At 38.6% G+C, this 241275-nt stretch overlaps 3 protein-coding genes and 1 pseudogene across 3 annotated transcripts; 2 read left to right on the forward strand and 2 right to left on the reverse strand.

The window, feature by feature from the left end:
- The first annotated feature begins 17598 nt into the window (after window positions 1–17598).
- Window positions 17599–19919, forward strand: LOC129727916 (uncharacterized). Its single transcript, XM_055686197.1, has 2 exons — window positions 17599–18253; window positions 18980–19919. The coding sequence occupies exons 1-2, from the start codon at window positions 17610–17612 to the stop codon at window positions 19881–19883; spliced, it is 1548 nt and encodes a 515-aa protein (XP_055542172.1). The 5' UTR covers window positions 17599–17609; the 3' UTR covers window positions 19884–19919.
- Window positions 19920–61989: 42070 nt separating this feature from the next.
- Window positions 61990–64727, reverse strand: LOC129732456 (uncharacterized). The gene is made up of 3 exons (XM_055693350.1): window positions 64479–64727; window positions 62287–62595; window positions 61990–62172 (listed from the first exon to the last, which is right to left on the reverse strand). The coding sequence occupies exons 1-3, from the start codon at window positions 64628–64630 to the stop codon at window positions 62007–62009; spliced, it is 627 nt and encodes a 208-aa protein (XP_055549325.1). The 5' UTR covers window positions 64631–64727; the 3' UTR covers window positions 61990–62006.
- A 29958-nt stretch (window positions 64728–94685) lies between these two features.
- On the reverse strand, window positions 94686–211822 carry LOC129729431 (vascular endothelial growth factor receptor 1). The gene is made up of 22 exons (XM_055687990.1): window positions 211121–211822; window positions 180955–181056; window positions 141805–141829; window positions 135889–136085; window positions 135094–135235; window positions 134700–134862; window positions 134126–134322; window positions 133442–133467; window positions 133320–133332; window positions 133029–133203; window positions 127501–127667; window positions 126910–126938; window positions 125594–125715; window positions 125452–125518; window positions 125215–125380; window positions 124534–124688; window positions 124259–124422; window positions 124031–124098; window positions 111102–111264; window positions 109468–109573; window positions 104342–104447; window positions 94686–95382 (listed from the first exon to the last, which is right to left on the reverse strand). The coding sequence occupies exons 2-22, from the start codon at window positions 181006–181008 to the stop codon at window positions 95105–95107; spliced, it is 2583 nt and encodes an 860-aa protein (XP_055543965.1). The 5' UTR covers window positions 181009–181056; window positions 211121–211822; the 3' UTR covers window positions 94686–95104.
- A 16244-nt stretch (window positions 211823–228066) lies between these two features.
- LOC129730706 (uncharacterized) lies at window positions 228067–239077 on the forward strand (annotated as a pseudogene).
- The last annotated feature ends 2198 nt before the right edge of the window (window positions 239078–241275 follow it).

A 241275-nucleotide genomic window follows, 5' to 3' on the forward strand; every position in this document is an offset into this window, starting at 1 on the left:
ATGAAGATAATTAACTTTGGATTATAGCGCAAAACGAGAAAATATTTACTCTTTAAATAATCATTTGTGTTCTTCAAATTTCAGTTGTTCAATTTAATATCCGATGAAATGTTTGTTTATCATCTGATGAAGCTCTTATATAGGCCAAATGATGCATTCCCAATTTACTAGGTCCATAACTCTGCCGACCGTGCTTGGGAAAGCGCGGTATAACGACCAATCAGAGGTCGAATTTTGTGTTTTGACAAGGCTTAAGAGTTTTCAATAGTACAATAGTTCGAATGATAAAATTGCAATTTCATGCATTTGGTAGGAATCTTTACTGGAGGAAGTGTTGGCAAATGCATCTACCGCTAATACCACCGCTATCATACGAAAGCGCGTCGTTTCATGTGGGAAATATCAACAACGAAAAATGACGCGCGGCTAAGCATAACCCGAACTGTTTCGCCGTGCTGCTCCCATTTACCTTTACATCGGCCTCAGGGAAGTACCGGCTGCATCTGCATCTACCGCTGAGGCTGTCACTATACTGCTATTGGTACCAAAAGCTATTAACTCTTCAAATAAGTGTTTTATTTGTTCTCAAAAGAACAATTGCTCAATTCAAAATCGGATTTACGCAATCGCATCTCTGTAATATTACCGACAAAATTATTCTTCTGAACAAACTGATACAACTTTCCCATTAGGCCTCTGCCATAATAGACGCGAAAAGCGACGCGAACCGATTCGCTCGGCTGTAGGTTAATGTACAGCCATCAGTAGAGCTGTACATTAACCTACGGCCGAGCGAATCGGTTCGCGCCGCTTCTCGCGTCTACTATGGCAGAGGCCTTAGAGAAAGTTGCTGGCTGATGTATTCACTTCATACAAGCCTGCTGCTGATGCTTCCCGCTACCACACTGAAACAGCATTTTAGTGAAGGGAGTGTCGTTGCATCAGCTGACCCTGCTACTATCGATGCTGATATACCCGCTGCAACAGCTACGCTATGCATAGCCATGCCACAGTTGTGGCCGCTATACGCTGGCCCAACTGCTGAGCACCTGCAACGCTATCCGTAGCCATGCCACAGTTGTGGCCGCCATTGGTATCCGCTGTGCCTGCATCTGCTGGCCCTGCTGCTATCGATGGTGAGATCCGCTGAAACTGCTACGCTTATTCGCAGCCATGCCACAGTTGTGGCCGCTATCCGCTATCGATGGTACCCACTGCTCGCTCCCGCTGCTGCTAAGGGAGGACTGCTGTCGTCGCTGTTCAGAACTACTATGAGCGGCTTCGACTAAAACAGGCTCTTATATAGGGATGAAAATAGGAATGAATTATTTTACGTACGTGGTGGAATGATATAACTTGAAAAATATGTGTGACTTCATTCTGGTTCAGAGCGATCATTTGATAAGCTCCACCTCTTTTTTCAGTTTCTAAAGTTTTTCCTCAGTTTCGTAGCACGGATGCACAAAAATGATTTCTTGTGAACATTCTGTCGAGCCGGACCGATAGCACTCTCTTTGAAGCAACAAAATAACATGTTTTGTGTCGTGTTGTGCAGCTTGGTTGAAGAAAATGTTCCCGTCCCCATGTCGCAAGTAAGCAGATTATTGCGTTCAATAGACAGTAGATAGTGTATCCAGCGAATAAACACCGATGGTGCTCTCACACACGCAACGGTTTTAACCCGTATCTTATTGCGGTTTGTAACATCAAGCGATTTCGTTTGCTCGCTGTTGCGTGTTGCATCATGTTGCAATTTGGCAGCTGGGAGACGACGAAATTCTGTTAATGCTGATTGATTGAATCGACGATTAGCTCAGCATAGTCGAACTAACTGCTTTTGTGAATGCGTACTAACAGGGCAGTTTATTATTCAATGTCGGTTATGCTGATCGCAGCCTTTGCGCTGCCCCTACAGTGAGGGGTTTACTAAATAAAGTGAAAATTAGACAACTACAACAGAATTTGATTGCATCCCGCACAGAATGTCTGCTTGTGTTGATGCCAGAAAATTATTAACCTTCAATTATTTTTTTATTTGCCTTGAAAAAAGCATGTTGCGGTTCAAAATCGGTTGCTAATTACAACCTTTGAGCTGCCCTAACATTGGGGGAATTAAGATACACGGACAACATGCACTGTGGAAGCTATTTCACATTCAGTAAATTAGACGGGTGCGACAAATTTAAATTGTTAGGATGCAACACAGAATGCTTGCTTGCGTTGACAAAAATTATTAACTTTCAATGACTTGTTTATTTGCCTTCAAAAAGGCATTTTGATTTCCAAAATTTGATTTCCTGATGGCAATCTTCATGCTGCCCCAACACGGGGGGAATAATGGCTGTCTGGCGACACACGCTGAGAAAAACCGCGCTGCTCCTGAGACGTGGTGACCAACCACAGGGCTAGTGCTGCTGCTAAGGAAGAACGACTGCTGTTGTCGCTGTACACACGCTGAGAAAAACCGCGCTGCTCCTGAGACGTGGTGACCAACCACAGGGCTAGTGCTGCTGCTATGGAAGGACGACTGCTGTTGTCGCTGTCTAGAACTATTATGAGCGGCTCCGGCTGAAACAGGCTCTAATATAGGCCAAATAGCATGTTTTCAATTGCAAGGTATATGATCCTGTCGACCGTGCTTGGGAAGCAAGCATATAACGACCAATCAGAGGTCGAATTTTTCGTTTTGACAAGGCTTGACTATTTTCAATAGTACAATAGTGTGAATAATAAAATTACGATTATCTTATTTTGGGAAGAATCTTAGAAGATTTTCCAATCTATTGCTGCAAGAACGAAGGAAATCCATCGAATACTAACCGATTTATTAGCATTTGAAATATATTTTTCACTTTTTTCGGTTTTAGATTTTCATTTCACATCCCTATGTAGCCGAACTTCCTGAGAGAAGTATTCTACTTCAAAAAGCTCAAACCGTTTTGTTCATTTCATTGGTTTTCCGACAGCATAAATGCTTAATTTAGCAACAAACAAGTCAGGTGACAGCGAGAGTGTCGTCGAAAAGCAAGCGAAATGAATAATAATAATAATAATAAAGTGTTATTTTTCAACATATATTTGAGTGCAAGTTACAAACGTCATAACTTGCACACAAACTTTGATCAAAGATATTTTTTTTTGTCTCGGTGTTATTTATTTTTTGCCACCCCCTTTGCTAAACTTTGATAAATTTTTATCAGCCTTATTGTATTTCTCTTATGCGCTCAAGTTTGATTTCAGAACACTGTGCCAAGCGCATAACCTAAGCTTATCCAACGAACATATAAAACTAGCTTACAGAAGATTTGACAATTATTTAGGGCTTAGTAGTCATCTTAAAAATGCTCTTCATTTACATTGTTTTAAGAACAATGATTCTATGTATCAAACATATTTTCATGCAATATATTCTTTGCATATAAGTGAAAAAATTTTACTTCTATTTTTACTGAACAATGCTTCTAAAATTCATTTTCGCAAAAATCTGTTACCTGCGTATACAAATATCGGCATAAATGTTTGTTCAAAATTTCATTTTCACAGATAAATCTGTGCGTGGCATCCCTGACAGGTAGTTTGTTTACTCACAGAAAGATCCAAGCGAAGCAACAATTTATTAAGTGAAAAAGCGTAAATTTTCCTAACGAAATCAGTCGTGAAACGAGTTTACACTTCGAGTGAAGTGTAAAACAAACGGAACTGTCAAAATATAACGCTCAGAAAAGTCACGCTCACTTCGCTTAAAACCTTTTACGCTACTCTACAGGCTTTACGCTACTTTTATTCTACTGTTAGGCGTTGTATACAAATTACGTAACGCATGAAGGGGGGGGAGGGGGTTTGAATCAGCGTTACTTATTGTTACGTAGGGGGGAGGGGGGGTAGTAGAGACAGTTACGTAACTGTGATGTTTGCTCGAAATTGAAAATTTTGGAGGGGGGCCAGGCTGATCAGCGTTACGTAATTTTAGGGGAGGGAGTCATGTCGAACGTTACTTATCGTTACATAGGGGGAGGGGGTCTGAAATCAAGATTTTTAGCGTTACGTAATTTGTGTATGACGCCTTATGAACCTGAAGAAGCAGATGTGAAATGTGTACCTGGTTTAGAAAGAATGCACATTAACAAGTAGAATGACACTCATCAGAAAGGTATGATGTTCCAGTGTAAATATTGGACATCACTTACTTTACTTACTTCACTTTTACGGCGACAGACCGAGTACCGTAAACTGGGGTGACTTTGATCACCGGGGTGACTTTGATCACCGGGGTGACTTTGATCCAGCGTTGGTAAACGAGCGAGAAGCAAAACATATCCACTCCTTTCTGCTCGAGACTGAGATGTGTGCTACGCTTCTCCAGTCGTTCGCACACACACTTTCGAGAAACTCTTTATTATCCATGCATTTGCCAGAGCAGCAGCCAGCATACAGCCGCTCGCGAATTCTCTTTTGCTTTTTTACTCACGCCAAATACGCGAGTACTCGAATAAGAGTACTTGACTAGGAGTGCTTGAAAAAATGTGCCCGAAAACGAAAATGCTTCGTTCACCGACTCACGCATGCGGCTTGTCCATCGCTAAACTGATGCCAAGCAGTTTTGCATCGTGCACCGACGAGCGAAAGTGGGGTGATAAATCTATATAGAATCGCATGCTTGAACGTGTATGATATTCGACCACCTACTCGCAGTGATGCCACAATTTCAACTGTATTTCGAATCACAGAAAATCACCTTGGTGGTATTTCAATCTGTATAAATATCTGCATATGTACTGGACATATCTCTTGAAATAAAAACACAATTATGCACACGTTTATGCGTAACATATAAATATAATGAAACCTCCAATACGCTCAATAGCATTTGAGTTCTTTTTCGATTTTCAACTATATCGAAAAGTTTGTTTCGCGATCCACGAAAATCAAAAAAAAAAAAAAATCTGTATAGTTCTGTACTATTTCCAGAAAATCTGTAATCTGTATATACAGATATCTGTATAAAAAATACGCAAAAATCTGTATAAGTACTGAAAAATCTGTATATGTGGCATCCCTGCCTACCCATCGAAATATTTTTTTCGCCACTCCGCTTTGTCGTACCTTGTCACTCCGTATCGTCATAATGCGTCTTGACGGTTGTGCTCGCGAGAAAGGGAGGTACACGCGAGTGGGAAAGTACGCGAGCGAGAGTGTGTGTCGGCCTATGAGAAAACTCGCAAGCATCAACGCTCGGTAGTGTGAAATGAAAAAAGGAAAAGAGAATGAGAAACAGTACGACAGGAGTATCTCTAGTGTGAGATTTCGGTAGCGGCGAGAACGCCACTTGGAGTATCGCATGCTTTTTGCGAGCGAGTTTAACAACGCTGCTTTGATCACTGTATCTCTTTTTTGAAAATCTGGTAAAAAAGCGCTCGTAGTGCTTGGGACTTGTCGTGATCTACACTGAATGCGTGGATATATGTTTGCATTGCTACTACTCATGCATTTCCTGCTATTTCAAGAATGTTTTTCATGCTAAAATATTAATTGAAAATAAAGTGTATTTTTGGCGATTTTTGTTGCATACAAACAATCGGTTCAAGCAGATTCAAAACAACAAGTTGCAATACGTAAAGTTTTTTTTATTTTGTTCCCAGATTAGTTTGAAGATGAACAAATATTATAACAATACATTTTATTGTTATTTTTGCAAGTTTTTCCTCAAAGGCAATGTTGAGTCCAAATATTCTCCACAGCGTATTACATATTTCTTTTTAACAAAAACCCAAGACGTGACATGCAACATGCAACATGCAAATTTGGCCAATTTCATAAGTCATATTCCTCGTGGACTAGTTTTTGATGATTTTAGACCACCTTCTCTCTCAGTGGATAACAATTCATATATATTCTAAAAGTTTTGTATGAATCTTGTACATTCGCCATTATAAACTGTTCACGTAGAATGTGAATAGCCCCCAAATTGCTCACCATATCTATGAGCTCGTTTAAGTCGTTTGAGGCTGTTCAATTTAGTGAAAGTAGCAAAGTGTTACACCAAATTCATCAAAATAATGAAGTGATCAAAGTCACCCCGGAATGATTAGTGTAAAATTTTTAGAGCATATTTAAAAACAGCAAAAATGTTGTTAAACTTTTGAAGTAATGACTGAATCTTTTTCAATGCATGCCAGTACTTATTTTAAAAATATCGAATAATATTGTTTTCAGTATATTCTGAAAATATTTGAGATACAATCAAAAAAGTGATCAAAGTCACCCCAGTTTACGGTATCGATCCAATGCCGAATCCAGGATACGTTGCCATGTCACTCAGTCTTGGGCTGTTATCCTCCAATCAGCAATCCTATGAAAAACCTGCCAAAGAAAACCACTGCCGAAGCCGTTCGGAACGTTCTTTCTAAACACCAAACACGGTCAGAGAGAAATGTGATTCTGTATATATAAGCTCTCTCTCTTCCTTATGCCGGTATATTTTGTTTTGTATATGCATGCTATTGAAAAGGGCGTCGAAACAAGAAGCCGTGTGCAAGAGCTTTGTACAGTTCCAACTGAATTGCAGAACAATTTTTGCAAAAAGTTCACGGTAGACCATTTTGAAAGCGCAAATCTTCCAGTTTCGGCTATGTACAAAATAGCTAATTTCTTTATTCCACCAACTCACCTCGTTTTGACCTGGGAGCGCTCTAACTGCTGTCAAAACCCATCTTTATTCGCTCGATTTTGACCCAGTTTTGACCTGCCGTGCTGCCCGAAGCGCACTGTTAAATTTGTCAGCTTCAACCCACCACCGCACGTGCTATGTTCGTAAACAATTATCTGGCATCTCTTTCTTACTTGCGTCTTAAATGGCGATGACGTTTTATTATTCCTCGGCAGTTTTGCCCACACACAGTGGAATAAAGAAATTCGTTATAAGGCAATCCACGAGACAGTTGCGATCATCTGATTTCTGTTTGTTTTCAACTTTTGACAGCTTCAGGTATGTACGAACGATCGCAATGCGGATGCAATGCGGATCGAAAAGCGTGAACAGCATACGTTATCTAATCGGTGGCTCTAGTATTGCGAGCGGCAATCCTTTACACCGCAATAAAATATCACTTAAGATTTAACCCTTTCCCGCTCATGGACTCTAGAGCACCAAGAATTATAATCATCATATCTTGACATAGAATAGTTTGTTGTGCTTACGATTGTTCCATAAACTTTTATATGCTGCCTCAGAGCATCACTGGGCATTTTCTTCAAAATACTACAGTTGACAGTAATTTTAGTTAGTCTACAAAGTGTTCAGCTTGAATTGTCTCGTGAAGCTATAAATTTTAATGTTGAACCTTGTGAGCAGGAGAGGGTTAATTTGCGACATTAGAAGATTTCGTGTTCGGCTGTGTTTTGGTTTTGCAACTTAAAAAATAAAAATAACAAACGTACAAGCAACGAAACGTCACCCGTGGATTACCTTACTCCCTGCAAACCTCAACAACAATTTTGTGAAATGGGAGATCGGCCAATGCAATGGACAAAAAAGGGCCTCCGTTCTCTTTGTCTGAATCATGGTTCAAGTCCAGTGGTTTTGCTATCAATCGAGATGTGTACCAAAACAAAACTTTTTACAAACACTATGCCGTTGAAAGGTATGTGTTTTGGCAAGATAAAGTATCAAAAGATTGCTTAGCCTTTGCAATCGAACTTCTGGAAGTCGTGCCCCAAAGCGGTCAAGTTTCACTTTTTTGACCAATGAAACAAAATAAAATTTTCTGAATCGAAGACATTTTTTGATGCCAAATGTCTTTTTCAGCTGATAGACTCTCCCAGAAAGTCAATATGTTTTTTGAGACAACATCAGAACTCGAAGTTACATGCATTTTTGAGACATTTGGTTTAAAAAAAGTTCAATTTTGACAATTTCATGACTTTTGGATCGGTAAAAAAGTTAAACTTTGAGCGCTGCACATCCCGAAGTCCAATTGAACGAACAAAATCCCCAATTTCACCCGATACGGGAAAAGTTACCAATTTCCTAAAATGTATTTATTCTAAACCTGTTCATATTCAATTTGCTTCATTAAAAATTAAATCATATTGTGTTGTGTTCATTAACTGTGATACAAAGTAAACTACCCGGACGAACACATACGATTCGCATACTCAGGATTCTCTGCGTGCTAGTAAGGGTAAGTTATCCGTTATCGCCAGATCGCGATGAACATCAATACATAGGTTTCAGAGAGCGGAATAGGGGGAATAGGGGCGTAAAAGCGCACGTAGAGCAATAGGCAATCATGAGTTTGCAGATCCCTTTCAGCTGGTCTCGAGGTACGATGTGGTTCAACAAGCCAGTCGTCGTAGTTGCGAGTCTCGACTCGGGAGAGACTGTTAGTGTCAGTAGGATCGTAGCGCTAGCCCCGCAATTGTCCTGTATACTTAACAGTTGGCTACGAAGTCTGTGTATAATAAACAGAAGGTCGAGTTCCGAATCGGAATGTAGCACCAAGGCTTTGCTTTGCTTTGAATTTGCATAAATTCAGTGCGTTTAGAACTGTCCTACAGTTCAGACGTGTTTTCGGTTGCTTGTGGACTGGTCTTTGACTGCCTATAGCTTCAAAGCTTGTGTTTTGTCAGTGCGCCTTTTACAGACTACCTGAAAGATATTTCACATCAGTCTTTATCAAGATTACCTATTTTTGAATATAGCATTTGCTTTTAACTTTCTTCGTATCACCTGAAATGACAAGGCGAAAACAGAAGCCGAGCATCACTACGAAGAGAAAGAGAGAGCATTCTCTCTCGGACAATTCGAGTGTCTGCAGCGAAAACCTTTTTGATATTTTGCCTGAGCAAGAAGCCGGTGAAATGGAAGATAATGAAACTATACAAAATGTCAATTCTATTAAAAAGGAGAAAGTTCCACCTATTGTGGTAACTATTTCTTCTGAAGTTAATATTTTCAAGAAGCAACTTTCAACGGTTGTTTCTGACGTTGAAGTTACCTATCAAATTGGCCGTAGAAGCGACCAAAAATACCTTTATTGTGGAAACTCTCACAAAAAGGAAACATGTCCTGTGAAAGAGAGAAAAAAATTTCGGTGCGCCAATTGTAACGGCAACCATATGTCAAATTTTTACGAATGCCCTGTCCGTTCAGCCATTGTTAAGGCAAGACAGGGTAAACAAAATTCAATTTCCCAACCGAAACAAACTTCAAAACCAAATTCTCGAAGCCTACCAGTGGTACCGCCCAATTTTTCTACTCCTTTGCATACCCGTTTAACGTATGTACAGGTAACAGGTAGTTCGAACATTATTCCGCCTAATGTAGGTAGTTCGAAAATGACCGTTAATAAAACAAAAACAGCTAATATTACCACTGAAAATATTTTTTCTAATGTTAACTGGTTGGGGCCTATTGCGGCAGGTAAACTTTCTTTCCTGCAACAAGCAATGTTCGATTCCAGCAATTCAAATGGGAACAAATTTTACACTTAAAATTTACCAATGATGGTGGATAAATCAATCAAAATTTTAAATTGGAATGCTCCCTCATTGAAAGCCAATGAGAATGTGCTTTTTAATCTTTTAACAGTAAATAAGGTGCACATTGCAATTATTACTGAAACATTTTTGAAACCTAACATTAAATTAAAATATAATCCCAATTACGTGGTTCAGGGATATGATATAATTCAGAGCTCCGGCTGTGGAGTTGCCATTGTAATCCATCGCCGAATCAAACATCGTGCTCTTCTCCATCTTGAGACGAAAGTTATTGAAACTTTGGGAATTGAAGTTCTAACTAAACTTGAGATTTTATTTATTGCTGCAGCATATTTACCATTCCAATGCACACGCGAGCACAAAAATTATTTTAAAAGTGATTTACAATTTCAGTAATGAGCTGGATTTGAAAAACGAAGTGAATATTGATTCCGCTTTGGAAGCATTAAAATGTGCAATTATTGATGCCAGGAATTATTCTGTTCCAAAGGCTCAAGTGAAATTTGTTTCACCAATAATTGACGAAAATTTTCAACTTCTAATTCGTTTAAAAGAGACGTCAATATCAACGCTCTCGTGTCCCTGATTTTAAAACTATTTATAAAGATTTGCAAAAAGTGCATCAAATATACGAGATGTTTATATCCTCTCATTAACAGGAATTCTAAACTTCGCTTAAAGAATAAACTTTCGATTTACAAACAAATTTTTAGACCAACAATGCTTTATGCTGTACCGATCTGGTCAAGTTGCTGTTCAACAAGGAAGAAAACGCTCCAAAGGATTCAGAATAAAATTCTGAAAATGATTTTGAAACGTCCTCCTTGGTTTGGTACACTTGAATTACATAGACTTACTGGTGTTGAACCATTAGAAGCTATGTCAAATAAAATTATTAACATTTTTCGACAAAAATCGTTGCAATCCTCAATTGCTACGATAAGCTCTCTTTATAGCCAATAAGTTAGCAATTAAGTTAGTTGTAAGTTTACTTCTCTTTTTTGACAAGTAGGTTTAAATCCCTACGAATGATAAGTCCTAATTGCGAAAGCAAACAAATCCTAACAATTAAAATTACAAACAGTGTTGAGAAGTCACCATTTGTGATTGGACATTCATAACTACTTAAGCTACTAACAACCCCCCCTCAATTAAAAAAAAGAGTTTGCATAAAACAATTTTATATATTTTAATATTCAATATATCAATAAAATCGTATCTTTACTGTACACATATGGAATAGGTTTGTGTTCTTCGAATTGAAATGAGACTCTCGGCCTTGGATAAACAATTCAAAAGTACATATTACCAAAAAGGAGTAAATCATAAGTCTCCGCAAAAACATGGCTGGCGAGCTAATAGTCTATCGTAATATGAAGGTCTATAATTCAGAGAATTATTAATAAGAAAAAGTTTGTTTCGAACTTACCATTTGCGATCACTCTTGAATGCAACAATGCATTTAATGTAACCGTCTCATGTAGTTCTACATTAAACTCGTGATCGTGGCTTTGCACACAAACCTTTCTGATCATTAAATTATTAGTTATAGAGAACAAGAATCGGTTTTAGGTATTGTTTGTTTAGGATATTAAGAAATAAACAGAAAAATCACTTTTCAATAATTTCTCGATGTGACATTATGGTTGCTCTCTTAAAAAGTATTGCAACTGTAAAGGATATGTGATAATTTGAGCTATTTGATTTCGCTCTTCCAGCATTCGATCACAGAAATTTTCTCGAAACACTTTTTAGCGATTGATTAATTTTATTTGTAGACTATCAGCAAATCGCTAGGCAACTAGAATTTTGGATTTTTCTGAGGCTCTCTCACTACACAACAAACACGCTTAGAAAGCAATTAGAGCATTTATATTAGTGAAACTGTATTAGAATTGACTAGGCACTAACCGTTGATGCAACTGTCAACATCAAAACGAGCGAGCTATATAAGTCTGCACTGCCGTTATTCGTTTTGGATTGATAGTTGCCTTAACGGTGAGTGCCTTGTCATTTCTCCAGTATACAGTTTCTGTAATGTACATGTAAGCTCTCTTCCTGCTCTTTATGCCAGTAGAACAGTTTCACAAAAAATGTCCAAGTTTTAATTTTTATTTTCATTTGGCTTAAACTTTGCATATACGATAATAATTTTGTCTTCCCGAAAAAAATACACTCTAAAAAAATATTTAGTCTTTGAAAAAAAAAGTTAAAAATCAATTATCTGAAAAACCCATTCGTTGTTTTGCTTTCGTCTCGATTAGACGCAAATTGTTTATGTCCGTTTGAGTTCGCAAAATAACAATACACGAGTTATCGTACGGGTGTTTTTTTGTCGATTAGTTCTTGTGTTGCGCGATAACAATAGCCTGTTGTATATCGGCAGAAACATCTGCACACTGGTAGGGGCAGGCTACCCCGCCAGTGATCTGATACGCAGCTGATATATCAGCAAGAATAATTCTCCCGCACCGCTGTTACCCCGCTAGCAGCACGGACCACCATACGATCGAGCGAGTGGAAGTCAACTACAAGTGGCATCTACAAGGTCGCGTGTAATATACGGCCACTGTGTCACAACACGAAGCTGGATCGTTATTGTTTGTTCTGCGGAGACACTCGATTAATCCAACTATCAGCCGTGAGGTCGTGACTTAGACGTTCGGTGAAGTATTACCTTTAAAATTTTTACTATTATTATCAATATTATTACTATGTTATAATATTATTATTGATATTATTATTATTGTTATTATTATTATTATTACTACAATTATTATTATTATTATTATTACTATTGTTATTAGTATTAGTATTACTGTCTTTTTTTTATTTGATCCATTGTAGATTAAAAAATTGTTTTTAAAATTTAATATCAACTATTTGAAACTGCTGCAACAAGGCACGCTGTAGCAAGTGCGGAGGCAATCATGCTGAGAACGCTTGCAGTGGGGATACTGAAAAGTGTCTTTATTGCGAGGGAACTCGGCATGACCTTCCGGCATGACCTTCCGGCATGTCCTGCGTACAAACAGCGCCAGGAAAAAATTAAGCGTTCCCTTAAGGAACGATCAAAGCGCTCTTTTGCAGAAATGCTTAAGAGGGCTGAGCAACCCTCGACAGGAAACATCTTTTCCTTCCTGCCAACTGATGAGGGTACATCTGACGATCTCGTCGAAGGGTGTTCCTATGCCTTGCCAGAGGGATCTAGGAAGAGGAGAATACTCAACTCTCCTAATCTTTCTCGCAAAGGTCGTAAGATAACCCCTAGCGGAATGACCAATAAGACAACACAAAAAGGAAGCGGTGAAGAAAAACCGAAGCAAGTACCCCCCGGTTTTATTTTCAAATCAAACCAGGAGTACCCACCGCTTCCTGGGGCACCAAAAACCCCTCGTGCACCCATTTCTCGATCAGAAGACATAAAAGAAACAGGGTTCATAAAATTCTCTGATATTGTGGACTGGATATTTAAAACATTCAACATACCATATCCCCTTCAAAACATTCTTCTTGCCCTTCTCCCTACAGTGAAAACCTTTTTGAAGCAACTCACAGCAACTTGGCCCCTCATTTCAGCTATCGTATCTTTCGATGACTAATACGTCGAAGAGGTTAGGAATTTTGTCACTGTGTTACAGTGGAACTGCAGAAGTATCATCCCCAAATTTGATTTATTTTCACATTTGATAAACACATAAAATTGTGATGCGTTCGCGCTCTGTGAAACTTTTCTCAATTCAAATGACCAACTTAATTTCCACGATTTTAACATCATTCGTCGAGATCGAGACTCACACGGTGGAGGAGTACTTTTAGGGATCAAAAAGTGCTATTCTTTTTTCAGAATCGACCTCCCCTCGATCTCGAATATTGAAGTTGTTGCCATTCAAACGAATATGAATGGAAAAGACCTTTGCCTTGTTTCGTTATATATTCCCCCATCCGCGCGGATTGAACAAAAGCAACACCTTGATATAGCAGAATTGCTTCCCGCACCTTTTTTTAATTTTGGGAGATTTTAACTCTCACTGTTCACTATGGGGGTCGCTGTACGACGACAACCGATCTTCTTTAATTTGTAACTTGATCGACGACTTCAATATGACACTTTTGAATACTGGGGAAGCGACACGTGTACCTAATCCTCCAGCACGTGAAAGCGTGCTTGACCTATCCCTCTGCTCAACATCACTAGCGTTAGATTGCCAGTGGAAAGTAATCAACGATCCCCACGGTAGTGATCATCTTCCAATCGTTATATCAATTGCTAATGGTTCAACTCCCCCGAACCCAATCAATATTTCCTACGACCTTACACGTAATATTGATTGGAAGCGTTATGAGTCTTTTATAGCGGAATCTATCGAGACCCACGAGGAACTTCCTCCGGAGGAAGAAAACGCGTTCTTAGCTGGCTTGATAATCGACGCCGCGACTCAAGCTCAGACGAAACCAATACCCGGGGTATGGATTAGACAGCGCCCTCCCAACAAATGGTGGGACAAAGAGTGCTCTGAGCTGTACGCGCGAAGGTCCGCGGCGTATGAGTACTACCGGGAGTACGGCACTGTCAACCTACTTCGAAAGTACGAGGCACTGGGCAGGCAGATGAAGAGCTTAGTAAAGGCGAAAAAACGCGGGTACTGGCGGCGGTTCGTAAACGCGTTGTCGAGGGAAACAGCGATGAGCACTCTTTGGGATACCGCCAGGCGCATGCGGAACCGTGACGTTTCGAATGAGAGTGAGGAGTATTCAGATCACTGGATACTCGGTTTTGCCAAAAAGGTCTGTCCGGACTCTGTACCGGAACAGAAAACCTTTCGCGACGCGTTTTTAGTAACTACGGAAGAGCCCCCATTTTCGATGTTGGAATTTTCAATGGCTCTCCTGTCGTGCAACAAAAAGGCTCCAGGGTTAGATAGAATAAAATTCAACCTGTTGAAGAATCTACCCGACTCTGCAAAAAGACGCTTGTTGAATTTGTTCAACAAGCACGCTTCAATGCACGCTAAGGCGCTAAGGCAACTTGCAGACGATAGCGTTGTATCCATTACTGGTAGCGAGGCTAGCGATCTGCAAGGACCATTGCAAGATACCTTAGACAATTTGTCTGAATGGGCTCTTAAGCTGGGTATCGAATTCTCTCCGGAGAAAACTGAGTTGGTCGTTTTTTCTAGGAAGCATAACCCAGCTCAGCTGCAGCTCCTACTAACGGGTAAAACGATCTCTCAGGTTTTAGTCGCTAAATATCTCGGGGTCTGGTTCGACTCTAAATGCACCTGGGCTTGTCATATTAGGTATCTGACACAAAAATGCCAACAGAGGATTAATTTTCTTCGTACGATTACCGGAACTTGGTGGGGTGCTCACCCAGGAGATCTTCTAAGGTTATACCAAACAACGATATTGTCAGTTCTTGAGTACGGCTGTTTCTGCTTTCGCTCCGCTGCGAACACGCACATTATAAAATTAGAGAGAATACAATATCGTTGTTTGCGTATTGCCTTGGGTTGCATGCAGTCGACCCATACGATGAGTCTTGAGTTGTTAGCGGGGATTCTTCCGTTGAAACATCGTTTTTGGAATCTCTCTTACCGGTTGCTAATTCGATGCACAGTTATGAACCCATTAGTAATTGAAAATTTCGAGAGGTTGGTCGACGTTCAATCTCAATCCAGATTTGTGACTTTATATTTTGACTATATGGCTCGAGATATTAATCCTCTTCATACGATTCCTCAAATGTCGCACTTTTAGCTACTTCTAATAATGCTATATTCTTCGACACCACCATGAAACAAGACATTTCTGGTATCCCGGATCAATTGCGACCCCAAGAGATCCCTAAGATTTTTTCCAATAAGTTTAAACATGTAGTTATGATAAAAGATTTTACACTGACGGATCTAATCTAGATGAGTCCACTGGCTTCGGTGTTTTCCACGAAAATTTTACCGCCTCCTACAAACTCGATGCTCCTGCTTCCGTGTACGTCGCAGAACTTGCTGCTATTCAGTACTCTCTTGGAATCATTCGAAACCCCACCCATAGACCACTACTTCATCTTCACAGATAGTCTCAGTGCCATTGAGGCTCTGCGATCGATGAAGCCTGTGAAGCACACCCCGTATTTCCTGGGGAAAATACGGCGGTTTTTAAGTGCTTTAACAAATAAAAATTACCGGGTTACCTTAGCGTGGGTCCCTTCTCATTGCTCGATTCCGGGTAATGAAAAGGCTGACTCTTTAGCTAAGGTGGATGCTATTGATGGCGATATTTATGAAAGACCAATTGCTTATGATGAATTTTATAGCATTTTGCGTCAGAGAACACTCAACAGTTGGCAATCATCATGGAACTCAGATGAACTGGGACGGTGGCTACATTCCATTTTTCCTAAGGTATCGACGAAAGCATGGTTCAAGGGGTTGGATGTCGGTCGGGACTTCATTCGCGTGATGTCCAGACTAATGTCCAATCACTACACGTTAAACACGCATCTCTTTCGTATAGGCCTTGTAGACAGTAATCACTGCGTTTGTGGCGATAGCTACCATGACATCGAGCATGTTGTTTGGTCGTGTGCCGAATTCTGTGATGTTAGGTCCGAGCTTATGGATTCCCTCCGGGCCCGAGGAAAACAACCGAACGTTCCCGTTAGAGACATTCTGGGAAGCGGTGATCTTCAGTACATGACACAACAGTACTGTTATTTGAAAAAAAATGACATTAAAATTTAATATTTTTTTGTCTATTTGTCAGAATACCCGTATACGACGCTGGAGACACGAGCACGAAGAGCCTAAATCTATGTTTATAAAACAAAAAAGAACACCAGTCGAAACACAAATAGATCTTAATTAGTTTTAAGCAAGAATTGTATCTCCCCTCCTCTCCTTAAGTCCCCACAAGCTCGTAGTCTGCCGCGAGAATAAAAAAAAGGCCTCCCTCTTTTCCCTGCTAACGTAGAATTAATACGAATTGTACTTGGCTCAGTAAAACAGAAAATGTATCGTGCCGTGTCAAATAAACTAATTTAAAAAAAAAACAAAATTATCTGAAAAAGCTCATTATTTTGAAATCTAATATTTTTTCATTAAAACTACAAATAATTACTTAAACAATGCAACCGGTCCGATCATGGAGCAATCAAGAAAAAAAAGTTATGATATTTAAAAAAAAAAATTTATCAATTTATTTTCGAGGAACATTTTTTTTTGGAGGACAAAACTGTTATCTACAACTTTGCCGAAGACACTATGCCAATCTTTCAAACCATTCTGGCTGTAGTAATGTTTTTAATTTCCAATAGATCACTCTATGGGAAATTAAAAATATTTTTACAGTCAAAGCGGTTTGTTTGATTGGCATAGTTTCTTCGGCAAAGTTGTAAATAATGAATTTGTCCTTCCATGAAAAATGTACCCTGTGAAAAAAAAATTTTTTTTGTAATCACCAATACCTTCCAAAAATAGCATTTTTCAATAGATTCTCAAAAATGAGTCGTGTTCCAAAAAATTGAACCAATAGCACAAAATGGCATCTTTTGCCCATAGAAACGTCTTTGCAAAGTTTCAGCCAAATAAAAAATTGTCGATTAAATTGGTTGTCTGTTTTTTTGTGGAATTGCACAGTATTTAATGTTTTGTTTATAGATGCTCAGTTCTGTTCAAAATTAACTGCACAAAAATTTTAGCAAAGAGTTTTTACGGTTGACCATTTTGAAGGCGAAAATCTTCCGGTTTCGACAGTGTATAATTTCCTAAATAATGACTCAAACCTAGTAGTTTAGCTATCAATCATGATGTATACCAGCTGAAATATATAAATATATTGATCTTTATTCAACCAGAACGAATTGAGTAAATATTTGTCAAAAAAAAAACACGTGTAGTTCAGCTAATCATAAATCAAGACATTAATTAGATCCTCTGGTTCTAACACCTAATAGTGCTAGCGATAAAATTAAAGAAACGGTCGAACAAGGACTTAAAATTCCAATTAGTCAAAATTAGTACCTAGTTTTGGTTTTCGGTTCGGTTGTACCCCGACCAATTCACAGTAGGCCAACAATCTGTTGCAGTGACTACTGACAGTCAGTCGCTATGTCGTCCCGGCGTATCAGTTTATTGAAATTAATTGATCTGGCAATCGGCTTTCCCATTCCTGGCTCTGTAAGCTTTAATTTGCTGCACAAAGTTTTATACTTGCTGGCTCTTCGAGATGGCTTAGTGTCTGCCGAAACGGATGAAATCGAGCTAACCACTTCAGGCGGTATCGTTGATTCAGGAACGAAACAGCAGGACATGACACAGGATAATGTTAGCCGTACGCGGTTGACGGTGCAGCGTATCATCAATGGGGCTAGTGACCAACATACGCTCAAGATTACGGGTTCAAGGATTGTCATTGCCAATATGAAGGAATTTCCGTCGGCTGTAATCCACGACGCCGAAAAGATTGAATCACGCATCAGTGCAATGTCCTCCGTGGTTACCGAATTGGAAGAAAAAGTACAGGAAATGTCGCATCAAAAGCTGGATGGCGAATGTGCCAAAACTCTAGAGCAACTTCAGAAACGTATCGAAATTTTGGAGGGTTTGATCGAACAGCAAACTTCAAAAGTCACCATTGATGAAGCGCTACAAACAGAAGAGCCACTTTCATCCTCTGCGGCAGCGGACATTTCCGATGATGGGAATAATGTATCAAATAACCTTCATGATGCTGCGGAATGGAGGGTAATGACGTGAGTTTTGTTCAATCAAATTCTTTTAATTTGAAGCCCATGTCATGCTTTTCAAATGTATTTTAAATTTCCATTGTACTTAAACTACCACAACAAACGATGGATTTAGTTTCAAAATGTTTCATTGTTTATTTTTCTAGGCATTAAACCAATACCGATGCATACTTAATTATATAACATTATTAATTAACATTTATATTCACATAGTTGATGCATTTGATAACAATTCTAAATATTTCATATATGATTGTTGTTCACACGTGGCCCAGACCGATCGAACCAAATCATTCAACGTAAATATCTGCCAATGTTCAACAAACAATTCATTATCTACCTATCAGCCTATTCGTTTTCATGTTTCGGAAAATGAAACAACCGCCAAGAAATATATGCACATATTCAAGTGCGTGCGTCAATGTTTGGTCAGTTACTGTGTAGCGTAGGTTTTACATATTGGTGCTGCAACTCTTCAATATTCAAATAATCAAATTTCAGCCAGACAGGGCCGCGTTAAGATAAAATAAATTATGTTTCAATAGGTTTAACATAGGGTTTTGAATCAGCGTTTAGTCAAGTAATATTGTTTCGCGAAAATACTATAACAACTGTTCGGGGAAAACGAAATAAATCGGGCATAAGTATGAAATTATGATGATTCAAAAATAACGTTGAGCTGAAGCATTGTGAAAAAGCTTTCTGATTTGCATTTTACAATTGTTTTTACAGGTCAGCAGTTACGTGTGGAGAGGATTTCGCAGAAAAACTGACGAAAATAATAGATTATCTCCAGGAAATTCAACAGAAGCATGCCCATCTGGAAGAGGACTACCAACATTTCAAGGACCAGCAGAAACACTGGCAGTACGCAGAGCATTTCCACGAATCAGAAAACTCAGATTCGCACTTTCATCGTGCATCCCAAGTAGATCCAGATTCCAAAATTATAGAGCAATTGAGGAATCATTTACAGTTGGTAGAGGATGCCGCAAATTCCCGGTTCACGCGGTTGGAAAATTTAATAAACCGTTTGTTCCAGGAGAAGGTTAACGATGTTGACATTGAATCACGTGTGAGACAGTCCGTACAATTGGCGACGAGGACCTCGAGCATCCACGCTGCCACAGATGGCTTTGGAGTGGATATGATTTCACAAACAAATCCGATTGTGGAAAACCAACTACGACAGCTGTCGGAGATGCTACAAGCTTCACAGAATGAAATTGCCGCTCTTCGTGACGCATTAGACACAAAAGTGAACATCGACTGTTTACTTCCGGTTACGGGCGCTATCAATGATCAACTGCGGGAGGTGAAGCTGGAAGTGAAATCCCTTGGCACTCTGGCTAAAGCTGAAAACAACCGCGCGGCTGGCACGAAAGTGAACACGATTCAGAATGTTTGCTGTATATCTTGTGATCGACCGGTAAAAATGGATACTTGCACTGATACAGTTCCCGTGCCACCACCAGCTCAGGGTGCTTCTCGTATAATAAAACCTAGTCTGCGATACCGTCTGGAAGAAATTCGACGAGGTTTCAAACAGCAGCAAGGGAGTTCAGTTGGTAATTTGGAGCACATCGAAAAGATATACCGAAAACTAGCAGATGGAAAACTAAATTCAATTAAATGAGTCGTTAGTATATTGTATATTTGATGTAACCATGATTAGAGAGCAATAACAATATTTATGTATACTGTTAGAAAAAAAAATTTAAAAACGATATGTGTTATCGCGTTTTTTTTTTTTTTTTAGGTTTAAATTAGTTTATTTGACACGGCACGATACATTTTCTGTTTTACTGAGCCAAGTACAATTCGTATTAATTCTACGTTAGCAGGGAAAAGAGGGAGGCCTTTTCTTTATTCTCGCGGCCGACTACGAGCTAGTGGGGATTTAAGGTGAGAGGAGGGGAGATACAATTTTGACTTAAAACTATTTTGGAACTTTGTTTTTCAACTTTTAGAGCAATTGTATTCTTGTTTGTTGTGGGTTCAAAATATTTGTGTAAGCATAGATGCGGGCTCTTCGTTTCCGTGTCTTCAGCATAGCATATTTGTATCCTTAATCTGACAAATAGACAAAGAAAATTTTAAATTTTAATGTCAGCGTTTTTCAGAAAGCAGTATAGCTGTGTCATGTACTGGAGATCACCGCTTCCCAGAATGTCTCTAACGGGTACGTTCGGTTGTTTTCCTCGGGCCCGAAGGGAATCTATAAGCTCGGACCTAACACCACAGTATTCGGTACACGACCAAACAACATGCTCGATGTCATGGTAGCCATCGCCACAAACGCAGTGATTACTGTCTACAAGCCCTATACGAAAGAGATGCGTGTTTAACGTGTAGTGATTGGACATAAGTCTGGACATCACGCGAATGAAGTCCCGACCTACATCCAACCCCTTGAACCATGCTTTCGTCGATACCTTAGGAAAAATGGAATGTAGCCACCGTCCCAGTTCATCTGAGTTCCATGATGATTGCCAACTGTTGAGTGTTCTCTGACGCAAAATGCTATAAAATTCATCATAAGCAATTGGTCTTACATAAATATCGCCATCAATAGCACCCACCTTAGCTAAAGCGTCAGCCTTTTCATTGCCCGGAATGGAACAATGAGAAGGGACCCACGCTAAGGTAACCCGGTAATTTTTATCTGTTAAAGCACTTAAAAACCGCCGTATTTTCCCCAGGAAATACGGGGTGTGCTTCACAGGCTTCATCGATCGCAGAGCCTCAATGGCACTGAGACTATCTGTGAAGATGAAGTAGTGGTCTGTGGGTAGGGTTTCGATGATTCCAAGAGAGTACTGAATAGCAGCAAGTTCTGCGACGTACACGGAAGCAGGAGCATCGAGTTTGTAGGAGGCGGTAAAATTTTCGTGGAAAACACCGAAGCCAGTGGACTCATCTAGATTAGATCCGTCAGTGTAAAACCTTTTATCATAACTAACATGTTTAAACTTATTCGAAAAAATCTTAGGGATCTCTTGGGGTCGCAATTGATCCGGGATACCAGAAATGTCTTGTTTCATGGTGGTGTCGAAGAATATAGCATTATTAGAAGTATCTAGAAGTGCGACATTGGAGGAATCGTATGAAGAAGGATTAATATCTTGAGCCATATAGTCAAAATATAAAGTCATAAATCTGGATTGAGATTGAAGGTCGACCAACCTCTCGAAATTTTCAATTACTAATGGGTTCATAACTGTGCATCGAATTAGCAACCGGTAAGAGAGATTCCAAAAACGATGTTTCAACGGAAGAATACCCGCTAACACTTCAAGACTCATCGTATGGGTCGACTGCATGCAACCCAAGGCAATACGCAAACAACGATATTGTATTCTCTCTAATTTTATAATGTGCGTGTTCGCGGCGGAGCGAAAGCAGAAACAGCCGTACTCAAGAACTGACAATATCGTTGTTTGGTAAAGCCTTAGAAGGTCTCCTGGGTGGGCTCCCCACCAGGTTCCGGTAATCGTACGAAGAAAATTAATCCTCTGTTGGCATTTTCGTGTCAGATACCTAATATGACAAGCCCAGGTGCATTTAGAGTCGAACCAGACCCCGAGATATTTAGCGACTAAAACCTGAGAGATCGTTTTACCCGTTAGTAGGAGCTGCAGCTGAGCTGGGTTATGCTTCCTAGAAAAAACGACCAACTCAGTTTTCTCCGGAGAGAATTCGATACCCAGCTTAAGAGCCCATTCAGACAAATTGTCTAAGGTATCTTGCAATGGTCCTTGCAGATCGCTAGCCTCGCTACCAGTAATGGATACAACGCTATCGTCTGCAAGTTGCCTTAGCGTGCATGAATTTGCAAGACATTCATCGATGTCATTGACGTAAAAATTATATAAGAGAGGACTTAAACATGAGCCCTGGGGAAGGCCCATGTAACTAATTCGGGAAGTTGTCGAATCGCCATGTGAGAAATACATATGCTTTTCTGACAACAAATTGAGCAAAAAGTTATTCAGATTTAGTGAAAGTCCCTGCGAATGAAGTTTCGCGCTTAAAACTTCTACAGAGACAGAGTCAAAAGCCCCCTTAATATCCAAGAACGCAGAAGCCATTTGCTCTTTTCGAGCAAATGCGAGTTGAATTTCAGTAGAAAGCAACGCTAGGCAATCGTTCGTCCCTTTGCCCCGGCGAAAGCCAAATTGAGTATCTGAAAGTAAACCGTTTGTTTCGACCCATTTGTCTAACCGTAAGAGGATCATTTTCTCCATTAATTTCCGGAGGCAAGAGAGCATCGCAATCGGCCTATATGAATTGTGATCAGAGGCAGGTTTCCCGGGTTTCCGAATAGCAATGACTTTTACCTCCCTCCAGTCATGCGGAACAATATTTAGCTCAAGAAACTTGTTGAACAAGTCCAACAAGCGTCTTTTTGCAGAGTCGGGTAGATTCTTCAACAGGTTGAATTTTATTCTATCTAACCCTGGAGCCTTATTGTTGCACGACAGGAGAGCCATTGAAAATTCCAACATCGAAAATGGAGGCTCTTCCGTAGTTACTATAAACGCGTCGCGAAAGGTTTTCTGTTCCGGTACAGAATCCGGACAGACCTTTTTGGCAAAATCGAGTATCCAGCGATCTGAATACTCCTCACTCTCATTCGAAACGTCACGGTTCCGCATGCGCCTGGCGGTATCCCAAAGAGTGCTCATCGCTGTTTCCCTCGACAACGCGTTGACGAACCGCCGCCAGTACCCGCGTTTTTTCGCCTTTACTAAGCTCTTCATCTGCCTGCCCAGTGCCTCGTACTTTCGTAGTAGGTTGACAGTGCCGTACTCCCGGTAGTCCTTATACGCCGCGGACCTTCGCGCGTACAGCTCAGAGCACTCTTTGTCCCACCATTTGTTGGGAGGGCGTTGTCTAATCGTTACCCCGGGTATCGGTTTCGTCTGAGCTTGCGTCGCGGCGTCGATTACCAAGCCAGCTAAGAACGCGTATTCTTCCTCCGGAGGAAGTTCCTCGTGAGACTCGAGATTTTCCGCTATGAAAGTCTCATAACGCTTCCAATCAATATTACGTGTGAGGTCGTATGACATATTGATTGGATTCGCGGGAGTTGAACCATTAGCAATTGAAATAACGATTGGAAGATGATCACTACCGTGAGGATCATTGATTACTTTCCACTGGCAATCTAACGCTAGTGATGTCGAGCAAAGGGATAGGTCTAGCACGCTTTCACGTGCTGGAGGATTAGGTACACGTGTCGCTTCCCCAGTATTCAAAAGTGTCATATTGAAGTCGTCGATCAAGTTACAAATTAAAGAAGATCGGACGTCGTCGTATTGCGATCCCCATTGCAGACAGTGGGAGTTAAAATCTCCCAAAATCAAAAAAGGTGCGGGAAGCAATTCTGCTATGTCAGAAAGTTGCCTCTGTTCAATCCGCACGGATGGAGGAATATATATCGAAGCAATGCAAAGGTCTTTTCCATTCATATTTGTTTGAATGGCAACGACTTCAATGTTCGAGATCCGAGGGAGGTTGATTCTAAAAAAGGAGTAGCACTTTCTGACCCCTAAAAGTACCCCTCCACCATGTGAGTCTCGGTCTCGACGGATTATGTTAAAATCGTGGAAATTGGGTTGATTATTTGAATTTAGGAAAGTTTCACAAAGCGCAAAAGCGTCACAATTATAAGTGTTTATTAAATGAGAAAATAAATCGAGTTTGGGGGTGATACTTCTGCAATTCCACTGTAATATAGTGATAAAACTCCTAACCTCTTTCACCGTCTTAGTCATCGAAAGATATGATAGCTGAAATGAGGGGCCAAGTTGCTGCTAGTTGTTTCAAAAATGTTTTCACTGTAGGGAGAAGGGCAAGAAGAATGTTTCTAAGGGGATCTGTTATGTTGAATGTTTTGAATATCCAGTCCACAATATCAGAGAAATTTATAAACCCTGTTTCTTTTTTATCCTCTGATCGAGAAATGGGTGCACGAGGGGTTTTTGGTGTCCCAGGAAGCGGTGGGTACTCCTGGTTAGATTTGAAATTAAAACCGGGAGGTACTTGCTTCGGTTTTGCTTCACCGCTTCTTTTTTGCGTAGGTATATTGGTCATTCCGCTAGGGGTTATCTTACGACCTTTGCGAGAAAGATTAGAAGAGTTTACTATTCTCCTCTTCCTAGATCCTTCTGGCATGGCATAAGAACACCCTTCGACGGGATCGTCAAATGTACCCTCATCGGTTGGCAAAAAGGAAAAGATGTTTCCTGTCGAGGGTGGCTCAGCCCTCTTCAGCATTTCTGCAAAAGAGCGCTTTGATCGTTCCTTAAGGGAACGCTTTATTTTCTCCTCGCGCTGTTTGTACGCGGGACATGCCGAAAGGTCATGCCGAGTTCCCTCGCAGTAAAGACACTTTTCAGTATCCTCACTGCAAGTGGTCTCAGCATGATTGCCTCCGCACTTGCTGCAGCGTGCCTTGTTGCAACAGTAGGTGGCTGTGTGACCTAACTGCTTGCAGTTATGGCAGTGCATGACCCGCGGTACAAACAGGCGTACAGGTAGACGAACCTTATGCAAAAGGATGTAGTTCGGCAGTGCAGATCCGGCAAATGTTACCCGAAAGGAATCCGAAGGAAAGAATTTCTTCTTTCCTTCATCGATGGACACTGAATGCAATTGCTTGACATCCAATATCTTTACATCTTGCATCATTGGGTTCTTGAAACAGCCAACCCCATGACGCAAAATGTCATCGACAGTGAGATTCCCTTCGGTCACAACACCGTCGATCTCTACATCCTTGGCAGGGATGTACACGCGATACTCTCTCGTGAAGAGCTCGCAGCAAGCAATTGCGTTTGCTTGCTTCAAGCTATTCACGACAACTCGCAGTTTGTTCGGCCTCACCTTGGTGATTTCGGTTACGTCCGAAAACCGTTCTGTCAGGTCCTTGCCAATGCGCAAAACATTCAATGGTTTCTTTATGGGCCGGAAGTAAACAGCGTACGGGCCCTTAAATTCATCCGGGTAAGCTTTTATACGAACGTTAGCTAACACGTTCGGATTTGGTGGACTAGGTGCAGGGGATGGCAGTGGAGATGGAAGCGGGGAGCTGCGGGGTGATATTTCAATCACATCTCCATTCGTTTCAACTTCTAGGAACAATTCCACCTGCATGTTGTCCATATCGTTCATGTTTGCGGGAGCAATATGCTCTACCGCACACTAACGGTAAACAACCGTGTATAAATGGGGTACCAAGTTGAAGTGATTAAATGAAAAAACAATTTGTCCAAGTAAGATGAATTAAAATTTAAAAAAAGTCACTCGTATAAATGGGCAAAGAATAAATGAATAAAAATTATAAAAACAGAATACTTCACCGAATATCCAGGTCGGTTTTATTTTTCATCTGCCGTGTCCTACACGCAACCTTGTGGATGTCAGAGGATGATCACTATCCAGTAGCTGATCCGTACTGCTAGCGGGGTATCCAGATCCCGGCGGTGAGGAGAGGGGATTTGCTTCTGCTGCTATCGGTGTCAGCAGCTGCTTCTCGGTGCTGGTAGCGGGGTATCCAGCACCCGCCGCTGCGGGGAAGTTGAACTGCTTCTAATGTGCAGGCTATTGTCACCACAGCACAAAACGAACCGAAAAAAACACCGTACAGTATTTCGTGTGGTTTATTGTTAAGTGCGAGTCGTAGCTGACTGAAAAAACAACGTCTATTCGCCACGAAAGCAGAAACGGCACTCGTGTTATCGCGTTTGCGTTGCAATGATTTACATGACGCATTTTGCGCCAACTCGACTGAGGGGCTGGCAGCACCCGCACAGAATTCAATGAAACTTTGTGGGTGTACAGGCTTTACTATCCAAGCAACTTTTCATCCGGACAATTTCCTAGAAGTCTTCGATTGACAACTTTTGTTTTTCCCGTACGTTCATGAGACGCACGGGAGTTCAGAAACGTAAAAAATACTAAACATGACAAAGTTTTTGTGATTTTTCCAGAAGAGTGCCCACTTTAATTTGTTCAGAAAACTTTTTCGAAAAAATTTTACTTACCTACTTCCTTATTGTTCCGTGTCTGCCGGTCTAGCAGAACAAAGCGATGAAGTGAAGTTTCTCCACTGCCGACGGTGACCTGCCATGGCTTACAATAAAATCTGAGATGAACGATTTTTTTTTCAAAATTGCATTTTATTCTCTATTCTTTCATTTTTTAAATTTGGGTAAACCATTGATGATAACATCAAGAAGAAAAACCAAAGAATGGGTGAACTTCTCTCTCGCAATTGTGCAATCCCTTATTGAGCCCTCTCGGCCCTTCAGGAGAATGAATCATACATTCAATTCAATCACCGTTATCAGCAATCAAATTCCATCTCTCATACGGCCGTTTTAATGGAAAGAATCTATTGTGCTTTGTTTAGGTTCTTATTGAATCATTCAAGTAAGATATGCATATATTTTCTAGCCAACTTTCAAAAGTGAATGTGACCGCCATTCATTTAATCATTTGTCTATTTATTTTTATTTTTTTGTCTATAAGCGCATGCAGGAAATTTGACATTTTTTTTATATCATCTTTTTTCAGAGTAGGAGATTCACGGTCAAGTTTACCATTGCATGTGTTTCTTACGTAATTACATGTAAAGTACACGATGAAATTGTCTAATTCAAAGTGAAATCAGCTGCATTTACCAAAAATGCAAATTTAGTTTTTAAATACAAAAATAGTCTATATTTTTCTGGACTCCTTGGTGTATTTTTACCAAAAGTCACCTACCAGTATTTTTCGGACATCTTGCGTCTGTAAATTGTAACAAAAATTAATTGACATATTAATTTAAACTATTTAAAACTATTTAAAAACTTTTTTCGTTAAAATGACATAACTCAAGATTAGCTCATATTACCTTGGGATGATAAGTGTTTCTTACGTAAAATTTTCCGAAGAACACGATGAAGCATTCAAATTTAGGATAAAAGTGGCTACATTTGCCAAAAACTGCGTATATAATAGCCAAATTCAAAAGCAATCTCTATCAATCTGGCAACACACGGCCAATACTTATATTTCTCTGGATTACCTGATTTATTTTCTTTTTAAATCATCTATCAATATTCCATAACCTTCCTATTGCACAGTGGTCTAAACTCGAAAAATCGTGATCGTTCTAGATTTGACTGTGAAATGTTGATATCATGTACCCAGTGTCTTCAGCAAGTTTATTCCATATAACAAGGCCTTTCTTTTGGCGTTTTCGGTTTTTTGATCAATCCCCCTAGTAGTTAGATAAAAAAAATATTTTTTTCTAATTTTCAAAATACCCGATTGCTTTCTTCAGCAAAGTTGTAGAGAAATCTATTAGAAAAAGAATTGCTTAACACTGTAATCTTCTATCTGTACGTCTGATATGACGAAATAGAGTTTTACGAGGAACAGTCCTCAAAATTAGTTTTTTGTCCATAACTTTTTTTGTAATCGTCGAAACAGTTAAAGATGTTCTAAGATTTCGTTCATTCTGCTAAACCTCGCATTTTTGTAGAATATATTGGTTTGATATTTTCATTTGTTCTAAAGATATTTCTAGTTTTTTGCTGAAAATAGCCATATTTTGAGTCCATATTTCTCCGAAGGTTGCAGATAGTAGCAAACCAGACTGTATGCATTTGAAAGTTTGTCAAAAGAACTGAATTACTTATAAGAGTTCAACTGTTTCCAGTTGTATCCAACCGAGTACTAAATGAAAGGAAAACACCTCTCAAAATGAGTTCTTTGTCCATAATTTTTCCTGTAATCGTCGCCGAGGAGGCGAGTTTGACATGACTCATGATTCTACGCATGTCGCGGTGTTTAACAAAACAGTACTCATCGCCCAACTTAGTAATGAGTCAATATAACGCGTAACATTACTTGAACTCGTCATGGTACGAGTGTGCGCGATCATGCTCTAAGCAGGATTTTATTAGAAAGAGATGTTTTCACCCAGATAGTACTGGTGTGGTTTGTGGAATTTGAAGTATATGGTGCATTGATGCTAGTCGAAGTCGAAATCTTATGATTTAATTTTTTCGATTTTTTTAGCCTTTTGTATACTATAGAAGTTTTTGTATACTATGTCCCAATTTTGACTAGTTCGGCATTTTGTTAACAAACTTAAATTATATATATTTTGGTCAATATGCATATCTGCATTAATAAAACTATTGGGGCTTTGTATGCATGAAACTTTTCCAATTTTTCTATTTGATAGACAACATTTGCATCGACAACTAATAGAGAATCGGCGTGAAATATCGTATTCCTGAGCGTCTGCGTCGGTAGGCGTGAATTGAGCGGTCGTGCATAATGCTTCGGTGTAAACGCGTTTTCAGTCCGGGAGAGTTTTGCTCTTATAAATGGTTCCGAAATGTAGTGAGCCAACTCTACGATATGTCAGTTCAAATCGTCCACATAGTGTAGTATAACATTTTGCGTTTCACTAGGATATACCACACACAGCTGTGCATGGCCATAAAACTCTATTGTTTATTTTTGCTTTAAATCGGTCTTAAATCAGGAAACAGCTTTTTAATAACAGTAAAACAGTATACAAGAAACGTCGTTAGTCGACCTGTTAAGCTCAAAGCCAGATATTCGGGTGACCGAATATCTAGAGACTTTGCGTCGATACCTTTCATGAGGCCTTATTTTCTACAGATTGATTATAACCGTGTTATAATTTTCGGTATAAAGAGGATCACTTCACAAAGAAGTGATTCGAGTGGCGAGGCGTCAACGTGGACTCAACTCTCGTAGCTTTCGTAACATTGTGTAGTCAGCTAAGATAAACTAACGATACGTTTCGTTAGTTGCATAATGACTTCATTAACAGATGTCCAAATATTTGAGTCTGTCCTAATCAAGTCATAAGTCCGATATCCTCACGTGCGCTTTATTTTCGCGGTGTTACATCATCAAACAGAATGAGTTTGGATCGCGTTATGATTTCCGTAAAAAATATAATGAACTCGCACGCGCGATATTTGTTATTATGAACCCGGTACTCGAAATCAGCGCATCGTTTACCAAAACGAAATCTGCTGCAAACCTTACCCTTTTCTCCAACATCCCAGTGATTTCTCGTGGAAGTGCAGAGGTGTTCTCGGCTTCCAATAAGCGAGTATCACGTCAACATATTCCTATACACACTCCCTCTTAGACCTGCATTCGGATGCGGTCGGCGCTGGTATTGCCTAATATGAAGATTAAGGTCACCAGTTTTTACACATTGAAGATGAATGTTGGTCCCAAGCATCATCCGTTGGTTCTCTGTGTAATTACAGATCTGGCAATAACGGAGTAGCAACCGCGGGCGGTCAATCATGCTCATGCTCATGCTCATGCTCATGCTCATGCTCATAACTTTTTCTGTAATCGTCGAAACAATTCAAGATGTTTTAAGATTTTGTTCATTCTGCTAAACCTCGCATTTTTGTAGAATATATTGGTTTGATATTTTCATTTGTTGTAAAGATATTTCTAGTTTTTTGCTGAAAATAGCCATATTTCGAGTCCATATTTCTTTTTTTGAAGGTCTGTCGAATATTAAAGGGAGAAGTGTACCTCAAATAAAAATTAGATAGTAAGGACGGGAGGTTTTGGTATTGTTGCTGGAGTTGAGCGTCGTCGCTGCGATCCCGGTGAGTCAAGCTTAATGCGGATAGTGTGTGCACATACTGCGACGAGTGCAAATAGTAGCCTTGGGAATTAGAAATTATAGAAATTAGGAATTAGAACTGTCGATGTCTTATATTTTCTTTGCTTAAGTTGATAAGTCCCTGGGTTCCTATTCTCGGAGTGGTTCCAAGGTATCGGTTAAATTTAGACGCGTGCTGAATCCCTGTGATTCAAAGGGGTAGTTTCATTCTCGTAACCTTATAAGCAAACGCAATCTACTTTCCTACCAGGTGCTCCCCTCATTTGATATATGTTCAAAAGACTCACTTTATGTTCAAAAGACTCACTGTAAAAGCACTCCAGTGAGCTCTGTTGTGTAGTTATTGTACGTAATGTCCTTTCGTGTGCGAAAGCTCACCTCAATTTATTATCTCTCAAGAGAGATATTTTAACTTACACCACGGAGTTTTTTTGCAAGTTCCTCAAATACACACGATTCACTGCTCTCCTCAAGCACGCGCTTCGATTTGCTCACCAGTGTGAGAGCTTTTTTTGCAGCAGTTTCTCTGAGGAGAAAAGACAAGCCTGGCTATAAGCTTTGTAGAAAATTTGCAGCAATGATCTTTTTCGCGGAAAGGGTTTTAAAATTAAGTATCGTAAACTGGAGTGACTTTGATCACTTTTTTGATTGTAACTTAAATATTTTCAGAATATACTGGAAAAATAACGTTTGATATTTTGAAAATAAGTACTGGCATGCATTGAGAAAAATTCAGTCACTACTTCAAAAGTTTAGCAACAATTTTGCTGTTTTGCTCCGAAAATTTTACACCAACCATCATTCCGGGGTGACTTTGATCACTTCATTATTTTGATGAGTTTGGAGTAACAGTTTGCTACTTCCACTAAATTAAATAGCCTAAAACGACTTAAACGAGTTTATAAATATGAAAAGCAATTTGGGGGCCATTCACATTCTACGTAAACAGTTTAAAATTTTTAGACTGGCGGGATTTTTAGGCGTTTTTTTTTTCAGCACCCGAAGTGGCTCCTGAATGGCTGCAATATAGGTCGAATCGTTTCAATCGCAATTGTTCACAGTTTTCTTTGTGATTAACGGTATTTCTTATATTCGTAAGACAGCTAGACAATCAAAGTTTTCGTTTCCATCATTGAAATTGTCGATATTGATCAAAATGCAGGAGTTTGAGGCCTGTTTTCTTCGACTGATTAAAATAGGCGCTATAAAATGAAAAATGCGACGTTTTACTATTTGGCATTCCTCTCCTCTGTAAATCTAACATGCTATTAAATGAGCCATTGCGTAACAGAGTGGTCTAAAGTCCATTTTTTTCGAAAATGAGTTTTTTGCATGAACCGCATCTACTCAAGAAGCTGAAATTGGGAGATTAAAAAAAATTCGAAAAATCGAACTTTAAAACTGATTTATATCGTGTTGAAATTTCCTCCGAAACAGAATGGCCATTCTGTTTCGGAACAGAGTGGTCTATGTACATAAATCGGTGTAATACTAACATGTAACATGTAACATGTAGCATATTACATGTGATAAGTAACATGTCACTTGTTCTGTACATGTCACACGTAATATGTAACATGTTACACGTAACGTAACACGAAAAATGTAACATGTAAAATATTATGTAACATGTAACATGTTGTGTTACATGTAATGTTACACGTATATGTATCATATAACAAGTGACACTAGCCATTTTATTAAAGTTACCATCATTTTCATTGTCATTTACCAGGTTTGTGAACATAGACCACTCTGTTCCGAAACGATTTGAGGATTCCAGTGAAAAAATATATGAAGTCAGAGTGGTCTATGTACATTGGTGAGATAAAATCACCGATTTCGCAAAGATCGGTGTATCCCAATGTTAAACCACTTCATAACCTTTATATTATATTTTGTTTGAAAGAATCCGTTGAACAGAATTTTATTCAGAGATTTTTCGAAAATTGCTTCTCGATGGCACATAGACCACTCTGTTCCGCAACGGCTCAAATATGGGTCAATTTTTTTGACATAAAGGTATAAAATGAATTGAAAGTCTGAAAATAATAATAAAATCTCTCAGATTTTAATATTATTTGAGGCGGGGTTTGCCAAATAAAAAGTTACTCCGGAATGTACTGCAAGTACCGTGAAATGGGGTGAAATTGATTTTTTTTTATTCTCGCTTATTTACCGTCGGTCTAGTTCCGCCACTGTTATTGTGCCAAACACCGACGACCGGGGAGGCAACTCCACCCAGGACCCTAACTCACGACCCGTTGATTAACGGACCGGCGCCAACGGTTTTACTTCCTCATGCGATGGGAGGCGTGATCCCAGAGATTTTTCGCCTCAGAAAATCTCCCGGTGTCATCTAGGATTGAATCTAGGCCAGTTGGGTTGGTTGTGAGTGGATCACGCCACCTCACAACCATCGACACCTATGTCGGCGGTGAGATTCAAGCCCAGGCGTCAGGCGTGGTTAGCAGAGATGTTACCAACCACGCTAAGCCCCCGCTTGGGGTGAAATTGATCAGTGGGGTGAAATTGATCACCTGAAAATTCGTGATAAAAAATACTAATCAAGAGATATTGCTCACTAGGCAATGTTAACGTGTCCTTAAACGCAACTTTTGCATGATTCACATACCTGTCAAAGTTAACCCTTGCATGCCCGGTGCAATTTTTCATATTTTCGAAAAATTCTCCTAACTCAGTCAAAACTCAATCAAATTTGATCATACAAGTTTCCAAATAACAAAAAAAAGTATTTAATTTACTTAAAGTAATCTTAGTTGAGGGTTAATTACGTTAAATTTGGAGAAGTGAGTGAAGTTTGATAAAAGCTCAAAAAATGTAATTTTCAACAATGATCATTCCATACCATTAAAGAAATACTGATGAATTCGCAAAAAACCACAAAGATTTTAATTTCAGAGCTAGATTTTGAGCTTTTACAACAAACCGAATTGAAATCGGTCCAACGACGATTAAATAAGAGCAAATTTAGCAACAAGCAGCTCGTGAACCAAAATAAACAAATTTTAACCTGAAATATCGTTATTTTCGTTTCCAAGCTAGCTGTAAATGATATTTTTCAGTACAGAAATCATCATTTATCTTTAGCATATCGTAAAAAAGCACATTGCCAAAAGAATGTATGGATTTCAATGGTGATCAATTTCACCCCAATTTATCTCATACCTTATAGAATTATCGAATTTATTTCATAAAGAAGACGATAGAAATTTCACCAATAGCCATAGAAGTTTACTGGAGCACATACCAGTACTTGTTTTAAAATTATACTATTTCGGGGAAAATGTACATGAAGCTAGTTTATTTGAAATTGTTATAAAAATTGATCAATTTCACCCCGTTTCATGGTACTGACAGCGAAAAAGGTAGTAAACAAACTGATATACTTACGTTTGTATGTCATCTCACATATTTTGAGTATTTCGTCTCAGTGCATAAGAGGCTCCATAAGCCGCTTAAAATAGGTTCCTCACCATCGATTGTATTTGGTAATTCTAGGCTTTTATGAAGAAACTGAAAGTCGTCATTTCGGATTTTAAAATTATGTCGAGCCTATTCCCGGTCTTTGGGCCTCATCCCGATTCTGGAAATACTCAGATTTGGTGGTATTTGGCCATTTTTATCTTCGTTCGGAGAACTGGAAGTAACTATTTTAGATTTTAAGATAGTGTCTGGGGTCAGATACTGGCATCTGGGCTAGGGTTTGCAATATTCCCGAAAAAAGATTTCCCGGGAAACGGGAATGAAAAATCTCATTTCCCGGGAATTCCCGGGAACCGGGAAAGGAAAAAATCCTTAGCAAAAATGAGATTTCAAATAAAGTTTATTAATAAAAAGTTTCAAACAATCGTTTACAATTTAATTATCAATTGAAGATCAAAATTTATTCAAGTTCACTCCAGAAATTCATGAACAATCGTCTATCAATCGCCTCAGTTCCGCTGACAATTTTTCGTTAGGCCCAAATAATGTAGTTCCCTTCTGTAAAACTTTGCTTAAGATCGCTGAATCACCGCTGGTGTCTGATTTCTAAAATACTTCTAAATCCCCGATTCCAGCTCTTGCTACATTCCATTAGAAACTGAAGAGTCCAATACTTTTAGTTTGTTGAAGATAAAGCTGAGTGTATGGCAGCCAGATTTTAGAGCATTTGAATGCCTTCGTAATTAATGTGAAATTGCGGCCACGACCCAAGTTACACTGACTGAGTTTTATTAATTTTTTGTTTCTGGTCGCATTGATTTACGGGTTTCAATTTTTTTTTATCAATTTACAGGTTTCAAATTTTTTTGTCAATAAACAAAGAAAAAACCAAGCAACTATCCGCTTAGTAGTAAACTCACTAACAAAAAAAGACATGAGACGAAGAAAATATTCAGGAAGTAGAATACTTCTCTCAGGAAGTTCGGCTACATAGGGATGTGAAATGAAAATCTAAAACCGAAAAAAGTGAAAAATATGTCCAATTTCAAATGCTGATAAATCGGTTAGTATTAGATGGATTTCCTTCGTTCTTGCAGCAATAGATTGGAAAATCTTCTAAGATTCTTCCCAAATGAAGATAATTGCAATTTTATTATTCACACTATTGTACTATTGAAAATAGTCAAGCCTTGTCAAAACGAAAAATTCGACCTCTGATTGGTCGTTATATGATTGCTTCCCAAGCACGGTCGACAGAATCATATACCTTGCAATTGAAAACATGCTATTTGGCCTATATAAGAGCCTGTTTCAGTCGAAGCCGCTCGTAATAGTTCTAGACAGCGAAAACAGCAGTCGTCCTGCCTTAGTAGCAGCACTAGCCCTGTGGTTGGTCACCACGTCTCAGGAGCAACGCGGTTCTTCTCAGCGTATGTCGCCAGACTGCCATTATTCCCCCCGTGTTGGGGCAGCATGAAGATTGCCATCAGGAAATCCAATTTTAAACATCAAAATGCCTTCTCAAGGCAAATAAACAAGTCATTGAAAGTTAATAATTTTTGACAACGCAAGCAAACATTCTGTGTTGGATCCTAGCAATTTAAATCTGTCGCGCCCGTCTAATTCATACAGTGCATGTTGTCCGTGCATCTTAATTCCCTCACTGTTAGGGCAGCTCAAAGGTTGCGATCAGCAACCGATTTTGAACCGCAAAATGCCTTTTTCAAGGCAACTAAACAAGTAATTGAAGGTTAATAATTTTCTGGCTTCAACACAAGCGAACATTCTGTGCGGGATGCAATCAAATTCTGTTGTAGTTGTCTAATTTTTACTTTATTTAGTAAACCCCCCACTGTAGGAACAGCGCAAAGGCTGCGATCAGCATAACCGACTTTGAATAACAAACTACCCTGTTAGAACGCATTCACAAAACTGCTTTTTTCGACTATGCAGAGCTAATATAAAATCGATTCAATCAATCAGCAGGAACAGAATTTTGTCGTCTCGCACCTGCCAAGTTGCAACATGATGCAACACCCAACAGCGAGCAAACGAAATCGCTTGATGTTATAAGCCGCAATACGGTTAGGGGTTGAATCGTTGCGTGTGTGAGAGCACCATAGGTGTTTATTCGCTGGATACAAAAATCAAATGCGAATTGTGGAATAATTCGTCTAAAGAACATTAGAAAATGGTACAACTGAAAAGAAAGGCGTGGCCTATTTCGTAGCACCCTTCGGCTATAAAAGAGTTTTTTTGAGAAAACTAGCTACATTCATCAGTCGGATGGTGAGCTGGATGGACCGTCCACAACGTTGACAGCAGTAGCAGCAGATATCAGCACTCAGCAGTAACAAAAGATAGCAGCGGGTTGCGCCTGTGGCTGCCTTCAAATTAAACAAATCACGTGCCCTGTGGTTGGTCACCACGTCCAGGCCTCTGTCAGGCTGAACGCCAACGCAAGCGATCGGGCGAGATTTTTGCGGTACATCAGCCAGCACTTTCTCTAATGGAAAAGTTGAATCATTTTGTTCAGAAGAATATTACTGTCGGTAATATTACACAGATGCGATTGCATCATATCCGATATGGAATTGAACAATTGTTCTTTTGAGGACAAATAAAACACTTAATTTGAAGAGTTAATAGCTTTGAGTGCCAGTAGCAGTATGGTAACAGCCTCAGCGGTAGGTGCAGCCGGTACTTCCATGAGGCCGATGTTATAAGGAAGTAAATGGAAGCGGCATGGCGAAACAGTTCGGGTGTTCTTAGACGTGCGTCATTTTTTGTTGTTGATATTATTCCCCACATGAAACGACGCGCTTTCTTACGATAGCGGCGGTATTAGCGGTAGATGCATTTGCCAACACTTACTCCAGTAAAGCCATGTCTAATTTTCATATGAAAACACCTTTCTATTGTGTTGGCCGTGCGCATTAGGCCAGGCTAAACGCGAAAAGCGGCGCGAACCGATTCGCCGGCCGTAGGTTAATGTACAGCCGTAAGTAGAGCTGTGTAAAAGTATTCTACTTCAACCTTGCGGTCGTGGCTTTGCACACAACCCTCCTGTGATTTTTTCATTTATCGTTTACTGAATAAGACAGCATATATTTTTGACAAATAAATTAAGCAAATTATTTGATATTACACGGCAGGCAAATATTGATCGTCGTTTCAAGCAAATATTTGCTGATCTATAATGCACACTATAAAGCTGCTCTACACTTCTACGACGTAAGTTTCGTATTTTGATACGATGTTTAGTTTTATTGCAATATTGCATGGAAAATTTTGCGAGGAGCTCGGGAATCCCGGGATCCCGGGGACAATATTCCTATTCACGGGATCCGAGAATCCCGGAAAAAGGCAATTCCCGGGAAATCGTTCCCGGGATTGCAAACCCTAATCTGGGCATTAATCCGGTTCTGAAAATACCAGGATTCAGGAAGCCGGGATCGGAATATCATCCCGGTACCGGGAATACCCATATTAAAAGTATCTGGCCCTTTAAGACTGTTTTTCAGAAATCGGAAGTCACCATCTTGGATTCACTTTCTGGGCTCTGGCATCTTCTCGACCCCGGAAATGTCCATATTTAGCCATTTAAGGCTCTATTCCAGAAACCAGAAATCGCTATCCTTATTTTAAAATGACTTCGAAGCAAATATTCGGTTTCTGAGCATCTTCGTGTTTCTAATACTATCTACATTGGATGGTATTAGGCTCTTTGTCTGTATTCCAGTGTAACCCAAAGTCTCCATTTTGAATTTCAAAATGGCGTCTGTGGTCGATTTTGGTCCTCAGGACAGCATCCCGGGCCAGAAAAATACCCATATTGGATTGTATTCGGCTATTGTAGGCTGTTTTTCAGAATCCGGAAATCGCCATAGTAGATTTCAAAAATTTTGCAATGGCAATTTATGGGCATCATCGTGGTTTCAAAAAATTTTTTTGGTGGAATTTGGTCATTTTGCAGGTTTCCAGTAGCCCGAAAACGCCTTCTTGAATTTCCAAAACGCACCTCTGGTCGATTTCCAGTCTCTGAGCGTCACTGGAAGTTGGATTTCGTAACATCCGAAGTATATTCCAGGCTTCTGAGCATTATCTCGATGCCGAAAATTTGATGATATTCACTTTTTTGAGTTGATGACTTTGCCTTTGAGCTGCTTTTCAGAAATTAGCGGCCGCAATCTTGGATTTTGAAATGGTATTTGGAGTTGATTTCCGGCCTTAGGGAATCATCCCGATTCGGGAAACATTCGTGTTAGGTGGTATTTGGCAATTTTTGGCTTCATCTTGGTTCTGAAAATTACCATATTGAATGGTATTTGACCATTCTGTAGTCAAATACACCTCAGAAACGAAGTAAACAATTCAAAAAAGATCAACTCCTTTACGAAATTTTGTATTTATACATAAAACATCAGAAGAAGAGTTCGCATTGTTATACTTCGTAGGACAGTAAGTGGCTCGGCTCCACTGCTACACTTGCAAAGATAGACTTACTTTCGAACAAACGCAAAGAAAGTTACAGAGCTATCACTTCTCTTTGCGCTTGTTAGAAAATAATTGAGATAATCATTTACGATACTCTCTCCGCTAGCAGCGCCAGCTAGCGAGCAGTACAGTCTCTCTACAATTATGGCTCAGTCAACGTGTTGTCTGAATGTTCAAAAATAGATATAAAATCGGAAAAGTTATCAACTACGAATGTTTTACTATCTATCTCTGTGTTCTGATGTTTACTTTCGATCAACAATTAGTTTTACTGCAGTTGGTGCATGTAAATCGGTTGGGAAGAGAAATATCACTTACCTAGCAAAAGACACAATTATGGGTCACTTTTGGCATTCAAAATCATTTAATCTATAAAATCGTCAAAATACAAAGCGTAAGCTATTTTATTGTTGTAAAAGCTTGATAATAAGTTACTTTTTATTCAATCTTGATGCATTATCATGTAAAAGTAATAAAAATAGCCAAAATATGGACTGACCCACAATTGTGTACCGCAAAATGTAACATTACTACAATTATGGGTCACTTCACCTATTGCACCGAGCAGAATTATAGTTTTTAGTGACATTTTCAACTTCAAATCATTTTAATCGTATAAATAACTGTGGAGGCACTGTTTATCAATCAATCAACGCGGTTTCTGTCCAAACGCTTTCAATCTTGAACAATTTACCGTTTCATGCCTACGAAATATGACTGAAGGGTCTTAAATCGATGCAGTGACTGAAATCAGCATTTGATGCTGGGCTTGAAAGCAACATTTGATCGCGTCGGAAAACTAAGAGCAGGTTTTGAACTCGTACAATGCTTAGGGTTCTATTTGGACGACAGAACGCTATATGTTAGGTTCGGATCACAGCAATTTGCAATATTTGCATGTTTTTTGAATTTATCTATGTTCCGCAAGGTAGAAGTTTAAGGCCACTGCTTTTTGGGTTGTATATAAATGACGCGTCGTTAGTACCAGAAACTTACCTTTTGTTTTTTTGCGGACGATGTTAAGCTGTTAAAGAATAACGGAAAACCGCAGACTGGACGACATTTTCCACGAGTGGTGTTCTAACAACTTACTGACAGTTGGTAACCAAAAATGTTGTGTGATATTTTTCACTAGAAAAAATGACCCTATACTAGACATCAATAGCATATTTGGATGCCGCGCTAATACTTAGACCGCGCTATAATTAAATTATATCAAAGGCGAATCGCCAACACGGATTTATATTCGAAACAGCATCGAAGTTTCGTGACCCACTGTGCTGTGACTTCTTCGTGATGCTTTCTCTGGTGCGATCTCTTCTTGAAACTGATTCTGTAGTGCAGGGATACCAAATGTGCAGATTTGTCTGCAAAACGCAGATAATAATAATAATAATAATAATAATAATAATAATAATAATAATAATAATAATCAAATTTTGAGCAAAGATGTGGTATGCAAAACGAATTTGGATATAATCTGACTGTTCCTGGGTACTTTATTCGAGTTTCAACGGAATAGTTGTGTGTTTTGGTTCATGTCAAACACTGGCCATTTTTAGCAACTAGATTCGGATCAACGTTGCACGGTGTCAAAATTTCGATTATTATCGAATTTTCATGTACCTGTGTTATCTATCAAGGATCGGAAAGTTAAAAAATATTTCATCGCCGATTTTTTGAAAAACTTGGAATTTATTTTTTTTTGCCCAAATCTACAAAAAACAACCCACTAACTTCACTAATGTCAGTCATATTAATATAGGCAGTAACCAAGGCATTTGAGGGTAGTGCAGTGTCATTTAATTTCAAAAATTTAACAATGAAGTCAGTCATTTTACCACAGACAAACAGACGTACCACTCCATACAAAGTTCTAAAAAAATGTGGTTCCGATTAATTTGTGCGACACTTACTGGACATATTCCAAAAATGATAAACTTTCAGCCTTTCTGCTGTTTCTGGCAGCACGGCACGCGACGGTCTACTGAGTTCAAAGGTAAAAGGGCTGATGTGCACCTCCGCTGCGGCGGGAATATTCCGTGTAATTAAAACTCATTTGAATTGACCGTTATTTTGATCCATGAATATAAATTTCAAGGTACCTCTGTTTGTCTGTGATTTAACCATAGAAAATCACAGCAACCAATGCATTTGAGGATAGTGCAATGTCACTTCATTTCAAAAACTTTATGAATAAACCATGAAGCTTGACCACGAGGAGATTAAAATTTGGTTTGCGCCTTGTCCTTCGAAAAAACCAAATCTACGAAGAGAATAGGCGAGCAGTGGAAGAAAATGCTCTTTTCTCACTTTCTGCCTATAAATAACGAAAATTATAAAAAGTTTCCTAGTGTTTTGTGCGGAAGTTGTTATTTGGGGCTGTACTGAAAGTCCAAAGTTAAGTGGAATGTGATCTAATTATTGTCAAATTACTTATTGCTGACGCACCTTTTCGAACATGGTCTGAAGCATCGAGATATGCATGTCCACGACTACAATAAAGATACTTAAATATAAATAACTTTGAATTTTTCAAAGGAAAAATGCTTTCTAATGAATTTATTTACCTAATCCGACCAAGATTGAATATTAAGGAAATTTTCTCTACGAAAACATAAAGACAAACTTGTTCTCTGGATTCCCGTACGTTTTTCCTGCATTCCCACAAAAATTGTTACATTTTAGTTTTTTTTTTTGCGCTGAACGTCTTTTAAATAAATAAATTCAATTTTTCAAAAAAATCGCCGATGAAATATTTTTTAAGTTTCCGATCCTTGATTTTTATCCAGTTGGCAACATTTCTGCGAAAAAAAATTAGAGGTACATGAAAATTCGATAATAATCGAAATTTGGACACCGTGCTATCCCGATGCCGAAAATTTGATGATATTCACTTTTTAGAGTTGATTATATAGCAGCTCAAAGTGCTTCCCAGAAACCAGAAGTCACCATCTTGGATTTTAAAATGGTATTTGCCGTTGACTTCCGGCCTTAGGGCATCATCCTGATTCGGGAAACACTCATGTAAGGTGGTACAGTCGTCGTTCGCTAACTGCAACATGTTTACATTGCAGTTATTAAATGCCGTTTGATAACTGCAACACTTGACACATGCCAAAATTTAAAGGGGGGTCCGTCACTACCATTTTTGTTTTCAATGATGTCGAAATGTATTTTTTTTATGAAGTACATAGTAGCAAAAAATAGCAGAAAACTGAAATAGGTAAGCTTTTTGATTAATCAATTTGATAGTCATATTTCCGCATCATAATTTATTGCGTTTTAGTAACTACTTTACATAACCAATATGTAGGCGAAGATAAGGTTCATCACTACAGAAGACTATTTTACAAGACGATTCGGATCTTAATTCATGAATGAAATTTTGACAGAAAGCTCGGAACCGCTGACATAACGCAAGTAAAATCAACATCAATGTCAGCAGGATCCGTGACGTGATAGCTAGCCAAAGAATGCACAAGGATTTTTTTTTCTCTTATAATAACTACGGAAAGTGAACCACATAACATGGTGATTTGGCTTCATTGATTAATAGTGGAGATCTATAATCTCCCATCTAGAATGAAGAGACAACAAGTAAACGGAATCGAAAAAAATCGAGAAAATGAAAAGTCCTTTTGAAATGTTTCTAGAGATTCAACAATTTTTATTCTCGAATGCATTTAGAATCCCCCCGCGAGATTTGTCACTTCAATGTCAAATATGACAGTTAAAAGACTTGCAGTTATCGAACGACGACTGTATTTGGCAATTTTTGGCTTCATCTTGATTCTGAAAATTACCATACTAAATGGTATTCGGCCATTCTGCAGTCGAATACACCTCAGAAACGAAAAAAAAAAACAATATATGTAATTTACGGAATTTTGTAATTATATATAAAATATTAAAAGAAGAGTTCGCTTTGTTATACTTTGTAGGACAATAAGTGGCTCAGCTCCACTGCTACAACTGCAAAGATAGACTTACTTTCGATACTTTCCAACAAACGCAAAGAGAAATTACTAATCTAGTCTAGTCTAGTTTACACTAACACAGCCAGTACTTGAAAAGATCCTGGAAAATGATATCCACCATTTTTTTTAAAAATGATTTCCATACATTTTTCTTGTCAACGGCCAGGCCTACTGTGTTGGGCAATATAATACAATATAACCAAAGAACGAGGACAATCTGTACCAACCGATCCGTACCTATGTAATAAGTACCGTAAACTGGGGTGACTTTGATCACCGGGGTAACTTTGATCACTGTACCTCTTTTCTAAAAATGTGGTAAAAAGCGCTCGTAGTGCTTAAGATTTGTCGTTATCTTCACTGATTGTGTGGATATATGTCTGAATTTCTACTATTCATGCATTTCCTGCTATTTAAAGAGTGTTTTTCATGCTAAAATATTTATTGAAAATAAAGTGTATTTTTGGTGATTTTTGTTGCATACAAACAATCGGTTCAAGCAGGTTCAAAACAACAAGTTGCAATACGTAAAGTTTTTTAATTTTGTTCCCAGATTAGTTCTTAAGATGAACAAATATTATAACAATGCATTTCATTGTTATTTTTGCAAGTTTTTTTCTAGAAGGCAATGTTGAGTCCCAATCATCTCCACAGCGTATTACATATTTTTTCTTAACAAAAACCAAAGACGTGAGGTAACATGCAAATTTGGACAATTGCATAAGTCATATTTCACGTGGACTGGTTTTTGATGATTTTAGACCACCTTCCCTCTCAGTGGATAATCATTCATATATATTTTAAAAATTTTGTATGAATCTGGGACATTCGCAACATAAACTGTTCACGTAGAATGTGAATGGCCCCCAAATTGCTCACCATATCTATGAGCTCGTTTAAGTCGTTTTAGGCTGTTTAGTTTAGTGAAAATAGCAAAGCGTTACTCCAAATTCATCAAAATAATGAAGTGATCAAAGTCACCCCGGAATTGATTGGTGTAAAATTTTTGGAGCATCTTTAAAAACAGCAAAATTGTTGCTAAACTTTTGAAGTAATGACTGAATCTTTCTCAATGCATGCCAGTACTTATTTTAAAAATATCAAACAATATTGTTTTTAGTATATTCTGAAAATATTTAAGATACGATAAAAAAAGTGATCAAAGTCACCCCAGTTTACGGTAATATAATTCGTTGGGAGTGACAAAGCTAAAAAGGTACACTCCTTTGTTGACCAATTTCCTGGGATGGAACATAGGTATTTCCTCCTTATGTTCAAGTTTTTAAACCAAGGATGTAGCGCCTTTACTCGCTTCAACTGTTACAGTTGGAACTTGAGTACTAACTCTAGTCCTAGCATTTTAGCTCATGGTTATAGCGCCATTACTCGCTCTCTGAAAGTAATATGAATTAGGAACCGCGCTATAATTAAATTATATCAAAGGCGAATCGCCAACACGGATTTATATTCGAAACAGCATCGAAGTTTCGTGACCCACTGTGCTGTGACTTCTTCGTGATGCTTTCTCTGGTGCGATCTCTTCTTGAAACTGATTCTGTAGTGCAGGGATACCAAATGTGCAGATTTGTCTGCAAAACGCAGATAATAATAATAATAATAATAATAATAATAATAATAATAATAATAATAATAATCAAATTTTGAGCAAAGATGTGGTATGCAAAACGAATTTGGATATAATCTGACTGTTCCTGGGTACTTTATTCGAGTTTCAACGGAATAGTTGTGTGTTTTGGTTCATGTCAAACACTGGCCATTTTTAGCAACTAGATTCGGATCAACGTTGCACGGTGTCAAAATTTCGATTATTATCGAATTTTCATGTACCTGTGTTATCTATCAAGGATCGGAAAGTTAAAAAATATTTCATCGCCGATTTTTTGAAAAACTTGGAATTTATTTTTTTTTTGCCCAAATCTACAAAAAACAACCCACTAACTTCACTAATGTCAGTCATATTAATATAGGCAGTAACCAAGGCATTTGAGGGTAGTGCAGTGTCATTTAATTTCAAAAATTTAACAATGAAGTCAGTCATTTTACCACAGACAAACAGACGTACCACTCCATACAAAGTTCTAAAAAAATGTGGTTCCGATTAATTTGTGCGACACTTACTGGACATATTCCAAAAATGATAAACTTTCAGCCTTTCTGCTGTTTCTGGCAGCACGGCACGCGACGGTCTACTGAGTTCAAAGGTAAAAGGGCTGATGTGCACCTCCGCTGCGGCGGGAATATTCCGTGTAATTAAAACTCATTTGAATTGACCGTTATTTTGATCCATGAATATAAATTTCAAGGTACCTCTGTTTGTCTGTGATTTAACCATAGAAAATCACAGCAACCAATGCATTTGAGGATAGTGCAATGTCACTTCATTTCAAAAACTTTATGAATAAACCATGAAGCTTGACCACGAGGAGATTAAAATTTGGTTTGCGCCTTGTCCTTCGAAAAAACCAAATCTACGAAGAGAATAGGCGAGCAGTGGAAGAAAATGCTCTTTTCTCACTTTCTGCCTATAAATAACGAAAATTATAAAAAGTTTCCTAGTGTTTTGTGCGGAAGTTGTTATTTGGGGCTGTACTGAAAGTCCAAAGTTAAGTGGAATGTGATCTAATTATTGTCAAATTACTTATTGCTGACGCACCTTTTCGAACATGGTCTGAAGCATCGAGATATGCATGTCCACGACTACAATAAAGATACTTAAATATAAATAACTTTGAATTTTTCAAAGGAAAAATGCTTTCTAATGAATTTATTTACCTAATCCGACCAAGATTGAATATTAAGGAAATTTTCTCTACGAAAACATAAAGACAAACTTGTTCTCTGGATTCCCGTACGTTTTTCCTGCATTCCCACAAAAATTGTTACATTTTAGTTTTTTTTTTGCGCTGAACGTCTTTTAAATAAATAAATTCAATTTTTCAAAAAAATCGCCGATGAAATATTTTTTAAGTTTCCGATCCTTGATTTTTATCCAGTTGGCAACATTTCTGCGAAAAAAAATTAGAGGTACATGAAAATTCGATAATAATCGAAATTTGGACACCGTGCTATCCCGATGCCGAAAATTTGATGATATTCACTTTTTAGAGTTGATTATATAGCAGCTCAAAGTGCTTCCCAGAAACCAGAAGTCACCATCTTGGATTTTAAAATGGTATTTGCCGTTGACTTCCGGCCTTAGGGCATCATCCTGATTCGGGAAACACTCATGTAAGGTGGTACAGTCGTCGTTCGCTAACTGCAACATGTTTACATTGCAGTTATTAAATGCCGTTTGATAACTGCAACACTTGACACATGCCAAAATTTAAAGGGGGGTCCGTCACTACCATTTTTGTTTTCAATGATGTCGAAATGTATTTTTTTTATGAAGTACATAGTAGCAAAAAATAGCAGAAAACTGAAATAGGTAAGCTTTTTGATTAATCAATTTGATAGTCATATTTCCGCATCATAATTTATTGCGTTTTAGTAACTACTTTACATAACCAATATGTAGGCGAAGATAAGGTTCATCACTACAGAAGACTATTTTACAAGACGATTCGGATCTTAATTCATGAATGAAATTTTGACAGAAAGCTCGGAACCGCTGACATAACGCAAGTAAAATCAACATCAATGTCAGCAGGATCCGTGACGTGATAGCTAGCCAAAGAATGCACAAGGATTTTTTTTTCTCTTATAATAACTACGGAAAGTGAACCACATAACATGGTGATTTGGCTTCATTGATTAATAGTGGAGATCTATAATCTCCCATCTAGAATGAAGAGACAACAAGTAAACGGAATCGAAAAAAATCGAGAAAATGAAAAGTCCTTTTGAAATGTTTCTAGAGATTCAACAATTTTTATTCTCGAATGCATTTAGAATCCCCCCGCGAGATTTGTCACTTCAATGTCAAATATGACAGTTAAAAGACTTGCAGTTATCGAACGACGACTGTATTTGGCAATTTTTGGCTTCATCTTGATTCTGAAAATTACCATACTAAATGGTATTCGGCCATTCTGCAGTCGAATACACCTCAGAAACGAAAAAAAAAACAATATATGTAATTTACGGAATTTTGTAATTATATATAAAATATTAAAAGAAGAGTTCGCTTTGTTATACTTTGTAGGACAATAAGTGGCTCAGCTCCACTGCTACAACTGCAAAGATAGACTTACTTTCGATACTTTCCAACAAACGCAAAGAGAAATTACTAATCTAGTCTAGTCTAGTTTACACTAACACAGCCAGTACTTGAAAAGATCCTGGAAAATGATATCCACCATTTTTTTTAAAAATGATTTCCATACATTTTTCTTGTCAACGGCCAGGCCTACTGTGTTGGGCAATATAATACAATATAACCAAAGAACGAGGACAATCTGTACCAACCGATCCGTACCTATGTAATAAGTACCGTAAACTGGGGTGACTTTGATCACCGGGGTAACTTTGATCACTGTACCTCTTTTCTAAAAATGTGGTAAAAAGCGCTCGTAGTGCTTAAGATTTGTCGTTATCTTCACTGATTGTGTGGATATATGTCTGAATTTCTACTATTCATGCATTTCCTGCTATTTAAAGAGTGTTTTTCATGCTAAAATATTTATTGAAAATAAAGTGTATTTTTGGTGATTTTTGTTGCATACAAACAATCGGTTCAAGCAGGTTCAAAACAACAAGTTGCAATACGTAAAGTTTTTTAATTTTGTTCCCAGATTAGTTCTTAAGATGAACAAATATTATAACAATGCATTTCATTGTTATTTTTGCAAGTTTTTTTCTAGAAGGCAATGTTGAGTCCCAATCATCTCCACAGCGTATTACATATTTTTTCTTAACAAAAACCAAAGACGTGAGGTAACATGCAAATTTGGACAATTGCATAAGTCATATTTCACGTGGACTGGTTTTTGATGATTTTAGACCACCTTCCCTCTCAGTGGATAATCATTCATATATATTTTAAAAATTTTGTATGAATCTGGGACATTCGCAACATAAACTGTTCACGTAGAATGTGAATGGCCCCCAAATTGCTCACCATATCTATGAGCTCGTTTAAGTCGTTTTAGGCTGTTTAGTTTAGTGAAAATAGCAAAGCGTTACTCCAAATTCATCAAAATAATGAAGTGATCAAAGTCACCCCGGAATTGATTGGTGTAAAATTTTTGGAGCATCTTTAAAAACAGCAAAATTGTTGCTAAACTTTTGAAGTAATGACTGAATCTTTCTCAATGCATGCCAGTACTTATTTTAAAAATATCAAACAATATTGTTTTTAGTATATTCTGAAAATATTTAAGATACGATAAAAAAAGTGATCAAAGTCACCCCAGTTTACGGTAATATAATTCGTTGGGAGTGACAAAGCTAAAAAGGTACACTCCTTTGTTGACCAATTTCCTGGGATGGAACATAGGTATTTCCTCCTTATGTTCAAGTTTTTAAACCAAGGATGTAGCGCCTTTACTCGCTTCAACTGTTACAGTTGGAACTTGAGTACTAACTCTAGTCCTAGCATTTTAGCTCATGGTTATAGCGCCATTACTCGCTCTCTGAAAGTAATATGAATTAGGAAATAAATTTGAGTTCCATATATACTAAGAATTTGACTATATCCCCTGTTTCTTGAGCAAAATTAAAAGCTCCCCTGTGAAACTTCGCGTGCACCAACATGAGTCAACCCTCGCTTGTGAACGATCACTTGGAACGAACTCACCATCCAGGATTCCGTTCTTGTCGACGTTCACTCTTGACGGACCCAAACTGCCACCAAAAATGCTTTGACCTTGAACGCCCGCAGCTTCCTTTTTGATTTACAAATTTTTCACTGTTGTCACTGTTAATTTTTTCGTTGCGGCTTTTGTTCCAAAACAACTCGACTCCGATCCAGAAACACTACCAAACTAGTGGGGCTCTGATGCTACCATGAACGCCTGTTTATACTATTTCGCTGAAGGTTTGAAGGACGTTATGCCAGATCGATCTGGGATGGCATTTTTTCTATTCCTGAATTATTTAAATGACAACACCTCAAGGCCGTAACTATAAAACACCATTGTACTACTGGTAATTTAGAAAATGTATCACAAGGAATAAAATTTCCAAATTTTTGTAGTAAAATTAAAACCACGTCAAAAAATTTCGAAAAAACGCAAAGAGGAGTTACAGAGCTATAACTTCTCTTTGCGCTTGTTAGAAAATAATTGAGATAATTATTTACGATACTCTCTTCGCTAGCAGCGCCAGCTAACAAGCAGTGTATCGATCAATCAACGTGGTTTCTGTCCAAACGCTATCAATATTGAACAACTTACCATTACATGCACACAAAATATGACCGAAGGGTCTCAAATCGATGCAGTGACTGAAATTAGCATTTAATGCTGGACTTGAAAGCAACATTTGATCGCGTCGGAAAACTAGTAGCAGTTTTTGAACTCGTACAATGCTTAAGGTTCTATTTGGACGATAGAACGCTATACGTTAGGTTTGGATCACAGCAATCTACAATATCTGCATGTTTTTCGAATTTATCGATGTTCCGCAAGGTAGTAGTTTAATACCACTGCTTTTCGAGTTGTATATAAATGACGCGTCGTTAGTACCAGAAACTTACCTTTTTCTTGCGGACGATGTTAAGCTGTTGAAGAATAACGGAATACCGCAGGCTGTGTCGAATTATAGCGACTGGACGACATTTTCCACGAGTGGTGTTCTAACAACTTACTGACAGTTGGTATCCAAAAATGTAGTGCGATATCTTTCACTAGAAAAAATGACCCGATACTGTACAATAATAGCATATTTGGATTTTTTTTTCCTGTATGGACTTCCTCACTGCGACTAGAATCGTAGATCTATTGTGAGATATGCCCGGGTGTCTGCTGTATCCCGCACTTCTATTATTAGCAATACCGCTATTGAGGAGTGGCATGCTTTTTTATTATTGTTTATCAGTGCTTGTGTGTAATGTGATACTCCTTTCATACGCTTACTGTTCTACTATACCGATGCTCGTTCTTCCTACCAAATATCAGCAATTATAATTCCTTGGAGAAGTTTCGTTGTGCGTCCTTCTGGCCAGTTTTATTAATAAGAGGGACTTATGTTTTTGTTAAGAGGAAGTCACGCAAAGGTGTTATAGATTTCAGCGTGAAGGAAGGGTAATTGGTGGGGAGCCTGGAAATGGACCCAGTTCAGTTTTGACATCGAATGGCCTGATTCTACTAAGATTCGAACCCACAACCATTTGCTTGACAAAGCGGACTCTGTAACCTTGCGGCTACGCAGCATATTTGGATACCGCGCAATCGCTTAGACCGCGCTATAATGAAATTATATCAAAGGTAATTCGACAACACGGATTTATCTTCGAAATAGCATCGAAGTTTCGTGACCCACTGTGTCTTCTTCGTTGAGCTTTCTCTGGTGCGATATATTCTTGAAAATAATTCTTTAGTGTGGTGTCCTTAGGGCATCTTCAGCGGTGGTCTATTTTTGAAACAACTTTATACTAGATTTACACATGGGCGCAACTAAGAAAAATTTCTAGGGGGGGGGCTAGTTTTCATGTATGTCATTTTAAAAAAGAGAAAAAAGAGTTTGAATATGCTTTTTTAATGACGCTTAAAATAGTATCGTAAAAGCAGAAAAAATCACTTCGGGATAGAATCTCCGAAGATGTACTGAATATCTTGAACACATCGTCAACGCCAAGTTCTTTCAGCAACAATGATTCGATATTGAGGAGAGCTAGATTTGGTAAACGGCTGGGCAGTGCTTTTTAACAATTCACCCGTACTAGTTAGAATAAAATAGACCCCACTGTGGTTCAAGGCATAATGCCCTATTCCTACTTCCACGTGGTACCGACTGGGATACGAGCAACCAAGGAAAAACCGGTGAACCGGTGGGGTAGTTGTTCTCCTTAGAGAGCAGGTTGTCTGCGCGTCTACCCCACAGGCTAGGGGCGGCTCAAACAGCGACTAATCCGGACCGGACGGTTGAACTATTAAATGCGGTGTCTCGCCGGCTACATCCATGGCGGCAGCTCCGTTGCAAGACTAGGCATCGCAGCCCTAGTAAGGCAGCATACTGAAATAAACATACTACGGAGAATCAAGAATTCAAAACGAACCGGAACAATCGGCAATGACCCAGCCGACGAAATAAGGACGACGATTAGAAGCTCAGAACATGTAACAGTAGATCGCTTAATGACCCGGATGTCGACCGGATTCTGCTGGATCAGCTAGAACCCCGCCACTTCGACATCGTTGCGCTCCAGGAGCTTTGCCTGAAAGGAGAGAAGGTACGGTGGATTTGTGGCCGCAAGGCATAGTACCACCAAAGCGGCAGGCAATCGGCGACAGGTTGTGTTTGTTGAGAATTAAAGGCCGGTTCCACAACTACACTATTCCCAATGTGCACTGCCCTCACGAAGGAAGACCTGATACAGGGAAAGAAGCGTTCTACGCACAGCTGGAGAAACTCTACGATAGCTGCTCGCGTAGAGATATCAAGATCGTCGTTGGGGACATGAACGGAAGGATAGACTTATATAAGCCGGTTATCGGCTCGCACAGCCTGCTATGCACCAATTTCGCAGCTTCCCGCGGATTAGCAGTCCAAAGTCTCTTCTTACCTCGACCAACGTACAGCAAAACAAATTGACCACGTTCTCAACGACGGCCCGTTCTTCTCAGACATTACAAACGTACGCACCAATCACGGTGATGATCGGACATGACCACTTCGATACAAAAAACTACAAAACCCTGATAACCGGTAGTCCTCTACGAAAGTCCTTTTGATATTTTCGAACAGAAGGTGCCTATCGGCAAACAGAAGGTGACTATCTACGGTGGAGCACAAGCGGACGACGGATAATGGCTACAGCGCATGAACCATGAGCTACAAGCGCTGCTTGGAGAGAACCCCATTGCACACCTGGCGAAAGACATTAGGTTGCGGTGGGCCAGTCACATCGTAAGAATGCCGGACGACAACCATGTGAAATCACTTCTCTTCAGCAACCCTACCGGCACAAGAAATTAAGGGGCGCAGCGTGCATGATGGCTCGACCAGATCGAAAGAGACTTGCGAATGATGAGACGTCTGGGGAACTGGTGAAACACAGCCCAAAACCGAGTAAACTGGCGACTACTTGATACAGCACGAGTTACTACAGCTCTCGTCTGACTGGTAAGGTGAGTAAGAGAGCAAGGGTTGAGAATCGATCCTGGGTGCAGAACTAGTCCTTAGCCAATGAATGACGACATCTCAATTTGTGTGGATTTTGATGCTCTGATAAGTAGTATGGAATGTATATATATTGAATACAATCATTCTCTGGGAAATTCTAGGGGGGGCTAAACACGTTCCAGGGGGGGCTTCAGCCCCCCGTAGCCCCCCGTAGTTGCGCCCATGGATTTACACCAGCGAAACCTGAATAGAACCAGCTTATATAGATCAACTTTTTGATCTCCGCACCGGTGTTGTATATTTTGTTGTTTTAAACCGCTGGCATCTGTCACACTGTCAACAATTCAATACCCCATGCTATCAGTTAATGAGACTTGTTATAATAAAAAGCACTCAATATTTAACAAACGGAAATTCGATAATTTCTACGCACATTAAACGATTACTTTGGCAAGACACTCTACATCCACAAGACTTTATGGATCTGACCACTGGCGTAGCGTGGTGGGGGCGGCGGGGGCGGTCCGCCCCGGGTGTCACCCTCTAAGGGGTCCATCAACCTTTATCCTTGAGATTTACTATCAATTAGGTGGAGGTCGCGGTGAAACCCTCGAAAATTATATAAATTTGCTTTCAAGAGTATAATCTCAACCAATTTTTCAAAAATAGGTAGATTTAGTGCAATTGAAAACAAACGTGCTAACTCTCACAAATTTTTGATAACAAAATGATTTCATTGCAACCTGGTGAAGGTGACACCCAGGAGCAGAGGGGTGACACCCAAATTTGCCGCCCCGGGTATCACCCGGTCACGCTATGCCACTGGATCTGATGGTTTGACCCGAGCGTCAGTGACATTTCTCAGGATGGATTGGTATGATCGAAGAATTTCTGCTACAAGTAGGGCTTCGGAAGATAGCGAAAAATATTTAATCGCGTAGATGTTCATCTTCCGTTTTCGTCTCATCAATCTTTCAAAATCTTGCAGTTCTTCAAACTTGGGTTGGGTTTTGAGGATATTGGGTGGCATTGCGCAGCTCTATTCGAACGCTTTTCGCTATTTTCGAGTAGGTCACATACTGCCAGTTATGCTTGAAGCTTAAAAGGAGCTGTCATTGTCATTTGTTCTGCGGCTCATCCAACCCGCAAAGTCGAAAAATCACGTAAAACGAAATGCGCAATGTCACCCCAGCATTTTGAACGTTTTCAGTCAGTGTCTTCGAGGAACATTTTTCTGGCCTCTCAAGGTCTCCTCTAGTCCCACTACAATTAAGGTGATTAACAAATAGCCAACATATTTGTCATACTGGTGGCTGATGGTTGCAAACTGTAACTAACTTGTAATATCTCCGGCTTCTCAGGGCGGACAGAAGGTCAATCCGAGGAGGAACAAAAGCACGTGGACAAAAGATTACCTTTTCAGGGCTACGGGGCTTTTAAACAAAAGAATATTATTTTAAATGAATACTAATTTTATTACAATCTTTATACATTACGATTTGCAAAAGGGGAAAAGGAAAAAGGAAAAGTAAACCGTGTACCTGATGGTCACAGTTGGGGTGCATCACCCTACACCTCGTCTAGCGTGGGTGGATCCGGCGGGCTTCACTTAATGCCACCTCGTGGCTGAATCCGCGATTCTGCTGCAGATGCAATTACTCGTAGATGGCGTTGATTAGGAAGATCATCGGACGATTAACAGCCGTCGGGCTCGATATCGAAGAGGGCGTCACGGGTGCGTTCTCGACGACAATCATCCAGGGGAAGGTGGGGTCTCCGGGTCGATGCCGCTGGCAATCGTACGTGCTACATGCAGTTGTCCGCGGGTAGTCCAACACTCCGCTTCAGCGCGGTCCCTGGTCCTACCAATCACTTTATCGAGCGAGCCGCCCGAAGTCCAAACTCCTCTGCTGCACTATCACTGGTCCTGTCTTGCACTTTATCGAGCGAGCCGCCCGAAGTCTAAAACTCCTCTGCACTTTTTCGTCACCTTTTTATAATTAATAAAAAAATCACTTTATATTATACGACTACTAAGTTGGATGTCTGTTACCAGAAAGAAGAACCTCTATGGGTTTTCCAGCGTATTTATACGCTAGCAATTTTCCCGACGGGAACTGCTGACTCATCTGGCAGATGACAGTTACGTCAAATGTGCCGGGTTGCAGGCTGTCCGATGTTTACGGTTACTGTCGGAGTGGTTGGGAAGTGGTTTTAGGAGTGGGATTTTGGTATGTCTTTAAATCAACTTCAATCGTATACTTAATTATAGATTTTTGAACGATAATTTTTTGAAACAGTATTTACATTCAAATTTATAGACTTATAAGAAAAATAAAATTAAAGAAAAGTAATTTAAGTGCATTGTGATCTACAACGGAGGTTACAATTTTCCCCGGGCCGGGGTAAAAAAAATAGCGACTTCTATTTTTTTTTGCATTAAGCTGTGGGCCTACTTCTCCACGAATTACGACTCAATATGTGGTAGTGACTTTTCCTTTCGCTGGAGCTCTTCTACATCATATTTGCTGATCTCGGAGAGTGAGACTCATCACAGATTCTACATGGTTTTGAAAAAAAATTGGGGTTCATGGGCCTACTTCTTCCGAAGTTCTGACGCAATATAAGGCAATGATTTTTCCTGCAAGAGGACCTCTTTTCCCTTATATTAGGCAGATCTTGAGGAGTGAGACTCGCCATTAGGATACATTTTCGCTATTATAAGCTCTATGGGCCTGCTTCTTCCGAAGTTCCGACGGAATATAAGGCAATGATTTTTCCCTAGGCGGAGCTCTTTTCCCTTATATTAGGCAGATCTTGAGGAGTGAGACTCGCCATATTTTTGTAATTGGTTTGAATGGGCCTACTTCTTCCAGAATTGTGGCGAAATATAAGGCGATGATTGTATCCACTGAAGGAGCTCTTTCACTTCATATTAGACACATTTCTGGTAGTGAGACTCGCCATTGGGAAGCTAATCCGCCACAAGCTCTCATGGGCCTGCTTCTTCCAGAGATTTGACGATATGTAAAGCAGTGATTTTTCCTCAAGAGGAGCTCTTATGCTACACATTAGACTGATCTTTGGGAGTGAGACTCGCCACAATTGCTTAAACATGGATATAATAATTCTTTTAAAATCGAACTCATGAATCGGGCTATCAGGGTTCGTCAGAAAAAACGTCATTTTACAACACCGCAACTACCGATAAACTAACAACGAACAATGATTTACAGTCAACCCTTGTTGACTAAATTTATTTATGTTTATTAATGGGGAAGATAGAATTTTATTTTAACTCCTTCTTGTCCTTGTCACAATCGCGAGATATTTTCTCATTCATCCATCTTCATTCACTGGTACCGGTCCATTCACTTCTCCTCATTCATACCTTTTCCGTCGAGATTGTACGTAATTGTGATTCTAGGTTACCTCTTTATGAAATATTTAAATAAACCTCTGGTTTCTTTATAAGACATTCTTAAATTTTTGCTCGAGACTTTTTATTCAAGAATATCGAAAATACTTTCGCCGCATTTAGAGCGCGTTCACAAAGTATATCGAAAATATAATTCAACCGTGAAATCGGGCTCCGTTCAGATACTGGTTTGACGACTCTCTCGACCAACCTAAACGTCAAACTTCATGACACCATCTCAGTTATGTTTGATTATTTACATTGTTTGATGTGCACGATGTGGTTGCAGGTAAGTGTAAAATTAGTTAATTTTTGATATTGTTTTTCGTTTTAGGGTTTTCAGCAGTTGGCGGTTGTTAATGAATGTTTTCCTCTAGTTAATATACCCGTTTCAGCCGGGTTTCACGTGAGTCGCGGGCCAGATACCAACGTTTTTCCCGGACAAATCCTCTAGTTCGTAGGACGACGAACCAATTTTCCTTTTTATTTTACATGGAATGTACTGCCGCCCAAGCTTGGAATTGTAACCCTCTGCCGCGTTGGAGGCTTTCATATTCTTACGGTATACTAGTTGCCCAGGTGCAAAAGATTTTGCTGCTCGATTATGCCGGAGGTTATATTTGCCCCGGTTTATTTCGTAAGATTTAACCAGGTTCTTCCGTACTATGTCGTATGTTTTTCCCAGCAGTTGTTTACGTTTCTCCTCCCTATCATTTTTTGTGGGTGTTTCGTCGTGTCTAGCAAGGCGATGATCGGTTCCTTGTTCCGACAGCTCGTGCCCGTGAATGATAAAGTAAGGTGAAAACCCGGTCGAAGAATGAATACTAGTGTTGAGCATTAATTCGATTTCGGGGATTTTACTGTCCCAAACGCGTTGGTCTTCCTTAACATAGGATCGGATAGCCGTGTTTATAGTGCGATTTACCCGCTCTACAGGATTCGCCTGTGAGTGATAACGGGAGTATAGCCAGTGTTTGATTCCGAAACTATCAATAAGGTCTTTAAAATGCTTCGAAGTGAAAGTGCTACCGTTATCAGAAATAATCACTTCTGGAACAGAGTTTCTATAAAACCATTGATCTTTCAGAATTGAGCACATCGCTGAGCTGTCTAGTTTTCTCACAGGGTGAATCATGACCCATTTTGAAAAATAATCGGCTATGACTAGTAAGTATTGATTGCCTTTCCGACTGCGGGGGAGTGGCCCAATAAAGTCTATGGATATAATTTGCCACGGACCGACAGCGGAGCGCATTTTACCCATTTCCGGTGTTACTGGCACGAACGGGGGTTTGATTTCTTTACAGGTCTGACAATTTTGTATGTACGCGCGGACATCGGCGGTCATCTTGGGCCAGTAATATCGTTTGCGTATCTTGTACATCGCGAAGGTGTGGAACTAGTTTCCATTCGAACCGGCTGTCGTAAGGCTGGTCTTTGGCAGTAACAAACTTATATAAACTACCGTTCTCCACCTTAAAATCGACATACTCATCAGGTTTGTTTAAAACTTTATGCTTCATGGAGTTGTACCACGAGTCAGCGGTTGTGTCTTGGACCGAAGCAATGCTTCGTGACAGGGCATCGGGAACAACGTTGTCTTTTCCTTTCCTGTGTACCACTGTCATGTCGTATTGCTGTAGGTCCAAGCTCCATCTGCTACATCGTGACCCAACCTTCCACTTCGAGCTTAGTATATGCGTCAGCGCGGAGGAATCCGTTACCAAGGTGAAGTGGTATCCCTCTACGTATCCGCGAAATGCGTCTATAGAGAGTAATGCGGCTAATGCTTCTTTCTCCGCAGCGTGGTAATTGCGCTGTGGTGTGGTAAGTTTGTGCGAGTAGTATGCTATAACTTTTTCTCCTTCCTCTTGCTGTTGTGTTAGGACACCAGCAACAGCAACGTCGCTAGCATCCGTTTGAATGATAATTTTTTTTGAAAATCAGGGCTACCCAGTATTGGAGCTGATATTAGCAGTTCTTTAATGGCACAAAATGATTCTTCTGCTTCATTTGTCCATTTGATAGATTTAGTTGCGGACTTCAAAAGTTCTGTCAAGGGCGCGGTTATACCGCTGAAATTAGATATGAACCTTCGATAATAGTTGGCCATTCCCAAAAATCTGCGAAGTTTTGTGACGGTGGAGGGTCTTTCATACTCCACAATGGGTTTAATTTTGTCGGGATTTGTTCGAAGTCCGGCCGTGCTTAGAAGGTATCCTAGAAAAGGAACTTCTGAGACACCAAACTTAGATTTTTCTAAATTAATGCATAATTTTGCTTCATTTAGTCGGCGGGCTACTTCTTGCAGAAGCTGAACGTGATGTTCAAATGTCTCCGTGACCACGATTATGTCATCAAGGTACACGAAGACATATGGTTCCAACATCCCGTGTCCCAGAACCTTATCCATGAGCCGAGCTAAGGTGGCGGGGCTGTTAACCAGTCCGAAAGGCATTAGTGTGTACTGAAACAGCCCGTTTCCTTGAACGCTAAAGGCGGTATATTTTCGAGAGGATTTCTCAAGAGGCACCTGCAGGAAGGCTTCAGAAAGGTCAATCGTTGATAAATATTTGGCTTTAGGAAGTTGGCTTAGAATTCTACAAGGGTGTGGCAAGGGATAAGCATCGCGCACGGTGCGTTCGTTAATTTTTCGTGCGTCTAAACACAAGCGCACTTTGTTTGGCTTTATTACGGGCACGCAGTTGAGTGACCACTCGGAGTGGCTTCGCTCGATTATTCCTGCGTTTAACAACCGTTTTAACTCGTCAGCTACTAAAGACTGCGTCTTAGGGGACATCACATAAGGGAATTGTCGGACCCCTGGGCGTGCGGGGAGAAAAAGCTGTTTTACCTGATTCATCGTTTGTTGCTCTGTAGATGATAAAGCTACAGGTTGTATTTGTGTGTCATTAACAGTTTCGTCGGCTGTGTTAAATAAAGCACAGTCTTGAATCGTGGGTTGAATATGAAATTTCTCCCAGAAATCCATGCCACATAATACGCTTACTGTTAAATTAGGAACTACTAAGGTCGGAATTATTTTAATATTGTTATTAAAAGAAAAAGGTAAGTCTATTAGGCCAAGAATGTTTAACCGTTCCCCGTTAGCTGTGCGTAGCACGATTGGTTTTTGGAGAGACTTCAATCTTTTAGCGCTAAATCTGGAAAAACTGAGTTATTGATTAGGGTCAAGTTACTACCGCTATCTAGTAGAGCTTGAATTTTCCGCCCATACAACTTGACAGTAATAAAGGGTCGGTTATCACCCGAATTAGGATAGGAAATAGATAAAACGATGGGATCTTTATCATAGATATCTTCAGTTGCTGGTTCAAAAAGGGCGGGCACATCCGTCGTCTTCTTATACGCATTTATTGAGGAAAATTCAGCGAGCGGCGGTTTTCGCTCGCTGACAACGCGTTTTTTATACAGTAGGGGCAGTTGTTGGTGGGGTAGCCACGGAAACCGCAATTTTCGCAAATTACACCTCTTGGCATCCTACAATTATTCAACTGGTGACCATATTTGCCACAGTTAAAGCACTGATTGTATGAGGGTGGGCGATGAGAATCGATAAGGGTTTCTAAGGTAATCGGGACACGACTTTGACCCGACGCGGAATAGGTTGGTTGATTGTTCTGGAAGATGATTTTGGACTGCTTCTGTGAGGAGCCAGAAGAATTTCTTGACTGATTTCTCTGACTGCTTTGTTGAGTTTCCGAGGTTGCTTTATCCGATTGCTGAGTGGCGGGCACCTGTTTGCTCTTCTTTGTAGTCGCATTTTCGACCACGTGTACCGCTTTCTCGTCGTCAAAAACCTTGGAGTAAGCAGGGTACAGCAGCGCGTCAACTTTCTTAGCCGCTGAAACTAAACTTGCCAAATCAATGATATTGACAAAAGCTAGCTGCTTTTTATATTCCAACCTCATGTTCTGCTCTAAGATTTTGAGCTTTTCATATTCACTTAATTGTGCACTCATGGTGCGGAAAAGTTTTTCCATCTCATGATAAAACTCATGGAAAGGTTCATTCCTATTTTGATTCCGTCTGTAGATTTTCTTTTTAATTAAGGCATCTAAGTCGGGATGCATGAAAGTGCGTTTGAGTTCCCAAACTAAGTGCTGCCAATGGTCATATACCATTTTAAAGCGGCACCGGAAAAGAGATGAACGGCCGACTCAAACAGTTCAACCTCACTCGTTTGTTCTGCTAAAGCTAAAGCTTGTAGAAATTCAAGGAACTCGTTTAATTTGAGACCTTGGTCCTCGCCGTCATATTTCTTGATCGACCATTTAGAGACCGGTAGGCTTCTACGAAAATGGTTCGATGTTGGTAACGCAAACAATGAAGATGGTGTCGGGTTAGGTAGAGGGTTGAAACTGCTTTGAGGAAGGGCACCTATCGGGTGTTGGTAAAATGTGCTCAAATTTGGTAGACCATTTATTCCTCTGGTTGTCGGAACAAACCCAGGATAGTGGTTCGAGTACCAGGGTTACTGAACTTGTGGTGTGTTAACTGAAGAATAGTTATGAAAGCAGTTCGTACTGCTTGGAATTGGTGCTGTTTGGGATGTAATAGAACAGGTTGTCTGACTTTTTTGCTGGGAGGCTGGAATGGGATTATGGTGACACGTGACAGAAATTAGGTTGGGGTTGTTCCCTTTCACTAGGTTATTTGACCATTGCTGGTTTGCATACTGTTGGTAATTGAGGCTGGAGTTTAGAATTGTTTGAGTGCTGCTATCTCGACTGCAAGCTTTTTCTGCGATTTGTTGTTCAAGTTCCCTAATTCGTTCTTGCATCGACTGAATCAAATTTAAAACACTTGGAGGTAAACTATTTCCCTCGCTTTGATTCTCGAAATCTTTTTTCGCTGAATCGCCATCCAGAATTGAATCTTCATCTGTTGTTTCACCGTCACTTCCTCCCACATTATCTTTTTTATCTGTCAGGGTTTCCCTAGATTCTGGATAGAAGTATAGTTCTAGATTTTCCACGCAATTAACAAGTAAAGAATTTAACTTTTCAGTACTGTTTGGATCTTGTGTGTTCTTGAGTAACTGATAAAATTTATGACCTAAATGCAACAGTCTTGATTTGCATTTGGCCTTCACAAATTTGTCGCCACCAACAACGAGGCTTAAGACTTCAGCTAATTTTTGGCCGCCTATTTCGATTTCCTGCTCCAAGACTACTTCTAACTGCGCGATAAAAACTTTATTCTCTGCTCTTTCCCATTTCAGGTGCTCTCTCAAGCTCCGACGCCTTCTAGAAAATGAAGGATCGTCACTAATAACGATTTGTCTTATTGTTAGTTCGAACAATAATTCATCTTCCAGTAAATGATCCCCGGACATATCATGGTACCACCCTAGAATCACATCTGTCGACGGGTTATCATTTCCCGTTGCTTCACTCATTTTAAAATTATTTCTATGATGTAATGTGAACGAAATTAAATAAATTCTTTATAATAACGATTACGCTAAACACTGGATACTAAATCAAAATCACTGTTTCGTTGATAGTTATCGGTAATATGGGGGAAAATGTAGCATATTTATAATTCTCATCATCCGAAATGATAATTCGATTCACTTTTATCAAATTTATAGAAGGATATATCACACTTATAATTTGAAAAATATTGAATATAGGAATTAGGGTCGCTAATTGCGATTCCTCCTGGAGCTACGAGAAAAAGGGTTCCAACTTTTGATTAAAAATTTGGAAACCTTTTTGTTCTCTTTTATTTTACGTTGGGCGCCAATTGTAACTAACTTGTAATATCTCCGGCTTCTCAGGGCGGACAGAAGGTCAATCCGAGGAGGAACAAAAGCACGTGGACAAAAGATTACCTTTGAAACCCTTATCGATTCTCATCGCCCACCCTCTTACAATCAGTGCTTTAACTGTGGCAAATATGGTCACCAGTTGAATAATTGTAGGATGCCAAGAGGTGTAATTTGCGAAAATTGCGGTTTCCGTGGCTACCCCACCAACAACTGCCCCTACTGTATAAAAAACGCGTTGTCAGCGAGCGAAAACCGCCGCTCGCTGAATTTTCCTCAATAAATGCGTATAAGAAGACGACGGATGTGCCCGCCCTTTTTGAACCAGCAACTGAAGATATCTATGATAAAGATCCCATCGTTTTATCTATTTCCTATCCTAATTCGGGTGATAACCGACCCTTTATTACTGTCAAGTTGTATGGGCGGAAAATTCAAGCTCTACTAGATAGCGGTAGTAACTTGACCCTAATCAATAACTCAGTTTTTCCAGATTTAGCGCTAAAAGATTGAAGTCTCTCCAAAAAACCAATCGTGCTACGCACAGCTAACGGGGAACGAATGATCTATTTCTTGTTCCAAAAAGTGGCAAAAATAGATCAAACGTATACCAGTTTCAATTTTTTTCAATTTAGATCTGGTATAAAACAAAATTCACACCACCGGTGAGACAGTGAGTTTGAGTTTGTTCCAAAAAAATAGAACACGCAAAAGTTGGAGTGTGCGTAACCAAATCATTTATGAGCGTAATTAGCGCATTTACTGATTAAAATTGGAACCAGTACAACGCATGTGCGTTGGGCATAACGCATTTGATGCTCTAGCGTATTTTGAATGTATTGCGTAGCTCCAAACCACTACACTTATAAAGCATCAGCCGATGTTCAGAAGGTTGGCATCGTTAAAACAGTGCAACCAGCAATCAATACTGATAAGTTGGGTACTGACTCCATTGAAGAAATTATTATCTGATCGATTCACTTTCATGAATCAGGTCATTTAAAAACATCATTCAATCATTAACAATAAACAAAAACATGAGATTAGTCCAAAACATTTTGCATTTAATTATGACTCTGGTTTCATTCACATGCATTCGGTTCTGCGTTACTGGCACCAGCGTCAATAACTTCCGCGGCAACAAGGCTCGCCATTGGCTGTTTCGGTCGCTGACGATTTTTAGGGATGCACGAGCCGTTGATACGCACCGGCTCGCGAAAGTAAAGAACGGTTTTTTGAGCGCCTCGAAACTGATCGTTCGCCCGAAGTCGAAGTTTACCGGGACATTACGCTTTTTGTGTATATGATACATATTCTGATTTTGATCTCTGTCAATGTATTCCTTGTACAACTTTTGCGTTATGCGTATCACGCATTGGTTGTGCGAAATCAGAGCAAATTCTGTGCGAATTGAAAGGACACATTGGATGATTAAAGCTTGAACTTTTGCGTGAACAAATCAACGATTTGGACCACCGCTGAAGATGCCCTTACAACGTAAACTGGATTGCAAGAATAGAATCCGTGAAGCGAAAATTTGTACGCTACGCTTTACGTTTTCTTTCGTGGCGAGATCCATAACAGTTACCGGCATATCCTGACCACTGCCAAGATATTGAAAAAATCGTTTAAATAATAATTCCTTGTTTTTGGTGTGAATCCCCTGTATTATTTATTGACATGACTTATCCCCACACATTCGGTACAAACAGTCGACTTTTCCGAGTAGTAGTAGGACGTATCGTTGTAGTAGTAGTAGTGGTAGTAGTAACCGGCTGTTTATTTTTCCATGCACCATCATTGTCCGCCCTGTTCCAGTAATTCCAATAACCATTTTGCATGTAATTCCTTCTGCAAGTTTAAAAACAAATGTCAACAGCAACAATTTTTAGTACTGTGGCTCAAACAACATATTTGAGTCTTGTTTTTTTCTATGTTTGAAAAAATATTCAAAAAAGAACTAACCTTCTGCTGCTGTCTGGGAAGCCATTGTGTGGAAATCGGCTCCCAGAAGGGTAGAAAAAATTATCATAGCGATAATCTGCCGGATAATCCATCCATGCTGATTGACGTGAATAAACGGGATAATATTGATATCCTGCATCCCCATACCCGTATCCAACTGGAACCGATTTTTGTGCATTATATTTCCAACCATAATCCCAACCAGCGGATTTGGTGCCCGGAAGCCCATTGAACTGTTGACCTATCCCGGTTTTAAACGGTACATCATAATAACGACGGGCAGCTGACTGCGGCCAATAGTTGCTTTGCCTCCAATTGCATTCATGAAAAGAAAGAGAAACAACAAACATTTCATTAGCGGTTTTAATCATCCATGCACAGGTAAATTCATTGTTGAACGCTTGCCCCTTATATTTAATAATAGGTAGATATATAAAAAGACGTTGAGATCCAACATTGAGAAAAAATGTTATAATTTAAGCCAGTTTTCATAAAAAGCTATCTCAGGATTCTTGAGTTTATCTTGTAATAACATTAATGACTAACTAGCACCTACCAAATCTTCTTCAAAAGCAGAAAGGTTTTCTCTTACTCTCATATAGGATTACACGAAGCAGCTACTCTGCAAAACAAGCCTTTTTACTATCATCACCTTGAAAATGTCTTTCTAATGTATGTCTTTCATATGGAAGTCCGATACATTTTTGAAAGTCGCCCATTGATTACATTTTCGCAGTTCCGTTTTCAGGTTATATATAAAAAAGAGAAATAGTATACATATATAGAGAAAAAGAAAAAAATTTAAACTTCGGGCCAAATTGAGGAACAAAACACAATAGGTAGCCGAATCAAGTATGGTCTTTACTTCTAAAAAAAATCATTGATTTCTAACAGAACGCTGCCATCCACAGATCCCGTTGATATGATATCCGTCGATATATCAAACGCACTCAGAGGCATCAATCAAAACCAATCAAAACTAATTTTGATTCGACTTCAAAGGTGTTTTCAATCACACAAGCTACAACAAATCTTTTTAATCCTATGTTTATATAGGTAGGTATATGAATTCCGCGAACAGTTCAAATACCCGGTAGCTTACAATAGAAAGCGATTGAAATGTGATATTCAGAATATTTGTTTTCAATAAAAATCACGGCAACGTTTCACTATTTTATTGCTCTGGGTTTATAAAGGCTAAATGGCTTGTGTCGCAACATAATTTAGAGCGAGAAAAGTGTTGTGGGAGGTTATAAACTTATTGAAAAATTGAACGTGTGTTTTTCAGTATTAGACACAATTAATTATCAACAACAACATTGTTAGAACATGCTTCAATAAGAAACATAATTTTCTTAACGTGACTTTTTTCCGTTTTCTTCCTCTCTTAGTAACCAACCTGGAACACGAGAGTAATTGGGACTAACCTGAATAAATTTAACCTGAAGCATGTCTAGCGCAGTATGTAAGCACAAACTAGAGCACCACATTCTGGCTGATTGGAAATTGAGTTCATTTCAATTAGCACTTACTTTCATGCCGTGTCCAGTAGTAGGGGTACTGGGGGTAAGCCCGGCCCCCTAAGGAAAATGATTCTTTAGTAGCACTTGATGGCGAATATTGTTATATTTCTTTCACAGAATCATTGCCCAGATTGGATCATATTGACCACACCGGAGCATATTTCAAATACCACCGGGAAAGCCGTCAGTTTTGTGACTTGATTCAGTACATTTGACACCTCTAATAACCCTTGGATTCATTCATAAATCACAGAAGAGCTTGAGTGCATGGTTCTAAGTCGATTAATTAATTTATTTATCAGCGAGACATCGGTAATAGCTGAGAAATATGTGTCAGTAACATCCAACTAGCCTCAGACCATGTCGGGCTTACCCCACTCACTCATTTTTGATTCATTTTCGTGTACCCAGGCTTTGGCATGGTGGTGTGGATAATGTTTCGATTTCATTGACTTGGTTCTGCGTATTTATATCAAATACCACCAACACTGTCCGATGAGATTCCTCGACCCACATACCGTGTGTACAACCATTGATAAAAGGATAATGCAAATCACAGGGACACGAGAAACTAACGTAAAATGTACACATCACTTAACAGTTGCACTTGCTAGCAACAGTTCTAATAATTAATAAGTTTGAAAAAATATAAAAAAATTATATATTTACCAGTCCCAACTATTTGCATAAAAATTGCTTTGAGGATATCCGTAGAAATTGAGACCATTTGCAGCTTCTGACGACTGTATGCAATCCACAATCTCCAATATTAGTAAGACTACACTGGAATACGATGCAAAAATTGCTTTTGATAGCCGCATTTTTATTCGTAGAACTAAGATAAATGATTTAGCAAACTAAAGCTTTCACTTTTCAGAAGTTCAGAAGTTGTACCGAAACAAACACGCAACTGTTGTGTTAAAGGTTTTCGTTAATACTGTCTGAAGAAGAGAGATCTGTAGGTAGAATTCCCGATTGGTGCTAAAAGTGTTAGCACCAAAACCCTTTCACTGGACCATTTGATACATTTATCTTTTACCTTGTTTTGTCTTTCGTTTGTCACTTCTCTATTTCAGATTCAATCAACAAAAGTTTAGGAATTCAGATCCCATAATACGATGTAGAATTTTTATTGTCTTCATTACACTAGTCCACATGTAACGAATCAGTTTTTTTGTGTGCAACACTTTGTCTAATAAAGTTAATTTTAATAAAAATAGAAAATGAGAGAATTTTTATATAATTTTGAAAACCGGTGTTATGAGTGACCAGAATACAGTATGTCTCCATCTCCATCAATAATATTAAACAATTAGCACCTACCACGCTACGTACCGGTCGTGAGGGGATATGATGTAAAATCAGTTACGATCATAACAAAATAAAATTCTATCCTACTTCTTGAAATCATAATTTTCCCAGTGAATAAAATTTCAATTCTTCTCATTTTTTTGGCAATATTTTTTTTCTGATTTTTTTTTTAACTTGATTGTTTTACCCGATATTCCCCCACAACAGTGTAAAAAACATACTTCTACGTCGAACTTGGAAAACTGTAAATCACTCAGCTATTCAAGGTTTGTCGTCTCATAAATGTTATGACTAATAAACTGATTAAAGCAAGTATCATGCCGATTAAATTCTATACTTCCTCAAACAAGCAAATATTTTTTTCCATATGATAAATATGGTCATTCCATATCCGATCACATACTTTATGTTTATATTATTACTAAAATTTACTTACTTACTCCATTTGTAACTTACTTATGTACTTACTCACTCACTTACGCACTTAAGGGATAGTATCCACCAGAAAAAAAAACTTTGGTATTTTTTTTGACGTAGGACTACGTCTTTGTTTTCTATATTAGATTACACTTTTCAGTCAGATTTCAAACGATTATAGCAAGCGAACGACTTAATGCATCTTAGTCATTTATATGTCGGTGGATAGATAAAATGTGTAACAATTGTTTGATATAGTGTTCAACATTGTTGCTTTACTGCTTAATGGTGGAAAAAGGTGAAAAGTTCCAAGGTCAAGCTTTCCCATACATTTCCCTCGTTATTGGCTTGCTTCCCGAGCACAGATAACAATAACATGGACGAAATAAATTCCACTGCCTACATATTTTGACTCAACAAAGTGTTTTGGTTTGTTTGTCTTTGTCTAAGCTGCGTGGCCACGCCCTAATGGCAAAAATCTACTCTGAACTCGATACAAAAGATTGCGTGTAGAAAATTCAGCTTCAGTTTAGTTTGTTAAAATAAATTTTTACCGAACAACTTTTATGCTCCAAAATCACATTTTTCGTTTATTTTGGCGATGGACGTTTTTTATTTTTAATTTCGAGGCTTTGCAAACTAGTATAAGTTACCTATCATCGATATCGTGTTTCAAATTTGAAGTATAGAGATCGATGCATCTAGTTTACAGCGTCTTTACAACACGTGTTTACTCGAAATTTTCATTCGTTCAGTCGATCAGCCGCACTAATATATATCATACAAACCCGCATTTGATACAAAAAAACATATGCGATAATTTTCACACATTGATATACAATTTGTGGTTTACTGGGAAGGTGTACAGTGACCACAAAAGTAGTAAAAGAAGAAGTAAAAAAAGTAGTAAAGCACTTGGTACCCTTGAAACATACCAGCATAGAATAGTCCAATGCATGAGAATGTTTTCAACGCAATACAACTTATTTATAAATAACTCAGCTCCGACAACCTTCTGTCACGCTGCTAGAGTGCGTATTCTCAATATAGTAACGAGTCCTTCAATGCTGTAGTGTGATCAATTGCTCCAAAAACGATTTCTAGCGGTAGGACTATAGTTGACATTTTGGCTGATGTAGCCGTTACTACCTTCAACGAAGGCTTGTCGGGTCTGTATGCCGTTCACGATGCTGTCTGGTTAACCGTTGGACCGAGCATGTACGAGTTTTGCGTGGGATCGGACGCCAACCGCGTCAATATCGCTGAGCATCGCATGTCCGATATCGCGAAAGAGCCTAGCCTTACATTAGACAAAAAGGGAAAAAGAGGCAAATAAGGTCTAGGAAGGACAACTTTACGGCGCAGGGATAGCTGACTGATGGTGAAAAAAATATTAGGGGCTTTATTGTTGCGATTGTTAAGATTTATAGCAATTTGGAACTTTAAACGCGTTTCTCACAAAACCATGTTTTCAAAATCGTCGAGCAGTAGAACTGAAAAAGTGTACATCCGATTGACTTGAAATTTTAACTGCAGCTTCTTCATTAGATTATATAGTGGAGTACATACGAGTTTAGCGATTGATTAACAACACCCAAAATTGTAAACAATTGAAGTTGAACAGCATGTTGGAGAGCGCATCCCCCTGCTTCAGTCCATGCAACGTTACGAACGTGGCTGATGTCTCGCCGGCTATCCGCACGCACGATTTCGATCCCTCCAGCGTCATACGACTCAGCTTAATTAGTTTCGTAGGAAAACCGTGTTCCAGCATGATCTGTCACAGCTCGTTTCTTTTCACTGAGTCGTATGCCGCCCTGAAATCCACAAACAGATGGTGAGTCGGTAAGTTGTACTCCCGGAACTTATCGAGGATCGCAAGGTTGAAGATTTGATCCGTCGTAGAACGCCCTTGTCGAAAACCAGCCTGGTATTCGACAACAAAGGATTCCGTTAACGGTCTCAATCTGGAGAACAGGATACGGGGGAGCACTTTATATGTGGAGTTGAGCAACGTTATGCCTCGATAGTTGCCACAATCCAATCGATGACCCTTCTTATAGATAGAGCATATAAGGCTTTTCAACCAGTTGTTCGGCATTTGTTCATCCGCCCAGATCCTTAGTATTATCTGGTGGATCGCATAGTACAGCCGATCACTTCCCGCTTTTAAAAGTTCGGCCGGGATACTGTCCTTCCCAGCGGGCTCGCCATTTTTCAGCTCACTAATCGCCTTTTCCACCTCCTCCTGTGATGGTGGCTCCACAGCTTGTTCGTCACTCATAATCGTCATCCTGTTCCTGCTCTGCTCATCCGGCTCCTCACCGTTCAATAGCGCCTGAAAATGCTCCTTACACCTGACTACAACCGTCGGTTAATCAGTAAGCAGGTTGCCGTCCTTGTCATTACACATGACCGGCACAGGAAAATTCCTGCTTCTGACTCTGTTGACAGTTTATAGAATCTCCGCACGTCGTTTTGAGCATAGCTGTCCTCTGTGCTGGCGAGCACCTGCTCCTCGTACTCGTACTTCTTCCGACAGAGAGTTCTATTTTCGGCAGCCCTTATCCCCCTGTACCTCTCTCTGTTCTGACGCGTAGCCGCAGTGAGCATGCGGCTCCTGGCACGGTTCTTCTCATCTGTCGCACTCTGGCACTCGGCATCGTACCAACCATTAGGCTGTCTCCCACGCGTCGTACCTACCACCTCTCTCGTATTCGTTTCGATGGCGCCGTGGATACAGCTCCACAGCCCATTTATGTCTTCCACTCCTTCCTCCTGCTGTTCTGCGATCCGTTGATCCAGCTCTCTGGAGTATTCTGCTGCCACGCCATCAGCTTTCAAACACTGAATGTTGAAACGCGTCGTCCTCTCTGTGCGAGATTTCAGCACGTTCGACAACCGTGCGCGGATCTTACAAACGACGAGATAATGGTCAGAGCCAATGTTTGGTCCCCGAAAAGTCCTAACATCAGTAACATCCGAAAAGTGCCGACCGTCAATCAGTACGTGATCGATCTGGGAGCAGGCTTCTCCATTTGGATGCCTCCAGGTGTGTTTCCGAAAATGCAAACGTGGAAAATAGGAGCTACATATGGCCATTCCCCTGGCCGCGGCAAAGTTTATCAGCCTCAGGCCGTTTTCATTGGTTGACGAGTGGAGGCTATGCCTTCCAATAACCGGACGAAAGAATTCCTCCCTCCCAACCTTTGCGTTTGCGTCTCCGATGACGACTTTTACGTCGTGTTTTGGGCACTCGTCATAGATTCGCTCAAGCTTGTCATAGAACTCATCTTTGATTTGTCATTTGTCGGTGCGTAGGTGTTGATTAAACTGTAGTTGAAGAATTTGCCCCTAATCCTCAACACGCATATACGGTCGTCTACGGGCCTCCACCGGATGACTCTTGTTCTCTGATTTCCCAGCACTACAAAACTGACGCCCGTCCCGCTGCTTTGTCACCACTGTAGTAGATGTGGTACTTGAAATGAATTCCCTTTCTCCGGAATTTGGCCACCGAACCTCCTGAATCGCTGCGATTTCGATTCCCTGCCGTTCTCGAGTAAGCAAGCCACCCCGCGCCGGTTTATTGAGAGATCGGACGGAAGATAATGAAAAAAAAATTGTTTTGGTTGTAGGTGGAGTTGGGCACGACTTCTACTCACTCCGGAAGAACTTTAAAAAAGCGGTTCACGGCAATCGTTGCATAGCCGCCATTTTGTAAAAAAATAAAAATAAAATAATAATAACAATAAAAAAACTAAATATGAACAACCCTAGCTTGTCTCGAGGTACTACGCTGGCTTAACAAGCCAGTCGTCGTATGTTCGAATCCCGGCTTGGGAGAGACAGTAATATCAATAGGATCGTAGCGCTAGCCCCACAATTGTTCTGTATACTATTAGTTGGCTGCAAAGTCTGTGTCCAAATTCAGAAAGGTCAAGCTTCGATACCGAAATGTTAGTACCTAATCTTGGTTTCTAACCAAGTAAATATAATACAGACATGATGTGAGTTTGAAATGATTGCTAACAGTCATTTTTGTAGTGGACACCTTTCCTACGGTGAACCAATCGCAAATTAACTCAATTCCTCTTAAGGCCCAGATACACACGCGGCGTAATGACACCTTCTCCATACAAAATATAAGGCGCGACCGCCACCACCGGGTCACCAACCCCGGTAGAACTGCTGGTCACATACTGACAGGGGGCGCTCGTCCTTCCTCGGAAGGGAGTTTCTTGGAATCGACACCGACGGAAGCGTTCTTAGTAACGCAGAGTTCATTCCAAGTCCCGATAGTGCCCGGGACCTTAAACAATGGCACTACTATGGTTTTTCTGCGACATAAAGGGGTTGGTCGTTGGCCTTGCAGGCCCGCACCGTTGAAAAACAACAGCAACAAACGCAATAACGTTAATTACGGATTGAAACAATCGGCTAGACCCTAGGCAACGAAAACGGACTAACGATTGGATACTTGGAACATGGAATTGCCGGTCTCGCAACTTTTTGGGAAGTACCCGTGTGCATTCCGAAGAATTGAAGACCCGCAAGTTCAAGCGCTGCAGGAGGTATGCTGGAAAGGGACAATTGTGTGTACGTACATGGATGGTTATACCTCCTACCAGAGTTTTGGAAGCACCAAGCTCATGTGGGAACAGCTTTTATAGTGATGGGCGAGATGCAGAAGATCGGGGTGGCCGATCAGTCTTAGAATGGGTAGAATGGGCAGGTTGAGGATTAACGACCGTTTTTTTCAACATTAGTATTATTAACGTGCATAGCCCACACCTCGAAGGTACTGATGACGACAAAGACAAATTTTAAACGCAGTTGGAGAGTAAATACGACCGCTGCCCAAAACATGATGTCAAGATCATCATCAGGAACTACAACGCTCAGGTTGGCCAGGAGGAAGAGGAGTATAGACCGGTGATTGGACGTTTTAATGCACACCAACTGACAAAAGAAAATGGTCTCAAACTAATCGACTTTGCTACCTCCAAGAACATGGCCATACCTTCTTCCAGCATAGCCTCCGCCAGGAATTTACCTGGAGAGTACCAGGCGTCATCGCTCGAAGCTGCGCTGCCTGAAGAGGGTGAGCCTGAGGAAGCCTCTCTAGATGCTCGCTGCAACCCTGTTGAAACACCTATCAGCAGTGCTGTCAAGGAAGTCCTGGGACACGTGCAACCGAATCGACGTAACGAGTGGGTTGACGAAGAATGCCGGCAGATATTGGACGAGAAGACCGCAGCGCCATCAACAATGCTGCGTAGGGCCAACCGTGAGAAAGTGGCGCGATATAAACTGAAACGGAGGCAGCAAGTCCAAGTCTTCAAGGAAAAAAGCGCCGCCAGGAAGAGGAGGAATGCTAACATGAAACATGAAAATTCTACTAAAAACTCAACGCATCCTGCAAAGGCTGGAAAGGATCGTGAGGTGATCGAAAGGTGGAAACTACGATAAACACCTGAACGGTAATTTGTATTGTGCCGTGTCAAATAAATGTTGTGTGAACAAAAAAACACCACGCAAGCAGGAGATTACAATAGGAGCGAATGAGACGTGGTCGGTGCAACGAACGACGAAGATGTGCCACCCTCAACAATTAATGAAGTTAAGGATGCTGCTTAATAACAACAAATCTGTCGGAAAGGACGACATCGGAGCGGAACTTATAAAAATGGGCCCCGACAAATTGGCCAGCTCGCTGCATCGGCTGATCATCGAGATCCGGGGGACAGAACAGCTACCGGAGGAGTGGAAAGAAGAGGTTATCTGCCCCATCTACAAAAAGGGCGATCACAGTTCTTAATGCCACCTACAAAGTGTTCTCCCAGGTGATCCTCCAACGCCTGTCACCATTAGTCAGCAGACTTATAGGAAGCTACCAAGGACGGTCAACGACTGATCAAATCTTTACACTGCGGCAGATCCTCCAAAAATACCGCTAGTCTAAATTCCCTGCACACCATCTTTTCGTCGATTTTAAAGCCGCATACGACACAATAAACCAACAAGAACTATAGAAAATCCCTGACGAAGCTGACAACACTGATAAGCACGCAAAAGTTCAAGCTCACATCAACCGATGTGTCCTCTCAAAACGCACATTGAATGCTCTGGCTTTGCACAACAAATGTGTCAAAAGGATAACGCAACAGTTGCGTAATGAATACATTGACAGAGATCGAAACAAGAACATGTATAATATACACAAAATCGTGATGTTTCGGTAGACTCCGGTTTTGGGCAAACGATCAGTTTTGGGGCGCTCAAAAAACCGCTGGTTACTTTCGCGAGTCGGTGCGTATCAAAAGCTCGTGCATCCCTAATCACCGTCAGCAACCGAAGCAGCCAATAGCGAACCTTGTTGCAACAGAATTCACTGATGCTTTTGCCAGTAACGTGGAACCGAATGCATATGAATAAAACCAGGTCGTCGTTGAATGCAAAATGTTTTAAAAGAATCCAATGTATTTTTAATTGTTATTGATTCGATTTGAATGGAGTTCATATTTGCATTAGCCTAGTCAGTCAAAAATCATCAGTATTGATTACTGCTTGCACTGCTTTAACGATAGCAGCATTCTGAAAAATATTACCAATACCAGGACGAGCCATCACGGCAATACTCGCACGGGTTAATACTTCAAAAGTGTTTTAATTTTGAGCCGTCCAATACACTGAACATTCGCTAGAGCACAAAATGCGTTACAAACAACACACATTCGTTGTACTGGTTCCGAAACAGTACAAAAACTGCTCTAAAAAAACGCAATATGGATGTGGTTACGCACAGTCCAACTTTTGCGTGAGACTACGATGAAGAATGTGAAATGTTGTGTGAAGATTTCGGGTGGAACGTCAGACTTCCTTGAGTTCCACAGGGGGCTTTGACAAGGTATTGGTTTTTCCTGCCTAATGTTTACGTCGCGCTGAAGAGTGTTATAAGACGGGCAGGGTTTAACATGTGGGGCTCGATTTTCAATAGATCAGGTCAATTTATTTGCTTTGCGAATGACGTCGGTAGAAAATTTAAGACGGTAGCAGACCAGTATACCCGGCTGAAATGTGAAGCAGATAGGATCGGATTAACGATTAACGATCTAAAACCAAATATATCCTTGTGGGCGGGTGCGAGCACGGCAGTACACGACTAAGCAATACGGTAACAATCGACGGGGATGAGCTCGAGGTAGTCGACGAGGTTGTGTATCTCGGCTCTCTCGTAACTGAGAGCAACGATACTCGCCGAGAGATTAGGTGGCGTATTATCGGCGGAAGTCGTGCCTACTATGGGCTTCATAAAAAACTGCGGTCCCAAAACCTGAGTCTCAACACCAAAAGTATTCTGTACAAAACGTTATTAGTGTCATGTGACAACCTGAGCACCCCTAGTTAATACAATCAATACAACCCAAAATAGCCATCAGCTAAACGCATAACACAGAAATGCTAAATAGTGTTATTACAACCATATGCGACAATTGTCGCGCAAGAATACCACACACCGATAGACAATTACTTTTTTGCCTCTTTCTCTACCACCCGTACGCAACCGTACCAGTGCATAGACTCAATAGCCGAAATATGACCTGACGCAGCATTCTAGACCCTTTGCATATAGCCACACAGTCCAGAGGTCTCGCTCATACTTACTATTAGGATAGGTTTAAGCAAAAATGTACAAATCATATATAAGGAAGAAATTTACTGAATACAAATCAATTGGTATGATAGCAACTGTCTCACTAAGTTCTTTCAGCCTGAACCTGTAGTCTTCTACCCTAGTTCGGTTACTGAATAGAAAGAAATAGCCTCCTCCATCCGATGTTCTAAAAGGACATCTTACATGGCATACCGTGACAGGTTATCTACAATCAGAAATAGCCTTCTCCATCCGATGTTCTAAAAGGACATCTTACATGGCATACCGTGACAGGTTATCTACAATCAGCAGACCCTGAAAGTTAAAATTTAAAACGCGATTCTAAACCACCCGCGATCCGCGAATATAAATTGTTTCGTTCATGTAGAAAAGATGATAACAAGTGTATGCATATGTGCTCAGTGAAGAAGAAATAACAACGCAGTAAAAGTGGTTATTAATTATGATACCAAGTGCACGAAAATAAACATTCAGCTAAAAGTGATGGAAGAAAATTGGGACAACGCTGACTCACCAGCCTACATCCCCAAAACAGAAAACAAACGAATAATTCGCAAGACGCCAGCCAAATTAACAAAGGCGCGGAAAAAACAGTTTTATGAAGAAGAACGCCAACGTTGGGCAAAACTAAACCAAAATTCTAAAGTGAAAGTGAAATCATGGGGTGGTTCGGAAGCGACCAAACAGAAAACAATTTTTATAGTGCCCATGACACTATACAAACAGTGGCGATAGGCGCGATCGCAATAGTAGTGCTAATCTATGGAATTGTACGAATTTTAAACAACCACCATAAGAATCAAGCAGAGCGAGTGGCCAACATGGCAGTGCGTTTCAGTAGTAACAACATCGCTTAAAATAGCAAAACCGCGTACACGGAAAAAACTAAGTGACAATGACCTTCTACGCAGTAGAAGTGTGGGTCGTAGATGCCCAAGCAGGTGAAATCATAACACGATATTACAGATTAGAATACGACGAGAACGATAGTGAAGAGTGAAAATGACGGCGAAAACGTCACTAGTGAAAACAATCAAAAGGCTAGAGCATGCAAGGTCAACAAACATTCCGATAATAATTGAGACCAAGCAGCGAAGTATAGAACAGTTAATAGACACGCTACTAGCCGAAAAAACAATAACAGTGTTGAAAAACTATACAAACTCGCGCGCAGTAAAAGTCGCGTGCGCAGTAAATTCCATTGAAGCCCTGGCTCAGACGATCAAAGTCAGAAATACGGACATATCAGAGTGGAGTGAAAAACTACTAAAAAGTAAAAATGGATACATTTTAATGTCCACAACAAAAGGAGTAATATCGCATCGGGACGCCGTAAAACATAAGATAGGAGGAGAAATCCTAGGATTCGTCGCGAACTCATCGAGTTAATCGTCGTGACAGCAACAAGCAGCGCAACAGATAGCAGTGGAGAGCAGTACGCAGCACACCGCTGCTAACAGCGACAGCAGGAAGCAGTAACTGGTGCACACCAGCAACAATAATAGTAACAACTGCAGAAACAATAACCACAAACAGTAGCAGAAACGGAATGGATTACCAGCCTGTTAAATGAAAGGTAAAACACGTAGTACAAATAAGAAAAACTATTGAATGGAAGATCAAATAGAGACCAAAATAATAATACTAAAAAACTTGCTAGTAAACTTTAAGAAAAACCCTAATAGAAAATTTTTACGAAATACTATATCGGACAAGCAGGAATTATTAAAAACAACCTACAACGAAATAATAAACATTCTAGCAATATTCGAAGAGCAGTTATCATCGACACAGCTCATATATTACACAAAACTAACAAGGTCATTATATGACGAAATTAATATAATAATTATACAAAAATTAACATACTCCCCAGAAAGAAAGACTAAATTTAAAGCGCTGGTTAACACAGTAATATTTTGTAACCGCGTAAAACTATTACACAATTCTAAAATGACTAGCGTAATAGAGATAATAAAAATCATATCGTCACTGGTACCATCATACGATGGTAAACCAGAAAAATTACCTAATGTACTAGCAGCACTTGGTGCTTGCAAAGCATTAGTCACCAACGAAAATAAAGACGCTGCCATCCAGACCATTTTGTCAAAACTGGAAGGCAAAGCGCGAGCTGCAGCAACAGACGCTCCAGCTGACATTGATGATTTAATTAATAAATTATAACCCCCCTCCGCAGTCGTGCCATTCCAGCCAGCGACCAGCAGCCGTCCCAGGCCTGCGTGTGGGCGTGGAGAAGGGGTCTTCCAAATATCTAACGCAGGCAAGTATGATTCTATTTCACACTTGACAAGATCTGATCTGCCTATCGCTTCCAGCATTTCCTCGTTACCGCCTACCATATCTCATCCACTATCTGTTACGACCGAGCTAAGACGTCCTTTGGTCAATGTACGAAACGAACGAAAGTTACGCATCTTTTACCAAAATGTTCGTGGACTCCGGACAAAAATCGACACTTTTTTTCTTGCTGCTTCCGACTCTGAGTACGATGTTATCGTTCTCACTGAAACATGGCTGGACGATTGCATTTTATCGCCGCAGCTTTTTGGCAGTTCATTCACTGTATTTCGAATGGATCGCAGTAGGGTGAATAGTCGAAAATCGCGTGGTGGTGGAGTCTTGATTGCCGTTTCCTCCAGGCACTGCTGCTGCATAGACCCAGCACCGATTAGTAACACGCTTGAGCAACTGTGGGTAAAAATCCAACTGGATAGGTCATCCGTAAGCATTGGAGTGTTGTATCTGCCCCCTGATCGTCGAAATGATCTTGATGCTATTCAGAAACATGCTGACTCAATTGGATCCGTTCTATCCCGTCTGAATCCCCTCGACATTGCTGTTCTTTTTGGGGATTATAACCACCGAGAGCTACATTGGGTACCTTCGGAAAGCAGTGGCCTTGTTGTTGATACAAGTAGATCACGTTTAACCGCAGCTGGAAGTGGTCTGTACGACGCATTCTGTTTCAACGGTTTGACGCAAACAAATCCAGTCAAAAACGCTCGTGCTAGAACTCTCGACCTAGTGCTGGTGAACGAGCCAGCGCTTCAAAACCTTTCTGTGATGGAGGCCGACGATCCTATGGTGAGAATTGACCCGGATCATCCCGCTCTGGATGTGACTGTGACGGAAGTAGTGCCTATTGCACTTGAATTAGCTCCACAACATCGGGGATTAAATTTTAAGCATGTTGATTACGATGTGTTGAACGAAGCGTTATCAGCAATTGACTGGCAATTCATCGATTCGCAAGAGGATCTGACGGACATTGTCGACATGTTTACCGCAACGATTCGAACAGTAATTGAAGCTCATGTTCCACTGCAACGACCGCCGATGAAACCTGCTTGGGCTAATCGACATCTCCGTGAGCTGAAGCGCCGTAGACAAGCTGCTCAACGAAACTATCAAACAAATCGCACGTTTCTAGCAAAGCAACGGTTTAAACTCGCAAGCAACACATACAAATTTTACAATCAATTCCTGTACTCTCATTACATTGAGTGAACTCAAAAAAGCTTACGTCGACATCCAAAAAAGTTCTGGTCTTTTGTTCGGTCTAAACGAAAGGAAAATGGATTACCAGCTTCCATGTTCCTCGGTGATTTGTCTGCTGGCACAGCTTATACTAAATGCGAATTATTTGCTGAGCATTTTAAAGCCGCTTTTTCGTCTTCAGTTGCTACGCCAGATCAGATTGATGCTGCAATACGCGATACTACGCAGGAGAGTTTCGATTGTGGAGTTTTCCAAGTGACAGAAGCGCACGTTTTGAGTGCAATTCGAGAGCTAAAACATTCCACTTGTCCTGGGCCAGACGGGATCCCACCATCATTGTTGAAAAACTGCTCTAACAACCTTGTGGCGCCTCTTGTAAAGATGTTTAATCTTTCTCTGCAGCAAGGATTGTTTCCTACTAGTTGGAAAAATTCATTGCTCACACCGATACACAAAAAAGGGGACAAGTGCAACATAGCTAATTACCGAGGAATTACATCATTATGTGCTTGTTCCAAAGTTTTCGAAATAGTCGTCAGATCAGTGCTGTTTTCATCGTGCAAAAACTATATTTCTAGTGACCAACATGGTTTTTATCCTAAGAGATCCGTCACAACCAATCTGTCGCAGTTCTCTTCGTTGTGTTCGCGCTCAATGGACGCGGGAATGCAAGTGGATGCTGTGTACACGGACTTCAAGGCTGCGTTCGATCGTGTTAATCATGACATCTTTCTACGAAAGCTGGATAAACTGGGGCTCTCCGCTATGCTCGTGAAATGGTTTCGTTCGTACCTGACCGGCAGAGTTGTATGTGTCAGTCTTGGGTCGTCACATTCCGAGCCATTTACAACGTCTTCTGGAGTGCCGCAAGGGAGCAACCTGGGTCCACTTTTATTCTCACTGTTTATTAACGAGGTTGCTACAATTTTACCGCGAGGTACACGACTCCTTTTCGCAGACGATGTAAAAATCTTTCGGATTATAGCCTGTCTCGAAGACTGTTTGGAACTACAAAAGTTGCTTGATGCCTTCAGTGATTGGAGCAACCGTAATCTTCTTACCCTGTGTGTAGAAAAATGTCATGTGATTACCTTCAGCAGAAAGCTTCAATCAATTAGCTTTCCATACAGCTTGTCTGGGCAAGCTCTTCAGCGAGTAAGCCAAGTTAAAGATCTTGGCGTAATTTTGGATAGTCAGCTTACATTCCGGGCACACTACGAAGATGTCATTTTAAGAGCCAACAAGCAACTAGGATTTATTTTTAGAATTGCCGATGGATTCCGCGATCCGCTGTGCATGAAAGCTTTGTACTGCGCCCTGGTAAGATCGATGCTCGAATCAGCGGTTGTCGCTTGGTGTCCGTTCAACAAGGTCTGGATCGATCGCATGGAAGCTGTTCAGAAAAAAATCGTGCGTATGGCACCAAGGCATCTTCCTTGGCATGACGCTACGAGGTTGCCCCCCTATGAGCACCGCTGCATGTTATTGGGGATGGAGACGTTGGAGAGAAGAAGATCTAACGCACAAATTATCTTTGTTGCGAAGGTCCTGAATAATGAAATCGATTCACCCGCTATTCTCGCAGAATTAAATCTCTACGCTCCAGAAAGGAATCTGCGGAGACGTCAGCTTTTGAACTTGGAGGCAAGGTATAGTCGGTACGGCCAGCATGATGCAATTAGGTTTATGTCTACGAGGTTCAACGAGGTTGCAGAACTGTTCGACTTCAACGAACCCATCAACACTTTTTTACGTCGCCTGCGGATTCGCTAATTATTTATTGTTAATCGTCTCTAGTTGTTAATTTTATTCATTAAGACAAAAATTGTCAGATGGAATTTGTAAATATAACACAACATAACACAAAACTAAAGTGCAGTCCAACCACCTCCCCAAATACCATAGTATCAAAGCACTATTAAGCACTATGAAGCAGAAGGAAAGTTTTAGCAAATTCACCGACGAGATCGAACAATTAACTCTCGAATTAGAAAAAACATACATTTATGAAAAGGTCCCGCTAGACACTGCATCCAAGCTAGCGACAAGTGCAGGAATTAAAGCACTTATTAACGGTACTTAAAGAGCAGAGACTAACGCAGGCAGGACAATTTGATACTCTGACCAAAGCCATAGAAAAAGCTTCGGAGAACGAAGCCGAAGTACAGTCTGCGAATGTACTAACTTATAACCATTACAGCAATAATAGACCATTCAGAGGCAGAGGTTATCAGCAAAACCACTATCAAAATCGATAGCAAAACCGCGAAAATTTCCAGAATAGGAATAACTGGAATAATTTCAATAACGGAAATAGATTCAACAATTACAGACGTGGTAACCCTCGTTACCAAAACAATAACCCCCAGAGAGGAAATCAAAGACCTCAATTATACAGACCAAACGTTTACTATATGGCTCCGGAAAACCAACTGGCCCCCCAACAGGAGCCAGTTGGGGGAGAACCAATGGCCCAAGCTGCATATCGGCCACAACATCAAGAACCACAACAAGTTCAATTAGCCAACATGCAAAGAAATTGAACGAAATCTATAATATAAACACCTCATTGACAAATTTTGTAACCCTATTAATAAAAAATTCAAACTCCAAATTTACTTTTCTAGTAGATTCGGGAGCGGAAATATCAGTTTTAAAACCTATCAAACTACATACAGTAGGTACAATAGACCAAAGCAATACATGTGCAATAACAGGAATCCACCAGCAATCCATAGACACACTCGGAAGTATCGACATACCTTTGATACTTCAAGATAACTGTTTAATAAACCATCAATTCCACATCATTCCAACAGACGTACCAATCCCAACGGATGGAATACTCGGACGAGATTTTCTAGTTAAATTTCGTTGCATACTAGATTATGACACATGGACATTATCAAGCTTTATAAATTCCCAACTAATAGAAATTCCCATACAAGAAAAATTAAACGGTGAAATATTAATACCACCACGTTGTGAAGTTTTTAGACAAATTCGGATAGAAAAACCTTACCAAGATTACGTAATCCTCTCCAAAGAAATTCAACCAGGAGTGTTTTGCGCAAATTCAATTATTAATGCAGTAAATCCTATAATCAAATTAATTAATACAACAAATTTCACAATAAAAATTAGAGAACATTTAGCAGACAGTATATTACCACTAGAAAATTACAACATCTTTTCCTTCGACAAACAAACCAACCAAAACAGAAAAACACAATGCATATCAGAACTGAATTTAAACGACACACCAAGCTATATTAAAGACAAACTCGAAGACCTATGCTCAAAATACGACGATATATTTGCATTACAGACTGACATGCTGACATGTAATAACTTCTACAAACAAAAAATCAACTTAAACGACCAATCTCCAGTATACATAAAAAACTACAGAACCCCAGAGATACACAGAACAGAAATAGACAAACAAGTGACGAAAATGCTAAACGAAGGCATTATCCAACCATCTATATCCCCATACAATTCACCCGTCTTACTTGTTCCAAAAAAGACTACGAATAACGACAAAAAATGGCGTTTAGTAGTAGACTTCAGACAGCTCAATAAGAAAGTTATTGCAGACAAGTTTCCTTTACCCAGAATAGACGACATACTTGACCAAATGGGTAGAGCTAAATATTTTTCCACGCTTGACCTAATGTCAGGATTCCACCAAATTGAACTAGACGAAAAATCCAAACAATTTACAGCATTCTCAACCAACTCTGGACACTACGAATTTAATAGACTACCTTTCGGACTAAATATATCTCCCAACAGTTTTCAACGCATGATGACGATAGCCCTTAGCGGACTACCACCAGAATGTGCTTTCCTTTACATTGACGACATCATTGTAATCGGATGTTCGATTCAACACCATTTGACCAATTTAGAACATGTTTTTCGCAAATTAAGAGGATATAATTTGAAACTTAACCCGGCAAAATGCAAATGTTTCTGTGCAAACGTGACATACTTAGGACATGACATATCAGCGGAAGGCATACAACCCGACAAATCAAAATCTTCAGCAATCCAAACCTATCCCCGACCACAAAATGCAGACGACGTTAGAAGATTCGTCGCATTTTGCAATTATTATAGGAGATTCATACCCTATTTCTCAGATAAAGCAGCACCCCTTAACGCACTTTTAGTCAAAAAGGCAGTATTCAACTGGACAAAAGAATGTCAAAATGCATTTGAGACATTAAAACACGAACTTTTAAGTCCAAGAATACTACAATTTCCTGATTTTAAAAAACCGTTCATTATTAGCACAGACGCCTCAAAAATAGCATGTGGCGCTGTACTAGAACAGCCCAAGTAACAAAACTGGTTTTATCAAAGTTTTATAGCGCTGTTTTGGCAGTATTGCGCGCTATAATACTTCAATAAAAACAATATTGTTACTAGGGAGGAACATGATGGCATCAGATTACCTATAGCATATGCCAGTAAGAAATTTACTAAAGGAGAAAGTAACAAGTCAACGATAGAGCAAGAGCTCACTGCCATACACTGGGCAATTTCTCATTTTAGACCATATCTCTATGGACGGAAATTCATTGTAAAAACAGACCATAACCCCTTGGTACACCTTTTTTCAATGAAAAATCCAACGTCTAAATTAACAAGAATGCGACTAGATTTAGAAGAATTCAACTTCAATATTGAATACGTAAAAGGAAGAGAAAACGTAGGGCCCGACGCTCTTTCACGTGTTGCAATTGACTCTGATACTCTAAAAACTATGTCAATTCTTCCAATGCAGACGCGGTCCAAAACACAACAAAATAATAAAGCAACAAAAAGCGAATCTACAGCCAATAAGATTGATCACCTTAAAGCCTACGATTCAATTGACAACAACGAAGCTTTCAATTTACCAAAAATAACATTCGAACTTATCGACAATTATATGAGCATATCAGTAAAAACGAAAAACCTGAAAGGAATCATTGCTCTAGCGCAAGTATTCCAACACAAAGGTACAATCTTTTTTAAAGAATGCATGCAACTAGTGAACGATATGGCCAAAACAACAAAAATAAAGAAAATTGCGATCAGTGAAAAGGATCCAATATTTAGTTACGTTTCCCGGGAACAATTTAAAGCAGCATGTAATGAGAATTTAAATGACGTCATAATTATTATCTACACACCAGCAACGGTTTTGAAAAAGGCTGATGAAATAAATCAATTGATAAAGGGGCCGTCCACATACCACGTGGACAGCTTTGGGGGGGGGGGGGGGGTTTAAGCAAATGTCCACGCTTGTCCACGGTATGGGGGGGGGGGGGGGTAATGATAGTGTCCACGTGGACACCTTTTTTCCTAACCTTTCAAAAAAAAAATTGTGATCTATAATAAGAATTGTACAGATTTTCTTTTTGATTAACAGACCTAACTCTGGGAATTCGAATGTAGCTCTGTTGAAGCTTCAAACACTCGCGCTATGTTTCATACAACATGCTCTGCCGACATGATATCATTTACATTTCGTTCCGCATTATCTCTTAATGAGTAGAAAAAAATTGTCTTTCACTCGGAACGTTGATTCATCCTTTCCTTGCCGTGGTACCGTCAGTTTAGAACGAACTGCCAGAACTAGAGTTTCAAAACAGCAATGAGTAAACAAATTCAAGTAGATTGCGCATTTCTTGGCCCCTTCTAATTGATATCAACTACATGATAATGATTAACCGATGCGATTCATTGCGGCAAACAGCAAGTCTATTATTTCTTTTCTGCTGTGAGGTCAGCTGAGGTCGACAAGCAAGTTTATTTGATGTAATTCACCAACAATTATAGGCTATTTCGCTCATTGTCAGAGTATACTTATATTTGCACAGACTTTCTCAAAATGTGTGCTGATTTTTGCAGACTTTTGCTTGCGCGAGCAAAATTTTTCCAATCATGGATAGATTTTTTTGCAGGTTTCGAGCGGGTTTTTCTTTGTTTTTTTTTTTCAGCAGTTACTGACATTTTTTAAAAACATCTGGGATCTCTGGTATTAGTAACAATTATTAAGACGAATATTTTTAAAACTCGGCTTCAACTGTCACGAATAGCAGCGAGCAGTTAGTATTTACTACCTGTACTGATTCAAAACAGATGCTGTTCGCAATCGATAATGCGAAATGCATGAGCATTTCTTTTGTAAATCAAATCATTGACCTTCTCCATTCATTCTTTGAAATGTATCCCATAATTCAAATCAATATAATGTATGGTGTAAGGCTGATGCTTTACTGAGTGTCGAGTGGCGCAAAGGAAAGCGTTTTCATATATAAGCGTTTACATATATACATATATATATTATTCATCACGTGTTCAAACACGAAAAACCGGCGACCAATCAGCGTTGTTAGTGAATTGGCAAACTACTACTTTCCTTTAACAGAAAAAAAAAACCTTTTGTTGGTGGCATTGCGCCGTTGATTCAGGCCACTGCCATGCTAAATGCCAACGCGAGCGATCGGGTGAGATTCTTGCCGTAGGTAAATAAACAGCCGTAAATAGAGTTGTTCATCAACCTACGGCAAAAATCTCGCCCTGGCAGAGGCCTAAATCAACGGCGCAATGCCACCAACAAAAGGTTTTTTTTTGTGTTAGAGGAAAGTAGCAGTTTGCCGATTCAAAAACAACGCTGATTGGTCGCCGGTTTTTTCTCTGATTGTTTTCTGTCAATCTGTCGATTCACAAACAACGCTGATTGGTCGCTGGTTTTTCAATAAATAAAGAATAAGAAGAAAATCAATTGTTTAAAAGGAATTGCTCTACGTAGAATCAATTCATTCAAAGTTCAAACCTTGTATCTTATACGACGGAACAAGTGTTTCAGATTATTCGCGTCTTTTTCTTCCTGCTTAAACGATCCATGCTACAATCAATTGTCTTTTTCGATAGCTTAAAAAAATTTTCGCGGTTATTTTTTTTCAATGGTGCTTGCGTATTGTGATTTAAAGTGATTGATAAGGACAAAGTGTCGTACAATGATTTGTATGAAGCTTACAAACGCTGCTTCGGCTCGGAGTTCAGTGGAAAAAAATTCAGGATGACGTTAATGTTTTGTGGAAAAAGTTAAAAAATGACAGTAAAAATTTTCCGAAAAATGTAGAAGAGAAAGTCAAAGAGTTGAAAAAATCTGCGACGGTTAAAAAAGCAGGCCTCATGTCATATTTCACCAAGGTAATTATAATTATATTGTGTATTGTGAATTATGTTCAATTCAGACTACAGCGTATATGACGTAATATTGGCCTTCTTGAGAGCGTCAGACAAAGCTAAGGATTTCAGTGCTTTCTGTGATTCTGGAGAGCCTACAAGGTTTCAATAAAGCTGGAACTCATTACAGGCCCCTGTCAAGCCACCATCAAAGGAACCAAAGCAGTCATCAACGTCGACAGCTGAAGAACATCAACAACCTGTTGGTGGGATTGAGCATGAACCTGGAGAAGAACGAGAACATGTAGAGAGCCAATCATTGCCATCAAGTAAATACTGATATATTGCTTGTAGTTTTTAAATAAAAACGAAAAACATTCCAGCCTCAGAAAACAAAACTTTGAAACGAAAAACCTCTTCAAACAGCGAAGATTCCAGCGACGAAGACGATGGGGTGCAACCTGCACCAGGCCAAGAAAAGCTAAAGAAGGAAATTGCCGTTTGTGAATCCGAGCTAAACACTGCTTACCTAGCCCGTGATTCAGGACTTTCAGATTTGTCAGTTCATTGCCGCATTACCAAACTTAAGAATGATTTGGAATCCAAGAGGAAACAATTGAAAAGGAAACAAATCAAGGCAAAGTTGGAGAGAAAATATCGGGCAAACCGGAAAAGCGCTCTGAAGGAGATCTTAGCCAAGGATCCCGAATTGGCCTCATCTCTCAAAGTAAGTGTAATTGAAAAATTGAATCTAATTGACCTATAGAAAACTGGGATTTGAATGTTTTAGATCCGTCAACAACCTGGTAAACCTCGAATAGAGCTCGACCAACTGGAACTCTTGTCTACCATCGTCCAAATCGCCATAGCTGGTGGAGCAGCTGATGAACGACGGCGCTCTGAAAAAATCCGCACTTGTAAGACGCTCGATGAGCTACACGATGAACTGGATATACAGGGTTTTAAACTATCCAGAAGCGCCACATATCTTCGCATGTTACCACACGATGCTCGCAATTCCGAGGGGAAACGACATGTGAAAACGGTACCGGTGAGATTGTGCAAGCCAGAAAATTCACAGCATAAAATTCACGAAGACGGAAAGTTCTGCACTGCAACCATCAGGTAACTTTTCAATATACATTTAAAAATTTGATTCGTGACGATAATCAATTAAACTTTCATTGAACTTGTGGTAGGCAATCACAATTCCAAAGACACGAGAGAAGTGATTTCAGATATAAGAACAGCTATGCATGATTCTACTTAATAATTTGCGTTTACACTGAATTCATGAGAATGAATTTGTTTTGAAAGTTTAAGACATTTCTAATCTTAAGTTCTAAATAAAAAATCATTCGTTTTCATAAGTTTTGTGTAAATGCAACAGTCACATTTTCATAGTAACATCGGTGGTTTTATTTAGAATTCATAGTATTCTACAAATCTAAATCATAGACTACAGAACCTCTATAAAATCAAACATGTTGGAAATAATATTTTCTTCTCAGATCCGTAGAAACACTGGCATCAATTTTGGGAAATTCCCAGGTTGCTATTGTATCTCAGGACGATAAGGCACGAGTTCCTATCGGGATAACCGCTGTCAACAAACAGGCTCCGTTTCTGATGAGCGTTGAGTACAAAATTACCTTGCCAGACAACGACTGGGTTGTCGCTGCAAGGCATAAGCTGATACCGAGTGTTTATGCTGGAATTATGATTGCAAATGACAAGATTGATGGAAATCCTGCGTCCGTGTCATACTCCGGGCCAACGTTCGTTGCAATCCGGTCGGGAAAGCATTCGACATCAAACGCTTTAACACACGCACATGATTTCGATATACTGCTTGATACGCCTGAATTTGATGTGATTTTAAAAAGTAAATCATAATTTTCATTAGTTTTCTTTAAAATTTAAAAATATCAAATATTTTAGATAACGGTGATGTCAAACCTGTTATTATTTTATCAGTCGATGGCGGGCCAGACGAAAATCCCCGTTACCCAAAAGTAATAAACCACGCAATCCAGCATTTCCAGCGGTACAACCTTGATGCTTTCTACATTTTTACAAATGCACCTGGTCGAAGCGCTTATAACCGCGTAGAAAGGAGAATGGCCCCACTGAGCCGCGAGCTCTCAGGGGTGGTTCTGCCTCACGAGCATTTCGGAAGCCATCTTGATGCACATGGTAGAACAATCGACGAGGATTTGGAGATCGAAAACTTCAAATTTGCAGGAGAGGTATTGGCCGAAATATGGAGTGAATTGACAATCGACAATTATCCTGTGATTGCTGAATATTTCGGAACAGGATCCGAAAAATCGGTTGAAGCACCATCTTTAGAATGGTACGCCTCACATGTGAGAGAAAGCCAATACTTTCTCCAGATAAGCGAGCATTAATGTTTTATTATAGTTTACAAATCATTGAATTTTTTCCAGCACCATTCCCAATGCGCCGAACACCCACTGGACTAACCATTCCGGAACCAGAGGAGGTGTGTGATGAAGACACCTTTCCTCCTTTTTTACTACGGAACGCGATAAACATGAAACCAAAGGCTGCAACATACCCTGATCCTCCCCCATACGATCTCTACTGCCCATCGATTAATGATCGGTTGACGGGTATGAATGATTGTTTCATTTTCATTTTTTCAAAAAAAAAAATTATCTGTAAATTCAACAAATCTAAAATAGTAGGAGGGTGGTATTCAAGACACGACCGCATGACGTTGACTACCGTATTCTTTTATTCCATTGAAGCAAATAGTAGAGGGAATTGCAACGCTTCTTTTACAAAACTTCTGTAACAAAATTTCGAGGCACTCAAAGGTACCAGCTGCCGATTATTCTCGTTTACTGGTAGTCCGCCCAGAATTCCAGCCATTTTAGTATTTTGCAGTAGCTATTTATTACTAACAGCCACCAGCATAACAGGTGAAACCGGCAGGAGATGACCGGTACTATTTTGTTTTTTCTCCGTTTAGCTGCTAACACCTAGCGTCCGTATGTAACCGGTACGACTTAGTAATGAAACTGATGGGGTGAAATGTTCGAACGATACGTTTTATACCAAGGCTTCGTCAGATAATTAGAAAGAAGGAGGGGCTACATAGATGAGGGAATGGTAGAGACAAATGTTTCTTGAAAGCTGCGCCGGCCGCTGTCGTAATATTAACACCAACACAAACATGCATTTTTGCAAGGTTTTTTCCGCTAGCAGCAGCATTTGGTAAAACAGAAAATTCAATTAGCCGCTTCTGTATCAAAATTTCGAGGCATCAAAAGGTGCCAGTTGCCGATTATAGTTTCCTGGTTAGTCCGTCCAGAATTCCAGCCATTTAAGTGTTTTGCAGTAGCCATTTACTACTAAAGCCACCAGCATCACGGGTGAAACCGGCACGAGATGACCGGTACTATTTTGTATTTCCTTCTTTCAGCTGCTATCACCTAGCGTCCGCATGTCACTGGTGCGGTTTTGGAATCAGAATGATGGGGCGCCGGCCGCTGTCGTAAAATTAACACCAACAAAAAGATGCATATTTGCAAGGTTTTTTTCCGCTAGCAGCAGCATAAACAGCGGAAACAGAAAGTGACAACAACAATAACAACAAAGTCAGATCGATTGTATCCGTTAGTGTCGACTCTGCTTGGGAAGAGAGGTAGTGATTGGCTGCGGGGTATGATTTAGACAATCGATATTAATTACCAAGTTTTCAATAGTGTATCTCAAACAATAGTTTGTTTTTGTTACATAAATTTAACCGTAAAAGAATTTCTGATCGATTGATGCCGAAACCTCTAAAATCTGATTATAGATGACTGCAAAATAAGCGCTCAAAACCTGACCACTTTTCTCTGGTTTTCCCTGGTTGAATTACTAGATTTTCAAATTCAGGGGCCTAACTTCGATATAGACGTTAGTCAACGTCAAAAAATTTATCTCCCCTCAGGACGACTTTGTGCGGAATGTGGGTTGTATTTTGCATCGAAATCGAATGCAGCTCGTCACAAGAAAGAAAACCACGGTGTTCGTCTTTCTAAAAAAACTCGTCCCTCGAAGATTCTAAGAACGACAATTGATGAAATTTTATGTTGTGTTGACGTCAACGGTCAGACTGAGGTCTTATGGCTGGACAAGGATACTGTGGAAGACATTGAACTGGCGAAAGAAAGCGATGTTGATCCCGTCTTTCCTGTGGTCGGGGATATTTCACACTGGGTACGATCACCATGGACAGAAGATTGAGTACTGTCAAACGTTCTTTAATTTATCTTCTATTTTGTGTTTTTTTTATTATTTTTAGTATAGTGATAATATCTATTTATTGAACTAAAGTTAATGTTTATGTTCTCATACGCTAAATAAACATCAGCAACGAACGTTTTTCCATTTTAATGCTTCTTCGAAAAAAAATGTCCACGTGGACAAATTGACGGGGGGGGGGTTTCGGTCAATGTCCACGGTTGTCCACGAGGGGGAGGGGGGGGGTCTAAAATGACGAGTTTTCTGTCCACGTGGTATGTGGACGGCCCCAAAAGAAAACCACGATACCCTTTTAGGAGGACACGTAGGTATAAACAAACTACTACAAAAATTGAGAAGAAACTATTACTGGTCTAATATGGAAGACAGTATTTCTAAATATGTGAAAAATTGCATACCATGCAAACAAAATAAACACAAGATTAAAACAAAAGAAGTTTTTGAAAACACTTCTACACCAATAAGAGCCTTTGAACTTGTTTCAATGGACACCATCGGTCCACTAACAAGATCAACAAAAGGAAATCGTTACGCATTAACAGTCCAATGTGATTTAACGAAATATGTAATAACGGTACCAATAGTAGATAAACAAGCTACTACTTTAGCAAAAGCACTAGTAGAAAACCTTATCTTAATATATGGATGCCCTAAGATAGTTAAATCCGATATGGGTACTGAATATAGAAATGAAATATTTCAACAAATATGTAGTATTCTCTCCATAAACCAAAAATTCTCCACAGCATACCACCCAGAAACCATAGGATCCCTCGAACGAAGTCATCGTTGTTTAAACGAATATCTCAGACAGTTCGTCAATGAACAACATGATGACTGGGATTCGTGGATACCATTTTTTACATTTTTCTACAACACTACGCCACATACTGAACATACTTTCACACCATTTGAACTTGTCTTTGGTACACAAGCAAATTACCCAACACAATTAAGAGAAACCATTACTATAGAACCAATTTATAACTACGATTCATATAAGAAAGAATTAAAATTCAAATTACAACTAGCAGCTCATAAAGCAAAAGCTTTACTAGAAAAATCAAAAATAAACAGAGTATGTAAACAAGCAGAAGACTCAAAACCAATTAATGTTCACATAGGAGACAAAGTATGGTTGAAAAAGGAAAACCGTAGAAAACTAGATTCAGTATATTCAGGACCATTTATCATTATTCAGATACAACACCCAAATGTAACAATACAAAACGCAATATCAAAAGAAACCCAAACAGTACATAAAAACAGAATTGTCAAATGATAATTGTAATACACTATCATATAATTAAACATAGTTTATAAGATCACAGGCAAACTGAAAAAAAAATCCTATTACGAGATAACTGGACTCAGGCAACAATTGAACAATTCCATTCCATTTCATTACATTACATTATTCTTCTAAAAAAAGGGAGGTGTCATGTGACAACTTGAGCACCCCTAGTTAATACAATCAATACAACCCAAAATAGCCATCAGCTAAACGCATAACACAGAAATGCTAAATAGTGTTATTACAACCATATGCGACAATTGTCGCGCAAGAATACCACACACCGATAGACAATTACTTTTTTGCCTCTTTCTCTACCACCCGTACGCAACCGTACCAGTGCATAGACTCAATAGCCGAAATATGACCTGACGCAGCATTCTAGACCCTTTGCATATAGCCACACAGTCCAGAGGTCTCGCTCATACTTACTATTAGGATAGGTTTAAGCAAAAATGTACAAATCATATATAAGGAAGAAATTTACTGAATACAAATCAATTGGTATGATAGCAACTGTCTCACTAAGTTCTTTTAGCCTGAACCGGTAGTCTTCTACCCTAGTTCGGTTACTGAATAGAAAGAAATAGCCTTCTCCATCCGATGTTCTAAAAGGACATCTTACATTAGACCGGTCGTTCTTCACGGGCATGAGACGGGGACAATGCTCGAGAAGAACTGGCGAGTGCTCGGAGTTTTTGAACGTCGGGTGCTAAAACCATCTTTGGCGGTGTGCAGGAGAATAGGATGAACCGCAAGCTTGCGCGCTTCTTCGGCGAACCCAGTATTTAGAAAGTGGCTAAAACTGTAAGGATACGTTGGGTAGGCCATGTAGCTAGAACGCCGAATAGCTACCTTGCAAAATTGATGCTCGTTTCAAATCCGAGAGGAACAAAAGGACGAAGAGCGCAAAGAGCGAAATGGGTGGAGCACGATTTGCAGAGCACCGGGTGCCCACGGAATTGTGAGCAGGCAGCCGTAGACCCAGTGAATTGGAGGAGTTATGCAGGCCATGTTTTAGGACACGGCCATTTAAGTTTGTAAGTAAGGGTCCCGTCGGGATGCGGTATATTTTTCCAAATCTGTATCATATTTCCAGTTCGCTTATTTTTCGTTCTCTCTACTTCACATACTGTCTGCTTAATGAACTGTAAGTAAGGGATTTTAAGAAGTATCTTAGAAAACCTTAGTTGTACCGTTCATAAAAAAAATTTCACTGAAAGAAAAGAAATTTTTTATCGAACTGCATACCGCGCTTTATGAGCGAATGAAATATGTACGCAGATGATTGGTGATTAAGTAGTTATTTTATTATATTTTATATTGTTTCATATGCCATTTTTTAAAGTTTTCTGATAAATTATTCCTCAATTATTTTGGCTTTCTCCCAGAAAGGTATAGCAATCACTTGCAAAACCGAAAGTATAAAAGTGCTCCAAAGGGCCGAATGGCATATATCACTCGACTCAGCTTGACGAGCTGAGCATTTTCTGTATGTGTGTGTGTGTGTGTGTGTGTATGTGTGTCTGTGTGTCTGTATGTGTGTGTGTGTGTGTATGTGCAGATTTTTATACTCACTCACTTTTCCCAGAGATGGCTGGAACGATTTTTATGAAATTAATTGCAAATGGAAGGTCACATTGTCCCATAAGACCCTATAAAATTTCATTGTAATCGGATTTTTAATTTAGGGGTTATGTATCAAAATGTAAAAATCATGAAACATCATTATCTCGAAAACAACACAACCGATTTGAACAAAAGTGAAGACAAATGAACGGGCTACCTGAAATACCCTTTACTTTTGAATTTCATAAAGATTGAACTTGTGGTTCAAAAGTTATGATAGGAAACGTGTTTTGAAGACTACTTAATCTCACTCATGTTTCTCAGAGATGGCTGAACCGATTTTCATAAAATCAGTGTCAAATGGAAGGTCTAGTTACCCCATAAGACCCCATTGATTTGTTTTGCAATCAGACTATTACTTTGCCTGTTGTGTTTAAAAATGTGAAATCCCGCTATGAAAAGGAACACATACCGAAGACTACTTGAACCCACTCACTTTTCTCAGAGATGGCTGACCCGATTTCCACAAAATTAGTGTCAATTAAAACTAATAAGTCTAGCTGCCTCGTAACACCCTATTGAATTTTACTGTAATCGGACTGTAACTTCGTCTGTAAAGTACCAAAATGTGATAATCACGAAACTTCATTATCTCAGAAACTGCACAACCGATTTGATCAATATTATTATCAGATGAGCGGGCTAGTTAAGGGTTAACTGATGAATTATGATTGAACACGTGGTTTCAAAGTTTGGCTGCCGTATACGCTCCCATTTCATTTGATTATAATTGAACTTAAGCCACCGTTATGTATTAAATTGTTAATTAAATAACGAAAGTCTATTATTTCAAAGATTACATGACTTATTTGAACATAGTGTCATACGAACGAGTCATCTCTCAAAATTACAAATAACAAACTTCATAACAATTTGATATGTGGCTCAAAAGTTATGGAAAGAAAAGAAATTCAAAGACCATTTAAAACTATACCTGCTTTGATTGATATATGTGGTCTCAACATAATTTAAATGTGGTTTTGTACTATTTGAACGTTCCAAATTCATTGATTCCTTGCGATGTGTTTAAAGTCTACAAATGCACGACGAAACGGACATAGGATATGATCAAAAGTCAAAGAAGTCAAAAGACAAATCGTTTGAAATGATTGGTTTTATCGAAATGACATGAACATCCTTGACTTTTGGCTTCTGTACATCGCCCTAATTCTGAATATATTCATATTGGGTGGTATTCGGTCATTTTCAGCAAATTTTCTGGCATCAATCTGACACCGGAAATACCTATATTGGGAGGTATTTAGTTATTTTGGTTGTTTTCCAGAAACTAACAGTGGTCGTCTTCAAATTCAAATGGTGTCAAGGGTCAATGTTTGGTTTCTATGCATCATCTCGATTACGGAAATATCCATGTTGAGTATTATTTGGTCATTTTCGACTGTTTCCTATCAGTTGCCATTAAGCGATTCAAAATAGTGCCTGAGGTCAATTGTTAGCTCATTGCATCATTCTGGTTCCAGAGATACTCATATTGGATGGTACTTGGTTATTTTAGGCTGTTTTTCACAAACCGGAAGTCGCCATCTTGGATTTCAAAATGGTATTTAAGATAATTTCTGGCCCCTGAGCGTCGTTCTGGTTGAAGAAACACCCATATTGGGTGTAATTCGATCATTTTCCGCTGTTTCCCAGGAACCGGAAGTCGCCAACCTAGAATCCAAAATGGGGTCTGTGGACGATTTCAGCTGCTGTGTATCATTCTAGATCCGGAGATACTCATGTTAAACGGAAATCGGCCATTTTTGGATGTTTTCCAGAAACCACAAGTTGCCATCCTACAATTTATAATGGTGTCTGAAGTCGATTTATGGCTCCAGTGCATCATTACGATTCCGAAAATACCCATATTGGGTGGTATTTGGTCGTTCGCCGCTGTTTTTCCGAAACCAGAAGTTGCCATTTTGGATTTCATAATGGCATTTGGAGACAATTTCTAAATTTTTAATGTCACACTGCTAGAGAAACACTCATATTGGGTGGTATTTTGTCATTTTCAGCTGTTTTTCCGAAGCCGGAAGTCGCCATCTTACAATCCAAAATGTTGCGTGTGGTCGATTATGGAACATATTTGTTACCACTAAAAACATTCTCCTACCAAATATGGTTGCATTTTGTTGGTTAGCTCTCGAGATGTACAGAAATTTGTGTTTCATTTGTATTTCCAAAAGAATGAGGGGTGTCAAAACATTTTGTACATATTTGTTACCACTTAAAACATTTTCCTGCCAAGTTTGGTTACATTTAGCTACATACAAATTTTCACGTCGATCGGTTCGGTAGTTTTCGAGCCTATATGGATCTGACAGACAGACCGGACTGCATTTTTATATGTATAGATTACAACATCAATGTTTTAGAACCTAAAGAGTGAATATACATTTATTGTATCGAATGTCGAGCGTTCATGTAAATCTATTTTTTGCAAATGAAAGTATGAACGAGAAGGCTGGGTCTGACCGCTAGGTGGATTAATTTAGGTTTTTATACGGCTAAAAGCAGACTTTCGAATACACCAACTCTTTTATCATTTTCGCCTGGTGAAATAATGTGCCAGAGCGATCAAATTAGCTGATGAAAATATCGCAATCGTTCGCTGGGGAAAACTGTTTGGTGCTCAATGTCCTACTGTGCTGTTTTGCAGTATTAATCCTAGGTTCGCTATTATATATTTGCTCTTTTTGAACGGAGGTAGGAAGAATCGATCAGAGTAACATCTGATAACAATTTGTGTCGATCGGACGGATAGGCTCTGCTCACAAGTGTGTAGTGTCATTTTTTACTCTGCCAGCTACTGTGCTAACCATGATGCAATGTAATCTGGTTTTGTAATTTCGCGTTGACGACGTTTTTGATATTTGTTTAGTTTTTACAAGCGAACAAGAAAGAAGGAAATATTTTTGCTCATCACGCACATTTTGATAACTACATATGTAAGTTCGCGTAGATGCGAACAGCCTTCAAAAATCTCTTTTAACACCGTCAACGCGAAACGCTATAATATCAATCTTTACTAGTAGCCAAGCTATGCCAACTGCATTATTTAGGGAAAGCAAAAGAGATCCTACAACACCCGAGAGCAATTTCATTCTATAAAGGATTCGTTCGGAACCACAATTAGGTTTTGAATTTTTACTTCGTCGAGAACTGAGTAGCTAAAATCTGTGCTCGTGCTCACTCAATCGGAGATGTGTAAGTTATCGTTTTTTCTGTGCACCATGAATCACAGTGCTCTTTTTTGCATTGCGTTTGTAAAAGTTCGTAGTTGTGAAAATGGCTACCTTTGACTTTTTTAATCTTAAGAGCTGTATCAAATCAAACACAACTATAAATTGCATGCATATGCAACACGTGTTTACTGCCTACTGGTATCAAAAGAAATATTTTATGTCTACACATTTCAACGAAGAGGAGTATTCAGAAGCCTGGCTAAAAGATTTGCAAATGTTTGGATTCCCATGAAACTGATGGTGGCATTCGGATAGTTGCATTGGATTACATACAATTTAGAACATATCTTATTTTTTAAGCATCCTTCTGAGATGCTTTTGATTTATTTGCAACAATATTTTCAAATTGTTGTACACCTAAAGCACTTTAAGTCACAGAAATTGTTTCACGATTAAATAAAAGTCGGAGGTCAAACACTTACCAGCTATAAATACTTCTGATCTCAAGGTACAAATTCGCCGTCTCCGGTCGTCCAAAAGTGAACTTAGTCTACCAATATATACAACTACCGAAGTCACCCAAGCTCATCAATTTCAAGATAAACTCTGATTTATTTCGAATCGGCCTAGGGGAGGAGTACCAGTTATGGCAATACCTAAAAAATGTACCAGTTATGGCATGAACCAGTTATGGCCTATGGAGTTTAAATGGAGTATTGCCATAACTGGTACCATTGCGCTTATGCGATATAGCCTTAACTGGTGCACTTGCCATAACTGGCTCACCTTACTTATTATTAATTAGCGCTTGTCGGATTTGCTCGGATGTAGGTGGGAACACATATGTTGGTTCAATCTCGTTGAAGTCGATATAAATTCTGTGATGTGGCTGCAATGATTTGCTAATTTGATGGAATGATGGACGGTTTTCCGGTTCGGCCTGCCAGCAACGCAGCATTATTTGATACAATTCGGTGGTGCAGATCTCGGGCCGTTCAAGCCGGTTGCCATTATGCAGGAAGGCCAACAATTCGTGATTGCTGACCGTTGGGTATGGGTATCCACCTACAGGGTTAAATAGAAATAATTATGTTCTCAGTAATATCACTAGCTAATTATTTAGAACAAGAGGGTGATAACAGTGAGCGTTGCGAACAATTCTTTCAACTATTAGAAACCTTAAAACATTGCTTTTGAAAAGTTAGATTAAAATTGTTGATTGATAGCCATTGTTGTTTTTCCGTTCGTGGTAGCTATACCTGTAGCATAACGCTGTTGGTGAAGCACCACTGTATGTGCATCCAAGTGAGCTTGAAACTGATTTTGCATTCATTGCCAGGTTACGTAGGAACACCACCAAAGGTACAGTGCAACAACCCAGCCCTTTTATGTTTGCTTGCTATAATCAAATTTAGCACCATTTGGGTTTGGGTTTAGATCCTGCGTCGGGTCGGTCTGGAGTCCGGAACTAAAGTAAAATTGACCATGATAAACGAAATGAAATGTTCAACTGCAAAGCTAGAATCAATTCAATTTCGAGTGCGATATTATTACAGAATATTGGTGAATGCGGGGCAATCATGACGCTATCGATTTGGCATTAAGAGGTATCGATTCGATTTTCATCAATCGCAGAGATTTTGAGGAATAATTCAACAGACTATACTATACACTAGCATATTCTCAAAATTCATCCTTGTTGTAATCCTAGGATCCTAACTAGGCTTATGACTTTCGAAAACAGTTTAACATGTCTGTGAAAAGAATATAAATCCTGCTAGTCAAATCCACTTCACTTCCGTCAAATTATCCCCAGTATACAGCATGCATACGTGGCATAGCATAACATAGCATAGGTTGACTGCCCGTGGTTGCACTCCGTGATTGGTCGAACCAACAAAATTCCGAAATGAACCAGATGATTGGTGCTAGGGACGAGCATTACATTCTCATTGTGCAATTTTACCCCAGTATACAGCATGCATACGAGGAACAAAACCATCCTACGTTCGATTCCAAAACCCTCTTGGAATTATATTAATAGGAGAACTGCTTCATTATTCATAAGCTATTCACGATATTCACGAAGAATGCACGGATTAAACAGCAAATTTTCACGAAATCATTGAACAAATAAACAAAATACGCTTACGTGCTCTTATGAAGTCGTTCAGTATTGTATGTTTAGTAAACTTAGCTGGATTTATCCTGAATTTTAAAATATAAACTATTTTTCTCAACGCTTCCATATCCATCTCAAAACTTAAATTACTGCTCAATTATTCATCTCACGACGTCCCTATATTCATCACACTGTTAATCATGAATGAATCACATTATCGCTTTGTTAGTATCAAACACGCTAGTGTTGTATTCATTATTCTCACTAAACTCAAAAAAACAGTAGTGGCGTACTAGTTGTAGCATCAATCGATTATGATATATGGAGCTAGTAGGGTTATAACATGTGCATCCACTTGGTTACTACGTTGATCGCGCTGTGTACGTTGAATATTTGAAAACTCAGCTTGAAAAATAGGTTCAATGGGTTAACGCTGATGCTCATCTATTTTCTTTTTCCTTGCATCTTATAGCATTTATTCTCAGCTTTCTAATGCTGGTCTCAGACTGAAAATCGGTAGCTGCGAACACGGTCAAAATTGTATTTTTCCGATATAATCCAAGATGGCGGCCTGAATTCCTTTTTTGACGTAGAATTACGTCTTTCGGCAACATATACAGGGGACCAGTTTCATTACAGGGATCCAATTTCAAAAACCAAAAACATCGGCAGCGTCACAAAAATTGTCCATTTTCAACCGTTTTAAGCTCAGTCAGTTTCCAACCGATTTTCGTCATTATTGCAGTAATCGATTGGAAAATCAACCAAGCACCCGTCCAAAGTTGTAATCTGATTGTTCGAACGATTGTACTATTGAAAATTGTCAAGCCTTGTCGAAACGCAAATGTCGACCTTTGATTGGTCGCACAATGCTTCTTTCCCTAACAAGGTCGACAGAATATACCTAGTTGACTAAGAATGTGCGCTTTGTGTTTTATGTTTAATTCATTCCATGATTGTGCCGATACCACACGGACGTTGGTTGCTGATCGTGAAGAAGAAAGAAAAGCCCTGTTTCAATCTTTGTCAGGGCGGATATCGCGCGCTATCTGGACCATGAAGCGTTTATGCGATAATTGAATGAAATTTGCAACTGCAGCAACCAGTCTTTTTCAAAGCTGCTAAATATATTTGGAAGAGCATAATGAATGGTTATTACTAAATTGCAACTTTGATTGCAGTTTGATGCTGCTGCAATTGCGCAGCAGTGTGATGTATATTACGATTCATTAACACTGTGCATCACAAGCGGTATATGCGAAACAAATCCGTAAATGTCAATTTAATAAGTTTTCATCATTACAAACCAGTCACTTCTCACAGCATCTCGATCATACTCATGGTTCATAACAATTTACAGAAGGGGCATCTTTGCCGATTGAGAATTCCGGCCTTTCTCTGGTTAAACTCCGTCTTCTTTCAGTATCATGAAATACAAACAATCTTCATATTCATATACTTGACCATGGATTCCGACGATACCTTCGGAAAATTAAAATTCTTTCTGCTTTGTTTATTTTAAACAATCAACAAGGCTGAAATTATTAACTGTTACTGCACAGTTCAATTGTCTGGTAAATACAACAAATATCAAACATTTATGAATTGATTATACGTTTTTTTTATGTTTCTTTCAACAGAGTCGACTTGAGCACATGATTAGTGCGTTTTCGACGTAGAGTTATGTCTTACGGCAACATATATAGGGGTACAAACTGTAAAACCGAAAGCATCGAGAGCGTCACGAATGTTGCCCACTTTCAAAGGTTCTGAACTCAGCTTATTTTTAAAGCAAAAATAATATACGAAACAAATACGGAAAAATATATCGCTTCACACCATTAAAATGATTAACCCTAATCGAGTGTATTTCCAAAGCTATTGCAAAAAAATATTGACATAAGACAGGCTGTCGTAATTCTACGTTAACCTTGCGGTCGTTTCGTATAAACAACCTGTTCCACTTTTTTAATAGGGGGGATGTTTTGTGATGAATTAATCATTTACTAATATTTTATTGTGTGTTTTGCCACAAACGGTGACATATCAACACTATTACAAATATTTTAGGCTTTATTTCATTAAAAGATTGTATTTTCTTGCACAGTTAAGTGAATATAATTGTAGGAAAATTGTAAAACTACTTGTCAAGGAGAAAAAAGGAATTTAAAATTAAACCCTAATCTAATCTTACACCTATTTAACTGACTATGAAGTGAGCTAATCGTTGTAATTGAGGATTGCAACGATTTTTGTTGGAACTTATTGATAATTTGGTTTGACATATTTTCTAATGTTTCCACATTAGTAAGCCTGTGTAGTAGGGTGTCCCAAAAAAATCGATGTTGAAAAAGTCAAGGTGCTCAGCCCTAAATTGAAAGATAATGTTATTTACAGCATTTTTGTAGAACATTTCGACTTTCTGAAAAATTGTTTTCAGGTTGCCCAAACGTGAATTATGAAAAAATGACTTTTTTAAGCTAAAAACCCACTCTTTTGCACCTTTTTCAATTCTGTTCGATTCCTGAATTTTCCATATATTTTTTTATTTTTGTGGGGTTGTTTTTGAATATTTTGCATGGTTTGGTTCAGCATTTCATTCAGTTTTATGACTCCCAGAGCCTACTAAACATCCCAAAAAAATATAATTTTTCTAAAAATTTTTAGATAAAACCCTACAAAACACAAATAAAAATAATTGTGATCAAGAACTGAAATTTTCATTGCGAAGCGGGCTTTACGACGAAAGTTTACATGCAAAAAAAAACTTGATATCTTATCGGGGAGCTGAGATATTGGCATTTTTATATGTAATGGAAAACTATGCATTTTAACAAATATTTTGATTAACTGTTTTATTTTGGGAGATAAAAAACAACAATGTTTAGAAAACAAATGCATTTTCAGATGGCTGATAACTTAGTAGAAGGTTTAAAAATTCGGAAAAATTTGTGAAAAAAGTTAGAACGGAAATTGTGATTTTTAGTGCCTTCTATTTGAAAACTCAATGGTGCTCGTAATATATAAGAGATAGAAACATGATGTCTTCGGTAAAATTTCTTGTTTTAATATAACCTAAAACTTTGTCGAAGACACCGTGCGTCTATCTTATTTTGATTAAAAAGTAAATTTTTTATCTCACTCATAGGTGGATTGATCACCCATCTTTCTACATTAAAAGATGCATTTTTAAATATCCTGAAACTCCTCCGAGCATACCTTCTGGCTATAATCATCATTTGAATCACTATTTAGGAAATTATACGCACAAACGGTAAACAAAAATACGATGGAGATATTGAGCTTTAGTGGCATTCTTGACAAAATGCATAGTTTTCCATCACATGTAAAAACGCCAATATCTCAGCCCCCCGATAAGATATCAAGGATCTTTTTTCATGTAAATTTTCGTCTTGAATCCCGCTTTGCAGAAAAAATGTCAGTTCTTGAACAAAAATTTTTTTTATGTGTTTTGAAGGGTTTTATCTGAAAATTACAAGAAAAATTCACTTTTTTGTGATGTTCAATGAGCTCTGTGAGTTAAATAATTGAATGCGATGCTGAACCAAACCATGCAAAATATTCAAAAACAATCCTACGAAAATAAAAAAATATATGGAAAAATTTAGGAATCGAACAGAGTTGAAAAAAGTGCAAAAGAGTGGGTTTGTAGCTGAAAAAAGTCATTTTTTCATAAATCACGTTTGGGCAACCTGAAAACAATTTTTTAGAAAGTCGAAATGTTCTACAAAAATGCTATAAATAACATTATCTTTCAATTTAGGGCTGAGCACCTTCTGCAACATCGCTTTTTTTTGGGACAGCCTACTATGTAGTTAATTCGTGCTAAACCAGCTAAACCAGCGAGCGCTTTAATATCATTTTCTGAAGTTTGTTCTGAATCCTTTGAAACATCTTCTTTCTGGTTGTACAACAAATTGTCCAGATGGAGACTGCATATAACATTGCTGGTCTAAATATTTGTTTGTAAATTAACAGTTTATTCTTGAGACAAAGTCTAGAATTTCTGTTGATGAGAGGTTACAAACATTTTATATATTATTGCACATTGTTTGGATATTCTCAATGTGCTCCTTGAAGGTAAGATTTTTGTCATAAAATAGTCCTAAATATTCAACTTGGTCAGACGAATTTAGGATTGGCGGCCTAAATTCTGATTACTTCAAATAAAAGCCTTTTCAAAATGCTACTTGTAGTACTTTACATAACGCATTTTCGAGATATAGCTCAAATGATACACCAAGAATTGCTAAAATTTCAACTTTCCTGAAAAAGGTTTCGCCCCTTGGTGACCAAGGGGTCAACAAATTAGATCAAACAAAAATGGCATTATCATTTTTTCTCTATTTCTAATAACTATGTGCATTTATATCAAATTTAAAAGACCTTGTGCACCTAGTGGCCTTGTTTCAGCGAGAATTGCTCATTGTAAAAATAACGCTGCATTAATACATGAAAATTTCACACTAGTAGTAGTTGCGAAAATTCTCATAACTCTTAGCTTCAAGCATTTATAGTTCTGAAAAGAACCGATTTTATAATCTTAAGCTCGAAATGCGTGCTACAGAACGCTCATGATTGCACCCTCGGTAACATTGAATATTTTGCTTGGCCGCGCATAATAAAATTTGCTCTCCGCGGAGCCCTTCAGTAGCTGTGTCAGCAAAATATCCTGCAGCGTACGATGGTAACTAATGCTGCTGTATGCAAAATAAAGGTAAGGTGTTCCGCAGTGCCTGGAATCTGCAGCTTTCGTTTCCTAATGTCGCGTACCTCTAACAGCTATACTCCACTCGCTATTGTGTGACAAACTAGACTAAAGCTGAATTTTCTACACGCAGTCTTTTGAATCGAGTTCAGCGTAGATTTTTGCCATGAGGCCGTGGCCACTCAGTTTCGAGAAAGACAAACGGAACAAAATACTTTGTTGAGTCAGAATATGTAGGCAGTGAAATTTATTCCGCCCATGCTATCGTTATCCGTGCTCGGGAAGCAAGGGAATAGCAAGGAAAATGTATGGGAAAGCTTGACCTTGGAACTTTTCACCTTTTTTCACCATTAAGCAGTAAAGCAACAAATGTCTAACACATTATATCAAACAATTGTCACACATTTTATCTATCCACCGACATATAAATGACTAAGATGCATTAAATCGTTCACTTGCTATAATTATTTGAAGTCTGATGCAACATTTGCCAGTTTCATTTTCAATTTCAGAAAATGTAATCTAGTATATAAAAAAAAAACAAAAACATTGAATGACAGTTCGACCATGTACCAACTGTCACTTAACTATTCTCGAGCAGTGTTTTGTTCTTCATTCATAAATCGAAGGATAACGATAAACATTTTTCTATTTTTTTGAAAAACACGTTTTTCTCAACAAATTGCAATCTCTCAGCTGCTACATAAACATGAACAAATACTTAATTGTAGTCTAGAATGCTAATAGTCCTACGAATTTCGTTCAACGGCAGGACTCAAAAGGTTCGTCTTCTCGAAAAATGTGGTTATGCAATGCAAAATAAACATTTGAAAGTCGTGCCTCAGAGCGTTTAAAGTTAAACTTTCCGACCAATGAAAAAATTTGTCTTAGCTTTCATTTTAGTATAGCCGCTTGCGCCATATTTAAATAAAACTTTTTCTTGATTTTTATGTTAAATGCGATAATTTCATATGCTTTTCTTGTTTAGGCTCTGGTGGTTTTGAAAATTTTAATAACATAATTTGAAGTTATTGAAATACTTCGCTTACTTTGGGGTTCAATCACTCCATCCACACTTCAGCTCAAAAATTACTGATCTGCCGTGAGATGACAAAGTGACGTAAGTGCCACTTTCTCGAATATGAGTTTTTCATGCCAATTTGTTCATTATTCGAAGACCTATCTTTCGGTATCTTCCTTTTCGTTGTTACTTATTCGTACGTTGCATAAAATCAAAAAAACAAAGTAACGTTGGCACACATTTCCATACAAAAGTGACGAAGAATTCTTTCGTTTTTGGGCCGTACTGAAAAACTGATCACTTGGATCTACGTCACAATGTCATCTCACGGCGATGGTGTGTAGTAATCAATGGTTCTACGTGCTATAATGACGGATGCTACATGCTATAAGATAAGGAAGATTAGGTCCAAAATCTTTTTTGAGAGAGTGGCACCAGTTCAATGTCAGTTTAAACTGTGTGTCTGCTCAATTTTGTTCTTCAAATCAAGGGACACTTTACGAGCGCTCGTATGAATCGAAAAATTCGAATGTTATATTGAAAATATAAAAGAAAAACAAACAGGTCATGTAATAATTGTTTAAATAGTTCAAATCAGAGAAAATCAGCAGTAAATAATCACTGTACTGTATCACATTAGCGCTTGGGAAGCTTTAAAGCTTGAAGAAGCTCAAGTTTGTCCTTCTGCATCTCATCAACTTTCAGCTGTTCTCTCATCTCTTTTCTCTGTTATATATCCTCGCGTTTCGGCGGTAACTACCACTGGTGTAAGGTGAAATAAAAACTTACCTATAATATCAAAATGTAAGAATAACGGTAAAAAAAGCGAAGCAAAGCCTTGGTGCTACATTCCGATTCGGAACTTGACCTTCTGTTTTATTATACACAGACTTCGCAGCCAACTGTTAAGTGTACAGGACAATTGCAGGGCTAGCACTACGATCCTACTGACACTAACAGTCTCTCCCGAGCCGGGACTCTAACCTACGACGACTGGCTTGTTTGGCCAGCATCGTACCTCGAGACCAGTTGGGAGGGCTAAGAATAACGGTAACTGGACTGCATTGTGTGAACCAGAGTCAGATTTACACACGAAAGTAGTTCGCGCACCACAGTTTGTTTATATCTGCTGAGTTAAAACCTAACCTCAAATGTTAGATGGAGCACTACCACTATTACTGGAACAGGGGTACTAAAATTGTTCCTATAGTGGAGTTTCAATTTATTCAGTATTTTGATGATTGTGATTTTTTCGATTGATTATGGTAAGAAAAATAGTTAAGAACAGTTCTACGAAGACTGTTGCCACAGAAATCGTGTTTACATTGATATTTCAAGCTACGAAATTTCACTGTTGCGTTACAAATTTCGTAAGAAACTTGCTGTTTATTTTTACTCTTGAATGAATCAATAAATACGAAGTGTTTAAATAAGATTTCGAACCAATATAGTTTACCAAATCGTAGACATATTTCCACAGAATCAATAAAAATTATCTGATAATATATTATTATGCCGGAAAATGCCTTAATAACGCTAAATGCTGGTATACCACTATTACTGGTACACCCACTATTACTGGCTCGTCTACCCTATCATTTCGGATATTTATGATATCATGACATTAATCAGATCCTGTTCATAATGTGTCAGAGTTAAATTACAAATCAAGTCAAACATGGCCAATTTTTGGGTTTTTAATATTTAAAATCTAATTAGTTGAAATGATTTTATGGTGCTTTGTTCAGTTTGGTTGTACATCGACTGTATGAAATTAATCTTTAGGTTAAAAGCAAATGATTGAAATGCAATACTAATACACTACAGTTTAAATGCTTTTTCCTCTTTTATTCTATCCTTTTTTTATCACTTTTCAGTTTACGCTTGAGTCAGAGATATTATTCCGCTTTTACTTGAACTTTCTTAAGTACTTAGAGGAACTGAAGAAACCTACAAATAGGAGTGAAACTACTTATCTGCGTTATGTGTATAGTGAAAAATGATAGTTAAAAGAAAAAAATATATTTCATGAGTAGTGCCTCATTTACATTCTATCAACAGCTTTAGTAAAAAATAATTGAATTATGAAATACTAGCCTTCCTAGTATTTTCAAGTTTTCATGAGAGTAGAAACAACAATTAATCGACATACCGAGAGTTCCAATTTCCCACAGCACGATACCAAACGCCCACACGTCACTTTTGCTGGAGTACAAATTATCGCGCATCGCTTCAATAGATAGCCACCGCAAAGGAACCTGTATAAAGAGAAGCATATGTTGGAGACACAATAGAGAAAGTAGTTAGAGATCACATTATTACTAACTGTAATCTAATCTACTAAAACATAGAGGAAATAAAAAAAAACAATGAACAGAGGAATCTTTTTTCAATTGAAAATAATTCGTTTCAAAACTAGGTACTTGTATACTCACATTATTACTAACTGTAATCTAATCTACTAAAACATAGAGGAAATGAAAAAAAACAATGAACAGAGGAATCTTTTTTCAATTGAAAATAATTCGTTTCAAAACTTGGTACTTGTATATTATTTCAATGCATCCTGAATCCATAACACGTCATACTTCACTGGAGTGGTTATATATCTTTCACAATTTACTGATATGTAATGAAGGTTTTCGAAAATTTGTACATCATGCGCGGGCTGACAAATATAATGTTAAAACCGAACTTTCGTTAACTTTACATTTGTCAGCTTGAATTGTCTGCTCAATAAAAGTTTACATTTGAAGTGGTTGCTGCAGGCTGTAGAGGCGCTCGAATATCCAACGCCTGTAGGAATCATACAAAGAAATTTAAAATGTTTAAAAAAAAATGGCAGCAAACAGGAATGTTTACTATTGTGCCAGTATATACACTTAAAAAATTTCACCGAATCTCGGCATTGTTTGTGCCTCGGCAACCATCTCGGCTGAATCTCTTTAGCCGAGAATCTCGGAAAACCAATATTTGACAGATATCATTTTATGCCGAGAATCGCGGTACACAGTTGCCTGTGCTCTCGGCAAATCTTGCCGAGAGCAGCAAACCAGTTAAACGACCTTTTAGTTATATAAGCTGAATGTTTGGCACAGTGAAGAGCCGTTTTTTTAGTGGAATCTAATCGTAGAGAATAGTTTCGCTGCGCATTCGGTAGTTTTCTTTCAAAAGATAAATTATAACTCGATGAGTTTTAGTAAGTAAAGAAAATTATTCATACTAAATCTTAAATACTTATCTTTATCTTGCTCGCCAGTAGGGCATTAAGCAAAACATACACGCAAAAGTTGGAATGTGTGTAACCAGATCATTTGTGAGCGAAATTAGCGCATTTACTAAAGCGAATTTCTTTATTCCACCAGCGCACCTCGTTTTGACCAGGAAGCGTACTAACTGCTGTCAAAACCCTTCTTTATTCGCTCGATTTTGACCCAGTTTTGACCTGCCGTGCTGCCCGAAGCGCACTGTAAAATTTGTCAGCTTCAACCCACCACCGCACGTGCTAAGTTCGTAAACAATCATCTGGCATCTCTTTCTTACTTGCGTCTTAAATGGCGATGACGTTTCATTATTCCTCGGCAGTTTTGCCCGCATACAGTGGAATAAATAAAGTCGCTATAATTAAGTTTGGAACCAGTACCAATAATGTGTGCTGGGCATAACGCATTTGATGCTCTAGCGTATTTTGAATGTATTCAGCACCTCCAAATCACTACACTTCAAAAGTTTCAACCGGTGTTGGTATCGTCATGATGATTTGTACTGGTATTTGTATCGTTCTTCAGGAGGCTGCTATCGTTGAAGCAGTGCAACCAACAACAAACACTGATAACTTTGGTCATGAATGAATAAATGAAAATATCAACTGACTGTTTCCCTTCCGTGAATCCGGTCATTTAAAAACATCATCGAATTACAATAACAAACAAAAAGAGATTGAGTTTGTTCAAAACATTTTAAATTTAACTACGACTCTGATTTCATTCATATGCATTCGGTTCCACAACTGATGCGTTATGCATTTCACACATTTTTTGTGCGAAATCAGAGCAATTATTGTGCGTTTTGAAGGGACACATTGGATGATTAAAGCTTGAACTTTTGCGTGTATTGTCTAAAACTACGTCTAATGAATACCTATCCTCAAAACAAATACAATTTGTATTCACACAATTTGAAACTACACTTTTTGAGTTCCAGCCAATTCCCATCAATCTGTTCTACATTTTGTCGGCTACCGGATTGTAAACACTTGTAATTTGCACAAATTTCAGCTGTATTGCCGCAACACGGCTACGAGTAAAATTTGTGCCGAGATACCAGTAATGTTTTTGCTGACCTCGACATCAACAGTGTTTAACAATAAATTCGGCAAAAAATAGAGACGAGATTCGTCAAGCTTAGTTTTTTGGACGAAGTCTCGGCAAAATGATCTGACGACTGTCGGCAACCGGCATTTTTTTGCTGAAATATCGGTTGAATCCAAAGTTGCCGAGTGAACTCGGATGTTTTTCTGCCGAGCTCGAGATCCAGTTTTAAGTGTGTATAAAGATATAACGACGTGGACCATACTACAAATGGATCACGAGAAAACACATACAGTAGTATGATTGCCAAAGGAAGAGAAAAAGGCTTTTCGCGTTAAAAATTTCGCAGATAGAAGTTTAAAAAAAATGGGGACTTCCGACAATACCCACTAAAAATATCCGTTCATAATAATACATTATCTATGCGTTTGCTTATGAAGATGAGTGACATTTCCCGTACACACACTTTCAAACGTGTATAGACCATTTTACGAACTGGGTAGGATACACGGTATTTGCTACTGTTGATGCTGCTTTTACTTGCGTTATGCCAGCAGTTCCATATTTTCTGTTAAAATTATATACATAAATTAAATTCTGAAACGTCTCGTAGAATGGTTTACAGCAGGCTTTGTTTTGCTCATCTTCATCTTAAAGAGGAAACAGTTTTCTCCCCTCTAGTAAAGGAGTAAAGGAGAAGCTAACGAAAACTACTCCCTCTCAAACTGAGATAGCAAACAAATGTTTACCCCTAACACGCGATGATAAAGAGTGAAAAGGAACTCTGCAACAGAAATACTCTACGCCTAAATGTGGATAATTACTCACTCTGTGTGAGTCTAGTTTTCCAAGGGGTTTGGCAGGTAGAGAAGGAAATTTGAGCAAAAATCAAGAGAACGGAAGAAGCCTGGTCTACAGCCATGCAGTCGTTTCTGTTTCGCTCGACCTATGAATCGTCGTATAGTCGTTGCAGAATCACTCGGCTGATTCCTAGTGATGTCATTATTTTACAACCATAGTAGCCACACATATTGTGTTGTCTTGGCTATGAAAGAGGTGGTTCTCAAAAATACTGCAGATATTTAATTTGTTCTCAATATTTTATGTGCATGATTAATTTTACGCACAGTACAATGGAGTTTTGATGTTTTGTGAATAAATTGACATAGATTTACGACTAGAAAACAATCAAAACTATAAGAAAATACTAGTGTAGCGTATGGCGAGACATTTTATATTGAATCAAAAACTATATTATATTAAAAAAATACAAAATTCGCTGGAAAATCCTTGTCAGACGAGTGACTCTTCACTTCCGATTTTTTCTCTGCATGGACAATATCTCGGTGTTCCGATGATTCCACTTCTTGTCGATAACGTGCGTGGTTGTACGTATGTGTTGTGCGTGGTAGACGTATGAACGTGTGGATGATCTGGTTGGATGACTTTATGCGGTGAATGGTTTTAGAAAGGAGCGACACGTCTGTGCAAGCACTGCAATGTTGTTGTAATAACTTATTTTAATTCATGTTTTCAGCCACAGAAAGGAGCACAACAACAACAGTCTCATAAATGTTTATCACTTTTTGGGAAACACAATTTAACGGACACTTTCCATATGTTTTTCGAATCTATTTTTATATTTTTTACGTTTTCTACGTTAAAATTCAAACAGTTCAGCTATGGAAGGCAGTCAACCGAGATCATTTTTACATGCCCTAATACTTCTTCATGTAATTGTTCGTTGTTTATAATTGTTTCTGTTCCATGTAAGTGCCCGAAAGTAGCCAACCAGTGATTTAAAGTAGTGAATGTAGGAATGAAGTAGGAAAATGAATTAACGGAAAATAGGATAGTAGAAACTTTAAGAAATATAGTTTAGCAAATGGAACCATATTTACTATCTTAATGAAATTTTGAAAAAAGCATGACTTGCTCTATAACACACTTCAACAATTTTTTTGCCTTGGCTCCTATATATGATTTTTTATGTATTTTGACGCAAAAACAAATTTCCCCGAGTTTGAACACATTTCACCTTAATCGGAATCGGAATTTTCGATGTTATTTTGGCGCGAAGTTGTTTTGGAGCCACATATCAAAATTCTAAAAGTTTGTCCACATATTAGCATTTTTTTACCCATCTTTCAAAAAACAGGGCTTGAATCGGACAAAACCTAAGCTCAAAACGGTGATTATACGATAACTGTTTTGGCATTGTTTTAGGAAATAAAGGGGAGGATCATGTGGAGACAAATGCTTATTGTAACTTTGAGTATCGCCTACACTCTTGATATTACATTAAACAAATTTTCAATAAGTTGATCTAACGTCTAGATAGACCTATATTGATATTGTAGAGGAATTGGGGCAAAATTGACATTTTGCTGACATTTAACGTGGATCAGACACGTACCAATCGAATCCTGAGACTTTTTCACTCAATATAAGATAGATTTTAACTACCACTTTTAGATATCAGCGCATTACCATTGATGTTTATATATAATCGATATTATTTCGCTTTGTGAATATCCTACAACCATGCCAAAACCGTTTTCTTATAATCACCGTTTTGAGCTCAGTTTTTGTTCGATTTAAGGTTTGTTTTTTAAAGATGGGTAAGAAAATGCTAATATGTGGACAAACTCTTAGAATTTTGATATTTTGCTTTAAAACAAAATGGCGTCGAAAAAACATCGAAAATTTCCGTTTTCTTAAAATTCAAAATGGCGTCACTGTTGCCCCTTAAAGTGAAATGTGTTCAAACTCGGGTAAATTTGTTTTAGCTTCAAAATACATGAAAAAATCATACATAGAAGGCAAGGTAGAAGAAAAAGTAATTTTTGTTGCACTGTGTAATCGATAAAAATAGAAAAAGACAAATCAAATAACATAAAACGAAAAAGAAATTCCTCTGTCTCATTATACATATTACAAAGTATTTAATAGTAATAATAATTTATACCTTTTTGTTCCTGGTATTAACGTATATTCCATTTCTGGACAATCCAAAATCGGATATTTTCAACGTTTTCCTTTCATCAATTAGTATATTCCTAGCAGCGAGATCTCTGAAAGTGTAATAATATTTGAGTGTTAGTATGTTACCTTAAAAATAATAATTCCTAATTAAGGAAAATTATAAAGCATATTGTCGTTCTTAATATTGGCAGTCTATGGTATTATATTTTGATCCAATGGTCACTACTCGATGAGTAGGTACTATTTTCGGCTCCGTGGATTTAAAATTACGCAATATACATTCACTCGCACTAAAGTTAGATAGAGTTCGGGCCCGCTGACATTACAGCCATTATTAGCATGGCATAAGCAGAATAACATTAATTCTATAGATTAAACTATTCACAGTTTTTAAGATTTGAGTGCGTCCCATTAAAAAGAAGGCTTCAATGTTTGCTTGCCCGTTATCAATATGTTTGCCCAAAATATTTGTTAAAAACCAAGAATGAAGCAAATATTTGCTACGTCTAATGTCGTGCTTTGCTAATAAGTTCTCTACAGAGCGAATGTTTACTTAAATTTTCATTTCTTCAAACTGAAATTTAATATGAGCAAACTACAGCAAAAGGATTTCAATGTGCCACTGCATATCAAATGTTTTGATTTTTTGTTATGAGACTAGTCTTTGTGGTTTTTAGTAAACATGGCATCTCAAAGAAATGCGTTGGTCTTATCATTACACATGAAAAAGCTGTGCACTGGAGGGCAATCACCTTTTTTAACATTTGATCATACAGACTTAGATGGCAAGCCTTCAAAGGAGAATCTGGTATTGATTACGCGCAACGAGAAAAAAAATCACTCAACAATCCACCAGTAAAATATTGACCAGTATTTTTTTGAGATTTGCAAGGCATAATATTCATCGACTACTTTGAACATGGTAAAACGATAATAAAACAATATGATTGCACATTATTGGATCGATTGAAATCGAAGTGAATCATGGCTGAGATAAATGTGCTCTTTCACTAAGATAACGCTTCCGCTCATTCTGTCCGCGATACGACCGAAACCATCTATCTAGTTGAAAATTTGATTTTTCTCCGATACCATATGTTATACCTATCGTTGGAAAAGTGTGCACTATAAAGCATATGAGGTGTTATAAAGATCACAACTAGGTACAATGTAAGGTATAATGTACGAAATGAGAGATGAATCGATTGTTGCTAGTCGAAAAAATCGGTTTCCAACTGATTCGATAATAAACTGAAAGAATTGGGCTACGAACTGGTTGCCCACTCTCAGCATTCGCGGGATTTAATTACATGGGGCTATTTTCTGATTCTCCCGTTGGCATGTGGCTCTCTGGTCAATGATTCCACTTGGATTTTTAGCGACTTGAGGCGTAGCGTTACATAAAAATGTTAAAAGACCGTTACAATAAGTGAATTACTCTAGGGAGACTATGTCTTGTACTAGAAGCTGATAAGCTGTCTCTCTTGTGCTAATTCTAAGTGAAGCATACTTTACGGAACCAATAATAAAACCAATTGGAAAGCGAGATAATTCTGCGAAAAATTGTCACGATCGATTAATGTGGAACTATTTATAGATTTTTCCTGTGCTACTTACCGATGAGTGATCTGTTTCTCCTCCAGGTGCTGCATTCCACAAGCAATTTGACGGGCAAAATCATGCAACTCGTTATGGTCTAAAACGTATTGAATCGAAGTTGATTCGTCTTTTACTTTCTCGCTCCCACCCTCAGTGCTACTACTAAGTGTCGTGTACACTGCTGTGAATAGAAAAGAGTTTCTTTTTTTTTTCTCTCAGTCGCGTTAATTATACAGTGAAGTGTGACAAATTAAAGCCAGAAAATCATGGGATGATGATGAGGGAAACATTTAGCCCCATATACACAGAGCACACGGAACATGACTGACTCAATGATATGAGCTTGAAGGTATATGAAAAAGTTTTCTTAAAAAATTATAGCTTTTTAAGCCTTCCTGTGAATTTTGGTGCCACTAGTGAATGCAGAAAAATGCAGGAGTGCGTCAAACACTCGTTGGGTTCTCAACTCATTGAAGTCTCTGAAAAAGTTATCTTTGCTATACAAAATGGTTAAAAAGCTTAAGCTGCTTATAATGCTCCTAATACTCCTAACGAGACAGTTTTGTAACTATAGTTTTTGTTTGGTTGAAGGCATTTTAAAAATTGAACTTCTTCAACTACTTTGAAATAAAACTGTCATCAGTGTTTGTAAAATCAAGTATTTATGTACTAATCGTATTCTCAAATGCCATGTTTCTATATTTTCACTGCATCTGTACGGCACATAACGGAATAAAAGCTATCGGGAAAATGGTTGTAAAGCAAAAATTGTTTCTTTTTCTAGTAAAAAAAAACACAAAATCACTTCAACCAAAATCTTTAAAATAACATTACAGTTCTATTTATTTTTATCATAAACAAAAAAGTAACAAAGCTTGATTGTAAACAAATACGCGAAGGTTAAACTCTGAATTTTGCGATGGGCCAAGAAAATTTTGGATTTCTTGCGAAAACAGCAGTGTGAGCAACTTAACAGTTTCTTCGCGATGATACAAACTAAAAATAGTAAGCTATCGATTCCAGTGCAGCGTCTGCTAGACCGCTCAACGTTGTCTACACACAATGGCTACTCAAATGGAAAAAAGCATTTTGTTCCACGGTAGCCGGTCGTTATAGTGACAGTTATGCAAAGCGAAAAGACAACTTTCGGTATGCATAGGGGAACTGCTCCATTATTCATCTCAGCCCGTATATTCATCTCATTCAACATGTAAACACAAATGAAAACAGGAAAAAACGTATATTTTCTCCTTAAGAGCCAGTTCGCGAAGACCGCAACTAGGTCTTGTTTCGAGGTTTTCCGATTGGACTGAAACTTTTAGGGTTTGTTTATCTATATAATAGAGCAATGTTTTGCATATTATCAGATTTTTTGAAAAGGGGTAAGTGGGGTAAAATAACCCGCCAAAAAATAATGTCAAAAAACTGCTAAAAACGTAAAATTGCTATAACTTTGAGTAAACTGAACCGATTTTCATGAAAATTGGCATGTTTGTTTTACTCTATAAAAGAAACAAAAAGAGGGCTATTGAAAGTTGCTGTCGAGAATATATGCTGAGAAATTCGCATTTTTCTAAAAATAAAAGGTGATTTTCACAGCTGTTTTTCTCTCACCAACAGATCTAGGATTAAAATCCAAACAATACGTTTTGTAGTGCAACTTAAGAGCTTTTATTTGATATATAAAGAAAATGCGCCGTTATAAAGATGCGTGAGAAAATCCAATTTTTCTATAATATGTTTTGACCATTATTTTGTACGCATTATGCGAGAAGCGTTACTCCGCTATAGTTTTGAGTTTTGTTGAAATTTGGCATGCTATGTTGAGTCCGACCCTGGACCAATATCAATAGTTACTAGAGCATCGTTTTCTTAGAAACCTAATATAATATTTAATCAGAATTAAACAAAATTTGATCATTCGTTATCAGTTGCTTGAAGAGCTAACACTCGTTAGTTTCTTGTTCTCCGAAATTCATGATTCGAGATCAAATACTTAGAACATGCTAATTATACTATATAAAATCTAAGGGAAGACAAACGAGGTACAACTGAATTCGCAGTGGATTATCACTTATCAGATTATTTCTTAATAAGTGAAACTGCAAACGTGAAAAAAATGCGAAATACCGCAAAGTGTCAAGCTAAAGAGAATATCATGTCTGATTGAGTAAGTGAAAGTTTTGAGAATTTCTTAGTGCAGTTTTAAAGAAAACAACAACTGCCGCATCTACAACGGCTGAAACTGAACTGTATTGATTGTTTGCGTAGTTTTCAATCAGGTGAGTGAATTTTCAAATAATCAATTAGGGGCCATCCACATACCACGTGGACAGATTTTTAACGATTTTGATCCCCCCCTCCCCCTCCGTGGACAACTGCCCATATAAATACTAAAAAATTTGTATGAACCGTGGACATTAGCTAACCCCCCCCCCAAGCTGTCCACGTGGTATGTGAATCTTTTTTCCACCAACTTACAGTAAAAATGGCTACAAAATGCTCACTGGAATCGATTTCTTCTTGTGGTAAGCATCAGGGCCGGTGTAACACTATTTTCCCGAGTGGGTAGTAGGTTCCTGGGTGACAAAGGCATAGCCAGAAAGGTTGGGGGGACGGGGGGGGGGGGAGGGGAAGATAGTTGGGATTGATAAATTTCCCATGGAAGGTAATTACACAGACAAACAGACTCGATGACGATTTCATCGACCAGGTGCTACATTCCGTATCGGAACTCGATACCACTTACCCCTTTTCAAAAAATCTGATAATATGCAAAACATTGCTCTATTATATAGATAAACAAACCCTGAAAGTTTCAGCCAAATCGGAGAACCTCGATACAACCTCCCTTGTAATGGTGGTTGCGGTTCTCGCGAATTGGCTCTTAAACCAATCTGCTAATTCATGGAATGGATTCTTCTTAGTTCACTTTAGATTCCTCATAAAGTATAATCCTCAAAAACTCACTTAAAAACACTAAATTTGATATTATAGTCGGGCATCTGCACTCGAAAACTCATTTAATTCAATCACCTACCTCAGAAAACAAAATCCGCGCATTGGTCTATACGGCTACAACGAGACTCGTTCAGCAGCCAACCAAAGTTTTTCTCATCACTAACGGACCACTTTTTATTTTAATCACTAAACTAAATCACTCACTACACTAAGAATACTTTAATCTTTGAAATGTTCACCTCAAATTTCCAAAAAACAAGCTTGATTAGTAAAAATATATGAGATGAATTTCTACAATTCCTAAAATTCAACTGTATGTAATCTCATCTGTTTTCACTGCGTTGAAGAAAATCAAGAGTTGCCAAATCAGTTTCTGTTAATACGGAAAAATCATACAGAAAATGTTGAATTATTACGACATAATTGACATAAACCTACAGCACTGTAGTGGTTACCTAGGTTACCTATTTTTCACGTAAACAACTGCAGCAGATATCTAGGTAACTACTACGATGGGCTGCGGCTACGTTCATTCATTAAAATGTGATTCATTCATGATTAACAGTGTGATGAATATGGGGGCATCGTGAGATTAACAATTGAGCAGTGATTCAAGTTTTGAGATGGATATGGAAGCGTTGTGAAAAATGGTTTGTTTAACAAAATTCAGGATAAATCTAGCTAATTCTACTAAATATACAATGCTTAACGATTCCATAAGAGTACGTAAGCATATTTAGCTAATTTGTTCAATGATTTCGTGAAAATTTGTTGTTTAATCCGTGCATTCTTCGTTAATATCGGCTTAATGAGATGAATAATGGAGCAGTTCCCCTATATTGTTTGTTCACGGAGGGCTCACACATCAGTTATTAATTTATTAACTCTTGACAAGGAATTCACGAAAAATCTGTCTGCTTAATGTAAAAATTAATTGCACTAAATCGCATACATCCTGTTCATCCATCAAAAACATGCTTGAATTATATCCAAATCTGACCAGCTTTTGTTACAGTCGTATAAATTCGTTCTTTGTTGTCTGAGTGATTGTTTTTTTTTTTCGCGCAGTGCAGAAATTTCAACTTATTCACTGGTTTTGGTACCAGTTGTGATGGTGTTTCATTTAATTGTAGCACTTTCATCCACACCGTAGACTCTAAATCGATATTCAATTAGCGCTACTGAGAACAAGAAGCGTTCTGTACCTGGATTGGATCCCATAAGTAAAATAAAGCACTCTATCCCGTTCGTTTTGTGATCCGTCACCAATCACAACAAAAGTGAAATAAGATAAGAAACGGAGGTAAATTAGGGTAAAGATCTACTATTCTAATCAGTCGAAGAAAACTGTAGCCATTTTCAAGGTACTAAAGAGAGTCTCAATGTCCAAGCAGCCCAATATGATGGAAATTTCTCTCTCTCTGCTGCAGCTAGTTTAATTCTATTTCTATAAGGTGCATTTTTATAATAGAACACGAACATTCACAGATGATAGAACGAAACGAAAGAAGACCGAAAGACATGTTTGAATTAGTGCACCCAATTTTTGTACACACATTTCACTATAAATTTAACGATTTACCGATTGGCTTTTCAAAACTAGCAGTTCTAGCGACGCTAACAATTTGGCCAAGCAGTTCAAATACGGATTACAAATTAGAAACACTAATTAGCAATTCAGTGGAATGGCATCAACAAGCGTAATTTACATAATATGCATATTTTCGGCATGAGATGATGTCCATATTCAGGAAGCATAGTGTTTTCGGCGAAGGGAATATATCATGGCAGTTTCTACCGACAATCCAATTCTAGGCAAGACAACGGTAACAATTTGCTATCAAATCCATATACAGTTATCTTAAACCACTGCTTAGAGAGTAGAATGTATTACTTACACAGATACTGTTACAGGATTGATAGTTCTTATAACAACTTAAAAGATAAATGATGCTGTGAAAATATTTTCACTGAATAGAACAGACCCTGAAAACTGGCTTTTTATTATTATAGACTGTTCCGAAAATTATAAATACACGCAAATCTTTTTCTTATTACTTTAGAAGCAATAGCGCAAAATTACCTTTTAGGTAACAGATCCATTACCTCAAAAGCAATAAAATTCTTCCCCAGTCAAGTAACAACACATACTGTCATATATTTAGCACGTGTTATGAGAGTACGGCTATCTAATAATGGTCGTTTCAACCACATGCAACGTTTTTTTCTGTCGAAAAATGCTCCCTCTCCACCTCATGTCAAAAAAAATCACACACCGTCGCATAAGTTGCACATGTTACAAGTTTTATCAATCTCCAATTCATCCGGTGGGCGTGTATTAGTTCGCTCGTTGTATGCATACGGAGCAGCGAAAAAATATGACAAGAGCTGCCAAGCAACATTTTCCCCGTCATAGAGTATGCAAACGTTGATGATTTCAAAGACTTTAAATGCGCCTTAAAATGACATCACGATCTGTAAACTGCGTTAGAGAAAAATAAAAACATTCGCTTTCTTGCAAGCTATTTACAGCACATAATCATTGGTTCATGAAAACTCATTTGGACCTGTTTGAATATACAAAACTCGTGCCCATCCATAACAATATTCGCAACTTCGGCAACTCTGGTCAGACAGTATTACATATTTCCATTTCAAGTAAACACTGGGGGACGAAACGAAAGTGTTTCTAATTGGACATTTGAGGTTGACGGTTGAGATTCTGATTGTGTGTGGATGAAGGGAGACAAAAATGAACCAGATTGTTGCATCAATACAAATGCAGCGAGTGAAGTCTTGCCAACACATGCATTTCGGTGCTTGGCTGTATGTTCTCCTGCAGAAACACATACAAGCGTGTGATCGTCATAATTTTTATTACTTTCTGTTTGTTACTTTTTGTGTATAATGCGCAGTCATAAGACACAAAAAGTAATAAGAAATTGCCCAAAAGTAATAAAATATTCCCCGTTTGCGTTGGGTGTGCATCTTCTTTCTTGTATAAAACAAAAAATACAGGATTTTTCGGGTCATTTTATTCTGAAATATAGATAATAAGTGTTTTCTTTCCAGTTTCAATTCAAGTTGGGATTATTTTTCGTAGGATACGCGAGTTCTCTAACTTTTCTCTTAACACTACTCATAAGCTTTTGCACAGTGTGTTCTCCGACCATTTTTATCACTTTAAGCCAATTTTTTTCAAATTTTTCAACATTGTCCGCTGGTTTAACATATTTCCTCAGCTTTGCCTTGGTCAAAGCCCAAAAAGTTTCAATAGGGCGAATTTCAGGGCAGTTTGGAGGATTCATCTCCTTTGGGACACATGTGACATTATTTGTTTTATACCACCCTAGTGCACCCTTAGAGTAATGGCAGGAAGCAAGATCGGGCCAAAAGATTGGAGGATTGTTATGCTGCTTAACCATGGGTAACAACCTTTTCTGCAAACACTCTTTTACGTGAATTTTACCATTCATTGTGTCATTCGTAATGAATGGACGAGATATTTTCCCACATTCACAAATGGCCTGCCAAACCACTACCTTCTTGCCGAATTTTTCGGTGTAAATGGCTTTCACTGGTCCAGGGACATCCTTTCCCTCCGGTGATGTATAAAATTGCGGTCCTGGCAGAGTCTTATAGTCCAGTTTTATGTAGGTTTCGTCATCCATGATAACACACCCCATTTTTTTGGTCAGAAGTTTGTCATAAAGCTTCCGAGCTCTCGGTTTCACAGATTCAGCTTGTTTTGGATTTCGTTTTGGCTGCTTCTGCTTCCGACGGGTCTGCAGACCCATTCTTCCCTTGGCACGCATAACGTTACTCGCCGAGGTTCCAAGCTTTCTCGCCACATCTCGTACTGATACTGAAGGATGCCGCTTGTAGTATTCCTTAACCTTTTTGTCCATTGTGGGATCAACAGGCCCGGGTTTTCTACCACGTCTTGGGGCATCAGTAAATGTGCACTCTTCGCAATACTTCCGCAATGCGGTTTGAACTGCTCCGACACTTATACCTTCTTCTCTGGCTAATTTTTTTATAGAAAGACCACTCACGGTGCCCAATTTGTGCACAATTCGCTTTCTTTGCTCGGGAGAAAGGCCACGCATTTTCAAAATTTCGCACTAAATGTTAGAAAAAATGACAGTATCTGTTTCTTTTGGATGTAAACAACAGGACGCAGCCAACGTTTGGTTGAATACTGCACGCTATTTGAAATGACGGTTGATCGTAAGTGTATTTATAATTATCGGAACGGTCTATATTCTAGACGCTCTAGATATGTTCTTGAGTAATAAAGCCGATAAAAGAAATAAAGCCGATGGTGTTGATCCGTTAGCCAACGGGTAGTTAGTAGAGATGCACCGTCTACTACTATATACGGCCTTCGGTTGAAAACCGAATAATCGTTTTCTCATTATTGTGATGAACTTTCGGCTGAACACATTATAGATCGTATATGAGAACAAAATAACAAAATGTTTATTGTTCAAAGTTCAAATTGTTATTTTCACTTATTTAACTGTTCGTATGGGAAAAATAATTGAAAATTATTCAAATTATTGCACACGAAATAATTAATTTTGCACTAATTGCGTGCTAAACCATGGCGCACCTATTTGTGTTGTTATTTGAGTTGTCTATTAAAAATAACTGTTTTCGAGGATTCCGGGAACAATTCCGGGATTGTTATAATGCACTGAAGCCACAATTTCGACCTCAGACAACATCTTGAATTGTAAGATGGCGACTTCCGGGGTCTGGAAAACAGCCGAAAATGACCAAATAACACCCAATATGAGTGTTTCTTCAACCAGATTGACGCTCAGAGGCCAAAAATTGTCTCCTAATGCCATTTTGAAATCCAAGATGGCGACTTCTGGTTTCTGAAAAACAGCAGCAAATGACCAAATATCACCCAATATGGGTATTTCCGGGATTGTTATGATGCACTGAAGCCACAAATCGACCTCAGACAACATTTTGAATTGTAAGGTGGCGACTTTTTGTTTCTGAAAAACAGCGGCAAATGACCAAATACCACCCAATATGAGTATCACCGTATCCATAATGATGCAAGAAGCTATAAATTGACCTTAGACAACAGTTTGAATTAAAAAATGGCAACTTCTGGGAAACAACCGAAAAAAACCGAATACTACTACATATGGATATGTCCGTAATCGAAATGATGTATAGAAGCCAAGCATTGACCCTGGACACCATATTGAATTAGAAGATGACCACTTTCAGTTTCTGGAAAACAACGAAAATAACTGAATACCACCCAATATGGGTATTTCTGGAATAGAGGTGATGTTCTAAAGGCAAAAGTCGAGGATGTTGTCATTACGATAAAACCAATCATTTTTAAACGATATAATCGAATCGCAAGGAATCAATGAATTTGTAATGTTTAAAATTATTAAATTAAACACGAAAATAGGCGGGACGAAGTTTGCCGGGTCAGCTAGTCAAATATATTTTCGTAACGCAAAATTTGAAATTATTGCTCGTAAAAAATCCTCGAAAACAGTTATTTTTAATAGATAACTCAAATAACAACACAAATAGGTGCGCCATGGTTTAGCACGCAATTAGTGCAAAATTAATTATTTCGTGTGCAATAATTTGAATAATTTTCCCGGATAACAATGCCGAAAAAGAGCTTCGTAGCCGCAAGGTTACAGAGTCCGCTTTGATAAGCGAGTGGTCGTGGGTTCGAATCTTAGTAGAATCAGGCCATTTGGTTGTCAAAGGACTTTAACATGGGTTCATTCTCAGGCTCTCTACTACATACCCTTCCTTCAAGCTGAATTCTATAGTACCCTTGCTGACTTTCCTCCTAACAAAAAAGTCCCTCTTATAATAAAACTGTTCTGAGTAACGTATAATAGTTCTCTTCAGGGAATTGTAATTATGACGCGGTCTTGGCTGGAGGAACGAGGTTTCGGTACGACTCCTTCCTCTTGACAAAAAAATATAAGTCCTACTTATAATAAACCTGACCAAAAGTGTAGCATTGAGTGCCTCTTCAGGGAATTGTGATTGTGACGCGGTGTTGGTAGGAGGAACGAGGTTCAATAAGACTCCTTCCTCTTGACAAAATAAGTCCTTTTTATAATAAAACTGATTTCAGAAATATTTACCCTCTACAGGGAATTGTAATTGGCGATATTGGCACGAGGAACGAGGTTTCGATAAGACTCCTTCCTCTTGACATAATAAGTCCCTCTTAGAATAAACCTGGCCAGAGAGTTAGGTGTAGCCTCAGTTCAGGCAATTGTAATTTGGCGATATTGGTAGGATAGAAAAGAGGCTCGGTATAGTAGAGCAATAAGCTTGAAATGTAAGGGTAAACTCTCACACACAAGCACGGATATAAATATCAGAGAGATCAAAATGTCTCTGGTCGCAGTGATGAGTCCACACAGAGAAAAAAAAACAATCCCGGAAATACCCATATTAGGTGGTATTTAGTCATTTGCCGCTGTTTTTCAGAAACCAGAAGTCGCCATCTTGGATTTCAAAATGGCATTAGGAGACAATTTTCGGCCTCTGAGCGTCAATCTGGTTGAAGAAACACTCATATTGAGTGGTATTTGGTAATTTTCGGCTGTTGGGTGGTATTTGGTCATTTGCCGCTGTTTTTCAGAAACCAGAAGTCGCCATCTTGGATTTCAAAATGGCATTAGGAGACAATTTTTGGCCTCTGAGCGTCAATCTGGTTGAAGAAACACTCATATTGGGTTGTATTTGGTCATTTTCGGTTGTTTTCCAGACACCGGAAGTCGCCATCTTACAATTAAAAATGTTGTCTAAGGTCGATTTGTGGCTTCAGTGCATCATAACAATCCCGGAAATACCCATATTGGGTGGTATTTAGTCATTTGCTGCTATTTTTCAGAAACCGGAAGTCGCCATCTTGGATTTCAAAATGGCATTAGGAGACAATTTTTGGCCTCTGAGCGTCAATCTGGTTGAAGAAACACTCATATTGGGTGTTATTTGGTCATTTTCGGCTGTTTTCCAAACCCCGGAGGTCGCCATCTTACAATTCGAAATGTTGTCGAGGTCGATTTGTGGCTTCAGTGCATAATAACAATTCCGGAAATACCACAATTTCGGTTGGGTAATTTGCCGCTATTTTTGAGAAACGGGAAGTCGCCATCTTGGATTTCGAAATGGTATTTGGAGACATGCCAGAAGAAGGAATGGTGTCGAAACATTATTGACATGTTTTTTTTTTTTCTTCACATAATTATTGACATGTTTGTTACACCTAAAAACATACACCTGCCAAATTTGGTTCTCGAGCTGTGCGAAATTCGTGTTTCATTTGTATGGGACCTTGTAGAAGAGGGAGGGGTGTCAAACCATTATGGTTATATTTGTTACCCCTAAAATCATCCACCTACCAAATTTTGTTCTATTTACTTGGTTAGTTCTCGAGATGTGCAGAAATATGTGTTTCATTTGTATGGGACCCCTCCCTTACAGAAGCGAGAAGGGTGTCTAATCAACATGGACATATTTGCTATTCCTAAAAACATCCACATGCCAAATTTGGTTCTATTTACTTGGTTAGTTCTCGAGATGTGCAGAAATTTGTGTTTCATTTGTATGAGACCCCTCCCTTCCAGAGAAGGGAAGGGTGTCGAACCAAGATGGACATATTTGTTACCCCTAAAAACATCTACTTGCCAAATTTGGTTCCATTTGTTTGGTTAGTTTTCGAGATGTGCAAAAATTTGTGTTTCATTTGTATGGGACCCCTCCCTTCCGGAAGAGGGAAGAGTGCCGAATCAACATGGACATATTTTTTACTCCTAAAAACATCCACATGCCAAATTTGGTTCCATTTGCTTGGTTAGTTTTCGAGATGTGCAGAAATTTGTGTTTCATTTGTATGGGACCCCTTCCTTGCAGAAGAGGGAGGGGTCTCGAATTATCTTAGTCACCTTTCCCGGCCCCTAAAACCCCTATATACAAAATTTCACGCCGATCGGTTCGGTAGTTTCCAAGCCTATATGAATCAGACAGACAGACAGACAGAGCTGCATTTTTATATGTTTAGAAGATAGAAGATTGTTTTTGCAAAGCAGTCAGCGCATATAATTCTATGATCAAAATGCATGTAAAATAATCGAGAATTGATTATGTGACTAAATTTTATTATATTGATAGATTGTAACTGCTCTCGCAGGTAGTTAAATATAAAATATACTTGTCAAGCAATAAAATTAACTTAAATAAAACTGAAACCCAAACTTGCACCTATCTTATTGACTATAAAGTCAGCTAACCGTTGTAAGATTGCAACGATCTTTTTCGAACTTATTGATACAGGGCGCGGCAGGGAAAAAATGCAAAAGTGTTTGAACTTCAATACTGAGTTTGTTAATGTAACTAATGATTTATTTCTGTTGAAAGTGTATTCGTTACGTTTTATTCAAGTGCTGCATCAGTCATTGATAAACCTATTTTTGTATTGTAGGGGAATTGGGGCAAAACTGACATTTTGCTGACATTCTACGTAGATCAGACACCTACCATTCGATTTCTGAGACTTTTTTACTCAAGATAAGATATAATTTGACTACCACTTTAAGATATTAGCGAAACACCATTAATGTTCAGAATTAATCGATATTATTTTGCTTTGTGAAATACACTAAAACTATGCTAAAACCGGTTTCGTAGAATCACCGTTTTGAGCTCAGTTTTTGTCCGATTCAAGATCTGTTTTTTCAAAAGATGGGTAAAAAGATGCTAATATGTGGACAAACTCTTAGAATTTTGATATTTGGTCTTAAAACAAAGTGGCGTCGAAAAACCATCAAAAATTTCCAGTTTCTCAAAAATTCAAAATGGCGCCATTGTTGCCCCTTAAGTTGAAATATGTTCAAACTCCGGGAAATTTATTTTCGCATCAAACTTCATCAAAAAATCATACATGGAAGCCAAGGCAAAAAAATTGTTGCACTGTGTTATCAAATAAGGGTTCACTTAACAGAGTTGAGCGCGAGTAATGTGGACCAAATTGTTTGCTTGGATTGCTGGTCTAAATATTCGTTCGTAAATTAACAGTTATCTTTGAGACAAAGTCTAGAATTTCTGTTGATAAGAGGATATCATATATGCTCCTAACCTACGACTTATAAGTTTTTTCATAAACATGATACACTGGAGCGAATGATGAATATGATACACTAAATGTAAATCAGAACGAAAAACGAAGCTTGGCGAGTATGAACTATTGGGATTACTCTTCTTAACGATTATAGCAAGCGTTCGAATACATACGAAACAACAGATATCAAAATATTTGATCCACTTTAATAAGTTTCTTACGTGTGTAATTTTTGACTATTTTTTACTGGTTAAATCCTTGCAGCATTCCAAATAAGTTATTTTCGTTGGTATTGAAGAATGGCGAAATTTTACGATCCATATTTGGGATTACACCACCAAAATCCGCTATGTTTGAAATATTGGAAGCATTGAAGTGAGTGTGGGTAATATACTATCCAATAATAGTTATTATATGACAAAGGCCAGATCATGCCACATGCCGGGTTATTTCGTAATTTTCGTTTGATATTTCAAATGTCAACATAAATGCACAAAAAGAAGCAAAAAACGACAGCTTTTCCGATATGGGTCATATTTATTCTCCGTAATTTTTTTCTAAATTATTTTTTCGGTATAGCTTTCTGGTGAAAATACAACCAAATGTTGAATTATAGGGGTTTGTGTCAGGTAACTTTCGATATATTGATTTCTTCATAAATATCATACACCAAACAATCACAATGAGAGAAAAAATTAAACTTGGCGGGTATGAACTATGTATATTAGTCTTTTTTATGATTATGGCACACATACGAATACATACGAAACGTGGAACACTTCATAACTACTATTCTTACAACAATTACAAGAATGTATGAGCAATTTTTTTAAGAGTTTTCTGCTGTACTCACTTTCCGTTATCGACGGCTTGAGAATTGTATCTGGTTGAGTGATGTATGATGTATCCGAGTTGGAACTCCTAATGAAAGGATAAAAAAATCAAAACATTTTTATCTGCTTATTTTTGTTTCACGTACGTTGTAACCTAACAGAGTAAACATTCTACTTTCAATCCAAAATTACAAACATACAGTCTTTTTTTTCCAGATCAAATCAAAACAAATCTACAATAAACTCACGATGCATGAAAAATATCCATGTACTTGGTAATTGGTCCAAAAACCGAATTGCTGGACTGGTTCGACGTAGAACGTTGTAAACTGAGGGTCTCTGATATATTCATAGCCTCCTGACGGGCAACTCTAGCTAAATGTTTTGAGCGAATCTTTCTCAAATATTCCAACTGACAATAAAAGAAAAAAAATTCTAATAAAAACACAAGGTCGGCTGATTATTTTCTGGCATCGGTTTACACTGTTTAATCGTAGCAATTAACTGTATACAAGTCACATACCAAATCACCACAACCAATGTATTCCATAATCATTGTCAGCGGTTCCTTGATGGTACAACAACCGAGTAGAGTAACAATATTGGGATGGCGTCCAACCCGTTTCAGCATAGCTATTTCATCTAGAAATTCATCAAACTCATCTGCCGTGGGGCACTCTGAAATGTCACATTGTAGATAACATGTTCGTATATGTCACTGTGAATGCTACAAAGAAATTCTAGTAATTTGTTTCAAAGTTTTTCGAAATGGATAAATTCAAATATTGAAATAAACTATAACTACAGGAAACCGTCTACAGCTGCACATTATTATCATTATATTTATTCACGACTGCCAATACATCATTGGACCTCGCGAGTAAAGTAATGAGCGTGTTCAAATTAACACTGGCATTGAGCGATAACATCCGAGCTCTGACTTCGCTAGACATTCGATGGTTCGCGCATTAGGGATTTAATTTAGACTACTGCCTGATCCGTTGTTGAGCTTGTCAAACAAGCATTGTCTTGGAAGACAACGAAATGTCTTCCATGGTGCTTGGAAATACAGATTAATCCTAATTTCAATGACACTGAGAGAGAATGTCAATTTAGTACCCGGAAGTCATAATGCACCAGAATGATTTTGGACAATCTTCAGCTTTGAAACTTTTTCTCTTGGCGACAGATAAACTATACTCACTCTTAAGTTGCTTCACAGCTACTATCAACGTTGCGTTGCAACCAGGCAGTTTACTTGCACTGGCCATAAAAACCCGCCCAAAAGCACCCTTGCCAATTTCTCTTCCGATACGAAGACATGAATGGGGCACTTCCAGCATATCAGCGTCACCTCTGGCACGAGCTTCCTGTTTAAAATTTTCATAGTTAACATAATTGAAACAAAAACACAACAATCGTAAAGTGATTGTGTTTTTACCAAAATTTCTAAATCTGTGTAGAGTCGATTCTCCTCCATTTGCATTGGTTGGTGATGGCGATCAATGCTAATCAACACACAATTCAAAATCATGAAAAAACGAAAAATTAGCATTACATTAGATTTTCCTGCAGCAACTTACCCCGTAGTTACATATACTTCGCGCCAATTCTGGGTTAACCGTCGCTTTCTAGAGTGAATTTTGTAGCCAATCCAACTAAATGCTGCTCCTAAACATATCACAGACAGGACCAGAAATAAATACTGCAGCGAAGAATGAATAACAATAGCATGATTCAATGCAAATTATTTCCAAAAATCGCCAACCAAGACGATTGTTCATTTTATAAAACGGACATGTTTATTTGACAATCAAAATATATTTCCGACTTTTCGAAGAAAAATCGTCAAATTTAATAGAGCAAATTTTTTTTTCTTTTGTGTAACACTTTGGAAAAATGGGAAATTGATCCTAATGAAGATTAAAATTGATAAATAAATAAGCTTGATGAACGCCCGATTTGAAAGGTAAAACTAAGATATAGCAGAGCCTGGCACTAGGAAAACAAACTATCTAGGTTTCATTGTGAATATAAATATAATTAAAGACAATCCTTCAAATAATATTTACCCCCGAAGTATCAGCGTAAAAGCGAAATAAAAGCATATGAACCAGATCAATTACAATCATTGTTTAATATATCAAACGTTGATTGATTCGGAAGTAATACTTTTTATCACATACTAAGTACCTGATCGTGTCCGAAATTCAATGTAAAAATTTTTTCGTGTGTTTGCATTTATTGCATTCACCGTATTATAGCTTATTACTTTTATACCTTTTAATCGGAAAAAAACCAATAATGCTCCCCACTCCTTATACATTGCATGAATTTTATTACAAATCATAACACGCCTCCATCCATAGCAGCCTTGTATTTTCGAATTAGGCGTTTCGGTCAGTGGGTCCACGAGTGGTAAAACAACCGAACAATGTTTAAATTCGAAAATTAGAGAAGATTCTCTATTGAATATTGACTATATGACCTTTTCAAGCAATTCCAATATATTATACGGCATATATTAAAAAAAAAATTTTTTTTTTCATCGTCAGAACATATTTAGAGCAATAAAAAATCGTGGCAAATAATTCAGTGAGAGAAAAATGTTCCTCAACTGGCTTCAAAATTAAACTTATTGTCCCTCATCTATATAGGAATCAAACGAATATTAAATACCTAATTGAAATGAAACAGGAATCTATTTTCTTTTAAGAAACTCATGAAACCCTCCCTCACCACTTTAACGTTAATGTGGTTCAGAGACGCCCTCAATAACTATTTTTATAGAATGACAATCGGCCGTTTAAATAAATCCAGTCCGTTTTATAAAATAAACAGTCCTAAGGCAATAGCTTAAGTCTGGTCTACATAAAACATAGTTGAAGACTATACGTACCTGTGAAACTATAGTTTTCGGAATAACAACTGAAATGACCAAAACATATTAAAGAAATCGTGAACAAAATTATTAAAAAACTGTTAATAGCTGATTACTATCACTAGTTTTCATAGGTGAATCAATTTGTTTTGCGCACTTGGTTGGGCTGAATAAGAATAGTTAAAACCTCATTACTCACAGTAAATCAATATATCAATAAATCACTAAATCAAAAAATCCATCAATCAATAAATTAATAAATCAATCAAATTATCAATTAATCAATAAATCAATTATTCAACCAATCAATAAATTGATAAAACAATAAAACAATAAACCAATACATCAATCCAAAAATCAATTATTTATTTATTTAATTAATCAATTAACCAATAGAACGGCAGTAATTCAGTGATTCCATGAATTTATAATTTTGATTTAAACAACGTATTAATCTATCAAATTTTCAAAAAAAAATCGAGCTGCAGATTCTATCAATTATTGAATACAACAATAGTACCGAATATATATCTTGTTCAATGTTCTTTTGCTTGTGACGAATTCTTGACCAACAGCATGCAAAAAAAAATTCAAATGTTCGTGTCTTACCACTTAATAGAGGAGCATCCTTCTCGCATCCGTTCACATCCACAGCGGTTGAACGTAACGTTATCGTTGTGCCGAATGTTTCAAACATAGCCAAATCGATTGATGCACGTGATTCGTTCCATTTAACTTCCTGCTCCATCAGGTTGAGCATTTTTGGTCCATATAGCCTGAGCGTGCGGAACAACGAAATGAGACAATGTATTATTTATCAAACGATTGTTCAATAGAAACAAAAGGATAACCACAATCGAAACAGGGATGCACCTCATGAAAATTAGAACTAAACTTGAGACAGATGCATCATTCGAAGTGGTGACTCGAAGTCGGCCATTTGTGCCTTTGACACCGTTTCACCTTAAAGTAGCCGAGTAAGCAAATCCGTGCCAAATGACTTATTGTCCAATTTCGACCATTTTTGATTTTAATGAAACTGGTATTCAATTTACCTTTTTCATATTTTATTGAAACCTGACGTTTTTCAGAAGCTTTTGGCACAAATTTCAGGCTGATGAAATTATATGAGACAATTTATTTCTTGAAAGTTACGTTCGAAGGCCTTTTTTATTATCAAGCAACAATCATAATACTGTTAAGGCGGCATCCATAAATTACGTAACGCTTATAGCGGGAAGGGGGAGAATCCATGAGCGTTACGATTTGTTACATAGGGAAGGGGGAGGTAAGATCAACGTTACGTAACAACAAATCTCTGGAGAGACTCTCCAAAAACGAGCATTTTGAATAAGCAAATTCTTTTACAGCGTTACGTTATTTTATTGGGGGGTTGGTGTTGGCTTTACGTTTCGTTACATATGGGGGGTGGGGGTCCAACAATTTTTTTCCGTTTCGTAATTTATGGATGGTTTACCCACGAGCACAAACTGGAAAAAATGAATGATTTTGGTCTAGCTAAGAGCACCAACATTCACAGGAACGGTTTGAAAGGGATAATTTTTTATTTTTCCAATTTAAGCTCCAGGAGTTTTATTTTCCGGTTTTGTCGACATGTTCTCAACACAAGTTTGCCTAAAAGCTCAAATTGTAGCAAAGCTGTCTGCCACCACTGATAGTACCAAAACAGTACCGGACCAGTAGCGAGAGACTTCTTAGGGATGGTAAGGTCCGGACACTGGGCCGTCGACTCCTCGCAAATGCTCCATGTAGCCGGAAGCATAGCTGACGGAGCAAGTAGTACCGCCAATGCACTAACCAGCTCATTGAGACCGATGGCAGTAAAGTCCCAAATATGGCAACTGCTAGTACCTAAAGGAAACGGATATGAGTTGGGTTCTGACAATGTACCCTTAACAAAGTCGTGTGACAACGGCTTAAAATGGCGCGAAAGTACCCGGTGCAGGGATCTCCTTCTCGTAAAATCTGGCAGGTCTTCCAGTACGTTCCGCATTGCCTAGTGGGAATCAGGCAGAAGTAGGATCAAATGTTTGTTCTTGACTTACGCCTGTTGGGAGCGACATAATTACCCATAAGGCCCTATGGCGGCCTACTCTAGACATGACCGCACTATTTCGGCATAGAATACCATGGTACCATATAGGCGATTACTTCAGTATGGATAATAGCTGGAAAAGATGAGGATATAAACTTCTTGAACAAAAAAACCAGCGACAGGCGCGGAGGGACTACCAGCAATCTTCGCAGAAAAAAGTGGCACCTCAACCGGGTCAAGGTCCGCGGGCCGTCATGCAGAAATGCTTAGATGACTGTCTCTTCCCAGATGGGTGGAAACGACAGAGGCTGGTCATGCTACCAAAGGCCGGGAAACCACCAGGTGACGGAGGTCATTGTGGTAAATAAATGCAAATCGGAGTATGCGGCGAACAATAACTCCATGGATGCACTATAACCTTAAAGCGGTCTTTGAAACTCCTAAGAGTGATGGTCGACTATAAGCTCAGCTTCAAGGGCCATGAGGACTGCGCTTGCAAGAGAGCTTCAACGGCCATCACAGCATTATCACGCATGATGAATAATAGCTCAGCGGTATACGGCAACAAGCGCGAATTACCTGCAAGCGGGAATACATCCATACTCAAGTATGAAGCACCAGTTTGGTCTCAGGCGCTACAGAGGTAAACTGGAAAGCACCTAGAGGCTCATGTGCCTGAGAGTTGTGAGCGCGTATCGCACGATGTCATGCGAAGTAGTATACGTTCTGGCTGGCATGGTGCTCTTAAGCATCATCGTCAAAAAAGACGCTAAATGCTTCGATAGACGTGACATAAATGGTATACGGAACATCGAACGAACATCCTCGATGGTCAGGTGGCAGAGGGATTGGTCCAACTCTACCAAGGTCACCACCCCGAAAAATTAGGTTGGTAGAATGTGCGTGGACGAGGCCATCTGGAGAACGGTCAGCACGACTGCTTCCCGGATAGTTCAAGCACTACAAGTCACCGACTACAAGGACCACAAGGCATCGACGGGTGACCATCGAAGAGCCGGAGTAGGCTAACTTCTTGTAGGAGACAAGGTAGTAGTAGGAGGAGAGTAGTAGGAGACAAGGTAGGTAGTAACCAAATCTAAAAAGAGAATCCATCAAGCACAGATGCCAATTCCCTGAAGTAATTCCTAACGGTAGCTTCAGGAAGCATACATTATTAGGGCTGGAGACTGGGGGTTTTTAGTGGGTCGGGATTCTCAGATGTCTGTTAGCAGATTTCGCACCACTTTTAAGGAAAGGTGTTTACGGGAAACCTTTGGGTTACCGTAGTAAGAAAAAGCTACCAAAATAGCAACAAGTATCAGCGACAGGAAGGTGGTAAAAGGCCGGTGAGATCCTGGTGATCCTTGGGCTCCGAAAAGATGCTTGAAATAAGGGCGCTACTTACAAGACGGTAGCCCAGAAGGTTCTAGGAGAGGGGGTGCACTTACCTTATCTCAGAGGTGACCCTCCAGCCTAGAAACCAGGTGAACATCACCAAGGGGTACGATATTGCATCAGCCCTCAAGCATTAATGCGGAGTGGAAGTGATCACTTAGGCGAAACGCCCTTGTAAGGGCCCAGCAGAGACTCAATTCCATCGGTAGCTGAAAACCTTGCCCTGAAGATAGCCAAACTGAATGGTTGGTTGTTAGTATTTCTTCTGAGCATACTACAGCAGGCGGACGTTTGCGTCAGGTGTTTTGAAGGAGGGCACAAAGCCCGCATCGCTAAGGAGCTCGACAGAGGTCAGTTGTGTAGGCCATAAAACAAACGACTGCGAGAAGCCACCTAAGTGCTTGGTATGTACTGGAAAACGGAACGCCAAACACTTTACGGTCAAAGTGCACAGCCGGCAAGTCGGCCGCGAAAACACAGGCGTAAGGGTGAAACAACAACTGAACATAAACCACTGCTACGCAGCACAGCAGCTGCTGTTTTAAGCAGCTTCTGATTCGTTGTCAGACATCCCCATCATAAGGGACCCCTACTGCATCCCTCTCTAAAACGGTAACTGGGTTGCGGGTAAGTCCAGTATGGCAGCCATATGAACGACGCGCAGGTTGCATCATCCGCAATAAAGGATGCGCGGTGGCCAAGGTGAATGGAGTGGGCCTAACGACATTGGCGGTTGCGGCTGGTTTCAAGGCTCGGGCTGTTGAGTGGGGAAGTCGATGCACAAACCAGAGAAGTCAGATCTTGTTGGAAGCTTTGGCAGAGCTCTAGCAAGATCTGGCCAACTTTGGGACCAAATATGTATAATAATAATGAAATAGCAGATGGTGCAGAGTCGATCATTGATCTGACGTTTTCCAGACCAGAACAGATCTTAAACTAGAGGGTAGGCGATGACTACACCAATAGCAATCACCAATTTTCCTTTATGGTTAAAATCACAATGTGAGGCGGCAGGCACGAGTAGAGCCAACACTTCGACCGTCGGCAGGTGAAAGACATCGTGCTTTGATGCCGGAGTGTTCGAAAAGGCAAAGAAAAAAATCACGAGCGAGGCAGTTGGCTCCGCTCGAGTGATGACCAATTATTTGCCACACTATCACGGGTGTGTGGCACCTTCATACCTAAAACTCGCCAGCCTAGGATTGGAAAGCCAGCGGACCTCCGCGGTACGTGCCTCCGTGCAAGACGAGAGATGCAATCCGCGATAAAGGTGAGCAAAAAAACCTGTTTCGATAGGCTATGCGCGTGTGCCAATTAAGTCCTAAAGCTATATCATTTGAACAATATGCGTTTTCTGAGCAATACGCAAAAACCAAAAAACTGCTCGAAATTTTTTAAATGTCAGTTCGGCCATTTACGGTATATGGGCGAACTGTCATTTAGAGCTTTTCAAGCTGTTTTTTATTCTTTATTTAAAAATCAAAGGACAACGATAAACATTTTTTTAAATTCATTTTTTCTAAGCCCAAAGTAACACCTTCTATTCCCGTTCATTTTCGCATTCTCGCAAACTACATACATTGCCCGCTTCACTAAACTTAAAATGTAAGTCATATGACAAAAATGAAATTAGTTTGTAAAGTATTCGAAATTGCCTGGGTGACTGTCTCTTCCCGGAGAGGCGGAAGCGACAGAGACTTCGCAATTTCTAAAAATAATCCTTTTCTTCCTAAAAATGAAAATGAATTGCTGTCCATAGGAAAAACCATCACTCGAGATCGGATCAACGGATTTGTATGATATTTTTGGTGTTTTTTTTTTTGTTTAGTTTCAAGGCAGGTAAGCATGCTATAAAATAACGATAATTAACTGGTAAAGCTGAAAAATCTTCAAAAGCGAAGCTGACGAAAATAGGTTTGATAACTTTGATTTCGATTTACTCTGAAATGCACAATGACACACCAAAAAAGTTATTGGAAACAATAGATAGATCGATACCAGATTTGCATAGTTATTTAAGTATATTTGATGGTGCAACGATTTGGTTAGCGGGTTAGGCCAACAAATGATTTTGACTGCTAAAAAATATTACTTGGATTTCATTATTCAAAGTGAATTTGATCAACTATTGCATTACTGAAAATCTATGGATTTACAAATGTTAGATCTGTAACTATAATGTTGCTGAGTATCAATTCGATTGTGCAATTGCATCAGACTCACGTTTTAATTCCGTGTAATCCGATATTCCTCACACACTTGCTGTTTTTTTTTTTTTTTTGGGATTTTAACCGATTGCTGGTCATTTCGCCCCATAATGGGTCTCGCAGTAGCAAAGCACAATCAAACAAAGCCAGAGCACAAAGCTGGGGGATTGTATAATGCATGGAATGAGTTGTGTCGTTTCCTGAATCAAAAATTTAAATAAAAGTTATTTTTGTTCTTCAAAGTCCTTCGAAACAAATCGGAGTGAATTTATCACCTATGCAATCTATGCATTGTATGGAAAACATGCGATTATTTTGTATAGGAGTTAACTTTGGCAGGTACGAAAATTTCGCGAAGGTTATATTTAAGGACACGTAAAAATTTTCTAATATGGAGCCCTCAGTATCTTTTCATGAATGCTTTTTCTCACGATCAATTCCACCCCACTCTTAGGTACCTTAGAAGTATTATTACTCACACTAATTTAACGATTCGAACGTCCAAATTCTGGCTGGCTGCAGCTGGTCCGGGCCACTGATTTATATTCCACATAATTACCAAAGTTTGGTCCGTCAGTTGCGATAACACGCTAAAGTTGGCAAAATTGTTAACATACTGACAGGGACAATCGTCTTCGATGCAATCTGTTGGATCTTGGTTTGCCGCGAGGTATTTGTAAAAGTAATGCTAATTAAAAATTTTTGATTACAGATTAATATCAGAAACGGATTTGTTTAAAAAGCAGACGCTTCCATTTCCCATAACATACCTCGGATTGGACTCTGTAAAAAGAACGAAGAATGTTAAAAAAAACCGTTAGGAATTATGATAACTACTGCTTATTAGGAACAATGACTTCATTGTGCATTTATTTCATTTGTTGACATTTACCTTTGTTGCATTGCTCGGCAGGAAAACTGAAACAAATAATAATGAATTAGTATCTAAAAAAGCGATTCTGTGTTTGACAGAAACAAAATTGAAACATTTCCCTTAAATGACACCAAAACAACTGCTGTTAAACATATGTAATCAAAACCAATGTAATTATTACAGTTTGCAATCCAGAAGTTGTGAAAGCAAAAAATTACTGCAATATTTTCTCTATTGGTTGAAAAGTAAATAAAAAAGTAAAAAACGAGATAAAAATAGTAGAAGAAGCTAAACCACAAAACGAGCAAACGTGCAATGCTGGAAAACAAATCTGCACCGGAAATGGTTGATCGGATACCGGTAAACCTGCAGAAACGAGTAACTGAGCACAGTAGTTATGGCACAGAAAACAGACGTTCATCTTATTTTCAAAAGATGTGTAAAAACATGCAACCGTAGTTTAACCGTGAGTGGTAATGCTTCCGTTATGTAGCGCTCGCGTCAATAACAAACCAAGCACTAATATCGATAAAATATCGATACGGCAATAGTCATGCAGTTCAACTGGGGCACCACGAGACAGTTGTCGTTAGTGTATTAACGTATTTTGATTCAAATTTATACATACGATTTTCAATTTTTTTTTATATGAACATGAATGTCTGTTCTCTGTGGTTATGGTATTTAAAATCAGCAACATACCTCGGTTTGGGATGGCATCCGTAAAGCAACGCCTACTATCATAAAGACGCGCGTGAACCAAAAAAATTGTTTTTTCTCCTGGAAAATCCGTTACGTTGAAAAAGTAACTTCCGGTAGACGTTGCAGGTAGCACTATTGACTTTTTGCTACTGTCCATTCCACCCCAAACCAAATCCTCATTTCGACCACGACGGACGCTGTATAAAAAAAAAACAAAAACAAAGTCAATATTAGCCAATAATAGCGATAGTTATCACCTTCTTACTAATTCAAATTTTCTGCCATAAATAAAGTACCCTGAAGAAAGCTAAAAGTGTAACCGTGAAATTCTGCTGAATTTATTTGTGCGAGTATGCATTGACCACTTAAATATAAAATTATTTTTTAAGCTATTCAATAGTTACGTGAGCGTTTAATCAAAAGCATCATATGCAATGTTATTTGGATAATGCATATCATTTAGTTCAATGAGTGAGTTTTAATTTTTGAGACAAATTCCACCCTTTAAAGACAAACAACAACGTCATATCGACCCAACAGTGATAGTTAAGTGTAGCAATATACTGATACTAACGTTATTAGCACGTGATCCAGTTCGACATCTTCCGGCAACTCGGAATCGACGAAATCCCCTACGGCCCAGTTGACCACTAGTTGATTGTCCGAAATATATGCTTCAGTAGTGATGTTGGGTAGACTTCGTTCGTAGTGGCAAGAGCAAACCTGTTCAACGCACTCTGAAAGACAGCAATTGAAAGCGAAGTTTATTAATTGCAATATTTAGCAGTCAGTTTTTCTTCGAAAAAATTGTATGTATTTCCGCAGATTGATCTATTTTAATTACATTTTGTAGCACGAAAACTTGAATTTTATAGATAACGGCCAATCAAACCCTTGAGAAAGGTTTCTGTCCAAGGATTTCTAACCAAAGGGTTCGATGTTTCATATTATAATTGGAGGCTACTTACCGGGCACCTGGTAAATTTCATTGAGAGATTTTAGGTAGTCTAATGGTTTAACTACTACCTGGTACGTACAAAGTGCCAAGATAACGCACTCGTGCTTATGCAGAACGTGTGGATCCCGCGGCAGAAGTACTGATGTCTGCTCCTGTAGAATAAAAATATTAGACTTAATAAAATTCGATCGGTGTCGTTGACAAGTATTTTATTCAAGCGAGTATAAAAGTTATTTTTAAATTGCCGAGTATTAACAAAACAGACTGGACATTGTTCGAGCAACTAAATATCTTCAAAATCTAAGTATCACACCAGAATATATTGATCGCTTTTGTAGTAACGGAACGTCCAAACTTTTGATCTGCAATTATGAAACACTTATAAGATGCAGACTATTTAAATAAACGCATACTAGCCTAATAGAAAGTGCGTATCTACACTAACGAGGATAACTGGTATATAATAATACAAATTACCCCCGATTTTCACCCGATTGTCAGTCAGTGCTAAATCGTAGACAAACTTAAAGCGCAGTTTATCAAACTGAGGCAAAGAACTTCGCAGTTATAACAATGTCAACGCCACGTTTCCTGGTAAATTTCAAATTATTTGTTCTGTAAGACGGAAAACCAACACTAACATGCCGAAATACCGTGCAAAAATGCTCTACCAAATTCATATTGAAAAAAGAAACGCAAAGAACTTTGCATACCAAAGCATTATCCCACACCAATTAATGTCCATCAATCATTACCATAAAGCTGATATTCAATCAATGAATTTAACAACCATTAATTAACTTACCGTTTCTGTGACGATCGGTGCACATTTGATGTCTCGTTTGTTTGCGAAGGGTGTATTCTCGATGGAGCAATTCGGAGTGGCCACATGATGAACCGACACGTGGTAGAGGGTATTTTCCTCCAATGTCGTCTCCCATGAAATGTTAAGCTGGAGTAAGTCGGAATTGCTATCATATCGAACAGTACTGATTTGTAGCTCTGTGAAATAAAAGTACTTTAGGTTTACAATATAATATTATACCAGTTTCAACATCGAAAACTATGCTAGGAGCCATGCTGTAAAATGAACTGCTGTATGCACATACGTTTAATTCCGTTGGTTTCACGTATAAAAAAACGCATATACAGTGCCTCCACAGTTATGGATCAGCTACAATTATGGGTCACTTTCACGCAAATACGTCTATTCTCACGAAACTGAACAATTTTCATAACATACATTTTGCGGTACACAATTGTGGATCAGTCCATATTTTTGCTATTTTTATTACTTTTACATGATTATACGACAAGATTGAATAAAGTAACTTTTTTTTTGAAGTAGAATACTTCTCTCAGGAAGTTCGGCTACATAGGGATGTGAAATGAAAATCTAAAACCGAAAAAAGTGAAAAATATGTCCAATTTCAAATGCTAATAAATCGGTTAGTATTCGATGGATTTCCTTCGTTCTTGCAGCAATAGATTGGAAAATCTTCTAAGATTCTTCCCAGAATAAGATAATTGTAATTTTATTATTCACACTATTGTACTATTGAAAATAGTCAAGCCTTATCAAAACGAAAAATTCGACCTCTGATTGATCGTTATATGCTTGCTTCCCAAGCACGGTTGACAGGATCATATACCTTGCAATTGAAAACATGCTATTTGGCCTATATAAGAGCCTGTTTCAGCCGGAGCCGCTCATAATAGTTCTAGACAGCGACAACAGCAGTCGTCCTTCCTTAGCAGCAGCACTAGCCCTGTGGTTGGCACCACGTCTCAGGAGCAGCGCGGTTTCTCTCAGCGTGTATCGCCAGACAGCCATTATTCCCCCCGTGTTGGGGCAGCATGATGATTGCCATCAGGAAATCCAATTTCGGAAATCAAAATGCCTTTTTTAAGACAAATAAACAAGTCATTGAAAGTTAATAATTTTTGTCAACGCAAGCAAGCATTCTGTGTTGCATCCTAGCAATTCAAATTTGTCGCACCCGTCTAATTTACTGAATGTGAAATAGCTTCCACAGTGCATGTTGTCCGTGTATCTTAATTCCCCCAATGTTAGGGCAGCTCAAAGGTTGTAATTAGCAACCGATTTTGAACCGCAACATGCTTTTTTCAAGGCAAATAAAGAAAAATTGAAGGTTAATAATTTTCTGGCATCAACACAAGCAGACATTCTGTGCGGGATGCAATCAAATTCTGTTGTAGTTGTCTAATTTTTACTTTCACTTTATTTAGTAAACCCCCCACTGTAGGGGCAGCGCAAAGGCTGCGATCAGCATAACCGACATTGAATAAATAACTGCCCTGTTAGTACGCATTCACAAAAGCAGTTAGTTCGACTATGCAGAGCTAATATGAAGTCGATTCAATCAATCAGCATAAACAGAATTTCGTCGTCTCCCAGCTGCCAAGTTGCAACATGATGCAACACGCAACAGCGAGCAAACGAAATCGCTTGATGTTACAAACCGCAATAAGATACGGGTTAAAACCGTTGCGTGTGTGAGAGCACCATCGGTGTTAATTCGCTGGATACACTATCTACTGTTTTCTGAACGCAATAATCTGCTTACATGCGACACGGAGACGGGAACATTTTCTTAAACCAAGCTGCACAACACGACACAAAACATGTTATTTTGTTGCTTGAATGAGAGTGCTATCGGTCCGGCTCGACAAGAAATCATTTTTGTGCATCCGTGCTACGAAACTGAGGAAAAACTTTAGAAACTGAAAAAAGAGGTGGAGCTTATCAAATGATCGCTCTGAGCCGGAATGAAGTCACACATATTTTTCAAGTTATATCATTCCACCACGTACGAAAAATAATTCATTCCTATTTTCATCCCTATATAAGAGCCTGTTTTAGTCGAAGCCGCTCATAATAGTTCTGAACAGCGACGACAGCAGTCCTCCCTTAGCAGCAGCGGGAGCGAGCAGTGGGTACCATCGATAGCGGATAGCGGCCACAACTGTGGCATGGCTGCGGATAAGCGTAGCAGTTTCAGCGGATCTTACCATCGATAGCAGCTGGGCCAACAGATGCAGGTACAGCGGATACCAATGGCGACCACAACTGTGGCATGGCTACGGATAGCGTTGCAGTTGCTCAGCAGTTGGGCCAGCGTATAGCGGCCACAACTGTGGCATGGCTATGCATAGCGTAGCTGTTGCAGCGGGTATATCAGCATCGATAGTAGCAGGGTCAGCTGATGCAACGACACTCCCTTCACTAAAATACTGTTTCAGTGTGGTAGCGGGAAGCATCAGCAGCAGGCTTGCATGAAGTGAATACATCAGCCAGCAACTTTCTCTAATGCCTATGCCATAGTAGACGCGAAAAGCGGCGCGAACCGATTCGCTCGGCCGTAGGTTAATGTACAGCTCTACTGATGGCTGTACATTAACCTACAGCCGAGCGAATCGGTTCGCGTCTATTATGGCAGAGGCCTAATGGGAAAGTTGTATCAATGTGTTCAGAAGAATATTATTGTCGGTAATATTACAGAGATGCGATTGCGTAAATCCGATTTTGAATTGAGCAATTGTTCTTTTGAGAACAAATAAAACACTTATTTGAAGAGTTAATAGCTTTTGGTACCAATAGCAGTATAGTGACAGCCTCAGCGGTAGATGCAGATGCAGCCGGTACTTCCCTGAGGCCGATGTAAAGGTAAATGGGAGCAGCATGGCGAAACAGTTCGGGTTATGCTTAGACGCGCGTCATTTTTCGTTGTTGATATTCCCCACATGAAACGACGCGCTTTCGTATGATAGCGGCGGTATTAGCGGTAGATGCATTTGCCAACACTTCCTCCAGTGTAGCCGTGTCTAGTTTTCAATGTGAAAACACCTTTCTCATTGTGTTGACCGTGCGCCTTAGTCCTCACTATCAAGGTAACACAGAGATGTAAGATAAACACTACATCCTATGATAAATTGAACAATTGTCCTTATAAGGACAACAAATGAATTAATGAAGATTTAATTTTGAATTAGAATACAGTCAGGTTTTTTCTACGCGGTTTTTTTACGAGGTTTTTTTACGCGGATTTTTGAATTAACGCGGTTTTTTTTTACGCGGATTTTTGAATTCACGCGGTTTTTTTACGCGGATTTTTGAATTAACGCGATTTTTTTTTACGCGATACCGCGCTAATTCAAAAAAATTTTCACGAATTTCCGAATTAACGTGGGTTTGGAACCAGAAACGTTTAAGTGTTTATGTAGTAAAAGACTTAGTCCAAAAAATTCTCTCCGCCCACCGAAAGATCCGGAATGACCGTCAAAGAGGACAATTAAATACTGTATTAAACACTGGTTCTAGAGTGTCTCGGGCTTTTTTCTAAAGCCCTTTTAGCTGGACTACTTTACGCGGATTTTTAAAAAAACGTGTTTTTTTACGCGGATTTTTGAATTAACGCGGTTTTTTTTACGCGGATTTTTGAATAAGCGCGTTTTTTTTACGCGGATTTTCGAATTAACGCGGTTTTTTTACGAGGTACGTATCCGCCGCGTAAAAAAACCTGACTGTACTTCTCTCTGGAAGTTCGGCTACATAGGGATGTGAAATGAAAATCTAAGACTGAAAAAAGTGAGAAAAATTTCAAATGCTAATAAATCGGTTAGTTTTCGATGGATTTCCTTCGTTTTTGCAGCAATCGATTAAAAAATCTTCTAAGATTCCTACCAAATGCATGAAATTGCAATTTTATCATTCGAACTATTGTACTATTGAAAACTCTTAAGCCTTGTCAAAACACAAAATTCGACCTCTGATTGGTCGTTATACCGCGCTTTCCCAAGCACGTTCGGCAGAGTTATGGACCTAGTAAATTGGGAATGCATCATTTGGCCTATATAAGAGCTTCATCAGATAATAAACAAACATTTCATCGGATATTAAATTGAACAACTGAAATTTGAAGAACACAAACGATCATTTGAAGAGTTAATATTTTCTCGTTTTGCGCTATAATCCAAAGTTAATTATCTTCATCTACATGCATACTCTGATTATTATTACGTGTTTGCGTCGCTTAGTGTTTGGCTACGATCATGCAGAACGCAAATAACGGCGCGATGCGATTCGGCAAGAGGAAATCTGTGAAAATGTATAGCTCTACTTCGCCTTAAAAAGAGCTGTACATTTCACCACGCTAAGGCGAATCGCATCGCGCCGGCATTCGCGTTCTGCATAACCGTAGCCTTTGTTCCGTTCCCGTTTAATGATGTCGTCTTAAATGTGCATATTACAATGCGGCAGCACTTCAACTTCTCATTTGCACAAAATTCAAAAATATTCAATGAACTTCATTCAAAATATCAGACAAGAAGAAATTACAATACTGCCAATGAACGGTCAACGTTTATTTACTATAAAAAATGACTGACACGCAAGCAGCCGGGTTATCTTTCTTGTAAAAGTATTCTACTTCAACCTTGCGGTCGTGGCTTTGCATACAACCTTCTTGTGATTTTTTTTCTTCACAAATCATTTATTTGACACGGCACGAATTCAATGTTTAACGGCGCCAATTTTATCGGATGACTTAAAATCTATAAGCAAATTTTTTATCCTCGCTGCCGACTACGAGCTGAAATTAAGTCTATCTTAAAACTAGCATGTATTATTCAATCAGTGTTTTGTAGTTGGATGGTCGTCTGATGATCATCGAATGAATATGCAGCATGTATGGATTTGTTCTGCTAAGCCACGATGTCATGAGCTGGGACAGGGGCTTGTAATCCTCGGGTTCTGAGGGTATTGTGCGGGGTCTAGTTGCTGGTTTTGGTTCGTTGTTGTTGTTCGCTGGTGTTCAAGTTTCCATATGGTGTGTGCCGCTGAGCCAAGATATATAGAAAGGCCTCGGGTTTTCCTGGCGAGTTCGTGTGGGGTTCAATTGCTGGTTCCAAAATCGAGGTCTACGACGTGGCAAGAACACGTCGTTTTGTTGAATGTGGGTGGAAAGGAATGGGACTAGACTTGGGCATGGATGGATTTCAGGAAAATGTATATAAGGGACATGTAGGGTAGGTCGCGACTCGCCAAGACATCACGAACAGGGACAAAGTAACTTATTATCAAGCTTTTATAACAATAAAATAATTTGCGTTATGTATTTTGGTGATTTTATAGTCTAAATGATTTTGAATGCCAGAAGTGACCCATAATTGTGTCTTTGGCTATGTAAGTGATATTTTTCTTCCCAACCGATTCACACGCATCAACTTCAGTGAAACTAATTGTTGATCGAAAGTACACATCAGAACACAGAGATAGATAGTAAGACATTCGAAGTTGATAATTTTTCCGATTTAATATCCATTTTTGAACATTCAGACAACACGTTGACTGACCCATAATTGTAGAGGGACTGTAAATGCGGTCTTCAAAAATTACAAAGAAGTGTCAGTGCAGATAGAGTGGTCAGTATAAAGTTGTTAGAATTAATTGAAAACCAATTTCTGTAACCATGACTAGTGTGATTCTGCCGATCGGTAAACCACTGTGACGAATGTGGCGGTTATTTCCAGCGGCCGCGACCACATGTGCACCAGGTTTAGATGCAACGTATATAGATGTACAAATAAAAAAAATAACAAAGTTTTCGACCGTCCAATTATCTTTTGCCTGCCATCAATTGGCCGCAGAATTTTTTGAATTCAAACATGCGCAATTGTTGAATATTGGTTTAATCCTCACCATGCAGATCCTGAGCTAGTAATACCTGTAAATATTAGACAAAAAATAAAAATTCATTATTAAATTCATCGGTTGATCCATATTGCAATTTCAAATTAAATAAATGACAGTGATGGAACTTTATAATGTTTGTTAATGAGCTAATCTATGTATAATACCAAACGATCATTTTTGATTTGAATGAAACTTTACACACGTATTTGGTTGAGTATTCATCGTGGGTGAAAAATTTTTTGAACAGTAATTTTCTAACAGGGCGTATGCGTTTGGCATAGACTTAATTCAAAGCATTTTAGAGCCTGAGAATATATTACAGGAAACTGAAGAAGCCTTGCAAAAATATACACACCAAAAAACAAAACTTTATGTTTTCTAGAGAAAGAACATAATGAACGCTAAATTTTAATTGCAAAGTAAACAAATTATTATGATCTCGAAGAATCGTCACTCATAATCAATAACCATAACAACATGCATACAGTCTATTCGGGGTATAGCCAAAACTGTCTAGGTTATCGTTAAACCATATGGATTATTGTCGGTTTATTGTTACTGTTTGTTAAGGTTGTTCATACCACAAGAAAAGGAACTTTTAGCACTTGAAAAGACGCAACTTTTGGTGGCTTAACTTCTAAGATATCTTTTGAGGGTGAAAAGCTATCAACGTTTTAACCCTCTAGTGCCCAGTGCCGCCTTTAGACGGGCTTTAGTCAAACCTTTAAAAAAGTTTCAATAAATACTTAAAAAAAATATTTATAAAGTTTCATATTCACATCAATTCAAACGTTAACCTACTTATAAGAAGCAACTTCTCCGTAGAAAATATAGCTCCAAAATCACAACAAATATTCGAAAACCCCATTTCCGCCAAAATTATCGTTTTGTACTACTGTGCATTATCAACAACAACAAAGTGGGGTCATAACAATAGAGAAAGGCAAAGACAAGCCAGTGGTACGAAAGCTCAAAATCGTGAACATTTTTCATTTACTCTCCATATATATAATTGACATGCTATCTTCAGAAGATATTTAGTACATAAAAAGCCTCGAAGAATGACATCAAATTTAAGTTCGGAACTTCACCGCTAATCGCGCAGCGAAATGTATTTGTCACAAATATTTTCCTTTAAACATCTTTCTTCTAACGACTTTTATTTTTAACCGTTTTCGTTTTCTATCAGGCTAGTCCCTGAAATCTGCATTTTTTTTTATTATCTAAAAAACCAGCATTTGAAAGGCAATAATGTTTAGCATATATTCGTATTTCATCAAAATACACAACTTTATAGCTTAGCTTAGGTAGACTACCCGTAGTTGCACTCCGTGATTGGTCTAATCAAGAAAATTGCAAAATGAAGACGGACGGACGGTACTTGGGACTAGCCTTACATTCTCACTGTACAATTTTCACTGGTTCACAACACTTTATCAAAATACACAACTTTATAGAAGACACAAAAAATAGATTGCCTAAAATTACCTTAAAATCGGGAACTTTTTTCAGTACTGTCTTAAAACTGATTTTATTTACATACTACTTCAGAAGAATTTTATTATATAAAATGTCTTAAAGAACGACAATATGTTCGAAGTCTGAACTCTGTCGCTTGTGGTGCAGCAAAATCTAACTTTTTGGTCTTATACTTCAGATAAATGGCGTCTTCAGTAAAGTTGTAAATAATGTTATTACAAAAATTTTTGCTTAAAACAGTTTTCTTCTAGCTCTTCTTGTTTGGAAGATATAACTTTTTATGTCAAACTAGTCCTTAAAATTAGATTTTTTTAAATATTTAAAAAACTTCTGCATTTAAAAGCATTCAGTGTTTTACAAAGTTGTGTGTTTCGATGATATACAAATATGTGCTGAACATTGTTATCTTCTGTATGCTACAGTTTTTGGATAATAAAAAAATACTCTTAAAAACTAGTCTAATATAAAACATTATATCTTCAAAACAAAAAGAAAAAGAAAAATGTTGTCGGCAAGCGTAAGGGTTTTTGTGACAACATTAGCTACAATTTTGCTAAAGGTCCATTTCTCTTGAATGCAAATCTGAAAAGTTAGATTTTGCAGCACCACTAGAGTTCTTAACTTATTGTCATTCTCTAAGGCTTTTCATATACTATATATTTCTTCTTAAGATAGTATGTCAATAAAACCAGTATCCGGAGAGTACCGTCAGCCGGGGTGAGATTGTGCCAGTGAGCGTGAGATTGTGCCATCCAACCCGTGACTTATCACCCATCTTTTCCATTTCAGAAGACTAGTCTTTCTTGGTTAGGTATTCGAGAAAATTTATTTCAGAAAGTTAGGCCTTGTGATGAGCTGGCTGACAAACCATGGGCTTACGGTAATTCTCGTACGGTACCACTGAGCAACATAGCTATCCCAGCATCTCAGCAACGACAAGACCAACCTGAAGGAAATGTAGCAAATCTTATTGATCTTTTTCGTAAGCAATTCCGGAAAAAGACTATCGTCAATCAATTTGCACTGGAATGATGAGCCAATTTTTTTTTTCATTGCTTATTCGGCAGCCGAACAGATAAGTCGAGATTTCTGTTTGCTCTGCAGTTTACCGTATTAAATTCCCGCTTTATTTTAGCGTTCGCGTCGCAGTGCAGTGTTGTGGTGGTGATACGCTGTGGGTGCTAACGAGTGCGCTACGATCAGCGTTTGTATTAATTTTCCCCCTAGCAGCTGAGGAGTGCTGTAGTGGTGCTGCGCGTGTGCTGGTACGTGTCGTGCCGGTCCGAGTGTGGATATTCCGTCTCGCAGCAGTGAAGGTCAACTCGATTGGTGGTGGATCCCCACAGGGGAAAAAGCAAGCGGTTTCGCTGCTTTGCTGTTGGAGCGACAGCGTTACCGGTGCTGGTTCACATCTACATATAAAAGATAAGTGTCAACCATTCTTTTCTCTGTTCCTTTCCTATATATATATATATACATACATATTTCGGTTTTGGATTCGCTTAGTCATTTTTTTTCTTATATATAGTCGCTTTCTTTACATTTAGGAATATAAGTATTCAACTGCATATATCTAATAACTCTTAACGACAGATAGTTCACAGCCGCTCCATGGCGGCGGGTGGATTGTCTATCCCTCCGGACCTCTCATCCGGTTCAGGGGGTGAAGAGTCCGAAATGGATTTCTCTGACATCCCGAAAAACGATGTAGATGGCTTCTTTGACGTTATAAAAAAACGAAAAAGAGCGCGCAAAACTGTCTCGCCTGTGCCACCCACTGATGATGTAACAGTTCGGGTGAAGAAATATAAGGAAGACCAACCTGGACTTCGTTGGGTAGTTTTCTTCCGGCCCAGAAACAAACCCCTAAAGGTCGTTCAGATTTGTAAACTTCTGCGAAAAAGATATACCAGCTTGGTAGAGGTTTGTAAAGTTAAAGCCGATAAACTGAAGGCCACATTTTCTGATCTTCAGCATGCAAATGCAGTTGTTGAAGATCAAAACTTTACGATCGAGTACCGGGTGTATATTCCGGCTCGAGCAACTGAGATCGAGGGCGTCATAACGGAACCCGATCTCACAGAGAAAGAAGTTATGGAAGGAGCGGGTCGTTTCAAAAACCCAAACCTCCCAAAAATTAAAGTCTTAGAGTGCCGGAGAATGTACTCTAAGGACAACATGGGCAGCTACTCTCCGAACGATTCGTTTCGAGTCACCTTCGAAGGGAAAGTGCTCCCAGATTTCTTCGAGCTGTACAAGCTCAGACTACCGGTACGACTTTTTATCCCAAAAGTCATGTCGTGTACAAATTGTCTGCAGCTAGGGCACACGAAAACCTACTGCAGCAATAAAACCAAATGCTGCAAGTGTGGGGAAATCATGGAGAGTAACCATGCTTGTAGTGAACAGGAAGCAAAATGCTCCCTATGTGGTGGTAGCCCACACAAAGTCGAGACGTGCGAAAAATATAAGCTACGGTTTGACGCACTGAAAAAATCGACAAAACAACGTAGTAAGCAGTCTTTCACACAGATGCTAAAGACTGCCCTACAGCAGGATGAAAATCGTTACTCCAGTTTGGAGAACGATGGTTCGAATGATGACGAGGAGGATTATCAACCACTCCCGTCAACCGGAGCTGTGCGAAAACGGCCAAGTGCATCTTCTCCTAAACTCCCCAGAAAGGAGCAGAAGAAGACGCTAACTGATACTCCACAAGGTTCCGCTCCAAAGCAAAATGCTAAAGCGACTCCTCCTGGTTTCAGAGTTAACTACGATCAGGAGTTTCCTAAACTTCCAGGGAAACAATCTGCTACCACCCCTAAACTGTCAACGGAGTCTGAAATACCGTCTACTGATGGGCGTATTTCATTCAAAATGATCGTTGAATGGATATTCACCACTTTTGGTTTATCCGATGCTCTTAAAAGTATGATTTCGGCTTGGCTTCCGACAATTTGCATGTTGGGTAAGCAACTAAGCACCAAATGGCCCCTCCTCGCGGTCGTATCCTTCGATGTCTAAATCAGACAGCCGAAGTGACGAATCGACAACAAGGATCATACAATGGAACTGTAGAAGCTTGATCCCCAAATTAGATAAATTTAAACTCCTGCTTCACGATAGCAAATGCGATATTTTCGCGCTATCTGAAACATGGTTATCAACTGATACGACACTAGCCGTTCAAGACTTCAATATCATCCGTTTAGACCGAGGAAACTCTTATGGCGGAGTGCTCCTTGGTATAAAAAAAATGCTACCCATTCTTCCGAATTCCTTTCCCAGCAATTGATGGCATAGAAATTGTTGCTTGCCATATAACAGTTGCTGGTGAGAGCCTTACGGTCGCATCAGTCTACATTCCACCTAGAGCTATTATAAACCGGTTGCAGCTAACACAAATAACGGAACTGCTGCCGACTCCACGCCTTATCCTGGGAGATTTCAATTCTCACGGTATGGCGTGGGGAGCACCTGGAGATGATAACCGGGCTATTCTTATTGAAAGCTTACTAGACGAGTTCGATGTGACCCTATTGAACATACCTGGGTTAGCTACAAGAATAGCAAGGCCTCCAGTACGAGAGAGCACTTTAGATTTATCTATGTGTTCCTCCTCAATAGCTTTGGATTGTAAATGGGAGATTATTCAAGATCCCCATGGTAGTGATCATTTGCCAATAAGTATTTCGATTATGAGCAGGCTCCAGTCTGTTACCACAGTCGAAGTAGAGTATGATCTCACCCGGAATATTGATTGGGAAAAATTCTCGAACATGATTTCCCAGGAGCTCGAAACAACCGACGAGCTTTCTCCATCAGACGAATACAACTTCCTTGCGACATTAGTTTTAGATAGCGCGTTGCAATCTCAGACGAGGCCCGCCCCTGAGAACAAGTTGAAAATTCGCCCTAACAAACAATGGTGGGACAAAGAATGCACCGAGATGAAAAAAACTCTAAAAAGAGCATACCTAGCATTCAGGAAAGACCATTCCATTCAACTTTTTGATCAGTTTAGAGAGCTGGAACTGGAACAGGCTAAACTGCACAAACTGAAAAAAAGATCATACTGGCAAAATTTCATAAGCACGTTACCCAGAGATGCTTCTATGAGCTATCTCTGGAATACGGCTCGAAAAATGCGCAATAGGTCCGACAGTAATGAGGCTAATGAATACTCTGAACGTTGGATCTATGATTTCGCGAAAAAGGTATGCCCAGACGCTGTCCCATCACAGCAAAAATTCAGCGATACAACGGCTATTGAAGAACCAGAATTTACCATGTTGGAGTTTTCAATTGCCCTCGCGTCTTGCAAGAATAAGGCTCCAGGACCGGACAGGATCAAATTTAATTTGATGAAAAACCTGCCGGACTCGGCCAAGCTACGATTTCTTAAACTGTTTAATAAGCTAATCAGGAACAATATGATTCCGGAAGCTTGGAGACAGGTTAAGATTATCGCAATCAAAAAGCCAGACAAACCTGCCGCAGATCACCGCTCGTACAGGCCGATTGCGATGCTCTCATGCATACGCAAATTGCTTGAAAAAATGATCCTGCGTAGACTTGACAACTGGGCAGAAACAACTAACCAACTATCAGAGACCCAGTTCGGCTTTCGTAGGGGCAAGGGCCCTAACGATTGCCTGGCATTGCTAGCCACAGAAGCGGAAATGGCTCTTGGCAGCAAACAACAAATGACCTCGGTTTTCCTGGATATCACAGGCGCATTTGACTCAGTTTCAATCGAAATTCTTTCCGAGAAACTGCACAAGAGAGGATTCTCCCCTATATTAACAAACTTTTTGATCAACCTGCTGTCTGAAAAGCATTTACTTTTCAACCACGGTTCTTCAATAATAACACGAACAAGCTACATGGGTCTCCCCCAAGGCTCTTGTCTGAGTCCGCTGTTGTACAACTTTTACATCAGTGACATCGACACATGCTTGACGGACGGCTGTACAATGCGCCAGTTAGCTGACGACTGCGTTGTATCAGTCACGGCGACTCTAGCTGTAGACATGAAAAACAGCCTGCAAAATACGCTAGATAATCTGACCGGTTGGGCCAGTTGTCTTGGAATCGAATTCTCGCTTGAAAAAACGGAGATGGTAGCCTTTTCAAAGAAGCGACCACCACCTCGTTTCGAGCTACTTCTGTCCGGAATACCCATCACTCAGTCACCTAGCTTCAAGTATCTAGGAGTATAGTATGACTCTAAGTGCACATGGGAAAAACATATCAATTACCTGAAGCAAAGATGCCAACCGAGAATTAATTTTCTTCGGATAGTAACAGGAACATCATGGGGAGCGCATCCAGAGGATTTAATACGACTCTACCAAACCACTATTCTGCCCGTAATAGAATACGGCAGCATATGCTTCAGAGGAGTCGCAGCCTCACACATGCTGAAGCTAGAGAGGATACAATACCGTTGTTTGCGTATCGCTCTAGGCTGCATGCAATCGACACATACCATGTCTCTATAGGTCATTGCGGGAGTACTACCACTCAAAGAGAGGCTATTCGAGTTGGCTCTTCGTTTCCTCATCAGATCGGAGATAGCAAACCCAATGATAATCGAGAACTATGAGAGGTGTTTGGAAGTTGTTCAGAAACCCTGTATGTCAGTATACCAGCGGTTCATGACCATGGAGATAAACCCTTCGGTTGTTGCTCCATCCCGTGAGATTTCAACATCGCTCAACAATTCTTCTGTGGTATTTGATTTGACGATGAAACTAGAAATCCATGGAATTCCCGAACACCTCAGACCAACAGTTGTGCCATTAATATTTTCGGCAAAATTCGGCCACCTCCCAGAACAGAACTCCTTTTTCACGGACGGATCTGTGATGGATGGACATTCCGGATATGGCGTTTTTAACACAGATCATCACATATCCCGCAAACTGGCACAGCCTTACTCCATATATGTAGCTGAATTAGCTGCCATACACAATTCGCTGCGAATTATCGAGCTCAAGACACCAGGCAATTATTTCATCTTCTCGGACAGCCTCAGTTCTATCGAAGCTCTCCGATCGATTAAACCGGTCAAGCACCCGTCCTATTTCCTTCCGGAAATTAGACGGATATTAGAAGTGCTGGTTGATCGGTCTTTAATTATCCGCTTTGTGTGGGTCCCCTCTCATTGCTCAATCCCAGGCAATGAAGAAGCTGATTTATTAGCGAAAAGGGGTGCCATAGAAGGAGATATATTTGATAGACCGATCATCTATACCGAGTATTTTCACTTGCCTCGACAACTGGCCCTGGCAAACTGGCAAGAAAAATGGGATAAAGACGATCTTGGGCGATGGATGCACTCGATCTTGCGTCTACAAAAGCTTGGTTCAAAGGGTTAGATTTAACTCGAGATTTCATTCGAGTTATTTCGCGCCTAATGTCCAATCACTATGTTGCAAACGCACACCTTTATCGAATAAACTTAGTCGATAGTAATCTGTGCGAATGTGGAGGGTACGAAGATATAGAACATATAGTCTTCGTATGCCCTAAGTACCACAGAGCAAGGACCAAGCTTATTGATTCTCTCCGAAAACAGAAAGTGACATTTACAATGCAAGTACGGGATGCACTTGCTAGCCGCAACCCAGCGCTTGTAATACCTATTTATAACTTTTTAAGAGATATCAAGTATCGAATTTGATTATCTCCTTGCTTCTTCTTCTTATTTTTCCAACACAACCTCCATAAAAAAGTTTCACACTAATTCTGTTCCTTTTTTTTTTCTTTTATTGATCTTTTTAGAGACACATGAATCATCGCTTCTTTCTGAGAGACATGATCCACCAAACATAGATATAAGTTTTGATTTCTAAAGATATAAGGAACCATCACACCTTAACGAATAGTATTAAGAATTGATATTTACTCATACAGAGAAGAACTTCATTTATTATTGTTATTGTTAGCCGTAGGTTTAAATGATATGTATTTTAAATTGTATTTATAAAAGAGAAAAAATGAGAGGGTTTTTATGCCTGTTTGAGGAGGAGCAGTCGGGATACAGGCTCTACTCAAGCTGGCTTTTCCCTACTCCAAAAGATATTCGGCCCCGTTATGCTTTGCGGTTGGGCCTAAATAAATATTAGAGTTTAAAAAAAAAATGAGCTAATTTATTTTGGACAGTGGTGCGAACTGTTCCATCGTAAATGTAGAATTTGTTCCAAAGGAAACCGAAATTGATAAAAATGACACAATTAGAATCAGGGGAAATAATGGAGCTACTCATGCGGTAGGTAGTATCTATGTTCACCTGTAGTCTTTCCATGGGGGAATTTTAAAATGGAATTATATGTGTTGGTATGGACTTTTCAAATGCAAGTTTTAGGTACAAAGTTCCAAAAAAAATAAACAGAAATAACCTTAAATTCTCCAGAAATGTCCCAATTGTGCATACCAGCAAGAACAGAAATGACAATGTATATAAACGCGAAAGTTGAAAAGCATCAAGTTATTTTAGTAAACAAACAAAATCTCATGTGCTTACTGCTAATTCTAATTTCTTTATCCTGCAAATGGGAGAATACCTGTGAAAGTTTTGAGTGTTTCAAGAAAACCGCTACTCTTAAATGTATTAACACCAAAAATGGAAACACTTGAAAAATATGACATCGTGCAATCAAACGATCAAACGGATTTTAACGTAAATTCAAATAAAGCCAGAAAAATATTGGAGTCTTTGGTTTATTACAATTAACAGAGTTTGACTTCTGGTACCTCAAATCCTGGTACTCTAATCCTCTAAATCCTATCCTCTCCAGCTACAGCGGATAGTAGTGATGCTAAGAAATATAAACGAACTCTTGATAAAAAATACAGAACAAGCAAAAATAAATTTTGAAATACCTGTGATAAGAATAATGGATCCAAAAATAAGGTATATAAAAGATTTAACGGAACAAGGCCTAATAATAAATGATTTCGATATACACTGACCGGAAAAGAATAGCATCACTCAACTTTTTTCTCAGAAACAGATAGGGTATTGAACGTCGTAAGTGGTTTTTGACCGTCGATTTATTTATTTGAATTAGCTTCCGTTTTTTTTTTTTGGACCGCCAAAAACTAAAAAATGGGTGCGAAATGAAAATATTACCACCAAACTATATTTCTTAAATTTGAAAAGGTACGGATGTCTTCAACCAGACGTGATTTCATGGACAAAACCAGTGTTTCAAGGCGCGCAATCTCGAATGGATCATGGATATGGATCATTCCATACGTAATGACCACGAAAAAGCACAAACTTGGCATTGGCCATTGCGGATTTGCCTCAAAGCTGGGGGAATTATTTATCTAGGTTCACTTTAAAAAAAATCCCAATTTCGGTGTCGATTAAATTACCCCCCGCTCTGTGAGAATCCCCTCTCCATTGCAAAATAACGCATTTATTGCTTAAACCTCTTTGTTCTCCTGTTTACATATTATAGACGTAAAACCGTAAACCGAAAAATAATATAAGTCAATCTCAAGTTATAACAATTTTACGAAAATAGTTTAAAATTTCTTGATTATTTCTGCTTACAATTTCTAGACGTAAGATGGTAAACACTGGTAGTTAAATTTTGAAGAAAAACAATCCAGAAAAAAAGCAATCCAGAAAAAAAAAATATTTTTGATCTGACAAATGTTGTCGGATAGGTTATTTTTTATTCAAAAACTAAGCTTGCATTTTTTGGAAAATGCAGCTGATTTTATTAAAAATTTGATAGTTTCATCATGTTCTCTGGAAATTTTATGTAAGAAACACTTATCACCTTTAGGTAATATAAGCCAATCTCGAGTTTTAACATTTTTACGAAAATACACGCAGAAGTTGGAGTGTGCGTAACCGGATCATTTATGAGCGAAATTAGCGCATTTACTGACTAAATTTGGAACCAGTACGACGCATGTGCGTTGGGCATAACGCATTTGATGTATCACGCAGCTCCAAACCACTACACTAATAAAGCATCAACCGATGTTCAGCAGGCTGGCATCGTTAAAACAGTGCAACCAGCAACTAATACTGATAAGTTGGGTACTGACAAAAAAAAAGTCTGACTGATTCACATTCATCAATCAGGCCATTTTTAAACATCATTCAATCATTGACAATAAACAAAAACCTTAGATTTATTAAATTTACTAATAAACTGATCGTTTGCCCGAAACCGAAGTTTACCGAAACAATACGATTTTTGTGTGTATGATACATACTCTGATTTTGATCTCTGACAATGTATTCCTTGTACAACTTTGGCGTTATGCGTTTCACGCATTCGTTGTGCGAAGTCAGAGCAAATTCTGTGCGAATTGAAGAACACATAGGATGATTAAAGCTTGAACTTTTTCGTGTAGTTTAAAATTTCTTTGTTAGTATTTCTTACAATTTATAGACGCAAGAAGTTCCAAAAATACCAATGAAATTATCGAATGTAGAATAAAAGTGGCTACATTTGACGAAAAAATGTAAATTTAGTTTTCAAATACAAAAAGATAGACTATTTTTGAATTTGAAAACTAAACAACACTTCCGATCAAAACTTATATTGTTTCTGGATTCCCTGGTCATCTTACGGACATCGTAAAAAAGAGAAAAGAGATTTTGAACAAAAACGCGTAACTTTGTTGCAGAGAAGGGTCCCACAGAGCGGAGGATAAATCCGATTGACCCCAAAATTGGCATTTTTTTTTTTTTTCAAAGTGAACCTAGATTCCCCCAGCATTGAGCCAAATCCGTGATGGTCGTGTCAAAGTGGTGGTGACACTCGTTTTTGTGGACACGTGCCGGATGTTCTCAATCGGATTCAGATCCGGAGAACAGGCTGGTCACTCAAGAACTTCGGCGTCTTTATCAGTAAACCACTGTTTTGCTATTTTCAAGTTGTGGATTATCTCTAGCCTTTCTACCTAATCCACAGACTTCATTTGTGTTGTAATCCACGCCAACGAGAGCTTTCCTCGGAAGGAAAACCCTCCCCTGCTCAACTTGATTTTCGGATTAAAAAACAATCCGTACCAGCTATCTGGTCCAACAAGATTAAACATTAAACGAAACTGCAGGTGATAAAATGTTGTTTCGAAAAAAAAACAACATGGGCTGAGCAATTTGGAAAATACTGTAAAAAGTAAAGCACGCACTGTTCTGAGTACATCATATCGTTTGAAATTTGATACAATAATTGTCGTTATTAATCAACCTGTTGTTATATCGATTCACTAAAGCAATCAAACCGAAAAACAGTTATCCATATCACCTGACAGTTTTGTATCACGTGAATCTATCTTGAGCTTGGTAGCCGAGATGAAACAACAAACGCAGCCTTACGTTAATTCTTGTGAAGGCTGACACTTCACTTGAACTAAGTGAAGATGTTTACCGTTCTTTTACTTTCATTATCTGTAGGGCAAATCGATACCTGGTTGTAATCGCCCGGTTTCGTCCCATGAAATATAAAATACTGAACGTATCATCGATTTGAATGGCCCGACACTAGTTCATAAGCTACAGAAGTATTAAAGTAGATTCGCGGAAGGACATTATTCAAACTTTTTCATGTCTTTATTTAAGAAGTATATACTTAGAGGTACTGTACCAATTTCGACAATACCTGAAAAAATGTACCAGTTATGGCATGAACCAGTTATGAACTATTGCGTTTAAATGGAGAATTTGCATAACTGCAATATAGCAAACTGGCGCACTTGTCATAACTGGCTCACCAACCTTATCAGCTTTAATTAAAATGTAGCTACCCGTCACAGTAAAAATTTGCTCTGTTAACAGAATGACAGCTAATGCCAACGCATTTTATTCAAAATATTTATATTTACACTACCCGTCATAAGTTTGGAATCGCTTTACTGAGTATTGCAACACCCAATTTGAATATTGCATCACCTGGAATAGGCGGATATCTCGTGTTTTTGACAACCTAGAAAGTTGCGGTTTTCAGCAAACTTGTTCAGAAGGTCAAAGGCTACTGTATGGTAGCCAATTCAGTGTGAAATTTTAACGCTGTGTGGCGCTAGTGGACACACAATGTGTCGTATTTTGAATTTAAATAATCTCACGATTCTTCACGAAATTGCGGTATTCAGCCAACTTGTTCAGGAGGCTAAAGGCTTCTACATGGTAGATAACTAAATACTGAATTACCCCGCTATGCGGCGCTAGGATGCATGCAGTTTTTCGTATTTAGACTTCAACTTATCGCGTGATTATTACTACCCACAAAGTTGTGGTGTTCGGCTTGTGCCATCAGTTCTGGTCAAGCATGTCTAAATACAGTATAACGCCGCATGTGTGTTCCAAACTATTCCATCGATTCTATTTTCATTACAATTCAGTGTAATTCGAAATGCTCGCTGTGCTGCCTGTCTACTGCAACTGTTTGCAGCAGTGGTAATCAATCTAGTCGCGATATCGTCAATTTTCTTCATTGTAAAACGGGTTGTGAATGTTGGTGATCAAACTGTCAACATACCAACACAGTCGCATGCTATATGTTGTAACCTCCTCAAATGAAAGCGTTTCTTTATAATAAACACACAGAAGCTTAAGTATTATGTGAAGTGATCAAACTGTCAACACTCAAATTGGTTAAACTTCGTCATGTGTAAACAATCAGTACTTATAGAATCGCGTACACGGGTAAAAATATTTTCCCGTTTTCATGACCTTTCAGGTCATGAAATCATGAATGTTGTTTTCCGACAGAATCATGACCTATGACTCATGATATCATGATGTCAACCCCGAATATCATGAGCTATGAAAAGCGTTTTCAAGAATGTGACTCATGGCTATTATGAGCGTAACACATCGCTGTCGCGTGGACTCATAGAATCATGAGTTATGACTCATGATACCATGGGTTGGACTCTGAATATCATGAGCTACTCAGAGCGTTTTTTAAAAAACGACTCATGACTGCTAAAAACGTAACACATATATGTCAAACTGTGCGCCGGTATATTCAGTGATTGCAAGTTTAGAAACCGTGATTAATACCGTAGGTGGACTAGCGTATTTCATGTGCAAAACAAGGTTTTCGCGAGTGAACGTGTTGATAAAACATTAGACGAGTGTCCGGTTGCATAAGTTTACTCAACACAGTATTATCAAGTGCGGTTGAAACTGAAACAACTGTGGCAGAGAACATACGATTGCTGCTAGAATTGATGGATAAGAAGCTGTGTGGCGAGTGTCATCTGCCTATTAATGATTTGAAACCAGTGCCCCGCGGTTTCTGCGATGCCTTTTGTCACATCGGCTAGCAATGTTGTGAAATTAAAGGTCGTACCCACAAGGATTTGTTCGCACAAGGGAAGGCAATGCTTATTTGTCCCGCCTGTAAATATAAATTAGGCGGTAGAAGAATTCGTGTCTATTTTGCCGAAAAACTAAATAATGTGCCGGCTGGGCCAACAAATGCTGTTCAATTTAAACAGCTGTGTGTGTACGTAATTGCCTCTCTCAGATGGTCTTGCGGTACGATACTGGCCTAACAAGCCAGTCGTCGTAGGTTCGAGTCTCGGCTCGGGAGAGACTGTTAGTGTCAGTAGGATCGTAGCGCTAGCCCCGCAATTGTCCTGTATACCAAACAGTTGGCTGCGAAGTCTGTGTATAACAAACAGAAGGTCAAGTTCCGAATTGGGATGTAGCACCATGGCTTTGCTTTGCTTTGTGTGTACCTACGTAAATCTGCAAGCCGCGACAGTAACTCGATCGATTTGAATGATCTTTCGGTTGCATCTATCACCCCCGCTCCCCAACCAGTTAGGTGGTGGTTGTGTTCGCTTCGCATGAACTGTAAACTGCAGATTGGTGAAATACCTGTGTGTTCTCCAACCAGGTTTTCTGACAAATTTCGCTAACGGAGATTTGGAACTGTAAACTATCTTGACACATCACTGAAGTTGAGCATAATAAAGACTTGTTTTTTTTACGTAGAACTACATTTCTCAGGAAGATCGGCTACATTGGGGTGAAAATGAAAATATAAAAACGGAAAAGGGGACAAAATTTGTGTTTTTTAATGATTATAAGCCGCTTAGTTTCCAATCAATTGAAAATTATCCACGCATGAGCCCCCAAATACAGACAATTGTAATTTGATTATTTGAACTATTGTAGGTAGCGAACGGCTTCAGCAGTGGTTAAGATTGCTGCAGAAAACCTGCCGAAGCCTTTCGCTACCCTACCATTGAAAATTGTTATTGAAAAGTGTTAAAATAACAAGAAATTTAACAAAAATTATTAAAAAGTCTTGAAAAAGCAATCAGTTTACTAGTGAAGGGTGGGTGCTAACTATGTAGCAGCGGGCAGCAGCGATAGCGAGTACCTGTAGCGGTACTAGTAGCAGCGTCAGCGGTAAGTGTAACGGTATTACCTTTTCTAGTAAAAAGCTGCTTATGTGCGATAGCGACAATTCCTCCAGTGAAAAACTGCCGTATTTTGGCAACACACAAACGAGGGTGTTGGCAATCAAAATCTGTCTGTCGTCAAATTTTTAGTCCGAAAACAGCTTTTAATGTCAGGAATAGCACAAGATGGGATCAGCATCATATCCTAAATTGAATTGAAAAACTAATTGTCCTTTTAAGGGTGAACTAAATAATCAATTGAAGAGTTAAAATTTTGTCGTTCATACATTACACCTTAATCAAAATGTTGGTGTGCCTTGATATAGACGATTATAAATTCGATATGATCTTCATGTCTCAGTACGTGTTCGAAATTTAAATGTGCACCAAGGAACAAATAACTGAGTGACCAACTTTTTTATAAGTAGACCCTGTTGATGTTTTCCACAATAATGCGAAGGAGCCCAGTTTAGAGCAACCATCAACGTCAAACATTAGTTCTACTATTCAGAATGTCCATGATGTTCAACATATTGCTTTCTGAGAGAATTTGAGGCGACATTTTGACGACAACTCATAAATATTTAAGCATCTGATAGGAACAGCTTTTACTACATTTACACAGTTTACCTAACTATAAGCGATCCGCTGCATCACGCCACGCCATTACGATGCGTCTTGAAACAATTATTTTTGGCTGATCGTACTCGCGAGTAGGGGGTGCACGCGAATAAGACCGTAAATAGGAGTGTGTGTCCATGGTTTCGGGAGCGAAGAAAACTCGCAAGCGTACTCCATTGTGTGTGTGATTTCGGTAGCGGTGAGAACACTACTTGGAGTATTTATTCGTGGAACGATAAATCATGACATTAAGATTTAATGAACCAAAGTGAAGTTTCATAAATTAAATGTACACCCAGTCTGCACAAATGACATGTTGGTGATCTTTAAAAGAGGATTAATATTCGTATTAGGAATATGTTCTGTAAATGGTCAGGAATGCTGAAAAAGCGTCGAAATGGCGGGGCTTAGAGCCTTATACAATTTTCTGCATTTACATGTTTTCAACTGTGTGATATTTATAGGAGAAACCAGAAACGTTTCTAATTTTGTTTTAAGTTGTCATCGCGAGTCGTATTTTTATCAACACATTCATGAATATTTTTCGCGACAAAGTTCTAAAATAAAATATACTGTTCGTGACCAACTCCCGAACATTGCTATTTTTTTTTATTTCGCCGATAAAATTTAAAAATGGTTGAACGTGTAAATATTAGCAATAACATAGAACAAATTGAATTTGCGATGAATGCCGAAAGCTATTTTCAAATGCAATCCCATTTTCATGGAGAAAGTATGTCGTCTACCCTTAAAATTTTCGCGCGCCTTCCCAAAAATTAGGTTTTAGATAGTATTCGTAAAATTAAAAATATTTTAGAAACACTAAAAATAAAATTTATTGTTTTTTTAAGCGTCTGTCTGTTAATGGATAACTCTTGTTGTAATTTTGTTACAAAATATATGAAAATTATCAAGGAAAACTTCTAAATCATATTATGGTTTAGTTTTATAATATATGTACTACTTTCGTCAAGCATTGCCTCCAATTTAGTGATCCAACAAACTTTAGGTGCTCGTCACCAATTCTTGGTGACTTTCGTAAAAAAGATGCATTCCTCTTAATAACGGTTATGGATCATTTCTTTATTCTTGAATAAACATCAATCAATACGGGGACTCTTTTGAGACTAATCGAACGTTAGTTTCAAGAAATATGTGACCTTATTAATTTCAACTAATCTTTTCGAAGCTACTTGATTAAAAAGGATAGTTACTAAAATTCCGCAGAATTTTTGAAAAGATCACATATTCATAACAACATTTGACATATTCTTTACAAAAGTCGGTGACTAAAAAATAACATTTGTTGATTGAAGCCCGATGTTCACTTTTTCTTATATTTGTTCAAACTAGAAGATATGATTACCAAAATCACTGCGACAATGTTAATAACATATAAGTTTTTTTCAAAAGGTCACAAATTCTATTGAACAAAACTTTTGACAAATATTCTCTCACAGAAGTCACAGTGACTAACAGGGGAAACTATTCCTATGAAGGTCACCATGAAGTTATCAGAAAAATTTAAATGTACCTTTTAATGACTTAGTGACTATTCTAAGACAACATACCATTTGTACTTCAAATTATCACCGTGACTACTTAATGGAAAAAATAATTTCGTTTCACAAGTGGAATAATTTCGCCTGTGACCCTTCAGAGAAGAATAAATAAATTTTAGTTCAATTATCACAGAGACAAAATAAAAGAGAAATTTGTTTTATAATCATAGCGCTAGTGTCTTTTGTAAGAAAACTAACACAAGTTTTTCTATAAAAAGTAATGGTTACTCGCGTACAAAACCTATTTCCATATTATTTTTAAAACATTCGGGGGACAATTGTAAGAAAAAAGTCTTATTTTATTTGTCACTCTCGTGCGGATTGGGCAATTTCGTGAATCGGATCGCACAAATCATAATTTCATGAAACTAGCCCAATCAATCATGAGTTCAATTCATGGTTTCCTAAATCAAAGCAAGGTTTTATAAATCGAACACCCGATTTCATGAGTCAAATGCTATATGTCCCGACTCGCAACTCATGATTTCATAAATCAAAATCATGGTTCCAGTAGCCAAAGCAAGAATTCATAAATCGAACGCCCGATTCCCGGAGTCAAATGCTATATGTCCTGACTCGCAACTCATGATTTCATAAATGAAAATCATGGTTCCAGTAGCCAAAGCAAGAATTCATAAATCGAACACCCGATTCCTGGAGTCAAATGCTAAATTGCATGACTCGTGGCTCATGATTTCACGAGTTCAGCTCATAATTTCATGGGTTAGAATAAGCCAAAGCAAAAATTCATAAATCAAACACTCGATTCCCGGAGCCAAATGCTATATTTTATGACTCGCATTTCATGATTTCATAAATCACAATCATGGTTCCATGAGTCAAAGGGAGATTTCATAAATTGAACGCCCGATTTCATGAGTCAAATGAGTCAAATTTCATGACCCATAAATCATGGTTTCAATCCAAATAAATAAATCATGGTTTCAATCCAAATTGCGTTACGAACAATTGGCTCATGATTCCATGAGTCTTTACTCATGGTGTATTTTCATACCATGAAAATACATCCAAATCATGAAATCATGAGTCATTTTGCCCGTTTTCGAGATTTTATTTCTACCCGTGTAAAAAAAAGTGTTACTGTGTTACTGGATATTGCAGCTATCTGAACAGAGTTTAAAATAGAGTAAGTTGAAAACACTAAAAACTTTATGCACACTAGCAGCACATTGAAGAAAAATTACGAACTAAACTGTTAGCCAACCAGAAACACCTGATCTTTTGAGTCACTTTGCTGAAAATCGCAACTCTCTAAATGATGGGATTTTTGAGATAAACTGGATTCGAAACGCTTAAAAGTAAATGCACACTAGCGCTGCGTTGCGGTTGAATTCCGCGCTATACTGTCCGCCAATTACAAGCCCTTGACCTCCTGAGTAACTTCGCTGAAAATCTCAACTCTCTAAATGGCGAGATTATTGAGCTAAATAACGTTCAAAACACTCGAAACTACATGCACACTAGCGCCGCGTTGCGGCTGAATTCCACACTATACTGCCTGCCAATTACAAGACCTTGACCTCCTGAGCAACTCTGCTGAAGACCACAACTAACCAGGTTTCCAGAATCGAAAGATATGGTTACATTAATCTGCCCATTTTAAGTGATGCTAAACTTTTCGGGGTGTTGCAATTTCCAAACTGGGTGTTTCAATACTTTTCAATACTCAGTGAAGCGATTCCAAACTTATGATGGGTAGTGTATACCTGATGAATAGATGGACCTGACTCTCGTGTAGGTGCTGTACATTTTCATTCACGTTTGAAAGCGGTGGAGTGAATGGCATGTGTTGCAATAAAAAATGAAATTACTTACCCATGTCCAGTTCAATCGAACTTGTTGTGAAGCTTTACGTAGAATCATAAAGAGTCATTATAAAAAAAGTAGGAGGTTGTACCCAAGACACGACCACATAGCTGATGTAGAACTACGCACACTATTAACAAATGCATTGTTGTAAGTGTTTCATTAATAAGTCATAAAGTCCACTAATGCTTGCTTTGTACTGCCTCAACATAATAATGACACTGAAAACACGAGCTGTAAATGCTGTTTCACGTTCATTAAATTAGACGGCCGCTACAGATTTAAATTGCTAGGATCCAGCACAGAATGCTTGCTTGCGTTGAAAAAAATCATTAACTTTCAATTACTTGTTTATTTGCCCTGGAAAAGGCATTTTGCTGTTCAAAAATGGATTCGCTGATGGCATTCTGCCCCAACAGTGGGGGGATAATGGTAGTCTGGTGACACACGCTGAGAAGAACCGCGCTGTTCTTTAGACATGGTGACCAACCACAGGGCAAATGATTTGTTTAATTCAAAGGCAGTGCTGATATCTGCTACTACTGCTGCAACGTTGTGGACGGTCCAGCCAGCTTACCTTTCGACTAATGAATGTAGCTGATTTTACCAGAAACACACTTTTACAGTCGAAGGTTACTTTACCATTCTCTAATGTTCTTAAGACGAATTATTCCACAATTCGCATTTGAGTTTTGTTTACAGCGGATAAACACCGATGGTGCTCTCACACACGCAACGATTGTAACCTGTATCGTGTTGCGGTTTGTAACATCAAGCGATTTCGTTTGCTCGCTGTTGCGTGTTGCATCATGTCGCAACTGAGCAGCTGGGAAACTACGAAATTCTGTTCATGTTAATTGGTTCAATCGACTTCAATTTATTCCTGTAAAGTCGAATTGATCACCTTTGTTAAGGCGTTCTAACAGAACAGGGCGGTTTGTTGTTTAAAGTTGGTTATGCTGATCGCAGCATTTGTGCTGCCCCTACAGTGGAGGGGGGGAGGGATTAGGTAAATAAATAAAGTAATTTTTTTAATCGCGACAGAATTTGATTGCACAGAATGCTTGTGCTATTTCAAAAAAATTATTAACCTTCAATTACTTGTTTATTTGCCTTGAGAAAGGCATTTTGCTGTTCAAAATCTGTAAAAGCTGTTTTCGCATTCAGTAAATGAGACGGCCGCGACAGATTGTGTTTTCTTGGATTCAGCACAGAATGGGTTGTTGCTAAGATAAAGCCAAACTTTATTGCGGGAAGAAGGCCGAAGCCCTTGACTGGCATATCGAGACGTTTGGTGCTACCTCGCTGCTGCTTAGATACGTTATGTGATTTGTTTACTGGCGCAACCCGCTGCTGCTACTTCCGCAATTCGCTACGATGCGGCTAACTAGTTATACTACTCTGTCGACCTTTCTAGGGAAAGGCAGTAAGCGACCAATCAGAGGACGTAATTTACGTTTCAACAAGGCTTGACAATTTTCAATAGTACAAAAGTTCGCATAATCAATCAACACTTTTCTACATTCGGGTGGATGCGTGTTTAATTTTCCAATCAATTGCTGCAAAAATCCAGAAAATCGGATGAAAACCAACCGATTAATAAGCATTTAAAAATGGACATTTTTCGTCCTCTTTCCGTTAATAGTTTTCCTATTTAAATCCCTATGTTGTAGGCTAAAGAAAAACGTAGCTCTACGTCAAAAAATATAAATTTGGTTCGAAAAAAATCAGTGTTAGTACTCAGGTTTTCCTTTGGTTTTTTTCTTGAAAGACCAACCGTTAAGTGCTCGATAAAAAACACCCGAGTACCCACAAATTAAAACTCTTGGAACTTTGACAATTTTCATTCGATTTCAATAGTTTTAGTACTAATAGATTCAGTAACTCATCTACCTTGAAATCAGTACCAGCGATGTCTCGAAATAGTTTTCTTTTTCCCGGAAACCCGTTTTTTCGGAGATATGTTCCGAAACTGAGGATTTTGCTTCTTTCCACATACCACTTGGACAGATTTTTAACGATTTTAGTTTATTAAGACCTATACAATCGCAAAGTTGATTCGAATTCCGAGAGCGTGCTGCCAACATCGGGGCGAGTTGGCACGAAATCCGTCTATTCAACTTCGACTGAAGGGGAACTCTTCACGAATGTGTTTTCATCTCCAGAATTATATGAACCGTGTTTAGTTGAACTAACCAAAATTATGTGGCCGAACGACAAAGATCGTTAAGCATTCAAAAATAAATGCTCAGTGGTCCAGAAACCAAATTTAGGGTGAAGTTTGGGTCTAGAGCTCAATAGCAATATTTTAGAGAAAAACTTTCTTTTACGAAGTTGCATCTGAATGGTATCTGCTATATTATCGTCAGGTTTGTCCAATTATCGTACGGGGGGTTAATGAAGTCATAGAGAACTAATCTTTTGCAGGAAGATGCTCCCCAAGCAGCAAAATTTGTTTCGTTAATGAACTTTGTGCATCACAGCAACAAATTCGAAATTAAGTTGCAGTTACATCTCAGTTTCATATACAATGACAAAAAAGCGCAGGAGGTGGAGCCAATTGCAACATTTTCGTTGTTTCAACACAAGTTTCAAGAATGAAACCGCAATGTGTATGAACTTATGCATGGAATTTTATAACAACATGGTAAATGCTGCATTGCAAGTTCATGGCTCAGTTTTAAATATCGCTTCCCTTATCATGCCAATGCAATCGTCATTACCAGTTTTTAATTTTGCTTCTTCAATTCATCAGTACCTTAGCGTGATAATGAAATTCAAGGCAATTTATCATATCGTTTAGAGACCCACACTTTTTGGACGACTTCTAGTCCAAGCACCAAAGAGTTACAACGCAGTAAATAACCTCATCTCAAAAACAAATATAAGGCGAACGATCGAGCAAAAGTTGCTGTTACATGGCTTCAGAACATGACAGCAACTTTTAGAAGTATTTTTGTGTGTTTGTTTTTTTGTATCTCGCAAGCATCACGTGGCAACCTATATGCTTCACCCACTAGATCTATTCAGTGAAGGTTAGGTTTTCAAATGCCGTTTATACGTTTCAACAACAAATCTTAATATTTCGTTAAGTTGCATCGAAACAGCTCTCGCTCTGCGTCGCGCAATTTTTAACGAATTTCTATTAGTAAAACTAACAGTTTAAGTTTTTCGACTAGTGTTTTTTATCCGGTAATCGATTTACAATCTGGACATCGCATATTTCAATTAGATTGTGCACTATCAATCGTTATCTAAGTGATTATTTGTTGGCCTCAAGTGTGTTCGGAATACAAAATTTACGCAACTGCTTTCAGCAGCATTCTTCGTCAAGTTTTTTGACAACCTGCCACAGGCCTCTACTGTTCGTGTGTAGCAGAACACCAAGCAAAGCGCAATGGAAAAAAAAACAATGCGGGGAATGCAAACACGAAATAAATGATCTCGAGCCCTTGCGTTGTGGCTTTTGTGAAGCCTTTCTCCATATCAGCCAGAACTGCTGTGGTATAAATTCCCGCGGTCTAAAAGAAGCTTTCACTCAGGGGAAACTGCTTCTTTTATGTACGTCGTGCAGAGACGTTATGAACGGCCGCAGTATTCGATCGTACATCGCTGATACTCAGGCGGTCTCACCTATGCCATCCGTGTCGTCAAGTTTGATTGACCTGCCGGCGCAAGTACATCAGCTATCTAACGTTGTAGAAGCACTGAGTAATAAAATCGATAATATAACATGTACACCATCCCAGCCCGTATGGCCAACATCTAATACTCCGGTATGGCCAAAACGAAACATGAAACGCAGGCGGATTGATGATAAACCAGATTCACAAGCAACGTCTGAATGCGGCACAAACAATGTCGATCTGAGTGATTTATCTGTTCCTACAGTCGTTCAAAACGTAAGAAAATTCTGGCTGTATCTGTCCGGTTTAAACCCTCTAATAACCGACGCTGATGTTCAAAAAATTGTTTCTCGCTGTTTGAGTATACCAGAATCAATGGATGTGGTACGTTTAGTACCGAAAGGGAAAGATATTACTGGTTTGTCATTTGTATCGTACAAGATCGGATTGAGCCCGGAAATGGAAAACAAAGCGTTGGATGCATCAACATGGCCGACTGGACTGCTTTTTCGGCAATTTGTTGATCAACCAAAAAACTGGAATCGACCAGCTGCTTATCGCAGCCCGCTAAAGCAAACACAACAATAAATTCTTCGTTCATTGCTGTCATGGATCCGGGACACCCTAAATCAAGCATTATGGAAGCCCCTGACCCCTCCGACACGGTCGCGCTCGCTGCAAACATCCGCCATCGTCATCGTCCCGGTCCTGTGTTCGGAGACGGGAACGGGGTCTTCCAGCTTGCATCGTCAGGCAAGTATTATTGTCATCTTGAACGTCCGATACCTGATTACTCCTCACGTTTCAGTATTTCAACTCAGCCTAATCACACGGAAATGGACATTAGAATCTACTACCAAAACGTCCGCGGTCTGAGAACGAAAACTACCGATCTGCTTTTAGCGGTGACAGAGAGCGATTTCGATGTCATAATAATGACTGAGACTGGATTAGATTATTGCATCACTACGCAACAGTTATTCGGCTCGAGCTTCCATGTATTTCGTTGCGATCGTAGCCCGCTCAACAGCTGTAAATCCCGATTTGGCGGTGTATTGATCGCTGTTGCGCAGCAACACGTTTGTCGTGTCATAGAAACCGTACATGGACGCAATTTAGAACAAGTGAGTGTTTGTTCCACAGTCAAAGGTAGGAAGTTATTCATAAACGTGATTTACATTCCTCCGGATAAAAGCCAAGACGTTAGTCTGATCAATGAACATGTTGCTTCTATGAATGAGCTGTGTGAGAAATGTTTGCCCAGTGATATCATTCTCCTTTGTGGCGATTATAATCAGCCACGCATGCGGTGGTTGTGTTCGAGCGACAACGTCATCAAATGTGATTGTTCTCAACTACCTCCGTCCAGTAGCACTTTGTTGGATGGCATGGATTATTTGTGCTTGAGCCAAAGAAATCTGGTGCAAAACTCGCTTGATCGTATTCTCGATTTAGTGTTTTGTTTGCCTAGCTGTGAGATCGAAGTAATTAATTGCCCGGTTCCGTTGCTACCCGTCGACTCCCATCACCCTCCTCTCGAATTTATTTTGCCAGCGTATGCGGGATATGCCGATCCAGTCGAAAATACAAAGGAGCGTCACTTGAACTTTCGAAGAATGGACTTAATGGCACTCTCGCTGTACTTGAATACCGTTAATTGGGACACGGTATTTGACAATAATAATGATGTTGACTTTATGGCAGAAAAATTCTGTTACATTTTGAACGACTGGATTGTTTGTAACGTTCCAAGAACACGACCGCCAGCGTCACCTGCATGGAGTAATTCTCTTTTACGATCATTGAAACGTGTGCGAAATGCACTCCAGCGTAAACTTCGCCGCCAACGAACGCCTGACAACAAAAGAGATTTTCAGTCAGCCAGTAACGCGTACCGTTCATTGAATGCCACTTTATATAAATCTTACGTATTGCGTGTGCAGATAAAATTAAGAGCAAATCCTAGTGGTTTTTGGCGGTTTATCAATTCGAAGCGGAAAAGTGCTGCTATTCCAAAAAATGTATATTTTGAGAATCAGGTCTCAGCGTCAGCTGTAGAATCAAGTCAGTTATTCGCAAAACATTTTGCATCTGTTTTTGAAGCAAATTGCGCTTCTGAACTAGAAATCGTTGAAGCCATTCGTAACGTTCCTAGCGACCTCATTGATCTGGGAGTGTTTGCCGTGACTTCAGATATGATTTTGTCAGCAACAAAAAAGTTGAAGCGATCGTATGTACCTGGTCCCGATGGTCTACCTGCAATTTTAATATGCCGATGTATTGGTAATCTAGTGAAACCATTAGGTTCTATTTTCAACCGCTCACTGGAACAAGCAAAATTCCCTCGTGTTTGGAAGAAATCATTTATGAAACCCGTGTTCAAAAAAGGAGATCGATATGACGCGACTAATTATCGTGGAATCACAAGTCTTTCGGCAGTCTCTAAATTATTTGAGATAATAATGAGCAGGGTAATTCTTAATGCGACAAAATGCTACATATCTGTCGACCAGCATGGCTTCATGCCAGGTCGATCAGTAACAACAAATTTGCTGAATTTTACGTCAGACTGCATCATAGCTCTGGAAAAGAAAGCGCAAGTTGACGTAATCTATACGGACTTAAAGGCGGCGTTTGATAAAATCGACCATAAAATACTTCTGCACAAGCTGACTAACCTTGGTGTTTCTTCGCAACTAACGTCTTGGTTGGAATCTTATTTAACGGAGCGGGAACTTCGTGTCAACATTGGCGGTTTTGTTTCAAGACCGTTTTCAAACAAATCGTGCCTCAAGGTAGCAACCTCGGCCCGCTACTGTTTATTTTATTTTTTAACGACGCAGCCTTTGTTCTGAAAAAAGGTTTTAAGATGCTATATGCTGACGACTTAAAAATCTATATTGAAGTGCGGACTGAAGAGGATTGTCGGCTTCTACAAGACTCGCTAACCATGTTTGCTGATTGGTGCCGCAGGAATAAACTAACAATTAGCATCAATAAATGTCAGGTCATATCGTTTCACCGCACATCACAGTCGATATTGTTTGATTATAGCATTGAAGGGAAAATCATCCCCAGAGTCACCGAAGTGTCCGATTTGGGAGTTAAACTGGACTCTAGAATGAGTTTTGACTCACACCGAACAGCGATCATTTCCAAAGCAACGCGGCAGTTAGGTTTCCTGTCTAAGATTGCCAAGGACTTCTCGGACCCACACTGCTGGAAGTCATTGTATTGTGCTCTCGTCCGCCCAATTCTAGAGAATGCGTCAATCGTGTGGCAACCGCATCAACTTTCGTGGAGCCTTAGAATCGAACGTATCCAGAAGCGGTTCATTCGTCTTGCACTGCGAAATCTGCCTTGGAGGAATCCCGATAGTTTGCCACCCTATCCTGACAGATGCCGACTACTGGCTCTCGATACACTGGAACAACGAAGGAAACTGCAACAAATTTTGTTCGTGGCGAAAATTTTGTACGGTGCAATTGATGCCCCCAAACTACTTGAAAAGATGAACTTTCGCGTACCTTATAGGACTCTTCGGAATACATCGTTATTACAGCCAACCTTTCACCGGACTTTGGTCAAAACGAGCCGATTTTGGCATGCATTCGAGCGTTCACAGCTGTGGAAGAGCAGTTTGATTTTAATGAGACAATTGGACGATTCGTAAATAGGATTAGATCTGTGATACATTAGACTAATTTTATTCATTAAGACTTTATTTGTCAGATGAATTATACAAAATACAAATACAAATACAAATACAAATACAAATCTAACCTCGCGAATTACGTTGTTGGTGTGAAGATTTTTGAAGCAGCGATGCAACTTTAGTTGTTGCTTGTTTCTTTACAATTTCATCGTAGTAACCAAAAATGTTTCTTAAAACCTCGGAATTTCATTAGTGCAACAAATGATCACAATTTATTTTTTATTATGTTTCAATTGTTGCTTGGGTCTGAATTGTGACGAACCATCATGCAATAAATTAGGGCTCTAGGAAATCAGTCACCCCTCGAGCGATAAAAGATAAAACCTGACGATAATAGAATCGATACCCTATTATGAAGCACCTATTGAAAAATTATTTAAAATTAGGGTGACCCAAACTTTCGATGAAATCAAGTGTTTAACTTTTTTATCTTTGAAGATAGATAAAAAAGTTGTTGTTTTCAACATGACAAAAATAATAAATCAATAATAAATAAAAATAAAAAATAATAAATCAATAATTTTATATACTATGCATGAAAAAGCATACTGATTTTTTTTTGTATTTTTTCCCAAAATCTGAAATAACTACCTTTAATTTGACCCAATAAAAAAAGAAAATCGATCAGCTAGTTCAAAAGTTCTGAATTTTTACATATATCGAATAAAGTCGTTTTTCATGGTCACTCTAGTCCGGAATTGGTCGCGCAAAAAGCTTCAATTGTGCTCAAAATTGAAGGGCGGCATCTCTGTTAAAAATAATCATTTTTTCGTTGGTTCGTTAGGGCGCCTAGCTCCGAAATCGGGTGACTATAAAAAACGACTTTATTCGATATATTTTATATTAAAAATTTATAACTTTTGAACCAGTTGATCGATTTTCGTTCTTTGTAGATCAAATTGAAGTGAATTATTTCCAGTTTAAGGACAAAATACCAAAAAAAAAACAAATCCGTATGATTTTACATGCATAATTTATGAAATCAATACAATTTTCATAACAAATCGGTTATTTTCAAAGATAGCAAAAAACTTTCTTTTGCAAAGTTTGAATTGACGGAGCTTTAACATTGTAGAACAACTTTTTCTTCTATCTATATCTACAAAGATTAACCAGTTAAATACTTTATTTCCCCGAATATTTCGGTCACCCTAATTTTTGATAATTTTCCATAAAAGCGCTATAACATATGTAACAACTTCGTAGACGAGAGTTTCTCTCAAAAATATTGCTATAGAGCTCTAGACCCAAATTTCCCCCTAAATTTGGTTTCTGGACCTTTGAGCAATGTAAAACAATCGACGATACTTAAGAGCAAATTCAAGGGGGAGAAACTTTTTATTTCGAGAATACCAAACATTTTAAACGGATTGCATTTTGTGATTGAACTAACGAATATCAGATGCAACTTGCATTTGCAATGATTACAAGCTAATTGCAAGTCCAGTCTTCGGAAGCATGCAGGGGCGAATTAAAACGAAGACGATCATCGAAGTGCGCCAAATAAATGGTCGAACAAACTAAAAACATTGAAATTCGAAACACAATAACAGTTTGTATACTATCTTAAAACATTACCGAGTCAATAAAAAATGCTCTTAATATAAACTAAAAAATGGAGGGAGAGAGGGGGTGCCAAATCATCCTTCGCCTCGAACTGGAAGTATGCGGAAACATGTATAGTAAAACATGTATATATGTATAGCATCAGCATACTTTCCAGGTGACATGGGCGAAGTTCCCCCTCCAGAGGTCGCAAAATTGGTTTCTTATTGCAAGAAACAAAACAAAGCCTTTATAATAGGATGTGACGCAAACGCTCATCACACGGTTTGGGCCAGCACAGACATCAACACTAGAGGTGAGTACCTTTTAGATTACTTATCATCACAAGGGATAGATATATGTAATAAAGGGGATAAACCAACTTTTGTAAATACAATATGACAAGAAATTCTTGACTTAACATTATGCAGTCCGACTATTACTGGTAGGATAAAAAACTGGCATGTATCAGATGAAGAATCCTTATCTGATCACAAGCAAATATTATTTGATTACGAAGCTAATCAACAACACACTGAATTTATTGGAGATCCCAGAAAAACTAACTGGGAGCAATATAACTCAAAAATAATGGGTGATTTGAACGGTTTTGAAGGATGTTCCAAATCATACAGAGAGCTGGAAATAAACTCAAAACATCTTTCAAATTTAATCCAACAATCATACTTAGATTGCTGTCCTACAAAGATACGTTCTACAAACAGAGAGGTACCTTGGTGGAATCAATCCTTACAAAGACTTCGGAAAAAAACCCGGAAATTGTTCAACCGGGCTAAACGAACTCAACAGTGGGATGAATATAAACAATCCCTCACTGCCTATAACAAGGAAATTCGAAGATCAAAGAGGACACATTGGAGGCATGCATGTGAAAACATCGAAAATACTCCAGCAGCCGCCAGGCACCTTGATGCTCTTCAAATAACTATAAACAAGTAGCATGTGAGCAAGATCGCGCCAAATGACCTATAGTCGAATATCGACCATTTTTGATTTGAATGAAACTTTGCACTCGTATTTGGCTTAGAAAATTGACCATTTTTCACAGATGGAGAGATTTTTTACACCCATGAGTTACATTCTAAAAGGGCGTATGTCTTTTGGCATAGGTTTTATACGAATCATTGTAGCCCAGAAACCGTTGGTTGTATAGAAAAACTGTCTGAGCATGAGTTGTAGGGAATTAAAAATGCACCATAAAAAAATATATACACTGGACTAAAAAAAAAAAAATTTGACCAAAAAGAATTAAAAATAAACATTAGATTTCAATTAAAAAAAAGAGTTGAATTTTTTTTTTTATTTTTTTTAAAGAAACTTCACGTTAATACACAACTTTTAAAAAAAGTCCAGGATGGAGAAATGAAACATAATTTTTTATGGTAGATAAATTTTTTTATAAAAATTCTAATTTAAACATTTTTAAAAATAGTTGTATTCCGATAAGTTTAAAAGATGCAGAGAGTCATTTTAAATCAAAAAGCACTTGGTAGTAAACATTCTCAAGGCATTGGTTTTCGAGTTATTTTAAATTTAAGCTCGAAAAATTATTAATATTTCGGAAAATACACGTTTTTCTGAATTTGTCCATGGTTCTCCAGCAAAAACCATATGTTCATTGGAATGCTTGATCAAAAACATACAATTCATTCTTTGACAACAAAACGATTGGATAAATAACTCAAGCGCTAAACCTTAGCCTACCTACACGTTCCCCCTTTGCCGAATGTTTTATAAAAAAATATGTTTGTCGTGCAACACTACCTACTTGTTTACTAAGAATAACTGTTTGTAAAGTACGCAACCAATAACTACTGGGTTACCTATAATATCTGTTTTCGTATATAAATACGATTGCACTTCTCCAGAAGTGTTAGTAACAGTTTGCATTTTGTGAAGATGAATAAAGTGAAAATGGAATACACCAAGCCCAAATGCTATAAACCCTTTCCTGATCATCGGTGCTCATCAAGCTTACGCAAATTAAACGAAAACGTTATTGCAAAATTAAAAATATTGAACAGTCAAGCTCATTTTAATACGTCTTCATCAATTTGTGATTCGTGTAGTTATTGGAATGATAGTCAAGCCACCATTCATCCCTTCGTTGTTTACTATTCAGAATCTGGAACACTTAAGAATATCAGCTCATCATAATATCGGAAGTACTCCATCATGATACTGTTGCGGTTCAGGTGTTCATTGCCAATTAATGAGTTTTTTGAAAACAACAATAGAGTTGAAAAAAGTGATATTAATGTCTGATCTGCCTCACAATATAAAAATAGAAAAAACTTTGCAAGTCTTTGCAAGTTCAAAACAAAATATAACGTCGATGCAGGGTGGCTTTTTCTGCGACTTCTCATGTTAAAGGCCCATGCGATGCAATTGGTGGCATATTAAAACGAATGGCAGGAAATGCAAGTTTCGCTAAAGAACATGAACATCCCATTACAAGCGCAAAAGAAATTGTATGATTGGTCTAATCAGAAAAGTAATAAAAATTCATCAAAAATGTCATTTAGTTGGGTATCATATGAAGAATATGAACAAGGAGTAACAGAATGGAGCAATATTTTCAAAAAATCTATAATAATATCTGCCACACAAAAGTATTACTCTTTTGTTCCGATTTCAGAAAATAAGATACAAACGAAGCTGTTTTCAAAAGATGACGAATCATTTACTTATGATGTATATAAAATATAAGGTGAAACTAGTTCTGTAAAGTATCTATGTCATAAAAAAATATGTTCCTAAGATAATAAAACTCAAAAATAAATATTTGATTCTTATATATATTTTTAAATCACTTAGAACATTTAACTCTTTTCTTGAGAACCGTTCGCCCAATCGTTTTGTTGTCAAAGAATGAATTGTATATTTTTGATCAAGCATACCAATGAACATATGGTTTTTGCTGGAGAACCATGGACAAATTAAGAAAAACGTGTATTTTCCTAAATATTTATAATTTTTCGAGCTTAAATTAGAAATAACTCGAAAACCAATGCCTTTAGAATGTTTACTACCAAGTGCTTTTTGATTCAAAATGACTTTCTGCATCGTTTAAAATCATCAGAATACAAATATTTTGAAAAATGTTCGAATTAGAATTTTTATAAAAAAATAATCTACCATAAAAAAATTATGTTTCATTTCTCCATCCTGGACTTTTTTTTTAAAGTTGCGTATAAACGTCAAGTTCTTTCTGTTCATCGGTCCAGGCTAAATTTTACGTTTTCCGATACAAAGACAAAGTATAATATAATTTTGAATGAAAATTTGCCCAATTTTTCTACCATCATGGGTTCATCTATGGGCTCTCCATTTTACCCGCACAGTACGTGCTGTTAAAACTACTCAAAAACATTAGAAAAACCATTCAAACAATTACTAACTTTAATGATTTCTGGTGATTAGTAGTCTAAGTACAGATATATGCACGAAAGTCCTTACGAAATAATTACGAAATTTACTGTTTTACACTAAAAAAGGGTTTCTTGTGAGCCAAAAATAACATCACTACCACGAGTGTGCACGTGTCTGTTGTTTTTGTTTATTATTTTAGTTGTTTAACTTTTTCATGTCGCATAGTTTGTTTTAAATAGCTTCTAGTGCATCTAAGATAAGGTGCCAATGGAGTTTGTACTCTTTTCAACGAAATAGTCGAGATTCAATCAGGTGTACATTTCACCACCCCTGTTCATTTTACCCACATTCAATTATTATTCGCCTTCACACAATTATGTCACTTTTTCCGAACTCTGGTTAAAATAAAAAAATTCTGTACATTACATTCAAATAGCTTTTGCAACATACTTTGAAATGATACAATATGAATGAATTGTGTAATATTAATCGTATATTCCAATAAATCTTTGTTTGTTGCTGGAGAATCACAAATATTTCACAAAGAAAGGGTCTTTTCATAAAAACTGAATTTTTCTTAACTTAGTGTTGAAATATTTTTAAAACGGATGCATGTAGAAAATTAGTTTAAAATCATATTGCATCATTGTAATTCGAATATTCTCAAAAGTGTTGGAATTGAAGAAAATCTTAGAAACCTAGTCTCAAGTTTCAACAAAAAAAATTGAGCAAGAGATTTTACCCTTTTTTAACTTACTTTTTTACCCCATGTGTGGACTCAACGTTGCGACCAGGTGTTTTCTGTACGGAGTATCACCCTCCCCATCACCTCACCCTACCAATATCACCAAATTGCAATTCCCTGGAGTGAGACTACACATAACATTCCTCTCTTGCCAGGTTTATTCTGAGAGGGACTTATTATGTCCAGAGAAACGGGTCTTATTGAAACCTCGTTCCTCGTGTCAATGTCGAAAATAACAATTTTCCTGGAGATGACTAATATTTCTCTGGTCAGTTTTATTATAAGAAGGACTTATTTTGCCAAGAGGAATTAGTTTAATCAAACCTAGTTTCTCCTCCAAACACTGCGACACAATCAAAATTCCCTGAAGAGGTCCTAACTGCTTAAGGGGTGATATCCACCAAAAAAAAATTTTTTGTTGTCATTTTTTTATTGGCTTAAATCAAGCAAAAACTATCCTAGAATCAAAATCTACATCGCCCAAGTACTGATCCAAACTCAAAATTCGTTTAAATCAATTTTTACCGAACAACTTTTATGCTCCTAAATAACATTTTTCGTTTATTTTGGCGATGCTCGTTTTTCTTTTTATTTCGAGGCTTTGTAAACTAGCAGAAGTTACCTATGATCGTTATCGTGTTTCAAATTTGAAGTATAGAGGTCGCTGCATCAAGTTTCGACCGTTATAGCGCCTTTACAGCACGTGTTTACTCACAAGTTCCCTTTGTCTAGTCGATCAGCCGTTCTCGTTGTGTTCCTTTCTTGTTTGAGGTTTTCTATACTGTTTTACTGCGAGTTATATTCAAAAGAACATAAATATGAGTGACAAGTTTGAGTTTTGCGTGGGACCGGACGCCAACGGCGTCAAAGTCGCTGAGCAACGCATGTCTGATATCGCGAAAGAGGCTAGGCGCAGCCTTACATCAGATAACGAAAAGGAAAATAAAGCCCTGGAAGGATAACTTCACGTTGCAGGGATAGCTCACTGAAGGTAGAAAAATTATTAGGGGCTTTATTATTGCGATTCTTAAGATTTATAGCATTTTGAAACTTTTAACGCGTTTTTCTCAAAACCATGTTTTTAAAATCGGCGGGTAGTAGAACTGCAAAAGTTCACATACGATCGACTTGAAATTTTAACTGTAGCTTCTTCGGTAGATTATCTAGTGAAGTACACACGATTTTGGCGATTGATTAACAACACCAAAAGTTATAAACAATTAAAGTCGATTTTTTTTGTCGAAAAAGATTTTTTCCAAACCGTTGCCATTTCGCGAATAAAAATTCTAAAAATATAATCATATGTACTTCACTATCGACACTTATGTAGATAATGAAATTTTTTTTGTTTTGATTATAGGTAGCGTTGGGCACGACTTCTACTGCTAGCCGCGGATGAACTTAAAAAAAGCGGTTCACGACAATCGCTGCACAGCCGCCATTTTGAAAAAAATAGTAATAATTTTTTTTTATATTCTCCAAGAGTTGCTTAATCCAATGAAATATTATTTATATACCTTACATCTTAAATGTCCTTTAATGAAAATCATGGAAAAGGCCTTGATTTGTTTTGAGCATTTGGTGGTTATTACCCCTTAACCTCTAGTCAATGTTGCTATAGGTAGAACTATTTTGTAAGAGGAAGGAGTCTCATTGAAACTTCGTTCTTCCAGCCAATATCGCGCCATAATTACAATTTCCTGAAGAGAACTCTTAGGAAGAAAATCAACAGCGTACTGTAAAAATCCAGCTTGAAGGGAAGGGTGTGTTGTGGAGAACCTGAAAATAAAATCATGTTTAAGTCTTTTGACAACTAAATGGCCTGATTCTATTGAGATACCCGCTTATCAAAGCGGACTCTGTAACCTTGTGACTACTGGAGCGTCCATTTCCCGACGGTTTTCAGCTCCCCGGGATTCGGGAAATAAAAATTCAATTTCCCGGAAACACCCAGGAAATAAGAAAAATTACAAAGAAAAGTAATAAAGTGATGATTTATTTAACTTGTATTTTTTCTTATATTTTTCTTTTTTTAAGAAATAGAAAGTCGATTAAAAAAAATTCGAGAAAATACCACATTTCGATGTTTCATGTATTTCTAAGACGTTTGACAAAACAACAAACAAGGGCTTTCGAAAATTTCATTAACTTCCTGTTCTGACCGCTTTGAGGCCCCACTTCCTGAAATCCGATGGAGTCAAAGGTCAAAACTTTCTCATAGACCAAGAGTGAAAGAAAAATTCATGCTGTTCAAGGTCGGGCTCCCAAATGGGTTTGTAATCTTGCTCATCATTACCCAGAAGTGTACAAAATTTAGAGAGGGCTACAATTTGAACTCACTTTTCCAATAATTTTCATTGCAGAAAATATTTTTAGATATCCCGGGATTTGTAAAAAAATCTCGGGAATCGGGAGTCCTGGGAATTACCATCCCAGAACGTCCCGGGAAGAAAGCGCTAGTGGCTACGGAGCTCTCCGTTTGGATTTGATATATAATTTGGTGTTTATCTTTTTTTTAACTTTTAAATAACATGAAAATGAATACATTCACGAAGTTAATTATTAAAAGCATTTAAATAAATATTTTTTCAAAGTTCAAAAAACAATTGGTTTTCGTTTCTCCGTTCTGGACTTTTCACCAAAAATTTTGTTGTAGTTTCATATTTTTTTTACATTTAAGAAAAAAATCAACTCCTTTCTAGAAACCAAAATTTACCGTTTATTCTAGCCTCCGCAGCCAAAAATAATATTTTTGAATTACAAATCGTAGGTTAGAGTCTAAGTAAATTCGGCCCATTCAATGTCAAAAGCGCTTTTAGCATGAGTTTAAACTTCTCTCTATACTAGAAAAAACCTAAAAAAATACTTATCCTTAGCCTTCGGAAACTCCATTCCCCCATACTGCCGTTCTACCGATAGTTGTCCCATGTTTATAGGAAACCCAATAAAAACTGGGACAACTATACATAGAAAGGTAGCATAGCATGTTATACGCTCTGGTAACATGCTTGAGGTCGATATGATAATAATAATGATAAGGTCGATAAAGGAGATAAGAAAAAATAGTCTGGGTGATTACAAGCACTATAACACGTAGCAGGAGGTAACTTCTCAATGAATGACACTGCAAAAACGGAAAAAAAGAAGAAAGTGGAACAACAAGAAACGTTCTTACGATACCACAATAGATCAAAATGAAGTACTAATCGCAGTGGGGTCCGAAAAAAAAATAGAAGAAATGAATAAAAAAAGAAACTGAAAAAAACAAGAACCTCTGTGGAGGTTTTTGGGAGCAAGATATATTCAGTTGGAAGTCAAGGGGAAGGCTCCCATACAAAAGAAACACAATGTTCATATTGCTCTACATCTAATCAAGTAAATGGAACCAAATTCGACATGAGGAGGTTTCAGGAGGCAAGACATATTTTTAAGGTGGTTTAACCCTCTGAAAAGAAGGGTTCCAATACAAATTTCTACATAACTATGGAACTAATCATGTAAATAGAACCAAATTTGGGATGTGACGCTTTTAGAGCACAAGAAATGTTTATATGATGATTTGACTCCTCTCCTCAATCTGGAATTTAGCTTTTCCAAGATTCGACCATAGACATTTTCTCAAAACAATTGTTAGCGATTGGCGGTGAAGAAGGCCAGTTGTGGTCTTCGGTTCATTGATTTCATTCTCGTAATATATGTGCTACTTTATATCGACGAGAAGGAAACTTTTTACGAATGTGTTTCCGAATATCTTTCAGAATCATGTGAGCCGTGATTGAGTGCACTTGCAATATTTGCGATGAAAAACAAAATGTCGACGATATAAATTTTCCTTTCAAACCCAATTTCGTGGAAATCAGAATATTGTCTAATAAATTAGTAGATTGTAATAATAATCACGAAGAAGTAACCAACCATCCAACAGTTAATAGGTACTTCAAAATCTGAACCAACCCAAAATTATAGAATGAGACAAGATTCAACGTAAAACATTAAATAATCAACGTATTACAAGCAAAGTTACTTCAGGCAAAATTCAAGGTGAAGATGTTCTCATACCAATAAAACCAATCATCTCAAACGATTTGTGCATTGAGTTTGAACATACCGTCTGGCGGGGTAAGATTGTGCCAAAAAAAGATACGTTTTTGTTCCTTAGCTATAATTTTGCTAAAATTAAATGTACTTTGGCCTAATCTCACCCCTTCTATGGGGTGACATTGTACCAAAAACAAAAAGTTGAATTTAATACCTGTTAAATAAACAGTTGTGTATGCACGAATAATTCACATGAATAACATGATGAACCAGTAAGTATAGAAACGACCATAAATAACGTGGACTAGGGGCTGGATGGGGTTGACCAGAAACTACGTTTCATATGAATTAAATTTCCATCTAACAGTTGTTAGCTTATTTTTCTCAAGCTTTCAGTCATAATTACAAATAATACCATAGCTAGACAACACACCCTATGTAAACAATGCAAGTGTTTTGGTGTATACTGATATCATTTTGTCGTAAATGTGAATTCCACACACTGTACCGTTCATTATAGCCTGGCTCAATCTCACCCAAAAAGGGCCCGAAAAGTGTACAGTTTGGAAAAACATTATTTTCTGAGCCAACACAGGTTCAATGCATAATATTTCACATTGGAGATGACATCCTAACGTACCAATTGAGCAGTAAGTTGATGTGATTTCTTGATCGGGTTGGTTTGCCTGGGATATTATTGGATAACGTAATTCCGCATGTTTTTCACCCTGTACTTTGAAACATTAGTTAGGTGAAACAGTTCACTGATATTATCTATATTCCATTTGAAGTTGTGAATAAATATGTCATGTTTCTTTAAGTATTAAATTTGAGGTTGTTAGCTTATTTTTCTCAAGCTTTCAGTCATAATTACAAATAATACCATAGCTAGACAACACACCCTATGTAAACAATGCAAGTGTTTTGGTGTATACTGATATCATTTTGTCGTAAATGTGAATTCCGCACACTGTACCGTTCATTATAGCCCGGCTCAATCTCACCCCAAAAGGGCCGGAGAAGTGTACAGTTTGGAAAAACATTATTTTCTGAGCCAACACAGGTTCAATGCATAATATTTCACATTGGAGATGACATCCTAACGTACCAATTGAGCAGTAAGTTGATGTGATTTCTTGATCGGGTTGGTTTGCCTGGGATATCATTGGATAACGTAATTCGCGCATGTTTTTCACCCTGTACTTTGAAACATTAGTTAGGTGAAACAGTTCACTGATATTATCTATATTCCATTTGAAGTTGTGAATAAATATGTCATGTTTCATTAAGTATTAAATTTAAGTTCTAGAAATCTGAAGTAATTTAACATACAAACATTTCCCGTTTTCGCTCAATCTCACCCCCGTTAATCCCACCCCGGCAGACGGTATCAGATTCGAACAATATCACATTCGGCATGCATTTGCAGACTATGAACGAAGCGGAATCAATTAAGAATTCCTGTGACTTCAATGTTTAAAATTGAAAAAAGAAAGATAAACAAATGGACTGGACCTGCTAGTACTTTGAAATATATGACCGTTATTCTTATCATACAATTGAAAAGGGTTGTTTAATTAAAAGGTATAATAAATAATTCATCAGAAATTCATGTTTACCAGATAATGGTCGAATCTGCATGATTTTCGTTCGATTTTTATTTACCAAAACAATTAAAACATTAGACTTCACGGGAAAATAATGAAATGTATTTTTTCACAGCTTATACCTGCATGAGTTATGACAGAGCATACGGTATTCTATGCTTTATACTTATAAAATATGCATGCCTATCAAACAATAACGAATGTCTATGGAAAAAATATTTATTGACTGGCGTTTATAACATACAAACTTCGCTACTGTGTTGTCAATATTGATGCGGATAATTTTTCGTTCAGTCTGTTCAATAAGGTAAACGCAAATGGTAATTCAATCATTGTTTGAAACAAACAATGTGAAATGATCTCGTGTAACCAAAACAAAAGCGTTCGCCAAAACTAATGTAATTATAGTCCATGTTATCGATGTTATCTGTGCATATGGCGTTGATCACAAAGATGATATGTGATTGCATTTCGATTACCATAATGCAATTAAATAAACGAAAACGTAGTTCTACATGAAAGTAACTATCTATTGTGTGCCATACTTTTACTATGAATAAATTGAGTAAACATCATTTATGGGCAATATATTCTACGTTGAAAGTCTTTCTAATAAAAATATTCAAGCGCAGATTCATAGATTCCTGATTGTCAAAATATGTTTAGAGCTTTAATGGATGATTGCATGGGAAACGTATTGCGTCGAAATACCGTTTTGATTCCAACTTCGACCAGTCTCAAACTTCGAACACTTCAGAATAAAAATCGGATTATTATAGCTAGTTCAATCAAAAGCATGATATCATAACCATGCTTTTGATTGAATTAGCTATAATAATTTCGTTCCTTGAAATGTCCTTTGTCCAGTGAGGTATAGCTCTTTACTGTATGACCACTTCCAGGAAATCAGCAGACGTTAAAAAAGAGGCAGTTAGTATTCAGACTGTTTGCCTAACTGTCTCTTAGCGATTACATTGAAGTGTTCGGAATTTTAATCAAAGCCGAATTCAGATTTTTTGTTATTTTCATATACAAAACATGTTTAAATCTATATTTATAGCACTGAACTGCAACAATCATAAAATAACCAAAATGCTAAACCTCAAAGAGAAAATTCATTTTTCACTGATTTTTCAAAGCAAGAAAATACATCATGGCTTCAATATTTGAAATTTGATGCAATACGGTAGATAGTCTTGTCCAGTTACTCATCTTTGAGCATTTATCAACACATAAATTGCATTACCTACATCAGTTTTTAAGTGGGCACTGTGATGAGCAAAAAAATACACAGCCTAATTGAACGGCGCCTTTCCACTGAGGGTGCGTGGCATATGACTACAATATGAGTAGGCGAACCAAAACTGTGTGCTGCAAATGTAGGACTGTGTCTGGGCTAAATTTATCATAGACCTGCATATTGATGCTGAAAAATTAGGTGAGCATAGCACAGCGATCATAACGCAGAGCCCTATGGAAACGGTACAGAATAAGAAAACAGCCAGCAAAGTTTTCAGCCAACTAAAACTTTGTAAGTCAATAAAAAGAATGAATCAGAAATGAAATCATTGAATCAACGAAAACCAAAAAATGAACTAACCCTTTTCGTCTCAAAGAGAATAATGAAGACGACGGCTTTCACTAGTAAATCCATGTACTACAATCTATTTCCATATTCCAGTCTCACTATGCTGTACTGTTTCTGAAAATAGAAGGAAAAAAAACACTATTAATATAATTAAAATGTACATATGTCAAGCAATATGTAGTAATGGTAAAAATTCGCTTCATTTACATAAACAGCGATCATTCACATGAATAACACCACATGATTTTACTAATATTTTCCAAATAAATGAATGAATAAATGAAATATTCAAAGTATTATGTCGATTGATAAGTGCTCAATTTTTGCCAGCTGTTGCTGAACTAACCTAATACATGCTTAGCAGCTAACTATAAGGAAAGAAATATAAACTTTTCTAGCGGCAAACCTCTCTGTGACGACTTTCAATGAATGGTTAGGATGACTATGAACTAATTCAAAAAGGAATAAAGCTTATGTGAGACTTTTCAACAGGTTCCTCTGCTCAACTTTGTTCGTAGATTCCTACCCATAGCAATTCACCTCTATAAGCGAATAAATTTATCTATTTATGTGACCTTCAAATCACATCAGAGATTAGTTTTACATGTGTGATTTAAGCTTCAATTTTAATCCAATTAGGTACAAGAACTGTTGAATAAATTCCGTGATGGCAGGGCAGAAACTAGCTCACACATGGAAAGTTGCATACTTCCATAATGTCCTTGGCAAATGTGCTTTTCAATTCAGGAATTTTAATGAATACCACATCTATGCAATATAGTTTGCAAATAAAGATCATATTGGACAAAAAAGAACTATGCGGTATCAGGAAAAGGCATACACATGACCATGTGGAATCAGATTAAAAAAACCTAAATTAATCCACCTAGCGGTCAGACTCAGCCTTTCTCATTCAAACTTATTATTTGCAAAATAATCTGAGTGAATCTATCACATGAATGCTTAAATCCAAAAAGGTATATTCACTCTTTGGGTTCTAAAATATTGATGTTGTTGTAATTGAAGTATAAAATATGAAATTTGACGTAATGTTAGTGCTTCAGAAATAGCGAAATATAAGAAATGACTCTTAATTTCGAACAATTTAATCACGAGCGATACCGGAAACGTTCAAATAGTACGATACCACATTTAAATCATGTTGAGGCCATATATATTGATCAAAGCAGCTATAATGTTGAATAGTCTTTGAATTTCTTTTCTTTACACAACTTTTGAACAGTATATCAAATTTTTATGAAGTTTGTTATTTGTAAGTTTGAGAGATGACTCGTTTGTATGACACTAGTTATGTTCAAATAAGTCGTGTAATACTTTAGATAATAAACTTTCGTTGTTTTACAAATTGAAACATAACGGTTGCTTAAGTTTGATTACAATCAAATGAAAAGGGAACGTATGGGGGAGCCAAACTTTGAAACCACGTGTTCAATCATAATTCATCAGTATATCCCTTACTAGCCCGTTCATCTGATATCAATATTGTTCAGATCGGTTGTGTAGTTTCTAAGATAATGAAGATTCGTGATTTTCACATTTCAATACATTACAGACGAAGTTACAGTCCGATTACAGCAAAATTCAATAGGGTGTTATGAGGCAGCTAGACCTTTCATTTGACACTAGTTTTGTAGTTTTGTATAACAGGAAAAGTAATAATCCGTTCGCAATAAAAATCATTAGGGTCTTATGGGGCAACAAGACTTTCCATATGCCACTGATGAGATTAAACAGTCTCCAGAACACGTTTCTTTCCATAACTTCTGAACCATATGTTCAATCTTCATAAAATTCAAAAGTTGGGGGTTTTTAGGTAGCCCGTTCATTTGAAACCAATTTTGTTCAAATCGGTTGTGTAGTTTCTGAGATATTGATGTTTCGTGATTTTTACATTTTGATACATAGCCTCTAAACTAGAAATCAGATTACAATAAAATTCTTAAAGTCTTAAAGGGCAACTAGACCTTTCATTTGCAATTGATTTCATTCAGCCATCTCTGAGAAAATCGAGTGAGATTGGGAGAGCGTTACACACACACATGCAGAAAATGCTCAGCTCGTCGAACTGAGTCGAGTGGTATACGCAAGCTTAGGAGAATGACTGGAAAGCGACTGACGACTTTTCCCTCTCTTCACTCTAACAGCCTCATGCATGCGCTATTCATGAGAGCTCACATACAGCTACAGCTTAAACAAGGCGAAGAAACGGTGTTGTGTTGCGTACGACAGCTCATTCTTGCGCATGTATTTTGTTCGTTCGGACATGACAGCCTAGTTTGCTCATTTTGAGGATGTCCTGTTCCTGTTGACAGCCTGCTGATCGGCTGCGGCTGTCGTCGACTTGCATTTTTTCGGTTCTCCTTTTTCACAGGCCGGTGGCATATTGAATACAAAGCAAACCGTTTCCATTGTTGATATTATTCCCCACGTAAGAAAAAACGTGCTTCGCACCATCTCTCTTTCATTCTTTCATCGGCCTTACTGTCGTGATCATAATTACCTGACATCCCGCTCGGATTCGTGTTGAAGGATGTCGGAAGATTATAGGCTGTCATTTACGACAGCTTGGAAATACCAACACACATATGAAGATGAAAAATAACAGTCCGTATGGAGTTGCATGTGTACTGTCGTCAGTTGCTGTCGAACTGTTCACCGAACGTGTGGGGAGCAGTGAGAGCTGTGCAATACAATGAGAGCCGGATCAGTTGAAAATTTGCTGTCATTGTCTTGCAGTCATTTTCATAACACTGGGTATACGACATTCGGCTCTTTTGAGCACTTTTATACCTTTAGTTTTTGCAGTGATTGCTATACCTTTCTAGGCTAGGAGATAGGCAAAAAGTGAAATGATAGAAATGACTTTTAAAACATTGAAATAGTACAATATTAAATTTAAATGATGTTGAGGCCACATATTTTGATCGTAGCTATAGTTTTAAACAGTCTGCGGGTTTCGTTTCTTTCTATAACTTTCAAACCACATGTTTAAACATTATGAAATTCATTGTTTAAGGGTTTGAAAGCCCATTTATTTGAATTCAACTATGTTCATAGCTTCTGAGATATAAGAGCGTTTTTCACATTCTGACGCAGCGCCAAAACTAAAAATTTTATAACAATGAAATTTAATAGCAACCTAAGCGGCAAATAGACCCTTAATTTGACACCAAGATAGAAAGAATCGGTCAGACCATCTCCGAGAAAAGTGAATGCGAAAGAAAGGTGCACATACACACGTACACACCCACACACAAACACAAACACCTATACATGCATATATGCAGAAAATGCTCGATTCGTCGAACTGAGTTGAGTAGTATATGACATTCGGCCATTTCAAACATTTTTCTACCTTTTAATTAGCCAGTGATCGTTAGGAGAAAGTCAATATATTTACTTTCATTATGTGATTTCATATTTTTATGAACAACGGACAAAGTTACAATCCGATTGCAGTGAAACTCAATAGCAACCTATGGGGCAACTAGACCTTTCATTTGACACTAATTTTGTGAAAATCTGTTCAGCCATCACTGAGAAAAATGAGTGAGTTTAAACAACCTCAGGATAACTTTTCTTTACATAACTTTTAAACCATATGTTCAATCATAACGAAATTCAAAAGTTAAGGGTTCTGGGGACAGCCCAATCATTTGAAACCAATTTTATTGAAATCGGTTATGCGGTTTCTGAGATATTGATGTTTCGTGATTTTTACATTTTGATACATAACCTCTAAACTAAAAATCCGATTACAATGAAATTCAATAGCAACCTATGGCGCAACTAGACCTCACATTTGCATTTAATTTTATGAAAATCGGTCCAGCCATCTCTGAGAAAAGTGAGTGAGAAAAAAAAGTTGCACATACACACACACACACACACACACATACACACATACATACATACATACAGAAAATGCTCAGTTCGTCGAAAGTAATCGAGTGGTATATGACATTCGGCCATTGGGACCACTTTTATACCTTCGGTTTTTCCAGTGATTGCTATACCTTTCTAGGAGAAAGGCAAAAAATAATTGGCTTTAAATTAACCACATTTGATCTAGCAAACTGTGTGTTTTATGCGAGGGGAGATTTTTTTCAGACTCAAGATTAATTATTTTTTTGTCCAAGAAAGAGTTTTAGTTCTAGGAAACTAACTAGAAAAAAATGTTTTGTGGATGAAAAAACGAATCAGAACAAACATTCAATTTTAAATAAAATGTTCTACTATTCTTCGCTAAAAAAATAAAGTCATAGAAAAACTTTTGATAAAAAGTACATAATGGAGAATCTAGATTTCGAAATGTAGTGTGAATTCATATTTCACATGATGTGTGTTTGAGTCAAGAAGAAAAATAACTATTTCTCACGAGATCACATGATCATTTTCCTTCTATTTTCAACAAAGCTCCAAACTCCCAAAATGACCGTCAAAGGGTATATGTTACAAACAAAATCAAAAACCTACAACGTTTGTTTTGGAAGTGTTATTGATGATTCTTATTCAACATGTATGAGAAATCGGCCCTGAAAATTACAAATGGTCATAGATCAAAGCTTTATTCAAAGATGTTTTGCAAATTTGGTTCAGACCAGCTTGCATTACTGGTTTTGATGGGATAATCGTTATCAGTCAGAGGAACACTTTGATTACCTGACCAGTTGGGACAAGCAGGTTTGGTCGGATTTTTGCTGATACTGAAATAGATGATACCACAGTAGCTTGAACCACTTGCCCACCACTTGAGGCATTCTTTCGATAGCAGTCTACTTGCAGTATTCATTCGATAGTAGTGCTCTGTAGGATTGTAGGGCGTAATAGAATCTGGCATATTTCTCTCGCTTGTATGTAAAAACCTATAGACCATGCTGCACCAATGTTCGTATCTACAGCATTGCGATTCGATTTGATGAGATAACCTTATTTTTTGCCTTTATCTTCTTGTATCGTTGTATCGTTGTAATGGATTCCTGTCAATAACAATCTAGTAGCCTGTGAATCTTTTAATAAAAAAAACCACAGTAGGTTCGCGGAATACAAATGCCTTTGTAAAGCAGTGATTGAATATCCTCTTCTCTTTGGTGACTCACGATTCATCGTTCGCAGCAGCAGAATTTTCTTCAGAGCATAGGGCCCAATTAAATCCACATTTTCAATAAACACAATTTCACCCGACAGCAAGACGATTTGACGAACAGTTCACAAGAATAAGGGTAAGATGTATAATATTATTCTAATGACATATTTTTTTATTTTATCTGCTTGTTTTCAATGCGAATCTCTTCATTCTTGATATTATTGATATTATTCCTGAGCTTCTAACTTCACGACCATATCAAATTCGGAACTCCATGAGAACTTTAAACGAAAATTTAAGTTATGTTCAATATATTCGAAAACAATTTTTAAGTGTTTGTTGTTTCCGTTTCTTTCGTATATAATATGAAAGTATTAGGGTAGAATCACCGGTTTTGGCCATAGCACCAGTTTTGGCCATGATAAAATAAAATCAATAATTGTGAAAAAGTATCATAAATTACTCCTATTTCGAAATCTTTTTTTGAAACTGCTGATACTATTCTACAAAATTATTACTAACTGTAGCAAATAAATATGCGTATTTTACTTTTCATAAAGGAACTAATTATACATTCCCCAGTTTGCTATACAGTCTAACGTTTAGGTAATTTGCGAGCTATTTTGCATAGAGCAAACTTTGTTCAAGTATGTCCATTTCTATAACAAATTTTGTTACCAGTATCAGGCATAACTTACTTCAGAACATAGATAAAAAAATAGACATTTTGGTATGATTTTTCTCTGCAATATCAAAAATAACAAAAGCTTCCAAATACGTTCAGTGATCCATTCTCGGCCAAATATCAAAGCAATTCCATAAATCATAATCCTGATATTGGCCATATGTAAACAAAACCATGGTAACGTATTAACGTTGATGCAAAACATACAAAGTACGGAGATTTTCGGGCTTTTATAAGATATCGCATGAGATATATGAAAACACAAAACTGGTTTTGGATAAGAAAGATTGTATCACTACAGCACCGCTACTTGATATATTATATCCGTGTCGTATAATATATCCGTTCTACATTTGAGTTGTATTTACCAAAACTAACGCTTCGGACTCTTAACCTGGTGACTATATTAAATGGTTTCCTGGATGTTAGCAAATAATACGAAGAAGTTTGTATGTGAAAAAAGCAAAGAGCGGAAGCTTGCAAATGTAGATTAATGACTGACGAAAAAATAATATAGATCAATGATGTGATGTCAGTGTTATTAAACATCCTACTCAATTTAAATAGAATTCTAACTCGAAGTACTTTGCACTGCTAGCTATGTGTGAATATAATGTTATTATTTAGTTTGATTAATAGGTATACTGGCTTTTTAGCTAGTTCAATAACGAGGACTTTCTGCTAATAAAATATATCTAGATTGTTATGTCAAATTATAAAGCAAGTTCGTGTGAATTCACCTTTTTCGCGAATTGGCCAAAAGAGGAGCCTCAAGTGGCCAATTTAGAAATGCTATGGCCAAAACAAGAGCCTAGAGAAGTTTCTTAATTGGAAAATATGTAAACAAAATAACAAAATTTAATTATTTAAGTTCAATGTTAGTGAAGAATATAATCGAATTCATCCGATTTCCCCGTTGAACTGATTTAATTACATATTTTTCGAAGAAAGAAGGACAAATATCTCTCAGTAATAACATACTATGGCCAAAACCGGTGCTTTTACCCTAGGAATAGTTTTACTCTCCGTATGCATTCACAAATACTCCATGCTTGAATAAGGTCAGAAAAGCTTGTGAAAATCTGAAAAACCACAAATCAGCTAGAAAGGACGGCCTACCAGCCAAACTTTTTGCCTTGGAAGGTGCAGTACGGAGAGCATGCATTTAATGAAGTGGAACTATTATCCCGATTATGGCGATGGTTAACCGCAGAGCAGCGGGAGGAGCACTCATGCTTTTGAAGAAAGAAGCAGCGATAATTGGACTTACCATCAAGTCTACCAAACCAAAGTACATGGTGGCTCTTAGAGAGCGTGGAAGTGCGTTGAGTCTTGGAACTGATATTGGTTAAGATATCTATGAAGTAGTCGACGAATTTGTTTGCGTCGGTACTCTCGTCGTGAGCAAACAGGACCTTTTACGGACCTTTTTAAGTAGCCATTTGAGTTCCCACAGCATGCGTGTCCGCACAAAAATCGCGCTCTACAGGACGTTAATTTGCTGCTGCTCTACGGCAATGAGTGTTGGTTGATAAGGAGACCGACTAACGAGCACTTGGAGTCTTCGAGCGGAAACCTGAAGAATGAAGTGTGACGCAGGCGGTGTACCAAGCGTATCAACATGCGTATCCCTTTCCGACCGAGCCCACTCAATTGTGTAGGTAAAACCTAAATTAATCCACCTAGCGGTCAGACCCAGCCTTTCCCATTCAAACTTTTATTTGTAAAAATAGATTTACATGAACGCTTCAATCCAATAAATGTATATACACTCTTTAGGTTCTAGAATATTGATGTTGTAATCTATACATATAAAAATGCAGTCCGGTTTGTCTGTCTGTTTGATCCATATAGGCTCGAAAACTACCAAACCGATCGACGTGAAAATTTGTATGTAGGGGTTTTTGGTGCCGATAAAGGTTCCTATGATAGTTTGAGACCCCTCTCTCTTCTGGAAAGGAGGGGTCCAATACAAATGAAACATACATTTCTGCACAACTCAAGAACAAACCAAGCAAATGAAACCGAATTTGGCATGTGGATGTTTTAAAGGGTAATAAATATGTCCATAATGGTTCGACGCACCTCCCTCTATGGAAGCACATGTTTCTGCACAAATTTCTGCACATCTCGCGAACTAATCAACTAAATGGAACCATATTTGGCAGGTAAATGTTTTAGTGGTAACAAATATGTTCCATAATCGACCTCAGGCAACATTTTGGATTGTGAGATAGCAACTTCCGGTTTCTGGAAAACAGCCAAAAATGGACGATTTCCACCCAATATAATAATATCCGGATAAAGAAAGATACACAGGAGCTAAATTCGACCACAGATACCATTTTGAATTCTAAGATGGCGACTTCCGGTTTCGGAAAAACAGCGGCAAACGACCAAATACCACCCAAAAAGGGGGGTATTTTCGGAATCGTAATGATGCACTGGAGCCACAAATCGACTTCAGACACCATTATGAATTGTAGGATGGCAACTTGTGGTTTCTGGAAAACAGCCAGAAATGGTCGAATTCCGTCTAACATGAGTATCTCCGGATCTAGAATGATACACAGCAGCTGAAATCGTTCAAAGACCCTATTTTGGATTCTAGGTTGGCGACTTCCGGTTCCTGGGAAACAGCGAAAAATGATCGAATTACACCCAATGTGAGTGTTTCTTCAACCAGAATGACGCTCAGAGGCCAGAAATTATCTTAAATACCATTTCGAAATCCAAGATGGCGACTTCCGGTTTGTGAAAAACAGCCTAAAATAACCAAATACCATCCAATATGAGTATCTCTGGAACCAGAATGATGCAATGAGCTAACAATTGACCTCAGGTACCATTTTGAATCGCTAAATGGCAACTTATAGGAAACAGCCGAAAATGACCAAATAACACTCAACATGGATATTTCCGTAATCGAGATGATGCATAGAAACCAAACATTGACCCTTGACACCATTTTGAATTTAAAGACGATCACTGTTAGTTTCTGGAAAACAACCAAAATAACTAAATACCTCCCAATATGAGTATTTCCGGTGTCAGATTGATGCCAGAAAATTTGCTGAAAATGACCGAATACCACCCAATATGAATATATTCAGAATTAGGGCGATGTACAGAAGCCAAAAGTCGAGGATGTTGTCATTTCGATAAAACCAATCATTTCAAACGCTTTGTCTTTTGACTTTGATCATATCCTATGACCGAATCGTCGTTTATTTGCAGACTTCAAACAAACCGCAAGGAATCAATAAACTTGGAACGTTCAAATAGTACGACACCACAATTAAATTATGTTGAGGCTACATATATCGATCAAAGCAGGTATAGTTTTAAATAGTCTTTAAATTTCTCTTCTTTCCATAACTTTTGAGCCACATATCAAATTGTTGTGAAGTTTGTTATTTGTAAGTTTGAGAGATGACTCGTTCGTATGACACTAATTATGTTCAAATAAGTCATGTAATCTTTGACATAATAGACTTTAGTTGTTTTATTAACAATTTAATACATAACGGTTGTTTAAGTTCGATTATAATCAAATGAAATGGGAACGTGTAGGGCAGCCAAACTTTGAAACCACGTGTTCAATCATAATTCATCAGTTAACCCTTAACTAGCCCGCTCACGTGATAATAATAATCAAATCGGTTGTAAAGTTTCTGAGATAATGAAGTTTCATGATTTGCACAAGTCGGCACATTACAAATGAAGTTACAGTTCGATCACAGTAAAATTCAATAGGGTGTTATAAGGCAGCTAGACCCTTCATTTGACACTAATTTTGTGGAAATCGGGTCGGCCATCTCTGAGAAAAGTGAGTGTGTCCAAGTAGTCTTCGGAATATGTTCCTTTGCATAGCTGGATTTCACATTTTTAAACATAACAGCCAAAGTAATATTCCGACTGCAAAACAAATCAATAGGGTCTTATGGGGCAATTGAATCTTCCATTTGACACTGATTTTATGAAAATCGGTACAGCCATCTCTGAGAAACATGAGTGAGATTGAACAGTCTTCAGAACACGTTTCTTTTCATAACTTTTGAACCACAAGTTCAATCTTTATGAAATTTAAAACTTAAGAGTTTTATAGGTAGCCCGTTCTTTTGAGACCAATTTTGTTCAAATCGGTTGTGTAGTTTCTGAGATATTGTTTGTTATGTTTCATGATTTCCACATTTTTAAACATAACCTTTAAACTAAAAATCCGATTACAATGAAATTCAATAGGGTCTTATGGGCAACAATACCTTTCATTTGCAATTAATTTCATTAAAATCGGTCTAGTCATCTCTGAGAAAAGTGAGTGAGAATAAAAATCTGCACATACACACACACACACATACACACACACACATACAAAAAATGCTCAGCTCGTCGAGCTGAGTCGAGTGATATATGCCATTCGGCCCTTTGGAGCACTTCTATAACTTCGGATTTGCAAGTGATTGCTATACCTTTCTAGGAGAAAGGCAAAAATGACTGATAATAAAACCGATATCGAAGCAAGTCCTATATAAAACACTTGCTTGCTCCTTTTTTTTTATTTTTCGTAGCAGCTGGGATGTTGACACTAGCGGTGTGAAAAATAAAAATAAAACAACGAATAGGAAGTTCAAAAAGCGATAGAGAAGGTTTTGTTTAAGTCACCTCCTACCTACGCAATTATATAGGCCCGGTCGGAAAGGGGAATATCATCAAACTGAAAAAAAAACGATGAAAAAAAAACGGTAACAGTGGGCTGCCCACGTAGCACGAATGTCGAAGAAGCGACCAGTGGAGATGATATTCAGCAGAGAGGTCGACTGAGGTCGATGACTCCGTTGTAGTCGTTGGTTGTGTTGTGTGGATTGGGATGCACGATCGGCAGGTGTAAGAGGCGATTGGAAAATACTAACCCAAGATCGAGTGACATGGACTCTTTTTTTTTTTTAAAGGTGGCGGGGAAATCTGCAAACAGACACCTGAAGAGAGAACTCAGGGTGTGGGGATGAGACTAGGGGAGAGATGCTGGGGTAGTTACACTCGCCCAGACACCTACTGATCCCTGTCCCGACCCACTAAAACCCCTCCAGTCTCCAGCCCTGGTCTTCCCAGAACGACGGTTAAGTATTACGTCGGGGAGTGGCTTTTGTGCGTGATGCACCCTCTTTACTCTTATAACCTCCTAGCTAACTACCTGGAGACTGGTAATTAGCTACCACTGGCGTGTTGGTGGTTGACCCGCCACACACGTTGCAGCTCCAGAACAATCTGAGAGGCGGCCGCACAGACCGCGTTCCAGATGTCCGGGTCGTCGCACATCCTCCGGACTAGATTGTCCGGAGTAGTGCCAGGCCCGCTAACAGCCATCATGTTGCTCCTCGCTCTTGCGAAACGGGGGCATACGAAGAAGACATGCTCAGCAGTCTCCTCCTCCTCCACGCACTCGGGACACATGGGGGACACCGCGTGTCCGAATCTGTGCAGATATTGCCTGAAACAACCATGGCCTGACAGGATTTGTGTCAGGTGGAAGTTCACTTCACCATGTCGTCTCCCGACCCAGCCGGATATCTCCGGTATGAGTCGGTGCGTCCATCTGCCCTTTGTGGAGTTGGACCATTCCCGCTGCCAGCGGAGCATCGAGAATGACCTTCTGGTACCTCGTATGCCCCTTGTGTCACGTTGGTCGAAACACTCTCTGTCCTCCTTAATGGCGATGCTGATAGGCATCATGCCGGACAAGACACAGATTGCATCGTATGACACCGTACGATACGCACTCGCAACTCTCAGGCACATGAGCCTGTAGGTACTTTCCAGTTTACCACGGTAACTGTTAGTACCTAGCGCTCTGGACCACACTGGCCCACCATACCTAAGTATGGACGAAACCACGCTGGCAAGAAGTCTTCGCTTGCTGCCATAAACCGTTGAGCTATTGGACATCATACGAGATAGTGCTGCAATAGCCGATGAGGCCCTCTTACAGGCACAGTCGACGTAACTCCCGAACGTGAGCTTGTCGTCCACCATAACCCCCAAGAGCTTCAGGGATCGCTTCGAGGTAATGGTGCAGTCTCCGACTCTGACCACCGCCTGTTGCTCCGATTTACGGTTGTTCACAACCGTGACCTCCGTCTTATGATGCGCGAGCTCCAGTTTCCTGGAGCGCATCCAGTCCTCGACCTTGCGTATACAGTGCGCGGCCGTCAACTCGACCTCCTCGATAGACTCGCCGTAAACCTCCAGCGTTATGTCGTCTGCAAAGCCGACGATCACAACCCCTACAGGGAACTTGAGTTTCAACACTCCGTCATACATGACATTCCACAACACCGGTACATGGATGCTCCTGAGCGCGAGCGCTATGGAGTCCCAACTGGCACTATTGAACGCATTCTTCACGTCGAGCGTGACGATTGCGCAGTAGCGTATTCCCCTTCTCTTGCGCTGGATTGCTACCTCCGCCGTCTTGATGACGGAAGAGATTGCGTCCAGCGTGGACCTGCCCTTCCGGAAGCCGAACTGGTTACTTGCCAGACCGTGTACACCCTCCGTGTACCTCACCAGTCTGTTGAGGATGATCCTCTCAAGCACCTTGCCCGCGGTGTCCAGCAGGCAGATAGGCCTATATGCCGATGGGTCCCCTGGCGGTTTCCCAGCCTTCGGCAAAAAGACCAGTCTCTGCCGCTTCCACCTGTCCGGAAAGAGACAGTCATCCAGGCACCTCTGCATGACTGCCCTGAACAGCCCGGGGGCCGTTTTAATCGCCAGCCTGATCGCCAGGTTAGGGATACCATCCGGTCCCGGTGCCTTGCTCACCTTTAGGGATTTGGCGATCACGATGAGTTCCTCATTCGTAACCCTTGCCTCCTCCCCTGCCTCGACACGGCTGTCGTCGCTCACGGGTTGGATGCTCGGCAGGTTGGCCGACCATCTCTGGTCTATGTCTGAGATACTGGAACGTCGGACGTGAGACTCGACTGCCGGAGGCCAAGGACTTGGCTCGTGGCGTGGAAAGAGTCCCTCGATGATACGCTCCAGCATCGCTGGTGATCGCTCTGCAGGCGCCAGCGCGCCTTTAGTCTTGGCCATTACGATCCTGTAGGCGTCACCCCACGGATTTGTATTGGCACTCGCACATAGCCTATCGAAGCAGGCCCTCTTGCTGGCCTTTATCGCACTCTTTAGCATCGATCTTGCCGAACTGAATGCTGCGCGGCGCTCTGTCCTCTCTTCTTCGTTTCGCGCACGCTGCATCCTCCATCTTGCACGGAGGCACGCACTGCGAAGGTCGGCTATCGCGTCCGTCCACCAGTAAACCGGTGGCTTTCCATTCCTAGGTTGGCGAGTCCTAGGCATGGTGGCGTCGCACGCCCGCGATAGCATAGCAACTAGTTGGTCAGCAGTCGGGCGGAGCCAACTGCCCCCCTCGCGCTCCCTTCTCATTGCCTCTGCGAATACATCGGCATCAAAGTGCGATGTCTTCCACCCGCGAACGGTCGGAGTGTTGGCTCTACCCGTCGCTTGCCGCCTCTCGTTGTTGTCTACACTATAACAGACCGCCTGGTGGTCGCTATTAGTGTAGCCATCGTCTACCCTCCAGTTCTTGATCAGTCCTGGGCTGGAGAACGTCACGTCGATGATCGACTCCGCACCATTTCTGCTAAATGTACTTTTGTTTTCAACGTTGGCCAGATCTAGGTTGAGCTTTGCAAAAGCCCCCAACAGGATCTGGCCCCTCTGGTTCGTGAAGCGACTTCCCCACTCAACAGCCCAAGCGTTGAAGTCGCCCGCCACCACCAACGGCGTTAGGCCCGTTAGCTCCATGGATAGGAGGTCGACCATCTGGGTGAACCTTTCGGTAGACCAACGTGGCGGAGCATAGCAACTGCAGTAGAACACTCCGTTTACCTTAGCAACTACGTACCCTTCTTCTGAGGTTGAGACAACCTCCTGAACCGGGAACTTGCTCGTCGTACATATGGCCGCCAAACTGGACTTATCCGCAACCCAGTTACCGTTTCCGGGAGGGATGCGGTAGGGATCCGATATGACGGCGATGTCCGACAACGACTCAGTGGCTGCTTGGTGTAGCAGCTGCTGAGCCGCGAAGCAATGGTTCAGGTTCAGTTGCGTCACCCTTACGCCCGTGGTTTCGCAGCTGGCTTACCGGCTGGGCACCTGGGGCCTCCCATAAAGTGTTTGGCGTCCCGTTTCCCGGAACATACCATGCACTTGGGAGACTCCACACAGTCCTTTGCTTTATGGCCTGCACCTCCACATCGCCTGCACAGCTGGCTCCTATCGGGCCCCTTGCAGGTCCAGGACTTATGTCCGCCCTCAAAGCACCGGAAGCAAATGTCTGGTTGCTGTAGTATGCCCAGAGGACATACAGACCAGCCGACCTTCAACTTGCCCTCTTTCAGGGCCAGGTTAGCGTCCGCCGACGGTAGTCGGAAGGTAGCTACCTGGGTCCCCGCCGGACCTTTGCGGAGGTGGATTGACTCCTTAGCCACCTCCACCCCGCACTTCGCTTTTAGGGCTTGTGCAATGTCGCACCCCTCAGTGATTTCGTCCAGGTTTTTAAGCTGGAGAGTCACTTCTGAGGTGAGTGCCCGCACTTGCACCTCCTTCCCTAGGACCTTTTCAGCTACCGTTTTGTAGGTAGCCCCCTTGTTCTTGGCGTCCTTCCGGAGCTCAAGTATCATCTCGCCAGTGCGAGATCGGCGGATACTCCGCACATCCGCCCCCAGATCCTTGAGCTGGGTTTCCCCCCTCATCTTCTTCAAGACTTCTGAGTACTTTGACCCATCCGTCTTGAGTATGAGGGCAATGGCCGACATGGACTCTGAGTTTGGCAATGGGTCGTTAAGCACCTGACACCGTATAAGCACATCTGTTCAACTAAAGAACCATAAACGAGACTAAATCTCTCTTTTTGCCTTTCTCCTAGAAAGGTATAGCAATCACTTGCAAAACCGAAGATATAAAAGTGCTCCAAAGGGCCGAATGGCATATATCACTCGACTCAGCTCGACGAGCTGAGCATTTTCTGTATGTGTGTGTGTGTATGTGCAGATTTTTATTCTCACTCACTTTTCTCAGAGATGGCTGGACCGATTTCAATGAAATTGATTGCAAATGAAAGGTCTTGTTGTCCCACAAGACCTTATTGAATATTATTGTAATCGGATTTTTAGTTTAGAGGTTATGTATCAAAATGTAAAAATCATTAAACATCATTATCTCTAAAACCACACAACTGATTTGAACAAAACTGGTTTTAAATGAATGGGCTACCTTGAAAACCCTTAACTTTTGAATTTTGTGAAGATTGAACTTGTGGTTCAAATGTTATGGAAAGAAACGTGCTATAAAGAGTGTTTAATCTCACTCATGTTTTTCAGAGATGGCTGGACCGATTTTCATAAAATTAGTGTCAAATGGAAGGTCTAGTTGCCCCATGAGACCCTATTGATTTGTTTAGCAATCGAATTATTACTTTGCCTGTTAAGTTTAAAAATGTGAAATCCAGCTATGAAAAGGAACATATTCCGAAAACTACTTGAACTCACTCACTTTTCTCAGAGACCCGATTTTCACAAAATTAGTGTCAAATGAAAAGTCTAGCTGCCTTATAACACCCTATTGAATTTTACTGTAATCGAACTGTAACTTCGTCTGTAATGTACCGAAATGTGAAAATCACGAAACTTCATAATCTCAGAAACTACACACCGAATAGATCAATATAGTTATCAGATGAGCGGGCTAGTCCAGGGTTAACTGATGAATTATGATTGAACAGGTTTCAAAGTTTGACTGCCCAATACGTTCTCATTTCGTTTGATTATAATCGAACCTAAGCAACCGTTATGTATTACATTGTTAATAAAACAACGAAAATCTATTATCTCAAAGATTACATGACTTATTTGAACATAACTAGTGACATACGAACGAATCATCTTTCAAACTTACCAATAACAAACTTCATAACAATTTGATATGTGGCTCAAATCTAACAGAAAGAAAAGAAATTCAAAGACCATTTGAAACTATACCTGCTTTGATCGATATGTGGCCTAAACATAATTTAAATGTGGTGTCGTACTATTTGAACGTTCCAAATACATTGATTCCTTGCGATGTGTTTAAAATCTACAAACGCACGACGAATCGGCCAGAGGATATGATCAAAGTCAAATAACAAATTGTTTGAAATGATTGGTGGTATTTGATAATTTTCAGCAGATTTTCTGGCATCAATCAGACACCAGAAATACCCATATTGGGAGGTATTTAGTTATTTTGGTTGTTTTCCGGAAACTAAAAATGGTCGTCATTAAATCCAAAATGGTGTCCAGAGTCAATGTTTGGTTTCTATGCATCATCTTGATTACGGAAATATCCATATTGAGTATTATTCGTTCATTTTCGACTGTTTTCTAGAAGTTGCCATTGAGCAATTTCAAATGGTGCCTAAGGTCAATTGTTAGCTCATTGCATCATTTTGGTTCCAGAGATACTTATATTGGATGGTGTTTGGTTATTTTAGGCTGTTTTCACAAACCGGGAGCCATCTTGGATTTTAAAATGGTATTTAAGATGATTTCTGGCCTCTGAGCGTCATTCTGGTTGAAGAAACACCCATATTGGGTGTTATTCGATCATTTTCGACTGTTTCCCAGGAACCGAAAATCGCCAACCTAGAATCCAAAATGGGCTCTGTGGTCGATTTCAGCTGCTGTGTATCATTATAGATCCGGAGATACTCATGTTGGACGGAAATCGGCCATTTTTGTCTGTTTTCAAGAAACCAGAAGTTGCCATCCTACAATTCATAATGGTGTCTGAGGTAAATTTTTACCTTCTGACAACCTTCTGGCTCTGGAGATACTCATATTGGGTGGTATTTGGTAATTTTCTGCTGTTTTTTAGAAACCGAAAGTCGCCATCTTAGAATTCAAAATGGTATCTGTGGTCCATTTGAGCTCCTGTGTATCATTCTAGATCCGGATATTATTATATTGGGTGGAAATCGGCCATTTCTAGCTGTATTCCAGAAACCGGATTGCCATCTTACAATCCAAAATGTTGCCTGAGATCGATTATGGAACATATTTGTTACCACTAAAAACATTCACCTACCAAATATGGTTCCATTTAAATGATTAGTTCGCGAGATGTGCAGAAATTTGTGCAGAAACATGTGCTTCCAGAAAAGGGAGGGGCGTCGAACCATTATGGACATATTTGTTACCTCCAAAAACATTCACATACCAAATTTGGTTGTATTTTCTTGATTGGTTCTTGAGCTGTGCGAAATTTGTGTTTCATTTATATGGAACCCCTCCCTTTCAGAAAAGGGAGGGGCGTCCAACTATTATGGACATATGTGTTACCCCTTAAAACATCCACATACCAAATTCGGTTTGACTTGCTTGGTTTGTTCTTGAGTTGTGCAGAAATTTATGTTTCATTTGTTTGAGAACCCTCCCTTCCAGAAGAGAGAGGGGTCTCATACTATCCTAGGAACCTTTATCGGCACCAAAAACCCCTACATTCAAATTTTCACGTCGATCGGGTCGGTAGTTTTCGAGCCTATATGGATCAGACAGACAGACCGGACTGCATTTTTATATGTATAGATTACAACATCAATATTTTAGAACCTAAAGAGTGAATATACATTTATTGGAATAAAGTGTTCATGTAAATCTATTTTTACAAATAATAAGTTTGAATGAGAAAGGCTGGGTCTGACCGCTAGGTGGATTAATTTAGGTTTTTTAGTATTGACATCTGAGAAAACGCATTTTACACTCAAAACTTCATAGCTGCTCGTGGTGAAGAGTTATTTCGGTCTCTCTTGTCTTCATTCAAAACCAAAAAACCTCACCGCTCTTTCGTGGAGAGAATTCTTTGTGCTTTTTGGTACTGATATACTGCCGGTACCCGCATAACTGTCCCATACTGATTTTGGTCACTTTTGAGTTATCATCGGGAATCGACTTAACGGTTATCATATTTTCTGGAAAAAAATTAAAATTGATACATTTGTATGGAAAAACATGGAGAAAATACCAAGTTGTTTTTGTCCCATATTGAAAGTACCCGCATTACAGTCCCACTGCATAGTGGTGCAACCTGCGAACGTATAATTTTGTTCCAGATTACTGTACATCGGATTATTTTAGGCATATAGAAGTATGTCATTTAATTAACTAGACTAATGTTGTTTTTCTGTAGTACAATCTACGTTGCCAATGATACTGCCGGTTGCTGGTTGAATTTATATGTGATGGGACAAAATATGCGAGTACTTTCGAAATGTACCCGCATATTTTGTCCCATTTTGTCTTTTTTCAAGTTATATAACGTAAAACCAATTCCATCCATGTTTTTTTTCTCAACGATAAACTTGTGCTGCCATGAAACTGTTATGGTCGTTGGTTCTGGATGTAATTGCTGGATATCCGAAAATTCACGGATAATATTAAATCGCCGTTTTCTCAACATGTTGTTTTTCATTATGGGACAGTTATCCGGGTACCGGCAGTATACTGCCGTTCTAATCATAGTAGTCCCATGTGCTACACAAACCTTATGCACGCTGGGACAACTATGCTTGGGACGGCAGTATAGCGAGAGTGCCTTTTCATGATAACCGTGCAAGGTTTTTCTGTACAAATTATTTAATGAATTTTATTGTTGCCGAAGTTGAAAACCGAATATCTTGACTATTGACAATTGTTTTCAGCATAGTACCTAATGTCGCAAGCAGTGCTGTGTATAGCGCGTCTGATATGCAATGTTAGATCTAATAAACGGTACGAGAAAAATAAATATTGTCGTTAGTCGAAAAATTTGGATTCCAACCCCAACGAAAATATTTAAGTAATTCAACTAACTGGTTAAAATGGTTTCAACAGTCGCGGGGTGTACGATTTGAGACAATTTTTTAAGCAATGTTTGAAGGGTTAAGAGATTTTTAGTTTATTTTTTTCTATTATTCTATAGATATTTATTTAATGTTCAAACTATTGGAGCGAACTGTTTCAACGATGCACTGTAAAACCAAAACATCGTTCAAACTATTGGAGCGAAAAACAAATGCGAAAGCGTGGGCTAGGATTTGCAGCAGAAATTTATTCGAAGTTGCATATCTGTTCTGTGATATAAGTAAATAAGGCATGGAGGCGCGTGGTTATTTGGTAAAATATGTGATGGAGATGTTTTGATGAAGAAGTTTGGTTAACTTGCAACGTCATTGCAAGCTCTTTGTCTAACAGCACAGCTTAGTTGGCAAAAGTAACGGTGAAGAATTCCAGTTTTTAACAGAAAGTGTAGATTTACAGAATTTTTCAAATTGACATTCAATTCAGTTCCTATCTCACACCTCCACGAGTCATACGGTCACAATAGTCTGTCAGCTGAAACATGGATACAATTGGTTGGTGTATCCTGGGCAATGTTGTCATCCGACGCAATCATTGGTGCGTTAACCATACCTCGACGGTAGAGGAAATGCTTCGCCAACCCGAGCATCTGTTCACCAAGATGGTGCGGCTCAAAACAGCGTCTGTTCTCCATGTTAGGAACGGCTGATAATCGTCCTGGTGCCTGCGTGGAACTCTAAACAGTGCTATCATGATGGTTCTCCGACGAGGCTGGGGTTTGATGCAGGCCCTAGAAGCAGCCGGGAAAACAATAAGTACAGGAAGCAAATTTTTTTAAACGGACCGGAACAATCGGATAACGTGGTAACGAAAACGGACTAATGATTGGAAACTCGGATCATGGAGCTGCAAATCTCTTAATTTTTTGGGAAGTACTCGCATTTTTTCCGACTTGTTCCGCACGTTCGACATTGTAGCGCTGCAGGAGGTATTCTGGAAGGAAGTAGCTGTACATACGTACAGAGAGGGTTACACCATTTACCAGAGCTGCCGCAACACACACGAGCAGAAGCGCGTGTTTGGGTGGTGGCCAATCGATAACAGAATATGCAAGTTGGGGATCAAAGCCGGTTTCTCAATTGAGCATCATTAACGTGCGCAGCCCTAACCTAGAAAGTAATGATGACGACAAGAACGCCTTTTACGCGTAGCTGGAGCGTGCATACGATAGCTGCTCAAAACATGACATCAAAATCATTATCGAAGGTCTCACCGCTCAGGATGGCCAGGAGGATGAATTCAAACCGAGTATTGGTAAATTCAGCGTACACTGGCTCACGAACGAAAAAGGCCTTCGACTCATTGACTTCACCACCTCCTATAACATGGCCAGACGTAGTACCTACTTCCAGGATAGCCTCCCATATCGGTACACCTAAATCACCACCTGGATCACCACAATAGACTGAAATACAAATCGATCACGTTTTAGTTGACGGAAGGCACTTCTTGGATATAATCGACGTCCGAAACTATCGTGGCACAAAGTCAATTCTGACCACTATCGACGTAGGAATCGATGTAGCAGTTGGTTAAATGTAGCAGCTGGTTAAAGAAGTGTCAAACGATTCTAAACAAGAAGAATGCAGCGCGGGAAATGATACTGCAGTTAGTCAACAACAGAAACGAAGACAGCTGACACATCGTTTCCGGGACAAAGAGCGGTGCCAGGAAGAGCTGGAGTGTAAGTAAATGGAGCAGCTGTATCGTTCTTAAGAAACACTTAGATACTACAAGAAACCAGAGGACCAATACGGTAGGAGGAACGACTTCGTCAGCAAAGTGGAGTTAAAGATGCTATCAAGAAGCTCAAGAACAACAAATCAGCTGGAAAGGATGGCATCGTAACGGATCTAATCAAGCTAGACCCGGGTAGGTTGGCTTCCTGTCTGCATCAGCTGATAGTCATGATCTGGGATACAGAACAACTACCGGAGGAATGGAAGGAGGGAGTAATATACCCAATATACAAGATAGGTGACAAAATGGAATGTGAGAACTACCAAGCGATCACGATTCTTAAGGCAGCCTACAAAATCCTCTCCCAGATCATCTTTTACCGCTTCTCGCTGCCGGTTTGTGGATCGACGATCGACGACGGACCATATCTTTACGCAGCGACAGATCCAAGTCCCCACGCACCACTTATTCATCGATTCCTACTTTTGACCGTGTATGGAAAGTTATGCACGAAAATGTCTTCCGCGCTGCGGTATCAAACCCGTTTGAAACACGCAAGGGACTTCGGCAAGGCGACAATCTTCTCGATTTAACATGCGAAGCACAATCTTCAATAAATTCAGCCAGTTCATCTGCTTTGTTGACGTAATAATGTTCCAGGCGGTTGCCGAATAGTCCACCATGCTGAAACGTGAAGCAAAAAAGGAATACAAAGTATCTGCTGGCAGGGGAACCGAGCGCGATGGGGGGGGGGGGGTTTGGGCAAAAGACCACGAGGGCTATAAAAAGGGTTCAAAACATGACCACGTGGTTTAGGAACGGCCCCTTACCTTTAGGTGGTTAAAGAGGAGATCGGCCGGCCAACTCCCCAGCCAGCTGTTCAAACACGGTTGTGAATCACTGGCTAAGGCGCTACACTGGGTTATTTGCAAGATTTGGGAGGATGACGTAGTACCGGAGGAGGGGATGGAGGGCACAAAACGCCTCATCTACGAAAAAGGCGACAAGTTGGGTTGCTGAAACTACCGTGCAATCACGCTGCTGAACGCCGCCTACAAGGTACTCTCCCAAATTCTGTGCCGTCGACTATCACTGTTTGAGAGAGAGTTTGTGGGACAATACCAAGCGGGATTTATGGGTGCCCACGCCACCACGGACCAAATATTCACGGTACGGCAGGTCTACAGAATCGATTTTAATTTCGATTTTAAATCGATTTTAAATCGGTGTACGACACAATCGATCAAAATCAGCTATGGCAGATTATGCACGATTACAGTTTCCCGCATAAACTGACACGGTTAGTCAAGTCGACGATGGATCGGGTGATGTGCGTAGTTCGAGTTTCGGGGACACTCCCGGCCCTCGGCAAGGTAATTGATTATCGTGCTTGTTATTCAACATCGCTTTAGAAGGTGTGATACGTAGGGCTGGTATCGACACGAGTGGCACGATATTTAGGAGGTCTGTTCAGCTCTTTGGGATCGCCAATGACATTGATAATGTAGCACGAACCCTTGATAAGATGACAGCGACGTACATCAGACTAATGGCTAAAGCCTTGGACTGGCCATAAACGCATCGAAAACTAAGTACATGAGAGGAAGAGGTTCCAGAGGAGACAGTATCAACCTCCCACTACGAGTTCATATTAGCGTTGATAGAAACGAGGTGGTAAATGAGTTCGTGTACCTGGGCTCACTGGTGACTGCTGACAACGACACCTGCTGAGAAATTCTTCGACGCCTTATGGCAGGAAATCGTGCCTATTCTGGACTCTGGAGGACGCTTCGCTCGAATGAAATCCGCCACCGCACGAAGTTGGCTATCTACAAAATACTGATTAGACCGGTAGTCCTCAACGGCCACGAAACCTGGACCATGCTCGTGGAAGACCAAGGTTAAGGTTTTCGAACGGAAGGTGCTGCGTACCATCTGTGGTGGAGTGCAGATGGATCAGGCGGATGAATCGCGAGTTTCTTCAGCTGATGGGAGAACCACTCATCGTTCAAACGGCGGAAATTGAGAGACTACGATGGGCATGTCGTTAGAATGTCGAACGACAACCGTGTTCTTGATAACGACCCGACGAGGCGACGGGGCGCGCGGCGATCAAGGTGGCTCGATCAAGTGGAAGACGATCTGCGGGGCCTCCACAGACGACATGGCTGGCGAGCTGCCACCATGGACCGAATTTAATGGAAAGGACTTCTTTGAACAGCAAGGGACACTTCGGCCTGGAGCGGACAGGTAAGGTAAGCTCTGAAGACTTGACGCATTTTCGAGGCACCAACATTCAGAGGAACCGTTAAAAAGCCATGATATGTCATTTTTTCATAACCAGTTTCAGGGCAAAACCTGTGTTGACTACTGGCCGACAAAAGGGAAAACTTTTTCTAGAGTCTTCAGAGATTTCAATGAAGTTTTTCCATAAGCAAAAGAAGAAACGATGAACCCGACGAGCGGCCTATTGACGCACTTCCAAGGCATCCATCTACTCGCGTCCTTAGGTCCAAATTTGTTTGAATTTTTCGTAGTTTACGCGCACTCAGAGATAGGCAGAGCGCGAAAATCCCGCTTCTAAATTATAAAGCTAAGTGAAACTTTCGTACTTACAAAAATGAGAAGGCCATAAAATGGCATAAGAATAAACGATGACAGATAGAAATATGGCTGGCGGTAAGGCTTTTATTGACAAACGTAACGCCTCTTGTTTGCTCAGTACAAGTGTTACCTAGTGTTAAATTAAATTGCTTCTATTACGACTCATTATTAACGAAACAAATATTTGCAATGAAAACTGAAACCCAAGGAGGTGTCCAATAGGGCGCCAATCACCGTATGGAAAAAAAGTGACCAGAAAATTTAAAAAAAAACCCTATACAAAATGTTCACCTGCTCGAAAAAACACCCTGTGCAAAATTTCAGCTCAATCGGACTTAAAATGGGGTGGCGCAAAGCGATTGAAGTTTGGCCTTTTTGAAAACCGAAAAATCACCCAAGGGGGGGGGGGGGGGGGGGTACGTGAAATTTCGGTTTTCGAAAAAAAAATTTTGATGCCAAATGACTTAAAATTGCATGAAACGTCGAGAATTGGTGTCATCTGAAAAAAATTTTTTTTTTGCAAAAATCTGTTCTCTGGGATCTCTCTTTTTCAATTGTGGAAGGCGGAATTCAAAATTTTTAGATTTTATCTTTTGAAGTTGATCACTAGTCTCTTGAAACAGCTTGTATAATGATAAACACTATAACTAGCATCGAATACATTATGTTTCATTAGGGTGGTTCATCATATTGTGTAAAAATGAGTATAAAATGGAAAAAATCACTTTTCACTGAATACCAATAGAAAAATTCCTGAAAATATCATATTTGTTATATCATTGTCGTCAGGGTGGCAATGTTGAATTGGAAAAATTATATGTAAAATAGCAAGATATTACAAAACAAATTTACAAAATGTATCCAAAAACTACTCTGTGCAAAAAAAAATATCTAAACCAAAATTAAGATTGTGTCTCGCGGAAAATGTTGAATGCTTTCATGTCATTTGCAAAATCACACACGGGAGGTACATGGAATTCGAATATTTGAAAAATGTTTTCCATTCCAAGAGTCTTAAAAGTACATGAAACGGTGGAAACTGATGGAATATGTTTTATTTTATTTATTTGAAAAATCTACTCTCTAATACACTTGTACTTGTTCTTTCGAATGTTGTACCAGACAAATTATTCGTTTTATTTACCACAATAATGTCCTTTGCCAACACTTGATTGAACACACAGGGCTCTGGCTTATATAGTCGGACAAAAGACTGTATCGATGTTATTCAGTGATAACGAGAGTATAGGGATCTCAATCAGATACGCAACACAATTGACTCGTTGTTTCTGGGTTTGCGTCGTTTTGACAGTTCGACCATATATTTTCTGTCAAGTTTAGTTATCATCAGAACGTGAACGTACCCTCTGGCTGAAACTTTGCATAAACGTTTTTATAGGCAAAAGATGCCATGTTGTGCTATTGGTTTAATATTTTGGAACACAACTCATTTTTGAAAAGCTATTGAAAATGCTATTTCGGATAGGTATTTTTTTTGTTCATCTATAATTTATTTGACACGGCACAAATACAATTTAATGTTTAACGGCGCCAATTATATCTGATAGCTTACTTTCTAAAGTATCTTAATAACTAAAAGCAAATTTTTTATCCTCGCTGCCGACTACGAGCTGAAACTAAATGTAACTTAAAGCTATAATATTTTGCATTAAAAGCACTGGTTTACTGTATGATGGTTTTCATTGCCATAGGTAAGCACATGTTCCGCTGCTGGGCCAAGATATTACGAACTGGCATATTGGGTTGTCTCCCTCGGGCCTTGAGAGTATCGTGCGGGTCTGATTGCTGTTTCCGGATCCGGGGTCTTAACGTGTTCTTGTCGTTAGGCTGGATGCAGGCGGAAGGGGGTAGGACTAAACTGGGGCGTGGATGGATTTCAGGAAAACGTATATAAGGGACATGTAGGATAGGTCACGGCTTGCCAAGACATCACGAACAGGAACAGCCGACTGCCTACCTTCGGCCTGCAGGGAAGCTATTAATTTAGACCTGGCGTCACGGTGTACAGGGCATGACCAAACAACGTGCTCTATGTCGTGATAACCTTCACCACAGGCACAGATACCACTTTCCCCGAGCCCAACACGACGGAGATGCGCGTCAAATCTATAGTGATTGGACATAAGCCGAGACATCACGCAAATGAAATCCCGACCTACATCCAACCCCTTGAACCACGGGTTCGTCGACACCTTGGGGATTATGGAATGTAACCACCTTCCCAGTTCCCCTCTGGTCCAAGCATTTTGCCAACTGATGATCGTATTCTGACGTACAAATGAGAAAAATTCATTAAAGGCAATTGGTCTTTCATAAATTCCACCGTTTGTTGCACCCACCTTAGCCAAAGAGTCCGCTTTCTCATTGCCCGGTATCGAGCAGTGAGAAGGGACCCACGCTAAGGTAATCTGAGTAGATTTTTCGGATAAAGCACTCAGATGTTCCCGTATTTTCCCCAGGATACGGAGAGTGCTTAACATCTTTCATCGATCGGAGAGCCTCAATGGAACTGAGACTGTCCGTAAAGATGAAATAATGGTCCGTGGGCATTTTTTCGATAATCCCTAGGGTGTACTGAATTGCAGCCAATTCTGCGACGTAAACAGAAGCAGGATTATCAAGCTTATGGGAGACGGTTAAATTGTTATTGAAAATACCGAAGCCAGTGGACCCATCAAGAAGTGATCCGTCAGTGTAGAACATATTGTCGCAGTTGATGTTTCGATATTTATTGGAAAAAATTTTGGGGATCTGCTGCACGCGTAAATGATCCGGGATTCCACGAGTTTCTTCTATCATGGATGTATCGAAAAACACAGTAGAATCAGAAGTATTTGATAAGTCGACACGATTTGGAATATGCGAAGAAGGGTTAATATTATGGGACATGTGATTGAAATACAATGTCATAAAACGGGTTTGAGAATTAAGTTCGATTAACCTTTCAAAATTTTCAATCACAGGACGGTTCAAGACCTCACATTTGATAAGAATGCGAGAAGACAGGCTCCAGAAGCGGTTTTTCAATGGTAGTACTCCAGCTAAGACCTCCAAGCTCATCGTATGGGTCGACTGCATGCAACCCAAGGCGATACGCAAACAACGATATTGTATTCGCTCCAGTTTGATCAAATGTGTGTTTGCTGCGGAGCGGAAGCAGAAACACCCGTACTCAATGACAGACAATATCGTTGTTTGGTAAAGCCTTATAAGGTCTCCTGGGTGGGCTCCCCACCATTGTCTGGTTATTGTACGAAGAAAATTCACTCTTTGTTGACATTTTTTCATCAGATACCTAACGTGACAACCCCAGGTGCCTTTTAAGTCGTACCAGACACCAAGATATTTGTGTACCAAAACCTGAGAAATCGTTTTACCCATTAATTGTGTTTGAAGCTGAGCAGGTTCATGCTTCCTAGAAAAAACTAATATCTCAGTCTTCTCCGGAGAGAATTCGATACCTAGCTGTAAAGCCCAAGCAGACAAATTGTCCAAGGTATCTTGCAATGGTCGTTGCAAATCGGCGGCTTTGGCTCCTGTAACAGAGATTACACTGTCGTCTGCAAGTTGTCTTATCGTGCATGAATTTGCCAGACATTCGTCGATGTCATTTACATAAAAGTTGTAAAGAAGGGGGCTTAAACATGAGCCCTGGGGAAGACCCATGTAGCTAATGCGAAAAGTTGCCAAATCGCCGTGCGTAAAATGCATGTGCTTTTCGGACAGCAAATTGTGCAAAAAATTGTTCAAAATTGGAGAAAATCCTTGTCGGTGAAGTTTACCCGAAAGAATGTCAATAGAAACGGAATCAAAAGCCCCCTTAATGTCCAAGAACGCAGACGCCATTTGTTCTTTGCGAGCATACGCCAGCTGAATATCTGTTGAAAGCAACGCAAGACAATCATTCGTCCCTTTGGCACGGCGGAAGCCAAATTGAGTATCTGATAGTAGACCATTTGATTCGACCCAGTGGTCTAAACGACGGAGTATCATTTTTTCCATCAATTTCCGGATACAGGATAGCATTGCAATCAGTCGGATAGGTATTGATGATTACAAATATTTTTAGAGCCAACACGGTTCGTTTGCGCGGTGTGACGTATTCGGCAAAATTGTAGATAATAGTTCTGTTTTTCAAAAAAAAAATATATACACTCTAAAAACAAATTATTAATTAAAAAAAAATAAAAAAAAGTTATAAGTTAATTATCCAAAACAGCCCAATTAAAAAAAACTGATTTTTGTATAAAAACGCCGAAAATTTACCTGAACAACGAAACCGGCCATGGAGAAATCAGAAAAAAAAGTTATAATTTTTTTAATTCAATTTTTTTTCACAGGGTACCTTTTTTTTGGAAGAACAAAGTTATTATTTACAACTTTGCCAGATACACTATGCCAATCAAATAAACCGTTTTGACTGTAGAAATATTCTTAATTCCTCATAGAGTGCTCTATTGGAAATTAAAAATATGTCTACAGTCGAAACGGCATAGTGTCTTCGGCAAAGTTGTAAATAATATTTTGTTCTTCCATAAAAAAGCCTTTAAAAAAAATTGAAAATATATTTCTTTTGTTCAATTTTTTTCTTCAAAAAATGATAACTTATTTTTCTTGATTTCTAAATGATCGGACTGGTTTCATTGTTTTGGTAATCTTTTGTTTGTGTTTTATTAAAAAAATCAAGATTTTAAAAAATGAGCTCTTTTGAATAATTAATTTTTAGTTTTTCTTAAATTAAATAATCAAATAATTTTTCAAGTGTAATTTTTTTGGAAAGACAGAACTATTATCTACAACTTTGTCGAAGACGTCACACCAATCAAACGAATCGAAGTGCTTTTTTTATTTTTTACTCATTTTTCACAATATTATGAACCACCCTATGCCGAAAAAATGAACCACCTTAATGAAACATAATGTATTCGATGCTAGTTATAGTATGGGTATTCATGTCGAGCTCGTAAACGAATACCCAGCCGTAAAAATACTCACCTCCATTGACGAGTACGGGCTCGATGTGAAGACCCCTAGTGTATATCATTATACAAGGTATTTCGAGAGACTAGTGATCAATTTCAAAAGATAAATTCTAATCATTTTGAACTCCGCCTTCCACAATTGAAAAAACGACTAAGTCCCAGAGAGTAGATTTTTGCAAAAAAAAATTTTTTCAGATGACACCAATTCTCGACGTTTCATGCATTTTTAAGTCATTTGGCATCCAAAAAAAATATCGAAAACCGAAATTTCACGTACAAACCCCCCCCCCCCCCCGCCACAGGGTTGATTTATCGGTTTTCAAAAAAGGCAAACTTCAATCGCTTTGCGCCACGCCATTTTAAGTCCGATTGAGCTGAAATTTTGCACAGGGTGTTTTTTCGAGGAGGTGAACATTTTGTATAGGGTTTTTTTTTTAAATTCTAGATGACTATTTTGGCTGGCATAGGTGTCCAACATATCAACATAATTTCATTCCAGATAAATCAAGGAGAATGATATTGCTTCCGGAGCTTTACTCTGTATAAGATATTTTACGACAGACTGTACCGATAGCTGTTAGTGCATAAACCTGTTACGATGCTCTCAAGAGTGAACAACGGAACGGGTAATGATTCCGGGATCCGGAAAAGTTGATTAAGATAAACGCACGAATTCTTGTAAAATTAAACAGAATAACCGAATAAGACTTTTTTCTTTATTTTATTTTTTTTTTTAAACCAATTTCCATTTTTTTATACTTTTAAAGGTCCTTTTTCAGAGTAAAAACTAATTTCTTCCCGCGGAAAAACATTAGAAAAAAAAACAATTAAAAAAACAGAACTAACAGCCAGATTAGCAATTTATCATACCTCTAGCGGCCAGCAAACCAAATATATATATATATATATATATATATATATATATATATATATATATATATATATATATGTATATATATATATATATATATATATATATATATATATATATATATATATATATATATATATATATATATATATATATATATATATATATATATATATATATATATATATATATATATATATATATATATATATATATATATATATATATATATATATATATATATATATATATATATATAAGATAAATAAAACATTGGGGCCGCATAAGAAAATGATCAGTTCTTAATAGGCAGAAGTTTTGAACGAGTAAAGTTCGACAAAAGCAATCAAACAACTCATTACGTCGAACGATAAAGCTGAATCCTCCGAGTGATCAAAAACATTTTTCAGAGCACAAATAAATGCCGCATCCGGTTGCAGTCATGTCCAAATACATCGGTCGAAGGTATAAAAATTGCGGAAATAAACCGGCGTAAAGTTGACGAAGGAAAGAAATGATAATAGAGCATAATATTTAAAAAATCAATAATGAGTTTTTCAGGTTTCACCACTTGAAAAATTTTTTTTGGATACCCGCATTTTGGCATTCCTAGCCAATCTTGTATCATGAGTTGTATCAGTGCTCCAGCATATCATATTTATTCCACAAGGTTCAAGTGTCCCCCTTGATGTGTAATCACTTCTTTTCCTAAGATTTCATCGAACCGACAAAACAGTAAGCGTTACACAACGAACAGTTTCAATTGAATGCTGTATTTACTGCATTGGTTTGAATTTTAGGAACACTGAGCCTGTTTCGGTATAGACTCGCGTCACAGCGAATTAAAGCTGCATTAATGATGTATCTTTGTCAATAAATATTCATTGAAAATTTCATAAGTTATTTGCCCACATGTAAGGCATATTCTCTGAAGACGGCATTTATTTAATGTCCTTTTAATCATTGTTCAAGAGTATATGAAAGTACATGCTGATCAATAAGTTGTTCACCGCATTTGGCGGAAAAATCTACCAGTCTTCAAGAGTTACGGTCCAATCAGTGACAGTCCAATCTTATCTGGTCACCTTTGTTCAGTTTTGTTATCTATCCAGACGGCGACAAGTTCACTTCAACACAAACTGCCGAGCCTAAGTCGTTACTGATAACAGTTTCCAATATATTAAATGACAAATACTCCGAACAAAAGCTCAAAACATCACACCGTATAATTTAAACATAATTGATAGAAGGAAATTCACTTACAAATTTGTATCCAATCACCTTCAACCCTTTACGTTTGTCACTTGTTCAATAGAACAATATACTTTCTAATTATACTCTTAGCAGCTTAGCAGTTTATCACCAATATGAGGCGCCAATCCTTATTGAAACTGACACTATATATCCGGAAAGGTGCGGCGATAGCTCATTCCAATTAATATAATTGCAAATTTGAAACTGTCTCTACACAGCACGAGACAGTCATTCACACTTGATTAGTATTTTTACATTTCATCATCGACACGAATAGGCATCACAATTCGCTAAAAATTATTTCCCCGACCTATATCTCTTTCTTCTCTTTTTCTTTATTTAGAGCACACTTGGGACGTAATCTGATAAAACATAAGAGCTAACACCGAATCCCAGCAAAATATTAACTGCGTGATTTCCAGTATTCACTCAACACTGATTTCAATCACAATCGCGCTTTTAGGCGTGTTCAAATTAATCGTGAAGCAAAAATATCTTCGAATACTTCGACTACTAGCAAAAAAGTAATAATTCCAAATGTCACTCAACAGCAGTGGTAAAATAAACGCTTTTGCACTTGAGTTCTATTACGAAAACAATATCAATTTATCGAAACTCATTAAATCAAGTCTTTCTCAATTATCTATCAAAGCTAATACAAAATTATCCGAGAAGCTCAACTTCAACCTGGCACGTCCAACAGGTCCGGCTGATGACATGCGACTGGCTGGTTGATATCAAACATCACCTTCTTAACAGTTTACCGCACGTGCTATCATCAGCTCCATCATCAGCGCCGGTCCGCATCGGCCATCATCGGAATCACTTACTCGTTCGATCTCGGCGCTGCCATATGATTTTCCTCGTGAAAAGTGCTGATCGGATGCATCCACGAATGAGTAGAAAGTTTTCCGACCGCTGCTCCAAGGTCATGTAGTAAAACAAAAAAAAGGCAAAACATTCGGAACGCAAAAAACTTCCTTTACAAATACAGGATGGGAATCAGTTTCGAGGTCAGTTTCATTGTGGAAAAATCGGCACAATCAAAAGCATTTTCTTTGGTTCCGTAAGCCCGCACTTGTCACTTCGCGCTTTTATTCGTTGATCTTTGCGTAGACAAGTGGCTTAGAATAAACACCTGGATGTAAACTACACTCAAACCGCGATCGAAGTAAACAGCGCAAACCCAGAACGCACATTAGAATGTTGATACTATGGGGTCATGCATTAATTATTTCGCGCTTCCAGTTGGAAAGGTTCGGAGGTTCACCAACGATACCAGCAAAACGAAATTGACGATTGGTTCCGCCAGGCATAATTTGTAGATCAACTTGTACTAAGCAAATATCACACAGAGATGTGATTAAAAATTCAACGGTCTACACGTCAATAAAATAAGCAACAGGTTTACTTGTTAGGAACTACACTAGTCGACAAAATCCAGAAATCCGCTACGCTCAGTTCATCCGTGGAAAAAAGCCTGTACTATACACTACGACTTCATCTGTATTATTATTGTCATCACGTCCGACCGTAACACTCTTGAAACAATTGTCTGAGCCAAGAAAATTTATGTTTTGTATTCCTCCAAACAGAATGGAGCTTCTGTTTTTATAGCAAAAAAATACATTTCAACCGCTCTTTTTTTTAATATGTTGAATAACGAATTTTCCCATATTGTTAGTAATGTTGGGGTTAGTAATGATCAAAAATATTATCAAGCGCGATATATACTGTGAATTATCCGATCTTTCCCAGATCGATGACACAGGCAAACAAGTCTGCCACGCTAGTAACATATAATAACAAGTGTCCTTCAACGACAGTTTAAAAAGCTGACGAGTAAACAGTTTCAGTTAAATGCATCACAGAAAACACTACCTTAGTTCACACAGAGCGAAATGTAAACAAAGGTTTCATTTTGTATATCAAGTTTTGCATATTGTGTGGTCATCCATGATGTTTACTATTATCCAAACCTACAACTCAAACTAGCATTTTGTCTCGCCATCATTGATCTTGAGAATATGTTTTGATAAATTCAAACAAACACATTACACCTTATTAAAAGCAAGCACATCGATTTCAACACCTTTACTACTGCGGAATCAACGAAACAAACCAGCGTCCCAAGAAAGGTTTATTCCACGGCATTTTCTGGCCACATCCCTCTCGGTAGCTTTTTTCATTTGAATTTCACACCGTTTCGAAATAAACTACGGCATACGATGCACGATGTCAATATTTACACAATTATATCGTAAAAGATGAGAATGATAAATGTTTCCCTCTGCGAGCTCTGTAATACTATTGTCTATCCATATTGTACCTACATGTGAGATCTTCGAAAACTCCATTGTATAAACTATCTGAAACATGCAGGGGGATTATGCTGACTATTAAACTAGGTTAGAGCGTCATAGGATTTTAAGTGCCTCGATGAACTCCGCAGATGTAGCGAGATACAAAAACGTAACCGAAAATTTTATGCGAGCCAAATCAGCAGTCCTAACTGAGTCCAACTGACCAGGAATCGTTAACTGTCTATTCGAATAACCCTGTTTTATTATCAGCATGCACATAATTATTATTTCTTGATTACCGGTAGAAAGAAAAAGTCGTTCTATTACATGGAGTTGATTACAAAGTTCTCCATAGTATTCGATTTATCGAACAGTACTTTGAGAATTCTTTTACGAATAGCTGAAACGAGAGAAAATTTTCCGTCTCCTTGTCCTGTATATGATAGCTATGAATGTTATGTATCTACAAAAAGTTATACTCTCCAACCATCCCGTAAAGAGGGGAGCGTCATCCTCATCCAACCATCATCTCCAACCATCCCGTAAAGAGGGGAGCGTCTCGCGTAAATGTGTGTTAAACACATAATATTTCAATATTTTTTTATATCTGAAAAAAATAATATAAAACTTATAATATTGTTATATTTAAGTAGTTTATAGATTACTAGCTGAATGTACCCGGCCTTGCTCATGTAAAAATTTCTGCTTTTTCTATAATTTTCTATATTTCCATATATTTTTTCCAACCCATTATCTCAAATAATTTTTTAATTTTAGTTATAACTTGCTTATATACCACCTTTTTCGTTGATTAACAATCGATGCGGAGGCATTTCAGCTGGGTCGAGTAAGTTCAAAAATTCCGTTGGAAAAAGCATTGCCTCAGCAGCATCTTCGACGGTATCGATTAACTTACAATAAACTCAAATTACACTGAAACTACATAATCAATAGCCTAAGCTCACCTCTAATAGTTAAAATTATTGCTTGCTATGTCTTCTCGTTTTACTTTTTTTGCGTAAACAATATCAATATCATCCTTATAGTTAAACATCAGTATTAATTAATTCATATTAACAATTTGGAGATATAGGCCCCGTATCTCCACATTTTCCTCAAGTTTTGAATAACTTCCAATGCAGACAAACAACCCTCACTATGCCAAACGTTCGGACACCAATTTTCGGTTTTGGGGAGTCAGCTCTGACCTATCAGGGAGTATTTGAATATTTTTCTTCTTGAATTTGAAAATAGCGTTGAAATTTGCGCCGGACATAAATATTTGGATTCTGGACGTCATGTTGATATCGAAAATATACATATTGCAGAGCATCTATTCGTTTTTCGTAAAATTCTGAAACCGGAAGTCGCCATATTGAATTTAAAAATGTCGTTGGACTTTTATTTCTGGTTTCTAAAGGTCAACCTGGTTCCGGAAAAACCAATGTTTCGAGGTTTGTAAACGTTTTTTACAGTTGTATACAGCTTCCCAGAAACCAAAAGTCGCCATCTTTGTTTCAGAAAAAAACATCGGACATCAAATTCCGGTCCCTAGACATCAACTTCTGGCCATGACCGACCGAGGGCATGAAAATTATCGTACCTTTTCAAAAATTTCCCATAGGGCAATAAAAGGCCTGACTTTCTTATAAATTAAGACCTCCTCCCTCTTTGATAGCTGCCCCTTTATCTTTTCGACATCATGTTCCGGTCTCTGGAATTCTCTTCAATTTATTCAATTTCCGGTCTACAGATATGACCAAAGACCTAAAAACTATCGTATTTATTCAGAAAGACCCCATAATGCAGGAAAAAACTTGATTTTTTGACCAATTGAGACCCCCTTCTCCTTTGGGAGTTGCTCCTTCCTCTTCCCAATATTACTATGATCACTTCCTCTGTACAAAAACACGTATGCCAAGTTTGGTTAAAATCGGTACAGTCATTCGAGAGCTATGCTGAAACATACATAAATACATACAAAACTTTTTTTTAAATAAATAGCTGGATTTTAGGGGCTCTTATCTTATTTGATCGATGCTCTTAACCAAATTTTTATTCGGTAATAGTTGAGCTTCAGCAACTTTTCCAAACATATTTTTTATCCAAAACGCTAGATTGGACTCTTCGTTATCAAATTATGCAAGAAATATGTCAAGAAATCATTCCAAAAACGGATCAAAGCAAATTGGATGTTTCGAAACACTTCTCTAGAAACATTTGCACGAAATCCGATTTTCGGCTGCAAACAGACGTCACTACGTTTCAAAAAAGGCCAATATTTGGAAATATATCATCGATTTCCGTATGACGACGTCATTCCGATTCCGAAAATACTCATATTGCCAAGTATATAATTCAATTAATAATTTCCAGAAACCAGAAGTCGGCAACCCAAGTTTCAAAGTATCGTCAGACACCGATAACCAGTTCTTAAGAGTCATTTTTGCTCCAAAAATACCAACATTGGGGGGTTTGTAAGCATTTTCCACAGTTTTAAATGGCTTCCCAAAAACTGGAAGTCACCATCTTGGATTGAAAATGGTGTTGAGCATTATGTTTCGGTCTCTGGACATCAACTTCCGGCCTCCAAACATGACCAAGAACCCGAAAATCATCAACTTTCAATGAAAGGTTTCCATTATGTATGAAAATTTGTTACTTTTGACCCCCTTCTTCTTTAAGGGTGACCCCTCCCCCTATCCAATATTTCTATGACCACTTTCTTTGTACAAAGAACACGTATGCCATGTTTGGTTGAAATCGGTTCAGGCCTTCGAGAGTTATGCTGGAACATACATACATACAAAACTTCTCTTTTATATAAATAGAGTTTTGTAACATTTATCAAAAGTCTACAAACATTACAACATGCGCAGTCTTGATCGAAAATGACTGTTCGTTACACCGAACGGTCCGATATGTGTTCACTAGGAATCCAACGGAAATCGGAATTTCGAATTTCGTTTTGCGGTGGGATTCAGAAATCCTCTCGAAGTACCTAGGTCCCCATGCATGGTTTCGGTTCAGTCGAACTTCCGAATGTAGTGCCTCGGGGCGGTCAGGGTTTCACTTTTTCAACTCAAAAAAAAGGTGCATAGTGATATTTTCATTTTCCTTATGTCGGGTGTCTCAGGAGTGAGGTCTCGAGATCGGGTGTTATCCAGAAAAGTTTTTTTTGACGTAGGACTACGTCATTCGATTCCTGTATTTTACAAGATTTTTTATTAACATCAACAGTACGACATAATATGTTATAATACTTATTGTTTGAAAAAAAAAGAACAATCAACAAGCCCCAATTTAATTCAAAATCACTATCATTCAACCAACCACGTGCACGCTTCCCTTATACAGATATCGCGAAAATGTACCAATTATTGCCTCTAAACCTCGCATCATCCAACTGTTCCCATGGAAGAGATGGCCCCATTTTTACGCATAAAAGCAGCACAGGCATGCGGCTCGTGTTCATTAACAACAAAACTCGGAAGTACCGTGATCAATTATATCTCGTAAACCTAGAGAAAAATTCGACGTGCCTGGCTGACCTGCACTCCATCCGAGCACTTTTTCACATCATCGTAGCCTGGGAGCGCTACAAACCAGTGCATCGTGACGTCACCCAGTGCTCTAACTGCCTGCTGTTTGGACACGGGACTAAAAATTGCCATATAGCGTACCGTTGCATCAAGTGTGGCCAAACGCACGCCTTCGATGCCTGCCAGCTGATGGAGACCGCCGATCCGGTGTGCGCCAACTGTGAGGCTGCCCACAAAGCAACCAGTAGAACGTGCCCGAAACGCGCAGAGTTTACGGAGATTCATCGAGATTCGGAAGGTGGCCCCAAACAACATGAAGAAGTTCTCTGTCATTAGCTCCCGGAACCCCATACCATTGCTCGCCCCGCTACCGCTGAATCCAACCACCAGACCCGTCACAGGTGCCTCTACGTATGCTGAAGCAACGATATCCGGTAGCCGTTCACCCCCACCAGGTCTCCAAGGAAACTCGTCCGCAATGACTTTCTCCCAAGCTGCAACTGGCACAACTGACAACGAACCCATGCTCACCATGGAGCAATACGTTTAACTTGTTGTGGAATACATCAACACTTTCCGCACTTGCAAAAGTAAAGCTGAACAACTGCAATCTGCGGTGATGATCGCATCCAAGTATGGACCGTGAAACCATTAAGATTGCTAACTGGAACGTCAGAAACAAGAATTACGAGCTTGTTGACTTCCTCAACGTACACAAAATAGACATTGCTATCATCGCGGAGACGCACCTCAAACCTGAGGTGAACATCTTCCTTCCCGAGCATATTCTTCTGGAGGAGGTGTGGCTATTGCTCGTCGGCGTGAAATAAGCTGTCATCTGCTACCGAGTTTCCAACTCAAGGTCATCGATACCGTGAGATTGGAAGTGACCACTGGAGTCGGTCCCATTGCCATCATCGCAGCCTACTGTCCCAAGCAAGTCAACGTAAGGGATGGGTCGGCAACGAACCTAAGAAGCGACATCATCAAACTGACTCAGAGGCCCCTGCCATCATTGCGGGTGACCTCAACGCAGAACACCAAGCCTGGGGCAACAGTCGACGCAATCAAAACGACCTACAAGTAGGCCACTACAACATCCTAGATCCGACCGCTCCCACCCGGTTGAGCAGATCCGGAGTACACGCAATCATCGACCTGTTCATCTCCAATATGGACAACATCACCGACTCGGTTGTTCACCAAGAACTCAGCTGGGACCACATCGCAGTGGTAGTCGAAGTTGAATTCTCTGCTAATCGATTCCAAGTCTCTCGGCGTAACTACCATCGAGTCGATTGGGCGCGGTTCCAGCGATGGCTTCAGGTGCTGGAGGAACAGAGAACAACATTTTTGACTAGGGTCCTCCGACAGGCCACCACACCAGATTATTCGTGAGCTGGTACCTTAGTTTCAAGTTGGTGGGGGAACATATTCTCAGAACTATTTTTATGCAAAAAAGCAGTACAGACATGCGGCCAATCTGGCTTTTGATGCTCTGACTATAGTGAGTGCCCACTGCCCACGAATGGTGGCGCGAGGCGATTCGCCATGCCGTAGATTAATGTACAGCCGTAAGTAGAGATGTACATTGAAGCACGACAAGGCGAATCACCTCGCGCCGTTATTCACGTTCACTATAACCAGAGCCCAAAACAGCAGAAGCACTAACAACAAAGAAAAGATGGAAAGGAAGAGAGAGCAGCAGCAGATGCGAACGTTGGAAGCAGGCGGCAGAGGAAACGGGCGGTACAAAACTACTCCCACACGAACCAAGGTGCAGATCTGCTCACCGATGGCGGGAAAAACGAAAGGCAATCGGATCGAATTGTGCCTGATTCGTTTTTGGGTTCATTTCTTGTGCGGCAGAAGACAGTTTCCGACTGCCGAATAGATAAAACGAATGATTGCTGCTGTTAACGCGACAGGAAAATTGCTCATTAACTACTAACAGAAACGGAATACGTTTTTTTTTTTTTGTTAAATGATGTAATTGCTTCAATGCAAACACTGTCCTTATCTGGACAAACAAATCTGCAATTGAATAGTTGATGATTTTTCTCTTTATAAATACATATAAAAATGTTGGAAAGTTAGCGTTGTAAATTTCCTTTTTTATTTTGATTTCTACGAAACCTAATCAAACTTTTATTCTCAGCAAGATAGGCCAACTTTTAACTGAAATCGGATAATGTTTTTTGGTATATAAAGTGAGCCCGGAGCGGGTTCGCAGCTCATTCATTGAGTTCAAAGCAAATGAGACGGATGGCTTAATTTTATTCCCCGAAGACTGCTGAATATACGGCGTACATTTCCTGTACATTACCTGTGTGATTTTTATTCAGTCGAGAGGGTGAAGCTTTGACCGATTCTATGCAGCACTTGCCGAGATCCGGTTGGGGTGAAGTTTTGCCTGAGGACATATTCCTAGAGCTCGCTGAACGAATTTCGAAGGTTGAATTTGTCCGATACGTTCCTTTAGTTCCAGCTGAAAAATTCCCGGGCTCAAGAAAGACTTTTTTAAGGGATGGAGAGAATGTTTGAGATGACTCCATTTTCTTGATGGGAAAGATACAAACCTGTGTCGTCAAAATCATGTTAGAGAAAAATCAGGATCTATATCCGGTCCATAAAGGGTTAAACAGTGCCTCCACCAAACATTCAGATAGAAGCATCTTTACAAGTCACACTATCAAGATGAATAAGATTATTATGAAATGGTCCCCAGAATCAAGAATGTAATGGATACAGTAAAATCTTTTTTAACCCGGTTATATTTTACACGATTTTTTCACGACATTTTTCCAAATAAAGTAGGTCACCATGGCTCTGTGGTTAGCGATGTCGGTCGTCTAGCTCTCTCACACGGTTGTGACATCGGGTTCGATTACCGATCGAGTCCAGGATCCTTTCAAGCTGGAAATTTTCTCGACTCAGCACTGGGGCACGGTGTATCGTTGTACTAACAATATCGATAACGAACTCGCTCAACTAATCTAGTTGATTGAGACCGCTATTAGCCCCAAGGGTAAGCGTGCGATATTGTTTTTACGTAGCCGTCGTGTAAAAAAATGATTTACTGTATATGAGAATACATGAAGTATAAATTTGCGATAAAAGTTGTTTAATTAATAAGTTAGCGTTAAAACCCGCTAATTAAATTTCGAAATTGTATAAGTCCTAAAAGTATATGTTTTAATTTTTAATATAGATAACGGCTAACACATATTGACTAATTACAAAATTGAATATATATTTAGTTTTTTTGTTGGGTTCGCTGTTGTTAGAACAACCTAAATCAAATAAACTTTTTTGTAGATCTTCATGAAAAAATGGAGCATATAATCCTCATTAGCTTTTTGGCTGCAATATTTTCAAAGCGGACGCGATAAAAATAGAATACCTGATGGAGAGACATCGTGTATCCTACTTCAAGCAACATATTTTACCACGAAAGGATTTCCTAGGCATATTCATTAAATCGATTTTTCATTATTCATTACAATGCTTTTTCGAGCGTTTTTGGTTTCTACGAACTGGAAGTCGCAATCTCGCACTTTAAAATGGCATAAGACACCGATTTTCAGTGTCTGGGTATTGTCCTGATTTTAGAAATGTCAATATTGGCGAGTATTTGAACTACTTTTGTTTTTCGAATTGGATTCCAAAATGACGTTAGACATCAAGTTGCTGATTTTTAGCGACATAGTTTCGGAAATACCTAGATTAAGGAATATTTGAGTATTTTTCTCGATTTTTTTCAGAAACCGGATGTCGACATTCAAAATTTCACAATGTCGTCGGACACCGATTTTCGGTGTCTATGCGTTATCCTGGTTCTGGAAACACCAACACAGTAGGTTTCCGTTTTCGATATGTTCCGTTTTTGGCATGCTCCGTTTTTAGCACTCTCCGATTTTAGCAACAAAAGGGTTCCGATTTTAGTAACATTCTATAGTACAAAGTATACACAAATTTATACAACAAACTGAGCTGATTTTGACTCTCGTTCTGGGTTGAAACGGATTCAACTGAAAATAAAAACAATTTATGCCTGATGATTTCTAACGAGCTCAACTACCAACACTATTGATATGCCGTAGACATATGCTTAGATACGTGAGGGGCTGTTCTGTCAATGATTTTGTAACGATGGGATTCCCCCGCGAGGTCTTCTTGTCTTCTTTTTTCTGTTTGTTTACACGCAAAGTATATGTTTTTCATAATGTGTCAAATAAAGCAAGCGGAGCAGTTCCACAAAAAATGTCCCAGTTTTAATATTTAAAAAAAAAACAACAACAAATTTTTCTCAAAAAAATTATATTTTTTTTCTGATTTTCCCATGATTGAACCGGTTTCATTGTTTAGGTAATCTTTTGTAGTTTTTATTAAAAAAATAGATTTTTAAAATATGAACTTTTTTAGATAATTAATTTTTGGAATTTTTGAAAAATTTTTACACCAAAAAAATTTTTTTTCAAAGTGTGTAAATTTTCGGAAAGACAAAATTGTTATTAACTTAACTTTGCCGAAGACGTCATACCGATCAAACAAACTGTTTTGGCCCTAAAAACATTTGTAATCATCAATATCTTTCCAAAATAGCATTTTTAGTAGCTTCTCAAAAATGCATCGTGTTCCAAAAAATTAAACAAAAAGCACAAAATGGCATCTTTTGCCTATAAAAACATCCATGCAAAGTTTCAGCCAAGTAAAAATGGTCGAATAAATAAGTTGCCCGTTTTTTGTGGAATTGCTCAGTGTGATTAAATGTAGTTCCCCTAGAACGTTATATCTGTCGTGTCTGTTGTGACCACCCCTTTGGCATCACGCCATGTTTCAAGGGCTAACATCTCAACATATGTAAAAACGAGATAGCATATCACCGCTTATTTTCATACATCTTCATCTTACTGCTGACAGCGGGCACAAATTAACTTGAGCCCAGGACATGAGTTCATTGTCATTCACTGTTACTCGGTATAGGGATGCCAAAGCCTCGGTTGTGACCAATCCATTCAACCGTTGAATATATTTATTTGCTTCTTCTGGATGATTCAATATCATCAAGATATAGGTATCATACGACTGACTTTATTTTTTCTTTCAATCTCTGTCCTGCACTTGCATTCTTCCTTTCACTCTCCCTCACTGTCTCTTACTATCACTCTCACTCTCTCTTTTTTTTTCTTTCTTTCTCTTTCTCTCTCTCATTCTCGTTCCCTACAATATCAAATTATTAAAATCAATTGAAAATTTATAAAAAGACTAATCGATAGCTGTTACTCGTCAAATGGGTAAAAAATTTACTCAATAAAAAGTCGTGCAACTTTTTCAAAAATGGGTGAAATTGCTCTAAGAATGGATTACTCAGTTTCAACGTGTATTTGACTCCAACTGTAAACAACAGTATATAACAGGTCTGGGAAATCTTAAGCCATCCTTCGTTTACAGTCACAGAGAGTTTGGCGTCACAGACGCTGTTGTACAAGCATTGCGAGAGAATATAAGTGACGACAAATTTGTTATAAGGCATCGCACATAGGAGTATTTGAGCCAAAAAGCTGGCCAAAAACCCAAGTCGCTCTATTTTGGTAGTGATTGGATAGATTTACATCAAAAACGTGTTATTTTCGTATAATCAACACAAAAAAGGTGACATCCATTTAAAACGTCACCCAATATATAAAATATTACTTTAAATTCGCTTGCTCCATTTTTCTAGTCTCTTTTTACACATGATATAAAACAAAGATTTAGAAATTTCCATATAAATCTTCATTTGATAAGGAGGAAGATTTTTCTTTTCGTATATTTTCAAAAGGCTTTGACCTTTCTGTCAATGAATAGAGCTTCGACGGGACTTGCCCGGAAGGTTACTAAATCATAAAATTAATTTCACAATATTATGGATTTTTCGCGGTTGGTTTTCATAATCACTTATTCCGTAAACAATCCATGATAATTTTACGCATTCAACGTTTTAAATATTGCAAAACATTTTACTTATCTTGTAGATTATGTTGATTATGTGGTTTAGTCTGCGTTACTTATTGTTACATAGGGGAGAGGGGGGACGATGTTTGCTCAAAATTGCAAATTGGGCGGGGGAGACAGGTTGTCCAGCGTTACGTAATTTTAGGGGGGGGGGAGACATATCGAACGTTACTTATCGTTACATAGGGGGGAGGGGGTCTGAAATCTAGGTTTTTAGCGTTACGTAATTTGTGTACGACGCCTAACTGTACCTTATACACGACGGATTTTGTAAAAAACGTATTGAATCATATAAATAAATATTTTCATATTAATTTTGAAAATTTATTTATTTATATGATGATTGAATATATTAATAACAAAAAAGGTTTCCTTTTTTGGCACGGCAACTGAAATAAAAAATTTTGTTGCTAAAAACGGAAACTTACTGTATTGGGGGGCTTGTGAACGTTTTTCCACAGTTTTATACAACCGGCCAGAAACCGAAGTCGCCATCTTGAAATTAAAAAAAAATTCGATGCTTCATCATGTTCTGGTCACTGGACATTGATATTCGTCCCGCGGATAATCCGGTTCACCTTAAATGCCATAAGGCATACAAACATACATACCGTTTTGACTTAAACTTCGAACAGTCTCAAACTCCGAACACTCCACAATAAAAGTCGAATTATTATAACTAGTGTGATAAAAAGTATGATTATTACATACCATTGTATTACATTGTATACATACATAAGACATACGACATACATTGTATACATACATAAGACATACGTAACACTCAGGAAGAAATCTTCCAAAAAAGTTGGTACAAAATGAACTACTCGAATGGTACCACCCTCTGAATAAAATTACTGTTTGAGTAGTTTATGAAGACAGTGTACCTGCGCAGCCCTGCATTTGTCTCGTTCCCTCTCGAAAAATGCTGCATTGATATTGCAAAGAACTTCTTGACAGTTCCTTATGGGATTGATTATGGATCATTGAGGCTCGATAAAGCCGGAAAAAAACAAAATTCATTTCGTTCATTATTTGTCGAGTAGTTGGACAGGATGGAGTACGGGGTACTGTGGGGCAGCGTGTACCAAAATAAATCGCCAGTGTTGCGTATGTCTTATGTATGTGGTTGAATGTTGATCATTAAGAAAGTTCTCTGCAAAAAAAAAATCGTAATAAAAAATTCTAACGAATTTTTGGAACTTTTCAATAACAAATAAATGTTTTTAACTCGTACGATAAAAACGGTTTTGTTTTATTATGGGGCCCCCGCCTATAACTGGGCCCCAAAAACAAAATAACCAACATGTTAAACTTTTTAGATTGACGTGAAAATTCATTTTTCGTTGATTTTCTACACAGTAAAATAAATTACATTTGTTTAAATGCACATAAATGGAGCATAAGGCAATCCACGGGTGACGTTTCTTTGCTTGTACGTTTGTTATTGTTGCTGTTTTTCAAGCTGCAAAGCCAAAACACGACCAAAACCGAAATCTTTTAATGTCGACAATGATATCAAAAGTGATTTTTTATTGTTGTATTTAGGATCGGCACTCGCAATACTACCGCTACCGATCGGATATCATTTTGTTTTTCACGCTTCTGGATCCAAATTGCATCCAAGTTGCGACCGATCTAATATACATAAAGCTGTCATAAGTTGAAAACAGACTGAAATCAGCTGATCTCAACTGCCTCGTGGATTTCCTTATTAGAAAGCATGTAATATTCAGTGTGACATTATGCTCACATCAGGCCTATGAAAAGACGCCATTTTTATATGACCGAAAAACACCAAGCAGAACATTGGAACCACGGTGGGCTCGAAATGAAAATGGAGCCACAAAAATGTCACATGCGCGTCTTAGGCCTGGTTCACATGCAATGTAAATTAATATATTGTTAATTTGCATGCATATTTATATTCAAAGCTTTAAGCACAGACAAACAGGCGTGCCTCTTCGAACAAAAATCCTGAAAAATCTTCGTCCTTATTCGAAACGTTACACTCATGCGCCACCATGTGAGCTTATTGCCTACTAACTTATTTTCGTAAAACGGTTTTTGTCTTTGCTAACGGGTGTGCACGCTTGCTTAGATCAACATAAGCGGTATTACTGATGGCTTTTGTCTTTGATAATTAAAAAGTACGCTTGCTTATAGCGACACTTGTGGCATTATTGTTTATGGATTCTGTTTTGTGCATTATTAACGGTGTTAAACCACATACATAAGACATACGTAACTCTCAGGAAGAAATCTTCCAAAAAATTTGGTACAAAATGAGCTACTCGAATGGTACCACACTCTGAATAAAATTACTGTTTGAGTTGTTTTTTAAGGCAGTGTACCTGCGAAAAATGCTGCATTGATTTTGTAAATAACTTTTTGACAGTTCCTTATGGGATTTTCTTTGGGGCTCGATAAAGCCGAGAAAAAGAAAAGTCATTTTGTTCATTATTTGTCGAGCAGTTGGACAGTTCGAGGTACGGAGTACTATGGGGCAACGGGTACCAGAAAAAACGCCAGTGTTACGTATGTCTTATGTATGTGACAATAGTATGAATAATGAAATTACAATTTTCTGCATTTGGGAGGATTCACAGAAGATTTTCCAATCGATTGCTCAAAGAACGAAATTAATCCATCGAAAACTAACCGTTTTATTAGCATTTGAAATTGGGACATATTTTTCACTTTTTTCGGTTTTAGATTTTCATTTCACATCCCTATGTAGCCGAACTTACTGAGAGACGTAGTTCTACATCAAAAAGTCACATACAATTGAATGAATACATCTCCAAGCAGTTATAATTGCCTATAATTAGCAGGGTAACTAACAAAACCCAGTAAAGGAGAGCAATACTTACTTTACTTTACTTTGTTGGCTAACGGACTGTTCACTTGTCTAGGGCCGAACGAATTAGAGATGTCCAGCTTCTTCTGTCTTGGGCAGCCGTTTTCCAGTCTCCTCGTACACCAGCAGATCGTGCATCTTCTTTCACCGCGCACATCCACCGCGTGCGAGGCCTACCACGGAGTCAACGGCCTCTTCCTGGTTCTCTACTGAAGATAGTTTTGGCGGCTCTTTTGTCAGGCATTCTGTCCACATGTCCAGCCCATTGATGCCTGCCCCACTGTATTACCTTCACTATATCAGCATGTTTGTATACTTGGTACAACTCCCGGTTCATGCGTCTGCGCCACACTCCATCTTCTAGTTTACCGCCAAGTATCGATCGCATAACTTTACGATCAAAAACTCCGAGCACTCGTCGATCACCTTCCTTCAACGTCCATACTTCATGTCCGTAAAGGGCCACCGGGAGTACCAGCGTCCTATACAGCGCTAGTTTTGTGCGAGTTTGCAAACTACGGGACCTTAGCTGGTTACGTAGTCCGTAAATGCCCTGTTCGCAGCTGCAACTCGTCGTTTCACTTCACGGCTCATATCGTTGTCACATGTCACAAGCGTACCAAGATAAACGAATTCGTCAACCACTTCAAATCGTTCCCCATCTATCTCCACCTCAGCATCAACACCACGGGGACTCCCACGCTCCCTGCCAGCTACTATGTACTTCGTTTTGGCAGAGTTAATGACAAGTCCCAATCTCGCTGCTTCCCTCCTAAAAGGTACGAAGGCCTCCTCCACGGCCTTACGGCTGATACCGATTATATCGATGTCGTCCGCAAAACCAAGAAGCATGTGAGATTTCGTGATGATCTTACCGTTTCTTTCCACGTTTGCTCTTCGTACTGCACCTTCAAGAGCGCTGTTGAATAGCAAGTTGGAGAGCGCATCCCCCTGCTTCAGTCCATCCAATGTTACGAAAGCGGCTGATGTCTCGCCAGCTATGGTTAGCAAATGGTTGGACACGTGTAACTTGAGACCTTAATGTGGCCATTCACCTCTGTCCAGCAACTCCTATCCCAACCTCCACGTGGTGCCGACCGGAATACGAGTAACCTTAGCGGAGATCGGGTAGCCAACCCCCGGTCGTAACTATGGTCGTATGCTGTCTGGGAAGGGGGTCGTACGCGGCTGTATCCCCATATTAGGGGCGGCGTACAACAGCGTCTGACCCGGAGCGGGCGGCTGAATTATGGAATGCTGTATCCCGCCAGCTACAACTAAGATGGCAGCCCCATCAGCAGGATGTAGGTATCGCGACCCTGGTGAGGTAGCATACCGGAACCTTTCTTCAACCACGAACAACGAATTTAGAAATACGGAACGGATCAATCGGCAAAGACCTAGGCTACGAAAGGAGAGCAATAGAGAGTCTATATATAGGCGTAGTATAAAAATCCGTCACTGACTACGGTGACAACAAAACCTTCCTGTCCGCTATAGCCGTTAAAGATGCAGAGGTAAACTCGGTCTTTGACAACAAAGATTGGAACACTTCCTTCTTCCCTTCCCTAACCGACCGTAAGGACGTAGCCTACACCGTAATCGATCTTTACAAAGCAGAGGCTTCTGAATTGTTGTACATATATAAGGTTTATAAATTAATCCCAAATAGCCATTTATGTTGGTTTTTTTGGGCAACTTCACTAGCGAACACGATCATCGAGAAGCAACTACGCGGTCGTTCAAACTCGTTTTTTATCAGTTTCTTTTTGGAAAAAAAAATGGTACAAATGGCTAATGACGTAATTGTGTGCTATTAGTGTTTTTTTTTTACAATTAATGATTAATTTTCAAAAAGAAGTTTATATAGATGGATATTGACAATTACAAATATTTTTGAACGCAAAACGATTTTATGGATTGGTGTAATGGTTTGTTTGTATGATATAATTTTGACACTAGCCTTTTGTAAAAACTACACTCTCCCAGAATAGTACCCACCGAATGCGTCGAAATCACCTAAATTTAGGTAAAACCCAATGTTTATGTTGGTTGGGTAATTATTATCCATGAAAGTTAAGTAAAAATAACGCAATGACTCAGTAACCTGCGCATTGGAAGCTAGTTCATTTTCACCCAAATACTACAGCAGCGCTTCAAGTGATTTTTACTCAAATATGGGTGAAAAAGTTATGAGTAATTGTCATTGAAGTTTTTTCATCGTCCAAGTAAGCAACGCAAGCGTCAAAGCTAATGCGAAAAAAACTAAAATTTACAAGTGTGGACTTCTTTTCATCAGTTTTTACGGTAAGCGCCTAGTTGTTGAGTTAGATTATTCAGAGCACGCTCCACGGTTTATTGCAACCTGAGAATTGCAACATAATTTCAATTGCCCAGCAGTTAATTTGCACATGCAGGTATGTATAATTTTTATATTTTCAAGAATTACAGTTTACAAAGACAGTTTGTTTCACTTTTTCAGGTCATGGAAGGCACAGACAGTTTTACGGGTAAGTAAGGCGAATTGTATTGGATTAAATATTTAAATTGAAAACCCATAATGGCAAATCATCAAAAAAATACTAGCAAATCATAAAAAAGAAAACTACAATCCTGCTCCCTGCCAATATAATTCCAAATAATTATATTAATGGATGTAAAGTGATAACGTTCAAATTTCGCTCAATCTGGGCGAACGAGTGATGTCCACCAGATACCAGGTCAGCTAAATTGCTAAGATTTGGGCACGTCAGTCGCAGAAAAATAACCAAAAACTGTTTGTAGTATAACGCAGTACCTATTACTGTTGCATATCTTTTCAAAGCTAGCTCTTCTTTCAATAAAATCGATGGTTGTCTGTTTATCTTTAATTGGAAGTTAACGGTAATCTAGGTGTTAAACATCATAAACCAGATCGTAACTGAATTTGTCGTTGAACTGTGCGAAGGAATCTAATTCCACCATATCAAAATAGAGCGGTATAACTATATTGAATAACTGGATAGAACCATAACTTTTTTTGAATGCGAACTAGCTCGAGTGAATTTAAAACAGATAGAGCGGTGCACAGACCCCCTTATTATTGAAAATTTCGTATCATTGTTTTGAACGATTCTCAACACTGTTTGGGCGATTTAGCCACCTTCTCGACACTGTTGGCGTAGTTAAAAATACCATTATCATTCGATCGGAAACGGAATACTTTTTTACATGTTGTTTAGTTGCATCTTGTTAGATACCACAAATAATTTTAGAACGGTACATATTATGTATTCGGTTGTTTTGCTTTCGTCTCGATTAGACGCAAATTGTTTATCTCCGTTTGGGTTCGCAAAATAACAATACACGAGTTATCGTACGGGTGTTTTTTTGTCGATTAGTTCTTGTGTTGCGCGATAACAAGCAAGAATTGTATCTCCCCTCATCTCACCTTAAATCCCCACTAGCTCGTAGTCGGCCGCGAGAATAAAAAAAAGGCCTCCCTCTTTTCCCTGCTAACGTAGAATTAATACGAATTGTACTTGGCTCAGTAAAACAGAAAATGTATCGTGCCGTGTCAAATAAACTAATTTTAAACCATAAACATATTATGTATTCAATATTTTGGAATATATTCTGGATAACAAAACTTCGACAAAAATGCACAGAGTAGCTTGTCATTTCATGCGGTATCAAAGCGAGTTTCATTATTGACAACGTTGTATTTTTTCGTTACATTTCATACTTTTCTTTCAATGACTTCGTTATTATTGAATGAGTAGAAATTTTACAAAAAGTGTTTATTTAAAAAAATTTATAGGTTTACAATGCCATATGGATGGATGTCATCAAAGTATAAACGGTTACGTCGATGAATTGAAGGAGCATTTGAGAATGATTCATCATTTACCCACAAGCAAAAAATGTGCAATTCCATATAAATGCAGTGTATGTGGAGTGATATACAGCTACTTCCATGATCTAAAGAAACATATTTTAAGACATCATCCATTTGAGAAAATGAGCAATCCACATATTGATTCTGAGTCGGACATTGAGAATGTTGTTTCTTGTCCATCTGTTCAAATAAGCTCACCCAACATTTTACCTGAGGATTGTGGCATAAAAAATCCTTTTTTCTATCAGGAGCCGGTGTCGTTTGGTGACATGTCAAATGCTATAATACGGTTAATTACTGAGCTCCGATGTGATGTGGCCCTCCCAGAGAAAAAAATTCAAATGATTATTGGTATGTTAATATCCGGATTAAATTGGAGTCAGAAATTCATCATGTCATTAGTGAAGGAATACTTTCAAAACAAGCGAAACTTATTCGATGAAAACGAAACATTGGATTTCATCCAACTCATCAACTCTTTGTACATTCCCAATATTTTTTCGGATGTACTGACACCAGAAGCTAATGCTTCATTTCTGAGCTTCAAGGCAGGCTGTCCAGCACCAGAAGCAGTTGAGACAGTTGTGGACCAACGAAAAATAATAAAGCGTTCAATAACAAGTCGAGCGCGTGGTCGAAAATATGAACAAATAGCTAAAAACAACAGCTTGTTTTTCGAAACTAGAATCCAGAAAGACACGTTTCACTATATTTCAGTGTTAGAAACATTAAGGTTACTGATGTCTAACCCAGCGGCTCGCAAGATGATTGAAAATGAAGAAATAAGTCCGGAAGGTACTCTTCAATCATTCAAGGATGGCACACAGTTTGCACAGCATTCTTTTTTGATTAAATACCCACAGGCCTTGCGACTCTCGTTCCACATTGACGAAGGCGAATACCTCAATCCTTTGCATCAATTCTTCACTAGACAGAATTTATATTGCATTAATGGTCAAGTCAAGCGTTCTAAAGCGATATGGATACAAGCGCATTTTGCAGCCGTTGATTGAAGATTTATTGTTATTGGAATCAAATGAGGGTGTCAGGGTAAAAACAGAGTCCGGGTTTTGGATTATGCGAGCAGTGCTGATTAGTTTGCTGGGTGACACTCTAGCTGTCCATGATATTTTTGGAATGTTAGGTCCTGCAGCTAACTATTTTTGTCGTATGTGCAAAATTACGAGAGGCAACTTGTTGGATGGAAAGTTCGGGGATATTTTTGTACACAGAACTGCAGAATCCGTTGAAAATGAATTGACTTCTATACACGCAAAAGTTGGATGGTGCGGAACCAGTACAAAATTGTGCGTTTTTAGTGCAATTGTTGATGTGGTTTGGAACCAGTACAATGATTGCGTGTTGGGCATAACACAATTAATGCTCTAGCGTTTTTTCAATGTATTTGTCAGCTCCAAACTACTACACCTAAACAGTTTCAGCTGGTATCAAGCAGCATTGCAAAGCGAGCGAGAAGCAAAACCTTTCTCCTCCTTTCTGCTTGAGAACGAGATATATGCTACGCTTCTCAAGTCTTTTGCATACACGCTTTCCCCTGAGTAGCAGCAAGCACGCACCGACAGTATGAGTGAGACTAACAACACTAGCATCAAGTATGTACAGAACGGGTGCCTCGCTCATTTCGTAAAACGACGAGACACCGTCTTGCGCGTCGCAATCCGAACCGAAAAAGAAGCGAAAGAGCAACCTGCAAATTATATGTGACGTATCTAGTCTCGTCGCACGTACATGGAAAATCTACGAGCAAGAGAGAAAGAGCAGTCACTAACACACTCGGTGTGAGAAATAAAGTGTCGGTATACATATGATACATGTTCTGATTTCAATCTATGTAAATGTATTCGCAGTACAACTGCTGCGTTATCCTTTTCACACATTTATTGTGCGATTTTAGTGCAAAATTTGTGCGAATCGGAAAGTACAATGATTGTACAAGGCTTGCACTTTTGCGTGTACAGTGCAGACAAATTTTACCGTCACAATGCGTACTGAAAGCAGTTTGTGCACTGCACCAGCTGGAATATTTTCGTTGGCCGAAAAATTATTGCTTCGACCCAATGCACGATCTCCTTGAGGGAGTGTTCCCGATGATAATAAAAAAAATTTTGGATGTTACTGTCAATGATTGCAAACTACTGACCGATGAAGAAGTGAATAACCTGATAGACTGCTTTGATTACGGGCAAACTGAGGTTTCTGAAAAACCTTCGGCCAATTTTTCAAGTGTGCAGCTTAAGTCAAACAGTAACGCGATCAGCCAGTCTGCGTCTCAGTGTTGGTTGCTGTTGCGTTCATTTCCTTTCGTTTTTAGTGAAATGTTATCAGTGAAACCTTTGTTCTCGGAAATCATTGCTTGTATGCTAGAAATTAGTTTTATCTGTTTTTCGAACAAACTTCGAGTAGATCATATTAATGACCTCAAGGCAGCGATATCTCATTTTTACATTTTAATCAATCAATGTTTCCCAAATTTTAAAGCCATTAACAAAATCCACCACATTTCGCATTACCCTTAAGTTTGCCTAAACATTGGACCAATAGCTCATAGTAGCTGCATGATGTTCGAAAGTAAATTTAAGGAATCGAAAGCGCAAGGTAAAACATGTAACAATTTTATAAACCTTTCGTATAGTCTAACTAAGCGCCTCAGTCTAAAACAAGCCAATTCCATTATTCATTATAGCTTTACGATAGATGAAGTTACCATTATATCCACATCAGTTGAAGAGAAAAATAAACTTGATTTTGCTTCACTTCTCTTTGATGTACCTGATAGTGTCCAAACGTTGAATCATTTTAGAATAAACGGCACTGATTTTAAACCTGAATATGTGTTGAAATATAACAAATTGAATGCAAATTATTATGGCATTCTTTTGGCAGGAATTAAATGAATTAAATCGTTTTCTATGTAATTCAAGAATTAGATGTAGTTGAATTTAGTCGTTCGAAATTTTCTTTCAAGGTTCTTGTAACGCAAAGATTAGTGCGAATAAAGCACGACAAATTACATTCCAAAAAGTGTTATAGTCTATGGCAAAACAAAAACGAACCTGATGAATTTTTCTACATTAGTTTAAAGTATAACGACGAATAATGTCGTGCTCGATATGTAAACTTATATGAAAACGTGTAACAATATGTAAACTTATATGAAAACGTGCCTGTGAAATATATACACAGTACATGTAAAAAGAAACCAATGGCAGTTTAAATACAAGTTTGTCCGTGTTGCTAACTTTAGGTTTTCCTGGGGTGGTCAAAAGAAATAGCGACACTGCATGATTCCAGAAGGTCAACTTACTTTTCTCTCCTCTCTCCATTTCTTTCGTTCTCTTTTTTTTCTCTGTCTTTCTTTCCCTCTCTCTAATTCGCTTTTTCTTTCCTCTCCCTTTTCCCTTTCTCTCTCTCTTTTTTTTCTTTCTCTCTCTCTCTTTCTTTCTTTATCTCTCTATCTCTTCTCCCCTCTCTCTCTTGTTCGCTCTATTTTTCTCTCTTCTTCTCTTCTTTTCTCGCTTTATTTCTCTTTCTTTCCTTTTCTCTCTCGTTCTCTTTCTCTCTCGTTTGCTCTCCCATTCGCTTCTCTTTTTTCTTTCTTTCTCTCTTTCTCTCTCTCTCTCTCTCTCTTTCTCTCTCCCTATCTCTCTCTCTCTATCTCTCTCTCTCTTGTTCGCTCTATTTTTCTTTCCTTCTCTCCTTTTCTTTTACTCTTTCCTTCTCTCTCTTTTTTCCATTTTTCTCTTTCTTTCCTTCTTTCTCTCTTTCTTTCTTTCTTTTTCCTTCTCTCTTTCTTTCCTTCTCTCTCTCTTTCTCTCTCTCTCTCTTTCTCTCTCTCTCTTTCTCTCTCTCTCTTTCTTTACTTCTCTCTTTCTTGTTTTCTCTTTCTTCCTGTTTCCTTCTTTTTTTCCTTTTTTCTTCATTATCTTCCTTTCCTTCTCTCTCTCTTTCTCTCCTTCTTTATCTCTCTCTCTCTCTCTCTCTCTCTCTTTTCTCTCTTTCTCATTCTTTCCTACTCTCTCTTTCTTTTCTTCTCTCTTTCTTTTTTCTTCATTATCTTCCTTTCCTTCTCTCTCTCTCTCTTTCTCTCCTTATCTCTCTCTTTTTTCTTCTCTCTTTCTCACTCTCTTACTACTCTCTCTCTCTTTCTTTTCTTCTCTCTTTCTCATTCTTCCCTTCTCTCTCTTTTTCTTTCCTTCTCTCGTTTTTTCCTCCTCTCTCTTTCTTTCCTTTTCTCTTTTTTTTGCTCTCTTTCTTTCGCTCTGTTTCCATCTGTCTCTCTCGTTCGCTCTCTTTTTTTTCTCTCTCTTTCTTTATCTCTCTCTTTCTCTTTCTTTTTTTTGTCATTTGTGAAGCCCGCTACGCATCGACCCTTACTAACTCCTGCTGCTTGTCAGGGGTTTTTTACTCTTCTAACCTCTATATCTACAGGCCTTTCTTTATCTTCAACCAGCAACCCGACAGATTCTTCGCAGCTAGGCTGCGCATTAGCATGAGCGACATATTGAGCCTTGAGAGTATCACTACGAAACCCATATCGAACCTCGTGAGAACCACTACTGAAGTCTTTCAGTTTAATGTTTGTCAAAAATGTATGTTTGTTGGTGCTGGTCAAAATATTCGAACGCACATTCTGTTTGTGCATTCGTCCCGCTTTCTGTGCGTGCAGCAGCAAAAGAGATCGCCTGGGAAAAGCAGCTCAAACTATCTTTGCCTGTTAATTTTTTCCCTTGTTTTTTAATTTTTTTTGCCTGTTAATTTAAAATTTTCTAAGCTCTGGCCATAATTTTACTTAATTTTGGTATAATTCTAACGTAAAAAAAAAAACAAATAACTAATAAATACTTACAGTAACTACAAATACAAGCAATCCCCCAATTAAAATAAATACCAGTGTTATTTTTTTTAAGCCAATAGTAATCGTAGTAGTGCCACGGTTCGGTACAATGATGTTTTGGATTTAGAAGTCGGGCAAACAAATGGACGGATCACGATGAGCTTCGTTCCTCAAAATTAAATGTCAAATGAAAACATTCCTGATAACCAACATAAACCGGTAAGATTCAAAAAACGAGTACCGTAAACGCGGCAAACTTTGATAGTGCGGGCAACATTGATAGCGCGTGATATCCTGTGCATAACTACCTATTACCTATGAGACATTATATTTACAATAGTTGTTCTACTATTATTTCATAGTTGAGGTGTTACTGTTTGTATACAGTAAACTGAAAAAAACAGTTTTCCTGATTTAGAACTATCTTATAAGGTGCTCAAACAATCATATATTTCTTATATAACTGTCCCAAGAAGCAATATTTGAATAAAGTTTCTAGAGTCAGTGACATATTAGTGTCAAATTTTTCACATGCATTCATTCATAAAAATGTGAATGTGTCCCTTAAACTTGCACTTTTGAAAATAATATCCCAAAATGATCAAAATCTGATCATGGTGTGTTCATTCTGGTTGCTCAATTTATTAAAATCAGACGGCCTTTGAACGCATGAGCTACCATACACTATCGTAACCATAACGACCAACACATTGTTTATAGACAAATCATTCACCATTCGAGACAAATAAACATGGTTATACAAAACCCGAATATAATTGATTCCTTTTGCATATTGAGAGTGCTTCATGCAACACTGTTGTAAACTAGAAAAACCTTGAACTAACCTCAGGTGAAAGTCTATGCTTCTTATTTATGCTTGTATGGACTTACGTCTAACGATGCGAGAGGCCTAAACTGAACAAAATGAGTCTACGTGGTCCATAAACGTGGACCTTTCTAACATTTTCCTTAATTATTTCAGCATTATCAAAGTTACCCGAAAACGAAAAACTAGTCATAGGTTACAAAAAATAATCAATAGCGTAGTTGAAACAATACTGATGAATTTCGATGTTGTACATGCATTGTCGTATACCTAGTACTTATTTTAAAAATACGAAACCCGGAGTAAATTTGTTGAAGTGTCATATATTTGAGTAATACTTAAAAAAGCTATCAAAGTTATACGGTACCGTAAAAGCGGCAAGCTTTGATAGCTTTGATAATGCTGAAATAATTAAGGAAAATGTTAGAAAGGTCCACGTTTATGGACCACGTAGACTCATTTTGTTCAGTTTAGGCCTCTCGCATCGTTAGACGTTAGTCCATACAAGCATAAATAAGAAGCATAGACTTTCACCTGAGGTTAGTTCAAGGTTTTTCTAGTTTACAACAGTGTTGCATGAAGCACTCTCAATATGCAAAAGGAATCAATTATATTCGGGTTTTGTATAACCATGTTTATTTGTCTCGAATGGTGAATGATTTGTCTATAAACAATGTGTTGGTCGTTATGGTTACGGTAGTGTATGGTAGCTCATGCGTTCAAAGGCCGTCTGATTCTAATAAATTGAGCAACCAGAATGAACACACCATGGTCAGATTTTGATCACTTTGGGATATTATTTTCAAAAGTGCAAGTTTAAGGGACACATTCACATTTTTATGAATGAATGCATGTGAAAAATTTGACACTAATATGTCACTGACTCTAGAAACTTTATTCAAATATTGCTTTTTGGGACAGTTATATAAGAAATATATGATTGTTTGAGCACCTTATAAGATAGTTCTAAATCAGGAAAACTGTTTTTTTTTTCAGTTTATTGCAAAATGTATCACGCAAACAACACAAAATCCAAACTGTATACAAACAGTAACACCTCAACTATGAAATAGTAGTAGAACAACTATTGTAAATATAATGTCTCATAGGTAATAGGTAGTTATGCACAGGATATCACGCGCTATCAATGTTACCCGCACTATCAAAGTTTGCCGCGTTTACGGTAGTCCTATTCTCAGCAAGCTTAACAAACTTTTCATAATTTCAGTCGATTCATTCTATCTTGGAAAACGACAGAAGTAGCTTTCAAAAAGTGGTAACAGGGAAGCTTTACTTGCAGATTGTACCAACAGCCACTGAAATGAAACATATGAACCGCATACTAACAAACCATTTCTTTGGAAATCAAATATTTAACGAGAAAAGGTGAGTAAAAACTAAATGTTTCAACTGATACCGTCAATAGCCCGATTATTTGGCGAGTTTGTGTTTTCTTGCCAACAAAATCGAACAGGTGATTGACGCGATCGAATTTGATTCCATCGAAAATACATTACTCCGTGTTTTTAATAATAAAGGGTGACAATCTTTTCAACCTCATCATGTGTCAGTGTGTTAGCTAACCGCAGCTCCCTATATGATTCTGTTCCTGTTTGGATCGTTTTGCTTCTTACTATTAAATTAAACTTTAATTAAGGACTCCAATCCTCCGACTGAACGGCCTGTCAGTAGTAGGTAACCCTAATGCTGCTATGATAACAGCATCATCAGAAAGACTCTGTTCACTTCTATAGAAATTCTAGTCGTGTTTCGATCGGAATTATCAAGCACATTTTCCTCGGATGCATTGTTCTTCCCTCTTCTAAGCTGTTGTCAGTCAATCTCACATGAGGAAATGGTTCTATTCTGATCTTACTAACACTCTTTAATTTTTAATTACAGGTATCCAACAGTGCAAGAGAAACAGGACTTAGCGATCAAAATTCTCGAAGCTTTTCCTCACCTGGAAAAAACACGAATGACTCCAGAAGCTCCAAAAGAAGTACGTTTTGTGTGTTTGTTAGTCCTATTTGATTGAACATCTTTTTTTTAGTCGTACTTTTTTTGGAAATTGGGTGGAGAAAGTCTGGATACCATACTGGTATAATCGAAACAAGAGTAAGCAATATGCGAAAAGATGTTGCTCCCGAAAACCGACTTTTCAGACGAAAAAAAACTCCAACAAACGTGACACCAATGGAATCCATGTACGAAAATGCCGCGTGTATTGCGATGCTCACTCCTGTACCTCAGAACGGCAGAGCTATTTCAAATGGCATGGCTGCTTGCTTCGAAATCCACAAATTCATTTTACAGAAAAAGACCACAGAGAAAACTGATATCATCATGAGAACATTCCCTCATTTTTTACAGTTTGAAGGAACGCTGGTTAGTAGTAGGACTGATTCCGTCTATGACCCTCACTGCCAGATATGTTTAGATTGCAATATTATTTGATGGTAATTTCAGGTGCAGCAAGCCTTTGACGTATCCACCCGCAGTACAATCAACAGGCCAACCTCGGTAAATTCCTTTCTCTGGGATTAATGCTAGAAACAGATTGGATAGAAGTGGAAGACAGTACGTATTGGAAATAAGTATGCATTATTAATTTACTCATGACTCTCATTTATCTACTCTACAGAACACGTTCGAGGAGCTTTACGAGTGATGAAGAAACTCACTAACCGTGGAATTCGGCGTACCATCTGCAATTCAAATTTATCTTTGGCAGAAATAACCGCAGCACCACTTATTCAATGGATAAAAGTAAATAACTTTTTGTTGCAAATTTCCCGATTAGAACGACCTAACAAAAATGTTGCATAGTTGTAACACATTGTTATTCATTTTGGATACTGGGGTTTTTGGAACTAATGTAGAAATAAAATATATTTATGATAGATTCTGATATATTCGTGAAATGTTTAATGAAGATTTTGATATGATTTGTGATATTAACACATAATGAGACCTACATTATAACAAAACGACAAGGAGATTTTGTTACAAAAAACTTTATGTGCATAAGATGTTTTTTCGTTCTGATCGGGATACAAACATACAAGAGTAAACGCGATAGAATGTTTTTATATGACTAACAAAAGCATTCTGTCGATGATAAATGTAAAGGTCCAAACATAATGGGTATGGATTTGAATGCACTGTGGTTATTTAGCGGATTTCCTTGGATTACCGGTCGAGTTTCCGTAACTTAGCCAAATCCGTATCCGCGATGTGTTGTGCTTTAAATTTTCGCTGTATAATGATTTAACCAGTGACATAAATCATGCCATCTTTTTGAATCTTGATTTGATAAAACAGAAAGTGGAGTAAATACGTTTTTTTTAAACTTTCTTTCCAGCGGCTAAACAACAAAACAGATTTTGAGGCCGTGGAGCATCAATTAAATCAAATTACACATCCTGAACCACGTATCATCTGTGTGCCAACTGTTTTCACCAAGGGAAATTTGTTCATCGTATTTAAAAAAAACATTCTGCCGTGCGGGAATGACTCTATCCGAGCGATTGACGTGTTGCTGAAACTGTTTGCGGTTTTCGGAATCAACGTACTGCCACTTCTAAAAAATTTTATGACATTGTTTCTATTTACGTTTATAAGATTTCTATTGTTTGTAGAAGTAATACCGTCGCGGCTCTGTGCTCCAGGTTTCGTGAATTAGATGAAAGTCCTAGTGAAACTCCTACCCATTTGTTGAGTTTAAATTAAAAATGTTTGCCTAAATGTTTACCTTTAAATATGTAAGTTGCGATCAGGAACACGTGTTTAATAAATTTGAACTGAGACAGCTATAAATACGTATATGGACTGGTCGCTTAATTTTAAGATCTTATGATAATAAATATCTGTTACACTGTTCGTCTGTTTTTTTGAAAATATCGTTTTGAAATCCCATTTTTCCATACTTTCCAGCAAACGATTAAAGTGCATGCATCCCTGCGTATATTTTTTTCCTTTGGGTAGTTTCAACGCAAAATGAATTTTCTTACGGTTCAGTGAAATATACTCACCGATGACTTTATCGCTGATACTCAAAAGTAAGTAAGCAGGGTTTACCTAAATTTGGGTTCCCGCACGGAAGTACTGATTTGCGTGGAAAACACCCAAATTTGGGTTTTTTTCTTTCTCCGTGTAGACATTATCAGAAAAAATACCAATGACGTCCTAAAATTTCGTCCTTCTGTCACTGAAAAAAAGCTTTCGTCCAACGCGTAGCGTAGTGGGGGCGGCGGGGGCGGTCCGCCCCGGGTGTCACCCTCTAGGGGGTGACACCCATAAGGAATATTTTCATACGTATCACCTTCAAACCTTCAACATGGTGATATCCGTAAGATTAAATATCAATTATGTAGGTGCAGATCAGAGTGAAACTCTCGAAAATTATATAAATTCGTTCCTGAGAGTATAATCTCAATTATTCAAAAAAGGCTAGATTTAGTGCAATTGAAAACAAATGTATTATATCTCAAAATTGTTTATAGCAAAATTATTTTACTGCAACCTGGTGGGGGTGACTTTTCCGCCCCGGGTGTCACCTGGTCACGCTACGCCTGGTCCAACGAAAGAGAGTCTCATTCGTCAAAATGATTTTTTTTTTTCAATTTTTGAGCTAATGTTCGTTGAAATTTCCCCTTCGCAGAGCTGGTAGCGAGTGACTCAAAAATAGAAACTTTAGACACCAAATGACTGGAAAAAGAGACCAAAAAGTAACCGAAAAGAGACCAAAAAGTGACCATAAAGAAAATTTATAAAGATGAAATTCGGCCTTAGAAGCAAAAAAAAATCTATTGATTTGTGAAAAAGGTTTGTAAATTTTAGGATATAAAATGATTGCATTAAAAAGGCAATACAAACGTATAACAGGATGACCACTCAAAATCAAGTTTCGATTTCTCGCCTTTTCCTGGTTTTCCCAACAATATTTCTTAAATTTCCCCGTTGTTTTATTTTTGAAAATAAGGAAAAGACAGTGCTAGAAAACTATGAAAACTATATTCAGCTGTTTTGACAAGCTTCTACAGAGTCCAGCACAGTTTTCGCTCTTTTTATCTCCAAATCGTTCGCAAACTTCGCCTCATTGCGCTTTTTCGTTTCGTTCTTTTTTTTTTTTTTTTTTTGTTAACTTGCCGTTGAGCTTCAAATGCTTCTGTTATGGGAAAGTTCTGATCGATTTTCAAGTTTCAAGTTCAAGGATGCGAATAATGAACACGGGCTGAGGATGTGATTCAGACTTAGAAAAAAATTTCCTCATCCAAACGGGACACGAACTCGCAATCTCCGATGTAGCATTTCGTTTAGCGGTAGGACTCAAAAGTTTTGGCTTCTCGAAAAAAAACCTCCTTGTAAAATTTGACCTCAATCAGATTTTGGGAAGAAGACACCGAACAGTGGTCCAAGTTTTACCTACTTATTTAACCGATGAAAAATAATGTCTTAGAAATGCATGGACCGTCGAGACCTTTTGTTATCTCGAAAAAAAAAATTTTTTTTCGAAAAACTTCGATATCTTGAACATACAAAGTTTTCGAGCTGAGGCCAATAGAATGTATTAACAATTTTTTCAAGGTCCTTAAATTAGGTTAAACCGACACTTCAAACAAATGATTAACAAAAAATAATGTTATAAATAATCCGAGTAAAACATGAATTCGCTCAAAAATACGGTGAAAATTTCATATAAAGCAAACAAATCATTACGGTTTTTCAAGAATTCGATAAAGATGAGAAGGGTTTCGCGCCAACTCGACTGAGGGGTTGGTAGTAGCTTTTCAGAATTCAATGGAACTTTAAGGTTGTGTAGGCCTTAGTACCCTAAGTAACTTTGCATTTTTTTAATTCATATGTATTAACATTTGAAAAGGGCTTAAGGCTTAAAATATG

This window comes from Wyeomyia smithii, chromosome 3 (assembly GCF_029784165.1).
Source record: "Wyeomyia smithii strain HCP4-BCI-WySm-NY-G18 chromosome 3, ASM2978416v1, whole genome shotgun sequence".
Taxonomy (NCBI): domain Eukaryota; kingdom Metazoa; phylum Arthropoda; class Insecta; order Diptera; family Culicidae; genus Wyeomyia; species Wyeomyia smithii.

What these genes read in the sequence shown, in the direction of transcription:
- LOC129727916 (XM_055686197.1), top strand. Translation starts at nt 17,610, where the DNA reads ATGTCGTCCCGGCGTATCAGTTTATTGAAATTAATTGATCTGGCAATC. An exon ending in GCGGAATGGAGGGTAATGAC is followed by an intron (nt 18,254 to 18,979) that starts GTGAGTTTTGTT and finishes TTGTTTTTACAG; the next exon opens with GTCAGCAGTTACGTGTGGAG.
- LOC129732456 (XM_055693350.1), bottom strand. Translation starts at nt 64,630, where the DNA reads ATGCGGCTATCAAAAGCAATTTTTGCATCGTATTCCAGTGTAGTCTTA. An exon ending in TATGCAAATAGTTGGGACTG is followed by an intron (nt 62,596 to 64,478) that starts GTAAATATATAA and finishes ATGCAATTGGAG; the next exon opens with GCAAAGCAACTATTGGCCGC. An exon ending in TTCCCAGACAGCAGCAGAAG is followed by an intron (nt 62,173 to 62,286) that starts GTTAGTTCTTTT and finishes TTAAACTTGCAG; the next exon opens with AAGGAATTACATGCAAAATG.
- LOC129729431 (XM_055687990.1), bottom strand. Translation starts at nt 181,008, where the DNA reads ATGGATTTACTAGTGAAAGCCGTCGTCTTCATTATTCTCTTTGAGACG. An exon ending in ACACAGATTTAGAAATTTTG is followed by an intron (nt 125,381 to 125,451) that starts GTAAAAACACAA and finishes AATTTTAAACAG; the next exon opens with GAAGCTCGTGCCAGAGGTGA. An exon ending in GAGAAACAGATCACTCATCG is followed by an intron (nt 109,574 to 111,101) that starts GTAAGTAGCACA and finishes TTACACTTTCAG; the next exon opens with AGATCTCGCTGCTAGGAATA.